The sequence below is a fragment of the Erigeron canadensis genome, chromosome 7 (genome assembly GCF_010389155.1).
Source record: "Erigeron canadensis isolate Cc75 chromosome 7, C_canadensis_v1, whole genome shotgun sequence".
In the NCBI taxonomy this organism is placed as follows: domain Eukaryota; kingdom Viridiplantae; phylum Streptophyta; class Magnoliopsida; order Asterales; family Asteraceae; genus Erigeron; species Erigeron canadensis.
Window position 1 is genome coordinate 8,335,461 of NC_057767.1, and position 288,358 is coordinate 8,623,818.

General features: G+C 33.6%; 17 protein-coding genes, 2 long non-coding RNA genes and 2 pseudogenes across 21 annotated transcripts; 12 read left to right on the forward strand and 9 right to left on the reverse strand.

The window, feature by feature from the left end:
• The first annotated feature begins 11,098 nt into the window (after positions 1 to 11,098).
• LOC122607543 (OVARIAN TUMOR DOMAIN-containing deubiquitinating enzyme 5-like) lies at positions 11,099 to 14,246 on the forward strand. The gene is made up of 3 exons (XM_043780536.1): positions 11,099 to 11,240; positions 12,668 to 12,767; positions 13,162 to 14,246. Exons 2-3 carry the CDS (start codon positions 12,679 to 12,681, stop codon positions 14,024 to 14,026), a joined length of 954 nt encoding a protein of 317 aa, XP_043636471.1. The 5' UTR covers positions 11,099 to 11,240; positions 12,668 to 12,678; the 3' UTR covers positions 14,027 to 14,246.
• Positions 14,247 to 16,249: 2,003 nt separating this feature from the next.
• On the forward strand, positions 16,250 to 20,482 carry LOC122608099. Its single transcript, XR_006325162.1, has 4 exons — positions 16,250 to 16,349; positions 16,706 to 16,994; positions 17,406 to 17,502; positions 19,801 to 20,482. It is a non-coding gene; the product is annotated as an uncharacterized LOC122608099 (long non-coding RNA).
• Positions 20,483 to 26,088: 5,606 nt separating this feature from the next.
• On the forward strand, positions 26,089 to 26,463 carry LOC122608903. Its single transcript, XM_043781976.1, has one exon. The coding sequence runs from the start codon at positions 26,089 to 26,091 to the stop codon at positions 26,461 to 26,463; it is 375 nt and encodes a 124-aa protein (XP_043637911.1).
• A 3,681-nt stretch (positions 26,464 to 30,144) lies between these two features.
• On the forward strand, positions 30,145 to 31,777 carry LOC122606925. Its single transcript, XM_043779819.1, has 2 exons — positions 30,145 to 30,217; positions 31,244 to 31,777. The coding sequence occupies exon 2, from the start codon at positions 31,268 to 31,270 to the stop codon at positions 31,661 to 31,663; it is 396 nt and encodes a 131-aa protein (XP_043635754.1). The 5' UTR covers positions 30,145 to 30,217; positions 31,244 to 31,267; the 3' UTR covers positions 31,664 to 31,777.
• Positions 31,778 to 32,733: 956 nt separating this feature from the next.
• Positions 32,734 to 35,613, reverse strand: LOC122607260 (succinate dehydrogenase subunit 5, mitochondrial-like). The gene is made up of 4 exons (XM_043780198.1): positions 35,336 to 35,613; positions 34,101 to 34,408; positions 33,830 to 34,015; positions 32,734 to 32,995 (listed from the first exon to the last, which is right to left on the reverse strand). Exons 1-4 carry the CDS (start codon positions 35,478 to 35,480, stop codon positions 32,939 to 32,941), a joined length of 696 nt encoding a protein of 231 aa, XP_043636133.1. The 5' UTR covers positions 35,481 to 35,613; the 3' UTR covers positions 32,734 to 32,938.
• A 3,305-nt stretch (positions 35,614 to 38,918) lies between these two features.
• On the reverse strand, positions 38,919 to 45,410 carry LOC122608609 (annotated as a pseudogene).
• Positions 45,411 to 77,265: 31,855 nt separating this feature from the next.
• LOC122607505 (probable carboxylesterase 2) lies at positions 77,266 to 78,557 on the forward strand. Its single transcript, XM_043780492.1, has one exon. It carries the CDS (start codon positions 77,376 to 77,378, stop codon positions 78,327 to 78,329), a length of 954 nt encoding a protein of 317 aa, XP_043636427.1. The 5' UTR covers positions 77,266 to 77,375; the 3' UTR covers positions 78,330 to 78,557.
• A 4,487-nt stretch (positions 78,558 to 83,044) lies between these two features.
• LOC122608904 (G-type lectin S-receptor-like serine/threonine-protein kinase CES101) lies at positions 83,045 to 92,550 on the reverse strand. The gene is made up of 14 exons (XM_043781977.1): positions 92,175 to 92,550; positions 91,972 to 92,070; positions 91,367 to 91,551; positions 91,096 to 91,306; positions 90,371 to 90,608; positions 90,137 to 90,287; positions 89,757 to 90,059; positions 85,590 to 86,802; positions 85,253 to 85,351; positions 84,842 to 85,026; positions 84,563 to 84,773; positions 84,253 to 84,490; positions 83,940 to 84,090; positions 83,045 to 83,459 (listed from the first exon to the last, which is right to left on the reverse strand). The coding sequence occupies exons 1-14, from the start codon at positions 92,524 to 92,526 to the stop codon at positions 83,154 to 83,156; spliced, it is 3,942 nt and encodes a 1,313-aa protein (XP_043637912.1). The 5' UTR covers positions 92,527 to 92,550; the 3' UTR covers positions 83,045 to 83,153.
• Positions 92,551 to 94,459: 1,909 nt separating this feature from the next.
• Positions 94,460 to 108,384, reverse strand: LOC122606626 (G-type lectin S-receptor-like serine/threonine-protein kinase At1g67520). Its single transcript, XM_043779465.1, has 15 exons — positions 108,166 to 108,384; positions 107,612 to 107,713; positions 106,273 to 106,457; positions 105,970 to 106,180; positions 105,656 to 105,893; positions 105,496 to 105,583; positions 105,121 to 105,356; positions 98,941 to 98,972; positions 97,007 to 97,915; positions 96,455 to 96,568; positions 95,943 to 96,127; positions 95,659 to 95,869; positions 95,234 to 95,471; positions 94,994 to 95,144; positions 94,460 to 94,867 (listed from the first exon to the last, which is right to left on the reverse strand). The coding sequence occupies exons 1-15, from the start codon at positions 108,326 to 108,328 to the stop codon at positions 94,562 to 94,564; spliced, it is 3,369 nt and encodes a 1,122-aa protein (XP_043635400.1). The 5' UTR covers positions 108,329 to 108,384; the 3' UTR covers positions 94,460 to 94,561.
• On the reverse strand, positions 99,244 to 100,751 carry LOC122606627. Its single transcript, XR_006324965.1, has 2 exons — positions 100,631 to 100,751; positions 99,244 to 99,438 (listed from the first exon to the last, which is right to left on the reverse strand). It is a non-coding gene; the product is annotated as an uncharacterized LOC122606627 (long non-coding RNA).
• A 12,825-nt stretch (positions 108,385 to 121,209) lies between the features above and the next one.
• Positions 121,210 to 131,034, reverse strand: LOC122608905 (annotated as a pseudogene).
• An 812-nt stretch (positions 131,035 to 131,846) lies between these two features.
• On the reverse strand, positions 131,847 to 134,274 carry LOC122607551 (cytochrome P450 93A2-like). Its single transcript, XM_043780544.1, has 2 exons — positions 134,203 to 134,274; positions 131,847 to 133,537 (listed from the first exon to the last, which is right to left on the reverse strand). The coding sequence occupies exon 2, from the start codon at positions 133,528 to 133,530 to the stop codon at positions 131,989 to 131,991; it is 1,542 nt and encodes a 513-aa protein (XP_043636479.1). The 5' UTR covers positions 133,531 to 133,537; positions 134,203 to 134,274; the 3' UTR covers positions 131,847 to 131,988.
• Positions 134,275 to 135,014: 740 nt separating this feature from the next.
• Positions 135,015 to 156,288, reverse strand: LOC122606710 (26S proteasome non-ATPase regulatory subunit 14 homolog). Of its 2 annotated transcripts, XM_043779565.1 has the most exons (7): positions 156,193 to 156,256; positions 145,908 to 146,006; positions 144,892 to 145,069; positions 144,128 to 144,209; positions 143,439 to 143,615; positions 142,821 to 142,988; positions 135,015 to 135,338 (listed from the first exon to the last, which is right to left on the reverse strand). In XM_043779565.1, the coding sequence occupies exons 1-7, from the start codon at positions 156,224 to 156,226 to the stop codon at positions 135,147 to 135,149; spliced, it is 930 nt and encodes a 309-aa protein (XP_043635500.1). In that variant the 5' UTR covers positions 156,227 to 156,256; the 3' UTR covers positions 135,015 to 135,146. The 2 variants fall into 2 exon arrangements, with proteins under 2 accessions (XP_043635500.1, XP_043635499.1); XM_043779564.1 differs by lacking the exons at positions 135,015 to 135,338; positions 142,821 to 142,988; positions 143,439 to 143,615; ... (1 more) ...; positions 144,892 to 145,069; positions 145,908 to 146,006 and adding exons at positions 150,755 to 151,084; positions 153,051 to 153,218; positions 153,595 to 153,771; positions 154,288 to 154,369; positions 155,041 to 155,218 and having other exon boundaries at positions 156,094 to 156,288.
• Positions 156,289 to 164,228: 7,940 nt separating this feature from the next.
• On the forward strand, positions 164,229 to 166,998 carry LOC122607472 (patatin-like protein 2). Its single transcript, XM_043780448.1, has 7 exons — positions 164,229 to 164,473; positions 164,569 to 164,750; positions 164,870 to 165,056; positions 165,214 to 165,378; positions 165,661 to 165,963; positions 166,093 to 166,265; positions 166,622 to 166,998. Exons 1-7 carry the CDS (start codon positions 164,333 to 164,335, stop codon positions 166,809 to 166,811), a joined length of 1,341 nt encoding a protein of 446 aa, XP_043636383.1. The 5' UTR covers positions 164,229 to 164,332; the 3' UTR covers positions 166,812 to 166,998.
• Positions 166,999 to 172,244: 5,246 nt separating this feature from the next.
• Positions 172,245 to 174,485, forward strand: LOC122608134 (patatin-like protein 2). The gene is made up of 7 exons (XM_043781225.1): positions 172,245 to 172,478; positions 172,618 to 172,799; positions 172,903 to 173,089; positions 173,214 to 173,378; positions 173,568 to 173,870; positions 174,013 to 174,185; positions 174,298 to 174,485. Exons 1-7 carry the CDS (start codon positions 172,338 to 172,340, stop codon positions 174,482 to 174,484), a joined length of 1,338 nt encoding a protein of 445 aa, XP_043637160.1. The 5' UTR covers positions 172,245 to 172,337; the 3' UTR covers position 174,485.
• Positions 174,486 to 179,626: 5,141 nt separating this feature from the next.
• On the forward strand, positions 179,627 to 189,519 carry LOC122607913. The gene is made up of 10 exons (XM_043780987.1): positions 179,627 to 180,394; positions 183,479 to 184,594; positions 185,020 to 186,114; positions 186,203 to 186,244; positions 186,737 to 186,813; positions 187,081 to 187,165; positions 187,259 to 187,342; positions 187,780 to 187,881; positions 188,002 to 188,100; positions 189,037 to 189,519. The coding sequence occupies exons 1-10, from the start codon at positions 179,666 to 179,668 to the stop codon at positions 189,148 to 189,150; spliced, it is 3,543 nt and encodes a 1,180-aa protein (XP_043636922.1). The 5' UTR covers positions 179,627 to 179,665; the 3' UTR covers positions 189,151 to 189,519.
• Positions 189,520 to 203,173: 13,654 nt separating this feature from the next.
• Positions 203,174 to 216,002, forward strand: LOC122606456 (polyadenylate-binding protein RBP47-like). Its single transcript, XM_043779311.1, has 8 exons — positions 203,174 to 203,301; positions 203,664 to 203,747; positions 211,693 to 212,073; positions 213,341 to 213,821; positions 214,195 to 214,250; positions 214,340 to 214,470; positions 214,881 to 214,977; positions 215,531 to 216,002. The coding sequence occupies exons 1-8, from the start codon at positions 203,299 to 203,301 to the stop codon at positions 215,690 to 215,692; spliced, it is 1,395 nt and encodes a 464-aa protein (XP_043635246.1). The 5' UTR covers positions 203,174 to 203,298; the 3' UTR covers positions 215,693 to 216,002.
• A 1,155-nt stretch (positions 216,003 to 217,157) lies between these two features.
• LOC122608906 (uroporphyrinogen-III synthase, chloroplastic-like) lies at positions 217,158 to 222,137 on the forward strand. The gene is made up of 10 exons (XM_043781978.1): positions 217,158 to 217,222; positions 217,856 to 217,976; positions 219,034 to 219,083; positions 219,819 to 219,937; positions 220,027 to 220,122; positions 220,873 to 220,928; positions 221,102 to 221,187; positions 221,311 to 221,445; positions 221,831 to 221,882; positions 222,009 to 222,137. Exons 1-10 carry the CDS (start codon positions 217,158 to 217,160, stop codon positions 222,042 to 222,044), a joined length of 816 nt encoding a protein of 271 aa, XP_043637913.1. The 3' UTR covers positions 222,045 to 222,137.
• A 39,809-nt stretch (positions 222,138 to 261,946) lies between these two features.
• LOC122606928 lies at positions 261,947 to 266,232 on the forward strand. The gene is made up of 12 exons (XM_043779821.1): positions 261,947 to 262,299; positions 262,389 to 262,492; positions 262,875 to 262,970; positions 263,100 to 263,216; positions 263,449 to 263,695; positions 263,795 to 263,916; positions 264,102 to 264,463; positions 264,545 to 264,644; positions 265,031 to 265,090; positions 265,175 to 265,258; positions 265,342 to 265,458; positions 265,770 to 266,232. The coding sequence occupies exons 2-12, from the start codon at positions 262,430 to 262,432 to the stop codon at positions 266,073 to 266,075; spliced, it is 1,674 nt and encodes a 557-aa protein (XP_043635756.1). The 5' UTR covers positions 261,947 to 262,299; positions 262,389 to 262,429; the 3' UTR covers positions 266,076 to 266,232.
• Positions 266,233 to 268,714: 2,482 nt separating this feature from the next.
• LOC122608908 lies at positions 268,715 to 269,482 on the reverse strand. Its single transcript, XM_043781979.1, has one exon. The coding sequence runs from the start codon at positions 269,480 to 269,482 to the stop codon at positions 268,715 to 268,717; it is 768 nt and encodes a 255-aa protein (XP_043637914.1).
• Positions 269,483 to 272,000: 2,518 nt separating this feature from the next.
• On the forward strand, positions 272,001 to 277,013 carry LOC122607774. 2 transcript variants are annotated; one of them, XR_006325095.1, is made up of 3 exons: positions 272,001 to 272,395; positions 275,392 to 275,483; positions 276,465 to 277,013. XR_006325095.1 is itself a non-coding variant. In XM_043780813.1 (2 exons), the coding sequence occupies exons 1-2, from the start codon at positions 272,332 to 272,334 to the stop codon at positions 276,796 to 276,798; spliced, it is 354 nt and encodes a 117-aa protein (XP_043636748.1). In that variant the 5' UTR covers positions 272,001 to 272,331; the 3' UTR covers positions 276,799 to 277,013. The 2 variants fall into 2 exon arrangements, 1 of the variants encoding a protein (XP_043636748.1); XM_043780813.1 differs by lacking the exon at positions 275,392 to 275,483 and having other exon boundaries at positions 276,509 to 277,013.
• Positions 277,014 to 288,358: the final 11,345 nt, after the last annotated feature.

Consider the following 288,358-nt stretch of genomic DNA (forward strand, 5'->3'; position numbering starts at 1 on the left):
ATTAATAGATAAATCTTCATCTTCAATTGGTTATGGTGATCAAATCCTCTATTGTTAACACTTTCCTTACGACCCGAGATCAAAGATCACATCAAACAAAATAATCGACTAAGGATATTAAAAATTGTGTTTTGGATGAAATATTATTGATTTTTAGATTGGGTTTTGATGATTTTTATATGTATCTATAGATGTATCATTATTATTGTATTTAGCCAAGATGCCAAACAAATCTATTTGGATTAAGTTGTAACAAGAAAAAAAAAATTTAGATTCAAAAGATACATTGTTGAACGTGATAGAAAGGAGAAAAAGTTAACCTTAGTTAAGTTAGTATTAAATGGTAAGTTAATATTATGACATGAAAGGCCACATAAGATGCCATGTTAGTTAGTAAAAAAATTATTTGTAATTTGTTAGTCGTCATAGCATTTCTCTTTCACTAATAGTAAACCAGTTTGTATTAAGGGGATGTTTGGTATTACGATTACAAAACAAAATCTGCGTTTTCAAAATAAATTATGCGTTTTCAAAACTGCGTTTTGAAAAAGCATGTAGGTACATGTTTCTCTAAAACTGCTTTTTCATAGTCAATAATCACTTTTCCATACAAACACTTTTTTAGAATATTTGCGTTTTACAAACGTAATAATTAGATAATCACTTTATAACGCAATCTCAAACACCATCTAAGTTCTAAGGTATGAAATGGTTGGATGTCTTTTCGAATTGCAAAATATGCGGTGATTTCATCTGTAGGAAGTTCGGAGTCAAGTTTTTAAGGAAGTGCTCAAAACTTAGAAAGTGTATAAATATTACTTAAAAAATCCCCCCAACCATTTGATACTATTTTATAAAGCAAACTATCCCTCCTTTTTAAGTAACTAAAATTTTGAAATGATCATATTATTTTTCTTCTTTATTCACTAATTTAAACATCTTTACCTATTATCTTATGATACTTTTAATGAATTAAATTACAACATAGATCCCCCAACACTTAAAGAATCATATTAACCCCTCTTATATCAATTAATTTACATTCACCACCAACGTCACCGACGTACATCGCCACCACCACTGCCACCTTCGCCACACCTTCGTCGCTACCACCATCACCGTAACATCGCACGGACATCCGTTCAATGTGTCTAATGTTGATGACCACTTTTTTCGTTATAGTTTTTTTTTTTTTTTGTTCTTGTGGGTTTTCTTTATGAATTTAAAGTGTTGCGGCCTATTTTAATGTCTTGCTTTGTAATCCAACTAAGTTGTAAGTTTTTAGTGAAACATTTTCTTAATTATAGTTCTCTCAAATATTCAAAGAAGTCATCGCTAATCCATTTCTACATGAAATCACGAATCAAGTAGATTGGGCTAATGGTGTTATACAAGCAAAATGTAACACACTGAATATTATTCAAACATCTTTTATTTCATACAATTAGAGTTGTCTATATGTTAGAATTGAAAAGGATATATAACATGGACATTATATTTGTTATAAAAGTTTACAAAAGTGGAATTGTTGCAAGTACCAATTTTAATAATAATATTAAAACCAATATCATACAAGTATAACATTAGAAATATATAATTTTTTTTATTGTTGAATGTATATATGTTTATTCTAATATTTTGGTTAGAGACCAATACACTTTTAACTAATACGCTATTGGGGCTTGCCAATGATGGCCAACCCACCTGATCTTTTAACGGGTCCTTCTAACACCTAATATCCATGGTTGATGGTAAGCTTAATGCAATATATTCTGCTTTTTTTATATTTTGCCTTTTATTTTCTTTCATTCTTAAATACATATTTTGATGCCCGGGTTTTTGTAACTGTATGTTGCTGAATGTTAATAATAGAAGGTCTTTTATAGACATGTTACATTTAATAACTTATTAGTCTAATTTGTACTGTTTGTTTATTTTTTTTGCAAATTCATAATCATATTAGAATTGAGTATGATTTGGAATGCTATGCACTTTACCAGATGGAAGAAAAGAGAAGTTTTCAGTCCCCCAGAAGTCGTGTTGTGGGGTTTCATACCAGACATGCGTTGTTCAAGCTCCGCATACTGTCTAATTGAATGTCACAGTGGTGTCACGAATTCTAACTAAGTATACCACTAACTCGCTGTTTAAAAAACAAAAAGTTTAAAGATTTCAAACAGAAGTCAACTACCTACAACTCTATAATTCTATCACCTCTAAAATTGAAAGGGATATCAAAAATTTACAAAAATAAATTGTTACGATGATCAATGAAAATAATTTAAACTCTATAATTCTATCACCTCTAAAATTGAAAGGGATATCAAAAATTTACAAAAATAAATTGTTACGATGATCAATGAAAAAAATTTAAAAGCAATATAATATACATATAATGAGAAATATGTTTATATTTGTTATTGAATTTTTTTTTTAACGAGTTAGTAGTTGGTAGAGTTAGCATGTAATATTCGAGATACCCCAGTGACATCCAACTGGGCAGTATGCGGGACTCGAACCATACATGTATGAGATGAAACCCAGAACTCTCGAAACCCCCACTTCCTGATAATCCATTCTTACAAATATAGGAAGTAAGATTCAAACCCTTTTGGTTATAAAACTTATCAAATTACCTTAATAATGTCTAACAACCTTGAACTAAAGCTAAAAAAAATTATTTAAGATTGTAAACGCATCGCGCGGGTCTAAGCACTATATAATAATAAAGAAGAATGTTAAATAAAATTAATATGTGTGTTGAACGGCGAGTTAATAGGTGATAGTTAACCACAGTAACATCCAATTGAGCAATATGTGGATCAGCTCGAATGAGGATGCCTGCGATGAAACTCAAGACTCTCGAAAACCCCCCTAATAATCTACTGCTACAAATATAGAAAGTGAGATTCGAACTTGACGGATTTGTCTAAGGTCTAAAACCTTACTAATGGGTCACCAACCCATTGACAAAAAAATTATACTCCTTCTGTCCCACTAAACTAGTCCACTTTTAAATTTTTAAAGTCAAACTTACAAACTTTGACCATAAATATTTTTGTTTGGTTGTATAATATTTGATGAAAGCCGTTCTAAAAAAATATATATATTTGATGAAAGTTATATGAATTGATTGTGTTTTAGATGTGTGTTTTTTGTTTAATTTTAGTCAACTATTATATAATACAAATAAAAGTATTTTTGGTAAAAGTTGGTAAAATTTGTCTTTAAAATTTTAATAGTAGACAAATTTAATGGGACGTTGGAGTACTTTTTATTTCAAAGAGATATTAAATGCCTAAAAATATATAATTTTTGTACTTACCTTATAGTTTAAAACACAATAAGTTAACATCTAATATTGATAATTTTGTAAGCCCGTATATTGGACACGGGTCTAAAATCTAGCATTACTTTTAAAATATATAAAAAGGATAATTGGATGTAAACCCCCTATCCCATGTACCATTTGGTACCCACTAATCCCCCAGCTAGGCTAGTGTCCAGGTGATTCTCAACCACTTATAATCCCCTGATTATGTCAAGTTTGCCTTTAGCAAAACTCGAACCCAAGACCTCCCCTGATATGAAATACATTAAATTTATGTAAGTATTAAATGAAACTACGAACAAGTACTCTATTTTTTTCTTTTTTTTACCTTTTAGAAAATACGATATCCATAAAATCCTGGTAATAATATTGTTTTGTTTTTATTCCGCAGTGTTACTTTGCTGTTCACTTATTCATTCTTTAAACATAAGGGTGAGTTTGGCATGAAGCTTTTAGGGGCTTCAAGCTTTTAAGAAAAAACTCCTAATTGTGATAAGAATATTAAGAAGAGAAATATAGAGAGGAAGAAAAATTGTATCTTTCATCGAGAATGGGGAGGGATATATATACACAAGTCTTGGAGTAGGTTCCAAGATAAATGAGATAAAATAGGAAATGCAATCTCTCTAAAACATCCATAATATACACAATCATTTACAATACTCCCCTTTGGATGTTTTGTTATACAATACGCTTGGGGTTGTTGCCTCACTAAAAACCTTGTCAGGAAAACCCAGTGGGAAAAAACCATGACGAAGGGAAAAAGAGTGCAACGCGTATTGTCTCCCCCTGATGACTACATCACTTGAGATTTTTGAGTTGCCGCATTCCGATATCACGAACTAACCTCCTAAATGATGAAGCTGGAAGTGCCTTCGTAAACAATCTGCTAAACTCTCACTTGAACATACTTGTTTAACTAAAATATCTCCATTTTTCTGTAAATCATGGGTGAAAAAGAACTTTGGAGAAATATGCTTGGTCCTGTCACCTTTGATGTACCGTTCCTTAAGTTGAGCAATACAGGTTGTACAGTATTGTTGGAGCTTTGTTTTTTGAAAAAATACTGCAAGATCTACGGATATGTTGTATAACATTTCTTAACCACACACATTCTCTACTTGCTTCATGAATAACTAATATTTCTGCATGGTTTGAAGAAGTGGTTGTGATTGTCTGCTTTGTTGAACGCCACGATATTGCAGTGCCACCACTTGTAAAGACATATCCGGTATGTGATCGTCTATTCTGGGGGTCAAACATATATCCTGCATCTGCAAAACCAACCAAACTCGTATCCGATGGTTTAGTAAAATATAAACCCATATCAATTGTACCCTGAAGCATAGTTGTCAAACTCGTACGAGTCACGAGTCGACTCGTACGAGTCAAGTCAAAACAAAGGGAAAACGAGGCGACTCGATGGGATGACTCGCTTTACTCCAGACTTGTAACATGACTCGTGCTTTGTGGTGCGAGTCGGACTGAGTCATGTTCCGAGTCACGAGTCGAGTCACGAGTCACAATATATTTTTTTTAATTTTTAAATTTTTTTATAAACATAACTCTATTATATGCTTTTAAATTTAATTTGATATTAATAGTATCTTTTAGTTTTAGCTTAATACATTAATACATTACAATATATCTACAATAAATACTTGCACATAATTTTAAAAATACCATATTTTCAAATATCCTGACTCTTACGATTCGAGTCACGTTTCAAGTCACGAGTCGAAAAATCAGATTTCGAATCGAGTCAAGATTTACAAGTCGACAACTATGCCCTGAAGGTATCAAAATATTTGTTTTACCCCATTACAATGTCTCTTTGTAGGACATGAACTATATCTTACTAATAAATTTAATGCAAATGATATATCAGGTCTGGTATGGCTAGCAAGAAACATCAACGCTCCAATGGCATTTAAATATGGTATATTTGGACCAAGAATCTCTTCATTATCTGTAACAACCGCCTTAGAAATAATTTAAATAAATCCATGATATGTTCTAGTTTCGAATATGTGCTCACATGAAGGTCTATTCAATCTTAAATCTTAAATTATAAGACTAGTCTATGGTCTATTGTGATAAGAATATTAGGTTTCAAGACGTAAGCGATTGTATTCAAAAAATTCTAGACCGAAAATGTTTCATTTAGACCCTACATTTATTAGAATCATTAATTAAGGGAAAACTATAAAAGGGTTAGAAAACCCCATTTTTCCATTTCTTCACCATTTTCTCCCCATCTCACCTCTCTTTCTCTCTAAAAACACACACATACATTCACCATCTTCTCCCACAAAATTCATCATTTGATTTTGAGTTGTTAAACCAAGATTTCTTGCATTTTTAGCTTCTTTGTGATAATCAAAACATATTTCTAGTATCGATTGTCAGGTAACAACAACAAATTTTGAGATTTTCATCAAAATAAAAGTTTACTTTTCAAGTGTATGTTCTTGATGATTTGGTCCATTTTTGGTGTAAAAATCGTGTCAAAAGTTAGTGTGTTTGTGTCTAAAAGTGTTTAGTAACCTTTTCGTGATCAAATTTGGGACGTAAACATGTTTTAATCTTCAAAACCCTCGTTTTTGTTAGAACAGTCCCAAATTCGTCCTAGAAACACTTAAAACGAATTTAGTATCCTAGAAACGAATTTAAGTCTTCCAAAACGAAGTTAAGCCTCAAAACGAACTTAGCCAACGAATTTAGCTCCAAACGAAGATAGCCAAACTTACGAAATTAAGTGTCAAATTCGTTTAGCTAGACCTTACGAATTTAGCCCTCAAACGAACTTAATCTCCAAACAAACTTAAGTCCTCAAACGAATTTAATCCTATCTTCGTTCAGATACACCTTATGAATTTAAAGTCTATTTTCGTTCAAGCATACCTTACGAACTTAAAGCTATTTTCGTTCAACTATACCTTACGAATTTAATTTTCGTTCAACTACACTTTACGAATTTAAACCCTATTTTCGTTAGTTGTAAAATCAGATTTTATACTTAGTTGTAATCCCAGTCTATCATGTACAAGGAAACCCTAATTAAGGTATAATTAAGACATATTCAATCTTGTTTATCAAAGTGCGAGTTCAAAGACGTTCATTACGAGTCTAGTGTATGAAAAACACTTTTGAGTCAAACGTTTAAAGATCTTTAGTGAACCAAATCATCAGTACATCAAGGACTTAGTGAATAAATAATCACGAGAACTAATACATGTATCCATCTATGCTCAATGGTTTGTGATTAGGTTGACATCAAGACATACTTGGATTCGAGTAGATATATTTTACTATATCTGTGCTTATACTCTGTGCTCGTAGAACTACGTTGTAGCAGATCACTGTGAGTCTTCGTAGCCCCTTTTTACTTATGCTTTGGGGTGAAAGGAATACAAACGTGTTTTTCATATATGCCGTAACTTCTTTCTTTGGTTATTCGATGGCTATTTGACTACTTTATGATAATGATACTTACTAGCCATGTCATGATGATGACTGTAAGTGCACGATTGATATACTAGCCATGTCATGTTGATGACTGTAAGTGCACGATTGATATACTAGTCAGGTCATGACGATGACCGTAAGTGCACGATATACATACTAGCCAGGTCGACTGTAAGTGCACGATTATACTCTACTCATACTTATGTAACATGAACATGTCATGCCACTTCATACCAACTATTCGTGTATTCTCATTTAACGGCATAAAACTATTTACTCAAACGATGAATGTATCAAGAGATTATTCAAAGAAACTATTATGATTCAAACGAGATTTCAAGCAAACATATATGATCTCAAACCTACGAACTCACCAACCTTTGTGTTGACTCTTTAAGTATTCCTTTTAGGTAATCAAGCAAATCGTGGCTAGGATTGGTAGCATAGGACTCGTAGCAGACTTCAGGCTTAGGATTTGGAGTTTTGCTTGCATTCTTATGTGATAGATGGCCATATGCCTAACTGTTTCCCCTGCGTGGGAACTTATCTTACTATTTGTTTGAATGATGTAGAACTTATGTTTGACATTTATGTTTGGGAACTATGATTTGTGATTTGAACTATGTAAGCGACTATTTATGTTTAATCTATGCACTCATTTAACTTTTCCTATGTAACATCCATGTGCGCGTGTGCTTTATCTTACATCCTGAGTTTTCCGCCTAGTCGGGGTGTTACATTATCTTTTGGAGGTCAAAAGGGATCATTTTCAACATCAAGAGATCTTACCACCATCGGAATAGTCGATGGATGTGATTTATCCATATAAAATCTCTTTAATAATTTTCTTATGTAAGCTTCCTGGTGCACAAGGATTCCATATCTTTAAGATGTTTAATTTGTAATCCGAGACAAAACTTTGTCTTTTCGAGATCTTTCATTTCAAAACCCTTTTTCAAATACTCAACTTCCTTTGATAGTTCACCTGTGGTTCCTATTATATTCAGATCATCTACATATACAACAATTATAACATATTCAGATCCAGATCTTTTTAAAAATAAGCATGGACAAACAGATGCATTTTTATAGCCTTCTTTCAACAAATACTCACTAAGACGATTATACCACATGTGTTCATATTGCTTTAGTCCATATAATGACTTATTCAACTTAATTGAATAATGTTCTCGAGAACCTTCTTTACATGATTCAGGCATGTTAAATCTTTTAGGAAGTTTCATGAAAATTTCAGTATCAAGTGAGCCATACAAATAGGCAGTCATTACATCCATTAGATGCAAATCAATTCCTTCTTGTATTACCAGACTAATAAGGTATCTAAAAGTTGTTGCATCCACCACCGGAGAATATGTCTCCTCATAATCAAAACCGGGTCTTTGCGAAAAACCTTGTGCCACCAATCTATCCTTATATCTCACAATTTTGTTTTTCTCATTTCTTTTCCGCACAAAAACCTATTTATACCCCACATGTTTCGTACCCTCGGGATTAAGGATTATTGGTCCAAAAACTTCTATTTTTTCTAAAGAATTCGATTATGCTTGAATTGCGTCTTTCCATTTTGTCCAGTTATTTCTATGCATGCATTCCTTAACAGACTTTGGTTCTTGATCCTCATCATTTTCCATCACTTCTAGCGTTACACTATATGCAAATGTATCATCGACGTGGATTTCATTTCGGTTCCATATTTTCCTAGATATGATATAATTTATTGAGATCTTTACATTTTCAGGTACCCGAGGTTCTTCTTGAACCATCATGTCTAGTGCCTTTTCAGATGACCCTATAGTCTCTTCTATAACCTCGACTTGACCATCTTTAATATTTGCTCCTTTATGCTTTCTAGGATTTTTATCTTTAGAACCATTTGGTCTACCGCGTTTCAAGTGTACCTTAGACTCATTACCAATGTTAGGTTTCCCTACAATAACGTCAACCTTAGTTGGAGCATTAACAGCGGGTATATGTGACTTAGTCACTTTCTTTGGGTCAGTAAATGCGTCTGGTAATTGATTTGCTAATCCTTGCAAGTGAGTTATCCTTTGAACTTCCATTTCACATTCTTTAGTTCGAGGATCAAGATAACATAAATTCTTTCCAACTTAGTTCGTTTCCCAGCTGTTTGTTCTCCCCCCTAATGTTGGAAATAATGATTCATCAAAATGACAATCAGCAAATCGAGTCGTAAATAAATCCCCCCTTGATGGCGCCAAATATTTTATTATAGATGTCGATTCATATCCAAGATATATTCCTATCCTCCGTTGAGGTCCCATCTTGGTGCGTGGTGGAGCAATTGGGACATATACCGCACAGGCGCACACCCAAAAATTCTTAGATGGGATATATCTGGTTCATGACCAAAAAGCAGTTGTAATGGAGAGAATTCATGATAACTTGTTGGTCTGATGCGAATTAGTGTTGGCGCGTGTAAAATAGTATGGCTCCAAATAGAGACTCGTAGTTTTGATTTCATCACTAATGGCCTTGCTATGAGCTGAAGTCGTTTTATGAGTGATTCAACTAGCCCATTCTGTGTGTGAACATGATGAACAGGATGTGAACATGATGAACAGGATGTTCAACTTGTATCCCAATAGACATGCAATAATCATTAAATGATTGGGATGTAAACTCACCAGCATTGTCAAGACGGATAGTCTTTATTGGATAATCTGGAAAATGTGCTCTCAATCTTATTTATTGGGCAAGTAGTCGCGCAAATGTCATATTGCGACTTGATAAAGCACACATGTGACCATCTAGTCGATGCATCAATTAAAACCATAAAATACCTAAATGGTCCATAAGGTAAGTGTATAGGTCCACATTTATCCCCTTGTATCCGTTCCAGAAAACCAATAGATTCATTTTTTTTTATCTTAGATGGTGATGGGCGAGTGATTAACTTCCCTTGTGAACAAGCAACTGAGCAACACAAGTAATATCCTTAGTCTCAAGGATCTTTTGATTCTTTAAACTTTAAAGTATGACCATGAGTTTTTTCAATAATTTTTCGCATCATTTTAACCCGGGATGACTCAACCGGTCATGCCAAATAATAAAATTATCCATAGACTTTTGTTTCATTACCATATTCGATTCGATATCATTAATCTTAGTATAATATAACCCGGAAGAAAATCTGGGTAATTTCTCCAACACATGTTTTTTACCCATTATTGTATGTGTAATGTGAAGGTACTCATTATCTCCTTCATTTGTAGTCTCAACATGGTATCCATTTTTACGGATATCTTTAAAACTGATCAAGTTTCTTTGAGACTTGGGGGAATATAGTGCATCATCAATTTTAAATTGTACGTGTTCCTCCTGGTAATACAATATTTGCTGTTTGAGAGCCTTTTATTAATTTTGCACTACCAGCAATTGTGCTAACATTTCCATCGGTTATTCTCTAATGAACAAAATAATTTCTTTTCTTGAGAATTGTATGTGTCGTTGCACTATCCACTAAACACATGCCACCATCATCAAAAGCCAAATGCATCTTACGATCCATGTTCTCAATCGAAGCCGGCCTCTAAACTCAGATTTATGTAGAACAAGGTGCTGATAACGTGTGATAAGAATATTAAGAAGAGATATACAGAGAGGAAAAAAAATTGTATCTTTCATTGAGAATGTGGAGGGATATATATACACAAGTCTTGGAGTAGGCTCCAAGATAAATGAGATAAAATAAGAAATGCAATCTCTCTAAAACATCCATAATATACACAATTATTTACAATACTAATTAGGGTTTAATACATAAAAAGGTAACCTATTTACACAAATTTCCTATTAAAGATAACCTATTTTGTTTTCGTCTATTTAAAGGACCCTATTTCTAAAAATTTCCTAATAAAGGGTATCTCGTTAGTTTTTGACAAACGACGTCCGTTAAGTGCAATGTCACCGATGCCACGTTATCAGATTAGCTGACGGGGCAGTTGACTTTGACTAACTTATCCAAAACAAACATATGTAAGTTAGTCAAAGTCAACTGCCACATCAGCAAATCTGATGACGTGACATCGGTGACGTGATATTTAACGGGCGTCGTCTGTCCAAAACTAACGAGATACTCTTTATTAGGAAAATTTTGGAAATAGGATCCTTTAGATAGACAAAAACAAAATAAATTACCTTTAATAGAAAATTTGTGTAAATAGGTTATTTTTTTTATATATTTTTCCCCACTAATTAATAAAAAAAAGTCTTTTTTGGTTGAAAGAGTTGGATGGTTTTGGGTTAGATAAAACTCTAAGTCTACTAAAACAAGGGTTCAAGAAGCTTTTAGTCTTTCAAATTCCTTATTTAACCTTCCAAATCTCCCACGTGAATTAGATTCTTCCTCCCTCTCTCATCTATTTTCAATCACTAGTATCATCGGATCCTTTAACTTTTGGTATGTACAATCCATTTTCTTATAATTTTTCTATCCAATCTTTTTTTTATTGTTTTTAAGATATCAGAACCCTAATTTGTTGCTAATTTCCCACTAAATTGAATTTCAGTACCAATTTGAGTTGGCTTTTATCTTACAGATTTTCAATTAGGGTTTTATTAGCTTTTTGCTTTAGAAATTGTTGCAAAAAATCTGAACTTTTTTTTTGGGGAAAATTTTATAGTGCCAATTTTGATATCAGAATGTGAATATGTAGCTATATTTTAGACTTATCTGGAATTTATAAGCTAACTAACTATAAGTAAGAGTTTTGTTTGAATATTAAGAAGTTACGCGTTTTCGTTACGTATGTAAGTAGGATTTATGCCAGTAATCTACCTTCATTTATAAGGCGAAATCGGCAAAATGAAAGTACATACTTTCATGATGCTACAGACGTCAAGTCGGGGACCCATAATCTGGATATAATCGAAAAATATATAAGCCAAGACCCAAGTGCATAAATCGGAATAGAAAGAAAAAGTGTATCGGGGGTTACCATGTTGCCATAACAAATGCAAAGTAGGGTAGATATCGAGCTAGTAGGCTACTTGCTATTTTTTGTTGCAGAATTGTCCTAAATTTTGAAAGCATAGCATTTTAGAAGTTGAATGTAGTAGTAGTATATGCCTTTTTGTATCTTTTTTTTCTTTCTTTCTGGAAACGTTAAAACGGGTTGGTGGTCAACATGATTTGTCGTTCTATATGGAGGCAATTCATGTGTATTTGTTTATTCTTCGAGTAAAAATATGCATCGTCATGACAAATAACCAATCATGCAGTTTGTGCTTTAGTCTACCAGATACAATTGACTGGAAATATGTTGAGTTTGTGGCTAGTCTTTTTCACTATATAGAGAGACTGAAGTACCAATTATGATGCACCTTATAGTTTTGTTTAGGGCACGTCACTCTTATTATGCTAAAGGTGTTTCTCAGGATAAATAATGATTGGTTCATTCATTGCTGAATCTGGCATATCTAGAATTGTTGTAATTCTGATTCAGCAAGTAGATTGGTATGAAGAGGTAACTTGACAGATTGGTTCATTAATTTTTGCGACCTCTACCTAGATGCCCATCTAAATAAGTTAGTAGACTGGAGATTGAATGTTTTAATCACTTTGTTTTCTAATCTGTATGTGATGGTATATAGATATTATCCGTTTCGTTCTCTCCCTTTACTGTAGTTTGTGTTTCTGTCTTCTATAGAGCATAAGATACTTCATAATGTGATATACTAACTTTAAGACCTCTATCAGCTATCAAAAGTTTTTACTTCCTCAAATATATGATTATATGCCTTCATTGTGTTCAATTTTTCCCTTTTGTAACTTTCTGTACTAGAATTCTAGAACCTTAGCTTGTATTTTCTTTGTTATTGTTTCAGAGTTTTGTAAAATGGAAAGTACTCTAGGATTGGAAGAAAAAGAGACTAAAGAAATTCAAGTAGAAAAAGAAACCCGCGAGGAGATGCTCTCAAGGCATAGGTAAACTATTTTCTAAAACCGTTTTGCAAGTTATGTGAATCTGGATTCCAGATGGCAAAAATTGACAGGTTAGGTAACAGTTTTTTTTTGTATGGGTCGGGATGAACTACCTTTTTTATGTTTTTTCTATCCATGAATTTAAAAAACGATTACTCTTTTACATATGATTATTTGTCATTCAATGAATTAAATCATTGTTGGCCACTTGGCCTTTATGTACATAGTGTGACTTTCAACCCATTTTTGCTTTTAGCTTTAAAATTTAAATTTTGACCCATTAAAGGCCCAGTATTTCCCAGATCAACCTAATTACCTATCATTTGATCCAAACTGTGACTACGTCTTTTTGTGAAGACCTTTCAACAAGACATGCAATTTACTAAATTAATTGCAGGAAAGAGATCACCCAGCTACAGAACAAGGAAATTGCACTAAAAAAAGCAGCTGCAAAAGGAAGTAAAGCTGAACAAAAAGCTAAGAAGAAACAAGTGGAAGAACAGATCTCTCAACTCATCACTGAGCTTAAAGGAAAACAGGTTGCCGAACTAGCTTCTGTAGGCTATGCTAGCACCACTACCAGTGGAGATATCAAAGAAAACAATATTGATATTTTGGCAAAAGCCATAGCTGGGGTCTCGGTTACTAACCAAACGGAGCATGCAAAAACTTCTAAAAGTGCAAAAAGAAAAGAAAAACGAGCCCAAGAGGAAGCTGCCCGGGAGCAAAGGATACAAGAAGAACAAAGCAATATTGTAAGTGAGCGTATGGTTGAAGATGAAAGATTAGAGAAAAAGCTTGAACCCCGTGGTTTAATCATTAATGAAATCAAACCAGATGGTCATTGTCTATATCGGGCTGTTGAAGATCAGTTAAAAGTCAAAGGCTCACCGTTCTATACATTTGAAGAACTTAGAAAAATGGTGGCTGATTATATGAGAAAAAATTCTTCTGATTTTCTTCCATTTTTTCTCTCGGAAACTGTTACGGATGGGGATTATGATGATTCTGTTGTAGAGAAAAGGTTTGAAAGTTACTGTAATGAAGTGGAGTCAACAGCTGCTTGGGGTGGTCAACTTGAACTCGGTGCACTGACGCATTGCTTGAAGAAACATATCATGATATTTTCTGGGTCTTTTCCTGATGTGGAAATGGGAAAGGAGTACAAATCTAGCGATTCTGCAAGCTCAAGTATTATGTTGTCATACCATAAGCATGCATTTGGGCTCGGTGAGCATTATAACTCTGTCGTGCCCGTTTAAAAGCATAGAGTTTCAGGTAGGATAAAACCATACTTGGAATTTAACTTATAGCTTTTTGTTTCATATTTTTGGTATCTAATGGCAATATAACCGTGTTGAATCTTTGAATCTAGGCTTTGTAGTAGTATTGCCTTTTCAATTTTTCAAGTTCCTAATTTTGAGCTTATATCATCCGAATAATACGATTGCTGCCATATATCTTTCGATGGCTTGTGAATTATGGTTTTTGATTCGAGTTTATGATAATTCAGATTTGAATATGAATTCATGATTGTTATGGGTACTGGTCAAAATTAGTGCAAATACGTGTTCATTTTGTGAGAATGTAACTTATGTTTTTTTTTTTGTTGGAGTCAACCATCATAGTAAAGGTTAAACGCGTAAGTTTTCACATTCGTCTTGTCCATTTTTATTTTTTCTTGTTATTAGTTAACAGTAATTATCTATATTTATCTATATCCATATCTATCTATCTATATCTATATCTATATCTATCTATATCTATATATATACTAAAGTAGAATGAAAGTTGCTTCTTTAGCACTTCATTAATATGATTAGTTAACGATCTTCTTTACTAATGATGTTACTATATCTGTTTATTCGTGAATTATATTTCTTGCAATTGATTGTGTTATGAATGCATTGATATTTGGATAGTAATTAATAGGTTAATTAGTTGTGGGTAATTAATAGGTTAATTAGTTGAGGGTTATTAGTTTGGCTTTGTAAAGTCGGTTTGTAAGTCGAAAGGTTGCCTGTGTTAAATGTGATGACTTTAAAGGGAAAAGGTTGGCATGTGAAAGGTGAAGGCAGTAAATGATAATTTACGGTTGGGATTTTGGAATGGAGAGGGGCTTGAATCTAAAATCTTTTGGGAGTTGAAAAAGAATATGTTAACTTCTTTGTCTACACTACATAACTACCCATATCACATGCTATCACTGCCACCAGGGCACCAGCCCAACAACTCAGTCCGCCCCTCCGATCAGCCATCATCCTTCTGGCCAGCAACCATGCTCCGGCTAACCACCAACGGTTCCACCAGGTTAGTAAATTCAGTCAATGAAAACTCATTCAACTGTATCAAAATATTAGGTTTCTTGAATTATTAAGTAGTTAAAGTTTGTAATTTTACTATTTTTTGGTTATATAATCTTTTAGTATTATGCTAAAAGTTGGTGATTTTTGATTTACATTGGTTTCTTTTTGAGATTTCTTATTTTATTCTGATTTCATATTTAGGCATTTATTAAAGTAGTGTTTGGTAGTTGTAGGATGCAGAATTTGAATGAACACCCATGGCCTAAACTACTTTAAAATAGAGAAGGGGCAAATATTGGGAAGGGAAAATAGTTCCTTATATATGTGTTTCTGTAGATAAAACATATTTGCTAAAAGTCATTGTTGTAAGCAACCAGATTTTCTTGGATTGCATCTTCGTATTCACTTCACAACAGTAATTGATCCTTGCTTTCAATAACTTTGCGTCAAGTTACAATCTGAGAGGCTTTCCATACGCTTGAGGTCACTTTCAAGTTACAACCTGTTTGACACAACCCATATGCTCATGTTTCATGAAAAGCTTACCTTTTTTATACTTACTTTATGTGTAAGAGAGAAAATATTAGGCAAAATCAATCTTTTCATATACGGATAGGTTGAAATTGCCACTTTTACTGTTCGGTCATGTTAATTGGATGATACATTGTGTACTAAACTTCGTATTTCTATAATTTGCGCCCATAGATGGGGAGTACTGATCGGTCGAGTCTGTAAAAAATCTATATACTTCGTAATTCCGCAAGATTGAATGCTACAGTTATTACGCAACAAGTTTCCATGTATTGTGCTATTCCTGCACTATACTTCTACCGATACTATTGACACACATCAATGCTTGTATACATCATCCTCATGTTAGTCACTGGCATCTTTGTTAATGGGTCCTATGCTCTCATAACAACCCCTGGCTCAATTGACACCCATCTGTCCCTGAAAGGCAACTCTCGGTCCCTGAGACATATGATAGGAGGTAATTGTGTTCTTGAGTACACTCTAGAGATGTTTATTGTAGGGTGATGTAGTGTACAGATTCTTCAGTAAATTTATTTTCTTTCTGCGTATGAGTATGAGGATGCAAGCTCCGTAGATTGATTATGTTTTTTTTTTTCATAATCCATACAAAAAACAACCCTATACAACGTTTCCTCTTATCAGGTGTGGTAGGTTGCCATGGTTGCTTCTGATGATCGACAGTCTATAAAGAGTTGGTCTTTATGGGAGATAGGTCGTTTTCTACGTGAGCAACAAACAACGGCTGGTCAGTTCTAACTTCTAAAGACATTCACATTAGCCTTGTATAACTGCCTTCTTTTTTATATTTTTTCCTACATTTGTACAACCAATCTCAATAATGTTTCCTCATAACTCATGTAGTCATGTACCTTTCTTTTGCGCAACAAGGGAATTAAATTCTCCCTTTAGTTGTTCGACCTCCTCGCCACCATGCCGAAACAAATAAACCGATGGGGTTCTGTCTTTTAAATAATGTGGCTATTGCGACAAACTTTCTTATAAACCGAAAAGTGAGAGCTAATTGTGTTTTATATCGTTTGATACATAGATTTTGTTTTTTAAAACATGAATTGGATATAATTTTCTTACTTTTTTGTTCAGGAAGCGGGTATCAAGCAGGTGTTGGTTGTTAATTGGGATGTCCATCACGAAAATGGGACTCAAAAAGATGGTTTTAGAAAGTCTCCTGTGTTCTGTTCATGGGTAAAGGAGATGACTTTGATTTTGTAAATATGGGGATTTATGGAATGCTTATATTTAGAGTTCAAGCCATTTAAAGTTTGCAAATTGAGGTAGTAGTTCATATCAACTACAGGGGCAAATCTGTGTCATTTATGTAGGCATGGCTGGAAGCTGGATATGGGTTGTGTGTTTTGTCCTAAGCAGACAGGTAATGAAATCAAACTTAAATAGGAACGGGCCGTATGTGTTCTCCTGTACTTATTTTTAATTCAAAGATCCAGATTGTGCAATTAAAAGAGTTATGTTTAAGAGATCTCTATTAAGACATTAACAAATTTAGACAGCATATAGCAAGGTAACTTCAAAGATGGAAATTAATAAATATTTTTAATTTGTCGATTTATTAATGACGAGCTCGGTGTATTGTAACCTATTGGTGGCTAATAGTAAACTTGAGGTATTATTCATTTTAGATTTTTTGTTTTGATTTCCCTTGCTTATGTGGATAATGGTACATGGCTTGAGATTGGGAGTTGTGTTTATAGGTCTTATGGGTAGTAAAATGGCGGGTTGGGTAGTGAGTCAAAACATATTTGGGTACTAACCGGTGAAATTTCAGGATGAATAGTAACCAGTTTGTATTGGACATTGATCTGTCAACACATTTTTTCCACTATTCAGTCACAAAAATACAAGAAATTATCAGCAAACTTGAGGTATGATTCGTTTTAGCTTTTTTGTTTTGATTTCCCTTGCTTATGTAGACAATGTCATATGGCTTGAAATTGGAAGTTGTATTTATGGGTCACACTGGTAGTAAAAGGTGGTTTTGGGTAGTGAGTTAAAACGTATCTGAGTACTAATTGGTGAAATTCTAGGATGAATCATAACAGTATTTATGGAAAATATATAATTAATGGCAACAAAAAGCACTCATTGTCAAGTGGAAATGTTACAGAAAAAAAAAAGAAAGATTCAAATGTATGTAACCCATTAATAAACAACAAATACGTAATAGTCAAACAGATAGGTTGAAACACATGGTCCATCATTCGGTTAGCGTGAGTTTTGAGTCACTTGCTTATCCACGGGTCGATTTGGGGTGAGTAGATGATGCTCTGGTAATGGTTTTAACTGTTCTGCCTAAACACATTCGAACAAGTTTAGTTCGAATGTGGCCTTGTCTCGACAAGTTATATAATAGTCAAACAAATAGGTTGAAACACATGGTCCATCATTCGGTTAGCGTGAGTTTTGAGTCACTTGCTTATCCACGGGTTGATTTGGGGTGAGTAGATGATGCTCTGGTAATGGTTTTAACTGTTCTGCCTAAACACATTCGAACAAGTTTAGTTCGAATGTGGCCTTGTCTCGACAAGTTATATAATAGTCAAACAAATAGGTTGAAACACATGGTCCATCATTCGGTTAGCGTGAGTTTTGAGTCACTTGCTTATCCACGGGTTGATTTGGGGTGAGTAGATGATGCTCTGGTAATGGTTTTAACTGTTCTGCCTAAACACATTCGAACAAGTTTAGTTCGAATGTGGCCTTGTCTCGACAAGTTATATTGTAAACAAGTATTTACAACCAGGTTTGGCTTTCAAATATACCGGTTCTGATGGAACAGATGGGAATTGTGCATATAAGTCATGCTAAGTTAACTTTTTTTATATTAAAATAAGATCTACAAGTCGTCCGCCTTTCTCTTTTATATGTTTGGTAAAACCTGTATATATATATATATATATAGGTAAAAGTTAATTAAGGGACACTTGTTAATCTAGGGACACTAGGGACACTCCCTGGCCGTTGGATCATCAAATTTCGATGGCTCAGATTAGGTTTTGTAGACATAACGCGCGCCTCCGGTTTCATGTGAGAGGGTAATTACGTACTTTTATCCTAAACTCTTCACTTCCATCAATCCTCACACACATCGGTACTCTCTGGTCATCTTCTTCCTTTCTCCTCCCCCAAATCAGTCGCCTTCTTCTATTTTTCGATCACCTTCTTTTCTCCGGTGTTAACTCCGATTGCTTGACCTGTTCTCCGATTAATTTTTCCTTTTCTCTGCCGTTTAATCCGATCGCTTACCATACCCTATCTAGGTTCAAATCTTTGATTACGGTCCAAATCTCCGTTCTCAGACCAAATTTCCGTCCAACTGGTTGATATTTTAGCAATTAATCGTTTTTTTTTTATTGTAAAGAGGAATTAATTTTCCAATTGAAGCTCCGATCAAGCTACATCTATTAGGTAATCTTCACAATGAATTTATCTATTTAAGCTCTGATCTTGTTTTAATTTTGTAACATGTAATTTTAATTTTAGAATTTAACTTCTGATCATTTTGAAATTGAATCAATTAAGTATTTTACTCTGACAGATGTGATACCTTTTTTTTTGATATCTATTGAAATTAATGTGTATGTTATTGAAGCTTATATGTAAGGTGTACATATCTTCTACTAAGATATATTAGATTAGATGTGATACTTTTTAATTTATGATTTAGGTTCTTTTTAATGTATTCTATAGCAATTTTGAGTGTAAGCATATTATGATGGTTGTGATGCAAAAAAGGCTAGACGATATCACACAAAAAAACAGTTAGAAACCAGATTGCCAAATGTTAAAAATAATAAATAAACAAGTGTGTTTCTTATTTTTCTTTGTGAGGATACATTATTATTCGAGTGTTTATTAAAATTTTGAATGGCATGAATGATGGTCTTAGACACTTTGATGCTATCTTTTAAGTAGTATGGTGTTCATATCTTTGTGTTCTGCATTCAGATATATCGTGTGAGGGTTGTTTCTTTGCATTCAGGCTCATGTTTTGGCATTTAGAGCAGAAGGTTTGGTTTTGTGTTGAGACATTTGGCATTATGTTGGAATTTAGAACTAATTTAACAATATCTAGTTATGCATTATTTATAATTCATCATGCATTCATGCTTTTTTTTTTTATTCCTCTCATGTTTAACTAACTTAATGATTGTATTTAACAGTGGATTTTGGGACACCGTAGATGACTCGCCTGATGGTGATTCAATAATGCAGAAATCCTATGCATAAAATTGTATATTTGCATCTGATCAGGAGATACTACAAGCATTACAGCAAAGTGCAATTGGCCAGAACTGAAATTTCAAGCAAACAATGCATGCCTTTCTTGAGGTTTAAGAAGAATGAGGTCATGGCACTTGGCGTGCAAGCGTTGGATCCAAGACTACCATTTGGCGAGATCGAAGTTCTTCAGGAGAATTTAGAGTTGATACAGAGAAAGACAGATAGGCCTTGATCATGTGGAAATATTGTCTGCTGCTGACCCGGATGCTGTTCTCAAAGCTGGTCGGCATGCTTCTTTGTTAAAGCAAGCTCCACCATCACCAGGATCTCCTACCTCCATTTTCTTGACTGAGGATGGTATGTCGTATATGTTGCTATTTTATACTGGCAAATTGGTGCTGTGAGTAACAGGTCCATTGGGTACTTGTTTATTTTGGAAAAGCAAATAGGTTCATCTTTATCCAGGTGAATTTTAGTGTACGTCGTAACAGTCGTTATGAAGTTTGGTTGACCAACAAGTATTTACTTGTCTAGTTTTAAACAATTTATGAGATTTATGGACTGAAATTAGACTATTGAAGACTTCTCGCCCATTTGATCTATATAGTTTGGGGTTAATTATGATTTATTCCCATAGTTTTCAATGTTTTGACCCTTCATGATACAGATATAATCCTGTTAAGTTTGTGCTGACTTACTGTAAACACTTCAAAGGGTTGAGCCTCAACTTTTGAAAGTTATTGGTTTTTAGTAGATAAGTTAAAATGTCAGAACACTTGAGTGGTGGTTATAACTTGTAAGTGTGGTTCAGAAACGAGTTGTCTGACCCATGAAGATAATAGTTACACCCATGCTCCGGTATGTCAAGCCTGTAACAGCATGGATCTTTACGCCTCTGTTTGAGACTAAGCCCATTGGTTCTAAATGACTTTGTCCATGGCCCCGAGGAGATGAAGTAAGATTATAGTCTTTGATGAAAGGACTAATTACTTGGAAAGTCCCTCAACTTGTCGCTTAAACTTTTTCTGAGGCTCGAACAAAAAAAAGTTCTATTTGAGGTAATAAAAACGGCTAAAATAGCTATTATGGGGCCGCGACCGATTTATGCTTATGTGGACAATTATTAGCTGGTTACGCCCATAATTTTAAAAAATGATTTCCACGTCAATAGCCATGTAGATCTACTTAAAATATACTCCCTCCGTCTCATTAAAAGTGTCACATTTTGAATTTTCAAAATCTAACTTTTCTAACTTTGACCTTTAATGATTTTGTTTGTGTTAGATAATACTTGATGAAAGTTATATGAAGTGATTGTGTTTTAGACGTGTTTTCATTGTATAATTTTCATCAAATTTTATAAAATACAAAAATATATATTTGTGGTCAAAGTTTATAGAAAAGAACTTTAAAAATTCAAATTAGGACACTTTTGATGGTACAGGGAGTACTAATATATCACATGGATAAAGCTTTTTCACTCTTCCTTTCTTTTTTTTTCCCCAAATTAAAACCGTATCCCATACTACATCTAATAATAATTCGGGTCAACAAGCATTCTAATATATCACATGGATTTCGGGTCAAGCAACAAAGACCCAACAGATTCGGGTCAACAAGCATTCTGATATGTGAAAGTGCAGGCGAGTTGGAACTAGAAATATGGTCTTGTTCTTGCAATGTTTTGTAAGTCTTCCTCAGATTAAATCGAAATTAAGGAATCAAGACCTTCATTTGGAAGTTAACTTTTAAGTGACGATGATGGGTCAGAGAAGTGATGGTGGCGGAGGTGGTGCGACAACACCATCTTGATTTAAGGTTCCGACGTGCTTAAATTCCGGCGACGGCAGTGCTAGTTCTGAAGTCAAATCACGCCGTGTATATCAATTTGATTGGATGTAAACTGCTAAGGCTTTATCTGGTGAAGTGTGAAATTGTAAACTGCTAAGCCAATGGAAAGTATCGATTTGAGTGGATGTGGAGATATCGATCGGAAAGCTTCGAACCTTTTTTTCTTCTTATTGATTTGCTTTTGTTTTGCTGAAAGTAATAGATCACTCAATTAATGTATAGATATAGTAATATAGATACATATTCGAGAAGATTGATGATGATGATAATGATATGGATTTATGTAGGGGTGTTCATTATTTGGTTTCACCCGAAAAACCGCTTAATCCAATTGAATTTGGGTTAATTGGGTTTGGGTTGTTTGGATTTGGTTGGTTAATTGGTTATAACTGAATAAAAGTATCGGGTATTGGATTGGTTTTGGGTAAAAAAAATAAAATTTGGGGCCCAAACCGAAACCCGATAAGTTAATATTGATGAACTTGGTTATATCGCGTAGTCAAACTGCAAGTATTCTAGAATAATTGTAGTATGATATCATGAATACAACACCATCACTATATTTATGTAGTTAATTTACTTAAGATATGTTACAAATTTAGTTCTAATTTACTATCCATGATAAGTCGTTATATATGTTTAGTTTAATTTTTGAATCATTTTACCTTTTCGGATTTATTGAGCCCCAATCCATTAAAACCGAATGTTTTTTGGGTGGTTTGGATCGGGAGTTTACATTTTTGGATTGAGTATTGATTGGTTAAATTTTTATTTAAGACCCGATTAAACCAAACCGATTAACCTTATTAAACCGAAACCCGATCGTTTGAACACCCTTAGATTTATGTGTGATGATAATATATAATATATCTATAATGGATCTGACGTGGTGTATAAATTTAGACATGGCAATATATTTTTTGTTTTATTAAATCTTAAATCAAATAAAAATTAAAAAGTGACCGGCTAAAGTTATTTTAGCTCGTATTATTACCTTAAATAGAACTTTTTTTTGTTTGAGCCCCAGAAAAAGTTTTAATGACAAGTTGAAGTATTTTCCAAACAATTAGCTCTTGATGAAAACGTATTTTTGATAGTGTCCATTAGAGGTTGAGGATTGGCGGGTTAGGCAGCTTGGGTAATGAAGTTCTGTTGAAATGGGTCAATGTTTAACATTGTTTGAAATAGCAGGCGGAAGGTTGACTAGACAACATTCCAAAATTTTCTTTCAAATATTAAGCCTGTGTTCTTGAGTTTTTTTATGAAGGAAGAGTGAAGAAGAGAAGAGAGATGAATGGAAGAGAAATAGTAGATTTTCTTTCCTTTCAAATCATCCCAAAATTGGGAAGAAAATATCCTTAACAAAATCTATTGAATTCTCCTTCCATATCTTTTCCTTTCTTTTCTCTTCTTCTTTTAAATAAAACTAAAGAACACAAAAAATTTTAATATCCTTCATAATCCTTTCCTTTTCCTTTTAAAAAAAACTCAAGAACATACCCTAAGGGTGTGTTTGGTAGAGGGACTCAAAGAAATAGAAATGAAATAAATTCTTTGTTTGGTTGAGAAAAGATATCAAAGACACAGAGATATCCATTTCTCGGGAAATAGATTACTTCATAGTATGATTTCCCTACATTTTGAGAATAAATATAATTTGTACGTGAAATTTTTCTTATAATTCCCCGTGTCTATAGCTGAGAAATGAGTAAGGCCAAAACTAAAATAGGTATAAATACAAATAGCACGTGCAAAACACATTTAACACACAAATGAAAAGTCCATCATTGATCATACGTTTGCCTTCCTTCTTTAACTCCTTTTCATGAAAACATAAATTTTTGTAAGTGCGCATATATACACATATATGATATATACATATATCGGTAAAGGGATGAGAAAAACGGGGAAGATCACCGAAGTGAGGGGCCGCGGCCTTCGAGATAAGGGGTAGTGGTGGTGGGTCGCCGGAGATTTAGGGTGTGATGAAGTTGGGGATCTGGTTTTATTTACACTCCATTCTCAAGTTTTTTTTTTAAAAGATAGGAAAATAAAAGATTAGAAAACTTCTATTTGCATTCTTCAGTTTCTTTTTCAAAAGAAAAGAAAGAGGAAAAAAAGAAAACTATTGCCTTTTTGATGTAATAACCTTCCTCCCATTTTTAGGAGGATTTGGATGGAAAGTTTTTAAGTTATGTGTATAATTACCAATTTATCCTAACTAATGACAACTATATAGAGAAAATGACATAATTGTAAATTTATAGCTTTTTTCTCTTTCTTTTCTTTTCTTTCTAACTCAACAATACTATTAACTTTGTATTTTCTTTTCTTTTCATTAGTTTTCCATGTAACCCGAGAATGCCTTTTTAATATATAATTTTTTTCCTTTTCTCTCCTTATCCAATTCTTCTCCTTTCCTATCATTTTAAAATAAAACTCGAGAATATAGTGTTAACAATGGGGTGATGAAAGGAAAGTGACAAGATGGAAGATGTATTTTTATTTTTATAATATATAACAATATATTGTTAAATGATTTATTAGGATCACATTTTTTGTGTGTATGATTTAGATTTCTATCACTTTTGTGATTATCAAAAGCCTTCGCCGTACACTTTTCCAGAATTACGTTTTATTAATTTTGTTTATTTCTTCTCGATTTCTCTACCAAACAAAGAAATTCATTAAATTTCTCAACAAATTTTATTTCTTTAATTTTGTTTTCAAAACAATATTTTAATCAAGTATTTCTATGCATCAAAAAAGTAGATGTCGGGCGACTTATATCTTAAGTTCATCCAATTTTTATCTTTTTCGTTTATCTTTCGTTTGTTTCTGAATTAAAATCATGAACTTTATAGTAATAAATTTGAATCTACTCATATTATCATCAACGACTTTTGAAGCTACGCACCCCATTTAATTTCTTATACGTACGGTTAAACCCCTAGATATATGTATATAAGCTGCGATTGAAGAAAATTCAAGTGTGAGAATCGGCAAAATTGATTTTTTTTTTTTTTCGTATTGACCGATGAAGGTTTGAGAGTTGTGCTTTTTTTTTTTTTAAACATAGGTAGGGGGGATATATATATATATATATATATATATATATATATAGGTAAAACATACCGTTGGCTGCAACATATAAAAATTTCTTACCATATCTATATTTTATATTTTTAAAAATAAGGGGGCGCTACCGTTTTTTCATATAAAAATTCTTACCATATTTATATTTTTAGACTATCATATATACGTAATAATGTGTCTTAAAAATATGGTATGTCATATGAAACTCCTACTTTCCGTATTTATAATTATTAATTTTATTTTTATATAATAAGAAAACAAAATGCTAAATACAATTTTAAAATGAAAAATTATATGTACTTTATTAAATATTCTATAAGTATCATGGTAAGTTTAACAAGTTCTATGATGTCAATGGGTTGAAATAGCAACATCCCATATCTCCAATGAAGGTTTGTTCTTTGGGCAACCAGGGTTCGAATCCAAGGGGCGCAAATTTTACCCCATATGACATTATGTCGTAGATGTCGTCCCATTTGGCGATTAATTCAGAGGTTTTTCCTGACATTCTACCCGGTGGGTGCAGAGACTACGTATAGGGTGAACAGGTTCTAACAAAAAAACGAATTTTAAAAAAAATAAGTATTATGATATAAAAACTTTATTTATAATTTTATGAAAATGTTAACTACAATCGGTAAGAGTTATCATCAAAGTGTATTAAATGTATACTCCTCAATTAAAAAAAAATTATGACTATTTATGGAAAAAAATAACAGGTGACATCTTTTTATTTGCAGTGAAGCAAGTAAGCTAGACGCATAACAGTATTTTTGTTCATTTGTTTGAAATTTTTTTTATTTTAAATCAATATTTTTTCTTCATTTTCGTTTTAGATTTATTTTAATTGACCTTACTTAAAAAATAAATTTCAATATCTTTATTAGTGCTTCTTTGTTATTGTATCCTTAGGCCGGTCCTTATACGTGCGTCCTCCCGCGTCCGACGCACACCACCGGGAGGACGCCATTAGCACGAGTGCGTCTTGGCTAGCTTCTGAGATGTTTCTTACATGTTTAGACGTGCAACTTTGGTTGGTTGTGGGGCCCAAAGTGTACCGTTGTTGAATAAAAAACAATTTCAAATCAAATTTTTAGAAACAAACGGCTAGTAGCCATTTTTAAATTACTTTTCTTTATTTTCATTTTTTATTTATATCACTTCCACACTACCATTTCAAATAACAACCATCTATAATATACAAATCTCTATCACTACAAACCATTTTATCTTCCTCAAAACATTCCATAAACCATTTTTTATAAATCATTCCATTCACAATGTCTAGAAGTGTGTGGACTCAATCAGAAGATCTTTGTTTGTCGAGGTGTTGGATGTTGAGGAGACCGGACCCTGTTACGGGTAGGTGTGAAATGAATAATCCCGGTATATCCTTTTGGGACGACGTTACTGCAATGTTCAACACGGAGACCACTAGAGGACCACGAAGCAAGGCTCAACTGCAAGGTCACTTAAACAGGATTCGGAAGGAATGCAAACAGTTTGAGGCAATTTGCTCACAGTTGAATTCACAGGAGAGGGGCGGCGATGATGAGCAATATTATGCAACAGCGCATCAGATATATCGGGAAAAGCATGGGAGGGGCTTCAGATACGAGCACTGCTTCAGGCAACTTATCTTTGTTTCTTTTTAATTGCTCTGGATTATGAAGTGAACTTGCTTATATGATTAAGTGTGTTTTAGCAGTTTGCATTGTGTGTTGTCTTCAAGTATTGTAATGTTTTTAAGTATTTTAATAAAATAAGTTTACTTAATGATTTAATAAGAAAATAAGTTTATTCATAATTTTAAAAACATTACAAACTTAATAAAGATAAACATACAACATAATATATTGTGAAACACATTATTAAACAAACGGCTACTTATATCTTCATCTCATAAACTGCTTTGGCATTATTGATCAACTCATTCAAGGTGATGACCGCACAAGCAATTTCTTCCACAGCTTCTTGAATCTTGTCGAACTTCCCTTGGAAATAAGTAAAGTATTGACACTCAAGATCAGTACAATGCCCCGTTTGTATATATTTGATTTGTTCGTGACACCATTTCTTTTTCGCTTGCAGTTTTAGACCAACTTCAACAAGTTCGTCTTTGAACATTTGGTGGTCGAGGATATCAGCCATGACACTGTCATTCACTTGATCGACAGTCATTGGTCGTTTTTAGTAAGGGGCATTTGATGAAGAAGCCATTGCAGATGTATAAAGGTTTGAGTTTTAAAATGAAATATCTGGTAAGGAGGCAGTATTTATAGCTAGAGTAAAAGAAGCTCCTCCAATGTTCAAATTTCAAAATATTTACAATTACAGTCCCTTTCAAAATATTTACAATTACAGTCTCTCAAACTGCCAAAAATTCAAAAATATTTACATTTCCAGTCCCTTAACGGCCAGCTACATTGTCACTCTATAAATACCAACGCAGAGGATTAACCAGTTTCATCACCATTCCATTTGTGTTTAATCTAAAAACTTGTTTCATCTACTAACTCACTCACCATTCCAAATGGCTTTATCATTATCAAACAAGAATGTTCACCGACCTCGTCTCACCGAAGATGAGATGAAAACACGAATCATGACCGATATCAAAGAGGACATCCTCCTTCAAACTGAACTCTCTAGGGTCCTGGGTTACATACGGAAGAAGAGACAACAATGCGACCAACACGTTCAGGAAATAGAAGCACCAGGCCGCAAGGTCTCGAAACACGAAGAGACATATTTGCAGTTTCTGCAGGATGAGAGCAAAAGGGTGAAGAGGGTGATCGACAATGTTTTTAAGGCCGGTCACACGTTGACTGACCAATGCACTTGGACAGAATCGTACCACGACAACTGCGGAGAAGACAAATCAACGTGGGAAGTCAAATGCCCAGAATACGACAAGTGGTGGGCCAATAAAATGGCTTACCGCGGATTAGGAAAAATGTCAATCAAAGATGATGATGATGAAGAGTAATCGTATCATTATTATGTATTTCATGTTTTTTTTTCCAGTACTGTCTTTTTTATTATTGTATTGTATTTTATTTTAAGTAATGTAATGTGTGTTTAATTATAACAAAATGTGTTTTTTTTTTAATTTTGTGTAAAAAAAATTAAATAATAAAATAGTGAATGAATAGTGAAGAAGTGGGGAAGAAGTGGTAGTATAAGGAAGGAGGTGTTCTTGGGGTATTCTAGAAGAGAGAAAACTGATTAATAGTGGAAGAAGTGGGTAAGAAGTAGGGAAGAAGTGGCTCCTATAAGAAGTGGTCTTAGAATAGCACTATATTTGCACATTTTTTGCCATGTTATATGTGCCTTTGATATTGTGACAACCTTAATTATTGGTTCCTTTGACATTAGCTTTTTGATTATCTACAATGGGTATGCGGGTTATTAACCACCTATAGGGGTTCCATAGGGACGTCATTGTGGCACTGATGGCACGACACTTCCGTAACAGTGTGATCGGCTACGGCGTCTCATCTTCGTTGGCCGTATAATAGTGTTAGGGGGCATATGGGTTGACCCTAGTTTGTGTTTGTGTTTGGGGTTGTGTGCCAACTCCTCATTCACCTTTGGTACATATGGATCTGCAGTCTTATGTGCACCTTTCGGCCAATACTTGTTGTATTTAACATACTTGATAAGAAAGTGTTGGAATTTCGGCCGGTGTTTGTTATATCTAACATACTTGATATGCCGGCGTTAGAATTTTGGACCCCACTGTTCATACCCCTTTGACCTCTCAGTTCATTTCAGCTAAGTTTTCTTTGATTCATTGCTATAGATGTCTCATTTGTTATTAGGTTACTCATCATTCACTATCTATAAATAATTGTTTAGTTCCATAATAATATTTGTTCAAAAATATATTGCTTTCGTTTTGTTTTTGTTATATCCGCGCACTGAGCAATTGGCTCAGCCGCACTTTTTCTTTCCCAGCGGTAGGTATTAAGAAAGAAAGAAGATCTGGACTTTTAGCTAGCTTCCACGCATAATGGATTTGTTGAAGATAAAGGTTGAGGATTATATTAGGCTATGACGATGATTGTAAAAATATTAAGAGAAATTTTTGGATAGCACTCTTGTATTATTGTTTAGATTCGATCGTGACACTCTATATTATGGGTTTAGAAATGGGGTGTTACAATTGATCTCACTTAAAAAATAACTTTCAATATTTCTACCCCAATCCAACGTCCGTATGTAACTGTTTATAATACTGTATGTTTGAAATTTCTAATTTATATTTTTTGTATTAAATTATATAGTATCGATATCATCTCCCCGTATAAAAATATATGTATTAATTTTGAAACTAACGAATGTATAAAATATCAAAATAAATAAACATAATAATAAATATTGTAAGTCGTTTTTGAACAACATAATGTATGCACAATGGACTACTCATGTATTTAATTAATTTATATTTTGTTGTTTTTAATCACTAATTTTGTTTTAAGTAAGTAATTAATACATTTTAACTTTTCATAAAAAATTCTTACAGAATACTTAATGTAATTATACTTACGGCTTCTTAATTTTTCATAATTATTAATAAATAAATTATTGAAAACATATATCCACACAAAATTAGAAGTTAACAATTTTTCAAGCTACATAACAATTTATATTAATATTAGTTGTTTGAAAGTATCAAATTAACGGTTTGATTTTATTGTTTATATTTTTAAATTTGAAATTAAGATTATAAGGTTTTCTTTATTTTATTTGCATATATTTAATTAATATTTTTTAATGGGTTAATAGCCCGTAGCATCTCAGACCTCCAATGAAGGTTTGTTACTTGAGCAACCAGGGTTCGAATCCAAGGAGCACAAATTTTACCCCAAATGACATTCAATGTTGTAGATGTCGTGCAGTTTGACGATTAATTCGGGGGTTTTTCCTGACATTTTGCCCGGTGGGTGCAAATACCACATATATGGTGCAGAGACCACATATAGGGTGAATAGACCCTGACAAAAAAACGAACGTTAAAAAAATAAGTATTATGATATGAAAACTTTATTTATAAGTTTAGGAAAATGTTAACTACAATCTGTAAGAGTTGTCATCAACGTGCATTTAAAACTCAAGGAAAATGTTAAATACAGTCCTAAAAACGACACTTTACGTGCATAAAAAATATGTATTTTTTATATAAAAAGTCCATCCTTAAAGTTTATAATAAGTGTATAACTAATTAACAAAACTCAAATGAAATCGTAAGGGCTGGGTGCCTGGGTTTAGCAAAACCCAAATCTGAAAATAAATATATAAATGAATGGCTACTATTGATTTATTTATGAGGACTAAATTAAAATATAATAAATATATTTTCTCAGATTTATGGAAACGGTCCTTCAGGCACCGGCCACCGCCTTGGTTCGTACACTTTCTCAGATTTCTACTTTTATTTTCAACCTCCATTTAATTATCCATTACTTTTATTACCTCAAATTTGCTTTATGATTTCACACATTTTGTAAGTTATTAGTTACTCTAGCCTTTTTTATGCATCAATTTGTAACTGTTATCAAGAGCTCAAATTTTGCTACAGTATACTGCTTTGAAGCTAGAATTTAGACCCTCTTAGTATTATGAGATTCCATTGATTGGTTTTTGAGTAGATGGAGGGGTTTTTCCCGTTAACCAGGACAATCGTCTTCTTCGTATGTACACCGTATTATGTAATAATTGTCGAACTTTTTCCCTGATCACCCCAAGATAAATACCTAGTGAATTTCGAACTTAAGGAGTGAGACATTCTTGTGAGGAACTTAGGACACCTTGATGCTAGTTGATGGGTTTTTTTAGTATAAACCTGAAATTTCGTGAAGCTCTTTGGTGGGCACTGGGTTGGGTATTGGGTCAAGTTAGGTTTGGGTCGGAACGAGCCAAGTGTATTATTAGAGGTTTAAATGGACTCATTCATGTAAATAGAAAAAAGTAAGCACCCAATGTCGTCTTCCACAGGTTTTCAGTTGACAGTGTATAGGAGAGGTTAAGATGTAGACAACCTTAAACCTACCACGACGGTGTAGTGGTGTAAGAGAGACTGCTTCCAGTTCCGGTTCCATCTAAGATAGAAAAGGACCTACAGCCTTACAAGACATGAGGAAAAAACCATTGACCTCTATCTCTAGAGGCAATGGTTTATCCATCCTTTGCTGATTTGACTCAGTCGTGTAGATAACTATACTATTATGATAACAATCTTAAATACACTTAGGATGACTGTCGACCCATTTTCATTTTAGCCAAGTTTTATCATCTTATCCTTTGGCCCGTTTGCAAAAAACCACACGACCCATCTACCAATAAATGTGATTAGAATGTACTCAATTGATTTATGAAACTATATAATAACTCATGTTCCTTTTGTATTTCCATGAATGATGAAACGTCTAGCAAAAACGGCGTTGAACAACAAAGATGGGTTCTGGGGATGGAATTCCCCGTTGGAGTGTCTATGATACAATTAAGACTATACCCTCGAAGCCCGATGGTTTAATGACTGAGATTGATTTAGCTATTTCTTCTCTCGAGTATGCTAAGGCAACAAAGCTTCTGAATTCTCCAGCTCCTCTTCCCAAGAACAAGAACATTGATAATGGAACCCTTAAACCTTCAGCATTGTATGATGCCCGAAGGGCAGATGAAGCGTATAAAGATGGGCTTGCATATCTAACTGCAGGCAACCTTGAGGAGGCGTTTCAGTCATTGAACTTGGCTCTCTCTAAGTGCCCGCCCTATAAGACTTCTGCTGTGGCTAAGCTTCGATCTCTCATTACTCTAACGGCTCAACGCCTTAGAAAGTCTCCAGGATGACTTGGGTTTGTCAATTTGTAGTTTTAGCACAGTTGTTTGATTAAGTCCACTAGAAGATAACTGTATATAAAATAAATAAATATTTCTGCTCCTCAAATTGGGTTCTTTTTCCAATTTCTTATTTCCCAAAAAGTTCAGGAATTCCCTTCTAGAAACGCAATAAGATTGCTCTAAGTCTTTTATACGAAATTATTAAAATTTTAACACTAATGGTTTTGGAGGTGATTTTATCACTTTTATGTAATGCAAGATTTACAATTTCAGTAGTTGTGACTTATTTTGTATCACATAATTTTATAGTAGCTTTGGTTAAATATGTGAATAGCATGGAGCCATGGATCAAGTCAAAGTTAAACGCATAAATCAAATTTTTGGATAACTGTTTCTATAAATGCCCACAAATCAGAACATAATGTTAATACTTTGAGTTGTGCAACTAATAACAAGTTTGTGTTTGTATCATGAGTTTATAAATATAATTAAACTTCAATAATGTAACAGTATGTGATCTTTTTACTGCTTCACGGCTTCACGCCTTTACATGTACCAAATAAACTTTGCCTAAAATGTGACACTTCACAAACAAGAGTTATTTGGTTGACAAAATCCACGTTCATGACTAGTAAAAATCAAACAAGACAACATAATAAAACATCAATCTTTTCGCAAGATGGTAAGTTAACAAGTGACTAAATAATTTGCTTTACACATAATTGGTTCACCAACAATCATTTACTGTGAGAATATTGTCTCATCAACAATCACTTTCTATGAGAATCAATCTTTGTTCCAATAACTGTAACCATATGTCTATTATACGGCTACAGAAAGACAGCTAAGTTCAAAACACATTCAGTCAAATAGTTTCTATTCACAAAACGATAATTCAAATGTTTGTCGAAGGATTTATTCATAAAAGTATATAAACAGTCTTGTAGGCATAAAAGTATATAAACAGTTTTAACTTTTAAGATTTTAACATCTCTATCTAGTTTCGATGACATTTGTTCATTTAAAATTTGAAAGCAAGACTATCCTTTTTATTCTATGTGACATGACTACACTACAAGTTCAAAGCAAAACACTAATTCTATCATTATGGTTTTTCTGCTATTATTCGATTGAAGAGCAGAGAACAAAATCCAACCAAACCAATGTCGATAGAAACAAATGCAAACGTTGATTGGCAGGAAAAGAAAGCAGCCTATATGAACAGAGTTTCTGAAGACAACAAACAAGATAGAGGCCATGATGCATCTCTTATTAAGTCAATGATTAAGCTCTGTGCTCGATGTATGAACCAGAAATTCCAGATGTTCCCAGAACAGTCACCTGCGATTTGAGGAGAGCATATTTTACACAGTTATTTCCAAATGATTTGATTAACCTAAATATGAGAACCAGAAACTACTTTGGAAATTTTACTACACAAACAATAGAAGTTCAAAATGGTAAGGCAGATTAAAATGGGTCAGTTCCAGTTTGCTATAACTACAAATAGCTTTTGGTCCATTACGATAATTTCTTATAAATCGTTGATGTGTTAAATATGACAACAAAAACAATGTCATAACAATGATAATAATGTAATTTTATACAAAAAAAAAAAATGATTTGGAGGGTGCAAGTATTTAAATACATTTTGGGCAATTTTCAACTCATTCAACCCATAACCACTACTCCAGTAGTGATACATCATATTCCAGATCTATCCATCGTTAAATAAATGGGTCAAAACCGCCACCTCTATTATTCAATTCTCTGAAATGAAACTCCCTCAACTTCAGTACTTCACAAAGGAAGTAAAAAAGTGGAGCAAAAAAAGGCATTAATGCCACGTTTATACAAATTATGGATTCTCTGCAAGGATTAATATCTTAAACTAAGGCAAGAAGATCCATCACATAAGACCATTCCCAACCCATCACACCCAAAAGGTATTGCCACGTCAAAACCACCTTCTCATCACATCACCTCCTCTTTGAGACATGATGGCCATCACCTTCCCCTCCATAACACCCCCACCCACCAGCTCCCCTCCCCAACCCTTCACCGCCCCCACCCTTAAGTGATCACCACCTTTCCTTTAGGAATGGCCTAATAGATACAGAGCACACAAATTTCAACAACCAGGCATGTGTTGCGTTAGAAAGAGAGAGGACATACCTTTCCCCAATCACCACCAAGACCACTGCATCTCATTTTCAGGTGTATCAATTTCATTCCTAGCTCATTCTCAACTTTCTTCTTTAAATAACCCTCATCTGGTCCAAAAGAGTCCAAATATGCATAGTAGCGTCCAAATGCTACACTTAACGCATTAGCAACATCATCTGTTAAAGGTTTTACATCCTGCAAGATCGTTTAACCAGTTAAACAAAAAAAGTTGTCAAAATATGCATATAATCCCATCATTAAAAAGGAAGAGTTAATGCACCTCGCCACTCAACCCAACACTATCATCAATTTCCATTTTCAAAGTCACAAGGAACCCGCTGAACTCTTCAACTGCCTCTGCAGCACGTAAAACGTTGGCTAATGCCTCCTGGCTAGCCTTGTCTTCGGTGCTTTTAGACAATGCTCGCTTAGTTTTATTTACCACGGCGTCTGGTAATTCACCCCAGTTTACAGCCATTAGCTCCTTGAAGGCAAGCTTGATATCACCATCTTTTATTTCCGGCAAGTGTGTCAAGCCATCGCTGAAACAACGTGTACTTCCAATTCCCATAAAAGGAGAACGAGTGTCTATATAAAGAAAATGTTATCAGTTTACCTTTCCACGCCATAACCATAATAGAAAAGAAAATGTTATATAAATCAATATTAAAGTCATTATACATAAGGGCATAAGGCAAATTCCTAATGAGTGACAATGTAATATAAAATTTATTAGAATTCGACATACTGATAACATCTGTATTATAGATGTATATATATTCTTCATTTGTAATGAAGTAGGTAAAAACTGAGTCATATACTAAGGAAAATATCGACCCACATAAAAGTAACTCCCAATGCTGTCTTCCATGGGTTTTAGGTCCCAATACTGTTACATCCATATGATTAATCCGTCCTCAATGGGACTAGAATCCACAACCTCTTGGTTTATAGTTCACTTCGAATTCCGCTAGGTCAAAGGCCCCTTAGTAGACCAAGTCACATACTATTATACTAATCAAGGTGTTAGGCCACTAGCATACAAACTTTTTCTATAGAAGCTAGGCTACCATCACACATCACCTCCATGATTTTCAAATTTTCTCTCCCTACATTTTTGTGAATTTCTTCAACTAGCCTTTAATCCCTATAATCTTATAATGTTAACCAGTTAGCTTCGTATTTACTCAATGCAACTTTTTATACGCAATGAGTCATGACATGACTAATTACTAGAAGCTTTAGAGTTCAAAATACACTTCTCAGCTTTATCCTAACGCTCAATCGTGACGTCAAAATCTAAATATATGTAGTCCATATCTCCGAAATTACTACATTTCTTGAGCCAATTATCATCCTTTTCACTACTTTTTTAGATGTATGTATATATATATATATTCATCTAAAAATTCACAATTATATAAACTGATTGACGAAACCCTAACAAACATCATTAATTAGATACATATGCACACACATACATAATAAAACGATAGAAACAAATATATATGTTACTGGAAATAAGTGAAGACGGAGAATGATGGAATCCACGGCGGAGGAGGTGGTGGTTAGTGGTTACGCTGGTGGCCGGAGCGACGAAAGTTAAAGATCGGCGTGAGATCGAACGGCAGAGAGATCTCATCATCATCAATTTCTCCATTGTATATGTTTGAAGCACAAAAATGTTTAAATGAAACAATTTTTTAAATTTATTTTTATTTTATCAAACAAAAATTCTTTTCCTTTTTTTTTTTTTTGTTACAAACGATAGGGACTGAGATGTTAACCTTGATTTTCAGAAAGATCAAATTTAGTTTTTTTATTGTGCTTTTTCTTTTTCTTTTCAATAAAAGTGTAAAATAATCACGAATAACGGTAGATCTAACATATATCGTTAAAATATATTGCGAATGACGGTAGATCTAATAAAGATTTATCGTATATTGTCTTAAACGGTGTGTGTTAAAAATTCTCTTGCAGATTAGATATCCAATTCAAACTCTTCGATAATAAAACTTTATTACCCAACGATGGATATTCACCCAGACTCATCATAGGTGAAAATTAAATACCAATAGTCACATAATTTTTTTCTACCCTACTTTACGATTATATATGGTGGTACATACGTGTGATTTTACTCTTCATAATGTTAACCAAGATTATTTTCAGTTTTACTTTTCATCAATAATTGTGCATTATTAATTGATGAAATACTAAAAAGGAAAATAACCGACCAATTTTTTTTCCTTTTTTTGTTATTCACAGTGAATTAATTAGATGAGGATCTTATAAAATTACTTTTGTCAAGTAAAGTTAGAGGCAACTTGACTATAAGGTTAAAATTAAGGGTCAAAATTCAAAAATCATATTTGAACCTTTAACCTTGATTTTAAACTGATGATCAAGATCTTCAACTTTACTAGTTTAGTTAAATGTAACTTTAAGGATCCCAATTCTAATAATCATATGTTGTAAAAAGTAAAAACCATGGTATATAATCCAAAAAGATATAAGAAATTATTTTTATCGTTATATTATATAGGCACTATGCTAGTGTTAAATAAGCACATAATAAACCATCATCAAATGGTCTAGTTGCATGGAGATTTGTTTCCTTATAGGAGGTCTCAAGTTTGAATCCTACCTTTGACATATTTATAGGTAGTAATAGGTATTAATTTCCACCTATGGTGGGCCTGGTTTATATCGCAGACCCAGTTAAAACAATCTATATTAGACCTCCTATATTCAGGAGTAATTCACACATTTTAAAAGAAATCAAAAGTCAACGGTCGACAAAGCTGACCATCATCTATAACCATTTTAAGCCTGAGTAACTGAATTACATGGATCTTAGTTTTAACTTTAATTGACACTAAAAATTATAAATAAATAAAAAAAGTTAACCTCCGCTTGCATGGGTACAATTTTGCATCTACATCTATATATCTATATATATATGTATAAACTGGGTAAAACTCGTGCGATGTCCTTGTTCATAAATCCAGTGGCATTTGGTGGGATAAGGTTGAGTGGTACCATAAGGTCTTGGGTTCGAATCTCACAAGGGTTTTTTTTTAAGTTATTTGGTACGATAATACTCTAGGGGTCTGTTAGTGATCCAAACTAGCCATTCAAAAGAAAAACAAAACGTTAAACCCATGTGATGCATGGTTGGATCAGTGGTAAACACTTTGACCTCATAGGTTCGATCCTCATCCCATGCAAAGGTTGGAGGGCATTTTCTATCATTTAGGTAGAAATGGAAGCAGTCTCTCTACTTAGGTAGAGGTAAGGTCTGCCTACATCTTAACCTCCCCCATACACTATCGAGGTATTGGGGATGAAGACCCACGGAAGGCGACACTGAACAAGTTACTTCTTCTTCTTGATATTTTATGTAACAAACTAAAATTATTTGTCATAAAAAAAAACCTAAAATCGTTTGATTTTGAAAACCGATACTTATTTATTGAAATCGGTATACACTTCCATATAACAATAGCATGACAAGTAGTCAATTAGTACGCACATCTATATAAATATTAAAACAATAGTTATCCTAGCATTTTAAAGCCTTCTACAATTTAAAGCTATTTTTAAAAATTGTCACATAGGTCTTTATCCTATGAGGCATCTCTATATTTTTTTACAATATATACATCTACAAAATTATATTATCTAAAACTATTAAATTAAATAAAAATAAAATCTATATATAAACAAAATCTTACAAAAATAAAAGTAAAAAATCACATTCTATATAATAATAGAAACCGTATGAATTTAAAATCTATTTTTAAAATTGGAAAATATTTGGTTTTCAAATTATTTATTTCTTAATTTTACTATCTAATATAACCAATATTATATATCACATTGTAATATAGTTTTTTATTCTTTTCGTGGTGGTGATTTTACGTTTTATAAAAACTATTATCAATTACTAGGTGAATTCAACGTAATTTGAATCATAGGTTTGTTCCTTGTAATCTAATTATAATTTGAATTTAGTTTCTAACTATATCTAATTAAAGCTTTTCAACTTTTATGAATTTTATTATTTGATGAAGTAAGTTTTATGAAACTATTTTCATTGAAAGAGTGTGCTGAAATTCTAATAAGTCACATATCACTTTGCAAAAAATAAAAGATCGTTATGATTTTACATTATATTTACATTTTAACTTCATTTTATGTTCATTAGTATTGCATGAAGTATAATATGTGATAGTTAATATGAATATTTGATATCGTATGCTTTTATATAAATGCAAAGATTTTCATAAATAATAAGAGTTATATTTTGAATTTATCTATTTCAATAAATGTAAAAATTTCCATTTAATGATAATATAGATTTATATGTACATGCCTAAATAATGTATAGTTGTTAAAAGTTATTATAAATATTCATATCTAAAACAACATTTTTAAATAACCGCACATCGTGCGGGTAAAAGACCTAGTAACATATAAACTTGTATCGAAGGCAACAAGCCAAACAACCGAGCCTGTAGCCTAGACTGAAAAACAGCAGTAACAGCCACAGAATAAAAGAGAAGCAGATGCTGCACGTTTCCGCAGTCGCAAAAATTTGATACAAGGCATGCGATAACTGTACTGAACAACATGGTCGATGTGCATATACATTGATTCGTGGTTACTACCTTAGTTCATCTGTAGATTACCTAAATTTTGATACATATTTAACAAGATCGTTTGATACATATTTACATAATAAGATCCTCCAGATGCACAAGGGGTATTCAAAAAGTTATGAGATAAACGTTTACAAAAAGGTCAGCCCATCTTATCTTTGCGTCTGAAAAGCATTCTGGTCGTTCTTTTTTGTTATATGCTACCTATTTTTTGTACATAAAAGCTGGTAGAGTCGCCATAAGAGAATAGGGTTGTAGGCTGCAATGTAGGTGATACTGGGGTTGCCTTTGTTCTTCTCGCGCCGCTTTGGCAATTGTTTTCTGTTTCTTTGTTTGAAATGGTTCATATTCACATTATTAGTTTCATATAGTTACTAAATATATTAAATAAATAAATAAATAAATAATGGTTTGATTTTGCTTTATAGGGTTACCTGTTTTCCAGAATAGTGTCCTCTTGACTGATTTTTGATGCTGGCTATGAGGCTTTTGTTAACGAAGAAGTGGTCTGAAGTGCATATGATGGTGGTGTCCATATGTTTTTTTCCTTCTGTTTCATGTATTTCGCAGTTGACCAATTCTGTTGCTGCAATTCTTGTGTTCAAACTTTTTTTTACGATGCGTTGTCTTTGGTCGGTGAGTTGGTTTTCCAAAGGGACAGTCTTTCCAAGACCAGGTTCTCCAAGGAGGCAGGGATTGTTTTGAGTACATCGTCCAAGAAGTTGAGTAACTCTTTCAGTTTGTGGTTGCCTTCCAACAACAGGATCCAGCTTACCCTATTATGATTCAAGCAACTAACTGTAAAGAAAATACTCACTTAAAAGATACACAGCCTCCCTATTGGCACACTTTATCGATCATGCAATATATTTGTATATACACAACAAACACTTTAATAGCAACATTACCATGTATATATCATCGGACTGGAAACTCACCAGTAAAAGCCAATACCAACTTGCAAGTGAGTTGTCATTGACCGTTATCTAATGTATCCTAAAACCAGGCCAGACTAAAGACCGGCTAAGGACCGGGCCGGGCAAAACCTGAACGGATTCTGGGTCAGACTTTGAACCAGTCTTTGAACCGATATGGGGACTAAAGGCCGGGGTTTCATCAGGTCGGGCTTATTTCGGGCCAGACCAATGACATGATTTGAGAATTTCTGCTTCAAAGTATGGCAGTTATGTGTTATGTAAAATGATAATCACTATTTCAAATTTTCAATGAGGCCAAGTCTAAACTTTTTAATAAAAAGTATTAGAAAAATTAGGGTTCTTGATAGATTCGTGAAAGTGGGTCAATTTGAGTTGTATTTTATATCTAATCAAGCAAACAGCTAAGATCAGTCTAATCTGGTAAAAGGAAATAACTGAAAAGTTTAAAACAAAGTATGCTCAAGTGTTCACAAGCTCCTATACAAGGCTATAAACGAACCAAACAAACATGAACGAGTTAGTTCATTTTCGTTTGTTTAACCAGAGGAATGAAGGAGCACCAACACCATGAACATATTTTTTTGTTCAAGTTTTTTCATTTAGGTTTAACTGACCAAAAGGAAAAAAACAAACAATAAACAACCAAAATTTCTAATGAAAATTAAGCTCTTTCAGATTCATAGGATCGTAAAAGAACACAGACAAACATACACGAACATATGATGTTTAAAATATATATGACGTGTGTGTTCATTCATTTAAGTATTATCGTTCTATTAAATAGACAAAAACACAAATGAACCTTAACCAACAACTTACCTAACATAAACGAATGAACGAGATCTACATATTTGTCTGTTTGTTTACTTAAAATGAACATGAAATCTTATTCATGTTCGCCACTTATTAGATAGATGAATTTATACGAACTACGTGCTGAACGTTTTCGGTTCTTTACCAGCCCTACTCCGATTCCCCTAAAGTGATTTTCCAATTAACCGGATCACTGTTTTAGGATATAATCAGTTCTTAATTGATATTTTATTGATGGAATTTGGAGTAAACAGAAAAAACAAGTATTGTTCATTTGACTTGATACACAAAAAATAATTTTTTTTTTACCTAAAGGTCATCTTTACAATATGTAATTTGATTAGAAGTATTTTTTGACAATGCTTTGTAGCGATTTGGGTCTTCAATTAATGCTTCTCAAGAGAGGATTTGGTTGAGAGAGATCAAAGCTCATACGGAACAGAAGAAATGGGGTTCACCTATCTGCAAGAGACATAACACCACCAGAACGGTAGTGGTTTTGCTGGTGGCGCATGCTGCTGCATCCATAAGAACAAGCGGCAAGCAAATCTTGTACCATATGTGACAACTACCATCAGATGAATTATAGGTCATTTTCATTTAGTGTATTTGTCAAAGCCAATGCATTTCTTCATTAAAGATTTAAAGTTACTAAATGTTTGCTTCCCTTCTTTTCAAGCTTTAAGTATAAGATATTTATGAACTGAAAAGATCAGGGGATGCAAACTAATCTGATTTGACTTAAGCCTGAATTCAGTTTGATATATGGATTTGGTTATGGTTTTCGGACTACAATGTAAATTTGCCTTACTTTTGAGTTTGGGATAAAAGTTGCATACACAGAATTCGTTGAACATGGTAACAAAAACTGAATCATTTACCCACCGAGAATGCAGCCAACTAACGTATTTTCTTATATTTTGAGTTCAGGTATTGGTTGCTCATTATTGACCATGAATATTTATAATCTGGATCAAATTATAATGCTATGGTATGTAGTATACTAACCTGAAAGGCTGCAAATTTGAAAGGCCACTCTGGCTGAAAGAAACCATTGTCATTGAGCCATTGTTCTGGTTTAAAGTCTTCTGTATCATCACCCCTTCGTTCACATCCTAGTTAACTAGTGAAAGGCCTAATTAAGGTTGCCAATAATATAATTAAACTTTAAGGCATCAAGTCTCCAATCATATATTTCAAAACATATAGATTATAACTGAACAACAATACAAAAGAAGTTGAAAAACAACATACCTTTACTTGTCATTTCTTTGTAGTTCATCATCTATCTCGATGCAGGGGATATGTGAAATTTTGGGCCAGTAGTTGAAAGAGTCTCTTTCTCTTCTATTTGTCTTTTCTTTCAGTGTTGGGCATCCAATGATTCGTAAACTCAAGAGTGAAGGTAAAAGCTTCTTTGGCAGATCTTTTAACTTTGGGCAATACAAAATCTCCAGATGTTTGAGGGAGGTGAGGTGTTGGAGTCCCACAGCAACTGTTTTCAATTTCTCAAATCCCAATATGCCAAGAAAAGTAAGACCTGAAGGAAAAAGTTGATGAGAAGACTGTTTACCCCAATTCTCCACACCATCACTTCCCACATCAAATAACGAAAGGTCAACAAGGGAGCTTGGAAAATTCTGAGGACCCCACTTTGATATGGGCTTCTTCAACCCCCCTATCCAAAGTTTACACAAATTGGGAGGCCAAATCCCACGTGGAAAACAATCATCCATACTTGGACAATAAACAATTGCAAGTTGTGTTAATGAGGTGAGATTTGCCAGCTCAAGGTCAGGAAATGACTCCATACTTTCACAATTCCATATTCCCAGGGAGGTGAGGTGAATGGAATTTAGTAATCCATTCATAGATTTCAGATTTGGCCAACCATTTATTTCTACATACTCAAGCATTTGTGTGTTGTTAGTATTTTCTCCCCCACCGAACAACTCATTCTTTCCCATTACAAGAAGTTCTTTACAATCTTCAATTCTAAGTACCTTGAGCTTCTCCACTCCCCTTTCTTCAGTTGGGAAAGAGACATTTGTAATTGAACTACGTTTAATAATTTCAAATGTCTCAATGTTACCTGGGCAACTACAATCCTTCAAATTGTCACAATCACTTAGTTCCAATGACCCCAAAGATGTTAGCAGATTTTTCTTACAATCCTCCTCTTTCTCTCCTAATCTCACCAATTTTGAACAGCCATTGACTTCCAAGTACCTTAAATTCACAAGAACCTTACTTGCCTCTTCCTCTGATTCCCACAAGTATCTTATTTCATCACAACTATTGACCCTTACATGTTCGATTGCCCCGAGATTCTTTATAACACCTCTCCACACCTCATCACTAAGCCCTGCAATATTATTAATCACCAACTTGATGACTGATGATGCCACACAAACCATACTTCTCAAGACACCATTACCACATCCATCTATTCTTAGAATTCTCACTGAAGATGTCAACCAATTCAGGACAATCATATATATTAAGCTCACGGAGGTGTGGAAGTACTGCATCAAAATCTCCGCTATTGGTCGACCATACAGACCACCCAAACATAGATTGGAAACTTAAAATTTCAAGAGAAGGGAATGCAACACCACCTGTCCCAAGGAACTCTATACCTATGACTTCAACTGCATCCATACCATTGATATACAACTCCTTTAGCGATTGTAGCCTCCCAAGTGCTGGTAAATACTTACAGTTTCTGCAGTCACCTATCGATAGATGGACCAACTTGTGAAATGAGGGATGACCAACCCATTTTGGAAACTTTGTTCCCGAGTATGACGCAATTTTGAATTTTCTCAAAGCATCGTTGGAAGGCTTCAGTTCACTAAGGACCTCATTTTTAAGTGCTTCATTTAAAAAATCATTAGATACATCATCCCATACCAGCTCTACCTCAGTAAGCTTTTTTGTCGACAAACTTGCATCCCGTGCATGCCTTACATCTTGCACTTTGTCCAACCCCAAAATGCAAATCTTCCCCTCGAGATTCTTCAACTTTTTGAGATTGGATATTGTAAAACCATCGTCTCCTTCAATGATGATCTTGCTAAGGGTTTGTAGGCTACTCAACTCACCAATTCCTAGAGGCAGCTGCTGCAATAAGGGAGTATCCCTAATGTCGAGATGTCGTAAATTTTTAAGCTTTGAAAAACTTTTCGGCAGCTTACATAATTTATCACAACCAAAAATAATTAGTGATTGTAAATTATAAAGGTTGCCCACATATTCCGGTAGTTCTTTGATCTTGGTTTGCGATAAGTTAAGATACCTTAAGTGCTTCAAACGACCAATGCACTCAGGTACTTCAGTTATCTGAAAGCCGTTTACGCAAAGAACCCTCAATAGTGGTAACTTGGGAAGTAGGTCAACCAAAATCTTATTGGATAAGTAGAAGCAATCAAAACTTTCTTTCACCCCAACAGACACCGCCATAAATGTTCTCAAGCTCTTGGCACTTTTAAACGCCACGAATTTCTGGTGACCAACATACTTCTCACGAATAAAAGACATATGGCGGTACTTTTCCAAAGTTTCTGTCTTCATCTCCATGTGATCATTTAACCTCAGAAAAAAATCTTCGGCAACAAATGTGGCCAAGTCATTCAGGAGGTCATGCATCACAAAGAACGATTCATCATTAGGTGAATGCTGAAAAAATGACCTCGATAACAATTCTTCAAAATATTCATTGCCCAAGGACTCTTCGGTTAACATGTTTTCAGTGGATTGTTTAATGAAACCTTCTGCCACCCACAGCAGAATCAACTCCCTCTTGTCAAACAAAAAGTCCTTGGGGAAAAAAGAGCAATATGCAAATAATTGTTTCAAACATGCTGAGAGCTCTTGGTAACTTAGCCTAAGGGCTGGAACAATATCGTTGGCACTTTTTAAACGCCATACCTCGCTATTTAACACCTGCTGCCAATGTTTTTCATCTGATTTTGCCCTCAATAGCCTTCCAACTACTTTTATAGCTAAAGGCAAACGCCCACAGTTTTTCACAATACCGTCACCATGTGCCTTCAATGTCGGATGTGAACTGAAGTTATCTACATCCAGTGCATGACGAGCAAGTAAAGACATAGCATCATCATGTGACAAACTATCCAGCTTGTCTAGATGACTAAAATTAATCTGTTTGAGTAATCCCTCCTTCCGGGTTGTCATGATTATCTTACTGCCAGGAGCCCCCACATCAAACGGCTTTACGAGGTTCTCCCAATAGACATATTCTTCACTCCAAACATCATCTAACACCAGTAGAAATCGTTTATCCTTAAATTTCTCCGAAAGAGCTATTTGAAGCTGATTTAAATCTTTAAACTCCTTATTTTCACTAGTGATTGCTCTAAAGATAGTTTCACTAATCTTAAACACATCAAAATCATCAGAAACACAAACCCACACACAGAGCTTAAAATGATCCTTCACCCGTGTTTCATTATACAAACTTCTAGCTAAAGTCGTCTTACCTACCCCGCCCATACCAACTATTGGCACAACGCTAAACTTTTCCTTACATGGTTTCTCATCTCCCAACAGCTTGTGAAGCAATTCTTTTTTTTCCCTTTCTCTTCCTACAATCTTAGATGAATCTAGCAAAGAGGTCTCGTTTTTTCTACTACTCATACTTTTCGGTTCTTTATCTTTCTTAATCAAACCTAGACTCAGTTTTTCCTTTTCTAGAGCTTGTAACTTGGTCGTAATACTATCTAACTTGGGCTGCAATTTACTACTTAAATTGACATTAGTACAACAAGTCGGGATGAACTTTCCAATTACCTTACTGGTGGTGGCTCCCGAATTCTCGGTCATCTTCTGCTCTGTTTCCAAACCATCAAGTAAGTCGTCGATATCGTAAGCCAAATGTTGGAGACTATTTCGCCATATTTTGACATCTTTATCAACAGTCTGTTTGTCAGAAACATCATTAAGGAGATCTTGAATCTTGGACAATGTCTTGCCCAAGTTCTTGATCTCGGATTGAATTCCTTGCGCCCGAACTATCTGCTTCAAGGCTTCATCTCCAAGTTTGGAAACGACTTTGATGATCAGTTCACCAACAATCATTTCAGCCATTGTATTGTATATATGTGTGTGTATATAGTAGGATTTGAGAATGAAATTTTTTTGAAACAAACAACCTCTTTTGACTTGATTTATATCTCCAATGATCAATAGATTTTAATAATTCTATTTAATCGAATACAAATGGCAACAAATGGACCAAGCTACAGTTGGTAGTGATAATTTCAATGTTTTCAGTACCGGACCGGGAACCAATATTGGAAGCGGTCCGGTCACTAGTGTTGTACCTGTTTTGCACTTGCCGGCCGGTTGAACCGGTTTTGACTTTTGTTTTCCCATAAGCAGTGTTTTTGTAGTTTGTACAATAACAAGTGACTAATCTTGCTTTTTTTTTTTTTTAACATTATTATAAAAATGTCTATTAGCAAGATGCTAGATGACTCCAATACAAACACCAATATTAACTTTCCACTTAAGACAAGCAAACCACATAATTTGCAAATGCAACTTATAGATAACATCAGTATTAGCCCCTTTAGATCTTAATGATAACCACAATTGGGAATACACCTTGATCTCAGCCATAACAAATTCTGGAGATGGCTTGATGTGGTTAAATACATGCTCATTCTTTGCTGACCATATACACCAAATGATAATCATAATAATAGCATGAACCACTTTCTTTTTCTTACTGTTTCCGACACACCCTTTATGAATCTCTAGTAAGTCTTGGAAGAAGAAAGCAAAAATAGGAGAAATGTTACACCTTTCACTCACTTTGTCCCATATCTGGTTGGTCCAAGGACAAGTAAGAAACACATGCTTAGTGGTTTCACAACCAAGAGTTACAAATCACACAAAAGTCGTTTCCAATGTTTATATTTCTTTTCTTCAACCCAACTCGTGTCGCAATTTGGTCCAAAGTAGCTCTCCAAATTAGAATATTCACCTTTTTAGGGACCCAATTATTCCACTTAAAGTTGTTTTTAAAGGTAACCCATTGGATCTCTTCGATTCTACGCCTTATAGAGAACACTTGTAACTCACTGTCATTGTTATTATCAACTGCAGATTTAATATCAATACCTTTCTCATGAAGCATCACTTTATTTTTCATAATGCATTTCCAATTTCCAATTTCCAGATTGTTACCTTGCTAGTAGTGGTAACATTTTCCTGATGATGATCATATTGCTCATGAGTTGGTTTTTTTTATATGATTATTATTTTTGACATAAATCAAGAAGAAAGAATTAAATACTTTGTGGGTGTTGATTACTTCTTGGTTTTGTAGAGGCAATGGTGGTTGGGGCGGTGACACGGCAAAGGATGACGGTGATGATGGTTGAGACTTGTGACAATTAATTCTGTGAGTCCATGTCAGTGGCGGATCTAGAAAATAAAATCACATGTATCCAAATTTAGTTAATTTGGGTAAAAAAATATTTTTTTTCTCTCTATTCAATAACAGGCCTGGTCTTCACAAAACATCATATATATCAAAATGAAATTCTTTCACAAATTACCTACTAACATTTGCGCAAAATTCTTATAAGATTTCATAGTTCTACCTTGTCATATAGTTAACTCAACTTCTATTCCGACCACTATCTTAAATACAAAGAGTTAGTTTTTTTATTAGTGTACAATTTTTACTATAAAAATTAATTTTTGGTAAATCTTGTTTGGTTCTTCCTTTCATTCACGACCACTCTTAAATATTGCAAAATTAGTTTTTGGGTTATTATTATTATTATACGATAGGACTACTCGAAAAAATCTTTTGATAATTAAGTTTAGTGTTTTAAATTAATTTTGGAAGAAGAATGATTAAAACTCTCAAAGTTTCGAGGTATCCTTATATAATATAAAAATTGAGTCATGAATCAACTCTAGAACTTAAATAATCTGTCTTCATAATTGTTGTTATACCTTTAATTGCATAGTTTACAAATGTATGTAGCATGAGTAGTAAATTCTTGATTTGTTATGTAGTTTAATTTGTTGATATATGTGCATTACTGGAATATAGTAATTGATTATACTCATGATGATTAGGAAGTTCAAAGGATGGAATGTGAAAGAGACTAAGTAATGTATATGCATATGTAAATGTATGTATATATTGTAAACGTGAGATTTGTGATAAGTAGATAGATGGTTAATGAGAGTTTATTGAGTTGGGGGTTATGGAATTTGTTTGTTCCTCATGATGGTCTATATATATGAGGAATCTATCATTCACATTCCACTTTGCATTCTTCCCTCCTGAAAGCATTTAGTTTTCGTAAGTCTATACCAAGCCAAAAAATACCTGTACAAATGGGGAAGAGTAATGATATTGTTGCAAAACAACCTAAGGAAAGGCATGCTATTTTTTTAGATCAACTTCGTAAAGAGTCTTCTGGCCTGATTGTTGTTATCACTTGTAGGGGCTGGGATATGATCAGCGTGAATAACAAGTACATGAATACCGACTTCATCATCTCTAATGAAAAAGTTTGTAGGCAGGATTGTTTTCTATATAGATGTGGTTTACATGTGTTTAAAAAGTATTATGTAGGCAGGATGCTATTTTGATTGTTTGTAAAATGTTTATTATATTGGCGATTATTTCATTACATTCTATCTTTACATTTCTGTTCATATTATAACTTTACTCTTACACACAACTCAACATCGTATTATTATAGGTCATTTTTAAACCAAACGCTAACAATCAATATAATACTTTTTAAACACAACTACTACGCGAAAACAAATATAATTCATCTCGGCCATGCAACGCACGGATCTTAAGACCTCGTGTTACTAATGAACCATTAAGATTAGAAGAAGTACCTATGTGTTTTTTGAAATTGTTTTATTTTATAACTAACTGATATAAGAATAGAAGAATATGTATATCTAATTAAATTTTATTTACTTTAAATGATTCAAAAGACTTACTTTATAATTTACTTAGGTCCGCATACTTAATAATATGTGTCCAATTATAATTTTCTACACGCTTGTTATAAAAATTTTCGATCTAACATTGGTCCGTAGACCTAGCTGACTAATACTTGACACCGCCCTTGGTCTATGTTATTTACAATACTTTTTTTGGCTAAGATGTTTGGAGAATGGAGAGGGAGAGGTTGTTTACGGTGTATGCATTTTGCAGGTGAGTGGGTGGGAGATGTGCGAGTAGTATATGTATGTAACAAGAAGATTATATTCGTGAGTCGGTTGTTCCTAAGCACGGTAAGTAAATAAAGCGGCGTTGGTTATCTTACCTATGAATCCAAAAAATAATTATCCCATTATAATACCTATACCTATACCTATATTAAAATAAAACAGTGACATTTTTATAAGAGTAATGATAAATAAATTTTAAGAAATAGTTTAAAAGTCAACTAATTTTCTTAAACAAAATGATAAGTGCGACATTTATTTTTTTTCTTAAGTTTTTTTTTTCCTGTTATTATAAATATTGGCCAGAGGTATCTTCTAAATCCACTATGTGGGCCCGGATGTGAGTTTTTCCCAAGGTCTTGGGTTCGAGTCTTGAGTTTCTCATCTTAAGATATTTTTCATAAGGAGGAGGTTGGAGGTCCAGCAGTTTGTTGGTTAAAATTGCCCCAGCACGCCTGAATCGAAACTAACTTTAAAAAAAAACAAAAAGTTGATTTTAAAGCTTTTTTTTTATTGATTAATTATTTTCCTTTTAATAATAATAATGTATTGGGAATTAAAAGGAAAAATATATATATTATTGTTAGGCATGTAATAAATAAAAAATTACTACTTTATAAATTTTTACAAATATTTTACAAAATAAACATACAATGTTTGTGTTTGGTCTTTAATATACTCAAATATTGATATGTGAATGGTTTTCATCTAACTCACATTTATTAAAGAAACTTTGATAACAATAATTTATACATTTTGATAACGGTTATATACAATTATAAAAATGATAATGAATAACGTGAATAATTATAAAAAACCCTAAATTTAGAGAGAAAGAAAAACATAAAAAAGCTAAGACCCAAAATTAAAGCAATTAAACAAAACAAATAAGGTACACGACATTCAAATATGAACACCATGGATTTCTTTATCTATACTATCTAATAAAATAAATCATTTTTTTTCCCTTTAAATTTAATAACTTTTGAAAAACCAAAAATACCCTTCTTCTTTATTCACTAATTTAAATATCACCATCTAATATACATATAATACCCTTAATGACATAATTTACAGTATAGATCTTTAAACACTTAAAATAACTACAATATCACATTTAACATCAATTACTTTTGCATTCACCATCATCGCCGCCCCGATCACCGTCCTCACTGTCGCCCCACCATCGTAACCGTTACCACCACCTCCGTCATCACTACTCCCACCGCCGCCGCATTACACGGGCATAAGTTTATCTCTATTAAAGGTAAATCTTGGCTTTTCGACTGTACACCTTCGATTTTGCCTTACTTTTAAGGTATGCATGTGCGAACAAGATCTAGGTTTTCATGTTCGAACTCCGAGAACAAGATTTAGAATGCGTGGTGTTCGTAACCAAGACCACCGCAGGTGTAAGCAATCAACAATATATCTATACTTCTATATATATTATATAAAAAAAATAACACCATCTCTTTTAAAATGTTGAAATGTAATAATGTGAATGTACAAAATTGTTCTCCCTTTATTTTAATACAAATGCATTCCTATCTAAACCATTCTTACATTTATATTTCAATTGATTTCCCACTTATGCTGTTAATACATGTATTTTTTTTGTTAAAGTTGGTTGCTATTGAAGATACGTTATCGTCTCGTTTAATTGATTGCTCACATATACTGTTTTCGGTAATTACGATATCGAACGAATTGTCAATAATATCCGCTGCAAGTAAAACTTAAAAATAGAAAAGAAAAAAGTCACCGCCCCGCTTCTTTTGTGTCTACCATGTTTGCTACTCTGCCTCCTGGTGTCATGGTCTCAGTTTCGGATGTTGGGACCATAATGGCTCAAGATCCAATTAGTTAGCCCATAAAGAGTAGAAATCAAGCCTACAAACTATACCCAATTACCCAAGCCCACAGTAAATGAATATATTAATAGACCATTGATTACATTATTACCTTGGTTAGCATCATTTGAAGAAGAAAAAACTAATGAGATTAAAAATATAAACTGATTATTATATATAACTTTTGATGATATATCTTTATGATAAACATGATTAGATCAATCGGAAAATCTCTTGTCTATGATCTATAATTACATAATAATAGAGCAATTTTTAAAAAAATCTTAATTAAGAAATTGAAGTACCTAAACTACTCATCTCCTTTATTCATTAATTTTAACATTTTACCTAATATATCTATAACACCCTTAATGAACAATTTACAACATTAACCACTTAATCCTTAAAATAAACACACCATCTCCTTTAATATCAACTACGTTTACATTTACCACCATTGTCATCACCATTGTCGTCGTCACCCGTCGCCACCACCACCCCGCGTCACTACCACCATCGCTGGCGCATTGCGCGAGAATAAGACTCGTTTTTAAAAACAAAATTCAAATGTTTAATTCTCATCTCACCTCGTTTATATTATTATATGAAAATGATGACACCTAATGGGGTATTTTATGTCCCACGATCGCATGAAATGACCTTATTTATCATTAATTTTGTAAGTATAGGTCCAGTGACCACCTGCCCTCCTAAAAAGCGACTTGGTATACCTAATGGGGTATTTTATGTCCCACGATTGCATGAAATGACCTTATTTATCATTAATTTTGTAAGTATAGGCCCAGTGACCACCTGCCCTCCTAAAAAGAGACTTGGTAGGAATATTACCTAGGTCCGAATCCCTGCAAAAACATATTCAACCAGTCAAGGTTTCTGGGGTCTCACCGCCAGGCAGCGTTGCATGGTCGTTAACTTGAGAGAAAATTTTCTCTATGGGACTAAGGGGTTCTTAGACAATTACCTTTTTTTTTTTCTTTTTTTTTTTTGTATGCGAGTGATCATGATTCCTTCAAAATATCAATTCCATGGCTTAGTTAAATATAAAGTTGCACTTTATGAGGGTCGATAATCTTTATATATACTAAAAGGTAACTGATCAAACCTCAATTGGTCAATCAAAACTCTTAATTTTATTAGTTTTCCAAATTAAACATGTGACTTAATTCTATTAATTATATTTTGTCGACTCAATTCAAAATTCAATTAATTCATCCGTATAAGTTAAAGTTATATAAACATTCTAACTCTAGCTATACAGCTGACCTACATTGATTAATTAACTATTCTACATTAATTATATCTATAATTATATCTATCTATATTTATTATCTTTATCTTTATAAATATGTGTGTATTTAATATAATAAACTCAATAAACAAATAACCAACTCATTCGTATATGATCCCAATAACGCTTCTATATATATATAAAAGCCTATCAAAAAGTGCTCACGTGGCACTCTCTGAGCCCGCCACATCAGCATTTTCTTACATGGCGTTACCGTATCAATCCGAGTGACACGTCAGAATCCACATAAGCGCCTGTTTTTGCTTAGGTCAGCTTCCACGTAGACATTAAGAGTCAAACGCATTGCATATTAATAAAACCTTTATAAAAATTATGGAGTTAGGAATCGAACCGACTACTTCGGTGTTAGCATGCGTACAGATTTGCCAACTAAACCATAATGGCTTTTGTTTTACTTTTGAAAAACCACAATACTTAACTTAACAAACTTCCAATACTTGCATGTCAATTTATTCAACCACCATTTATATAAAGGAAACAAATCAAACCCTATTTTGTCTGTCATTAGTTACGCTGTTTAATTTTCAATTTTTATAAAGGAAATAACCCTATTTTGGATGTCATTTTGAATTACACATTAATGACCTCAAATCCCTACAGTTTAGGATTTAAGATTTTTATATTAAATGGATTTCATCAAAGTTTTATCCTACACTGAACAATAGCCTCACTAAAAAATCTCCCCTATCTTGGAGAATCACTACTGTTGTTCTATCTCTTATAGCTAGGTATTTTTTTTAATCACAAATATTCCTCTTTTTAATTATATTTATGTTTTGGATCTTGTGTTTTTATGCTCTCAATGTTTTTGGTTAATTTAAGCTATTCTTACCCAAAAAAATCTGTATAACTATCATGTATCGTTTATTCGTTTACTTATCGACATGATTAAATTTGTTTGTGTTTTAGTCTAATGTAGATTATATGGGAAAAATGGGTATAATAGGTTCATACTTTATGTTTTGATTGATGATCAATGTCTTCTTATAATGAGTTTGCATTTAATTAAAGTGAAGTATGTTTGTGTTGTTATACGAAAATAGATTTTTTTTATCGACATGTTTACATTGGTTAAAAATTTATTTATTTGTATTTTGTTGAATTCTATATTATCATGTTTATGAAAGACAAATAGCCAAATAGGGCAAATGACCACTTTTGAATAATACTATGTATTTATGTGTTTATATTGTCATCCTTTCCTTCCTCTCACCATTTTTCATTTAGCAAAAACATAGCGGTTTAGTTTAATATTTATAACCATCATCTATCTTCTATTGTGTACATTGAGGAGGTGTTTATTTTAGTATAAGATTGATAATATATATTGGGTTTGGTAATGAATTGTGTGATTGAGATTAGATACAGGATTGAAAGATAATATTAAAAAATATATATAAACAGAGAGATTAAAAGTAATTATATTAAGGTTTAACGTTATACGAGTAGTTTATATCTAGCTTTGTGCCTCTGTTCTTGATCTGCTTAGTTTTTTACCATGTGTATGTCAAATTAGAGCCATAGAGGTATAAGCTAAACGGATGATATAGTATTGGTGAATGAGGAAATTATAATATGAGAATGTTGGTAGCAAATTATGAATCGCATGTAGTTAAGTTATTATCATAGATAAGTTTTGTTTAAATCATATATCATCATATATTTTGGTTTAGACTTTAGATAAGTTTTGTTTTAATCATATATCATCATATATTTTGGTTTAGACTTTAGCTTTCAGTGACATTTATTTTTTCAGGTTTTGGATTTTGACTTTGAAAATTATGTTTAGTCTCTTTATCATATATGAATTCTTCACTCCATATATTCTTCACTCGATGATATTCAACATATTTTGATCCAAGGTTAGGTATTGCTCAATCAAATGCTTTTTAGGATAGCCAGTTCTTTTTATTTGTTCCATTACACTTTACACCATCCACCCATTTGTGATTAGACGGCCTCACATGGACTACATGGATAATGTGTCAAATGAGTTTGGATCAAAACAAGCCGGTGCTATTCAATGTTGTTTGTAATTTTCTATTTTTATATAGTGATTAAGTTTTCGGATATACGTGATAGTATATTACTATACTATATTTTTGTTAAAGTTATATGTGTAAGGTTTATATATATATATATATATATATTTCATTCTATTTTTCCAAATTATATTTTTTGACTTTTAAGGCTATACCTTTTACATGTTGAATTCTATTTTTTAGAAACATCCCGAACTCCCGAAGGGCATATGACTGAATGACAAAAAAAAGTCTTTCAAGAAAACTATGTTTGCTTTTAATTGTCAAGATGCTAAGGTCGCGTTTGGTTCGCAGATTCTGATGGAATTTGATGGAATTGGAATTGAATTCCATTCTTTAGTGCATTTGGTTGCTCAATGATGAAGGAATATCATTCCGTTGGAATGTCAACATTCCCTCATTTGATGGAATCTCCATTCCATGAGGATGGGGGAAGGAATCTCATTCCGTCTCTCCCTTAAATCTTCAAAAAATGAAAAACATTCCATCAAATTCCATTCCATCAGATTCCAATTCTTTTAATAGATTCAATTCCATCCAAAAATATTCCGTGAACCAAACGCGCCCTAAATGTCAAAACATATTCAACAATAGTTACCTGATATATTATTTAACTTTCTTATTTGTAATAACTTCGTATTTCTAAACTATATCAAATGAATGACGATTTCAGTGTTGTACTTAAAATAGTAATTCAACATATTGTAACTATGGTTTTACTATATGTTTGTTTCAAGTAAAGATGCAATTTTCGTTTTATTGGGTCATGGTCATGAAAACGTTGATATTTGGTGTCACAAGGTGAATTTTTTTTTTTACCCCCTTCGTTATCTTACTGGAAATTAACCTAGGATAACTATATTTTCAAATTGATAAAATAATTTTACTTATATAGATTTCTACAAAATGATAATCAACCGGTTGTTTCTAGATCATATCTATTTTAATATTGAACGATGATAGCAACTCTATAAATATCATAAAAAAAATATTGTTTTCAAGGGGTTTAAGTCATCTATAATTCATTTGCTTAGTCTCAATTTTACAATTTTTTTAAAATAAATTTTAAATATCTTCCTTTAGTGTACATTTTATTGTCAGATAACAAAATAGATCGTGGCTTGCACGGGTTTCACTTGACATTATAATAATTTTTTTTATTGCATGTCATATACGATAAATTAGTAAGATAACAAAATAGGTCATTGAATGCATGCGTTTCACATTCTATCACCAAGATGATTCTCAAAGGATTATTTTTTTAGTATATAAAATAGTATATATATGTCAATTTCCATCTTCAACTACTTATTGATGCTTAATTACTTGATAGTTATGTATTTTATCGGTCCATGGAACACATGAGTATAACTTGAAGTAAATAGTTCTACAAGGAAGATGATATCCTATAACATAGATACTAGCGAGTCGTGGAATATATGAGCACTGACTTTGCTATGTTGAAGGACACACCAAACAAAGGGTCTTTCTTTCTGGACGGTGTTATTACTGAATCTATATTATTGTTCAATCCATATGAACATCTATATTATTGTATATTCACTTTTCGTGATAACATCATTTTTTTCATGTCATTTACAATGAATTACGTAGTAATAAATTAGACCGGTGCAACGCACGGGTTTCACCTAGTATATACTAAAAGCCAACGGACCTAACCTCAATTAACCAATCATAACTCTCGATTTCTCTAAATTAAGTTATTAAACATGTGACTAAATTATGCTATTAAAAAAACCTAACATTTAAAAAACAAAAAAAAAAAATTTAAAAAGATGAAGGCGACCAAGATGACCAACATATGGTATTAATTTGGATAAACCATATACGATATTAATAAGGATTACAACTAAATAATAATAAAAAAAAAATCTAAAAGAAAATAGACAAGTCGACCAAGATGTATTAATTTGGATCAACATATATGTTGTTAATTTGGATTATTAATTTTTTAGTCTCGTGAAAAATACACTTAGGGTAACGATATTTTAAATAAAATGATTTCTTTTTATTTAATTAGCTTACATTATTTACATCGGACTTCTCCATTTTTTTTCGAGTATTTTTTTTTTTTTTACATTTGAATTTCTAAGGCTTCTTGGGTTGCATATACTTAATCATATTTTCATAATGTTTAAATTTCATGTATTTAACACGGTCAAAAAACTAATAACTTATTAACTAATGAAAAATAATATATCTAACTCATAACAATCATGTAATCCAAAACTTTCATGAAAAATAAATACCATAACAAAAACTACAAAGAAGTTTCTTTGATTGTATTGTTAAAAAAATTGCTACAACAACAAGCCTTGACATGATATTGATAGACGAATAAGTTAAACGCTTTCGTCAATGTTTCAATAGTACATTCTTCTACTTTGATTTCCATTACATTACTTATATTTGAATTTACCGTATTATTCTTCATAATTTTAGTTACATTTTTGAATTTACAAGTTTGTTATTTCACGGCTTTTCTTGGATTATATATATGTAACTTTATCTTTAATATGTCATAAATAATCCGTGTATTTGATACGGGTCTAAATCTAGTTATGAAGGCTATAGCTGTATAGGTATGATTAAATTGAATTCATGTGATATGATACAATTATATATGACTATTTATGAACTTAATAAATACTATAAGTCATATAAAAACCTTACTTTGAGACTTCTTTTTTGAAATACCATAATTCCTTTCCGATTCCTCTTGTTCTTTAATGAGACATGCTTAGATGAACACTCTTATTCTCTTAATATATTTTCAAAAAAGTTAACAACAAAAAGAAAACTATAATTAACATACAAAATAATGGTTACAAATTTACTAATTCAGAGTTTCACCATCAGAAATCGAACCAAGGTAAAAAAAAATTACCAAAAAAAAAAAATCGCAACAAAAAAAAGAAAAAAACTATTAAATTAATTTATTTGAGAAGTTAAAAAGATTACTTTAGTCATTTGTCCTTATGCCATCTCCAACGCTCGATATGCCCACCCGTACAAGGGTTAAGCTGAGCCCATTGGAGGTCTGCCGCGCAAGGCCGCCGCATGTGTCCACTGAAGTTACTGGAGTAAGTTTTTTGGAAGCAACGTAATTGTATAGAATATCGTCTTTATAAATTATTCTTTGTAAAGGTTTATTGTAATATGAACGCCGACTTATTGGCATGTCTTGTTAATGGTTATGAATAGTAACCATGCTAATTAAAACTTGACATATGACATCGGTTATCAAGTGATACATCGCACGTTTTGTTTATTATCGTTTGGATTTGCCACATTTGCATCCTGTTCACATTTTGTCACGTCATTTTCTTTTATATTTCTTTAGTTTTCTTTTCGGATTTTTTTTATTACGGGTTTTTTTTTTCACACTTTTTTTCTTTTTGAGTCATTCAACTTTTTTGTGGAACACCCCGTACCACTAATTGCATTTTGCTACATCGCATCCGCTTGAATTTTGAATTAATATATTGACGTTTTTATCATATTACATCCCGTTCAGGTTTCTACTCCGGGTTACTTATTGGTTTCTTGCAAACTTTTAAACAAACATATTAATGACAAATTTATTTCTAAACGGTGAAGTTTCAATGCAAATATATTAAAAATAACGTAACCGTTTCAACAAGAAAATTGAAACCCCGCAACGCGGGGTCCAAAATTTTATAGGTATCATAATTATAGTTTAACAACTAACGTTTAGTGGCCAAAATATAAAATAAATAAGTAATAATTCAGTTTACCAACCTGTTTACTAGAATTGTCGGTAGGATTTATAGTCTTTCATCTCCATTTATTTTTATAAAAATTATAGCTCTTTTTTCCTTGAAGAAAATATCATAGAAAAATTAAGTTGAATATGATTCTAATTAATAATGTCCTTAATAAAACCTATTGAAAGATTTATTAGAAATTATTTAATTTACACTTATCATATTAATTTACACTCTAAGTCTATATATGAGATAATTTCATTATCCCTTTTACATCACTTAGAATTACATATACATAATCTTACACCATTTGACATCGCCTTTACGACCAATAGTCACCGCCACCACCACCAAACTCCGTCCCCTTCATCACCGCTGCATTGCGTGGATACTGTGCATTGGCCTAATGGGTATTAATTGCACCTAGATATGCACACAAGAATTGGTTTTTGAAAAACTGGGTCAGAAAAACCGAAATTGTGCTCGATCAAAGTAGGGTTGGACCAAAACCGGCGGTTTAAAACAGGTTTGGGTTTCGGATTTCAAAATCAGGAAGCAGAAAAAACGCGTTTTTGACCTCAAATCGACGCACCAAACGCGAGATGCTTCAGGAAGCAGAAAAAATGGTGGGCAAAATGGGCAACGGGCCAAGGGCCCGGATTTTAGGGGGCCCATTCTTTTTATTTTTTACTGTTATATACATATACATATATATTAAAATTTATATATATTTATATATATAATTAACTAAGCCCATTATAAATTTTAACAATCACATAATAAAGTTAAACCATACAACTTAGTCCACAAAAAAAATTTACTGGATTAAAAAAGAAATAATTATCAACCAATTTGCTATGATGAATGCTAGAAAAACTACACGAAGTTTCGGGCAGGTATTACAGTTTGTTATCTGAGTATTATAATTTTGCATTGCTTTTTAAGTTTTTTGAACATTTGTTAATTTTATTGATATAACATTAATTTATTGTCGTTTTTAAAAATTAGTTTATATATTACAATTTGTTGCATCTAGCACAAGGACCCTTTTTTCTACATTCGGTCTAGATTCATAAATTTTTAGAGACGGTCATGAGTTTGGTCAAACCCTGTTTTTAGCTACATTGATCAAACCTGGTTCAGGCTTCGGTCGGGTGGACAAAACTTGAATTTTGTGTACGGCTAATTGGAACAACGTGAGTGGCACATATACATTGACTAAATTTGTCGCCCTTTTCTTTTAGTCATTGTTCATCTAGCCCAAAAGGCAAAAAAGCCAAGTAGTTTCATATTTTATTTGGTTTTATAAATTTTACAAATCACAGCCTAAACATGCGGTTTAATTAGGTTTAAGTAGTTTAATCTCTTCAAAAATAATATAAAATAAAATGATAACCTTGTTGATGATGTACCCCTTTAGACCACTGCACGGAAAGCACCCTTTACGAAGCAATCATACAAAAGGTTTAGGCCCGGAGGTGCTTAATTAATTAAATGGTTAAGAGATTTTTATATATACTTTCCAAAGATAATATCTATTATCATCTAAGAAAACTAAATCGGCTAAACATGGTAATTATACTCCAACTCAAAGATGGAAAGAAAAACTCTAATCTTCTTTCTCATGTAACCCTCTCTTATAAAAGGAGAGAGAATTATCCTAAGTAAGCACGATCACAATCTACCGAATAACTCTAACAATTATTCTTTGGCGTCAAACTACCTTCGAGGAATTGCCGATAAACCCTAAACCCTTTTCAATCATCATTCAAGAAGTCTTGCTCGTTCACGAAGTGTTAGGCGCGGTTTGCAGCACAATCACTTGTCGTCGCCTTTCTTCAATGAGTTGAACATACTTGGAAAGAAAGGTTGTAAAGTACTTCTTTTTAAATGACGATTCTCATTAACTTGTCACGAAATCACAATTACAAGCACCAAATATATATATATATATATAAAACCTGAAATCTATAAATTTACAAGAAAGAGAAGTTTTCCTATTTGTCCCAAGTTAACAGGATCTTGTTCACCCTATTCTTGATTCAATGAAAGCCAACGGATTGTATATCCTCAAAACGCGATAAATGGAGAGAGGTGTCCTGTAACACCCGTCGTTTAAAAATATGGATTTCCAAAAGTTTTTGCCTAATGGCGTCAAAATATAGCGGAAGTAAACTTTAAAAGATCGAACCCAAAGGATCGGTTTGGTTCATTTATTAAATGGTGTTACTAGTAGTGTCATCACAATAAGTTTAAATGGAAATCTTAAAGTTGTCCAACATTAAACAACCGACATCTAAGTAATTACAAGTCATTAATGTCTAAACAAAAAAAAAACAATTCATTAATATGAGAAGCTACTATGGGTAAACTAAAGCCATCTTTACTGCAATCTACCCATGCCTCGCACTTTATTCATCATCTAGCTCAAGTTTGCTAAACCTGAGGGAGCAACACATTTCAAGAAACAAGTGTTAGCTAACGAATTAGCTAAGTAAGATAACACATAATTTATAAAGCATTTGTCTAATTAAGCATAATAGAAAAGTCATATTTAATTGTTAAGGCACAAATCACAAGTTATCACATCTATTATATCACATCTTGCATCAAACATCTTTCATATAGGATGAATCATCCTAAATGTGCCTAGTCATCTTTTTCATCTCGCATATAACATCTAACATCTTATAATTGTGATATAAGTCATGCTTCTTTTATAGGTATAAGTTTATGTGTAGGCAGTCATAAGACCTTACAGGGAACCTCACACCTGACTGGATGGATAAGTCTTACGGTAATCCATCAATGTCGTTAAGGAATGACAAGACAATCCCGGAGTAGTCCGTATGTTCAAGACAATGGGGCTGGTTAAGCCTCTCGGAGTTACTCAATCACATCTTACCATGTTGCAAGGAGCCATCCAAGCAACCACATTTACGCACTAGCCGGGCAAGGGCAAGTACGGGTTAAGCTTAACACTTTCATCTAAATTACAAGCTCAATTTGCATCATGATGTGACTAATTTATACCCATTACCCACATCCTTATTGGCCTATTTCTTATGCTTTTTAAGTATATTTTGTATGCATTTGGCGCGTTTATGGTGTTTGTTAGTGTTTACAGGTTCTAAACAGGTTACGCGTTCATTTGGTGCAATTACGAAGGGTTATTGGCCTAGAAGTTGATCTGAATGATTGAGAGTTGATAAAGTTTAGAAGATTGAAGAGTTCAGAAAGCTTAAAGATCGAAAGACAAATCTTAGTCACCAAGCTTGTGACTGCGCCGCAGTGGAGGTTGCCATGCCCACTGCGCCGCAGTCCTTATCCACGGAAAAGAGTAGAACACACCCCACTGCGCCGCAGTGGGGGTCGCACTAGGCTGACTGCGCTGCAGTCAGGAAGGGAGAAAAGAAGGCCGAGGAAAATGACTGCGCCGCAGTGAAAGTATCAATTGTCACTGCGCCGCAGTCACCTTGAAGTCAAAGTCAAACAAGACTCACCGCATCGCAGTGAGGGAAGACGAAGCCCACTGCGCCGCAGTGAGAACACGGGGTCTGAAGGAATAGGTCGGTTTTGCATCAGATTTTGAGAGGGTATATAAGCAAAACCCTAGGTCGAATTTCAGGTATCAAAACTCTTTCTAGGAGCTATTCTACAAGGTTTCTTCACCCTCCAATCAAGATAATTTCTTAGGCGGATTCGTTGAAGATTCACGGGCACCCATCTAGATCGTATCTACTTACTGTCTTGCAATTTATTTTTCATCAAACGATTGGTACATCATGTTTCTCTTCTATTTTATTTATTATTGTGGATTGATCATGAGTGGCTAAACATTTAATCATCCACTTTGATGAAACGAGACGGATAATGTGATTGCAATATTTTTAATTCAAAAGAGTTTATTCAATTATCATTGTTTTGTGATCTTGATGATGTTAAATCTTTTTATTAATTAATTTTGATATTGGTTGCATATAATTCTTCGTTGGTGGTACCAGTCGAATGTGTATGTGATTTTAAAACGGTTACTTGTCTATAAGTAATTATCACTAGTTCTATGGTATGATGGTGAATATCATTTTAAGAAAAGATTAATTTTGTCAACGTGATTGATATCGGTTGGTGGTACCATGTTATTGTCACATAGGTTCAATTGATAATTTGATAGTCAATAAAACTGATTGTTGGAAGAATTGTGTTTGTTTTGTTGGTACCGGCTTGGGTAATTTAACTAGCAGTTAGGTGATTCGGTATTTTGTTCACGGTTGGTGGTACCATGTGAGCACCTTAATCTTGTCACGATTATCTTTAAACTCTAGAGAATTTGTTCTTAATTAAATGCAATCACATTTGAAGTCGAGGGAAGTCAAGGTGGATGACTTTTAATTATATTGTCTGAAGTTCAATAACCAAACGATCATATAACGAACATATTCACAATTAACAATGAGTACACTTTCCAATTTATCTAAATCACCAAATGAACCTAGGTTCTGATATGCCCTCGAAGTATTGTCAGGGTATGTATACATGGTGTACTAGCAACCCTCCACCCAAAAACCTACCAATATGTAATCATATAAACACATCAATATCATATACCACATCAGAAGATCACCCTAGTATAGGCTACAACAATCTTATACGTTCAACCACATCCACATCGTTATCAATCACGTTACATGTTTACCTATGACATGTTCTAACACAAAAACGTATGCATGTAGAATTAACATAAGCTAAATCTACGACATAACACATAAACAAATAGCGAGTATCTTTTCACCCCAAAGCATACAACATATAGTAGGGGCTATAAAACTCAACCTGACATGCGTATTACAATCCCAATATGAAAGGAAGTAGTATCGATGTCCACGAGTGCCGAAACCTATCATACACGTATCACATTAATCCTAAAGCCTCTAATAGTTAAGGTCTCTTAAATATTGACCTAATATTACTATAAATGCTTTATTATGTCCATGTTATAAGGATTTAATCTAACTAAGGTGGAATAGTTACGATTTGTTTCACAATGACTCACCGAGCCTTGACCACTGTTCCTTCATTCAAAATTTCGGTTTGTTCAAACTCTTTTTTGGACTCAGTAGGCTATACCATTGGAAATTAGACTCATTTACGCTTCCGTGGCCACTTGAATCGTCGAAAACGAACTTACGATTCAAAAGTTGTGGACGTTTGAAAATGACCTAGCTGCAGTGTCTCACGGCGCGAGATCAGGATATCACGGCGCGAGAATTACACCTGAACACATATTTTCGAGTTTAAGCAAGGCTCACAACGCGACCAACCATCCTCGCGACGTGAGATGCTTCAGGAAGCAGAAAAAACGTGTTTTTGACCTCAAATCGACCCACCAAACATCAAAATCAAAGCCCCAAACTTTAACACAACATTTTTCTAGTAAAACTAAGCATAAAGATTGACTTTAAACCAAATCCCACTTCCAAAATCGTAAAACCCTCTTTTAAAGCCCCAAGTCAACTAATTTTTAACAAAACTCAAAAATTTAGCCATTAATCAACAAGATTTAGCTATGGGTTACCTTTAACAACGTAAATTAAATATTTTAAGATAAGATTCACTTACCAATTCGTCCTAGAACCAAGAGATTCGGATTTGAAGACTAAGAAATGAAGAACACTCTTGAAACAATAAAAATCTTGAACTTTTAACCCAAATGTTATTATTATACTTGTTACCAACGATTTCACTTTCAAAAATGATACAAGACCCGAATTTTGATGAAGAAATAAGAAGGAGAAGATGATGATGATGTTTCCTTGAGATGGAGAGAAAAAGAGAGTGTTTGTGTGTGTTAGAGAAAGAGATAAGAGAGAAATGAGTGGTGGGGAGGGGTTTTGTTCCCTCTTGTACTCTCGCGACTAGTTCTGGTTTCTACCGATAAATGATTCAGTTAGTTAAAACCTTTAACCCAAGACTCGTTCAAATATTCCGTTGACATATTATTATCTATTTCAAAATTACGTTTCAAATGACTATTCATATGCCCACTTTTCAATACAAAAGTTTACTTTGTCTAAGTTTGACTTGTTTAAATTTTTTTTTTTTCGAACGGCGGGTGCGAAGGTCCTTCCATCGAGCTGAGCAGCGACATCCAAACAGGCAGTATGCTCAGGGTTCGAGGCGTGTCTTACACCACTGGTACCCCCAAAGGGAGCCCATATTACGCTAAAGAGGTGAATGCCCGAGGTCAATAGGGAATACAAGATTTGATCTCATGACCTCCAAGCCAACATCCCCTCTCGCCAAGATACCCAAAAGGTACCCCGGCTGACCACTGCGCCAGAAACTAGGTGGTTGACTTGTTATAAATTAAAGTGGTTTTTGATTTAAAAAGTTTAAAAATTCAATGCAAACGTACTAACATAACAAAATCATATTAACATAACAAAATTATATCAACACGTTAAATGAGGATCCACAGGATGGAACCCGAACCTACTACTCCCTCCGTCCCATTTTAATTGTTATGTTGACTAACTTTGATCATAGATAACTTTGGTTGTGTCATGTAACACTTGATATAAAATATATGAATGGATTGAGTTTTTAATGTACTTTTCGTTCATATAAGTTTCATCAACTACTATATAGTACAAACAAAGTTATTTACAGTCAAAGTTAGTCAACATGACAACTAAAATGAGATGGATGGAATACTTCACATTGATCGATATAGGTTGTAGTCGTATATTTAAATGAAGCTTTTAATACAAAAGTTGGTCAAAGTGAAGGATTTTAATTAAAAGGGCCTAGAATATAGGTCCTTACAATCAAACAACTTTTAATTTTTTCTTAACGGTCAAACAAATAAACTTTATCCTCCGAGATAACTCAATGGCACAAGTCACTTATTAGGGATTCACTCACGAAACTAGCTGAATATTATTTTTTCCTTAATAATGCACAATTAGATTGAAAATTGAAATTCAACTAAAATTAATGACACCGTTCGAAAAAAAAAAGAATGAAATCAAAATGAAGACCCAGCCGAGATTTGACGTGGTGATAATCACATGAGCAAGCACGCCCGATACGCAAGAAACCCGATATGGTTTATCTCTTCCACACCAAAATTTCAATTTGATATAATTATCAACTCATCGATGTTCTATCGAACTGAACTAATAATAGTTTATCATTTAGAAAGAATGGCGAAAGAGGCCTCTGCATAATTCACAAAATTGCAGGTCTTTCTTTTCATTTCCGATTACTCGATAATTTCCACAAGCACTAATACCACTTTTGATAGGCCCAAAAATTATCTCACAAAATAATCCATTTTATTATGAATAAATATGAAATGGATGTCCATATATGGTAACTAGATATTTGTATTGTATTGCGAGATTTATTTCTTGGAAAAGACTCTTATTTGTATCTATATAAACATTATATTGGTGATGTTAATGAATGAATTTCTCCATTCCTCTTTATCTCTTGTCTTCTTTATTGTTATCTATTTTACAGGTTTACAACACGTTATCAGCACGAAGCTCTAAGCCAAATATCTAATATGTGCGAACGAACATATAGCTTTGAGAATTCATGAATGGAATGACATCGATATTGAGGTATTTCTTTGAACTTATTTTTTTAATTCAAATCTTTGTTGATTTATTACTCTAAAGATGGTCGATTAACCATGAATAAATTATAAAATATATCTTGAGTTAATTAATTATGTTTGCTAAACTTATAAAATGTGTTACTGACGGGTATGCAATTAAATTGATCACTAAACAATTTATTTATTTGAGTATATATAAATTTTTAAGCTTGATCATGTTATATTATGTGAACTATTGTTTAGATTACATGTATGTTTGATTGTAAGGCATGCATTAACGGGGCACGATTTTTTTATTTAGTTATTGATCTGTTGTTAATTTCCAAATAACAATACTGATGCTCTGAATTACTATAATTGCGTCTAAACTGATTTTGTTTGATAAAAGTTATTTTTATTTGCAAATTTTATTGTTTTATTTGAGTTAACTGATCTTTTATTTATGAAGGGGTGATTTATGTTTTTTTTTTCTTTGGGGTTATTCTATTCCGATAATTTAAAACTTTTACATAGAGGTATATATGAATGAGCATATAGTTTATAACAAAATTTTACTGCCACAGTTTAAATTAGGTATTTGTTGAAAAGCAAGCTACAAGTCGCCTCTGATTGTATACATTTTTTTTTTCAATGGATCACTAATCAGTTATGGTTCTGTTTTTATTATTCTCTTATGTTTTTGTAAGGAATGAAATCTTTCGAAGGAATTGGAATCTGAAGGAATGGATATTGACGGAATGTTTTTGATTTTTTGAGAATTCCTCATTCTTTGAACAACCAAACGCACTAAGGAATGAAATTCAATTCCAATTCCATCAGATTCCATCAAATTCTGTAAAACAAACGTGACCTTAATATTCTTACCCAATTTTTCCAAAGAACATGTGCTTATTTTGCAAGGCTAATATTTACTTGTTTTATTTGATTATGGATATTTAGGGAAATGCTACATATAGCCTTAAGGGCTGTATTTAACGTGCATAAAAAAACTTGTACTTTCCATATTAAAAATCCGCCTCCTGATTTTCATGGTAAATGTACAAACAATTTATACACCTTAAATACAGCCCTAAGGGCTGTATTTAGCAAACCCCTTTATGATATCTTATAAAAATCACCATGAATTTGACTTAAAGCATTGTAAAGGGACTTGTTTAATTAATTGTGCCGGGTATTTATGTTATAAATGCTCAGCGTATAAACTTGGTTAAATGTTATGTTACGTTTATGTCTACTCCTTAGATTATTAATTAGGCGATACCATAGTTAGGGGTATCGTTTGTTTTATATATGCCTTGTGTGTTTAACATGGTAGGCTCTACTTTCAAATCTTGGTATAAATTAAATTATTTTCTCTTGATTTTAAAAGAATGCAAAAGCGTATTTAAGAAAATATATGGGTAATGTGGTTCATAGTTCGTTTTAAATTTCGACATTTATATATAAGTTGTATGCCACATGCTACTTTATCATAATCGATGATATACCTTATACGGAGCTCTACCTCCGTAACCGGAGCCACCTTCGTACAAGTAAAATTACTTGTATCTATATCTAAGACGGAGCTCGATCTCCGCTCAATATAACCATTCCGGAGCCTTTTAAGGTATCTAATACCTAGCTCCGAGTAAATATACAAGAAAGATTGGATATAGATCTTTTTCATGGTTATCCGAATAAATAATATATTGAAAGTCCGAATACCTCAGACACGGTTTGATAAAAGAGCAACACAAATCTTCTCAAGAAGGAAATAAGATATTTTTAAAAGAGGAAGATATTTACCCTAATTCTCTTACCTTCCTCTCCAAGTTATCTACCCTCTATATAAATAGAGGAAGAAGCAATACGGCACATCATCATATACACAATACATCACATACAATATACCCAAATCACCATACTTTATTCGACCTCCGAATAAACCCTAAATAAACCTTACAAACCCTAAGTCGGTCTCCACGACTCGGGAACAACCAGTTATAGGCGTAAAGCGGTCTACCACCCTCTGACTGGAAAGAAATCGCCAACAAAACACCACCAACTCTACCTACACCTCCGGTTGGGTCATAGTGCGATTATTTGATCAAACAATAATGTTTTTGATATTACACTGTCTAAACGTTTGTGACTATGACACTACTTGAATATAATCGTGCCATGTTTCAAATGCTAAAATATAAAGCGTGTGAAAAGAAGGTAGTAAGAGTCGATTAACGATGACAAAAACATCAATTAAAGAAAAGAACATTCTTCTGCTCACCTTTTATGATCGATATATCTTTTTGTTTACATATAAAAATGACATCAGGAGTTATGATTTATTTCTTTCTATAGATTGTTATTGTCATAATATTCCACGTTTTAAATTGGTGTATGAACTCAGCCGTGTAGTTTTTTTTTAAAGGTGAATTTCGCTTGAGAACTTCGTGCCACGATTCGACAGCGGAAAGTCTAGCATACGTTGTCTTAACCGGGTCAGCGTTAGAGAGTTCCCTCGAAATAGAAATGCCTATTTCAAATACCCGATGGGGGAAACCCCCTACTAATTTGCCCGAGGGCACGACGATCAATAGGGGTAAACCCTGCCCCCTCAGACTTGAACCTTAGGTATATCTAAGCCAAACCTTCATAGAAATGACTTCCTATGTACTTCTCAAGCCTTGAACCCAAAACCTTTTACTTATAAGATAGATACTTAATCACTTGAGCTAACTAGGAAGTACAACTCAGCCGTGTAGTTACTCAATTGATATTATGCAAATGAACTAACATGTAATGACATTAATATGTTTATGGTTGCATACCTGATAATTTATGAAAATGCATTGTTCACCAGTAGAGTTTATGTGATTATTAAATACATGCTTCTTATAGTACTTTTAAATTGTAAATATGCACGACTCTATAAATTTTCGTGTTTGATTAATGATTGGATTATGCATTCACTATTTTGATGCTTATAATGTTGGAAGTAAAAAATTTGCCTTATACATTTACGAGCAATATTGTGAATAATGTAATAGTATAGCCTTGAATTGATGATATCTGAAGAGCAAATTATCGGTCTACTATGAAATATTTATGAAACTTGTTCAAGTCGTGATGTTTTACTTTTTTGAATTGAGTAATGATTATGATAATATATAGCTATAAGTGTGAAGATCGTGATATATGGATAAGGCGCATATCAACGTAACATGGTCTATGATGTGTTTTACTTAAATATTTTTGGGTGAATGTGACTATTATATTTGAATGTAACACTCTATTTAAAGGCTCGGAGAAAAATATAATATAGATATATCATGAAAAACAAATATTTTGAGATGTGATAATACATGTGGCTTGTACAAAGCGTATGTTTGATTAATTGGCATGACCGGTAGATCATTCCGCGTCAATGATAATGCGAATTGAATCATCAAATTATTCAAGTTGATTATCGAATATGAGAATATTTGTTATATATAAAGAAGTGTATTATTGCCAACTGAAATAAGGGTTGAATCCCTAGATGGAACAGATACAAATGAGATGTAAACAGACCTATACATCATCCATATAGACCATTTAGTGTTTAAAATTGATACATCGTATAAATGGGTCATCAAAGTCGTAACATGAAGTTTGCGTTATTAATTGCTCATTTTGTAAGATTGAGAGCATGTTCCATATTATATTGGCAATAATGATTATTGATAGCAAATAAATGACTATAGATTGGGGCCATGTTATTTAGCATGAAATAATTTGAATTCGCATAATACCAAAGAATTTATTGTGTTTCCTCCCCATTGAAATTAGTTTATGGTCAGAAACCACATATGTCTCATAAGAGTTTTTGAATGTGCAATATACGATTAAGTTGCTCCACCACAATGCACAAAGATGAGACTTCAAAGAATGTTGGAAATAATGCTGGGAAAATAGACGTGCCTTGGAAGTGTGTAGGCTTATGCTTTGATTCAGTTCGAAATTGTCTGATTAAACTAGACATTAGTATGGCTGTTTTTGGGTGTGAGTTAAAACATGAAAGAGGTGTACGTCTTCAATAGAGCCACCATTAGAAGATTTGTTTATGGCTTAAGTTTCTCATTGACCTGATTTAGTTTTCCCAACATTAGGGGGAGATGTTCTAAACATTACGGAAAGTGGAAAGCAGCTAAAGACAGTAAGAATGAATTATCAAAGATCCTCACACCAATGAATATAAGCTTAAAGTTTGTGGGATAATTCATTTAGAATATGTAGTAATTGCCAGCAATGTTAACTGACCAAAAAGTTGCTGATGCTCCGTTTGATAATGAGTCTACGCACATTTGAAAGTGGTAGAAAAAGTCGATTCCAAATAAAAGCCTCGAATGAAAAGGAGCATAAAATTAAGATGCTCAAAGTCGAGGTATAAAGACCCCAAAAGAGATTGATGATGTGAAACTAGACATGAAGGTTTTCGAGAAACCCCGGGTACCTGGAAATATGAGATCTCACTGATTTGTGGACATGACTAGAGACTTGTGGAATTGAAAATAAATGAAAACGACGTCAAGATTGATTAAATATGATAGCGCTAAGAGTTTCAATAATGTGAGGATCTTGAAAGCATGCATGCACATAAATTGATATAATATGGATAATTGGCCAAAGATGAAAAGACGCTAATAATTTGGGACATGAAGTCCAAGCACTTGAGATTGAAGAAATTTGGTGAAAACAACTAAATTAAAAGTCTGGCAAAATGAGAAAATTTTGATTCGCGTCTAAAAGAATAAGAATAGAGCTCAGTTGATATTGAGATTCCATGATGGATATAATATGCATCAAGCATGTCTCATAATTTAGAATGCTTAAAACACGTGTGAAAAGTTCTCAAGAATAGAAAATATTATCTTTGAAACTTATAAAGAAATTCAGATATGAATATGATATAGGTTTCATGTATTTTGATGATTTGAATATTAATGGAACTCTGAGGAAGTTTCCAATAATGATTGAATAATTGAATGTGTGATAAAAGACAAGGTTTGTCTTGGTTTATGAATCTTAAAGATAAATGACGCTCATGTTTATGAGGTTACATGATTCTGTAATGCCCCATCGACTTTCAAGATAATGATCACAATGGTGAATTTGAAGTGTCACTGAAGCATTGATATTGAAGCAATGAGATCTATTCTATTCAGACACTTAATATGCCAAACATCGAATATGTTTGGGAATGATAAGTATTTTAAGTGATGTGATCATGAGGGGGAGAAGATACGCGTTGCACCATTTTTCCCTTGAGCAAGGCTTTGTCCCACTGGGTTTTCCTGTCAAGGTTTTTAATGAGGTAACATCCCCCAGCGTATCGAAAGAATTATGTACTCTTTTCCCTTCACTAGATTTTTGTCCCATTGGGTTTTCTCTAGTAAGGTTTTAACGAGCCATAATGTCTTTAATGGATGGACATCCAAGGGGGAGTATTATGAATAAATATTAGATGGATGTCCATATATGATAACTAGATATTTGTATTGTATTGCGAGATTTGTTTCTTGGAGAAGACTCTTATTTGTATCTATATAAACATTATATTGGTGATGTTAATGAATGAATTTCTCCATTCTTCTCTATCTCTTGTCTTTTTTATTGTTCTCTATTTTACAGGTTTACAACACATTTTTTTTTTTTGGTTTATTGGTTTTGTAATGAAAGGTATAAGGTTTTGTCACCTCTCCAATCATCTCGCCTATCACAAATTGAATCCTTAAAACTTCTTTTTTGGTACAACTCGAAGAGACAGAAGATTCAGAAAGAAAGCGAGTCATTTAGTATGTAATCTTGTAAAAGAGCGTTTACTCTTATGTTTAGCAAATATTTTACAAGATTAAGAAAAATGATTAACAAATCAAAGAGCGTGAGTATGATTAACTTATTATACTATATTAGTATTAATATATTCTATTATTATTATGTGTATCGTCATACAATAGAACTTGGAATGTTTCAATTGATATTTTTGTAGTTTGCTAAAAGGTTGCGATCACTATATAATTAAAAAGTTCCATTCGAATTGACGTTTAATAGTATGTACCTGAATAGGTGATGATATATGTACAATAATTTTTATCTCATTCATAACAAAGTCAAAAACTTGCAGTGGTTCACACAAAAAGGAAAAAAGTCTTCCAGTGATGGTTGGGACGAGAGTTCGAACCGGTGGGAGCACGTTTTTACCTCTAGAAGGTATGTAAAACTAGCTTAAGCTAGAGCCTTTGTTGCGATAATTAATCCACACCTTTCAAAAATATTCGTATAATTAAAGAGTGTTAAAAGTTCATACACAATAAAGTGCGAAAGAGAATGAACGACTTAGATAAACTATTCATACAATTTACTCTTAACTAGACGGTTACTTGCGAATTGCACTGTTGATTATTTGAAGCACATAAAATTACATAACAAAAATGATGAAGAATACAAGGAAATAGAGCTATTACAAAATATAAAGGGGTTATTTTTGGTAGATCATAGATATTGGATTTTAGGAATGTAAAATGTATAACGATATTATATATATATATGGCTACCACTATAAAGAGAAAAAAAATATGAATTGTCTTTTGATCTTCACCATTAAAAATAAATCAACAAATTAATCTCAACCATCAAAATTAAAAGTCAAACTTTGATATTTAATTATGGTAAATTTTTATGATATTTAATATACTTATTTTAATACTATTGTCATTTAGAGTAAAATTAGATTTAGTCTTTTACTATTGTCACTATGTAGTAATAATATGTTCGATGAGCAGGAGAACATTCAAGAAAAAAAGAAAAATCGTAACATGTCAAAAGAAAGTTAAAGATGAGATCAATTAAGCAATAGTGCAACAAATGATATTCCATATACCAAGCGTTTGATGTTAAAAAAAATATTTAATAATGTGATTAATAATGATGTAAAGGGTTAATGGAGATATTTCAAAAGATAAATAGTTGATATATAGTATAATTTAATCATCAATGCCAATGGGTTGATGGCCCATTGATAAGGTCTTTGATCTTGGGAGGATCCATATGGGTTCGAGTCTCACTTCTCATATTTTTGCGGGTGGATTAATTAACACGGGATTTTTCGAGAATCCTGGTTTCAGGCATACATGTAGTTTAGGAGTAGGAGTAGGATAAAATGTCGTTAAAAAAAATTAACCATCAATGTTAAGGGGGTAGTGTATGTGAAAATATTGTAAAGGGTGTTAAGTGATATTACATATTTTCAAGTACTTCCCAAATTAAAATGCTGCTTTTTTATAATATAGTATAGATGTAGATAGATAGAAAAATCGGTAGCTAATTAAATCAATGCCTCTTAGCTTTGAAAAATGTATTCAATATCTACATCTTTAAAAGATTATTCTAAAAAATCTAAAGATATAGCTAATAAATTAGTGTACACCCCGGATGAGCATATGACCCGAAAATTCACGACTCGGCCCAATACTACCCAAACCCGACACAAATCGACCCGCCCGATAGGTTAATGAGCTAGCTCACGGGTTTGATTGTGTTGCTCTGTCGGGTTTTAGTCAGGCCGGAACGGTTTATGAAAATGAAGAACAAAAGTCTCTTAAGCTCGAGAATTGAATTGAACCCGACCGAACCTTACCCAATTGACTCATTCGACGCTTAAAGAACCGGGTCACGGGTTCGTTTTGTTGCTTTGTCGGGTCACGGTCTGCATGGGTCGCGTCAGGGTTTGACCCGTGCATATGCTAAATGTACACAACAAATAAACTTCCCCACAAATGAAGTAAATCTATACCGGATCGTTGATCCGGTTACAAACAATAAATATTATATATATATATATATATATATAACATGTTTAACTTTATAAATAATATATATAATGAGTTAACAAAAGTGATACTACTTTATGTTTAGGTTTGCAATGTTTATATTACGTCTTACTAATAAACGTTAGATATTTGCATTTTTATTAACTTGTTGTATCTTTATATATATAGAGATGAACATGTTTCGAGTACTTTTAAGAATATATATATATATATATATATATAGACATATAGATATAGATGTATATTTGTTGTTAATAACCCGGTCAACGACCGGGTATATATCTAGTTTTAAGTGTTTCAAAGACAGTTTCAAAGACTAAAAGTTTAAAACGGATAAAGATACACGCTTTATTAGTTAGGTAGTATAGATACAATGACCATAAAATTCGTTAAACACTGGTAATGTAATTGTGATGTAATTGTAAACATATTATTATTATTAATAATATTATTATGTATAATGTACTAGTGCTCAGACCCGTCCATTAGACGGATAGTCTTAAGATATATAAAAATCTTATAATAGTTGTGAAACAAAAAGTGTATGATCAATATCACAACTTAATAAATACGAAAGTTAAAAGAAGAAACATATGGAAATTAACTCAATATAAATATTGATCCAGTTTACCTTTTTTTTTTTTTTTAACTTTAGTTAAATAAAAAGAGAAACAAAAAGTGTATGACCAATATTACAACTTAATCAATATGAAATCTAAAGAAGAAACATATAAAAATTAACTCCATATAAATATTGATTCAAGTTTACCTTTTTTTTTTCAACTTTAGTTAAATAAAAAGAGAAACAAAATGTAACATCCCAAGATTTTAAGGTAAAAGAAATTAACCCCTTTATATAGTTTTGGCATTAAATTAATTTCCTAGTATTTTATTTTTAGATTTGGGGTTAATTTAGTTGGAACTTTAGCGGATAGCGGGTAAAATACCCACAAAAAAGTGGGATGGGTCATGGCATCTCCTGAAAGTGCCAGCCATCCATATGACTTATGAGTCATATTCCACTTCTCTTCATCTCTACATCTTCATGCAATTCCATCTTTTCTCTTCAAAATCAAAAGCTTAATTCTTCCAATTCAAAAGAGAAATCATTGTATTAAACATCACCATCTTATAATCTCCATTCAAGAATCAAAAGTTAGGGTTGTGGGTTTTGGTGGTGGCCGAAAATTTGGAGAAAAGAGGAAGGAATTGTGAATTAAAAACCCTAAGTAATTGTCTTCCTTGTTGAGGTAAGGAATTTCCCCAAATTTAATTTTATCTTTTCTTTTGAAATTAGGGTTCATGGATGAACCAAATTGGGGGCTTTTACTAGAAATGATTTATGGTTAATTTTTTCCAACTCCTTAGTTAACCTAGTTGTCATTGAGTTATATAATGTGTTTGATTATGAAATTAATAAGCTCTTGTGATAAATTGAAGTTATGAGAAAAGATGAATCTTTTTGCTAGTTATTGAAAAGATGATGATAATGGTAGAATGAGCTACCTAGTGTTATTATAAGAATGAAAGTAACTCAATGACAAATGGGTTAGGTTTTGGGTTTAGAAAAGGCTAGTAATTGTGTATGACTAGGTTAAGCTAGTCAAATTGTGAATAAAAGCTTATGCATTTTATGATATGATCATAGGTTGAGCTTGTTGAGCATTATTGTTTAGCTTTGTTGTCTTTGTTGCGGAGGAGGTGAGTATATTTGCATACCCTTATTTTACGTTGGGTCAATTACCATGAGATGTGAATGTTCCAAGCATGGTAATTGATTTGGCATGAAGCCCATGTGGGGCATTGTTTTTGAGGCCTAAGAACCTCCGGGGCCTAAGAATCCTGATAGTTGATGTGATATGAGGCCTAAGAACCTCCGGGGCCTAAGAATCCCGACAGATATGATTGTTTAGCTTATATGGATCCATATATGTGTTGATTGTGTGCAAGGTGAATATGTAAATGTGACATGACGATGCTATAGGTTACATGTAAAAGTCCTTGTACTTTGCCCTCCTTCGTATTCGTAAATGTATGCAAGTATATTCATTAAGCCTTTGCTTATATTTTAGTTGTTTACCCTTTTATAGGTAGTTCCGGAAGAAGGAACTAGTATTGTTGATTGAAAGGAGTTGATTTGAGCCCGAAGTTGGATTTAGCAAGTTCTTGAAGGTAATTAGGTCATTTGCAGATGAATGACGATCTTTTGGTAGATGCTTAGAAGTCCTATACTTTTTGGCTCTTGGTACATTGTTTGTTGATGGTCATACTTTTATTAAACTTGTGTCATTGATCAGGTGTAAAGTTTTCAATCAGTTGTGAAGTTTTTTTTTTTTGGTCGAAACGGTGTCAAAATGGGTAAATGACCCGTTTGATGGTATCCATGATTTGTGAACATGTTGATGATGTAAATTTGTTTAAAATATGTCTTTATGTGTCTTGAAAATCTTAGGAATGTGTTTTATGGAGTTCATGATGATATGGGAAGGTTGCAACTTGGTTTAAGTGTTAAAATGGTTTTGGTTTACTAATCAGGTAGCCCACTGCGGCGCAGTGGGGGTGGTTTTGCCCACTGCGGCGCAGTGGTTTTCCTCGTCCTTGTTTTCAGTTCCTCCGCAGTAGGAGAGTGTCAAACCCACTGCGACGCAGCGGGACTTTTTCCCATTATGTTCCGAGGATTCCCACTGCGGCGCGGTGGGGAGTTCTCGACCCACTACGGCGCAGTGGGTTATAAAAAAAAATAAAAAAATCTTGTATTTTCGGTTTATCAAGTCGGGTCTTTTCACAAAAAGTCTAGAGTATATAATTTGAAAAATACATACCAATTCATCAACAAAGACCATCTCGAACGTTTTGATTTTCTCCGGGTTGTTCCACTCCAAAACAGTCCATACATGTACAATACGGAGTCGTTGATGATAGTTAACATATATGTGTTGGCTTAAGATCTTCTAGATAAACTAATATGGTATTATTTTTTGTTGTTGAAAAAGAAGCCATAATGAATCTGTAATGGAAAACAAACTAAATTAAAAAATATAATAATAACAATATCAAAAGAATTCAATGTTAAATAATAATAATAATGATTAAATATGAAGAACGTATATAAATAAAAAAAAGACATTTTTTTTAGTAAGTAGTCAAACGTAGCTTTATTTTTTTCTGTATGTTTTTTTCTTAGGGTTGAGAATATGTAAGGGTTTATTTAGGTGATATAATAATAATAATAATAATAATAATAATAATAATAATAATAATAATAATAATAAATTTTTTTTTATTAAAGGTCGGCCATTTTTTATTAAAGAAATATTTAAAAAAATAGAGGATTAATAAAGAGAAAATATTAGGCTAAAAGAGGGAGATTAGGGATGCCAAGTGTACCCCCAAACCCCTCTTTTAGTTATATTACTCGTCCTAGTACCCGTATGATGTACGGTAGCTATATAGATTGTATCCTAAAAGAATTTTGAATATGCTTCGTACATGATTCATGAGTATGAAATAAATTGTGGTTAAAATAAACCGATAAATTACAATAAACAGTAATGATAAATATAATATATGTTTAGTTAGAGTTTTGGATTTACTTTGAATTTTTACAATCACATCAAAATCGAAACTTGTAAGTATGGTGGATGACGGCAAATAACTTTGTGATTTGGGATTGTAAACTCAAAATTTTGAAATCTTCATGATAATAAGTACTTATTATTATAAGTAATATGGGTTGAAGAATTGAAAAAAAAAAAGACAATTTTATTAATGAGAAAAACGATCAATCAAATAAGGTTATAATGTGTTTTGTATCTATAAGCAAAGAATTAGAGTTTAATTCTAAGTCTAATAAGGAAATTAAATCTATATACAATTACAAAAGCTAATTTAATAAAATAAGGAAATTAAAAGGACGTGTGTCGATCAAGGATTACGCCATGTGTCGTTTCAAAAGCTAATTTAATAAAATAAGAAAATTAAAAGAACACGTGTCGATCAAGGATTACGTCATGTGTCGTTTCAAGAATATCTCAATCTTATTTTAGTTTATTGGTAGATAGATAGTTAATAAAAAGTACAATAATATAGTCATTATCAAATCTATTCTTTTTTAATAGGTATGTACGTATAGTAGACGACTTTCATAAGTCTCTATTTTAACTCGCACTTGTTATATAGATGACTTTCTTTCCGTTATTGAATTTTATAAAGAAAGAAGCACCATACAAGACTTTCAAGATAGAGAAAAAAAAAAAAAGTTTAGCGAACAAATAGAAAAGCAAATAATAAAAAACGGACCCTCAAGCCTCAAGTCCTCAACTACATTTCCTATATATAATTACCTCTTGATACTTGCTTCTTCTACTCCTATACCATTTCAACTATCTTTCTCTATCTTTATATATCATTCTCTATATAACACAAACAAACACATATATCCTTAAACAATATAAATGGGATCAATAAGCAAAGAGATATTACACGATGTTCCACCATACATAAGAGTATATCAAGATGGCACCATTGAAAGACTAGTTGGTTTTGAAGTTGTCCCACCTGGCTTTGATTCCAAAACCGGAGTTACATCCAAAGACATCATAATCTCGCCGGAAAACGGCGTCTCCGCCAGGCTTTACCGTCCAACTCTCACTTCCACCACCCAAAAACTCCCTCTAGTTATCTACTTTCATGGTGGAGCTTTTTGTATTGGATCACCTGGTGAACCAAAGTACCACCAATCTTTGAATAACCTTGTTTGTGAATCACATGTAATCGCGGTGTCGGTTGACTACCGGTTACTCCCCGAACACCCTTTATCAGCGGTGTTCGAGGACTCTTTATTTGCTCTTGGGTGGGTTTCCAACACCACCGAAGAGTGGATAAAGGAAAATGTTGACTTTGGTCGTGTTTTCCTTGCGGGAGATAGTGCGGGGGCTACTATAGCTCACCAGCTAGCTATCCAGGTCGGGTTAAAACCTGACCTGGATATTAGTTATAAAATATCGGGTATTATTTTAATAAACCCGTATTTTTGGGGAAAGGATCCAATTGGGTCGGAGATAACGGATCATTTTAGAAAGGCTATGGTGGATAAATGGTGGGAATTTGTTTGCCCATCGGATTCGGATCTTGGGTTAGACCACCCGTTGATTAACCCGTTTGTTGCTGGGGCTCCGGATTTGTCGGGTTTGGGTTGTGGTCGGGTTATTGTTACGGTTTCAGAATTGGATATTTTGAGGGATAGAGGATGGGCTTATTATGAGAAATTAGTGAAGAGTAAATGGGAAGGGAAAGTTGAGATGGTGGAAATAGAGAAGGAAGATCATGTGTTTCATATTTTTGACCCGAATGGTGACAAGGCTGTAAATTTGATGAAAAGACTGGGTACCTTCATAAACCAAGAATAATTAATTTGTCACATTGTGATTATTAAAACAAAAAGTTACAAGTTGGCAAGTTATGTGTATGTGTTTGTTGTTCTATGGATAAGCGGATTGTGATTAGGGAGATGAAATTTCATATGTTTTAGTATCATTATTATCCAAGAATTGTTTCATGTGTTTTTCTCTATTGTTCAAAAACGCATGAACAATTTTAAGTTAAGAATAAATGCATATCGTTAATTTCTAGTCGTATAACTTTCTAATTATGATGTTTTAAAATGCAGAAAAGTCAACAAATTTGTATATTTTTGATTTCTGTGTGAGCTTCTATTCATAATACATCTCATTTTTTTTAGCAAATACTATAGATCTATATTTGACTTAAGGGGTCTGACCATAACTCGAAACACTAACAAAACAGCCTAGACGCCAAGTATAAACCTATATGTAACTATGTAAGGTAGAAAAGTGCTTATTTAAATCTAAATCTTTATTTAGGGTGTTTTTTTTTGTCATTAAGTGTTGAATATATTAAGTAACTGAATGTATAAATAATGTCTGAGTATATTAAGTAAAAAATAGGTAATTGACGGTTATTTTTGTTTATTAACTAAAAAAAAACATAAAATTTGACTGAATGCATAAAATTCTTAATTATTAAGTGTGTTAAGTAAAAAAAAAAGTAAGGGGCTAAATCTAAACTACTTTAAAGCATTTACCCCTTTCAATTTCTTAAAAAAGAACTTATCTACCTAAATTGTCTTTCTCTTTTATCCATTAGTTTAAATATTATCACTTAATATATCTTTAATACTCTTAAATCTCAACCACTCATTTTTCTCTCTCTGCTTAAATCTCAACCACTTATTTTTTTCTCTCTCTTGCATAAATCATTTTATTTCTCTTATTCATTTAAAATCTTTTATTTTAAAAACTGTACATCAATAAATTATAAAAATTATATGGGTGTTCTTAAAATTTATGCTCTTTCCTTAGAGATGTTATTCGATACATTTTCGACGAATTTTTAAATCCGAGGACGGTACCCGTCCAGGTAGATCACCCCATCACCGATCACCTCTATAACCTATTAGATTTTATGACCTATCACATTTTATGACTTATCACCATCACCATCTCAACGCTGCACGGCGTAGGCATTTGGCTAGTCTTTTTATATATGAAAGGAGGTGTTTTCTTTGGCAATACTCTCTTTTTATATATGAAAGAATATAAATCGTTATATTCTTGCTCGTGGGTTCTATTGTTGATTCTAGCGTAATTTAATATTGATGGAGAGGCTAATCTACCAGAAACATATTCCATGTATTTTGGTGTTACATGTTAAAATTGAATGTGACATAATAACAGTCAAAATAAAAATGACTTTTTAATTATATTTTTGCTCGTTCTCCATGTGATCTTTGAAGTCATGTTCCCATTTTCCTTTTCAACTGGCTTTAATTTGCTGGAACTGTTCGTCATGAACGAGTTACATTTTATTTATAGGCTTTTAAGCCTGGAAATTATCATCAAAAGAGACTATTTCTCAAACATTTATAAAAGTTGCATTCCCCTTTCGGCCCGTCTCATTTAATTCCAAAAAACATATACTCATATGAGAAACTAAAACGAAATGGTAAAACTAGGAAAAATATAAAAATAAAAATAAAAAAGAATTTAAGGATCAAATTGCTATAGTATGTAGAATAAAGATATTGCCAAAACTAAAACAAATAAACAGTTTACAAGAAAATAATGAAAATTGATTTAAGTTGTAACACATGTATATTTTTGAACAAAAAGTGAACATATTAAGACCTTTTCTAATGGTATCTTAGGTGTGCTTGAGCACACTTCCACTTTAATTAGCCAACCGATCAAACGTACCGAACCCAATGTAATCGTAACATAACATTCTTAAAATTCAATGAGTGCGTTATAACAACACACATGACATGCAGAGGTGGTACCAGGAAAAAATTCTAAAGGAGGCAAACTTAGAAAATTTATGAAAGATAAATCAAAAAAGGGGCAAAATGTTAAAAACCTATAGAAATTTTTTAAAAATTTAAGAAAAATTTAAAAATACATGACAAAATCTAAATTTGGAGGGGGTCATTGGACCCCCTTACCCCCCTTTAGTACCGCCCCTGATGACATGTATTTACAGGACCACACACGACATATAATTACAAGCTAGACAGAGAAAGAAAAAACAAAAAAACAATATGAAAACATGAGCGAGCTCCCACTACATGGGTCGGGCATGCATGTGCACCGGCCTGCGCATCTGATCCCAGCATGCCTACGCTGGGAATGGATCGAGTCAAACATGTCGCCGTGGGCGCCTTTCCATTGGAGACGGCCTTTAGGGAACAAAAGCTAGGTGTGCAAATTAACTAACTATAATTACAAAAGGCCAACCAGAGCTCACCACGTCGTCACTTGTCTCGATTCATGCGACGTCATCACATTGTAGCATCATTAATTTCGTGTAGATAGCTCGCGCCAACACATCAGTACAAGTGATTAATTACTTCTTGTCCATACGTTTTATGTCCACACATTTCTGTTCTAGGTCAATGAGAGCGACGAACTTGGTAACCCCGACGGTGATGTTAACGAAAGTCAAAATTGTATGTGGTCGATATGAATATATATTTCCAGGTTCAAAGTATTATTTCTAGAAGGTGTAAGAAAAAAACACCCATGTCATCTTATGCGGGTTTTGGGTTCAAATAACATAATTAGTTTATTTAATTTCTAGCAGATATGTACGTACGTGAGTTTATTAATTCTTTATCACGTGATGGGGGATCGGTTTCTTACTAAACAAAATTTTGACGATATTTCGTCCTTTGGGTCAAGAATCATGCCATGTACTAAGCTAGTATGAATAAGGCAAACTTTAGCCTTGTGTAATCTTTTAATTTTGTAATCTTTTAATCTTTTGATTTTGTAACATATTACATACTCTGAAATGATTTCTTAAATCCGCCACTTGGCTTAACAAACATAAATGTCTTCGAAAGAAATACGGGTAATTTACTATTGCTAAAGATTGGGGACCAGGGCCCCTAGACCCCAAAGAGCCGCTAGTTGTAATGTTGTTGTTTGATTAATAAAAGATGCATTCAAAAAATTATTAGTTATTTCTAAGAAGAAACATTTATATTACATTACACTAAAGGTGCAAATACCAGTTAACCGGTTCTGGTTATTTTTTTTAGTAACCGATTCCGGTTATTTATTTTTTAAGAAAATACCGATTATGGTTGATAACCGGTTTGGGTTTTAAAAAACTATAACCAGTGTAATCGGTTTCGGTTAATAATAACCGGTTAACCGATACCGGTTAACCTAATAGGTTATTTTTTTAACCGCCCACTATAAATAATATATAAGCCAAGAGGGGTTTTCTATTTCAACATAAAATAAGTTGTTCCGTCCTGATCTACCCACAAACACCACTGATAACACCACTTCTCTTCATCATCATTTACCCCTCATGGTCGCCACATATATCGATGTATATATATATATATATTTGACTGGGCGGTTAGTGAAACACACATACACACACAGGCACACAGCCACACAGTACGTAATATTTTTGATGATCTTGAAGAGGTGATTCAGTGGAGGATCTTGAAGAGGTGATCAATTGGTTCTTTCTCCGGTCTCCGATGCTTTTTTCTTTCTTTCCAGATGTATGTGACTTCATTTTTCTTTTTATATCTCGATGTATATATATCACCCAGTAAGTGGTGAGTGATAAGTATAAAATAGAAAACAATCCCAATTATATATAATTAATCGATTAACCGGTTAAAACTAAAAATAAAAACCGATTATCGGTTAACCGATTAGGAATCGGTTTTTGGTTTTACAAGTGCAAATCGATTACTAACCGACGGTTTTTCCTAACCTATAATCGGTTTGTACTGTATCGGTTACTAACCGGTTACGATTATAGGTTAACTTTCGAATCGATTCGGTTAACCGGTTTTTTTGTGCACCTCTACATTACACTTATATACAAAGGCGTAAGACATCAAAATACATATTTCTTACAATAAAAGCTACTTGAATATATCGTTGATGAGCTGTTTGAATTATTATGTTGTCGAAAAAGCTAGAAAATGACGCATGTTTTGGATGATTAATTATGGCATTCCAATATATATAGTTCTCTCTTTTAGCACCGTCCCAAAAGGAGCCATCATGACTTCTTATTGGTTAAACAATTTTAATTTTCAAGGGTGTTTCCAAAGGTCTTTTTATTTTTTTATTTTTCTTTTTTTCCTTACGCAATAGGTAGCGTTTCGTCCCCATAATAGTGTTGTCACTTAACCAACCAGCGAACCAGCAACAAGCAGTATTTCGTCTCTTTACAAGTCTCTATGCATCGTATACCTCTTAATACATACTCCGTAGTTATCTTTTTTATAAATACTTATGTTTTATAATTTAAAAAAAAAAAAATATTGAGGAAGTGACGAGGTATTGTTAGCTGAAAGGTGTCAGTTTGTTTGTCCGATTGATGCTGATGTGATAAAACTGAAAAGCGCACTTATAACACCATTGGGAGAGAAGTCTGATCAACCTAGCTATTTTTCCCTCATGTATAACAAAAAGGACCATAGTTTAAATTTCTGTTTGTTATAATACACATACAAATTGGAGACATTGTAGGCAATATGTTTTAGACGATATTAATTTTTTTTTTCAGGATATAAAGTAGATTTGGGTCTTAGAAATAAAGGTTTACATACAGTAAGTTTTTAATTAGAATTGGTGACCCATTAATCTATTGTAGAAAACATGTTTGTATCTAGCTTTTAATTATCTAGCAACTAAAATAGAAATTGATTGTCCATTTATGGACTGATTTTCCAAATTGTTATCCGTTGTTGCCTCTAGTTCGTGCCTGTCAATATAGAATGCTGGTCGCTTTGGCTCGAGTAGATCCATTTTTTCATTTGTGAGCATCGAAATAACTTCTGACATCGTAGGTCTGTCTGTGTCATGATCTTGAACACACAAGAGTCCCACATGAATGCATGTCATTACTTCTACATGAGAGCACGAGTCTTCCAATATTGGATCCATAAGCTCTAGCCCTCTGCCTTCATTCCACAGCTCCCATGCCTGAATCAGTTTTAGCATTTATGCAACAATTAGTTCTATGTTTTAATTCTAAACAACCAGTTGTCTACTAATGCTTTTAAAGTCTTATATGGAAAAACATGTTGGATAGATCAATGTTTTAAAGTCGGTTCAAAACACCCAGTTGAACTGGCCGGCCTGGTCTTTTAGTTCCCCCTTTTTCCCGCTTGAACCAGTTTTTTTTTTTTTGTTTTTTCTTTTTGAACTTTCGTTTTAACGGTTAAACTTCTCTAGATGTAAATTTGAGTTTAAAACTTGTATTTTTGTATGATTGTAACAGTTTGGTATATTTTTGAGTGTTGTAGTGTAGTTCGACAATTTTCATTGGACATTAACAATTTTAGTAGCATTTCCATAGCAATACACAAAGCCGGTTCAACCAACTAGTTGAGCCGTTTTTTTTTCCTCAGCCCGTTTAATTAATAAATCGGTTCTTAAAACATTGGGAAAGATTTAACTTACATATCCTGGAAGGTTAAGTGGATGTTCTAAGTCGTAGCTCCCATGATTCATCTTGCCGCTTACAATCTCAAGCAGCAAAACACCAAAACTGAAGACATCTGTTTTTGTGGAAACAGTACCTTCCATCATATACTCTGGTGGCATATAACCACTGCATATCAAATTGAAACAAATCAAGGATTAGTTTGGGGCATGTTTGGTTCACAGAATGTTTTTGGAGGAATGTAATCTGTCAAAGGAATTGGAATTTGAAATAATTAGGAGTTGTGATGAGAATTCCTCTTTATAAAAGACAAGTTAGGGAGCTAGTCACCGTGTTCCAACAACTCTACTCGTATTTGCTTGAGACTGATTCGACCCAATTAACTTAGCCATGCCGAAGTCTGATATTTTTGGATTCAGGTAACCATCTAGCAAGATGTTACTGGCTTTCAAATCTCTATGTATTACCCTCAGCCTTGAAAACTTATGAAGATATACCAATCCTTGAGCAATCCCGTCAATGATTACAAATCGAGTATTCCAGTCCAACAATCCTTTCTTTCTAGGATCTGTTAACAAATGATATTATTGTTATATCAATTACAGAACGCAGTCAATATACAAAGTCAAAGTCAATGTACCAAATATATAGAAATCCAGACTGTTATTTGGCATGTACTCGTATACAAGGATATTCTCTTGCTTTTCGGTACAACACCCTAGTAGCCTGACAAGATTAGTGTGTTGAAGTTTGGCAATGAGTTCGGTTTCATTCTTGAATTCAGTCACTCCTTGCCCAGAGCTTTTTGAAAGTCGTTTTACTGCAACCTCTTGACCATCACCTAATTTTCCCTGAGAAATGCATGACGTGGATAAGCTTCTACTTGAAAATTCCATAAATAGTGGTTATAAAGGTTTACCTTATAAACTGTTCCGAAACCCCCTTCTCCTAGCTTATTCGTGCCCGAGAAATTGTTTGTTGCAGACATGATACTTTGAAATGTGAAGTAATGCAGCTCAATGTTTATGTTTCTATGTTTTTTGTCACTACGGAACCAGCGTCTCAACAAATACATAAACAGATTCCGGATTTTCTTGGTTTTCCCTAATTCATTAATCAAAACAACAGGTAAGATAGTATGCCAGAGTTCAAAATTAATGTTTCAACAAGATTTACATTAACTGTAATTCAACAATCTTGAAGCAATCTTTCACGGAAGTATCCTTATACGTTCTCTTATAGGTTACATATAGGGTATAACCAACTGATTATAGTCAGAATAAGACATTCTTTAATAACTGGAATTTAGTTTATGAAATAAACACGATACCTCTAAGATGAAACTTCTTATAGAATAGATAGCATGATAGCAGCGGAGCCAAAGATCCAACCCCAATAATCAACCAAATCCACTTCTTCTTCTTCTTTTCTGTGTATGATCAAAACTAGCTCTTTTAATATAGGCTACCATTCACTATTTTCAAGTTGCAGAAAGTTATATAGGATAATGAAAGAAAGAACTCTATGGACACTCACTATATACATCGGATAAGTAACCAACCGAGAAGGAAACAGAGAGAACAAAGTTGTTTGACCCATGAAACTGATTTACGAGTATAAACTAATGACTTCTTTGTTTTAGTATCAAGAGTAATAAGCTTGCTAACCTCGGCCTTGGAATATATAATATTGTGCGACTTTGTCAACTTCCACTGGATTGTAGATCATTTGACGGTAAATCTTGCAGCCTTCTCTGTTTTTAGTTGCATAGGAATAGGCAATGCAAGTGCAATTAGTCCAGCATAATCTTTTGCAATCATATAAAGTCAAGTTATGTCTTTCGTCATATTCATACTCATCCGTATATATAAAGCCTGATGAATGTGGGTAGTGATAATCTTCCCCGGAGTAAAAGTTGGCATTTTCCCTGCATTTTAAGTTTTCAAGCCTGCTTTTAACAAAACCCGGGCCAAAATTACAGTTGCAAAGGATACCCGACTCAGGTCTTGAACTTGAACCTGCGAACCCACCAGATTCGGTTATTCTCAGAGCAGGAAATACATCATACGTTTTTGTCAAGAATGTGAAGGACTGCTCATTTTCATTAGAAACATAATAGAGGTGGACATCCGAAACTGAAACAGAGGATTCTAAAATGGTGTTTCTAAATCGACCATTCTGCCAAGGTCCACTCATCCAGTGGACATTCCTTCCTCTAAGGATGACCAGTTGATCTGTGCCATTTTCGTCTCCTGTTAATGTAAAAGACCCGCTAGCTGGTAGCCGATAACTCACCCACGAAGTCAACGACCATCTATGTCCCGTCTTGAGATTAATTCCAAGTTTCATCCCGGGGAGAAGTGTGTCTGTTGGGTAGTCAAAGCTTTGCCACAAAACCCGCATAACAGACCCATCTGGATACAGTTCATGCAGCACCAAATTTCCAGTATCCAAGAGTTTAGCACTTACATTACGTATTATCAGACTAGGACTAAAGAGATCAAGAACGCTACGTCCACTAGATATAATGCTCAGCTTCCCATATATATCTATCAACAGCCTGCCGCATATATCAGGGACCGGATTGTTCCTGTTTGCTACCCAAACTGCCTTGTTACGGAAATCATACGAATAATGGTTTCTGATTTTATTGTTGTCGTTTTTGTTGTAAAATATACCTAAGTAAGCGCTGTCCATAGTGTCAAAACTAAAGAGCTTCAAACTGAACACCTTGTTTGATGACGTCAGTTCGTCCCAGTCTTTAAGCTCTTGACCTTGTCTTAAGGTATCCGTTTTGGAGTAACAGAAAGCGAAGAAAATAAAGAAGATTAAAGTGAGGACGGAGAACCGGAATATTTCTCCGCCTGCCATTGTTTTAAGCTAGTGCAAAAGCTAGCATAAATGATATCTATAACTTTATGACTTAAATTTCTTCATCTTAAATTTATGTTACACTTGGTCAACATAAAATAGACATCCACTAGCCATTGGGGTGTTAGCCCAATGTTCAGGGGTTTTTCAAAAAGTGGTTTTCTCCTGGAGGGTCAGGTTTGAATCCTGTTACATGCAAATATGATGAGGGGTCTTAACAATGCTATACTCATCTAACATATGAGAAGCAAGCCCTTTAAGGCATTGCCGGAAGATACCGACATGGACGCATCCGCTTGGGGTGTTAGCCATTTATCCGTTGCTGCCTTTAAAAAAAATTAATCTACCCCATTAGACAACTCACCAAACAACTAATTAGACCACTAGAATTAATGGTGTACGCAGACTAGAATTAATGGTGTACGTCTTAGTGTGACCACGGTGAGTAGTCTTATTAAAATTCTTATCATAACCTATTATATGGACCATGAGCATTAACATTTTATGTTGTATTGAATTAGTCAACACCCACTTTTTTATTGGTGAGTAAATTGGCGTATTCTACGAGAAGTTAATTACTCCACAGCATGTTTATTTATTTCCTGCTTTTTACTGGTTAGTATTTTTCTATTTCAATGGTTAAGTAGTGGGTTCATACAAAGTCATATCACACATAATGTGTTTATCCTGATTGAGCCACCAACTCTCGCTTCATTAAAGATCACTTTGGTCGAGTATTTTAATTGTGCCAGAATATTATGCCCTTAAACTGTTTGATAAAATGTTTCACCCAATTGCATATTTGTGTAGCAAGTAATATTTGGCCCAATCATAATTGCATATGTTAATCTGTGTTTTAGCATAATTGATCACCCCGCATGGAATGTTTAAGTTTAATGTTGACCTTTTTACGCAGACCCGTACTGAATCTTTATGAATATTTGTAGGACTGCATAGTAGAGATGGACATATGAACCAGAAAGCTGTGAATCTTTTTGCCAATGTCCGCTTCCTTTGTCTCGTGAAGACCAACTGAACTGTTCCATTGAGGTTTCTAATATAGTGGTAGCCATCCATCTGCCTGCTAACAAGTGAGTGACCATTTATGACCTCACATGACATTAATTTCCAGTTTCATTTAAGGTGGAAGTGTGTAGTCCAAGCTTCGTCATAATTTACATATATCTATCTATTTAGTGGAAGATTTGTTGTGTCTTGCCAAAAAGCTGGGTGAATTGATCTTATCTTGTTTACAAGATTTTAATTTATCAAAACTACTGCATACTTTACCCTACTTAAAACTTCTTTAACTTGTGTTTTGTATTTCAGTTAGTCTTAGACCACATAATTGATAACCCTTTCATGTTGACGTGATAAGACCTTTTCCAAAATTCGTGTTGCGTGCTCTCAACCCATTCTTGGCTTTTAGATATTAAGAAATGCCTATGTGGACCGAACATACTATAGACTACACAGGGCATATTTTAGTATTGACTTTTGTAGTTATGAAAACATAAAATTAATCCACTCACTGTTACGACCATGCTGACTTATGAAATAAGCAGTCCCACCTTATCTCCTTTGAGTGTTGTGCTTGTACATGTTGATTGGTTGAGATAATCTTGCCTTAAAACCTCAAAACACCATGACCATCGATCACCATAAATGGCGGAAGATGGAGGTTTTATGCACCTCATAAAAGGTTGAATGTGTTTTTGTTTGGGTTTGCGGATAAAAATGTTAGGAACAACCCTTAGCCTTAGCACAAGGAAACAATTAAACAAGAAAATATAGATAAACGACACATGAGGGATATATATAGATGACAAATTAGGGTTAATAACTTGGTGAACAAGTTAGGCTTAAACGGGCCTACTAATCATCCAATAAACAATCCCATGAAGCTAGGACTTAAAACCCAACAAAAAATTATTGAAATGGATTTAAAATTGTCATAATCGTTAATCTTGATTAACTTGATAAAAATAGGGTAGTTACAAGTAATTTAGAACATCAAATCCCCTTAAGCTGGTTTTATGTAACATAATGTATTCTTGACTTCCCGGTTGAATACTTTGATCACATAATACATGGATTTGTAACCCCTTACAGACTAATTATACTACTGGTCATAGTTGTCGACTCGTAACCTTTGACTCGACTCGAAAAGATGATTTTTGACTCGTGACTCGAAACGTGACTCGACTCGTAAGAGTCAAGACATTTTTGATACTACATGATATTGTATAATTATATATATGTGACGTATTTATAAACAAAATATAAGTTGATTATTGTAATACATTACCAAAATATTACATACTACCGGCCCACTCCGAAGAATTCATGGGTTGGCAGGCGGGCGAGACAGAATGGGGTGGGGGGGGGGGGGCACTACTAAGCAAGCCAAGCCCAGTTCCCGCCGAGATACTTTTGAGTCATAAATTTATAGTTTATCTTCAAATTCGTACTAAATGAATAAAAAATACATATATAACATACAAAATAATATAACCATAAATATGATATATAATATATAACCATATTATCAAACTACAACAATCATAAATTTGCGACTCGTATTGACTCGTTCCAAATTCACACCGCGTCTCGTAAGAGTCAAGAGAAAAAAGAGTTACCCTGCGAGTCGCCTCGTTTTGGGTGTAAATCGACTCGACTCATAAGAGTCTAACATCTATGCTACTGGTTATGTTTCGATTAGTTCGTAATATTAAATAGCCAGTAAAAATCTATTGGCAGAACATAGCGAATGCATACACCCCAGGGACCGTGTTATAAACTATTAATGCCTTATAAATTTACTTATACATATCATTGTATAAATATTAGAGATTAGAGAATAAGCCAGGAAATCAAACCTAAGCAGACTATATAGAACACAGACACTATAAGTAATTATGCAATGATGATACTGACATGTCACCTTTTTTTTTTTACTTCTATCTCCCCAATTCAATTGAAACTGATTGGCCATTTACGGATCTGTTTCCTGACCTGTCATCTCCTGTTTCCTTTGCCTCATGCCTCTCAATGTAGAATGCTGGCCGTTTTGGTGCGGGTAGCTCCATATATTCATTTGTGAGCATATAAATAACATCTGACATGGCAGGTCTGTCCATTGTATGATGTTGAACACACAAGAGACCGACATGGATGCATGTCATTACTTCCTTGTGAGTGCATGAGTCTTCCAGTACCTGATCCATCAACTCCAAACCTCTACTTTCATTCCACAGTTCCCATGCCTGAGTCATTTGTAAATTAGATCTTAAACTTGTATTGAATACAGGACATACACCAGTCTTGGATAGGATTAAGTTACCAGCCCGAGCAGGTTGAGTGGATGATCCGGATCATAGCTCCCATGATTCATTTTGCTGCTAACAATCTCAATTAACAAAACACCAAAACTGAATACATCTGTCTTGGTTGAAACATTGCCATCTATCATATACTCTGGTGGCATATAACCACTGGGATATGAAACGGATAGTTAGCTTTTGGGAAATTTATACGTTGGGAGCTCTTATTGACACAAAATAATTTATGGACTTACCGTGTCCCAACAACTCGAGTGGTATTTGTTTCAGATTCATTCGTAGAAAATAACTTGGCCATGCCAAAATCTGATATTTTAGGATTCAGGTGTTCATCTAGCAAGATGTTACTGGCTTTCAAATCTCGATGGATTATCCTCAGCCTTGAGAACTTATGGAGATATAGAAGTCCCTGCGCAATGCCATTAATGATTGCAAAGCGATCCCTCCAATCCAGTAATCCTTTCTTCTCAGAATCTGTTCCCAAATTACCAGGTAATCAGAAAGCTCTGCTACAATATTAAAGGTGGAAAGTTCACAGCACCTGATGGATGATTGGGTAATGGGTCGAATTGGGTTCAGGCTAATACGGACCAATATCAGTATGGATCAAAATGGGTTGGGTCCTGTTGGTTTTAGCTACATATACTTCTTTTTTGTTTTCTTTTCTTTCCTTTTTTTTTTCTTTTTGAAACTTTTCATGAATGAATAATTAATATTTTAGTTTGAGATTGCATAAACAAGTTTGACAGTTCTTTGATTAAGAAGATTTTGGAGTTTATATGAATAAAGTAGAAACTTTGGGCAACTTTCAACCACTTCGACATATTAGACATTTTGATAATTATTTGATTTGGCTTATTTAATCAGTTTCAGATAAAAGACAATGTAAATCAACCAATTTGTAAGTAAATTGGGCCAAATTGCCATCTCTATAGATAATTTACAGAGTATTAGATCTTACCAAATAGAAAGAAATCCAAGCTATTATTAGGCATGTACTCGTATACAAGTATTTTCTCTTTCTTTTCAACACAACACCCGATCAACCTGACAAGATTTGTGTGTTGCAGTTTGGCAATTAGTTCGGTTTCATTCTTGAACTCTGTTACTCCTTGTTCAGAGCTTCGTGATAGGCGCTTCACCGCAACCTCTTGCCCATCAACTAATATTCCCTGAGATATCGATGACGTAAGCTTCTAAAACATTATTTTTAAGTATTTTTGGATAATTACCTTATAAACAGTTCCGAAACCCCCCTCTCCTAGCTTATTAGTGCTTGAGAAGTTATTTGTGGCGGATGAGATACTCTGAAATGTGAAATAATGGAGTTCGTTGTTCATATTCCTATCTGCTTGTATGTAGTCGTATAAACGTCTCAGCTTATGTAGCAACAGCTTCTGAATAATTTTTCCTTTATCTAAATTGTTAATAAAGCAATCGATTAATATCTGAAGTCAAAACTTTCAATCAGTTATGCAATAAATAAAATCTTGCCAGTCTTAAAGCGGTCTCTAATGTGATTCTTTTGGGTTCCCCTATATAATAAGTACCTTAATGTATCCAAGATAATTATATGAAGCTAGTAATAAACGGTCTCTAATGTGATTCTTTTGGGTCCCCCTATATAATAAGTATTAAATGTATCCAAGATAATTATATGAAGCTAGTAATTAACTTATAGGTCTGGGTTCAAATCCTCGTGTGAGCAAAATGCTCTTAAGACTGGCGACTTGATCCGTATGGGTTTTCCTTGAAATTGGAGTTGGGTGTATGAAGAGGCAATGCCGCAGAACCCAAAATTCTAGTTAAAAAAAAGTAATAAACCTGATACTCATACCTTTAATCTGAAACTTCTTCTCTACAAAATATAATGATATGAGTGGAGCTAAGGATCCAAACCCGATAATTAACCAAGCCCACTTCTTCTTCTCCTTTTCTACGTGGGAAGAAAATTCAAACATTCTAGTTAGCAACTTATCATAGTATCTGTTGTCACAGTACTATAATGCATCCAAGTATTAGAGTATTAGACTTGCTAACCTATAAAATCCTTAGTAAATCCGAAACATCCTGTATCTCGGTAAGATTCTGATGGATTGTATCTCATTTTACTGTAAGTCTTGCAACCTATCAAATTTTGGGTTGCATAGGTATAGGCTACACAAGAACAATTGCTCCAGCATATTCTTTTGCAATCATATAAAGTCAAGTTATAGCTTTCATCATATACATACTCATTCTCCAAATGGTAGCCATATAATTTACGAAAGTAATAACCTTTCCTGCAGTTTAAGTGTTGAAACTCATATTCAGCACAGCCACGGTCATTGATTGAGCCACATCGGACATCAAAATCTAGGATTTCACCCTTAAGTTGACCATCTTGGTGCATTTTCAAACCTGGAAACAACTCATAACTTCTTGTTAAATATGTGAAAGACTGTTCCGTCTCATTCGAGATGTAGTAGAGACGGACATCTACGCCAGAAGAATCTAGATTTGTGTTTTTGAATCGACCACTCTGCCAAGGTCCACTCGCCCAGTGGACGTTGCCTTTCCTCATAATGACCAGTTGACCTGTACCATTTTTGTCTGCTTCGAATGTAAAAGTCCCAGTAGCTGGTAGAATATCGCTCGCCCAAGAATTCAGTGACCATCTATGCCCAGTCTTGAGATTAACACCCACCTTCATCCCGGGGAGTAGCGTGTCTGTTGGGTAGTCAAAGCTTTGCCACAAAATCCGCTGTATAGACCCATCTGGATACAGTTCTTGCAATACCAGATTTCCAGAATCCAATAGTTTAACGCTTGCATTGCGTGTTACTAATGAAGGACTAAAGAGATCAAGAATTGTGCCTCCACTAGATGCAATGCTCAGCTTTCCATTGACACCTATCAGCATTTTGGCGTGTGTATCCGTGACCGGATTATTTCTGTTCGCTACCCAAACCATCTTATCTGGTATGGGTTTCAAATAATTGTAAGAAAAAGGGATTTCGAGATTTGGTTTGTTAGAGTGGTAGTATATCCCTAAATAAGGACTAATGGTAGTTTTTCGAAAGCCAAAGAACTTCAAAATGAAGACCCTGTTTGATGAAATCAAGTAATCCCAGTCCTTGAACTGTTGACCTTGGTGTAAGGTATCTGTTTCCGAATAACAAGGATTGTTGAAATAATAGCATGATAAAGTGAGGCCGAGAATGAGGTATATACTTCTGCTTGCCATTTTTCTAAGGTAGAAAGGGAAACATAAGATGTTATCTTGTTAAAATTCTCCCGAAACAGGTCCGGCCAACGGTTACTCAAGCTCTCGAGGAAATCAAGTCGTTGAGTTACCTATGGGTCAAACACTGGTCAAAGTGTAATACCTTATCGTGGGGTAGGTGGATATATTTTGATCTAGATTGGATGGGGTAGGTTGATTCTTAGTAATGTATTCTGGTGTATTTTCAACTGGTGTAACTTCCCTACCTAGTAGTAGTACCTGCTTGCTGGGGTTGTGGAATAAAAAATTCTTATTCTTTTGTTTTATGTTATACTTGGTCAACATATATAGACATCACATTCATGTTGATGTCATTAGTGACTTGTTTTTCAAGTTCAAATAGCTTGGATAACTGAATCGGAAATACACTTGGGTCTTGGGGCAATGTTTACTGTATTTATGGATGGCAATGATCATCGATTTTGGATATTCATTCTTTCGATTCATCATAAGTTGACATGGATTGACGAATTTAATAAGTAACAGATATGAATATGGATATGGATGTTTAGATACTGTTTTGGCTCATTTTCTCCTTGACCACTAGTCCACACCACGGTTAGTGATCTTATTAAAATTCTTATCATTACCTATGTGAGTATTAACATTTTATGTTGAATTGAATTAGTCAACACCCACTTTTCTATTGGCGAGTAAGTGCTATTTCAATGGTTAAGTAGTGGGTTTATACAAAGTTTAGTATTTATATTTGTTTTGTTTCTTTTGTAAAAGTATCAGCTCAATTCTTTCACAGCTATTGACAATTACTTAACAGCTACACATCCTTCTGTTTTACAATTTAGTTAAACTACATAACAATACGTATTCCTATATTTTTTTTTGTCACTCTTCTGTTTTACAATCCAGAGTGTCCATGGTGACATGGTGTCATTCGATATTATGGTCCCTGGTGCAACCTCACATATGACCTTTAATAAAGGGAACAATAATTTTTCTAACACCTTGTAATATATATAGAATTGCCATGGTCGGAAATGCTGCTTTACAGTCGGGCTAATTGCATTCGATAATAGTTTTCTTTCCAAACCACCACTGAAAAGTATTAATACCTGCAAGTTTTATAAAATTCATTCACGATACATTTGTAGACTTGATGACCCATTATGTTATGATGATACAATACATGTTTATACTCTTGCTTCTATCTAGCAACTAAAACTGATACTGATTGTCCATTAACGGACCCATTTCCCAAATCCTTAACTCTTGCTTCCTCTGCTTCATGCCTCTCTATGTAGAATGCTGGTCGTTTTGGCTCGGGTAACTCCATATTTACATTAGTGAGCATATATATAACTTCCGACATAGTAGGTCTGTCTGCTTCATGATCTTGAACACACAAGAGTCCCACATGAATGCATTTCATTACTTCTATACGAGAGCAAGAGTCTTCAAGTATTGGATCCATCAACTCTAGACCTCTGCCTTCATTCCATAGCTCCCATGCCTGAATTAGTCTCAACATTTATACGATATTTAGTTTTTATTTTTTAAAACAACAATGGTCTATTGATGCTTTTGTACTTGATCTCAAATGAAAGATAAACTAAACTTTGTAAAGGTTAAAACTTACATGTCCTGGAAGGTTAAGTGGATGTTCCAAGTCATAGCTCCCATGATTAATCTTGCCGCTTACAATTTCAAGGAGCAAAACACCAAAACCGAAGACATCTGTCTTTGTGGAAACATTGCCTTCCATCATATACTCTGGCGGCATATAACCACTGGATATCAAATCAAGTCAAAAGTTAACTTGTGATGGTGGGTTGATAATTTTGTTGATATGTACATAACAGATTAGTTATAAACTCACCGTGTTCCAACGATTCTACTTGTCTTTGCTCCGGAATCGTTTTGACCAAATAACTTAGCCATGCCAAAATCTGATATCTTTGGATTTAGATCGGCATCTAGCAAGATATTATTGGCTTTTAAGTCTCTATGAATTACCCGAAGTCTTGAAAACTTATGAAGATATACAAGACCTTGTGCAATGCCATCAATTATCAGAAACCGCTTCTTCCATTTCAGTAATCCTTTCTTCCTAGGATCTGTTAACAATAACAATAGCTGGCAATTAGTTAAATAAGGAGCAACGATTGGGTTTTGAGTGTATATTCATTGATATAAATTTCATCAGGTATTATATAACAAAAATACAAATATTTATGGTCAAAGTTGGAAAAGAAAGACTCAAAAAGTCAAGTTAGGACATTTAAATTGGGACAGAGGTAGTACCAAATAGGAAGGAATCCAAGCTACTATTAGGCATGAGCTCATATACAAGGATTTTTTCTTCCTTTTCAAAGCAACATCCTAAAAGCTTGACAAGATTGGTGTGTTGAAGTTTGGCAATGAGTTCGATTTCATTCTTAAACTCCTTGACTCCTTGTCCAGAGTTTCTTGAAAGTCTTTTTACTGCAACCTCTTGCCCATCAACTAGTATACCCTGAGAAATCCATCACATGATCTTTAACTTAATTTTTTTTTTTTATTGATTAGAATTCGTTCAGATGATTTACCTTATAAACTTCTCCGAAGCCCCCCTCTCCAAGCTTATTTGTACTTGAAAAACTATCTGTGGCAGATGATATGCTTTGAAAGGTGAAATAGTGCACCTCAGATTTCATTTTCATATCTGTTGGTACAGCATTGTAGAAGCCTGTCAGCTGATGTAGCGACTGCTTTTGGATTTTCATTGCTTTACCTATTTGTAATTGTATAAAGAAAAGATTCGTATGTCAGCCATAGTAGTCAAAATTTTTAATCAGATGTACATCAACTATGATCCTGAAGTATTAGTCCTTGTAACACCGTTTCCTATCATCTTGTGAACCAACTTCTTTCGGCTTCCCTTACTAAACAAAGAAACTTTATATTCATCCAAAATAAATCAAATAAAGCATTTCTTAATCATGTTTCTTCAAAGCTAATAAGCATAAATGATTATGGGATCTTACTGGCTACTTGTTGAAAGTGGGAAGTTAGAAGAACAATGTGTTATATGACTGTATTAAAAGGTTGAAGTTGACACCTCTGACATGTAGCTTCTTGTCTACCAAATAACATGATAGGAGTGCTGGAGCTAATGATCCAATCCCGATAATCAACCAAATCAACTTCCTTCTATTCCACATCTTTCGCTCTTCTGTGTACAAATTGAAAGGCGTTAGGTCTACTCCTATGTAGTCACTCTTTGGCCCGTTTTTTTTTTAATCATTAAGTGCTGAGTAGATTGTGGCTGAATGGATAAATAATGCGTGTCTGGGTAGATTTTTGTTTATTAGTTTTTAAAAATAAATATCTTATTTGACTTAATGGGTTAAGTCGTTCTTTTATCAAGCCCATTAACCAAAAGGTAAACAGGGCATTCTGTGTTATCAGTTTACTACAGATACTTTTTGTGAATTTGGGATTACTTATATTTACAGAAAGCTATGTAACAAAATGTTGGGATGCATGAATTCCATCAGTATATTGTTACAGAGCACTAGAGTAGGTTAACTATGTCAGTATATTGATCTGATTTGATTCAGCTGCCTGCTAGTTAAGGACTGGTCTAGAAGTAATTAGTAAACGTACTAACCTTCAAGAAACATAATTGCGAAATATTTTGTGTCTCGGTCAGCTTCTGCTGGATTGTATCTCATTTTACTGTAAGTCTTGCAGCCTACCAAATTTCGGGTTGCATAGGTATAGGCTACACAAGAACAATTGCTCCAGCATATTCTTTTGCAATCATACAAACTCAAGTTATAGCTTTCATCATATATGTACTCTTCCTCAAAAACGTATCCATATGTTTCAGAAATGTAATAACCTTTCCTGCATTTTAACTTTTCAAACTCAACTTCAGTACAACCAGGAGGGTCATTAACTGACTGGCATTTTAGCTTGAAGCCAGATTTTCCCGAATACATTCCATCTGGATATATCCTCACATATGGAAACGAATTATATGTTTTTGTTAAATAGGAGAAGGATATCTCGGTCTCATTAGAAATATAGTACGAGTGTTCATCTGGATCCGAAGACTGATTTAAGTTCACAAATCTACCATCCTGCCATGGTCCACTTTTCCAGTAGATGTTCCCTCGCCTAAGGAAAACCACTTGATCTGTGCCATTATTGGAGTCTACTGCTAACGTAAATGACCCGTTAGCTGGTAGCTCATGGCTTCGCCAAGAGGTGAGTGACCATCTGTGCCCGGTCTTGAGATTAATGCCGAGTTTCATCCCAGGTAAAAGCGTGTCTGTTGGATAATCAAAGCTTTGCCATAGAACCCGTTTAGCAGACCCATCCGGATACAATTCTTGTAGCACAAAATTTCCAGAATCCAACAGTCTAGCACTGGCATTTCGTATTACTAGGGAATCCGGACTAAAGAGATCAAGAACAGTGGCTTCACCGGATAAGATTCTCAGCTCGCCATGAACATCTATCATTAGCTTCCCGTATATATCTGGGATTGGGTTGTTTCTGTTTGCTACCCAAACTGCAGAATCTTTAAAGTAGTCAAATTCATCACATCCAACACAAGGAAGGATTTCCGGGCGGTTGTAAAATATACCTATATAAGGGCTTATGTTAGTCCCTACGCTAAAGAACTTCAAAATGAAGACCTTATTTGATGAAATTAGTTCGTCCCAGTCCTTGAGTGGTTGACCTTGTTGTAAGGTATCTGTTTCCGAGTAACACGGATTGCTGAAGAAAAGGCAAGATGAAGTGATGATGAAAAGGGTGTATATACTTCTGTTAACCATATTGTTTAGAACTAAAAGTTGGACTACTAGAGATGACGTTTATCATTGGAATTCTTCAATAGATTTGATTTCAACAACTTTTGTGTTAAGTTAGATTTATTCAACAGAAATAAACATCCTTTTCATGTTGATGTGATTAGAGTCTTGTTTCTATAAAGTTCTTATAGCTAGCTTTATGTCCCATTGATTAGAAGAGCCTTGTTTCTATAAATTTCTTATAGCTAATGTCCCATTAATTAGAAGTAAATGCAAGAATGGTCCATGTGGTTTTTCAATTTTCGCATCGGCAGTCTCTTTCTAAGATTTATAGCATCCATAATCTCTAGAACCATAGTTTCATTGCAATCTCAGTGACATATCTGTTTATTGGCATCGGTTGATCGGCCGAAGTAAAGTAGTTATGGAATTATGGTTCCTTCAAAGTCGGGCGATAATATTAAGAAACGAGTTGTGTGTGTGTAACACACCAACAAAGCGGAATAATGTGATATCACAAGAAGAGCACATCACGACATGGAAATTAAGTAGAGCCAAACTAATGCATAAAAAGGATTGGACAATCCATACATATCGTTTAATTTCAAATACCGGATCATACAAAAATGCATAAGGAGCACGCCCATCGAACGTTTACAAAACAATAGTTCAAAAGATGGTAAATGATCTTAAGCATAACCCATAATCGGGAACTATGAATCACGGATCCATGAAGTCCAAGTCCAATCCTAGCTTAATAAAGCAAGTAATCATCCAATACGTCTTTGATTTACCTGTTCACCTGAAAAGTGTACTAAAACGAATCAACATAAAGTTAGTGAGTTCGTAGGTTTAAATAATGAAAATCAAGTGTGTTGGGATAACAACCGTTAACGATATACGAGGATTAATAACGTTCAATAACGTGGGCTCAACAACCCATAACGTAGATATAAAGATACCCATAACGTGGATTCAACAATCCATAACGTGAGTATAAAGATACTCATAACGTGTGTAACACCCCAACAAGGCGGAATCATGGGGTATCACAAGAAAAGCACAGCACGACATGGGAATTATATAGAGTAAACTAAATGCATAAAAGGATCAAGTAAATCCATACGAACCATTTAGTAGTGCAAGCAACCGGATCACATCTAAGCATAAACCCTAATCGGGAATAATGAATCACGGATCCAAGAAGTCCAAGTCCAAATCCAATTCTAGCAAAACCAGGCAATCAATCATCCAATACATCTTTGAGCTAACCTGTCACCTGAAAAGTGTACTAACACGCGTCAACATAAAGTTGGTGAGTTCGTAGGGACAAGTATCAGAAAATAAGTGTGTCGGGATAACAACCGTTAACGATACACGAGGATTAGGATACCTAATCACGTTCACACAAATCATTTGACATAAACAAACAAAACCCCTATCATAGATTCGATTCATAACATCATACAAATCCGGATTCACCTCAAATTCAACCAAAACCCTAATGAAACCCTAAATCGACCCAAATTCATTTAGATCCAACACAAGGAAGTTATCTACTAATTAAAAGGAACTTTTTGAGCTAAAGACTACTTACCAATTCGTCCCGGAGCTTCAAATCCGTTTTTGGAGTTCTTGAGAAGGATGACAACCGTTAACGATACACGAGGATTAGGATACCTAATCACGTTCACACAAATCAACACAAGTCAACGTTTACGTTTAATAATAACGATAACCAGCATGACTTACATAATGAACAAACATAAAATACGTTTCCTGGCACGTCTTACATAATGAATAATGCGTAGTAAACCGGCACGACTTACATATATTTCAAATGCGTAATATCACGGCACGACTTACATATATTTCAAATGCGTAATAAACCGGCACGACTTACATATATTTCAAATGCGTAATATCACGGCACGACTTACATATATTTCAAATGCGTAATATCAACGTTACGTTACAACTAAGTATTCATATTCAATATACCTGTTAAACAACATCGTTAACAACAAAATTATGCCACAATCGTGGCCTTATCGTTATGCCCTTAACATGGACTTAATCGTTATCACAATCACAAATCTATAATACGTTAAGGGGGAAAATGTTATCATGCGAGATCCTATGTCCCGATCCTTATCAAAAAGTTTTCTATCAATTAATAACACAATGCACATACACTTCTTACGATTCTAATTTCAAGGAATCATTGATGCTTATATATAGGGTCACCCGCAGCCTTCCCACCACATCTCCTATTCATTGAAAGTATAACCGTCTTCCATGTATGTACAACTACCCAAACCACAACAAGTATTCATAAACGAAAGCATAATAACCAAGCAACAAGTCAATACGTTAATCAAGAAATCAATCAATCGATTAAACGACAATAACAAGCACGTACACTTGTCAGCCTGAATCTCAATTGAGTAGGGAGGGTTTACGAAACTCACCTTAAGCGGCTACAACAAGTTAACATCACGCTAAGAATGTCCAACGGTCATCAAGGGTCCACAACCAAACTTCAACAACGATCACAACCTACTTTACAATATCAAAATATCACAAAGGCATCCCAACGGTAAGGTTTAACTAGTTAAACTACGCCACAATTTCCAAGGGTGATCTAAAAGTGATCCAAGAATGCTTAACCCATATTGAAGAGTTTTAGTTAAATACGATTTAATGACTTAATTAGTACCAAAATTTGACGTAGAAATCAAAGTGTTTAGGAATGTGTTTAATCAATTTTGTTGACCTTAAAATGATGATATAAGACTAATAAACAAGTTTTGGATCATTAAAAGTCGATCGATAACCGAACGAAAAACTTGAGGAAAGGACAGAAAAACTGCGGCCGCTCGCACGGTCGACTGTGTGAGCGTCTGCAGTACCGGAATAACTGGGCACGTAGCACGGCCACAAGCACGATGCGTCTATCTGAGTCCCGGAGCTTCAAATCCGTTTTTGGAGTTCTTGAGAAGGATGAACATGTTTATAACCCAAATTTCTTGAAGTTTTGCAAGAGATTATTGTTATACTTTGATTTACTAACACTTTTGTTACTACTACAAGTTGAAATCCGGATTTTTAAAGAAGAAAAGAAGGAGATGATGATAAAAGGGGGGTGTTTGGTCTTGCTTTGAAAGAAAGAGAGAAAAGAGATAGAATAGAGAGAGTTGTGGAAGAATGAATGAGTGGAGGGTGTGAAGTGGGGGATGGGGGCCGGCCTAGAGAGGTCCAAAAGTGGCTCCCGCTCCGCTAATTTCGACAAATAGCTATTCGTTACCCATTTAAACGCTAAAATGAGACCGTAAACATAATCTAACTTAACGTTACGTTAAAACATGTCAAAACGTTCCGGAATTTATCATTTAATCATACCTTAAATTTCGTTTCGTTACAAGTCAACATAGGTCAAAAGTCGTGAATGTTACATCATTCCCCCGTTAAAGGAATTTCGTCCCGAAATTCAATTCTACCTAGACTCATTAAATAATTGGGGATACTCAGGCTTTTATCGAATGTTCTCATTCCCCTGCAAATTCGGGTTCACGCCTAACTTTACATCGCATCTCAACATTTATATACCAAGTATTCTCTAGCTTTTTAGCTTCCAGATTTAAGATTTCTATCGACTCTCTTACAACCTTTAACACTTTATCAACACGGATTTCTCAAAGAGACACATGAAGTGTTGGATTCGGCAAACGCTTCCAAAGATTACAAATATGAATAATATTATGAACTCCACTCAAGTATTGAGGAAGGCTCCAAACAATACGCTACCGGGCCAAAACGTTCTAAATTTTGTTAAATGGTCCAATAATCCTTGGACCCAATCTACTACGTTTCACAAAACGGACGCCCCTTTCCACAGGGACACGTTCAACATCACAAAATCGCCCACTTCGGATTCGAGGGGTGTTCATCTCACGTTAGCATAATTCAATCGTCGTTCTCAGGCTACTCTCAACTTAACTTTGATTCGTGAGATCACCTTTGCCGTTCAAATAACAAATTTCGGGCCTAATGAGTTGACTTTCACCAACTCCCGTCCAAGCTAACGATGGCCTACGTCTTCTTCCATGCAAAGCTTTAAATGGAGCTATTGGATACTAGCATGATGACTATTATTCTAGGAGAACTTGTCTAACGGTAAAATGCACGTCCACATTTGTCACCAGGCTTTGATGGCACAACATCTTAACGTATCGTCAAGCGTTTGAATCGCTCTTTCTCTTTGACCATCGGTTCGCGGATGGAACGTCATACTCACATGAAGTCGAGTACCCATATCCCTTTGGAACGCCTTCCAAAACTTTCAAGTAATCGGGTATCCCGGTTGGTTATGACGGAAATCGGCACTCCAAGTCTGGATACTATTCTATGAGATACAACGTGCCATGGTGTCAAAATTATCATCTTCCCGGATGGCTAAGAAACGAGCCGACTTAGTCACCCGGTCAATTATCACCCAAAAGGTGTCCCGACCATAACTCGATCTAGGTAACTTCGTGATGAAGTTCACATCAAGTCGTTCCCATTTACACTCCGGTGTTATTAATTGAACTAGTACATCGGGTGGTTCCTCGTGGTCGGCTTTTTACTTGCAAACACGTGTTGCATTCACTAATGTATCTTGTAATGTCTTTCTTTATTCCCGGCCACCGACACGATTCTCTTAGGTCAGAATACATCTCTTTGGACTCCGCGTGAACCTAGTCGTCCGACTTGTGAGCTTCATTCATCAGTTGCATCTGAATCCCAGCATAAATGGGGGTCCACAATCATTCAACCAAGTATAAACCGCCATCGCCTTTTCTATTAAATCGTTCTTCGAAGCCATCTGCGTTGCATTATGTTCAATCCACTTCGGTCAAAACCGTGTGGAAGGCTTACGTGATTGGTATAGATCACACTCTTGGTGCATATAACTAATGTCTTCAACATTTCAAGATAGAATAGAGAGAGTTGTGGAAGAATGAATGAGTGGAGGGTGTGAAGTGGGGGATGGGGGCCGGCCTAGAGAGGTCCAAAAGTGGCTCCCGCTCCGCTAATTTCGACAAATAGCTATTCGTTACCCATTTAAAAGCTAAAATGAGACCGTAAACATAATCTAACTCAACGTTACGTTAAAACATGTCAAAACGTTCCGGAATTTATCATTTAATCATACCTTAAATTTCGTTTCGTTACAAGTCAACATAGGTCAAAAGTCGCGAATGTTACAACGTGGATTCAACAATCCATAACGTGAGTATAATGATACTCATAACTTGGATATAGAGATACCCATAACGTGGATTCAACAACCCAATACGTGAGTTTAACAACCCATAACGAGAGCATACATACATAATAAATGTTTCAATTCACTACCACATAACGTTATTCATCACATATAAACGTTCAATAACACATATCACAAGCAAACAATTAGGTAACTAACATCTCGTTTCATATCATAATCAATTGTATCAACCGACAAACGTTTAACAAACGAGTACACTTTCTACCCACTTCAAGATTTGACCCGTAACGACCCACAATTGAAAGACCCAAATTTTTGACCCATAAGTTCTTTATAAACCCTAATTTGACTTTAAATCCAAATTAACTTGATTTTGACCTAAATAAATTTAAATTTAGTATAAAACATTGTTATAAATATGAAGTAATGAATTTGAGACATGTTTAACTTACCAAAATCTTCCAACAAGCTTCAAAACCCAAATTTCTAGCTATAACCCAAGATATCTTACACTTTTAGCTTCCAAGTTTTGATATGATGATTATATGATGATTATGATGATGGTGATTATTGCCAATCTAACTAGAACAACATTAAATGAGGGTAAGAATTTAGTGAGAGAGAGACATGATGATTGGTGAGGGCATTTAGTGATGAATGAGAGAGTGAGAGTTGGATAGAATTGAATGGGTGGTGAAGTGGAAGACTTGGGATTGGGTGGATAGGGTTGGGTCAAATGGTGGTGATTCATGAGTCATGGGTCGACCCATGGATCACCCGATTACATTTCTAGTTAATTAAACGTCACATTACATCTTAAAACCGATAAACGTTCACGTAGCTTCGACTAGTATAATTACACGTTTCTAATTCAGAAATAAAATAATGATTCGTTTAAATCAATTAAAATAATAAATCATTTAACACGTTTGAGTCAACGAGTCGAGAATCAATTAAGCCACAAAATCATGGAATTAAATCAAACATTAATCACGTTTGTTCACGTTTAATTCACGTTGATACAAGCCAAAAATCGCGAATGTTACAGTGTGTGTTTGAGGGTGGAAAATATATTAGATAAACCCTTAGGGCAGGGGATTTATTTACTAGAAAAAAATAGTTTTAAAGATATGGGCAAATCCCTAAATATGGGATACACTATCAACCATCAAAAAGGTGGAGCCCCTACCATCATTCCACAAAGGCCATAATTGGTAAAACGGGTGGGTTGGGTAACATTTGGTTACTAAATGCTTTTATCTTTCTTAATTCTTACCATTTATAATTTCTGGAATCCAGTTAATAAGATTTTTCTAAACGCACGAAAGATCAATGACAAATACGAGTAAATGCTTTAGTTTGTATTTTAATTGGATATCCTATAACTTGACTAAGGTTGAACAAATGGGCTTCCAATAAATTAGAACCTCACAAACTAAGGAGAGAATGTTTATCACAAAAACTAATTAAAACATATATTTTGACAGTTTTTGGCTTTTGCATATATAAGAGCCCATATTCACTAACCCCTTTCGAGAAATATAGCGTTGTAATTATAGTCTTTAGACTTTGCTTTATGATATGACACACGTATATGTTTTCATCATCTTTTTTCCCTTTTATCTTGCCACTATAATTGAAATTGATTGCCCATTTGTGGATCCATTTCCCAACTTATCCTCCTTTCCCGTTTCTGCATCATGTCTCTGAATGAAGAAAGCTGGCTGTTTTGGTTCTGGTAGATGCATATTTCCATTTGTAAGCATAGAAATAACTTCTGACATGGTCGGTCTATCCGCAGCACTATCTTGAACACATAACAGACCCACATGAATGCATGTCATTACTTCCTTGGGAGTGCTTGAATCTTCGAGTACTGGATCCATCAACTCCAAACCTCGGCCTTCATTCCACAATTCCCATGCCTAATCAATTGAACTTTAGAGATTAAAGCTAATGTGTGCCAACGTTGAAAATCGTTCTTAAATGGGATTATCTTACGTGTCCAAGAAGATTGAGCGGGTGTTCCACATCATAACTCCCATGATTCATTTTGCTGCTTACGATCTCAATCAACAACACACCAAAACCAAAGACGTCTATCTTGGTTGAAATGGTGCCATCTATCAGATATTCTGGAGGCATATAACCACTGGATATCAAATAAAGAGTTAGCCTATATGTGTTTATGATCTAATTGACTCATGAAAAGTTATAAACTCACCGTGTTCCAACGACTCTACTTGTATTTGCTTGAGATTCATTGATCCCAAATAACTTAGCCATGCCAAAATCTGATATTTTTGGCTTCAGGTAGTCATCTAGCAAGATGTTACTGGCTTTAAGATCTCTATGAATTACCCTCAGCCTTGAAAACTTATGTAGATATAGAAGTCCCTGAGCAATTCCGTCAATGATTATAAAACGACTGTTCCAATTCAGTAACCCTTTCTTTCTTGGATCTGTTAACCAATGAGTAGCAGGAATTATAACAAGAATCAAGTAAATATACAGAATATATCCAATGTTAGGTCTTACCAAATAGAAAGAAATCCAAGCTATTATTAGGCATGTACTCATATACAAGAATTTTCTCTTGCTTTTCAATGCAACACCCTATAAGCCTCACAAGATTCACATGCTGAAGTTTGGCAATGAGTTCAGTTTCATTCTTGAACTCCTTTACTCCTTGTGCAGAGCTTCTTGAAAGTCGTTTCACCGCAACCTCTTGCCCATCCGCTAATTTTCCCTGTGAAATCCATCTACATTATCTATTTGTTTACCAATGAGAATATGCGTCTTAAAATAACCCTATTGCTTACAATGTCTTTGAAAGTTTACCTTATAAACTGCTCCGAAGCCCCCCTCTCCTAACTTGTTAGTGGTTGAGAAACCGTTTGTGGCAGATGAGATGCTTTGAAAGGTGAAATAATGCAGCTCAGTATTCATTTTCTTATCTGTTCGGACATAATTGTAGAAGCGTCTCAGCTGATACAGCAACAACTCTTGGATTTTCTTGCCTTTCCCTAATTTGGTTAGAAGGTTAAAATGTCAGCTTTTGATATCAACTTTCCACAAGACCTATATGAACTAAGGGTGGATGGCACCACATGAGTGTGTGACCAAACTGTGGTACACCTCATGATGCCCGATTTTAGCTAGGAAACCATGCCGAGATCGACCACCATAGATTTCAGTGTGGTCTGTGTGACCATGCCCACTGACCATGTCCACTCGAATATTCAGAAGTTCTTGAAACATTATTTTGTAGCATCAGTATGTAAGCTACTTTTGGATTCTGTACATTAGCTACTACTTACTACATCTCAACTACAATCAGGACAAGGACTTTTTCTAAAATTTAAATAGAGCATAAACGATAGGTTGATCTGTGTTGGAAAATATGTAGGATACCAAACAGCTTATTGCGTAAATGAATTACAGTATAATGGAATGAAAATTACAAACAAATACAAAATCACAAACACGAATAAACAAAAATAGATGCGCAGAAAGTTGGCAGACACCCGTGTTGTATACCCCCATTCCCTTAATTAGCACAGAAACTTGTATTATAGAAAACCAAGAGTCTAAAACCTAAATAATGAGTAGGTGTTACAAGCTCAAAACTGTAATCAGTGAGCAAATGGGCTGTTACAGAAGTTTATACAAATCTTCTGACCCACATAGCAAACACACGTACCCCCATATTACTCAGGTATGAGTATGATCTAAATGTGAGACATACCCAAATACTAGACAGACCCAATAGGCAGACACCTGACCCATTTGGTGGATAGACAGACTCAAAGGTCAGACAAATGACCCATTTGAGTATTTGACAGACAAAGGGCAGATTTAACCCATATGATGAATATATGGCGAATTTAACCCCATATGATGGATATATTGCGGATTTAACCCCATATTAGAACGAGACTGGATCCCTTTGGTTGACCTTGGGTTCATTAAATTACTCAAGCTTGAGTCTCTATTTCTACTTAATTCTTCTGGGTTAGGGTTTAGTCACTCATGGATGAATGAAACTTGTCTCTTGTTCAAGAGTTACAGGAACTCTATCGTTGTTGTTTGTTTCACTTTGATAATCAATAACATTTTTTGGTTCTTACTAGGAACTACTATATATTTTTCTGGAAGAAGTAAGTGGTTGTATTGATACCTCTAACATGTAGCTTCTTGTATACCAGATAACATGATAGCCATACAAGTGGAGCTAAAGATCCAATCACGACGACGACTATCCATATCCTCTTCTTTTTTCCTGCACCTGAAAATAACTCAATGTTTTTCATATAAGCACTATTTGCTTGTTAACACCATGTCTTTATATTATGTTCTGCCCTTTAAAGTTTGATAAGTTATTTTTGAAAACCATGGTATGGACACCATATTTGGCGGGGATAAGATTTATGTGAGAACCATTCACATATGAACATATGTAGAATTAAGTATAACTTGATATGTTCATATGTGAATGAATTAGTTCATATCAACTTATCACGTTATAACTTCAAGGTTTTATTACTTCAAATGGTTCTCACATGAACCTTTTCCATTTGGTGGGTCAATATTCCACATGGCTTGTACAAAGCGTTCATTCCACATAAACCAGAAAAAATATCCTATTTACTTTTTTATAAGGTGAGCGTAGCTCCAAAGTGGATATATACCTGAAGAATAATTGTTAAACTATAAGGGAACAAAATCGCTAACCTATATGAACAATGGGAAAATAACGCATTTCTTGGTCAGCTTCTTTTGGATTGTATATCATTTTAGCATAAGTTTTGCAGCCTATACCATTTTTGGTTGCAGAAGAGTAGGCTGCACAAGAGCAATCGTTCCAGCATATTCTCTCGCAGTCGTATGAAGTCATATTATAGCTTTCATCATATTCATACTCATCCACATATATGAATTTATTACGATAATATCTCTTCTCAAAGTAATAACCCTTTCTGCATTTCAAGTTTTCACACTCACATTCCGCACAACCAGGTTCATTGATAAAATGGCAAGTAACGTCTAGGTTCAAAGTTGAACTTTTAAGCTGCCCGTCTGGATACATCCGCAACACAGGACGCCTGATATAGGTTCTTGTTAAATATGTGAATGACTGCTCCGTTTCATTATTAATATAATACAGATGGACATATGGACCAGAAGATTGCATATCTGTTTTTTCAAATTGATATTTCCTCCATGACCCACTCTTCCACCGGAGGTTCCCTCGCCTTAAGATGACTAGTTGGCCTGTTCCGTTGGGGTCTCCTGATAATGTAAAAGACCCACGTGCAGGTAAATTTTCCCCAGCCCAGGAAGTGAGTGACCATTTGTGCCCGGTCTTGAGATTAGTTCCGAGTTTCATCCCAGGTAGAAGCGTGTCAGTTGGGTAATCAAAGCTTTGCCATAAAACCTGCTTAACAGACCCATTTGGATACTTTTCTTGCAGTACCAAATTTCCAGAATCGAACAGTTTAGCACTTACATTACGTATTGTTACTGGAGTAGGGTTGAAGAGATCGACAACATTACCTCCACTAGTTGAAATGCTCAGCTTTCCATGGACATCTATCACGAGTTTTCCGTAAGTATCTGTAACAGGATTATTTCTATTTGCTACCCAAACTGCCTTATTTTTGAAGCTACTCAAACGCGGGTGTTCCTCATTCTGGTACTTTTCATAAAATATCCCCAAATAGGGGCTTATGGTAGTCCCAAAGCTAAAGAACTTCAAACTGAAGACTCTGTTTGATGAAATCAATTCATCCCAATCTTTAAGTTCTTGACCTTGTTGTAAGGTATCTGTTTCCGAGTGACAAGGATTGCTGAAGAAAAGGCAAGATGTGATGATGATGAATATACATCTTTTAAGCATTGTTTCAAGTTAAAAGTTGGACATAGAAATGATTCTGGTTATTGGAATTCTTGGATGATTACATTTTTTTTACTCAAAGTTCTACTGCTGTGTTATGTTAGACATAGTCAAAGTCAATGTTCTACAAATCAAAGTCAATACAGAAATAGACATCCTTTTCATGTTGATTTTATAAGCGGCTCACATTGATGACCCAAAAATAGGGTCGAGATTATTTCATTATAAGATAAAAAATCAAAGAAGGAACCTTCTCCACCTTTTGGCTTAATTTTCGCGGTTGTCACCTAAGACATGACACATATCAATAGCTAAGATATATTAACCTATTATTTATTTATTTTTTAAAACGGTAAATCTGGTGACTCTCAAAATTTTGATTATGATGTATATATATATATACTTTACGTTGTTAGTTAAAAACCTATGAACTCACTCAACTCTCGTAGTTGACACTTCTTCTTCTTCATGCTTTTCAGATTAATGATTTAAGTGCGTAGCTTGGACCGCCCCTTTCGGAACCTAACGCTTGTTTGGTTGAACAAGTATTGCAAACATTTAACCATTTTAATTATGAATTTGGTTGTGTAATGGATTTGGACGTCATCTTTAATTTGTAATCTTTTGGATTTTGAATGTCATTTGAAAACTTGTGTTGATGTTTTATATTTAAATCTTTTATACCATGTCGTTCTTTAGCATCTCGTGTTTCCGCCATAGTCGGGGTGTTACAGAAAAATGGTATCAAGAGCCAAGGTTATAGAGAATTTTTGCTATAACCTACGTATTTTCAAAATGAGTCGAATATTTCTTAAACAATTAAGTTGATCATAAAGTATTCTTGTTTTACTTATGCATAGCCTGATGAACTATGCCTAATTAAAAATTTAATATGGAATGATCGAAATGGTCGTTTAAGGAATATTCAAAAAGGAGTCTTTTGAAAATAAAGCTTTAAAACGATTCTTGGTGCAAAAGATACATAACCAAATCCAATGTTTGCATTACTTATTAGAACCCTTAGTTAATACCCCCACTGGGCTAGCATTACTTTGCCTATTTAGACATAATGCACAAGTTAAATTCTAGTCATTTCGTTGATTCTAAATGGTCGTGTGAGTCATGAGTGTCGAGTTGGTCGTTGATAGTCTCACTAATTATTGTTGGGTACGTCGGTGGTGGATGTTCATAACGTTGTTCGGTTGTCAAGCTTGTGAGTCGTAGGTCGAACTGGTTGGTTGTTGTCAAATGATTAAGGTCGTCTCGTGGTCCGTCAAGTCGTCTTGCTGTCCGCAAATGGTCACATGGGTCGTCAATGGTCAAGTCGGTTGTAAATGGTCGTCTAAGCGTCAAGTGGAGTCGTCATCTTATGCTTTATGTGACTTGTGTAGGAATATCATGTCGCAAAGGAGTGAAGCCTCAAGAAACTCCAATCAAGTAAGGGATATTTATGCATTCGTGGACATGGTCAGGGAGAGGCGACAAGAACAAGAAGAAATAGAGGAGACGGAGCCCACGATGGACTCCCAACAGCCCCCACAACGAGAGGAGGAGGAGGAGTCCGAGCCCACGGAAGACCCATCAAATGGCGGTGGTGCTAGAAGCGTTGCTTCTAGCCAACCGGTACGTCGTTTGCCTACTCCAACATGGCCACCATCAGCCCCTAGAGTTCCCACACCGCCGAGACAAAATGCCGCCATGAATGTAAGCGATGGACGCTTCCCAGCTCACGACCCATACTTCCATCCGCGCCTCCCCCGCGATCATCCTTATCACCTTGGGCCAAGACTAGGAGAAAACCCCCATCGTCCCGTCTATGGAATACCCCCTCCACCTCCCATGGGTATGACTCGGGAGGAAAGGGAACGAGTGTGGGACATAGCCGATGGACTAAGGGATGCCCGAGTGAGGGTTCGACATCAAGAAGTCATGATGGAAAGAACCTTGGGAGCAATGAGGCGAATGGGAGAAGATACCGACATGGTAATAGATGGAGTGCGCCGGATTTATGAAGTGATATTCATAATGGGATGTATTCTTGCAGCGGTGTGTTCAATTGTGGTAGTTCTTGTGCTTAGGAAATGACCCTAAGAATGTTTTGTTCATGAACTTATTCGGTAGACAATTATTTGTACTTTGTTGTGATTTCCTTGAACTTGTTGTGATTGTGTGACTATGATCACTTGTTTGTGGGCTTATGGAAATTTTGTAAACTGATATTGGATCATTGGAATGGAAGCTTGATGCCTTTTTGCTTTTATATGATGTGTTAATCTATATGTGTTATGGTTATACTTGTTACAAAGTGAAAAGTTACAGCAGGAAATCAGTTCTGACCACTTTTGGTAAAACGGCCATATCTGGAGTTCTATTTGGTCTTTTGACCTGATTCCAATTGGAGATGAAACCTAACTCATGGGGCTACATTTTATATTTTATGAGTTTTTCCCAGTTCGTCCATCTAGGGTTACATTTTCGAGCTCCAAGTTCGTATACAGATTCTGGAAAAATCTGTCAAAAGGCCCAAAAACAAGATTGACATACTTTAAGCTTACCCAACCACTTGTAATTCATAATGATAAGTAGGTTGTGAGTAAAGGAAGGAAAATGAATTTAGAAATATATAGGTATACCTATGCATACAAACGTGGCCTTATTACACTAAGTAACCTAAACGAACACGTGTGAGATCGAAAGTTGTGAGTCGGGTCCATGTCACATAATCCTTTATACAAATGACTAAACTATGTTCTCCTTTGTAGAGACATGGCACCACGAAGGACCGTTGAAGAAACAAGCGCTGAGGCTAGACGTCAAGAGGAAGAAGCTCAACGAAGGGCTAAGTTGGCGACTCTCATATCTCAACAAATCAATGCTGCCATGCCAAACATTGCCACTCAAATCGCTGAGAACGTGACTGCTACCATCAACTTGGCAAGAAGGCAAGAAGGTGGAGGAAACGCCACTGACCGAAATGCTTACAAGACTTTTACGTCTTGCAACCCCAAAGAGTTCTATGGGACGGAGGGTCCCGTTGGGTTACTTACTTGGTTTCAAAGCATGGAGGTTGTCCTAAACATCATTGATTGTGCGCCAGCCGACCGCGCCAAGTTTGCGGCAAGTAAGCTCCAAGGGAGGGGACTCACATGGTGGAACCTCCAAGTCACCACGAGGGGTGCCGCCACGATGAATGCTTTGACCTGGGAGCAGCTCAAAGAGGAATTGAAAAGGGAGTATTGCCCTAGACCTGCCGTCCAAAAGTTAGAAATTGAGTTTTGGAACCATGCCATGAAAGGAATGGAGTTAGAGACATATGCGATTCGTTTTCACGAGTTGTGTGTGCTGGTACCTGATATGGTGACTACTGAGGCCAAGAAAGTTGAGAGGTACATTTACGGATTGGTACCGGAAGTAAGATTGATGGTCACGGCAGCAAACCCCACCACACTGGAAGAAGCAATAAGTTTGTCAACAAGATTGGTTAATGACTTGGTTAGGACAGGGAAATACTCGCGAGGTGAGTCAAGTTCAAGGCAAGGAGGAGGAAGCCGATTTGGTGATCGTAAGGGGAATGGGCCTGATAAAAGGCAAAAGATTGTAAGGAATTATGGAATCACCGATGGTGCGGCACAAAGATGTAACCGATGTGGCAACACCCATCAGGGGGAATTTAGGCAATGCTCGATTTGCCGCTCATTTGGACACCTTGCTGCCACTTGCCGTAGAGGAACAAGAGTTGGAGGAAACCGGGGAACTTGTCATGAATGTGGAAGCACGGAGCATTGGAGGAATGCTTGTCCTAGGTTGGGACGAGCTCAAGGCAATCGAGGGAATGGAAATGGAAACCGTGGCAACTATAGGAATGTTGGAAATCGTGGGAACCAAGCGAACCGAGGCAATAATGGGAATCAAGTGAACCGAGGTAATGGAGGAAATCAAGCAAACAATGGGAATCAAGGAATCAATGCCAACCAGAATCGTGGGAATCAAGGAGGGCAAGCTAGAGGTCGCGTGTATGCGATGGGTGCGAATGAGGCACGTGATGACCCAAATGTCATCGTAGGTACGTTTCCATTAAATAATGTTTATGCCTCTATGCTATTTGATTCTGGAGCCGAAAGAAGTTTTATTTCTTTTGAATTTAAGGAAATGATTGGTAAGAAAACTAGTGAGCTTGATGAAACTTACTATATCGAATATGCTAATGGAAACGAGTATAGGACTAAGGAAATTATTTTTGATTGTATGTTAACTTTAGACGAGAAAGATTATAGTATAGACTTGATTCCCATTGAGATAGGAAGTTTTGATGTGATAATAGGAATGGATTGGTTGTCTAAGATGCGTGCTGAAATACTTTGCCATGAAAAGGTCATTAAAATTCCCTTAGATAATGATGAGGTGCTTATAATACAAGGCCATAGGACGGGAATCCAACCCAAGATAGTGTCATCTATGAAAGTAAGGAAATATTTACGTAAAGAATATCTCACATACTTGGCACAAGTAGTGGATAAGCAAGTAAAAAGTAAGGATCCCCATAAGGTCATGGTGGTTAGGGACTTTCTAGATGTGTTCCCTGACGAACTGCCTGGACTTCCACCCACGAGGCAGGTGGAGTTTACAATTGATTTAGTTCCCGGGGCAGCCCCCGTAGCTAAAGCACCGTACAGGTTAGCGCCCTCCGAAATGCGAGAACTTTCTGAGCAATTGCAAGAATTGCTTGATAAAGGTTTAATCCAACCTAGTTCTTCGCCATGGGGTGCTCCAATTCTTTTTGTCAAAAAGAAGGATGGATCTCTGAGGATGTGCATAGACTATAGGGAGTTGAATAAGCTGACGATCAAGAATAGGTATCCGCTGCCACGAATAGACGATTTGTTCGATCAACTTCAAGAAGCGTCACATTTCTCAAAAATCGATCTTAGGTCCGGCTATCATCAGTTGAGGGTACGAGAAGAAGATGTACCTAAAACGGCTTTTAGAACGCGCTATGGGCATTACGAGTTTCTGGTGATGCCATTTGGTCTCACAAATGCGCCTGCTGTTTTCATGGATCTAATGAACCGAATTTGTAGGCCATACTTGGACAAATTCGTCATAGTATTCATTGACGATATTTTGATATATTCTCGTAGTAAGGATGAACATGAGAAGCATTTAAGAATAATATTGCAATTACTTAGAGACGAGAAGTTGTATGCTAAGTTCTCTAAGTGTGAATTTTGGCTCCGCCAAGTTCAATTCCTTGGACACCTTGTAGACGAAGAAGGAATTCATGTCGATCCGTCTAAGATAGAGGCGATTAAGAAGTGGGAGGCACCAAGGACGCCAACGGAAGTGCGTAGCTTCCTAGGATTGGCAGGTTATTATCGAAGATTCATCCAAGGATTCTCTAAAATTGCGGTACCTCTGACCCAATTGACCCAAAAATCAAGAGAATTCATATGGGGTGAAGAACAAGAGCAAGCGTTCCAAACGCTTAAGAATATGTTGTGTGAAGCACCCATACTAGCGTTGCCGGATGGAATGGAAGGATTTGTAGTATATTGTGATGCGTCGAATAAAGGACTTGGATGCGTGCTTATGCAAAGAGACAAGGTCATTGCCTACGCGTCTAGACAATTGAAGCCACATGAGAAAAATTATTCGACACACGATCTGGAGTTAGGAGCCGTGGTATTCGCCTTGAAGATATGGCGACATTATCTCTATGGCACTAAGTGCACCATATTCACCGACCACAAAAGCTTGCAACACATCTTTGATCAAAAGATGTTGAATATGAGGCAAAGGAGATGGATGGAGCTGCTAAATGACTATGAATGTGAAATCAAGTACCATCCGGGGAAGGCAAACGTCGTTGCCGATGCACTCAGTAGGAAGGTGAATACTAAGGTGCCAAGGGCAAGAATCGGCCACTTACAAGTGAGAATGTCTCTGAGAGATCGTTTCTTAGAAGACCAAGCAAAGGCCTTTGAAGGGAAGAACATTAAGGATGAAGCATTGTGCGGTATGGAAATGAGGTTTGACAAGGATGATGAAGGAATCTTATACTTCAAAGGAAGAGCTGGGGTACTAAAGGTAAATGGTTTAAGGGATGTACTTATGAATGAGGCTCACAATACGAAATATTCAATTCATCCAGGCGCGGATAAGATATATCAAGGCCTAAGAAGGGATTTTTGGTGGCCTGGAATGAAAGGAGACGTAGCCCGATATGTGAGCCGATGCATGACTTGTGCGATGGTCAAAGCTGAGCACCAAAAGCCATCTGGTCTTTTAAAGCAGCCAGAGATTCCCGAATGGAAGTGAGAGCAAATAGCAATGGACCTAGTGACAAAATTACCTCGAACAAAGAAATGTCATGATGCTATATGGGTGATTGTTGATCGTCTTACGAAATCAGCCCATTTCATTCCCATCAAAGAAGATTGGAACACCGAGCGTTTAGCTCGCTTGTACGTCGAGAAGATTGTAACACTACATGGCGTGCCTTTGTCCATAATATCCGATCGGGATGGTAGATTCACCTCACGTTTTTGGGGTCACGTGCAAGAGGCAATGGGCACAACACTAGCATTAAGCACGGCTTACCACCCTCAAACGGATGGACAAAGTGAGCGAACAATACAAACGTTGGAGGATATGTTAAGAGCATGTGCATTAGAATTTAGTGGAAGTTGGGTTGAGCACTTGCCTTATGCTGAATTTACATACAATAACAGCTATCACTCTAGCATACAATGTGCACCGTTTGAAGCTTTGTATGGACGCAAGTGTAGATCTCCTATGTGTTGGATAGAGACGGGCGAAAGGAGTCTAGCTACCGTTGATTTTGTCCAAGAAACAACGGATAAGGTAGCTATCATTAAAGAAAAGTTTAAAGCCGCCAGAGATCGGCAAAAGAGTTATGCGGATCAAAGAAGGAAGCCCCTAGAATTTGAAGTTGGCAACAAAGTGCTCCTAAAGGTGTCGCCATGGAAAGGAACCGTGAGATTTGGTAAGAGAGGAAAGTTGAGTCCTCGATACATTGGGCCATTTGAAATTGTGGCTAGGATAGGCCCCGTGGCCTATAAGTTGAAGTTACCCCAAGAATTGGGAGATGTCCATGACACTTTCCATGTGTCAAATTTGAAGAAATGCGTGGCGGATGATTCGAAAGTAGTTCCACTCGAGGAACTACGAGTGGAAGATAAGCTCCAATTTCGCGAGGAGCCAATAGAAGTTCTTGACCGCGATGAGAAGCGCCTTAAGAGAAGCAAAATCCCTATCGTTAAGGTTAGATGGGATACGAAACGCGGACCCGAATTTACATGGGAACGTGAGGACTTCATACGTGAGAAATATCCACACTTACTCCCTAAGCAAACTCAAATTCCGGGACGGAATTCTTCTAAGGGGGTAAGGATGTAACAACCGTACTTTTTAATATTATATATGTGCTAGTTAGGTTGTCTACGTTCCCGCAAGCCATAGTTATACTTGAAGCTAGTAGGTAATGCCCCAAATTAGTAATCTAAATCTAATGATATGTATAAGAATTTCCTAATGAAAATACCTCGGAACAAAAATTTTTAGAGGTGATCAATCGATACGATAATAATAACTTAAGACTCCCAAATTGAGATACCAATCAAAATTCCTATGGAATGCCCAACAAATCAAAAATAAAGCCAAATCAAGAGGATATGATCATGATAAATAAAATTTTCAACTAAAAATATAATTGGAAGTATTATGTACGTAAAAACGTCGAAAACTTAATAAGTAAGCATATAAGCTTAAAAATTAATACAAATTTACAACCAATGACCTATGTAACCAACTAAAAATACAAAAATATATCCATACACATAAATATACATGACTTATACACATATGTACATATTCCTAACTAAAACAACCAAATACTTACATTTAACTAACTAAACACTTACAAAACAAATACAAATTTACATACACTTACACTTATACTTATACAACAATTTTTATAAAAATAAAAAGCCAAAAACCCTTCATTTCCCCCCTTGATGCCGGCCCCCCTTACCCCTCTCACACTCCATTTTGAATTCACATAACACTCATTTCTCACTCTTGAAACTCACACAAAACACACTCCTCACATTTTACACACACTAGTCATTATTCACTCTCCAAAAACTCTTCTCCCTCTCTCTTTGTCCCTCTCATTTCGGCCAGCCCTAGAGCAAAAGAAAAACAAAGTAAAACTCATCTAAACACTTGTTAATAATAAGGGTTTAGGATAGGTTAAGCAAGGGTTTGATTAAGCTAAGGATTAAGGGTCATATTAAGGTTGATACAAGGGTTATTTGGAGCTTCTTGGGTCACGAATTTTCTGCCATATTTCCTCTTCAAAAAGTGTTCTTCAAGGGTATATATCTTCATCTCTTTATTAGATTAATCTTATTCTTGTTCATGTTAAAAAGGTTTTATCAAAAGTCCATGTTTTCTTTTGAATATACACTTGATGAGGGCAAAGTTGATAGGATCTTTCTTTCCATGCTCATGCATGTTAAATCCATGAAGAAAGATCCAAGGATTCAACTAGTTAAAGACCCAAAAGTGTAGTTATATATTATATAGCTTTTGATATGATTTTTCCTTTGAAAGATGGTTATATTCATACATATTATGAAGGTAATATTTCTGGAAATATTTATAAAATATAGATTTTATTGATAAAGTGTTGGATCTATGAAAGTTAGCATCAAAAGGTGGATATGTGTTGATTAGTTGTAAAGTAACTTTTTATAAAAAGATGAACATATTTTATATAATATTATGTATATATTTCTGGAAAATTTCATAAAAATACATTTTTTATGTTGATGGATTTTGTTGGATAAAGATTTGTTGTTAAAAATGATGAGATGATTACATGCATGCTAGATTTAAGAAAGTTGGATTGTTGTTTGGATTATGAGATGAAGCTAGGCTTGTCATAAGTGAAAAATGTGTTAATATCAAGGTTAATATTCTGGAAAAATTATGGTAATGACAAAAATATGATTATGGAACCAAACAAGGGAAAATAGGCTTGAAATCGAAATCCGAAAGCTTGTTAAAATGCATTTTGAGCACACACATGCACCATAACTTTATGACCCTGAAAATGTGATGAACATACTGGAAATATGACATATTAAAAGTATAAAACTCAAGTCATTTGATGCATGGCAAGAATAAGCTCAAAAATCGTCTTTTCGGGTCAGATAATCACTAACCGAAAGCACTAAATTGCACATATCACACCACCACCACCATCACGAATTGAACCACCAAAATATGATGAACTTACTGTGAATGTTGAATTTAGGATGAAAATCCATTTTGAAGTACCTTAATAGCCTAAGAAATGAGGCTAAAATCACTATTTCGGTAAACGGTTTTCAATTATAAAATCCTCAATTTAAGCAAGACACAAGAGAGATTGAATTGATATGAATTTGTGTTGATATAAGTTTCCAAAAAGGCCTGGAATTTTTGGACTAAAACTCTTGTGGTGATTTGTAAGAATTTCTATGATTTAATGAATTAAAATGGTAATTAAAAGATATATAAATTAATTTATAAATTATATAAACCATGAATCTGATCAAGCCACTTAATCAATGATAAAGGTGACCAAAAACTACTGGGGAAAAATAACTACAAGCAAGGGAACAAGAACTATACAATTTAAAAGTAAATTATTATGTAAAAGTCACTAATTAATCATTATTATTAAATAAATAGAAATAAGGCACAAATAAATATAAGAATCACAATGTTACAAATAAAAAGGCTTGAAAATCAGTAGATAATCCATCTATAATTATCTATGAATTTTATAGATAATTTAAGGACTTAAAAATAATTATAAGGAATTATTTGATTAATAAACCAATAAAATAAGTAAATAATGAATTTAATAATATTAAATTAAATAAATAATTATAAATCAGTAAGATATATCAATATTAATATTATGAGAACACAAATGTCAAATATGGTTATTGAACAAAGTATGCGACGGAAAATATATATAAAACAAAGTTAAATTACCGAAATTCCAATAACCGAACAAAAATCGTATGAATGACCTTTACTACCAAATGTCTTCCAACAAAATGAGGTGAACAACATAATGTACTTGAATTCCATAATTTAAACAACAACCAAAGTTGGGCAAGTCTACTAGCATACATCTCATGATCTAGTTTACTAGTCATGCGACACACACTTACGTTGTGCATATTTCGAATACCATGGTTTAGGCTTGCTTGAGGAAAGACACCACTAGCCGGAGATCTCACTTGTGATCAGCCCTCTTTTACTCTCAATTCAAGTGAGTCATAGCCCCCTTTCAAACTATTTTATGTGATTTAACTATCGGGGTGAAAAGCATGACATATAAGCTAAAATGCTTTTATTATTACATATACATGAAATGATTCTTGATACTATGATTATGAGATGACATTGTTACGTATGTTCATTATGATAAATGATTTATATGATGAGCTTGAGTTCTGTCAAACCGCTTTTTTCGATTCACTACTATTTACTCCGATTATGGAGGCCTGTAGTTAGTTAGTTGCGCAACTAGGTTTCGTCCACCCACCCATTTGTGTAACGGTGGAAGGTTGGTTGCCTTTGTGACAACCTCCACTTCCAGTCCGACCACGGGTGTTCTAGCTACCTTACTGAGGTCGTCTCCATGGCACGACCCCTTTTATATTATTATTATTACGGCACTTGATTGACAGCTCGTGCAAGATTTATTTATTTATTACTGGACTTTGAAAAAAAATGATAGTAGTAGTGGCTCAAGCATTTACTCATCTAAGTTAATTGAATTATACCCTTGTGGTTATATGATAATGATTTTATTACGATTGATTATAGTAAGTGGAACATACGCTTTTTAAATGGTATATTGGAGGTATACTTGGAAATTCTGGTGACTCTCAAAATTTTGATTATGATGTATATATATATATATATACTTTATGTTGTTAGTTAAAAACCTATGAACTCACTCAACTCTCGTAGTTGACACTTCTTCTTCTTCATGCTTTTCAGGTTAAAGATTTAGGTGCGTAGCTTGGACCGCCCCTTTCGGACCCTAACGCTTGTTTGGTTGAACAAGTATTGCAAACATTTAATCATTTTAATTATGAATTTGGTTGTGTAATGGATTTGGACGTCATCTTTAATTTGTAATCTTTTAGATTTTGAATGCCATTTGAAAACTTGTGTTGATGTTTTATATTTAAATCTTTTGTACCATGTCGTTCTGTGGCATCTCGTGTTTCCGCCGTAGTCGGGGTGTTACAATAAACCCTTAGGGGAGGGGATTTATTTACTAGAAAAATAGATTTTTAAAGATATGGGCAAATCTCTAAATATGGGATACACTACCAACCATGAAAAAGGTAGAGCCCCTACCATCATTCCACAAAGACCATAATTGGTAAAACAGGTGGGTTGGGTAACATTTGGTTACTAAATGCTTTCATCTTTCTTAATCCTTATCATTTACAATTTCTGGAATCCAGTTAATAAGATTTTTCTAAATGCGTGCACGAAAGATCAATGATAAATACGAGTAAATGCTTTAGTTTGTATTTTAATTGGATATCCTATAGCTTGACTAAGATTGAACAAATGGGCTTCCAATAAATTAGAACCTCACAAACTAAGGAGAAAATGTTTATCACAGATACTAATTAAAACTATTTTGACCGTTTTTGGCTTTTGCATATATAAGAGCCCCATATTCACTAACCCCTTTAGAGAAATATAGCGTTGTAATTATAGTCTTTAGACTTCGCTTTATGATATGACACACGTATATGTATTCATCATCTTTTTTCCCTTTTATCTTGCCACTATAATTGAAATTGATTGCCCATTTATGGATCCATTTCCCAACTTATCCTCCTTTCCAGTTTCTGCATCATGTCTCTCAATGAAGAATGCCGGCTGTTTTGGTTCTGGTAGATGCATATTTTCATTTGTAAGCATAGAGATAACTTCACACATGGTCGATCTATCCGCAGCACTATCTTGAACACATAAAAGACCCACATGAATGCATGTCATTACTTCCTTGGGAGTGCTTGAATCTTTGAGTATTGGATCCATCAACTCCAAACCTCGGCCTTTGTTCTATAATTCCCATGCCTAAACCAATATAAACATTAGAGATTAAAGCTAACGTGTGACAATGTGGAAAATCGTTCTTAAATGGGATTAACTTACGTGTCCAAGAAGATTGAGAGGGTGTTCCACGTCATAACTCCCATGATTCATTTTGCTGCTTACGATCTCAATCAACAACACACCAAAACCAAATACGTCTATCTTGGTTGAAATGGTGCCATCTATCAAATACTCTGGAGGCATATAACCACTGGATATCAAATAAAGAGTTAGCCTATATGTGTTTGTAATCTTATTGACTCATGAAAAGTTATAATTCACCGTGTTCCAACGACTCTACTTGTATTTGCTTCAGATTCATTGATCCCAAATAACTTAGTCATGCCAAAATCTGATATTTTTGGCTTTAAGTAGTCATCTAGCAAGACGTTACTGGCTTTGAGATCTCTATGAATTACCCTCAGCCTTGAAACTTATGTAGATATAGAAGTCCCTGAGCAATTCCATCAATGATTATAAAACGACTGTTCCAATTCAGTAACCCTTTCTTTCTTGGATCTGTTAACCAATGAGTAGCAGGAATTATAACAGAATCAAGTAAATATACAGAATATATCCAATGTTAGGTCTTACCAAATAGAAAGAAATCCAAGCTATTATTAGGCATGTACTCATATACAATAATTTTCTCTTGTTTTTCAATGCAACACCCTATAAGCCTCACAAGATTAACGTGCTGAAGTTTGGCAATGGGTTCAGTTTCATTCTTGAACTCCTTTACTCCTTGTGCAGAGCTTCTTGAAAGTCGTTTCACCGCAACCTCTTGCCCATCCGCTAATTTTCCCTGTGAAATCCATGTTGTCCCTAATCGTTTGATTCACAAAGATGAACGAGAGAAAAGTTACTGAAATAATAATCGTATATTGATAGATATGAATTTTTGTACAGACACTTCTATATATAATAATTACACAAACCATCGTGACTCTTCACTAATAGTCACGCCTATTCTAATGTTACTGCCATCGTGTCTGTTTGCCAACAGTCACGACCCTTCACAAGTAATAACCGCCATTCGGTTATTATCTATCGTATTGACAAACTAAAACCCTATATTTACATGACACATAAGTATAGTATTAACCGAGCAATGATTCGGGATTATGGTCCACATTCTCCCCCTTAATCTCGATCGTTGCTTCATCCTAGATCTTAAACCCCGAGCATCTGTCGCATAGTGACAAACTTCAACCTTGGTAGTGCTTTAGTCAATATATCAGCCCTTTGTAATTCGCCACTAACGTGTTCTACATTGATGTGTCCATTCTCTACACATTCACGAATGAAATGGTAACGAATGTCGATATGCTTACTTCTTCCATGAAATATTGGGTTCTTGACGAGTGTTATTGCTGAAATGTTATCAACGTTTAGTGTTATTCTTTCCTCTTTCCAGTCTGTTATTTCACTAAGTAGCCGCTTTAACCATAAAGCTTGACATGCTGCTCCAGTAGCCGCCATGAATTCTGATTCACATGATGAGAGTGCTACTGTTGGTTGCTTCTGGGTGCACCAGGTAATAGGGGATTCTCCAAAGTAGAATACTATTCCAGTAGTTCCTTTTCCTTGATCAGTATTGATTCCATAACTACTATCGCTATAACCTGTAATCTTGCAGCCGCCATCCTTTTTGTATATAATACCATGCTCCTTGGTTCCTTTGATGTATCGGATTACTTGCTTTATCGCCTTCAGATGGTGATCCTTTGGTTCTTGCATAAATCTGCTGAGTAATCCAACTGAGTAACTTAGATCTGGTCTAGTGTGTAGTAGATACCTTAGACATCCAATTAAACTTCTGTAATAAGTTGCATCAACTGGTTTTCCATCTTCCGCCTTGACCAACTTTGTTCCTGGATCCATAGGTATCTTGGTGTCATTACTTTCCATCATACTAGCATCCTTTAAGATCTTGTTGATGTAACCCGTCTGCTTGATTGTAATCTCTCCCCCTGTCTGGGTAACTTCTATCCCGAGGTAATAAGCCAGCAATCCTAGATCACTCATCTCAAACTTGTCTTCCATCTGGTATTTGAACAGGTCTATTTCCTTCCTTGGAGTGCCCATGATTATCAAGTCATCAACATAAACTCCAACTATCAGTGTGGAAGTCTTACTTCTCTTTGTGTAGATCGCTTGTTCGAGATTACACTTCTTGAAGTCCAATGACTTTAAGGTTTGATCAAGCTTCGTATTCCAAGCTCTTGGTGCTTGCCTTAAACCATATAGTGCCTTCGAGAGCTTGTAAACTTTCCCTGAACTTCCCGGTTTTACGAAACCTTCAGGTTGTGTAACGTAGACTTCTTCTTGTAATTCCCCATGTAAAAATGTTGATTTGACATCCAAATGATGTACTTGCCATCCATGGTGTGCTGACAGTGCTAAAATCAAACGAACTGTCTCAATGCGTGCAACTGGTGCAAATACTTCGTCGAAGTCTATTCCGTGCTTCTGCACGTAGCCTTTTGCTACAAGCCTTGCTTTGTATTTGATGATAATTCCTTTTGCATCCCTCTTGGTCTTGAAAACCCATTTGAGTCTTATTGCCTCATGATTCGCAGGTAAAGTAATAAGAGTCCATGTGTTATTCCTATTAATTGAATCCAGTTTTGCTTCCATGGCCTCAATCCATTTCTTATCTGTCGATGCTTCCCTGTAGTTACGTGGTTCCTCTTCCGTAAGTAGCAAACTTTCAGGTTCAACTACACGTGCATTTGCATATACTGCATTCAAATCTTTGAAACCCCGTGCTGGTGTATCATCAAATCTTTCTTCCAAGTTCCCAAATGAACTAGTAGTAGCATATTCCTCCTCAGAGTATGGGTTGTAAGTATATGTAGGTGGGGTAACTGGAGTGTTTGGAGCAGTAGTTTGTTCCTGTTCCTGATTAGCATCTTCATTGCTTTCCGAATTGACCGATGTAGTATTTTCATCGCCTATTCCTCGTACCACAAAACTTGTCCATCCTGAGTTTTGTGTAATTGGTTCCTCTCTACTGTTATCCCAATTCCATGGTTTGGTTTCCATAAACTTAACATCCCTACTTACATGCTTCCTTTTCTTTTCCGGATCATACAATCTATATGCTTTTGATCCTTCCTCTACACCTAAGTAAATCATGGGTACGCTTCTATCATCCAACTTCTGTAAGTGAGGTATCGTTACCTTAGCATAAGCTGTGCACCCAAATATCCTTAGTTTTTCCAGATTTGGTTTTCTGTTGTAGAGTGCCTTGTATGGAGTCTTATCCACCAGGGCTCTTGTAGGGACCCTGTTTAGTATGTAGACGGCGTGTCTGACTACTTTCGCCCAAAAGTTTAGTGGCAACTTCATTGCCTTCATCATACTTCTAGTTGTAGATAACACTGTTCTGTTTCTCCTTTCCACGACTCCGTCTTGTTGTGGTGAGTAAGGTGCTGTTAACTGTCGTGCTATTCCATTCTCCTTGCAGTACTTGGTGAATTCATTAGATGTGAACTCACCTCCTCTATCTGTTCTCAGCATCCTTAATTTTGTCCTCAATTCCGTTTCAATATGTTTGTCTAAATTCCTTGAAAGTATCAAATGCTTGATCTTTCGATGTCAGGAAGTAGGCCCACATGAAACCTGTACAGTCGTCCACTAACAAGAAAATATATTGCTCCGGAGTGTGTGGTTGGGCTTATAGGGCCACAGAGGTCTCCATATACTAAATTCAAAGGGTTCTTTGATCTAAATTTGGCTTGATTTTGGAATGGAGTCCTACTATGTTTTCCTAATAGGCAGGCATCACAAATCTGTCCTGCGTGATCAATCTTAGGTATTCCTTCCACTAGATTCTTTCTTGTCATGTTCTTGATGTCCTCAAAGTTTAGATGACCTAATCTAGCGTGCCACAACCATGCTTGGCTATCTATATTCGCTAGGAGACATATGGGTGTACCTATCTTTAGTTTGATGTTGTAAAGTCTATTCCTTGATCTCTCAATCTTCATCAGCAGCCTCTTATTTTTGTCATGTAAAGTCTGCTTGTTTCCTTCCATGACCACTTTACACCCTATCTCTGTGAGTTGTCCTAGACTCAGTATGTTGCTCTTAAGGTTTGGAATGTAGTATACTTCCGAAATAATCTTCTGTTCGTGATTCCTACATCCTAACAAAACAGAGCCTTTTCCTTTTATCTCTACATACGATCCATCTCCAAAACGAACACGTCCTGTTATCTTATCATCAATATCTCTGAAGTGACTCTTAGTTCCCATCATGTGGTTGCTAGAATCATTGTCTAAATACCAGATGCTTTCATCTGTTGTAGCATACTTTTCGGGTTGAAATTGTCCTTCATTTAACAGTACCTCTTCGTGCTCAGTTTTGTGTGTTGCCATTAACAATGATGGCTCTTCGTCTTCTTGGATAAGATTCGATTGTTCCTGCGTTGTCGACAGTTGATTGGAGTCTCTCCTATAATGTCCAAATTTTCTACATCTGTGACATTGTACTTTGCTCATATCCCTCATTTGCTTATTCCACTTTGTGTTTGTTCTCGCCTTGTGAGTTGAGCCTTCCTCTTTCGAGTCGTTTCTATTTCTATTGTTTTGCCAGTTTCCTCGTGAAGAGTTTGATCTAAACACGTCCACGATTGTCGAATCGCCTTCCTCTTCCAGAGTGTTCGCCTTGTGCGAATAATAAGTTTTCCTGGCTGTTTCCACGTCCGCCTTTCTTGAGTCTAATTTTTTCCTCACACGCTTTTAGTTTTCCAATGATCTCGTCGAACGTCACTTCGTCTAGATCAGAGTTTTGTTCTATGGATGCCACTATTTGGATAAACCTATCTGGCATGGAATCTAAAAGTTTCCGTACTAATAATGGTTGATCCAAGGTTTTTCCTAGTTTTTTTGCCTTAGTGGCATAATCATTTAACTTAGCGGTAAAAGGCATCTAACGTGTCGTCCTCCCTCATTTGGAGTGTTTGAAATCCAATCATCAACGATTGTAAACATGCCTTCTGCACTTTATCTTCTCCGACATGTCTCTTTTTTAACGCCTCCCAGGCTTCCTTCGCAGCTTTACACCCCGCAACTTGCAGTATCACATCTTCGGTCAATGCTTGGTATAAAAAGGCAATCGTTGTCTTATCCCTTTTCTCATCAGGTACCGCATCTTCCTTAGGTTCTATCATCTCCCATAATCCATTGGCTTCAAGTATAACTTTGATTTGAATGGCCCAAACGGTATAATTTGTTTCTTTCAAAACGGGGCATTGATAATAGAGATTGGTACAACGGGTTTTTTGTTACTAAGGCGCTATTAGGATTTTCTCCAGACATGGTTTCTATTCTAATAATCTTCACTTCTAAAAATTGGGGCTTTCCTAATAGTATGAAAATAAATTTATACACTACTAAATTAGAAATCAAAAGATTCATTTCTACCCAGTGTTGTGGATATCCGAAAATAATTCCTTTTATAGAACCGTTGTTGAGAGAAGCGTCCTTCCCTTGTCGATCCGATAAAAGTATTGTAAAGCCCAAATTTGTAGATTTTCCTTAAGAAGATCTGATCCAAATATCAGCCCAAGTAATAATTCCTTGTCGGCACAAATAAATATTAATCTGCTTGTTTTTTTTGATAAAAGCCCAAAGTCAATTGTTCCTTTTGTGTCAGATCTCACGTACGCCGCTTCCCACAAAAGTGATTTCCTTTTTGTGTCGTCTTCTTCACACGACCGCTCCCAACAAAAAGTAATTCCCCCAAAATCAATTAAATCTCTAAATTGTTTCCTGGTAATAGATTTGGGTTTATGGAAATCCTTCAATCTGCGCGCTTCCTCTTCTTCTTCTTCTTCTTCTTCTTCTTCTTCAAGAGTATGATGATTGAAGTTGGTTTGTTTCGTTCCTTCAATTTGGTTTTCCTCTATTCAAGAGTATGATTGAAGTGGGTTAATCTTTCCTCCAATCGGTTTTTCCTCTTTTTCAAGAGTATGATTGAAGTTCCGTCGGTTGTAATTTGTTCCGGTTGTGCACCACCGTGTTCCGACGTATTCCGATTATATATCAAGTAAGTTATTATTTTCTCTTCTTCCTGTAACCGTCCACCACCACCGTAGAATTTCCGGTTGATGTTGTTTTTCTTTTTTTTTTTTTAATTCCGGTCACAGTGTTTAGAATCAAACAACCTAATTGCTCTGATGCCAATTGTTGTCCCTAATCGTTTGATTCACAAAGATGAACGAGAGAAAAGTTACTGAAATAATAATCGTATATTGATAGATATGAATTTTTGTGCAGACACTTCTATATATAATAATTACACAAACCATCGTGACTCTTCACTAATAGTCACGCCTATTCTACTGTTACTGCCATCGTGTCTGTTTGCCAACAGTCACGACCCTTCACAAGTAATAACCGCCATTCAGTTATTATCTATCGTATTGACACACTAAACCCCTATATTTACATAACACATAAGTATAGTATTAACCGAGCAAGGATTCGGGATTATGGTCCACAATCCATCTACATTAGTTATTTGTTTACCAGTGAAAACATGCATTTTAGAAAGTTGCTTACAATGTCTTTGAAATTTTACCTTATAAACTGCTCCAAAGCCACCCTCTCCTAACTTATTAGTGCTTGAAAAACCGTTTGTGGCAGATGAGATGCTTTGAAAGGTGAAATAATGCAGCTCAGTATTCATTTTCTTATCTGTTCGGACATAATTGTAGAAGTGTCTCAGCTGATGCAGCAACAACTTTTGGATTTTCTTGCCTTTCCCTAATTTGGTTAGAAGGTTAACATGTCAGCTTTTGATGTCAACTTTCCACAAGACATATATGAACTAAGGGTGGATGGCATGGCCGCATGAGTGTGTAACCAAACTGTGGTACACCCCATGATGCCCGATTTTAGCTAGGAAACCACACCGAGACCGGCCGCCGTGGATTTCAGGGTGGTCTGTGTGACCACACCGTCCACTCGAATATTCAGAAGTTATTGAAACAGTCTATTGTAGCATTAGTATGTAAAATGTAAATACAGCATAAACGATAGGTTGATCGTGTTGGAAAATATGTAGGATACCAAACAGCTTATGGCGTAAATGAGTTACAGTAAAATGGAATGAAAATTACAAACAAATACAAAATCAGAAACACGAATAAACAAAAATAGATGCGCAGAAAGTTGGCTGACGCCCGTGTTGTATACCCCCATTCCCTTAACACAGAAACTTGTATTATAAGCTGAACAGAAAACCAAGTGTCTAAAACCTATATGATGAGTTAGGTGTTACAACTCAAAACTGTAATGGGTCAGCAAATGGGCTGTTACAGAAGTTTAAACAAATCTTCTGACCCACATGGAAACACACATATCCCCATATTACTCAGGTATGAGTATGACCTAAATAGGAGACATACCCAAATACTAGACAGACCCAATGAACCATTTGAGTATTTGACAGACAGAGGGCAGATTTACCATTGATGGATATATTGCTGATTTAACCCCATAGTAGAACGAGACTGGAAATTGGGTCCACCTTAGCTCTATTTTGGACATATCATAGTTCGTTACGGAGCCCTTTGGTTCACCTTGAGTTCATTAAATTACTCAAGCTTAAGTCTCTATTCATACTTAATTCTTCTGGGTTAGGGTTTAGTCACTCATGGATGAATGAAAGTTGTCTCCTGTTCAAGTATTACAGGAACTCTATTGTTATTGTTTGTTTCACTTTGATAATTATAACATTGTGTGTTTTTTTTGGTATAATAGGGTAGAAGATACCCCCGGTTAGCTTGTATTACACCAAAAACAATTAGAGTTCAGGCGATATGACTCAAATACCATATCGACTATACACAAGGATTTAACGTTGTGCAACAACCAGCACCAAAAGAAAAAAACAAAGGCAGACAAAGCCACTACCAAAACCTCATCTAGACCCTATGTACATACAAAACAATACATAAACGCCTAGTCAACACTATTTGTCCTTCAGCAAAGACAAAGATTATCCTCCATTATAACATTGTTTGCTTCTTATTAGGAACTATTATATATTTTTCTGGAAGTAAGTAGTTGTTATTGATACCTCTAACATGCAGCTTCTTGTATACCAAATAAACATGATAGCCATATAAGTGGAGCTAAAGATCCAATCACGACGACTATCCATATCCACTTCTTCTTCTTCTTTCCTCCATATGAAATCTTTCCTGCGTATGAAAATAAGTAGATGTTTTTCATATAAGCACTCTTTGATGCTCTTAGCCTTCACAAAGAAAAGATTATAAAGTTGCCTGAATATTTGTTGAACTATAAAGGTAAAAAAATTGCTCACCTTCATACACAAATGCGGAAATATTCAGTGTCTCGGTCAGCTTCTGCTGGATTGTATATCCTTTTAGCATAAGTCTTGCAGCCCGTACCTTGTTTGGTTGCAGAAGAGTAGGCTGTGCAAGAGCAGTTGTTCCAGCATATCCTCTAGCAATCGTATGAAGTCATGTTATAGCTTTCAACATATTCATACTCATCCACATATATCTCTTTATGGTAATCATCCTTCTCAAAGTAAAAATGGTTAAAATCCTTTCTGCATTTTAACTTTTCAAACTCATATTCTGCACAACCAGGGTCATTGATAGAACGACAAGTAACGTCTAGTTTTAGAGTCGAACTTAAAGCTGACCGTTTGGATACATCCGCAACACAGGAAGCCTGGTATAAGATTTTGTTAAATATGTGAATGACTGCTCCGTTTCATTATTAGTATAGTACAGATGGGCATCTGAACCAGAAGATTGCATATTCGTGTTTTCAAATTGACCATTCCTCCATGGTCCACTCTTCCACCGGAGGTTCCCTCGCCTTAAGTAGACTAGTTGGCCTGTGCCGTTGGGGTCTACTGATAATGTAAAAGACCCACGCACGGGTAAATTTTCTTCAGCCCAAGAAGAGAGGGACCATTCATGACCACTTTTGAGATTAGTTCCGAGTTTCATCCCAGGTAGAAGCGTGTCTGCTGGGTAATCAAAGCTTTGCCATAAAACCTGCTTAACAGACCCATCTGGAAACTTTTCTTGCATTACCAAATTTCCAGAATCTAACAGTTTTAGCACTCACATTACGTATTGTTACTGGAGTAGGGTTGAAGAGATCGACAACAGTACCTCCACTAGTTGAAATGCTCAGCTTTCCATGGACATCTATCACGAGTTTTCCGTAAGTATCTTTAACAGGATTGTTTCTATTTGCTACCCAAACTGGAAGAGTTTCAGAATATTCTAAACTCCTTTTATCATAAAATATCCCCAAATAGGGGCTTATGTTAGTCCCTACGCTAAAGAACTTCAAAGTGAAGACCTTGTTTGATGAAATTAGTTCGTCCCAGTCCTTGAGTGGTTGACCTTGTTAAAAGGTATCTGTTTCCGAGTAACAAGGATTGCTGAAGAAAAGGCAAGATGTGATGATGATGAATATACATCTTTTAAGCATTGTTTCAAGTTAAAAGTTGGACATAGAAATGATTCTGGTTATTGGAATTCTTGGATGATTACATTTTTTTTTACTCAAAGTTCTACTGCTGTATTATGTTAGACATAGTCAAAGTCAATGTTCTACAAATCAAAGTCAATACAGAAATAGACATCCTTTTCATGTTGATTTTATAAGCGGGCCACATTGATGACCCAAAAATAGGGTCGAGATTATTTCATTATAAGATAAAAAATCAAAGAAGGAACCTTCTCCACCTTTTGGCTTAATTTTCGCGGTTGTCACCTAAGACATGACACATATCAATAGCTAAGATATATTAGCCTATTATTTATTTATTTTTTAAAACGGTAAATTTGGATTACTAACGGACCACTGGAGTATCATCGTGCTACTATGGTATGGTATCACCCGATAATATGATCACCCGATAATATGATCACTAGATAATGTTAAATAATCAAAGTAGTGATGATTGAGTTGAATACAAAATAGAATGACGTCATTAAGAGTCTTAAGGAATCCACATACTCGATCTAATTTATTGTTAAATAACCAAAGTAGTGATAATGTTAAGGAAGTAAAGTAAACCCAGAAAAATCAAATGATGCCTGAAAATATCAAAATAAAAATACTTGTCTTCCTTCTGCCGTTCAAAAAAATAAATACTTGTTTTCCTGCAGTTGTCGACATTAAGCCGGCAATACAACGGGACCTGCTTTTTTTTCTTTTTGATCTTTCTTTACATATAAGAGATCATCAAGAAGGTGACACAATGATAAAACATAATCCATCCACGAAATCCAAAAATATACAATCAAAATATGGTTTATTTGGCTTATTATAGCTTAATTTGTATTTTGAGTTTTTACAATGCAACTAACAACAATACATTGACTGAAACATACTTAAAGCTTCATTCTTCAAACTTGGAAATATTATATTTAGCACACATCATGTAACTTGCTCAATGGACGATAGGACGCAATCAAGTCGAGCCACAGGTACACAGACCAAAGGATTTGCTCTACGAATAGTTAATCCGTATCCTTCCTTCATGTCAACGCTAGTAAGATTTCCATCTTTTCCAGCCTTCCAATCAAAACACTGAATCATAATACCGAGGGATGTATGTATCAAGTGCAATGCCACTGAAATCCCTGGACACATCCTCCTCCCACTTCCAAATGGAGTCATCTGAAAATGTTGTCCTCTAACATCCACTTGGCTTTCTTCAAATCTTTCGGGCCTGAATTCAAGAGGGTTTTCCCAAGAACCCGGATCTCTGCCAAGGGCCCACGTGTTTACATAGATAGTAGTGTTTGCCGCGATATGGTAACCTGCCACTATACAATCTTCTGTTGATCGTCTTGGAATCAATGGAGCAGGTGGGTGGAGACGGAATGATTCCTTGACAATTGCTTGGAGGTAAGGAAGGTTGGGAATGTCTGATTCTTGCAATAGTCTGTTTTTTCCAACTACCCGATTGATTTCTTCTTTTGCTTTCTCCATGATATGCGGACGATTGATGAGCTCTGCTAATGCCCATTCTGTTGTAGCTGCTGCGGAGTCTGTTCCTGCAATAACTATATCCAAAATGAATGCTTTTATGTTCTCTCGGGTCAACTTTATCTCCATACTCTCATCTTCCGCAATATCAAGTAAAATACTGAGAATGTCTGTTGTTTCTCCCCTGCCATCCTTTCTTGCGTCTTCATGTTCCTTCATGATCTTCTCAATCAATGCATCAAATCTTTCATGCACATCCTTCAGTTTTTTTCCAAACCCCTGCAAGTCTAAAACCTTGAAAAACCAAATGTAGTCTGCGAGATCAAAGTTACCCATGAACACAGTTATATCGGTCATAAGTTTTCTCACTTCTCCTGCATCTCCATATACATCAGAGTATCTTTCGCTCATGAGCGTTCTTGATACTACATTGTTGGTAAGCATCATCAGTTGTGCTTGAAGATCTACGGCCTTTCCCATTTTGGCATACTGATAAACAGATTTTATGAAATGATTAATCTCATATTGTCTAACTGGATATTGCAACTCAACTGTTGTGCTACTCAAGAGCTGTTTTATAACTATTTTCTTCATGAACTTCCAGTATGATCCATAAGGACCAAAAGCAAAGTCTTTTGATCCGTAAGTTAAGTAAGCTATGGCCGAGTTTTGGGGTCGACCCAAAATGGCATGTTCGTTTGTTTTCAAGAACTCTTTCACCGTTTCTGGTGAAGAAACAACAACGCAAGGTACAGAGCCAAGAAAGACACGAAAAACAGGCCCATATTTTAGAGAAAGCTTGTGAAGAGCTTCGTGTGGGCTCGGAGCAAAGAGGTGCAAGTGTCCAATGATAGGAAGGCGAACAGGGCTTGGTGGCGGAGGAAAATTAGATTTAGGACGAGTATATCTAATGAAGAATACACAAAACAAGACGCTGGAGGTCACACTTATGAGTAAGAGGGAGATACAAGTCTGGAAATCAGCCATGCTTGCTCTGGTGAAGTTTTTGAAATATTAATATTCTCTCAAACATGAAAGCTGATAAATGTTCATTTGCTCAAACAAGAAAAGCGCTGCTCCAATTTATAAGAAATGAAATCTCCTTGCTAATTCTAATAAAAAACAATACTCTAATTAATCGAATAATGCATGAAAATGTAATAAACTTTGATCATCTGATTATTGTGTATATCCAATTCTAAAAGCTTCTATTGTGTATATTGAACTCTTTTAACTTTATTTCAACTCAAAACTTTTATTGAATTCTCATTTAATCAGTTAAGCAAGCACTCTATATACATGTTATTTCAGCAAAGTTAAAATCCTTGCTTTTCATATCAAAATTATCCACTTTTTGATATTATTAATTTTTGCAACAGAACTACATTTAATCTTCAAAATCACTTATGTAACTATGTAAGTGATACGAACCCATCCCATAATAGGCTCGCATCATGTCATAAGTTAGGTGTAGAACTCACTCCCAAAAGCTAGCTCAAAGGAGGGGGGAAACCTAGGCTTATAAACCATCAACCAATCTTATACTTGGCCGATATATCAGTAACTCAACCCTTATCATGCACACTTATATAAGAAACTCCCTAATTAACAATACAATTAATCACATACGAACCATAGAAGGGAAAGATGTATTATTACCTTAGTCTTCTAAATTTTTAGATTATGAGCTCCCAAAGCTCACTTGAAAAAATTGGAGGTTGGAATTTAATTTCTTTACAATGAATGAACCATAGAAGGGAAAGATGTATTATTACCTTTACAATGAATGAACCCAAGGAATACACTTGTCATACATGTGTGTGTGTATATGATGAGATAGAGACAAAATCTTAAGCAGGGTCACCAATGACTTCCAAATTAGTTAATTTTAATCCCTATACATTCTTGGCTTTTTTTCATTTACTAATGGGGCTACGATGTGATAGCATTGCAATGGTTTAGAAAGTATATTTGTTTGTGCAATGTAATGGGTAGTATCCGGAAAAAAAACAGGTGTTTGTTCACCTGTGACGGATGAACACCGTGGCCAGCAAATGGTTATTGTAGTGAACAAGTCTTCGTTCGTAAAAGGCAAGTAGAAAACCATACAATGTCTCATGGATGGGTTTACTTTTGCTGATGTCTAAACATTGATAGAGTTCTATGGTTTTTTTGTTCTAAATTCCCCAGTTCTGAATACTGTCCCAGTCCCAATATTAACCCGTTCAGAAAAACATTTCCGAGTTCTTTTTCATTATACAGCAGGAATGATTTGATCTAGTGTTAATGGAGGTACGTTTTATCTCAAACAAGTGAAAACAACAAATCAAAATACAGAAACATGTAAACCCCTTCCACTGAAAAAACTCCAGACTTAAGCCAAACTTATTTTGATCCCAACCCGCCAATTTCCGCATAAACGAAAATATGTTGTCATGTCAAAAGAGCAAGTAAAAATCAAGCACGGCTGCTAAGAAAAAAATTAAGAATTTAGATCACATGGCTCAAAACAGGCATCATAGTTTGATAAACAAAGACATGTTCCTTGGAATAACTTGCTAGAAAGACAGTAACGTGACAATACATTGAAATATAGGTTGAAGTTAGAAGACAACTGTGTCAAGCATGGTACCCAGTGTCTGAATGATGTTTGAGGACATTAAGTTAGAGACATGCTCCTCCAGATGCTTTTTCGCATCCTGCCTTCCAACATTTGCAATTGCTAGTTTCTCTGGAGATAATTGGTCTTCCTCTTGAACGGCCTTGTTGTATTTGATAGCTAGGCCCAGCATTTCCTGTACATTAATTACCACATAAAGCTCACTACTTTCCACCGGCAACATATTTCTGTCTCTTTGACCATTTGGACATACTACATATTCCAAGTTTACTACAAGTGACAACCTCAACATATTTGTTGAATAATGTCTTATCATTAAAAGTTAGAGTAAATTACTTTTTTCCATCCCCGAAGTTGGCACGTTTTCCAATTTCAATCGCTTAAGAGAAAAAATATCAATTTTTACCTTAAAGTTGGCATAAATTTGCAATCGTGGTCCTTCCCCTAGACGGCGTTAGTATTTGGCCGTTAACGTTCACATGTGCTAAACACGTGAGGGTAACAGTGCCCTTTCCCCTTACAAAAAAAATCATTTACTTATATAATACATACATATGTGATATATACGACTTTGCTGCTGCTTGTGGTCCACACACAATCATGCATAGATACATACTTATATACAATCTACAATCTGGTCACACACACAACAATATGCACCATAAAAGAGGAAGAAATAGAAGGATAAAGGAAAGAACAGAAAGTAGCAAGATTATACATAATCATCAACACCCACGTATAAATATATATATCATCACTGACTTCATCGTCAGAAAAAACAGGGGGATCGGAGATATAAGGTCAGGGATTGAAGAAATCCATAAAAAAAATTATCATTTATAGAAACCCGCATCAAACCTGAATAGTTGGATCTATTGGCGGTTGGATCTATATTAGTGTGGGCGGATAAGCATGGTGATGGTCGGATCTTAATATATATTTGAAACAAATCGTCCCTGTGGCACCACAAATAAGAAACATAGACAAAGGAATACATCAAAGGTAAACCCATCCCCGCCGGTCAAGTTCAAACCCACCAGGCCACCTCTACCCCCCTCACAACGGTCGGTCAAGATCGAGTTAAACCCAACACTACCGTAAGATGAGAAACCTATAGCCGCCGCCTTAAATCCGACCACCACCACCCTTATCCCTCTCAGCCATCTGCCGGCCACCACCCGTACCATAATAGCAGTCACCACCAACACCGCCTTGTATACTTGTGGATCGAAAATATCGTTTTCTTGATTTTCTTTCCAGACTTGTCTCGATCTTTGATTTGAGGAGATTCAACCCAATATATATATATATATATATATAGGTGCAAGTTATTTTAGGACCAATTAGGACATGTGTAAATCCGACCACCACCATGATTTCCTGGCGACAGCGACTACCGGAAAATCATGTTTAAGTTAACTTACACATGTGTAAGTTATATACAACTTACACATGTGTAAGTTAACTTAAACATGATTTCCTGACGACGGCGAGGATCATGGTGGTGGTGGTGGTGGTCGGTGATGATGATGTGGTCCTAATTGGTCCTAAAATAAGGAGTGGTCCTAAAATAACCCACCCCTATATACATATATGGGAAAATGTTACATGATGTTAACATCATAGATCATAGATGATGTTGCTCTCACAAATTCACTTAAATCATTTAAATCATTTTCTACACATGTCAAAAAGCCCCCCATGATTTTAATGGTTTGTGAGAGCAATATCATCCAACCAAAATAATGTTAACATCATCCAAGTTATCCCCTATATATATATGTGTGTGTGTGTCTATTATAGTATTATATACTGTGTATTGAATCTTTGTGTATGTGTGAAAGAGATATATAAATATATATATTCCAATAAAAAATTACATCTCTTTTATCCCATTTGAGTTTTATGAGAGAATGAGAGCAAGGAGTAAGAGAATGGAATTGAAATAAGTTTTGGGGAATTTACAAATTGACCACCACCACCGCATGCTATTATGTAGATTTTGATGTGTCTTTTGAATTATAACTAATATGATTTATAGGATTAATAATATGTGTTTTGGTTAAGGGTGGCATAACAGGTTACATGAAACCTGTTAAGACACGAACCTGTTAAGACACAAACATGTTAAGGTCAGACACGAACACGACCTACACGACGTATTAACTAATCGTGTCATGTTTTTCAAACACGAACACGACACGAAAATTAACAGGTTACCTGTTAAGAAACCCTAAAGTTAAAGAGCACAAATGAATAGCTGAAGATTGAAAAAGTTGCCAACAAGCACACAAATTCATTCTGATTGAAATAATCTACAAAAACAATAAAGTAACACCACAAAAATAATCTCCTATATTACAAACTTTAATATCTTACAATTCTACCAGACAATAATATAATATAATGACCAACAATATATAATGCAATTTTGTCGAGACCGTAACAATCAACTCATGGAACTAAGATTAGGAAAATGATAAAATATGTAATAAAATCAAAAAAAATCCAAGATTTGTATAGAAGATAGTTGTGATTGTGATGGTGGTGGATGTGTCAAAAAAAAAACTAAATTTGGAATCCTAGATCTTAGATCTAGCCAAAGAGTGCAATAACTAGAGCCAAGATCCACGATTTGCGATTAGGATTAAAAGTTAAGATCTACTATTTATAGAGAGGGCAAAAACTTGAGAAATCCCTTGTTCTAAAAATCCGGCAGCCGTATGTAGTAGGAGAGGTGGTTGGTGGGAGTTGATATTTAGAAAAAGTTTAGAGGAGGAAAGGATTTCAGGAAATAACTTTAGAGTATTTAATATTAAAAGATAAAGGAATACCATATATACATATTATATATTTATATATTTTTTTAATTAAAAATCTTAACAGGTGCCTAACAGGTCCGGACCTGTTAAGACACGAAACCTGTTAAGAACAGGTCGTGTCGTGTCGTCTTAACAGGTTTTGTGTCAAAATTGTCGGTCTTAAGTTTTGGTTTGAGTGAGATTGCTCTTCATGTGAGAGAAAAATATATAGATATATAATAGACATATATGGGTTTATATGGTTGGATGGGGAAGAAGATTATAAAAGGATTGGAACAGAAAGGTATAACAACATTAGGGACGAAAAATGTAATTAACTCAGTATATTAGGATGTTGTTAAGATGAAAAGACATTAATGCCCTCACGTGTTTAGCACGTGCGTACGTTAACGGCCAAAAATCAATGTCGTCTAGGGGATGTTGGGTTTTGAAGGCCTTAGGCTTTCTTAGCTTAGGGCCTGTTTTAGTTGGTTGTTTAGGAAGCCCATTGGGTTTCCTAAACACCAAGCAAGAAACCCTAGAATGTTCTCTATATATATCCTAGCCTATGCATTGTAATTTTTGTACTGAGCTAATAAAAATAACCCTAGTTGCAGCCATGGATTAGTTCACACACATTGTGTGAGATACCACGTTAATTCTCGTGTTCTTCTTTATTTATTTTCTGTTTTGCTTCCGTTGTGCAACCTACTGTTCCTAACAAGTGGTATCAGAGTTTAGGCTCCTTTGATTCTGTTCGCGGCTGCTGAATTCACGATTAAGGGACTGTTTTCTGCCCCTGTGTTCGCTGATCTTGTTCTGCTACTGAACTGATCAGATCTGTTTCTGAGATCAGTTTGATTGAAATTCGGTTGTGGCTGCTACTGTTCGGTTTTGATCTGTTCTGGTTCTGTTCCTGCTGTTTGCGCTGCTTATTAAGCTCCTGTTCCGCTGCTGTTTGCAGTTTTCTGCTGCTGTTGGAACTGTTGCTTTCTTCCTGTCAGATCTATTTGAAGCTGGTTTGCAGCTGTTGCTGTTGTTCCGCTACTGTTGCTGCTGTTCCGCTGCTACATCTGCTACATCACCAAAGACCGTCCATGTTTGCAGCCGACTGCTGTTGTTGGATCTCGCGTTTAGGGTTCCTGTTTTGGGGTTTTTTTTTTGGTGTTGTTGATTGATAGTTTGGAAGATATAAGGTGGTGGTTATTGTTTTTTTTTGTTTGATTCTTGTTGAGGGGTGTTCATCAACTAAGTTGAAGCCGGGTAACTTTGGTTATTTATTTTTCGTTTGTCATCATGTGGCTGAAGATGGGAAATTTGTGATTGAAAAGTTTGACGGTTCGGATTTTAGTTAGTGGAAGATGCTAATTGAAGCTTTACTTAGTTAAAAGGATCTGGACATTGTTATTGGTAAAAAAAACGGAGAAGATGAATGAAGAACAAGCAGCTCTTTGGGATACGAAGGATAAGAAAGCCAGAGGGGTTATTACACTGAGTTTGACGAGAAATGTGGCTTACAACATCATGTCTGAAACCACTACTAGTGGTATGATGTCGGCGTTGTCAAATATGTATGAGAAACCGTCTGCTGCTAATAAGGTATTCCTGATGAGAGAGTCGTTCAATATGAGAATGAAGGAGGGGAGTTCAGTTACCGTGCACATAAGCGATCTGAATTCTATTCTGTCCAGATTGTCATCTGTGGGAACGAATTTTGATGAAGAGACCAAAGCTGTACTATTGCTATCTTCACTGCCTGATAGTTGGTCCGGCAATGTAACTGCTGTTACAAGCTTGGTGGGAACTGACGGGATGAGTTTTGAAAAGATTCGCGACTTGGTACTGGGTGAAGACGTTCGTCAAAGAAGTGCAAAGGGTGGGTCTTCTTCAGCAAAGGTCAGGGCAGGAGCTTGTCTAGGGCTCGTTCAAGTGTGCGCTGTTGGGACTGCAACGAGACTGGACATTACAGGAGTCAATGTCCGAATAAGAATTCTCCGAAAAAGAACTTTGATTGATTGAACACTGCTACAGCAAGACTCCGAAGACAATGTATTGATGATGTGTGTTGAAAGCAGTGTGGATTCATGGGTCATGGATTCCGGTGCATCATTCCATGCTACCCACAGCAATGATTGCATGCGGAATGTTAAAAAAGGCGATTTGGCAAGGTTAGGCTAGGAAAGGGTGAAATTCTTAATGTGACTGGCATGGTAGATTTGGATCTTGTTACTACTTTGGGCACTACTTGGACTTTGTGTTTATTCCGAGGCTTGAAACGAAGTTGATCTCTATTGGGCAGTTGGATGAACAAGGTTTAGACGTTAAGTTTGGTGGTGGAAAATGGAAGGTCGTTAAGGGAAATCTCGTGGTTGCTAGGGGATTCAAGAAGGGGTCGTTGTATATGGTGCATGTTCCGTCTGGGGAAATGACCACCCCTGTTAAGACGAGCGCCAAAGTCGGACTCGCCGATTCGGTAGCTAAACGAGTTCAATTGACGGTAAAGAACTCTGGGACTCTGGGTAATCCGCTTGAGCGTATTCGGAAGTCTGAAGGTGTGGGAGTTTCGTGACAGTAGGAGTAGCTCGACATAGTCTGGAAATCTACGTTGGGTTCGGAAGACTAGGGATCCGAATGAAATCTCTCGTGAGAAGTTACCGTTAGTGGAGAGTGTTCCTCTAAGAGTCTCTGTATCTGATGGTTTGAGTCTAAGGGAAACAGTTGGGATTGAGGATGAAAAGTCGGGGTCTGTTTAGAACGTGTTGGAGTCATCTGAGGCTCCAACAGGGCCCTCTGTTTGCTAACGAGTGGGGGTCCGCTGCAACTAGGTGTGTTATGGTTTGAAGTTTGGTTTGTTTATTGAGATGGACCTGTTCTTCTGTTCCATGTGTTTTTGAATTACTGATTACTGACGACTTGGATTGTTGTGAGCTTGTTGGTGACTCGTTTCCCACAAGGCCTTCAAGCGGGAGATTGTTGGGTTTTGAAGGCCTTAGGCTTTTTTAGCTTCGGGCCTGTTTTAGTTGGCTGTTTAAGAAGCCCATTAGGTTTCCCTGTTAACCAAGCAGGAAAACCTAGAATGTTCTCTATCTTGGTTTTAAAAAGCGATAGGGTCCATTTCGGAAGCGCAAAGCGCTAAGCGCAAAAGCGGCGAGCTTTTCGTACACAAGGCGCACACTTATGAAGAAATTTTATAAATTATTTATATAGTATTTATAACACATAAAATACCAAACAACATCAGTAAGATACTCGTTTAAGTCTGGCTTTGATCAAATTTGGTATTTGAAAAGAAATTCTCAAAAGATTGTTGTTCTCGTTGGGGAAAAAGAAAGAAGAGATCAATCTTATTGAGAAAGAAGAGTTAAGGAAAAAAATTACTTATTTCTATAAAAAAAATCCTCTTCTGTACAAAAAGCTCACGCTTTTTAGCGCTTTTTGGTGCCTAGGCTCACAAAAAAGGCCCAAAAGCTCGTGCTTTCTGTACACCCTGCGCCTTGAGTACCAAAAAGCTCCAAGGCTTGCGCCTAGCGCTTCAGGCGCGCTTTTTAAAACCAAGTTCTCTATATATATCCTAGCCTATGCATTGTAATTTTTGTACTGAGCTAATAAAAAAACCCTAGTTGCAGTCGTGGATTAGTTCACACACATTGTGTGAGAATTGAGATACCACATTAATGCTCGTGTTCTTTATTTATTTTCTGTTTTGCTTCCGCTGTGCAACCTACTGTTCCTAACAGGAGACCACGATTGCAAATTTTGCCAACTTTAAGGTAAAAATTGATATTTTTTCACTTAAGAGAATGAAAGTGAAAAACGTGCCAATTTCGGGGACGGAAAAAAGTAATTTACTCTAAACCTTAAAAGGTCAGGCAACTAAGCTAAAAAGGAGACATGTTAAATTCATTTGATATAACGGATGCATAAAACCTTGTAAATAATTTCACAGAAAAACATTTATGATTGTAAAATATATTTTTATGATAAAAATTTAACAAAATAATTAACTTTAAAAAAAGCTTTATTATTTTGCCAGCTCCATAATATGTATGAAGGAAAAAAGCCAAGTAAACAAGGCTTACAAATAGCATAGGATTCTCTATAGAAACCTTGTCTTTGATACATCTATTGCATTGACTCGGCATCTTTAAAGTTTCTATCAAAAGGTAGTAATTTCAACCCCTTCAAATATAAAAGGGTAAATTGGGTCAAGTTTATCACAAACAGGTCAAATTGGTTATCCTAATGCACTTAGCTACAGAAAAGTCATCTATAATGGGTCAAAACAGGCAGTTCGGATGGTTTGAAAGTTGCCCAAAGAGCATTTAAATGCATGGGTTATGAATTCGTATTTAAGACATTCATTGTTAACTAAAAGTGTACCCGCACGATGCATAGTAGACGAATGTGTTTCAACTAATTCAACAATGATACACAACGCTGAGCACTTTCTAATTGAGATAGTAATATTTTTTTCTATTTAACTTAATTTGTTTTGACTATGTCAGTGCATCAAAAATTTAAATTAAATGTTATAAAAAATTTAGCCCATTGAACTATTTTAGATATTTAAATACAAGGTAAAACAGTAAAATCCTAGTTCTTAAAAATTTAAATTTTAAGATAAGGGTCAAATGGTTTATATTGTAGTATAGATATAGATATAGATTGCGGGTCCCCAAATCCAACCTGCTACCCAACCCGCCTACACAATTTACCACCTAAAAGTTTCTCAGGCTCCAAAGGTGATCCTAGGGCCTAGGTAGACCACTAAAAAGAGGGCCTTCTTAACTGAACGCAGCAGCAAAACTATCATCTAGATTCTACCTGAAAAAAGATTCTCGGAAAAAGATTCTAACCTGGATAGTCTGTTCATTCGTTTTAGAATGTGTATCAAATCTTTCAAGTGTCAATCCATCAGTCCACTTCTTCTTGTGAAGGTTTAGTAGCATCTTCTCCTCAAGTTGATTCTTCCTGTAATTAATGGCTATTGAGTAATAATGCCTATTCAAGCCATGGATCAGTGCCTGCAATATAAAAATACATCCATAAGAAGATGACGATAAAACAAGATATACTCATAACTAGGGTCTAGGGGTAGTGATTCCAATACGATTACTATATAGATGGGTCATTTTGGGTTCGGTTTAATCTCAAAAGAGTCAAATACTTAGCCAGAAAGGGATCATAATAAATGGTTGGTAAAAATGTTAAAAGCTTGCCATAACTCAAACTTAAATTACAATCAGGTCAAAGATTTAGTCATTTAGATAATTCTTGTAGCATAATCAAAATGAATTAATTATATAAAATTTCAAAACAAGAGACAAAAAACTGTTTGTCATTTGACCTGACCCAACACAGGCCATTTTGGAATAGACTGATATATGTCTTTCCCATCTTGTTCTAACCCCACTAGCCAGGTCATCAATATTGTACTACACAAGAGAATGTGAGGGTATGTGTTAAACACTCACTTGAATAGATGGTTTATTGAGATGCCCAAGATTGGAAGTTGTCTGACGGGGCTCTTGTCCAAGCATCATGGTTTGAGGGTTGATTAGGCGAAAAGCATCTATAACCACCTTCCCTTTAACACTCTGGATCGGATCGATTACCACAGCAACAGCTCGCTGATTCAGAGCTTCAAAACTCTGAGTATATCACAGATACAAGAAAGTTAGATGAACTATATACAATTAAGGATATTATATTGATTATTTTAGGAGGAATATGATTAAAAGAATGATCTTGTATGAAGATTTGGGCGGCTAGAAATCTATTTTCTACTATTGAAATGTCGTATTCAATAATTTGTCATCTTGTATGTTTGAAACACTTGGTTGTTCGCTATCATTTAAACTCATGAAAGTTAACAACATAATCTTTTTGCCGTTGCAATAAATGTGCTGTCAGACCTTAACATGCACTTGAATTACTACTTAGAAATTTATATTCCATATATAACAATTGATATAGATTCTTAATTGAGTTCCAACTATTGCACCCATATAAGCAGAAGTTATCGACTACAATATCAAATCGGGAGCCACAAGCCCACTATAAACAAAAAGCCTTTGGTCATAAATAAATCTAATTAATGCAATGCTCAGTATAAAGACCTCAAGTGAAGTAAATAACAATAGAGATCACATGAATCCAGAACCTGTTGTGTGTTGATGTCAACTCCCGATAACCAACAACCAAATCCAGGATGTGAATGGTACCATCCCACCACCATTTCAGGTCTGGCAACAAATAGAAGAAACGGTTAAGCTAGAAAAAGTTAATTTTGATGAATAAGTTGCAACATCTTGAGTTACAGGATGAACAAGAAAGTCATATCTTCACATAACTCACAGAGACTTTTCAGATAAACAATAAATCTTGAAAACCAAAATAACCAACAGAGTAGCATAACAATCAACAAACAGGTTAAAATAATTGAAGGTATACTACCACTACAAACAAGGACCTCGATACAATTAAAACATTTATGATACTTATCAAGTGAAACAGCACATAATACCAGATAAAATGGTCATATATTTACAATTCTCACAATTAAAGGCAACCGTCCGCGTCTACGACTTGCAAGAAGATAAAAGGATAGAAAGACCAAAAGGGTACTGACAGTGGCCAGAATTGCAAGAAGACAAAAAGAAAGAGCTTTACTATCATCAAGAGGAAGAGTGGCCAAAGGGAACTTTCTTCTAGTATATGAAAAATTCAGACAAACAGCTAATTACAAAAGTATTCCAGTTGAATTACAGCTAGACAAACTTAAAGTTGCAAGGGATTTCATGTACACCTTCTCGTCGCTTCAAAGAGACACTCATACACACTAATTTCTCTTGACGAGTATCGAAATTATATCATATGAGAAACACAAATAACCACATAAGCAAACAAAAAAAGAAAACAACTAACCTTCCAGTTTGCTTAAGCATATCAAGCATTTTAGTCTGAAAAACAGGGTCAACAGCTTCAACACTAACCCCCGTCCCACTTTGAGGCATAGCAAACACATCTACAACACGAACCGTATACTCGTCCACAAATTCCCCGAGCATCAATCCCATAACTTCCATCGGCACTCCAGCTCTCCCTACACACAATCACATATATGTTTATACACCAAGCTTCAATTCCATCAATCACACTACAAAGTCACAAATTTATAAAAGGCAAAAGCCTGCTCAGTATTTTTATATCCATCTAACTACAATAAAGCTTTGGTATGTAGCGAACGTTCAATAAAAAAGTTAAAAAATTTACCGACGTATCATGCAATCATTAAACTTTTATGCTATCATATGTATCCAAAAACCATCATCGATAACTCGTATACATGACAGCCAAACAAGCTGCAACATCATCATAAGCAATATCACCTCACCGGTAACATGGCTACCCATATAGATTACCACGTCATCAAAACATCACCAATTCCGAAGTCATTCGAGGTTACATACATACAATGGTAAAAACTGAATATCTTAGCTTTATTAATAGTTGTTTGTTTAAAAAAGTAGAAAACTTTTATTCATTCATATGTATTTGCATACATATTTGTAGTAATTTGTATATGTATTAGTAATTTATACGCTAAATTCGTCATCTTATCAGTATATCACTAATACTTATAATAGACAAGTGAGCATTACAAGTTGTAAAATTTTCAAAACTCGTGTCGTCTAATATCAAAAACCGATCTCGCCATATCAATTTAAGGTCATAAACAGTCACATACAAACAGTAAAATTTGAAATCTAAGTTATAAATCAAGATACAAACAAAGTATTCTTTCAGAGTCAAATATCCAATACATAAAAATAAAAAAAAAAAACACTTAATCTACAACAAACTAAAATTAAAGAAAAAACTATAAATATAAATAAATAAATAAAACCCTAAAACAGAAATTAAAAAGTAATTATTAATACCATGTTTGAGCATTTTTAATAGAGCGAGTGAAGAGATGTAAACTTGCTCCGATGTATCTAGAGTCGGTGAATCTGGTGGCGGGTGGCCTAACGCGCCACCAGCTCCGGCGAACATTCGTTGTAACCGCTCCATAAATTCGATTTGTTATTTAATATTGAATTTGTGAAATTTTATGATTAATTAATACTTATAAACACTGAATTCAATCCAGAAACAAACGAATTATTGGATGAAACCCTGACTGAAATATAGAGAAAATACGTATGTGAAAAACGAATGAAAATTCATTCATCTATCTATATATACACATATAAAACATAAATCTTCATTTATGCCCCCTTTATTTATAAGACTAGACGGAATAAGGCGTTGCCTCTCCTTTGGGACGCCCAAAAAGCAACCGAAACGCCACCTTCAAGCCCCCATAACGCCGTGAACAGTGCCCATGGGGCTTTTTATGTCAAAAACCAGCAGAGGCGTGAGAAATCCGACGGGTGAAGGAGGCGTGCTTGGTGTGGGACCACTTTTGGCGTGCTTGGTAACGCCTTGTACCGAGTAGTCTAAGCGACTTTATTTTGAGTCGTTGATCTTAAAGTTAACTTTAGGGGTATTCATCAAACCATTAAATCATCAAAATCAAATCAAATCAGGATACTTTGATTTGTTTGGTCGGATTGATTTGTTAAAGTTTGGTTTGACGATTTAAGATTTGAAAAACCAGATTCCCTGGTTCGGTTACAATTTGAGCAAAAAACAAAACATTAAAACCCAAACAGGACAAAATATATATATATATATATATATATATATATATATATGTGTATACTTAATTCACATATATATTGAAGTTACTGTGAAATTTTTATTTAACATCTATATATTTCTTTAACACGTGAAATATATATCTATATCTATATTATCTTATAAAGCATTTTGTCCTTTTTGAAAATCTCAATTCATGATTTAAAGTACCTAAAATACCTCTCTTTTTTATTCACTAATCTAAACATCCTTAGCTAATATATCTATAATACCCCTAAATCTTAACCACTCATTTTCTTCTCTCTCCTCAAATTTCAAGCACTCATTTGTTTCTCTCTCATCCATAAATCATTTTATTCCTCTAATTCATTCAAAATCTTTTGATTGGGCATCAAATCGACCATGGAGACATTTAGGGTTTGTAAAGGTTTGTTGGCGATTCCCCGAAGGTAGGAGCAATGCCCATTTACGCCAACTATGAGTGTTTAGGATTTATTAGGATGAGAGATGAACCCTAAAGGGTTTTAGGTTTTGTTGGCGATTACCCGAAGGTAGGAACGGTGTTCCTTTACGCCAACTAAGGTTGATTTATTGATGGTCGAATCGTGTTCGACTTAGCTAGGGTTTTGGTTCGATCCGTGATCGTTTGAGTGAGTGAATAAATCGTGGGGAAGTCTTCTTTTTATAGGAGGAGGTTCCTTGGAGAAGAAAGTTAGGATTTTCCCTTTCCTTCTTCGAATCAAACTCTACTTGTCATGTTTATCCGATTTAGTTGTCATCATTATCCCTTTATAATTGGAATATGATTTGCTATATTTTAGGAAAGGATTTAGGCTTATCCCCAACCATTTATTTATTATTAACATCTTCGGGCTTCGTGCTAGGTGGCCTTCGTATCATGGTTCGGAGGGGTACATTATCATCTTTTATCTCAAAAACCGTATATCGATCAATTATAAAAATGGTATGAGTGTTCTTAAAATTTCATGCTCTTTCATTAGAGTTGTCATTCGATATACTTTTGATGAATTTTTAAATGCGAGGGCGGAGCCCGTACAGATAAAGCATTTGGCTATCACACTCTATAACTTATCACATTTTATAATCTATCACCCCTACCATCCCACCGCCATAATGCGTGGACACTTTCCCTCATAATATAATGAATAGTCTTTTAACAGTGGTTTCTATTTTTGTGTCATATAAAAAAAAATTATATAGAAATATGCATAAAAATATATATAGAGAAATAAGGGGAAAAAAATATAATAAACGAAACCGTCGACCTGGTCAAACCGGACCGGCTTATATGGTTTGGTTTGGTCGGGTTAGACAACACACTTGGTTTGGTCTTGTTTGATAAATTTCTAAACTGGAAATGCCGGTTTGGATTGAAATTTAGTCAAAACCGGACCATAAACACTCCTAGTTAACTTCATTCATTATTCTTTCTTCCTTTACTTATTGTCCAGAAATAGTCCCCACATCAATACTAATCATATCATGAGTCCTTTTTATAGCAAACATGTATAAAAACTTAAACTGAAAATATCTACTTATACTTTTAACACATATCAAACAAGTTAATAAGTTATCATGTAAATAGTCCTTCAATTTAAGGTTTAAACATAACAAACAAGTTCAACTTTAGAACTTTGTTGTCATCAAATCTAACATCCTTTCTTTTAATGAATATATCTACAATTTGATTTGTAGATTCAACTTTTATAGGTTTGATTAAACCATTTATATACTCTCTTACAAAATGTAAGTCAATCTTAAAATGTTTTTTCCTCTAATGGAAGACAAGATTAGACGTATTTTGAATAGCAGTTTTGTTGTCACAGTACAACATAATAGGTTTTTCAACTTCAATATGCTTATCTCTTAACAAACATAGAATCCACATTATCTCGCAAGTCAAACAAGGCATGGCTCTATATTTTGGTTCTGCTGAAAATCTAAAGACCACACTCTTCTTAATTGTCCAAGTCACAAGAGTGTTACCAAAATATGCACATGTTCATTTGAGAACACTTAAATATGAGAACACCATTTCCTAGACAATTTTTCAAATATCTAAGTATTCTAAAAACAATTCTAAGATGAGAATCAAGATCAAGACAATGCATAAACTGACTTAAGCAATGAACATTATAAAATATGTTTGGCCTATTATGAGTCAAATAGATCAAATTAGACTCGATAGGAGCTTTGACTCCTTTGCAAGCTAACAACCCGTACTCAGAAGTTCTAATGTATACTTCCTTTGAGAAAGACAAACACTATTTTTAGTTCTAAGAACTTCAATACCTAAAATAATTTTAACTCACCAAGGTCTTTTATCAAAAAACTAGTATTTATAAAATGTTTGACTTTCATAATGTCATCTATATTATTGTTAATAACAACGATACATCTGCATATACCAAGAGAGCTATAAACAAAGAGTAATCACTTTTATTCTATTTTAAACCATTTACAACCAAAGTGTTTTTCAATTTTTCATTCCATTGCCTAGAAGCTTGCTTAAGCCCATACAAAGATTTACTTAGCTTGCATACCCTTTGATCACCAACTTTAGAATACCCAGGAGAAAGAGACATATAAACATCTTCGACTAGAGTGCCATCCAAGAACGCATCATTGACATCCAGCTTAAAAAGAGGCCAATTATCATTAACAACAATGCAAATAAGACCTCTGACCGTTATAATTTTTATCGCATGAGAGAAAGTTTCCTCATAATCCACACCTCCTCTCTTTGATTGTATCCTTTAGGAACATGTCTAGCTTTAAACCTTTCTACATCACCTCTAGACTTGTATTTAACCTTATAGACCCAATTGCAGCTTATAAGTTTGAGTAAAGGAACAACAACCCAAGTCTCATTCCTATGAAGGGCTTCCATCTCTTCATTCATGGCTGCCATCTATTTAGTGTTAATACAAGCTTCATGATAAGAAAGAAGGTTCCCTAATTTTATTAAGAAGTAGAAAAACAAAGAATGCCACCGCTCAATTAAAATAGTTCACAGTTGAAAAACAAAGAATGCCATATTTTAAAGCTATTGGGCTATTACTAGGCTTTTTTCTTAACATGAAATATTTGGGCTTAAAAAGAGACACCAAAAACAGCCGTTCTAGAAATGGTTTTCCTTCAAATATGGTCATACGGGAATCCTAAGATATCTGGGCAAAACCTTGCTGCAAAATGTTCAAAATCGGCTTTTAAGATGGAAGGTCTAAAAAAATATGACTTTCATAGTTTCTACATTCTTAAAATATATATTATAAGGGGAAGGGAATATAAGGGGTTGGGTGAAAAATCCCCACATACCTTTTTTTTTAACCATAAAAATCATGGAGACAAGTATTTATTCAAAATATTTAAATATTGATATGTGAGAGGTTTTTCATCCAAATTAAGTGCATAACAGACTTATACTCGCTTAATATTAATTTCATATGATTAATGATATACCCCTATAAATTATAATTAATAAAAAAAAAAATTTACAGGATAGACATTTATGTTTTTATCTATCCTTAATAATGACAATATGACCCGTAAGTATTACTCGTATTTGTTAGGTAGTCAAGTACTAATATGTTTGTGAAGTACATCCCGCATGAATGCGTCATATTGAGACGAAAATTAATTTTAAACATTAATAACCAGCCAACGAGAACTATGAGGCGGCTTTCTTGGTTTTTAATAACAAGTCTTGAATTCGACTCCTTGAAGCGACAACTTTATAAAACAAAAATTCTTATTTATTTGGGTGGGTTCTGTCCCAGGCCAAAATTTTGCCCCGTTTGCTTTTTCTTTTTCATTATACAGCAGAGATGATTCAATCTACCAATTGTGGTTATGTATTATCTCAAACAAGTGAAACACAACAAATCAAAATACAGAAGTAAAATGGAAACAAGTACACTCTTCATTAAAAAAAAAACTCCAGACTTGAGCCAAACCGATTTTGATCTATTACCCAGCCCTCCCAAGTCCCACCCCTCACATTTCCCCATATATGTAGATATGATTTGTCATGTCAAAAGAGCATGTAAAAATCAGGCATGGCTGAAAAGAAAAATATTACAGTAAGATTTTAGATCAAAATCTCAGTACAGGCATCATAGTTTTGATAAACAAAGACATGTTCTCTAGAATCACTTGCTAGAAAGACATTAAGGTGAAAATACATTGATATATGTTGAAGTTAGAAGACAACTGTGTCGAGCATGGTACCAAGGGTCTGAATGATGTTGGATGACATTAAGTTGGAGACATGCTCCTCCAGATGCTTTTTTGCATCCTGCCTTCCGACATTTGCAATTACTAGTTTCTCTGGAGATAATTGGTCTTCCTCTTGAACGGCCTTGTTATATTTGACAGCTAGCCCCAGCATTTCCTGTACAGTAATTACCACAAATAAAGCTCACTACTTTCCACTAGATAAATATTTCTGACGCATAATTCCCCATACAAAACCATTTGTAACAAAATATCAAGAATTAATCCAGCATATAAGATCTGGTTCTTTGACCATTTGGACACATTACAGATACCAAGTTTACTACAAGTATGCCTTATCACTGAAAGGCCAGACGACTTACATGTTAAATTCAATCCGATATTACGAATGCATAAAACCTTGTAAATCATTTCACTAAAAAATATTCAGCTATTATTGTAAAATATAGTTTATGCTAAAAATTACATAATAACTAGCTTTAAAAATTTTTTTATTATTTTGCCAGCTCCATAATGATTATGGAGAAAAGAAGCCAAGCAAACTAGGGTTACAAGTAGCATATTATTCTCTATGGAATGCCTTGTCCGATAATACATCTATTCAATGGTCTCAGCTAGCAATTTTAACCCCTTGACATATATAAACGAGTAAACTGGGTTATGTTTAGCACCAACAGGTCAAATGGGTTATCCTACAACATTTACCTAGAAAAAATTCATCTATAGTAGGTCAAAAACAGGTCAAAGGGTTATCCTACAACTTTCACTAACATCGTAACAAAATGGGTTTTGAAGTTGTATTTAAGACATTCATTGGTAACTAAAAGAGTAACCGCACAATGCACAGTAGACGAATGGGTTTCAAGTTATTCAACAATGATACACGACTCCGAGCACTGACTTTGTATGGTGGTCCGTGGTATTATGTAAGAGAGGGAGTTATAATAATATTAGTATGTTAACTTTCTAATTGATAGTAATAGTAATGGATAAAATGTTGGTTTTATATTGATTTTTGTAAGGTCAATTTCATTCGAAATTTCGTATCGCGATTCAACAACGGGAGGTCTAGCAAACGTTGTCTTAACCAGGTCCGCCCTAGAGAGCTCCCTCGAAGTAGAAATGCCTATATCAAATACCCGATTGGGGGAAAAACCCTTACTAATTCGCCCGAAGGCACGAAAATTAGTAAGGGATAATCCTGCCCCCTTAGACTTTAACCTGCGCATACACAAGTCAAGCCCTCATAGAGGGACTTCCTATGTCCACCCCAAGACTTGAACACAAGAACTCTTGGATGTGGGTGGGTGGGGGGGGGGGGGGGGGGGGGGGATGTCCTTTTAACCACCGAGCTAATTAACTTGGCTTTGTTTCGATTAATTATCTAAGTAGTTAATAACTGAAATTTCAGAGTTTAGGTCAAGAACCGAAATTTGAAATTTTCAAAATTTCAGTGGGATTTCAGTATTTTTTTTATTATGCAATATCTATAAATATATAAAAACTAATACTTAATACTTAATCTAAATATCAAAACTCAAGCTTAAAAGCGTCAATGTTTGATAAATTAGGATTAATAGTTGAAAAAATCAATGTTTCTTATGTTGTTTTTAAGTTTAGGAAAAAGATAAATTAAATAAAAAAATATTTAAAAAAACCTGAAAAACTTGTTTACCACCAAAATTTGACCGATTTTGGTGAGATTTCGGTCAATTTCACCGAAAACCTCGGTACCCAAATTTGGACAGAAATCTGGACCTGTATACCAGTGGAGGACCAAAATCCAAAATACCACTGGTATACCGAAATTGACTACATAGCTAATTATAGTGCATTAAACATTATAAAAAATTTTAGTCCATTGAATCATACTAGATAATTTAATACAGGTAAAATTGTAAAATCCTGGTTCTTAAAAATCAAAATTTCAAGAGTCAAATGGTTCATATTGTAGTATATAGATATAGATAGATATAATCGGTCCCCAAATTCAACTTAAAAGTTTATTTGTCAGACTCCAGTGGTTATCCTAGGGCCTAGGAGGGACACAAAAAAGAGGGCCCTCTCAACTGCAGCAGCAGCAGAACAATCATCGTAGATTCTGCCAGAAAAAATATTCTTACCTGGACAGTCTGTTCATTCGTCTTAGAATGTGTATCGAATCGTTCAAGTGTCAATCCATCAGTCCACTTCTTCTTGTGAAGGTTTAATAGCATCTTCTCCTCAAGTTGATTCTTCCTATAATTAATGGCTATCGAGTAGTAGTGGCGGTTGAGACCATGGATCAATGCCTGCAAAATAAAAGTACATCCATAAAGAAGAAGATGATTAAACAAGATATACTCATAACTGGGGGTAATGATTTCAACACGATTACCATACAGATGGGTCATTTTGGAACAAATGGTTGGTAAAAACGTAAAAGATTTCCATAACTCAAATTTTGATTACAATCAGGTCAAAGACTGGGATAGGGATCAATGCATTAGTTACATAAAAGTTCAAAACAAGTGACAAAAAACTGTTTGTCAGTTGACCTGACCTGACCCAGCCCATTTTGGAATAGACTGATAAATGTCCTTGCCACCCCGTTTTAACCCCACTACCCAGGACGTCAATCGTGTACTACACAAGAGACTAATGTGGGGGCATATGTGAAAAACTCACTTGAATAGATGGTTTATTGAGATGTCCAAGATTGGAAGTTGTCTGACGGGGCTCTTGTCCAAGCATCATGGTTTGAGGGTTGATTAGGCGAAAAGCATCTATGACCACTTTTCCTTTAACACTCTGGATTGGATCGATTACCACAGCAACAGCTCGCTGATTCAAGGCTTCAAAACTCTGAGCATACCACAGATGCAAGAAAGTTAGATACTTAGATGAACTATATACAATAAAAAATATTATATTCCTTATTATAGGATGAATATGATCAAAAGTAGGATCTTGTATGTAGAATTGGATGGCTGGGAATCTATTTTCTATTATTGGAAATGTCATATTCAATTACTTGTTATCTTGTATGTTTTAAACACTTGGTTGTTCACAAGCATTTAAAATCATGAAAGTTAACAACATAATCTTTAACTTGCAGTTGCGATAAATGTGATGTCAGACTTAAACATGCACTTGAAATACTACCTAAGAGCGTATATGCTACTTTGGAGTTTAGATATAGATTCTTAAATGATTTACAACTTTTTCACCCATATAAAGAGAAACTATCGACTACAATCAATATCAAATAGGGAGCCACTATAAACAAAAAGCCTTTAATTATACATATATCTATTTAATGCTATGCTTCGTAAAAAGAACTGTGGTGATGTAACAAATTAAATCACATGAATCCAGAACCTGTTGTGTATTGATGTCAACTCCCGATAACCAACAACCAAATCCAGGATGTGAATGGTACCATCCCACCACCATTTCAGGTCTGGCAACAAATAAAAGAAACTGTTAAGCTAGAAAAGAGTTAATTTTGATGAATAAGTTGCAACAATTTAAAATAGAGGATGAACAAGAAAGTGATATCTTCACATAACTCACAGAGACTTTTCAGATATACAATATATCTTTTGAACAAAAGTAACAAACAAACAGATTAAGCTAATTGAAGGTATACTACCAATACAAACAAGGAACCTAGATACGACTAGAACATTTAAAATAGTATCAAGTAAAACAACACACTACCAAATAACATGGATACATATTTACCATTCACACATTTAAAGCAACTGTAATCTACCACTTCAAAGAAATAGATTGATCGGCAGATAGAATGACCAAAAGGGTATCAATGATGCCCAGATTTGCAAGATGACAAAATAAAGAGCTTTACTATCATCTAGATGAAGAGTAACCAAAAGAAACTTTCTTCAAGTATACGGAAAAGTCAGACAAACAACTATTTACAAAAGTATTCCAGTTGAGTTACAGCGAGACTGCGAGACTGACTCAAAGTTACAAGGGATTTCATGTACACCTTCTCATCACTTCAAAGACACACTTGTAAACATTGATTTCTCATATCAAGTATCAAAATCATATCATATGAGAAACACAAATAACTACATAAGCAAACCCAAACAGAAAAGAACTAACCTTCCAGTTTGCTTAAGCATATCAAGCATTTTAGTCTGAAAAACAGGGTCAACAGCTTCAACACTGACCCCCGTCCCACTTTGAGGCATGGCAAACACATCTACAACGCGAACCGTATACTCGTCCACAAATTCCCCTAGCATCAATCCCATAACTTCCATCGGCACTCCAGCTCTCCCTACACTCAAGCGCATATATATATTTATAAACCAAACTTCAAATCCATCAATTACACTACAAAGGCACTCATTTGTAAGCAGAACAAGCCAGCTACGGTATTTTAAAATGTATTTAACTACAAACAAAATCTGGTATGTATCGAACTTTCAATACAAAAGTTGAAATCTTTTTTACGGGTGTATCATGTAATCATTAAACTTTCAATTCAACTCTATTGTATGCATCCATAAACCATCATCAGATAAATCATATACACGACAGCCATACAAGTTGCAGCATCATCGTTAGATATATCACCTCACGGGTAACGTGGCACCCATAGAAGTTGCCAAACATCACCAGCTTACACGTCATTTGAGGTCACATACATAAAATGCTAAAAACTGAAACTCTTATGATATTATCCATATTTATAGTTCTTTGCATAAAAAAGTAGAAAACTTTTATTCATTCATATGCATTTGTATACATATAATTTATCCGCTAAATTCGTCATCTTACCACTAATACTTCTAGCAGAAAATGAGCATTACTAGTTGCGAAATTATCAAAAACCGTATCGTCTCAAGACTTCACAATTCATTGCTAATATCAAAAACTTTGTATATTAGACATATAAGTTATCACGTCATCAAAACCGATCTCGCTATCCGGTGTTACGAGTCATAAAAAGTCACATACAAACAGAAAATTTGAAATCTAAGTTATAAATCAAGATACAAACAATAGTATTCTTTCAGAGTCAAATTCAACACATAAAAAAAAAAAAAAAAAACTTAACCCAAAAGAAACTAAAATAAACAAATAATTATATATATGATTAAATATAAATATAAAACCCTAAAACAGAAGATAAAAAGTATTTATTTATACCATGTTTGAGCATTTTCAATAGAGCAAGTGAAGAGATGTAAACTTGCTCCGATGTATCTAGAGTCGGTGAATCTGGTGGCGGGTGGCCTAACGCGCCACCAGCTCCGGCGAACATCCTCTGCAATCTTTCCATAATTTCGATTTGTGTGTGTGTGTTTGTGTTTTTTTTTTTCTGATTGAAGTATTTGTTAATTTGATTTAAAGATTTCTTTGCCAACAAGATAGTGAGTGGATATTTTTGTTTTGTCCCCTGTGTTTTGTTGTCAAGTCATATTTGATCCCTTTGCTTTTAGGCTTTTAATTTCGAGATAGTGAAGGAGCTATTTTTTTGGCCCAAGAGATCTAGCCCATCTTAAGTATTGGACATTTAGACTATTGGTAAATTATTGAAACAAGAAAAGTTAATAATAACTAGAACGTTGCGAGCTATGCGGCAAGGATGATAGTAGTAATGGTGGTGTGATGTTGGCCACGTCAAGCAGTTTTTGGTTATTGATGTAAAGATTTTTGATGTAAAAATAAAAATGTAGTTATCAACAATAACTTGTAAGCCTTTCTTATCTTAACTATAGAAGAACAGATATTACACATTGATTAATAGTCTTCTGATAATGTTAAGCATTGGTTAATTGGTAAGATCTTTGACCTTGAAAGTATCCACTTGGATTTGAGTCTCACTTCTCACATTTGTGAGGGTGGATTAATAGGAATTTTTTGAGAATCCTGATTCTAGGCATACGTATAATTTAGGAGTAGAAGTAAAATAGAATGTCGTTCAAAAATAAAAAAATTTAAAACATCTAATTGCAAAGATTAAGTAAAATAACAAATAAAGTATGCTTGTTTGATTGTAATTTAGTTATGTATGGAGGGGTGCTAAGTGTAACTAGCTTTATATATAAATACCCATCCACCCCATGTAGAGAATATATTTTTAAAAACCTTTTCAATCATAATATAATTTTCCTTTTTCTCATTTTCTCTAATTCTTTTTCACACACTTAACCTTATTACATAATTTAGCATCATTTCAATTGGTATTAGAACAAAATCACCTTGGTGAAAGATCCAAATCCATATCATGGCTTGATTTTGTTCATTTTAATGCTAGATTTTGAATTTTACCCTTTTACTGAAAGTTCCTTACTTTACCCTTTAAACATATTAAAGTTTCATCCTTTCTATCACTAAACAACTCATTACCTTCCTATAATCATCCTTGAAAAGTTTAAAATCCTAATTCCAAACAATAAAGCTTTAATTTCAATTTTTAGGGTTATGTTCTATTTACCTGTTTTCGTACTGGTTTTCATTTTCTTCGATTTGTAGTTGTAATACCAGCTTTCATACCGGTTTTCCTTTTCCGAGTTTCGTAGGTGTAATACTGGTTTTCATACCAACTTTCGTATCTTTATTTCATAATACCTGGTTTACACCAAAATCGGTATTTGTTCTTATATTAATCATTTCCTAAAACAAAACTCCACCTAAATTTCTTCAAAAAAAACCGGTTTTCAAAGTATTTAACAAAAACCAGTATTTCAAATAATTTAACAAAAACCGGTATTTCAAAGGATTTAACAGAAACTGGTATTTTTAAGCATTAAACAAAAACCGATATTTCATCTAATATTCATAATTGTTGGTAATGGATGTGTGGTTATGTTTTGTTGATATCAAAATAACTAGTTTATCCCAAAACCGGTATTAGCTCTTATATTCTTCATTTTACGAAAGGAGACTCTGCCAAATTTTTGACTCAAAAACCGGTATTTCATAAGATTTGTTCTTATTTTTTGAAAACCTGTATTAGTTCTTCCAAGCAGAAACCCTGCATTTGTTCTTTATTTTTCGAAAACCTGTATTAGTTCTTCCAAGCTGAAACCCTGCATTTGTTCTTTATTTTTCGAAAACCTGTATTAGTTCTTCCAAGCTGAAACCCTGCATTTGTTCTTATTTTTCAAAAACCTGTCTTAGTTCTTCCAAGCAGAAACCCTGCATTTGTTCTTTATTTTTCGAAAACCTGTATTATTTCTTCCAAGCTGAAACCCTGCATTTGTTCTTTATTTTTCAAAAACCTGTATTATTTCTTCCAAGCCGAAACCCTGCATTTGTTCTTATTTTTTGAAAATCTGTATTAGTTCTACCAAGCAGAAACCCTGGATTTGTTCTTATTTTTCGAAAACTTGTATTAGTTCTTCCAAGCAGAAACCATGCATTTGTTCTTATTTTTCGAAAAACCAATATTAGTTTTTCCAAGCCGAAACCCTGCATTTGTTATTCTTTTTTGAAAACCTGTATTAGTTCTTGAATCCCGAAAACTTGCATTCGTTCTTCCGCTTCGAATACCTGTATTAGTTCTTGAATCCTGAAAACCTGCATTTGTTCTTCCTACCAAAAACCTGTATTTGTTCTTCATACCGAAAACCTGTATTTGTTCTTTTTATTGAAAACCTGCATTTGTTATTCTTACCGAAAACCTGTAAAATGCCAATTATAATACTGAATGAGTTTGTTGAGACGGTGTTAGATCTTATAATAGGTGAAGAGCCAAGTTGGGAAGAGACACGTCGTCATGATAATCACATTTGTACGTGTTGTGTCAATCGGTCTCCACGTGGAGTGGTTATTTTTGAGGAAAAACAAGTCAATGTGAATACATTTAAAAGAATTGTGACACAACACAACAACTTTTAACTTGAAATTAAGTAATTCAAATCTGAGAAGAAAGAGCTCAAATATGCTAATAATCTCAATTTGTCTGCCATGGAAAGTCTTCAATCTGAAGTTGACCGAATCATATTTGAGAACAAAGAGCTCAAATCTGCTAATGATCTCATTTTGTCAAACATGGAAAGCCTTCAAAAAGAAAATGATCATTTGCAGTCAAAGATTCTTCATTTAACAAAAAAGTTAGATATTTCTCACAAATAGCTCATTGAAACAAACTTTGAAAACCAAGTTAAAGAACTTGATTTGCAACAACTTTTGAAGCTCAATCGTGAATTACAAAACAAGTCAATTTCTTCGAGGAATAATGAGCAAACATGTTTCAAGTTTATCCAACAACTTAAAGCTCATTACTTGTCATTGGAAACTCAACTTGCAACCAAGTCACATACAGTGAATCCTCCTTCAACTCATGCTCCGGAATCACCTCTTCCCAACCAAACCACTCCATCTCCAACTAAAACAAAATCCATTCCTTTAAATGCCCAACCAAACCACAATCGCCCAAAAATATCAACCAATACCAAGCAACACCCTTCCTCCAAAACCAAAACAAATCCTCACAACACCAAACCATCTCACCAAAACAATAAATACCCACAACCATCTTTCAAACCAGCTCATACCACTCCTAAATTCTCAAATGAACCTCATTCCACCAAAACAAAAACCCTTCCACCTAAACCTCATCATTCTCTCAAACAAATGAACCCATATTACACACTTTGCAAGACCAGACCTCCCTTCCAGCCTCTAAACAGTCATTGTCATATATTCAAGGATTTCACCACCGGAATCATTCGCTATAGAGATCAATATGGCTGGTTCTCTCATACTAAACCCAACCCAAAACCTAAAAGCACTCCCATTAGATACTCTCTTTCTGAGTTGTTTAAGTTTCACCACGAGTCATTCACCCTCATGTGCAAAAAGTGCTTAACTATGCACAACCTCCTACTTCTCTTTTCAAATATCCAGTTGGCCCACCCTCACATGGGTTCCAACGATTGGATTCAAGTAGGTAGTTGTGATTTGGCTTGTACACATAACAGTGTACAACCCGTTCAAAATCTATTTAACTGAGACGTTAATTACTTCCTAATTATACCTTTTCATTCACCTTTTGGGCTATCAATCATTGTTGCATGATGAACACTCTATTTATGTTCATCATGAGGGAGAGGAAAGTGTAAAAAATTGATTATCCTTTTGAAGGGGAGCACAATGCATAGTTTGATTATTTGCTCTGAAGATTATGCTCAATTTGAGGGGGAGCTAAAATGAAAAATCAATTTTTGGATTAATTGTTTGTTATAGAGAAAATTGTGTGTTTGAGGGGGAACAAACGACAAATGTTTGAAGACTGAAAAGTAAAACAAGTTCGACACTTAAGATCAAGCCAAGTTCGACACTCAAAACCAAGCCAAGCTTCCGCACGTCATTCCAAGCTTTCGCTTTCCATAAGAAACCCAAGTCTTCGACTTTTCAAAATGTTTAAGAATCCAAAAGGTCAAAGTTGCTTGAAAACGATGAAGACAAAAAGAAATCTAAAAAAATTTTCTCAACATCTAAGATTCTTAACAAAAAGGACCCCGCCAAGATTTAAAGATCGAAGACGATGCAAAATTTACAACTCAACACCAAGGGAAAGAATGTTAGATATAAAATTATGGTGTTTAATTGTAATTTAGTTAAGTATGGAGGGGTGTTTGATTGTAATTTATGTATGGAGGGGTGCTAAGTGTAACTAGCTTTATATATAAATACCCTTCCACCCCATGTAACTTAAGAACTTTTGAAAACCTTTTCCATCATAATATAACTTTCCTTTTTCTCATTTTCTCTCATTTGCTCTCACACACTTAACCTTATTACATAATTTAGCATCATTTCAATTTTCATGCTTTTATTTTATAAATAAAAGCTTGTGTAATAAGTAGTAATGGGCATGAGACTGGTACTGTCCTGTACCGGTCCCAGTACTGACTGTACCAATCCTGAAAATGAGCAAAACATAGTATCGATCCTGGTACCATTTACCAGTACCATATCGGGACGGGACTGGGAAATCGGTACCAAATCTAGATTAGTCCCAAAAGTTAGAAGATGCCAAATAACCAAGAAAAGAGATGGTGCTACGTATAAACTTTTAGTGATATGTTATCATAAATGATAAATCTTCCAACGACTAATATCAATTTTCAGACTCATATTTTGTTGATTCGTATTATTCAAGAAGAACTTTTACAATTCCCTCCATGCGCTATAACAAAACACTATTGACATGTTATATAGAGCATGTGTTGATCGACTTCTCCCACAAAAAATGAGGTTTAGTTACTCTTTAAAAACACTATCCATAACTATGTTTTATGTGTATATGATCAAACTAAGCTTTACTAGCTTACTTTTGTTGCTCATGTTTCTGATGCTAAGCGACTGAACTTTCTTGCATCTGCAAGCTTTGTATTAACATTAAAAAAAGATACATATATTAATATAAAGGAAAATTATTTCCTCCTTGTTCTTCCTTCTTCCTTCCATCTCTGACCACCACCACCAACACCATGATCATCTCCGACCACCACCATGATCCTCCGGCGACGGCGACCATCTCCGGCGAAACTTACACATGTGTAAGAATAACTTTTTTAGCATTTTAGAGTTTAAAATTTCTAGGTTTTTTCCTTCGTGAGACAACCACCACCAGCCACCATCATTTCCGGCCACCCCAACCACAACGCCGGCATCAAGGGCTTTGCCCGTACCGTAGCAAACCGTCACTATCTCTTGGATCGCCTCCCATCAAATCCATACGATTCTCATATGCGTCCCTTAATGGTCAACTTAAAACGGATGAGGGCCTCTGGCCCATACCATATCTACCCGAAAATGAACCTGATTCTCGCCGGAAAGTTAACTTACACATGTGTAAGTCTCGCCGGAGATGGTCACCGTCGCCGGAGGTGGCCGCCGTCGCCGGAGGATCATGGTGGTGGTCGGAGATGATGATGGTGGTGGTGGTCGGAGATGGAAGGAATAAACATGTGTAAGTTAATTTACGCATGTACTTTTTTTTACCTTTTTAAATGTTTGTACTATAAATAACTCACTCCTATTTATATATATATATATATATATATATATATATATATATATAGATTTAGATATATATAATATTCCTAAATAACATATATGATATATTGATATATAAAATGCTATTTTCAGGACCAAATGGGACCATCTAGATTTGCTCGGTATTTCCCGGTCCCTGTACCATTTAGTCCCGATTCAGAAAACTATCAAAATTAGGTACCGGTCCCTACTAGTAATAAGGGTTGGAAAAAATTTACATTTCTTAGCCTCAGTCTCAAACTTCAGCTTGAAGCCCCTAACTCAACTCAAAATATTTGTGTCAAATAGACCTTGTTAGACTTTTAAAATAACTATATTTAATGGAAAATTAATCAAAGAAAATTTGATTGACACTTAAGTTGGTTATTATACTTATACGGAGTAATTCAATACTTAATAAATAAAGCTATATGTCAATATTTGTTTGTGAAAGAATAAATATTAAAAAGGTGACTAACTATATATATATGAATGCATGGAAAGTCATTTTACATTGTAATAATTATCTTGTAATGTAACAAACTTTCTCGAAAATAATGTTCATTGTAAGAAAATGTATTCAACCAATTAAAATCAGACAAGTGACACCTCTATATGGTTGTCACGTATGTTTTCTTACATACAATAAACTTTTTTTAAAGTTGTTTACATACAATACACAAAACTTTAGTTATTTTCTACTATAGACATTCGTCCAAAGTTTGTTACATTCCAAGATACTTATTCCTTTTACATTTTAACCTTTCTACTCACAGTCTCACACAAATCAAACAATATTTGTTAGGCTTAATTTAATAACAAAACTAAAACCCATATATTCAAGCGCAGATTATCACATAAGAGTTTCAATATTTATCTTGAAAAAGCCCAACTATGCATGCAAAAGTACATAATTATTATTGTATATATTAATTCTGTAACTAAGAAAGTTGTTGATTGGTACATTATAACCTTCAAAACGTACCCGAGAGGAAATATAGAAGAAAATATCAAAATCTATTATCAAGTTATAAATGCACTTGTTGAAAAACTGGCTTTCGGTAGGATGGCGAAAGATACATAATTGAATTGGGGGGTGTTGGTCGTGGTTACCCTTTGTAAAACTTAACTTCTGAAATAATTTTTGTACACGAGTTCGTTGCGGTCACGTACGGCTGCTTCCTAAAAATATTTTTTTAGTATAAACTTACAAATAAAATGCAACAATTTTCGAAACATCCACATACAAGTAATTATTTCTCTTTCATTCCCGTTCCCATACGCAAGTTTCCTGTTCCACTTTTCTACTCTCAAAATTTCGTTTTTGTCTCACACTAATTAATTTGATGGTTTCTTGCAGACTTTTCTTCATTTCTTGCCAGTTGCTATGCATCATATCGTATAAGAATGTGACTAGTGGAGGATATATTTTGACAAAATGATGAAAATTAACCAACAGTTTTTTTCTTTCTTTCTGGAATGGTTAATAAAATTAACTAACTTAAACATGAATACTTGATCGTTACCATTGTACTATTATAGTCGTGAGTACATGTCGAAAAATCAACTGATCAATCGAAGAGTGACGGACTCATTATAATTGTACTATTATATCAGCAAAAAGAAAATTATAATTTACATTTATCTATACTTGTAATATGAAGCCTGATAAAAAGTAGATAATTATGTTATTTATATTTACTTTTTTGAATGGTAAATTTTATTAATAAAATTAAAGTTACTGATTTCAACCGAAAGATATATTATGCGATAAAAATGTTGAAGAGAGGATTTTTGATCCGGCCACTTATGACTTATCTCAAAAAATAGTAGACTTCTCAAGTTTTTAATTACACATTAATATACATTTTCAAAGGGATAAATAGTTACTTGAAAATAACTTGTAAAATCGAAACCAAACAATTTTTTTTTTTTATAGTTTTTAACAGCGAGTTAATAGTTAGTAGTTAGCATTCCAAACAATTTAAACGTGTTTATAATAATAATTTGTTAGGCTCTGAAAGCAAATTACTTTTTTTATTATTTTTTTTTTCTAATGATCTTTAGAAATAAAAAGGCAAGTCATCTTTATTTATTTTTTTCCACATTTCCTTTGATCCTTTCTTATAACTTTGAGTCCACAATTAACGGTACTTCTTTAGTCCAAGAATTAATTAAGTTGAATTGTATAAACCTTTGAAACTTCTAAATTCCAATAATTAATTAATGTATCACGTCACTCTATAAATACAACAACACCTTCACGTGGAATAAACCATATAACCACACAATATTCCAGTATATTATCAACTTAATTAACTAACACTTCTTTTATAACAAAAACCACACATCAATTAGTATTTTCTTGTTCCTTTGAAGTGCACGCTTATTGATCATGTCGTTTAAGGAAGATCTGAGATCACCATTGCAACCACCAACATACGGGAATCTAGTCACGATTCTGAGTATCGACGGTGGCGGAATACGAGGGATCATTCCAAGTGTGCTCCTTGATCTTTTGGAAACTGAGCTTCAGGTATATAAGAGTATATGTAAAAACCATATATGCCTAGCTAGCTACCATCCCATAATTAATAAACACTTAAAAAACTTGTTTAAATTGATCAACAGAAATTAGACGGTGAAGATGCAAGGCTTGCAGACTATTTCGACGTTATTGCTGGGACAAGTACGGGTGGTCTTGTCACAGCTATGTTGGCCACTCCAAACGAAGAGGGGCGTCCGTTATTTGCGGCCAAGGATGTTAAAGATTTCTATCTTGAACATTGTCCTAAAATATTTCCCCATCACAGGTACATATTATTCATAATAACAAATTTGGATCCTCAATAATAATATATAAAGAGTAGTAGTATTACTTATTTGTGTTTTGGACCGTCTTAAAAGTTATTAATTTTTGAATAATTTGTAGCAATCCTTTGGCTCCTGCTGCAAATGTAGTGAAAGCTTTAACGGGACCAAAATACAATGGTGAATACCTGCACAAAGTTATTCAAGAAAAATTACAAGATAAACGACTCCAAGATACCTTAACAAATGTTGTAATTCCGACGTTTGACATCAAACATCTGCAGCCTACAATCTTCTCAAGCTACCAGGTATCAAATCCATATCCCAATCTACAAAACCCAAAAATATTTAGATTAAAATCAAAGACACAATAAGCTAATAAGTCAAATTTGTTAAAGAATTTTCCACAAAAGATCGATGTAAAATTAGTTATGACTTGCTGATACATGTTTTTTGATCGATTAGTTAAACACAACTCCGAGCCTTGATGCCAAGTTATCAGATATATGTATTGGAACATCGGCAGCTCCAACTTATCTTCCTTCTCATTCTTTCAAAACCGAAGATTCTGAAGGGAATTTAATTAGAGAATTCAACCTTATTGATGGTGGAGTGGCTGCCAACAATCCGGTATGTCTTGTTGTTTGCTTATAAATATGTGAACATTCTAAATAATTAAATGTGTTATTAGTTGCTTTAATTCTTTATATACTTTTCAAATTGATTAATTCCAAATCTGCCAATGCCCCTAGCCCAAACGTCATAGGTTCAAATCTGGGCATTGACGATAATATATGGGGTAGTATAAGAAGAGTAGATCGAGTAACATCTGGCCGTTAAAAAAAAATATTTAATTCCAATTATGTGGTTTGAGTTATGCTAATTGTGTGATACCGATCTTTGTTTTGGTAGACTTTGGTCGCGATAAGTGAAGTAACCAAGGAAATAACTAGAGGAAGTCCAAATTTTTTCCCGATAAAGCCAACAGAGTATGGGAGGTTTCTAGTTTTGTCGTTGGGCACCGGGTCTCCAAAATTTCAGGAGAGGTACGATGCTACAAAGTCCTCTCATTGGGGTGTTTTAGGGTGGCTGGCCGGTGGTGGCTCGACTCCATTGGTGGATGTTTTTACTCAAGCTAGTAGTGATATGGCTGACTATCATATCTCTACCGTCTTCCAAGCCCTTCATTCAGCTGAAAATTATCTTCGAATTCAGGTATTTTTCGTGTTTCGTTTAAGCAGTACACTAGTGCATACAAATCATACATCCTCTTTCGGATGATTCAATTCATTAATTTTCTTAACAATGCATTAACTCAGAGTACTATACTTTATAATGTTTCAGGATGACACTTTAAGTGGTGATTTAGCCTCCATAGATATGGCAACCAAAGAAAACTTGGGGAATCTCGTGAAAGTGGGCGAGGAATTGTTGAAAAAACCAGTCACCAGAGTGAATCTAGGCACGGGCTTATCTGAGCCTTACCATCACACTACCAATGAGATGGCTTTGAAAAAGTACGTACTACGTCCGTTTCTTTTTGTCAATGATCCATGATTCAAGTGATGAGACACTCAGGTTTTACCCATAAGGTCAAATCTTGCAAGATGTAAATTCATACTCTATTAATCCTGATCCCAGTGGGCCGGGGATATTTCTTTGGCACTGTTGTTCAGCTTGTGATAGTGGAATCTAGTTCAAACAACAGACTATCTTGCTGTCGAGTTAGAACCTCACCATTTGACCGTGATAGAATTCGTTTATATTTAAAAGTCACCTATTAAAAAAAAGTCTATATTCTTTTCAATAACTATGTTCGCATGAATTGCATAATCCATTTCTTATAGACTTATCCAACAATGCATGTACATAGGTTTGCACTCATACTCCACAAGGAGAAGTGCGTCCGAGAGCTTAGATCGCCGAATACTAACAAAGGATGGGTTAACCATGGAAAGTCACTCGCAGAACAAGGTAAAGTTTCGCAAAGCATGCTCGGGACAGGGCCGAATACAGTTCATCACGAGTCTCTTGCAGATTTACATAAGCTCAACCTGAAGTAACCAGATTACCAGCTTAATTTGTTGTTCAAGAATATTATTATTATTGTTATAAGGAGTATATGTTAAATCGTTTAAGTTTTGAAAATCTTTTAAATAGTTGGATACAAGTTTGTAGCTCAATAAGTACCAATTCGATCTGGTGCATTTGTTCATCAATTAAGAATTAAGAATAGTAATTAATTGTTCACGGTTAATGTCTGATGATAAAAAATTAAAAATGATAGGCTGGTGCATTTTTTGTGTCTCAGTTATAAATAGTAATTATTCATATCAATGATGGTTGACTCGTGTTAAACACAACATATAAGCCAATATTACATCTTCATACATTTAAGTCATAAAAGCTTATAATTTTAAAGAGATACGGGTACACGTGTTATACTTTGTAAGTTTTAATACAATAATCACAAGTTCGTCACTGCCATTATTAACTGAAACATATTGATGAAATTGTTAATTCCTCTATTATAAATGTTTTTGAAACCAATATTACTCATTGTGTGATATTATTATGATAGATAATTAAAAATTAAAATATAAACAAACTTGTGATCTTAGCTTGTACATGACATTCAAGTATATGTTTTTCATCATGATGCGGTCCATAACAACAATAAGTTTATTTTTAACCATTTGTCTTATGATAATTAGATAACATTTAGGATTGTTTTCATATTATTATTTGATAATAGAATTATTGATTTATTGATAATTGTAACTTTAAACATTAATACGCAAAATTAATATATTAAAAGGGAGAAAAGTTTGCACATTTTTTTTATTGAGAGATAAATGAATTTTGAATGGACTTCCTATTGATTTGGATTTAGTATTCAAGTAATCCTTTGTTGTAAATCGTGTTTTGTTCTGTGATCGTCTCATGTTCTGTGATTCCTATTGTGTTTAGGATAATAATGTTGTCTATCGTCATCTGTTATTATGTTTGGGATATTTAGAGTTCATATTGTGTTTATATAAATATTAAATTAAACATTAATATATAATTTATGAAACTAATCTAATATATTATTAAATGAACAACATTATCAATATTGTATTGGTGGGATACCAAATTACAACATTTATAGGTATCAATTTATAATATTATATAACTTTTTCTTTATAAGGTAATACTTATCTTTACTTATGTAGTAGACATTGATATTTATATGTGTAAATGTATATTTTTTTATATAATAACAGTTTGACCTTGTTCCTTTGCCTCGTAAGTTTGACCTTGTTCCTCTGCCTCGTAATTTTTCACAAATAACTAAACAAGCCACTTTACTTTTTTTTAGAATGACAAATATTATTATTATTTTTAAAAATGAGAAAGTACTTACGCGTTGCAGCGGTGAGATGGTGGGGGTGATAGGTTATAGAGTGTGATAGATCATAAAGTGTGATAGGGCATAGGAGGTGATAAGTCATAGAATGTGCTAGCCAAATGTCTTAGCCGTACGGGCTCCACCATCGGATTTATAAATTCGTCGAAAGTATATCGAATGACCTCTCTAATGAAGGATAATTAAATTTTAAGAACACACCTAGGGAGGATAGGGGAAAAAATGAGTCATTGAGATTTGAAGAGAAAGATGAAAATGAATGGCTGAGATTTCCTCTAAGCCTATTATAATTATTTTAGGTAAATATATTTAAATTAGTAAACAAATAATAGAGGCATTATAGGGTTTTTAAAAACTTAGTTGAAAAGTTGAAAAATTTTAGCAAGAACAAATGTTTTATAATATAGTAGAGATAAAAATAAGCGATCGTAGCTTTTACTACTAAAACTGTAAAAACTCATGTCATAAGGCTTTTGTTTCTTTCTTTTCGTTGTCACCGATGAACAAAAAAGCAAATAGTAAATATCACAACTCTACATAGGTACGTGGTGATATTTGCATCACACCATTCATTATATAGTATTAAGAAACCTCATAATTTATATTTTGTCAAAATGTGAAACTTTGGGTTTGTCAAATTGGGTATGATGACCCGTTTGGTAAGGGTTTGTATTTTTGAGAAATAAACATTTTTGAAATGTTGGATACTATGCTTTTAACTTATTTGGGTGTAGTTTTGATCATAAGTATGTTGTCAAAAAAAATGTTGTCAAATATATTGCGTCTGCAAGAAATTGTGTCCACTACGCATCAAAGCATCCACAGGTAAAGGTGGATATCCGCCATATCATATGCCGTTCACTGTTTTCGGCAATCACTTTCCAGAGCCTTCATTTGACTTTTTCGAGATATGAAACATTTTGATTTTCGACGAAGATTGCATTATTATTATTTTAAGCTGGTATAAAATTTTTCCCAACTTGTTCATATATATTTTTATTATATATATATATGTATGTATATGTATGTATATATATGTATATATATAGGGGTTGGGTATTGTAAAACAAGTTTTAAAGTAAAAAAAATAACATAAGATCTTAACCCATAGATCATGGTTAAATTGATGCACAAAGATTTACAAAACAATTGATATACGATGATTTTTATGATGCACGGTGGTTATCGCTGTTGAAAAACCTATTGTTGTTTTACATTAATACTTGTTTTATTTTACCTAAAACCTATATATATATATATATATATATATATAAGGTAAAAAGAGTTTGAGGCGTTATATTTATTGAATAAATGAAATCATTTTCTTATTCTTAGTGTATAGATAGTATACTACATATGTATTATGTATATAAACATTAGTTTTTTTTTTTTTTTAATTAACAATTTAACCCAACATCATGATATAAAGACTGTTCCACAACCTCTTCTAGCTCCCTTTCCCTTTGGCCTAGCTTTGTGAACGTTGTTCCATGCTACACACTCTTAAAGGGCAACAACTTCGTAGAAGCTAACAAGCCTTTGTCAGTCTAAATCCGAATAAAAGAAGAGAGTTTTATTTGAGACTTTAGATGAAGCCCCAAAAAAGTCCGGTCTAAAGTTACCAAAAACCTTAAACCCATCCTCACGTGAAAGTGTGGAAGGCAATATCTCTAAATATATATATAAAAAAAAACCTTAATTCCAAAATGAAGAAGTTTGGACTCTTGAATAAAGTTCAACTTTTAATTATAGCCATTAGATCAAAACGATGATGTCATATACCTTTTTTTTTTTAACTTTTTTAGATTTAATTTTAATTCAATAAATTAGATAATTTTTATTTCCTAATATAAATTTGTAGACATTATTTATTAATGTTATTTAATATATAATTATGGAAACTAATTTTGTTTAAATTTTATATTATTTTTCATATTTAAAATCAAATTTTGACTTTTTATTTAATAAAATTTTCTTTTTAATCGGTACAATACACAGATTGACATAACTTTTCAATAGTTACTCAACGATTTTTGAGTTAATGAAGAACTGGAAAAAAAAACAAATACAAAATTTATAATAAGCTATCACAATTATGTATCAAAAAAAATATTTGTATGAAAATCATAAAGATATTATGCATAACTTTAAGTTAGATTAGCACACAACATGTGATGTATAGATTGGTAATTTAATTGGTTAGTAAATTTTGTAAATAACTAAATTATTCAACCAAAACGTTAGAGCTTAAGTACAGACAATACAGACATATTCGGATGCATAAAAGACATCCAATCAAACAGAAACATTACTTAGCGAGACCTCTAATAAATGATGTATCCATTTTTCCAACCGGGCGTCACCGTTAACCAGAATCTCAACGACCATCAATCTAACTTCACGCTTTTTTTAATGGTTAAATTTTAACCAAATTCAACATATCATTATATATATATATATATATATATATATATATATATATATATATATATATATATATATATATATTCCCCGCGTTATAAACTTATACTCTAATTAAATATTGATAAGAAACGTGTAAATAATTCTCATAGTCCCAATTTTAAGACTTAAACGTACATTTCTTGTTCCACTTTTCAAGTATTCTCGAAATTTCATTTTTTGTCTCACACCACTTGTTCGCTAATTTTATCTTGTAGACTTTTCTTGCCATGAATCATTATATAAGAATCTAGACATGACATACATGATATTACTAATATCATATTAGTACGTGGTCGATTTATAGTAATTTTGACAGATAATGATAATTAACTAACTTTATAAGCATTCCCCAAATTTGGAAAATAAAGTATTCCAAAACTTGTTATTTGTCATATAAACCGTACGTTCATGCATGTGTTTAATCACTTCCAATTCTCGAATTCATTCTTTCTAAATCATATTCAGTAAACTTTCCGCGTTAATAAATTTGAGGCTTAATATAATACTAATTAAATCTCTTAGCCTATAAATAAATATGCATGATAAAATATTGTTATTACTATACGAAATGATCATTTATGTATGTAATTAATATTATTATGGCCGGTGGAGAGGGTGGCCAAAGTGACCAACGAGCTTAATTGTTAAGTATATACGTGTATAATTATTTAAGTTTATTGTAAACTCTAACCATCATCTAAAGAGTAAACATATAATTTAATTCGTAAAAAAAATCCACGTATATACCTTTTATTGGATTAAAAAAAGAGTTAATATCACTAATCTGGAACTCATAACTAATCAAGCGACGCTTGCTATCTTTTTCGATCTTTCATTTTTCATTTATTTGACATGACAAGTAGTTATTTTTGTGTATTATTTATTGTAAATAATATATATATATATATGTATAAAAATAATATATTTCTATTAAATGATATATAAAATATTATTATTATTTAAAAAACAATAACATATATAGCATAGCAGTTTGTTAGATTGTCATTTCTTTAGGTCTTTTTATGTTGGTTTTAAGCTATCGAAATTTTATCTATGTCTTTTGGTTTTAGATTTTATTTACTGATATAACATTTATTGTCAATTTTAAAGATTAATTTATATATATAACATAATTATTTGTTGCGTTTAGTTTATGGGCTCATATTTTTACGATCGGTCTGGATTCATAAATCTTTAGAGACGCTGGTCCTGAATATTAAATTGCGTGTTAATTAAATAATCTTGTCAAAACTCAACTTGATCTTTGTGTTGCATACAAAAGAATCATTGTGGTGCAATGTACAAAAAAAAGTTAAGCATTTTTTTGTAAATACGTGTAGCTGTCATTTTCTTTATTTTGTTGAACTTTGTATATTAATTCTACAATTAGATTAAAACTTGAAAGAGATAGTTAGACTTGTCATCATGTTACTTCATCGATTATATATTTGATCATTTTTCTTACTAATAAACTTTCAAGTCAACATTGAGGACTAGCTCCTTTTATCCCGGGAGTTGAAATGTCAACCTTTGAAACTTCCAAATCCCACAACACATCATATGACTGATCTATAAATACTTTACATCAAATAAACCATATCATCCAACAAAAACCACACAATATTCCATTATTTTATCAACTTAACTAGCACTTCTTTATAAACAAAAACCACACGTACATCAAATTTCTAGTTCCCTTTGAAGTCTTTTATCAGCCATGTCGTTTAAGGAAGGACCGCGATCGCCTTTGCAACCACCAACATACGGGAATCTAATCACGATTCTGAGTATCGATGGTGGTGGAATACGAGGTATCATTCCAAGCGTGCTCCTTGATCTTTTGGAAACCGAGCTTCAGGTATATATATACTAAAGTCTACAGATATATATACTACTTACTATATATACTTATATATTTTGAGTTTCGTAGATTGTGTATATACATACATATATACCATACGCTAATTAAACACTTCAAATAATTATCGTTTTTGTAGAAACTAGACGGTGAAGATGCAAGGCTAGCAGATTATTTCGACGTTATTGCTGGGACAAGTACGGGTGGTCTTGTCACAGCTATGTTGACCACTCCAAACGAAGAGGGTCGTCCATTATTTGCGGCTAAGGATGTTAAAGATTTCTATCTTGAACATTGTCCTAAAATCTTCCCACATGACAGGTACGTACTATAACTCTGTAAGTAGTCATGAAATGTTTGCATTTTATTTCAAGTTTATTTATTACTAGTTATTTCAATGTTCGTTGTTTGACAAAATGTGTAGCAATCCTTTGGCTCCTGCTGCAAACGTTGTCAAAGCTTTATCGGGACCAAAATACAATGGTGAACACCTGCACAAAGTTTTACAAGAAAAGTTACAAGAAAAACGACTCCATGAAACGTTAACAAACGTTGTGATTCCTACGTTTGACATCAAGTATCTTCAGCCTACCATCTTCTCAAGCTACCAGGTATGAGGTATCAAATTAATCTATCTATCCAGTTTTAAACACCAAATTAAAGGGATGAAAAGTAATTTTTTACATAAATAATTTTCACACTTGCTAATTAATATATGTGTGTTTGATTGATTAGTTAAAGAACACCCCAAGCCTTGATGCCAAGTTATCGGATATATGTATTGGAACATCAGCAGCCCCAACTTATCTTCCTTCTCATTCTTTCAAAACCGAAGATTCTGAAGGAAATTTTATTAGAGAATTCAATCTTATTGATGGTGGAGTAGCAGCCAACAATCCGGTATATGGTTTTATACACTTACAATTATGTGTACACGTACTATGCATGTTTTAAAACATAAAAGGTCTCCTAAAAAATATAAACATGTGTTAAGTGCCTCCTATATATATACTTTTCAAACTAATTATTAATCCCAAATTTATGTGGTTTGAGTTATGCTAATTGTCTATATATCTTTTGTTTTGGTAGACTTTGGTTGCAATAAGTGAAGTAACCAAGGAAATAACTAGAGGAAGTCCAAATTTTTTCCCGATAAAGCCAATGGAATATGGCCGGTTTCTAGTTTTGTCGTTGGGCACTGGGTCTCCGGAATTTCAGGAGAGATATGATGCTACAAAGTCCTCCCATTGGGGTGTTTTAGGGTGGCTGGCCGGTGGTGGCTCGACTCCATTGGTGGATGTTTTTACTCAAGCTAGTGATGATATGGCTCATTATCATATCTCTACTGTTTTCCAAGCCCTTCATTCCGAAGAAAATTATCTTCGAATTCAGGTATTTTTGACATTAATGTCCAGTACTGTAAAACATCTAGCGCGCGGGCCAAAAATAAGTTTGATCAACAAAACACTTTGCACCAATATATATTTTTTGTTGAAAAGTTGTTAATTACTTGATTACTTCATAATGTTTTCAGGATGACACTTTAAGTGGTGACTTAGCCTCCATGGATTTGACGACCCAAGAGAACTTAGAAAATCTCGTGAAAGTGGGTGAGAAATTATTGAAAAAACCAGTGACAAGAATGAATTTAGGCACGGGCTTATGCGAGCCATACCATCAAACTACCAACGAGATGGCCTTGAAAAAGTATATATATGTCTAATCTTTTCAATATTAATCTATCATAATATATATTGTGTACGTTTTCATTTGCCTTGAATATATATTGTCCTTACATTTTGAATAATTAATTATGTAGGTTTGCACTAATACTCCACAAGGAAAAGTATGTCCGAGAACTAAGATCGCCGAATACGAATCGAGGACAGGTTAACCGCGAAAAGTCACTTGATGACCAAACTAAAGTTTTGCAAAGCATGCCAGCCGCGTCGAATACAGTTCATCACTCTCTTCCGGATCTGCATAAGCTCAACCCAAATAACTAGATTATCCTTTTTTTTTTTTTTTTTTTTTTTTTTTTAACAGCAATAAATAATTATATTAATAACTAGATTATCTAATTAGTTGCATAAGGATATATTATTAAGTTTAATTTGATATTTAATTTGTTTGGCTAAGGACTTTAAACTCCTATATATTGTTGGTAACTTGGTATATAGAAGAATCTAGCTAGCTCAAGTCATAGGTTGTTTTCAGGTTTTGTTACCGCCTAAGGTCCTTTTTTTTCATATGTTATTTAGAAGTAGTTACCGCCTTGGCTCAATCGAGATCTTTTCAGGTTTTGTCATTTTTTATTTATATGTATGTTTGTTTTGGTTGTTTCCCACTATTTGTTCGAGTTACGTATTAGTTTGATACTTTTACTTTTATGTTGTTTAATATGCCCGATATGGTTGCTTTCGTATCTGTATTTGTATTGTCAAACATGTTTCTAAGATATCGGTAGGACGCATGATTGATAAACGTTCGACCCGCATAGTAGCCAGACACAGCAGACAGGTATTTCTTCTTTTAAGATTCTCGGCAGACAGGTATGATTTTCTAAACATTTCTCATTTTCCGTCTTGCACTCATTTGTGGCCGGATGTAACAACCGTCATAGAAATGTTTAAATAAATTCCTCGAATCGTGCCGTCGCCATTAGAACGATTAGACGGCTCAATTTAACTTAAGTTCTTGATATATTTTAGACTCAAGTATGTGTTTACATGAAGGCCCATTTTGATCTTAAACCTTGAATTATAAGACGAGTTCATAATTTATTATGATAAAATACTAGATTTCGAGTCGTAAACGATCGTAGTTATGAAAGTTCTAGCCCTAAAATATTCACAAATAGTCCCTACATTTATTAAGATCATTATTATTGGAAAACTATAAATAGAAGAACTTAGCGAGAGAAACTCATTCCTTCATCTTCTTCATTTTACCTCCCTCTCTCTAAAACACACACTTGCAGCCACATTCACACACACAAAATTCATCTTTTGATTTTGGGTTGTTAAACCAAAATCGTTTGTACTTTTAGCATCCTTGTGATAATCAAAACATATTTCTAGAATCAAATCTCAGGTATTTAAAGTGCATTTAAAGTGCATTTAAAATGCTTTTGAGTCAAGATGTTCAAAGAATCATCAAAGGACCAAATCATCAGTTCATCAAGGTTATTTCAATGATTAATTAATCACAAGAACTAATAGATGTATTCATCTATGTTCAATGACTTGTGATTAGGTTGACATCAAGACATACTTGGATTTAAATAGATATATCTTACTTATATTTGTGCTCATTCTCTGTGCTTATAAACTACGCTTGTACCAGATCACTGTGAGTCTTCGTAGCCCCTTTTCTTTACTTATGTTTTGGGGTGAAAGGAATACTACAAATGTTTTTATATATGTCGTAACTGCTTTTACTACTCTATGGCTATCTGACTACTTGTTACATATCAGCCCGTCCTGTTGAGGATTGTGTGTGCTCGCTTTATACATACTTGCCGGTCATGTTGATGACTGTGTGTGCACGCTTATATATGAACACTTACTTATGTGCAAGTTGGTCTCTAGCCACATTATACTACTTTACTCTCGAATTCTATTGACGGCATAGAACGTTTTTATACATCATGTTTATGAACTCAAACCTACAAACTCACCAACCTTTGTGTTGACACGTTTAAGTATTCCTTTCAGGTAATCAAGCAAATCGTGGCTAGGATTGGTAGCATGGGACTCTTAGCAGACCGCAGCTAGGTTTTGAAGTTTGCATGCTCTTGTTTATGCTTGATGGCAATATGCCTAACCTTTTCCCCTGCGTGGGAACTTACCTCATCTCTATTTGAATGCTTGATTTAACTTGTGTGTGATGACTGCTATTATGCTTGTTTGGTTATGAAATTGACTATTTATGCTTAATGTATACACACATTTAGTATTCCTATGTAACTACGCGTGTGCTTTATCTTACATCCCGAGTTTTCCGCCGCTGTCGGGGTGTTACACCGGAGGTCCCTATGGAAACAGTCTCTCTACCTTTGTGTAGAGGTAAGACTGTCTACAGCTTACCTCCCCCATACCCTGCGCAGGGATTGGGTCCTGTTGTTGTTGTTGTTGTTGTAGCTAGCTCAAGTCATGCACTCATGCCGATTATGATGTGGAAATATTACATTACATAAATGGATCCCGTTAAAAGACACCATGGAATGATAAGACATCCGACCCCGAAAGACGATTTCGAAGTGCCAAAATTGCCCCATTTGATCTTTTGGTCGGACTAATACTGAGTGATGTGACATAGATGAATTCCTGAGACTAAACTTTGACAATTACAAGTTTGTTTAACTTAGATTAATTTACTACTGTAATTGAGAAGTAATAAATAACTAAGAACAGTAAAGATTAAGAACAAATCATTGATTAAACAATGAATACATATCTATATTGCAACTTAACTTACAAGCGTGTAAATGTAAAATACAATTGTTATGTTTTTGACACGGGCAAAATGTGTCAAAAACATAACAAGGATTACAACTAATGTAAACTAAAAAACACTAATTTTACGGTGGACAAACACAATAAATTGTGTTGCCTTATATAGTGAAAGAGATAGGGTAATACAATCAAGATCTGGATGTTGACATGATGGTGATTGTCGATATTCCATTGGCTATAAGAACTTGCAACGGACGTTTCTTGTCTTCTTTACCATATCGGGTATGAAAGAGAACACACCACTTTTCCTTCAACCAAAACCTTTGCCATATAAGGGTAAAAAGAGTTGTATCAACCACTATGTGACTTTGTCTTCTTCTTGTTTGAATTATTCCCGCATTGACATACAATTTGGATAAGGATGAATAATAGCTATCAAGGAATCATCGGACTTGCTGATGGTTCACTGATGAGCCACATTAGCGAATCCCTCGACTCAAGAAACTTAAATTGTGCTACAAAGTTTGTTTAACTAAAGAAAGGAGAATAAAAGAAAATAAGGGAAAAGTTGTTTCATGCTCCTAAGTTTCATTGAAAGAGAGAGGGTCGAGGAGGGAAAACAAATTAAAGATGCTCTCAAAGTTTTATTTTAAAAAGAAACCCGAAGAAACCTAAGTATAACATAGCTCTTCTTTCCTCTATTCGCTTAAAAAAACTCGGGAACACACACACATTAATATAAAGACTAAAATGAACAAAACACTACTAAAATTTATTTATTTTTAACGTTCAATTTTGGGCATGGTAGTATACAGAACCCAACCAGAGAATTTAAAGAAAAACCCCTACACAAATGTCACTTCAAATAGTGAAAATCAAAACGTGTCGGTAAAAATCAAGGATGTTTTCTCACAATCTATCGACATAGACATTTATCCGTGTCTCAATATGAAACTATATTAATTGTCATATTTGAAGTGAATGAATCCAGACTTAAACTATGTGGCATCTAATATTTTTTATTAAGTAAGAGTTAATCTTCATTAACTGATGAGACTATGTGAGTTTTCATATTTTTAAAACAATATTATATTAAAATGGAAAAATAACATGGGTATCCAAAATTTCATAGATATATGTCATTTTAGTAAAGTTTTTATATACTTTTACAAAATTAATGTCCAACAAAATCACAATAAAAACTGAAGATTACAATGAAAAAGTAAAATCGCAACATGATATCATAAATTGCAATGAAAAGAAAACCATAAAATCACAATTAGATATTAAAAAATTGCAATATGAAAGTATAAATCGCAACAAGATATTAAAAAATCGCAATGAGGAACATAAAATACAAAAAAGTTGAAAAATCACAACCTTGATTTTTATCGAAAGTTTTAATTTTTATTGCGATTTTGACTTTCTTATCATTGCGATTTTCCTTTCTCATTATGCTTTTATGCTTTTTCATTGCGATGTTATACTTTTTCATTGCGATGTTATACTTTTTTATCGCGATTTTATGCTTCGCAATTTTCAATTTTATATTACAATTTGTACTTTTTATACCGATTTATATATGGTTTCATATTTCGATTTATACTTTTATGATTTTGTAATATTTTTTTGACAAATCTCTTATATTAATAAACGAGAATTGTTTCTAGAACTTTTTTTCTTATGTGGCATGCTAATATTTTTTTAAAGTTATTTTCTAAATATTTATGATGTCATAATTGTTTTTCTTTATTTTTAAAAACTCTTTAAGCTCTTTATTTCTACAAATTATTTTTCTTAAGTTCTTTAATTTTAATTTTATATCTACCATTGATTTATGTTATTTATTTTTTACCTTTTCATCACCCTAATCAGTTTATATATTAATTTTCATCTTTATAAGTATATTGCTATCTCCATATCAAAAAATATACTTGTAATATATTGACAACAAATTACATACAACAACAAAAACGATACCCAATTCGGCAAAAGCCGAGTTTAGGGGAGGTAGAATGTAGACAACCTTACCCCTACATGAAGGTACAGAGGTTGCTTCCAAAAGGATTTCTCGCCAAAAAGAGGCAAAATATAGAGTGTAAAAATTTTAGTAACCATACATGTTGGTCGAATATCGTCTGACTACATTACAATTAAAAAATAATAGCAGACACCACATTACACACATTAGCACAAAATGGACAATACATAGTAAAAAGGGCATTTAAACCTATTAAACATGTCCATGTGCATACAACCAAGCAGGAATCCAACAATTACGAGCGGTATGTGTAAAAACTCCTCTAAACCCCCTCCCAACAAATCAAAAAAGCAAATACGGTTGAACCAAACATACATAAAACTCTCATAAATTACATACATAAGTCTATATATTTGTTCGTTTTAACTTTTTAATTAAGCGGCCCAGGTTGAACCCGGGTTTATTAGCTAGTTATACTTTCATAATGCGATTGTGTGACATTTCATAGAGATTTCATTTTTTTATTTTTCTTTTTTATTGCGATTTATTATATCTTATTGATTTTATTTTATCATTTAGCAATTTTTTATTTTTCAATGCAATTGTGTTGGACATTGTATGAAAAACTTTGAACAAGTCGAAAAACCAAAAATCTTACGACTATAAACCGACTACACCGTCATCTATATATAGACATACGAAATCTCATTTCTGATTTCAGTCCCTCCCTTCTTTCCTCTCCGACTATAATGCTCCGTCGTATCTTCACTACCAAAACCACCGTCATCCGCCATCTCCACCACAACCGTCATCATCATCAATCCACCACTCTCCACCGCCGTTTCTCCACCACTAACCACCAAAAAACCGAACAAAATTACCAAAATACCCTTCCCCCAGCCCTCAACAACCTCCGCCCAAACTCTCTTTCTCATCTCTCCACATCCTCCAAATTCACACTAACAGCTTCAGTAATTTCCCTAACCGCGTTGCTGACGTCATCCTACGTCATCCTAACCTACGATAAAAGTAACAGTAGCAAAATCAATGAAATCAAAGAAATCTACGTTGACCGGTCAACGGAGACAGTTAAGAGAGTCGTGAGTACGATGAAACACACCGGCGTTGCGGCGACGGTGTTGTGGAAGTCGTTGCGGTCGGTTTTGAGTTCGGCGAACCACGAGGTTAGGTTAGGGTTTGAAGTTAGGGTTGCGGCATTATTAGCGGATATCGTTGCGGCGAACGAAGGCAGACGGATGGCGATTGTAGGTGCAGGTGGTGGTGTGGTTGTTGATTGGTTATTGGATTTAGTTAGTGGTGGAGGAAGTGCAGGTGGAAGTGTACAAGGAGAAGCGGCTAGGGCGTTGGCGTATTTGATCGCGGATGAGAATGTTTGTGAGGTCGTGTTGAATAGGCCGAATGCTGTTCCGAATCTTTTGAGGTTTATTTACCTTGCTCAACCGAATACATCGAAAAAGGTAGTTTGTTTATTTTTTTGTTGTTATTTTGTGTAAATAGTATTGTTTAATGTGCCTTAGTTTGCTAGTTATGCTTAGTGAAAAATCCTTAGCAAACGACCCAATGTTGACTTGAGAACTCGATACTGCTACTAGCCTACTACTGCATGTTGTTTCTATTTGTCGAAACTTTGATAGGATTTAAGCTCTAATATGCCAATGTACTATCTTTATCTAGAATATACCTAATACACATACGCCAGGTACATCTTTTATTTCATGTGATACACATCATTCTTTCAAACGTTGTTCTAGAATGGTAATTTTGTTCATTAACTCGTATTATATTGGAACATTTGAAATTTCGATGTGCATGTCTGTAATTAAAAAAGTACGTGGTAGTGTGGTATATATTGGATAAAAATTTGAAGGGCATTCATTAGATGGAAAATAACACGTACATGGTGCTTCTGTGTAAAGTACATTGGAATGCTAGTTATGAATCGTGGTTTATTGGTAGATTATCAACTAGGAATCTCCGGTAAGCGATTATTCTTTTGTGTTAGTATATGCAAAAATTAGAGTTTATGTTTGCACATTATCTATGAGTTCTAGTTTGCTAGGTATGCTTAGCAGATCGTTTTTTATGCTTAGTGAGCAGTTCCTAGTAAAGGACTAAGTGTTGATTGTTAACTCGATTCTACTACTATTTTTGTGCTCTTTGTATGTTTATGTGTAGTTCATATTGATTTGAAATGATTGATCAAGTAATTTATGGGGTGGGCGTTTGACAGTGGATGTTGTTAAGGAATCTACTATAGCATGTTGTTTAAGTAATACAAGAAGATGCAAGAAATGTAGAACTAGAAAATACAGCTAAGCACACATAACTAACAACTTCTTTAGAATTACTAGTGATATGAAGTATCAGCAATAAGCCAATAACCTGCTTGATAAGAAATGTCCAAGATTAGTAGTTAAAAGCTTTGAAATTGTGAAGGCCTTATAAGATGTTGGGAATATGGGCGTTTTACTTGGGTGATCTTAAGATATTCTGCTAGAATATGTCATTCAATGTAAGAATAAGAAGCTATTAACATGCTAAATTATGAGTTAGAAATATCTAATATTGATAGTTGAAGGCTGTGAAGTCATGATTGCATATAATCTCCTACTTAATATTAATAGTGATGTCATAATGCTCATCAACATGACCAATACTTTACCTTCTGTGGAGTTTTACTAATTAAGCTAGAAACTATGACCTGCCATATAAGCATGATATTGACATCCACAAAAGTACCACATGTTATTGAATTTGGAACCACTGGTTTCACGAGGTCTTTAAAGAAGTTATATGTTGATTTACCTTGAAGTTCAACCAATGGCAAATTTATGTCTTTTGGTTTGAGTCAATACCATAGCAAAGGATGTATCACAATTGAGAAAACCTCTTACTACTTAAAGTTTTCAATTTTTACTCATGGTTTGCACTTGCCCAACTTTTACGCCTAAATTTTAGCGGCAATTTGTCTATTTCTTTGCAGACACTGGAAATTACATATATTTATTCAAAACATGCTATAGGTGCGTTGCATCTTATGCATTGAATGGTGGTGTTTTGGATATATAAGAAGCAACACACTGAATATTCACAAGTTGACACCCTTGCCAAGCCAAGTATTCATGGGTTGTTAGGCAAAATTGTATGACTGGAATGACCACTTTATCAATCATAACGGAGTAGGAAGAAGTATAATCTTCAGTTTATAGCTTTGGGATTATCTCAATATCGAATCTATTCTAGTAGGTTTAAATGTTCTTTTGTAATATTTACGCCTATCAATTTGTCATGTCGTGCTGAAGTGCCAAAATATCGTATTAGGTTTTGGTTAATCACAGATTTAGTAACTAGCCATGAAGTTACAAAGTATTTGCAATGTGTTTGTGCATTAAAAGCAAGGTGCAACTTCAAACTCGAAAGTCTTAAGGTCTACTTGGTCAGAATTGTGCTTTCAGGAGGTAGTTGTGTGAATATAAGGCACATTTAGTTGGGGAAAGCACCCCTTGTTTTCCATTTTTGTTTTTCAAGAAAACAGAAAACGCGATCAAATCATAGTTTCCAAACTAATTTTCCAAGAAAACAGAAATCATTGTTTTTTACCTTTCGATGAAAAACTTCCCCTTTTCCATTTTTCCATTATAAAGCTCCAATTTCTATTTACCCGCCCCACATCTCCTAGTTGTATTCCTAGTTGCATTTCCCGTTTAGATTCATCGAGTTCTACTATAAGATATAATTTTAGGTTTTGTCTCCCAAAAAGCTACCTAGCACCTTCAGTTAGATTGTCGTATATGAACTGGATGCAAATTGGATGTGGTTAAGAGCAGATGCATAGAGGAACCAGGTTGGTTAGAGTCCTCATCTCTATCTTTCTATATTCATGTCTCAAGGCTTTCAAAACTTTCATGTCCAAAACAAACAAAATGCTTCTTTGATGGATATATCTGTTTTTTTTGCGAGCTCTTCGCTTAAAGTAATCAGAGATTGACCAGCGAGTGCTATAACGTATTACTTCGGCACAATGTCAAATAATGTAATTATACTAGCACGACACCCGCGCAATGCGACGGCGGTCTGATGGTGGCGGCGACGGTGGTGGCGGTGTCAAATGGTGTAGATTGATGTAGATGTAATTAATGTAAAGGTGGTAGTGGAGATATTTTAGAAGATGAAAGTTTAGGGTGTAAATATAGTACATTAAGGGCAATTAGGTAATTTTTTATAACTAATAAAGGAGGGTTCATTAAGGGCAAAATAGTCATTTTCAAACTCTTCTTTTTCTAACTTTTCAACATGGTATAATTTTTATAATGTAGTAAAGATATTGTTTTGACTTCTTTTATTCGATTGATAAATTTTGATATAAGTTTATTGTACAATAGAGTAATGGTTGTCTGGTTGTAAACGTATGACTCTCTGCTTGCTTCTACCCTATGAAAGCAATATGCATGAAGAAGTTAACGTTTATATGAAATCTGTTGCATACAAGTTTATCAAAAATAATTATTTATCATATTGATATAGCATTTTCATGAAAGCAGCAACCAAGGCGCAGTTCATTTGATATTTCTGATCCATCAAAAGGTAGAAGCATGCTCGTTGCAGCAATAATGGATATCGTCACTTCCAACTGTGACAACGTGGACAAGATCAGGCTCAAGCCCATGCTATCTGGGGCAGCTGCAATGCGAGATATCGCAGCAGCACTTCAGGTTGTTGAAGAAGGTGGCATGCACATGGATGAACCATCCGATAATCAGGATGATGATGATGATGGTGGAACCGGATTAAAAGGAATTGGGATGAAAGTTCTTGGAGGTACTACGGTTGTGGGTCTTTCTAGAAATAATGGGTCGATGGAGTTAGAGGAATCGTTTAAATCTACCCCAAAAAGTCTTTCATTTAGTAAATTAAATGATAGTTCTCCGTATGTAGTACCTGGATTGTGGGATGATTTGCATTCTCAACATGTTGCTGTTCCTTTTGCTGCATGGGCTTTAGCAAACTGGGCAAGGGCATCAGATGTAAATAGATCTCATATACAAGAACTAGACCGAGATGGTCATGCTGTCATGTCAGCTTTAGTTGCTCCCGAGAGATCCGTTAAATGGCACGGGAGCTTGGTTGCTCGGTTATTATTAGAAGATCAAAATCTTCCCTTGAATGATTCTGTTTCTGATTGGAGTTATACTCTTCTTACAACAGTATCTCAAGCGAGCAAAAGCAGTGATATCTCGTTGACTCTCGTTGCTTTATCTGCATTCTTACTGTCTCTTGAGAGGTGCCCCAGGGCTCAAAGGGTAGTTATGGAAAAAGGTCTAGGTTTAATGAGGGATTCTGCTAAACGGACTATGCGTCACACAGCTGTACAAGAATCATTGGCAAAAGGGTTGGAATCACTTTGTTCAGGGGACATGCATTTATCTCTTGAGGAAGGGAAAAAGTGGTCTAGCATTTTACTTTCATGGGTATTTAGGGAGACTTCATCTGATGCTCTTACATCTTCTGCCATAAATATACTTTCTCGTATTTGTGAAGATTATGGACCATCTTCCATACCAATCTCTCAAGGTTGGTTAGCTGTTATGCTTTTTGACATACTGAAATCAAGAAAATTATCTCTTAAAGGGAGTGTTCAGCCTAGGGACAAAGTGAAGGTTTGTAGCTCCATTGCTCATTTCAAATAGTGTGGCAAAAAGGGTGGGCTGTGTAACAGGTGGGCAGGGCTGACCTGAAACCCTTTATTTTTGAAAGGTTAAGTTTATTTTGAGTGGTAAACCCAATAACAGAACTTATATTATTAGCTAATAATTTTGGATTGAATAATTTAGGAGACTGTATTGCATTAAAAATTCAGGACTACTTTCGACCCATTTGATCTGTTCTTTATTTAGCCAACCTTTTTTATACTATCTATTTGACTCGTCAAGATAAAACATAACCCATATTTGGCTATTCATAGCCTTTTTAAAAAAAAATAAATATCTGGTCATTCATAAGTAAATTTGTTCAAATTGCCACCTCTGTAATATCAATGCTATCTGTGGTTATGGTAATTGATGAAGATTCCTTACTCTTGCAGACTCAAATTGATCAGGCAAACATAGTATCTGGCACACACAGTGTCAATCAATTGGCCAGTGCTGTGGTTAATTTGGCCGTAAATCAACTGGGAACAGATTCTTTTAAAGGGGATTTATCTACTTTGGCAGATTTTCTCTCCATTGAACCCTTTATTGGAACATACAAAAATTTGAAGAAAGACAACATGCCTAAAGTGAATGCTTTAGATTCAGCACTGGCAACTCTGAAGGGGATCAAAGCTATGACAGAGATTTGCAGCGATGACACATTTTCTCAAAACAAAATAGTGGATTATGGTGTAGTTTCATTGTTGCGTCGCTTTTTATTGAGAGATGATTACGAGAAGTTAGCAGCAATTGAAGCATATGATGCATCAAGAGACATGGATTCCAAGGATGTAACTGTAAGTGGTCGTGGTGAGTCCTCTGCTCCTGATGCTCGTGAACTGTCTAATGCCCGGATCCCACCAGTGGCACACATCCGTCGGCATGCGGCTCGGTTACTAACATTGCTCTCGGTTCATCCAAAAGTTAAAAAGTTGTTACGTGATGACGAAGCATTGTGTAATTGGCTTGATGAATGTGCAAATGGAAAGATCCTGGGAAACAATGACCTTAAAACTCAAAGTTATGCTAGAGCAACATTGCTAAATATCTTTTGCAATGACGATGATTTCAAAGATAATGTGAACGACGAGTATCCTGGTGGCGTTAATAAAAGCCATAATTGTGCTCGTTATACTGAGATGATGTTTTTAATCAACCCTGAAAGGCCTCATTGGGATTGTTCTGGAAAAGGAAAGCGTACATTGACCAAAAAGGAAAATCAAGTTGATCCCGGTGAGGACATTAGCCCAACATCTTATAGTGAATCAGTGAGTCAATTGGGAGATCCTTCATTTGATATTATATTTGTACATGGTCTGCGTGGAGGACCGTTTAAGACATGGCGGTTATCTGAGTGCAAGTCATCCTCTAAATCTGGGCTTGTAGAAAAGATTGACGAAGAAGCCGGAAAACAAGGAACGTTTTGGCCGGGAGAGTGGCTTTCAGCTGACTTCCCTCATGCGCGTTTGTTTAGTCTTAAGTACAAGGTTTGTGATCATAGATTTGTGGATTTAAATTCAATTCCAATCCTTATATGTCAACATGATTTTAGCTGGTTTTGCACTTCTTTTGCAGACAAATCTTACTCAGTGGTCCGGATCAAGCCTGCCTCTACAGGTTTATGTTTTGCATGCATCATTTAAATATTACATATTATTTCTGGTTGTTAGAAAGAAGAGGTGGCAGTTTTGTCTCTTTACTTGTTAAAAGTCGATTTTGGTTGTGCTTTATCTCAACTAGATTATTTGCGATAAAAGTCGGAAAGCTTAGCTAAAAAGGGGAACAGGCCGAATTTGTTAATACTTGCTTGAAGTCTATTTAAATGCACACACAACCTTTATCGCATTATTGAAAGATTTAGCTTATTGGTCACACTATTGTTTTTGCAATCATCATTATGTTTTTATATTGATAATGAAAATAAAGAAAATAAGTGGACAATATATTCAGTCAACCCAACGTGCCCAAGCATTCTGTTTGAACCCCATTTAAAATGACCCGTGTCAACCTGAATCTGTTGTGTCCGGTTATCCAACCCTCCCATGTAACCAATTCTTATAGCTGGTAAGGCATTGGTATAAGTATTTAACAGGCATTTTGATAGTGCAGGAAGTTAGCTCCATGCTGTTGGAGAAGCTACTTGCAGCACATATTGGAGATCGACCAGTTGTATTTGTAACTCATAGGTTTGTGTATATGGTCGCTTTCTTTCCCTTTATGTTTAGTGGAACTGTTAAGAAATTTAAACACTCGTGGTGAAAGCGTTTCAAGTCACATAAGATGGTATGTGTTAGCACCTTCATGAGCCTACCTGACCCTCTAAGCTCCAAAAACAAAATTGTTTTGATTATGGAGATATACATATTGATACGAGATTCAAGTACACATTCTATATATCTCGATCTTCTTAAGATTAGAATTATCCATAAATTTAAGGGTTCCGTATATTGCAGCATGGGAGGATTGGTTGTGAAGCAGATGCTGCATCAAGCAAGTTCAGAAAATAGAGGCAATCTTGTCAGGAACACTGTTGGTGTGGTATGTTTGAGTGAAGAAAATTATTTAATGTTTCATATAAAAATTGTCACTTCCAATCAACTTTTATCTGTATTTCTCTCTCCTATGTTTTAGGTGTTCTATAGTTGCCCACATTTTGGTAGCAAACTTGCAGATATGCCCTGGCGAATGGGTTATGTGCTCCGCCCTGCACCATCGGTTAGCCTTTTTATCTTTTCTTATCTATTAGAGGTGCCAATCTAAGCTCATTTATATTGAAAACAGGTCAACGCGGTTTGTGTATATCTTGTAAAAAATCTATCATGGGAGCAAATGGGTTAAACGAGTCAAAAGTGCATTCAAATACTTAACAAAGAATAAATAAATTTAGTAGCCATGATAAGCTATACTCATTATATTATTTATGAATTATGAATAAAATTCAGAACAAATGTAAAAGTGTTGGCGTGTTAACCACTTAACCCAGCCCATCTTGAGTTGAACCCATTTTGAACCGTCACTTGCAACCTGCCAATTCTCCTGGTTTACCAACTTCATATCCTTCACCAGTTATACACTTGTTGCTTTATATATTAGAACTACCAACTTCTGTTAATTAACACTGCCATCACTTTTCTTCTTTTTACTTTTATCAGATAGGAGAGTTGAGAAGTGGCTCCACGAGATTAGTGGAGCTTAATGATTTTCTTCATGATCTACATAAAAAAGGGTCTCTTGATGTTCTCAGTTTTTGTGAGGTAGCATCATAAGTTTTATCTGTTACTCCTTAATGCTGCATGCATGCAAATATTTTATGTTTTTGGATGATGTTCCTATGGTAGTTTGAGAGTCTAAATGGCTAATGAATTGTTGTACAGACTAAAGTAACTCCAATAGTTGAAGGCTACGGTGGATGGGCTTTTCGGCTGGAAGTGGTTCCCATTGAATCTGCATATCCTGGATATGGGGAACTTGTTGTAAGTTTTCATATGTGAAAGTTAATAATTCAAAGTTTCTATCACATTCATCCAATCAAAAACCAATTGATCATAGATCAATCGGTCCGCACGTGGACCCTGGAGTGACTTTGTCAGATCACAGGTCTCAGGTTTGAACCTGGCCTCAAGTGGTGCTCCACTGTGCCGGGGGAGTTGCGCGCAGCCATCCTTGTGGGGAGGACAATGGCTGGTGCCAAGAAGGCACCTAAGGTCAATGGTTTCCCCACCAATCTATACCTTTTGTCAAGATCTAACACTATTAAAAAAGCTAATCACTATCTGCCCGCAAATATTTCCCAAAATTCTATATCATATTAATTATGGCAGATTCTGTATGGTCAATGATCGAGTCTGAACTCACCTATAACGGCATAGAAGGGTAAATCTACCTAGTCAAAACTCTTGTTTAGGTGCCCCTATTTCAAGCTTCCTCGCCTTCACCCTATGAGTTCTGGGTGCTTTCCTGGCTCGTCTGACCTCATATCATAAGGTTGTGTTCAGTACGATCTTTAGCCTTTGTTGGTAAGATACTGAGAACTGAAATGCCTATACTTATAGAATGAACTCTTTAACACTCTTTTGCCTATACTTTATAGAATGATGGCCATTCACTTAGTAGTTAGTAGCAGTTAACATGTACCAAAAGTTCTCTCGTATGTACTTTGTGAAGTATATAAATCAAGATAAATAAAAGCATGCAATGGTTGGTTTTTTCATTGGAGTCTGTTGAAGGGGTCCTATCTTAACATATAAATTCATGGAGTTCGCTTGATATTTGAAATAGGGGTTTGTTTGTCATATGCGTGGTGAAAGTGAATTACATATAGCAACTGATGGAATAATTTGCATCATATGTGATAAATCAAGTTATATTGGTTTACATATTCTCACTCATTGTTTTCTGACATTTGGCAGGTATTGGAGTCCACTGATCATGTAAATTCATGCAAACCTATTAGCCGAACCGATCCTTCTTACCGTGAAGCTTTACAATTTTTGCACAAACTTAGAGCAGCGACACACAGATGAATTTACATTGGCATATTTTTGGGTAGGATGCACTATCGATACAGTAAATCTAGAGCCTTAAACTGATGGTTAAATACGACTGGTACACAGCTCATTGGGTGATTGATCTAAGTCCCAAGCAGATTGAATTACTAATTTACCCCCATTTTGCACTGTTGGTATTTGATTTACAGATGCTGGGGTGTTTACAGGTTCATGCACATAATATGTAGGTCTTGTATATAGCAAATAGTAACAAATAACAAATTACAGGTACCATAATCTCCTACTAGTCATTTACTATTTGTAACCTCCTTCTAAGTTGATATTGATCTCTGTGTACCAGATTATCGTATTTTAATATATTGATATTTGGTATACATTTAAACAGTCCTGCTGAATGTGTCTAAAATCTGTAAGCTAATGCAACATTTTCTTTTTGAGGCTTTGAACCTATGTCTATATATATTTGATTGTCCCCCTATATATATATATATATATATATATATGGTAAAGTTATTTTGAGAACTTTTTTTTGCGAGAATCTTTGAGAACTTTTCAAATCAAGTCCAACCGATGATTGTTGTTTACATGAAAATTGTTTTTTGATTGTTTTATGAATAACTTATGTGTAATTTTGAAGTTTATAATTGTGTGGAGCATGGATTATCATCCGTTATACAATTATGTAGAGATTTGGATTCTTGATCACATGCGCACGAATATTGCTATGATCACATGTATGCAAGTCGATCACATGTAATCATAGCAATCTTCGTGCACATGTGATCAAGAATCCAAATCTCCACATAATTGTATAACGGATGATAATCCATGCCTCCACACAATTATAAACTTCAAAATTACACATAAGTTATTCAGAAAACAATCAAACAACATATTTCATGTAAAGAATAATCATCGGTTGTGTTTGATTTGAAAAGTTCTCAAAGGTTCTCGCAAATAAAAGGGTTCTCAAAATAACTTTTCACTATATATATATATATTTACGATGACAATTGAACTCAACATGTGTCAGCATTTACCAACTTGTTACTTAATCACCGGATAAAAGCTTGACGTGGTGGACGACTGGTGGTTATTTCTTGATGCTATATCTTGTCTCAGATTGGTTATTATACTTTCAAAAATGTGTGCCTAATAGGTCTTTAAACTTTGTTTCGTATTAATCATTGTACTTTTGTGCAGTTACGCTAACTATACTCACTTTGCTTCTCGAACTAGCCAATGTATCGTTGTGTCATCACATTTATTGGTACATGGCCTGTTGTGGTCGTTTTTTACTGTGACATGAATAAGTATTTGAGGTTTTACGAGCATGGTACCTGCACAATGCTGCGGCGATGACATTAGTTGCGATGCGGTGGCGTCGATGGATGGTGGTGGCATCGTCAAGTGATGTAGGTAATTGATACAAAGATATTTGATTTTTAGGGATACTGAACATTCATTAAAAAATTATGGAATGATTGTGTAAGTTAATTAATTAAGGGTAAAATGGTAATTTTGCATGTCCTAAAATTGTAAACTTTTCAACATAGGGCTATAATTTTTATTTTTAGAAGTATAGATAAGGGTAAAATGATAATTTCGCATGTCCTAAAATTGTAAACTTTTCAACATAAGGCTATAATTTTTATATAGAAGTATAGATAGGGTTTTTTTCTAATTTTTTTCCGAATAATAAAAGGGAGATTTACATATATGTTCCACTTTTAAGACATAATTACATATATATCTAAAACATGTTTTAGAAGCATTTGTATTTATGCATTAAAAAAAACTTGCATTTTGGATAAATATGTAATTATCTCTTTTAATAGGACATATATGTAAATTTTCTGAATGTCTTTGTAACATAGACCATTACAAAATTCATCACCCTAGTTGGCTGAACGATCACGAAACTATAGTCAATGTGCCCAAGTTGCCAGCTAAGTTGTGCTTTCCATTTGTTTGATTTGACACATGCTTTATGAATAATACTTTTTCATCATTCTGGTTACATACATAATATGTTATGGTTGTCGATGTTTTGATAGTAATATTGTAAGAATATGAAGACCAATTACTGGTCGAAAGTAAACTTATGCTGGAAATTTACCTAAAAGCAAAATATCGTACCAATTTCAACATATTGGGAAGTTGCCAAAAACTTGTTTTAGAATGCTGGTAACTAGGAATGAAAGCTCGTGCATTGTTGCTGCTTTTTTCAGACACAAGAATAGGTAATTGTCATATACCAGCATAAGATCAAAAAATTATTTGAATTATCTAATCTAATCTAACTACTCTATAATGCATATGCCTTAAATTGTCACACAATTTGAATTTCTAAGAACTTTTATATAATTTAAGTAATCTAACTACTTGATAATGCATGACTTATTTTCAATTTTCTGGCATGTTCAAAGATTGTAGCAAAAAACTTTTGTTTTTGTACTATTCATCAAAATCCATTTCAAATATTTGGTTTTACTGTTTTAGTAAGGTTGACCAACACCAATATAAATCATCTTAAAGATTAAAATCCGTCACATCGTGTGGGTTCTATACTTGAAAGAAAAAATAGTAACTTTATTTAAAAACATGACCCAAAGGACTTTATTAAACAACTACTGAATGTAAATAGCAACTGATAATATCTATGTAAATAGCTTGATACATAAATGGTATTAAAGTCAATATTTAATACCCTTCAAGTTATGTACGCTAACTTTTTCTGTACGTCCGTATCAGAATTATATATGCGAAACGATAAATGAAGTTTGTATGCACAACTTAGTGACAATGATTCATGAAATATATAGTTGCGTCTACGAAGTGATAAGTTGTATTTGGTCAACTTTGTCATGGTCTATATATATACACATTGTTCAAAATAAGCATCACACTACTCTCACCTTCAATTTTCTAGACTTTTGCATGCTATTCAACATGAAATCTTTTGCATTACTTATGCTACTAGTACTACTACCATTCTTTTTCACTACATCTCAAGGAAGAGTATCAAGAATTCAGAGCATCAAGATCAATACCGGGATAACTACCCAACTAGATGAAGGAGTTCTAAGTAATGACCGTGTCTTAACAGAGAAGGATCACGGAAGACCTCTCACCACTAAAGAGGATTTTCGAAGAACTTCACCAGGACATAGCCCTGGTGCTGGTCACTAATCTAATAATTTGTATTAGGGAAAAGAATTTGTGTGTATGTAACTACTTGTCTTCGGCTACTATTGTCGGAAACAAACTTTGTTTTGGTTCATTGTATGTAAGTTTGTCTCAAAACTGAAAGAATTGTGTAAAAAATCGGTTGGATACTAACGTGGCACCATCAAATATCCGATACGTGGCCCAATGAGAGACCACCACAATTTAGCATATTATTTACACAATTCATTCAATTTAGCAGGTTATTTACATACAATGAACCAAAACAAAGTTTTTTTCCTACAATAGTAGCTGAAGACAAGTTACATACACACACAAATTCTTTTTCCTTTGTATTACAGTCTTGGATTTTTGACCTTAGCTAGTAAACTAACGCTGTTCTAAAAAAAAAAAAAAACTCAGTCATCCTTATAGCAAGTAACTGATAATATCTATGTAAATAGCTTGAAGGGTATCAAAAGTTGATTTTGAGTTCTATTTTTCTTGCTTGTAAAACTCTGCAAATAATAATTTTGGTTCTTTTGTGATGCTTTTAGATATCTAACTACATTAAAGTTCTAGTATTCGATTTGTTATGTAACGTTTGACGCAAATAATCGATAAGTGCAATTAGCTATGTGAATTGTGATAGGTTATAGGGACATTAAAATTTAAACGAATAAAACTCAAATAATGAGTCAACATTTACAAATCAAGCAATATAAATAGTTTACATTCTTTTAACAAATAATCTATGAAACCATGTCTTTTGAATCGCAAATTCAATTTCAAAGGATGACCATTTCAGAAGGCTGCACATATTAATTTAAAGGTCACAAATGAGAACATTTCATCCATTAGTTTTACACAGGTGGGATCTCCCACCAAAATCACTATCAAACTAACTTATTAATCAAAAGTTTTTAATGTCTTGTCTTCACAATAGATCTGAGATTCAAACCTCATTAAGTAAATTTTTAGTAAGTAAATTTTTAGGAATAATTAGCTGAGGGATGTCGTTCACATTAATCTATACTAGATTGGCATGCCCGCACAATGCAGCGGCGATAACGGCGACGGTGATGATGTGGTTATTAACGTAAAAGTAATTTCATTGCGGTCGGAGATGTGATGAATAGTTGCGTGAGACATGAAAGGAGGGAGGCGGGAGATGAATTTTGAGTTAGGGTTTTTGCAATGTGATTCGGGAGAAATAGAGATTGAATATTTTTAAGGGCATTTTAGTCACAGTCTTGAAAATAAAAATAAGGATGTATTAAGATGGAGGGTAAATGTGTCATTCAGGTTCTTAAAATTAAAGATGGGAGGGGGAGTTTATTTTGTAAATGAGTATAAATAAGAAAAAGAAAAAAAAAACCCATATCCATTTGCTTTATTCTTAAACGCTCTTTTCTTTTACCTACTTTTTTATATGACACTTGTCACCATCTTCTTCTCTTTTTTCTCTATAATTAACCATTACCTTCAAATTTTATACTTTAATATAATATATCTCATCACCATAATATCCGATCAAAATAAAACAAATAATATAAAACAAAGATATGGACCCCACTACCATAACGGAACACATTCACTTTATTTCTACCATGTATCACTTACTCCTCTCACCACACCCTTTAATCATTTACCAATTTCACCTTCCCACTTCACCTACCTATAAGGCTATAACAATGGTCTTACTATATACTCAAGACATGTCCTTGTTTCCTACGAATATTAGAGATATATGGGTGCAAAGTATGAAACATCTACAATAATCATAATGACTTAAAACTGTGTTTTTTTGGAAATGGATAATACGTGACTCATATACTACTTAGGCCTCTCCCTAAGGGTGTGTTCGACCGATCGTCGACCACCTCTTCGACCACGAAGCCATAAGGAGCGGCTCGTCGATGGGGTCATCATTCAACTCGTTTCTACATCGATGAGAGTAGACGAGGTGGAGCGGAGGAAAACGCCAAAAGAAAAAAAAAACTATTTTTTTTTAAATTGAAGTAACGGTCGTTTTTTTTTTAAAATCCTCCTTCTATATATATTATCTTTCAATCCATTCAATACATCATTCATCAAACCATTTCAAAAAATGTCAATAAAAGATGATGAAGAGTAATTGTAGCATTATTATATATTTTGTGTTTTAATCATGTACTGTCTTTTTTAATTATGTATTGTAATGTTTAAATTTAAATAAATGTTGAATGGATTTTTTTTGTGTAAATATAAAATAAAATAAATAAAAAGTATGAAAGAGATGTGGAAGAGGAGTTATAGGGAGTGATTGTGGAAGAGGTAGATGAAAAGAGATAAAAACTGATGTGACAGTGTAGAAGAAGTGTGAAAGAGGGAAGGATGAAGTAACCTTAGAGAGAGGCCTTAATTAGTAATTAAAAGTTGTCCAAATGAGTCATTTTCTCTTCAAAAAGAATAAGAGCAAGTACAATAAACAACGTATACATGCATAACATTTGAAAAACCATCGGGTAATATATTAGCCATCACTTTTTAGAGGAGGTCTTGGGTTCAAGTCTTGCAAAAGAAAAACTTAAGATAATCTAAGGATTATTAAGTGGTTGAGAATCACATTGACACTAGCTTGGCTAAGGGATTAGTGAGTACCAAATAATACATAGAATCAGGGGGTTTCTATCTTATTATTATTATTTTTTTTTCTATCACATTTGAAAGAAGTTAGACTCCTGTAATATAGGACGCTTTGATTAGGTCATTGGCAGTGGTGGCCTTATAAATACCCATGCCGAATATGTCCATAACCGTTAACGAATTCAATTATATAAACAAATATTTATAAATAACGACTAACGTTATAACAATAAATTATACGGATACATCATATATATATATAATATATAAATTATTAGTTGACCGATGATTCATGAAGCTCTCCGAGCATTTTTCAATCCCCTTAGATAGTTAACATTCTAGCTCATACTGCATTGACTATGATACATCATTAACGTACAAGTTAATAACATTCATTGTTTAAGTTGGATCGCTTGTTATTATTCTTATCTTAATATATAAGGACCACTCATGTGTTTTCGTCTCACTTCTAAAAACTGAAAATGGACATGCACTCAATAACAAATTATTTTCAAATAATGTTACTTTAAATTTTGTCATTATCTAAGACAACTAGCATGGTACCCGCACGATGCGGCAATGGTAGCTGCAACGACGACGACGAGTGGTGATGGTGTCGGCGGCGATTGATGGTAGTAAATGATGTAAAGATAACTGATCTAAGGGGGTGGTTGATATATATATATATATATATATATATATATGAAAAGGTTCAAGTGTGAACCATATAAATTAGAAGAACCATGAGAACATTTTAATTATAACTTAGTGTTCATATGTGAATAGTTTATGTGAACAAATTCATTCACATTTGAACATGTCAAGCTATACTATGTTCATTTATAAATGGTTCTCTAATGAACCTATGTGAATAAATATGTTTACATATACTTATCACGTATGAACATCAAGTTATAATATAGTGGTTCTTATGGTTCTTCCAATTTAAATGGTTCTCAATTGAATCTTACTATATATATATATATATATATATAAGAAGATAAGATATTAATGATATAAATTAATCATTAAGGCATTAAGGGTAGGAAGGTAACTTCATTTTTTTTTAAACTTTTCAACAAGGGTACATAATCTTTATATAGTACGAATAGTATAAAAGTATAGATTTAAGTTCATTTTATTTTAACGTACATGCATGATTATATATATGTATTCATATTCATATACACATACACTGATTATATATATATATATATAAATATTAAAACAGTAGTTAACCGAGCTTTCTAAAGCCATCTTCAAAATTAAACCTATGTTAAAAACTTGCCACAGGAAATGCTAAATACAGCCCTAAAGGCTGTATTTAACGTGCATAAAAAAAATTGTACCTTTCATATTAAAAGCCCGCCACCTGATTTTCATGGTAAATATACAAACAATTTATGTACCTTAAACACAGCCCTAAGGGCTGTATTTAGCAAACCTGTATATATATATATATATATACACACATACAAACTGTACATAAATTTAGTCTTTTAATTTTGAGTAAGTACTGTTAAATCGTTGTTTTAGATAGGAAATTAATTAGCAATGAAGTTGTGACCAAAAAATGAATTTCTTTTAGTTTATGTATTCTACTAAAGTGTGTTTTTAATTTAATATAATTTGTTTTTAACTAAAAAGTGTTGTCACAAAACCGAACTTGGAATTAAAAGTGGGTTCGATGTTAGGCATGTGCTATGTCGAGGTGACAATGTATTTCAGTGTCGCGTGATTCACTATTGGAGATGGTCCAATTGAAATTGACTCAATCCGTTATACATGTACTGATGTACGAAGATGATAAGATAGTAAAATGATAATAAGTAGAAACTTTAATATTGGTGAGAATAATAGATAAATCGTGAAGAAAACTATTTTTGCATTGGAAAGGATAAACTCAATCTGTTCAATAACATGATCATATCTTTTAAAAGACTGATATGTTTATTTCTATCAAAGTTGACTTGTTTAAAAAGATAATGATATAATGACACACACTAAATTTGTTATGGAAAAGTTTAGGAAAGGGAAAGTAATAAGGGGCCAAAAGAATAACGTGACAGGTTCATGGATTGGGCCTTGGTATAGATGGACCTAATCTCATAGTATTCCGATTTCCAAATGTCTCCCATCAATTTGATAGATATAGTTCATGGATTGATTGAGATAACTGAAACCTATTTTGTTTAAATAAAATGTATCCCAATTAAATTTCTCCGAATTGTTTTAGTTAAATTAAACATTTTCATGTGTCATCCATGCTATAGAATCGTACAACAATCAATGTTTCGGTTTAATTTATATAGAATGTTATGCACAAGGCTCGAGATAACTGTTTATACTTTTTTTTTATAACGTCATTATAAAATGTATTAAAAATGTTAGTAAGAAACTAACAAATACAAAAAAGATCTCTTTTCTGATTTTAGTAGTCGTCGGTATGTTACACTTTTAGTTGTCTTTTATGATCTCAATCATATATTGTTTTGCATAAAACCTTTTGCGCTTAAGATTCAAATTTGTGAACTCTTGGACCAGTCAAGATTGTCTTGTGTTGATTCAATGACATGTTTATTGATTCCGCTTCAATGAGTCATGACATGTTCAACTAGCCATAGAACAAGCTAATTAAGTCCGACCCAACCCTTTAGAAAGACCGACTTTTTGAAAATTAAGTCTGATATGTCCTTACCTTTCAGTAGTTTTTTCCATATATTTTTGCTTGACCGTCAAGTCTTGATTCGAATTCGAGTTGTTTTGAATTTTCACGACATGATTTATCAACGGGAACTCATATTGGCACCATTCGATGAATATACCCCAAGTGTGCATCACATATTTGTTAATTATATTATAAAATTTATACATTATGATACACATTTATTATTTTGTGTGGTATATTTATCAATTTTTTTTTATCTATTTGCCAGTAATAGAAACTTTTGTTGATAAATAGGCATATGCCTTTTGTAGTAATGGTTTTTTTCCAAAACAGGTGAATATATATACTGTAAGGTTGGGTATTATAATGTTCTCATGTTTACAACCTATTTTAAATATCACATAAATTTGTAAAAGTACATTATAGGGAGCCTTATATTTCGAGAAATTTTTTTTTTCACAGGAATTGCGAGAACATTTAAAATAATAGATTATATATTTTTAAAGTTCATTCACATGTAAAATTTTATAAAAATGTATGTTGCAGAAAAATATTTTTCCCAATTATAGTCATCTGATCACATGTGAACAGAATCATGAACAAATTCCTTCACAATTTCACAAAAGGCTATTTTGAATGTTTTGAAAAAAAACATTTCTTATGCAACTTACATTTTTATAACGTTTCATACCTGAATGAACTTTAAAAACATATGATTCAATATATAAATTAGGAGTTCTCACGGTTTTTAGAAAGAAAAAAAATTTCTTAAAATAAGGAAAGTCTATATATGTATATATATGGATTGGGGTCAAAAGAGAAGGTAGCGTAAGGAGAGAATGTCGTTTTTGATTAAAAAAAAAAATTCCATTTTTTTTCTTCACTTTTTTCATTTTCTCTTGAATTAACTAATTCCAACAAAAAATTTTAGAAAATTTTAATTAATAATTTTTTTTTTTTCCAAATGGCATAGCGTAAGGAAAGTTCTCACTTTTTTCATTTTTCATTTTTCATTTTCTCTTTAATTAAACCTATGATCCAATTTGGGAATTTTTGCTAGAAATTTATTATGGATGGATTTTTCCCAATTCCTTAGCTAGCCTAGTGTCATTGAGTTATTTGATGTGTTTGATTATGAAATTGATAAGTTCTTGTGATAATTTAAGTTTATGAGAAAGGATGAACTTTTCAAGTTATTGAAATAGTGAAGAAAATGGTAGGTTGAACTACCTTTTTGTAATTGTGGGTAATGAAAGTAACTCAATGACAAATGGGTTGGGTTGGGTTTGGAAAGGCTAGTGATTTAGTATGACTAGGTTGAGCTAGTCAAGTTGTGAATGAAAGCTTATGCATTTTATGATATGATCATAGGTTGAGCTTGTTGAGCATTATTGTTTAGCTTTGTTGTCTTTGTTGCGGAGGAGGTGAGTATATTTGCATACCTTTGTGTATACGTTGGGTCAATTACCATGAGATGTGAATGTTCCAAGCATGGTAATTGATTTGGCGTATAGCCCATGTGGGGCATAGTTTAAGAGGCCTAAGAACCTCCGAGGCCTAAGAACCCCGATAGTTGATCGATTGAGGCCTAAGAACCTCCGGTGGCCTAAGAACCCCGATAGATGATCATGATTATGTTGTTTAGCTTATATGGATCCATATATGTATTATTAGTGTACAAGGTGCATATGTAAATGTGACATGACGATGCCATAGGTTACATGTAAAAGTCTTTGTACTTTGCCCTCCTTCGTATTCGTAAATGTATGCAAGTATATTCACTAAGCCTTTGCTTATATTTTAGTTGTTTACACTCTTATAGGTAGTTCCGGAAGAAGGAACTAGTGTTGTTGATTTGAAGAAAGTTGAATTAGAGCTTAAAGTACCTTTTGGAAGTTCTTGAAGGTATTTAGGTCATCCTTGGATGGATGACAATCTTTGGTGTAGATACCTAGTTGTCCCTCTCCTTTGGCTCATGGTACATTTTGATTTGGGGTCATGTTTCAGTAATATTTCTGTAAATGTCCAAGTTGTAAAGTCTCTGAAAAATGGTATTGTTGTCTATGGGCGAAAATGTTGCCAAAACGGGTAAATGACCCGTGAGGGTTGTTCTTGGATTTGTGAAACTAGTTATATTGTAATTGGGTTTGAAATGCGTTTACTTTGTTGTTGGAAACCTTTGCAAAGTATTTTGAGAAGTTCGTTTTGAAATTTGAAGGTTGCAAGTTGGATCAAGTATTAAGTTGATGTTAGGGTTGCTGGTCAGGTCTCCCACTACGGCGCAGTGGGGGTGGTTTTGCCCACTGCGGCGCAGTGGGAATCCTCGGATCATATTTGGTTTTCTCCCACTGCGGCGCAGTGGGGGTGTGTCAAGCCCACTGCGGCGCAGTGGGGCTTTGTTCCTTTCTTTGCCGAGGCTTTCCACTGCGGCGCAGTGGGGAGTATTTGACCCACTGCGGCGCAGCGGGATATATAAAAAAAAAAAAAAAAATTTGCGTTTTCGGTTTATCGAGTCTAGTCCTTTCAAATTTTTTTAAAAAATTTTCAAATTTCCTTGCCAGAATGAGTTAATATAAAAAAGAATGAAAAAAGTGAAAAAGAAATTAAAAAAAAAAAAGACGAACCTTATCTCCCTTCTCTTTTTAAAAACCTTCTCTAAGGATCTCTACCATATTACATAGGCGGAATCACATTGTCTATAGTGTAGCTTGAGCTACTGGTCCGCTAAATTGATATAGGATAAGTTCTTTCATAAAATGATGTATTTTTATTGGTGCTACAGGTCAAAGTAATCTGTGATATCGGTCAATGTAACAAACTGTAAATTTTTAAAAGAATTTCGTAATAATAAAACTTATAAATACATACTCGTGCAGCTAATTAAGAGATGAAAATTACCAAGTTGCCGAGAAACTCATAAAAATTGTTAAAAAAATAGCCAGAAAAATCTTAAAAATGTTAAAATTCATAACAATCTAATCATCATCGCATCTTTACGACAATACAAGGCAGTGGTAAATATGTGCTACGGTTGTTTTAAATCCTGGTTCCGTCACTAACCTGTGTGTGTCTGTAATTATTAATAATGCATAAGATCGTCGTCTAATACTTCGATAAAAAAGTGAGGAGAAAGGATGAGATAGAAGATGGTAATGTAGTAACAAAACCAAAACATTATTATAAGGGTATGGAAATATAAGGCTGTTAGGTATGTAAGCTTAGGTGGGGAACACTCACATATTATTTTTTTTAATCCATAAAATTAATGGGGGTCATGTGATTTAAGTAAAATTCAACAAATATTAAAAAATTAGTATGTAAAGGGTTCCATACCTAAGCTTTGGTACCGGACAACCTTATATTCATTTTGTTGTTTAAGTACCTGAATATATATTTTAAGATATAACATCTTAATCTTAATATATACTATAAGACAGTTGAACTAATGACTTATTAACCAATCACATCACTCAATTTCATCAAATTGACTTTTGATGATGTCATCATTTAGATAAACTACAAATTAAAAATCCTGATAATCATTATCCAAATATATTATTATATTGATATTTATATTAATTTATAGAAAAAGTTTCATTAATTTACAGTTTTTTATTTTCCATCAATAATTTACACTTTTTAGCCTTGAATACTTAATCGATATATATTTTTAGCCATCAACTTGAGAGAATTCTTTAAAATTTACAATCATTTAATTAATTAAAAAAAGTTCAACATATGAAATATTGTCTACAAAATTTTATTTCAAAACCTAATGACTTATTAACAAATATTAGATTAGTTTTTTATGAATTATAAATATTAATATTTAGTTTAATATTTGATATAAACATAAATTAAACTTTAGATACATATCCCAAACATAATAACAGATGACGATATATAACATCGTCATTTTAAACACAATAGGAATTACAAAACATTTGACGATCACTAAACAAAACACGATTTAGAACAGAGCGTTACTTGAATACTAAATCCAAATCAATATGAACTCCATTCAAGGTTTATTTTATCTCTCAATCAAGAAGGTACATAATTTTCTCTTTTGTAATATATTAGTTTTGCGTATTAATGTTTCAAGTTACAATTGTCCTTCAAATCAAGAGTCCTAATTGTTATCAAAGAATGTAAAAACAATTCTAATTGTTATCAAGTTATTATAGTAAATGCGATTGAAAATAAACCTATGCGTGTTATGGGTCTGCATCATGATCAAATAAATATACTTGAATGTCAAGTACAGAATCACAAGTATGTTTATATTTTAATTCTTAAATATTTTTCATAATAATATCACATTATGAGTACAACTGGTTTCAAAATATTCTATAATAGATAAATTATTATATATAACATGTGCCTTGTGGAATGATTACGGCAAACATATCAATCAATATGTCTATGCTAATAATGACAGTGACGAACCTATGATTATTGTACTATAACTTGCAAAGTATAACACTTAAAACCGTATTTCTACAAAATTATAATTTATGACTTAAATGTATGAAAATTTAATATTGATAATATCGTAAATCTCGCGTCCCCGTGTCCAGTATTAGACACGAGTCTAACATCTAGTTCTAATATATTAAAGCATGTTTCTCAATTGTAGAAATGTTTCCGATAACAAATTGTAAGCTGTTGACCCAGCTTTACAATGAAATTTGGACCCAAAAAGGCCAAGTCGGGCTAGTTAGAAGTTAGGACAGTGTCTAGGCCCCGTTTTAAACTTTGTCAGCCCGGTTTTGGCCAAACCAAAGACCTTTTAAGTTACTACTTTGGTTAAAGAGTAAAGACCAATTATATACCTTTAAATCGTTACTATAGTCTTTCCTTACTTTTCAATGCCTTCAATATATTACCCCCCTTTTTTTCTTCTAAAAACCAAATTCTTCTTCTACTTATAATTACACAAATACTTAATGGAACCAAAAAAAAAAAAAAAGTTACCCTTACAAATGTTACAAGTGAAACTCAAACCCTAATGGTTTTTTTCTTAAATCACAAATCATGTATTCACATAAAAAATTTTAACAGCCACAACGAAAGCTCGGAACTTCATCTTATGTGACTTTATGGCGAAAGACCACGACTTAGCTGGCCTACGTACACAATTGTACGGAGTCCCGGACCAGTAGTATTAAATCAATGAAAAGCTCATAAAGGCCGAGCCAAGGTTCAAACTTCGTCCTCATGAGTAAAATCTACTTACCTCAAACACAAAAACCATGAATCATTAAATCATGTATTAATTCGACATAGATAAAAACATGGGCCTATTGGGCCACTGGATGTTACTCTTCAACAATTTATAACTTCTACCAACAAACCAAACACAACGAAACAAACATATAAGGAGTACATGTACATTATTCTTTCTAATCTTTTGACCAAAAACGATTGAACATATAATAAGAATAATAAATACATATACATACATGATATATAGATAACAACCTCAACCATTTGACCTAACCTAAACATATATAAACACAAATGGATATATAATATTCACACATATAGATAGTCACACTTGTAAAGTATAGTAACCCTAACTCCCAAATTGATTGACACTTTCTGCGGCTTCCCTTCTGCTGCTTTCTCTTTCTATCTCCCCCCCTTTCCAATTTCAGCATTTCATCTTCATATCCAACCACTATTTCAATTCAAATATGGTAACTATAAATATATTTATATCCAAAAAATCTAGTCTTCTGTTATATTAATACTTCATATATCTAAACTACCTTAAAGTAAACTATTATGTATTGCCAGATTGAGATGTGATATTAGTGCATTTATAATATCTAGATTGTGTAGTTGGTATTTGTCTAGATAATATATGGTGGCTATAATTTGGGTCCGCTAACACCTTGCTAGTTGGCCGTTATTTATAATATTATTCCATCTTTGTCGTTAAAAAAATATATATATTAGTGTGTTTTTGTTTCCGTTTTTATGTATGGTTCTTTTCATTTTACATCAATATATTTGTTAGAGTTTACAATTTGTTTTGGGTTTTCGTGATTTGCAACAGTCCAAAAAAGATGGAGCTGCTGTTAGTACAACAGAAAGTGAAATTAGTACTCCTGTCAAGTCATCCATGAAACCGGTAGTCGAGGTAATATAATCTAACAAAACTATATATGTTGCTTCTTTCTAATGAATTTGTTTCGAGGTTTCTATAATAATAAACTCATGAATTAAATGAGCTCGAGTAATATATACCTTCACTTCAAGTGTGAGGGTATACATGATCAACAAACTATTGGCATTAAATTATGTATAACGAGAGAGGTACTCACCCAATGTAGCGGTGGTTATGGCGATGGGTGGTGGTGGTTACTATGTTGTTATTAATGTGAAAGTTTTTTGATGTTAAAAGGGTAGTGTAATTATTTTAAGGGTTAAAAGATATATCTTGTAAATAATTTCATTAAAGATATTATAATTAATTAAATATATTAGATGAAAATATTTAAATTAGTGGGAAAAAAATAGTTTGAATTGATAAGGTTAGAAAAAATTTGAGGGATATTTTGGGTAAATGTGGTGTGTGGGTAATTAAGAATGTGTTGAAAGTTAAGGGTATTTTGGGAATTTTAAAGGTAGAAAGTTAAAAATGAGGGAGTGGTGATTTGTTTTATAAAAGAGTATAGATATAGATTGTAATAATGTAATAATGTAATATATATATATATATATATATATATAGGAGAGAGATCAAATAAGAAAGTGTCTTAAGGAGAGAAGAGAGAGAATGTCTTATGAACCAATCAGAACGTGACATGTGGATTTAAAAAAAAAAACGCGGTGGTATTTTTGTAAATAAATCAAACTTTTGTCAGCCTGGTTCTGGGTCAGCTTCGGTTATGATCAGCTTGGTCTGTCAGCTTGGTTGGGTCAGCTTGGTCACCCTAGGTTATGAGTCAGCTTGTTCAGCTTGGTATCTGGGTCAGCTTGGGATCTACATTTGTGTAGATTATGTGTAGTTTTGTGTCAAGCTGACCAAACCCAAGCTAACCAAGCTGACCCAACCTGACCCAGACCCCAAGCTGACCCAACCCAACCCCAAGTTGACCCAACCCGACCCCAAGCTGACCCAAAACCCATAATCTACATTTGTGTAGATTGTGTCAAGCTGACCCAACCCAAGCTAACCAAGCTCACCCAACCTGAACCAGACCCCAAGCTGACCCAACCCAACCCCAAACTGACCCAACCTGACCCTAAGCTGACCAAAACCTATAATCTACATTTGTGTAGATTAATCTACATTTGTGTAAATTGTGTCAAGTTGACCCAACCCAGCCTGAACCAGACCCCAAGCTGACCCCAAGCTGACCCAAAACCCATAATCTACATTTGTGTAGATTGTGTCAAGCTGACCCAACCCAAGCTGACCCAACCTGACTCAGACGCCAAGCTGACCCAACCCAACCCCAAGCTGACCCAACATGACCCCAATCTAACCGAACCTGACCCAACCTGACCCCAAGCTGACCAAACTGATCATGCTGACCAACAAAGCTGATCAGAACCCAAGCTGACCAACCAAGCTAACCCAGAACCCAAGCTGAAGCTGACCTACCAAGCTGACCCAGAACCCAGGTTGACCAAGCTTAAAAAAAGTTTGATTTATTTACCAAAATGCCACCGCGCATTTTTTTTTCATTTTGACACATGTCGCGTTCTAATTGGCCTATAGGACCTTCTCTCCTTAAGACACCTTATTTCAAGATCTCTACCATATATATATATATATTAATATTAAAAAAATTAAATGCGAGAGGTTTTTCCATTTAAATTGGATATAAGACAAACCAATGCACATATCAACTAATTAGTGACATGTAATGGATGAAAATGGATTTGTTACGCCTTACCATAAAAATGTTTCATATAGCAGATATATAGTTAATAATGCTAATTAATCAGGATGTGTTAATGTTAATATAGAATAATTTTGAGTGTTTGAAAATGGGACGTTGAACTAAGTTTTTCTGTGTAAAATGTTGAAGATGTCAGCCTAAATTTGTGCTGCACCACTCAATTACCAAAGATGTAGTTTCGGGGTATAAAATATCATCACGTTGATTAAACTAAAAACTAAGTATGGGAAAGCATTATATATCACATCTTTTAGTAAAAGAGAATCTCTGTTACCCAAATTTAAAGTGTACGATATTTGCACATGCCACCTTTCTCTTCTACATGTTTTTAGTTAGTAGATGCTTTATTGACTGCTACTTAGATTAGATAAACCCTTAATATTGTTATTAAGGTATTTTATTTTAGGCTTAAAGTCGTATAATTTACTTTTTATATTAGGATAACCTACTTTCAAATAGACTTACAAACAACTTTATAAGCAAAGATGAAGATAAAAAAAAAAACTTTATTTGATTGGTTAATTGGAGATGTGCTTGTAAATTTTAGTTTGCAAATTATTTGTAAAGTCTATAGCATTTCTCTTGAAAATAATAGAAGATTCTAACAAATGATTATTTAATAAAAAATAAATAAATTATACATTTAGTGACCTTAACCCTTTACTTATTTGTGATAACTTAAAAAACATAAATTGAATATTAATATTAAACTACACTAAAACAAAGTTTAACGATAATTTAGGAGAAAATGTAAATTAATTTAGAACTTTCAATCGTGATTAAAGCGCAAAAAAATGATGTAATAATAACATGAATTTGCATCTTTTTAATTATAAATTAAAAAAATATATAAGTTATTATCACGTATGAAAATATATAGTCTTTATCTTGATCTTTATAATCTTTAATTCTTTATTAAACAAACTACTTTTCTTCCATTTTAAAATTTCTATTTTTAAAAAACTGAAAATACCCTTAACTGTTAACACATTTTCAACTCACACAGTACTCCATCTATCTAAAATACCCTCAAAATATATGTTACAACTCCTATCTATCCAAACTATGACAGACCAAGAATGCACAACTTATGTTATGATTAAGCTAGACAAGAAGGTAAGTAAAAAGATAAATAACAAGAACAATAACAAGTTCAATTGTAATAAATCAACACAAGTATAATCATATGTATCATTGATTAAACGATGAATACATGGTCGATATTATAAACTTGTCTTACAAGAATACAAATGAACTAGGTAATTGCTAAGTCTAGACACACTACAAACTTAAACAATTACGAGTGACACACACTTTAAAGGTGACAAAACACACTTGATACACTGCGGCTGTGTTGCTTTATATAGAGGAAGAATTAGGGCAACACAGTCTTTCTTTGATGGTGATAGATGGTGGTTGTCGACGTCCCATTGGCTCCTTGTACTTCCATGCAAGAACCCTTGTCTTCTTTACCAAAACGGGTATGAGAGAGAAGACCCAAGTTTTGGTCCCAACATGTACCTTTGCCACATAAGGTATGTTACAGTTGGTAGAACCACCATGTGACTCTTGTCGTCATCTGGTTTGAATACTTCCCGCCATGACAAACATTTGGGCAGCATACAACCCGCTGAAAAGAGTCACTGGACTCGCTGAAGACTTGCTGACGACACACGTCAGCGAGCAAGTCTGGTCAGCGAATCCAAGACTCAACAAACTACATCTCTCATTTATCTACTAATATAAACATTTCTACCTAATATACATATAAAATTCTTAATGAAATTATTTACAACCTATATATTACTCAACCTTTATAATAACGCTACCCCTTTTACGTCAATTAATTTTACATTAGTAAACACATTCTTAGAGCCACGCCACCTTCACCTACGCTGCATTACGCGAGTACTTATCTTGTTTGTGTAAATCGTCTTCTTATGTAGGAGATAAAATCATGTTTATATTTAAGACAAGTGTTATCAACATCCTTATAAAGAAGGTCACCTTATACCGTTTTTATGATTATCATGCATGAGTGTATTTGGTTCTTATACATCTTTACCAGCAGGGGTGTAAACGAGCCGAGCCGAGCCCGATCTTGGCAGTGCTCATTTTAGTAGCTCAAGCTCGAGCCCGTTCGATCCTTATTGTTTAAACTCGAGCTCGGCTCGTGATGTATTAAGCAAGTTTGAGTTCGACTCGAGATCGGCTAGTTTGTCAAAGAAAAACCAAACGAATTCGAGCTTGGTTCGAGCTCGATAAGTGATCAAAACTAAGATCGATTATTTGAAGTTCGTGAAAAAAAACTCGTTTAGGGTCAACTCAATAAGTGTTTAAAAACTCGATTAATATAATATGTATGTATATATATATATATATATATATATATATATAATTATATCATTATATTATATATGAAAATTCGTTTAGGCTCGCGAGCTTATTCGAGTTATGTATTCGAAGTTCGAGCTCGATTACTAAACGAGTTAATAGCTAAGCTCGAACTGGAATCGAGCTCGTTTAGGCTCGGCTCGAAACGAGTTTTTGTAAATATCAAATTCGAATAAGTATCGAACAGACTTAACTCATTTACACCCCTACTGGCAGATTGTTTGACACGTGACAACCACTTTTAATTACCGAGAGAATGATTCCCATATAAATATCGAATGTTTATTAGTCGTATATTTACCTATAAACACCATCAACGAGTACTTGTTGCCTAAAGTATTTTATGTTTTCATACTTAATCATTTTAAGCATGTTTAGTGATTATATAATCAAAGTTTGTATTTGTCATTTAATCAAATGTCTAACTTGGAATTACAATACATTTTGTAATATTTTTAATAATATCAATGTATAGATAATTATATATATTGAAAAGTAATATTTATGTTGTACATTATTATGTTTTGTTAATCTTGGAACTAACACCACACTCTGTAATTTGTTAGTAATTCATAGTTTCATACATTTAAAAAAATAAACTAAAAATCATTATCTAATTTTCTAATTTTATTTATTAAATAATAAATCGTGCAGTAGAAAGACGTATCTAATGAGAATTTGTTACCTTCGTAGAACATTATTCGATTAGGATATAATTTGGCCTTCAACTATTTTAACCACTTGATGATTTCTGTTTTTAAAAAAAAAAAAATGATATCTGTTTTTGGTAAAGAAACAGAGTACGTGTTTTTTTTATATATATATGTGGTGTACGGTACTGTAGTGCTGAAACCTATGCATTTCTTGATGTGAAAGCACATCAATTCTGTTCCTCAGATTTTGTTTAGATTCGAAATTTAGAACTATTTATATGTTTTGATTTTTTTTTTTAATTTAAATTAAGTTATCTACAATAGTTATATTCATTTTGTTAGTATATGTTAGTTTAGAAATTATCTTTCTAAAATACATCCGTTTTTAAAAAAAATTATGCAAAAAAATAAATAAAAATACAATGCTTTCATATAAATAGACATTTTATTCTACTCATACTCTTTTGAATTACACGAAAATTAGGACCCTCCCTATTAATCCATCTTCACAAATTTAAAACATTCATATATATCTTTATAAAAAAATATAAATTGTAAAAATATATTATGAAAACTAAGTATGTTGCTGGTTGAGGGCTCTTTCTCCTTCCCTTTTTTCAAACTCTGATTCATGTTTTTATATAATTATATTTAATATTTAATATATTATATAGCTATCTTCCAAAGAAATGCTTTCACGTGATAATTATGAAAATTTTGTAGCATCGTAACCAGGGTCACTTAGGTAACCATATCAAAAGCGAAAAATAACTTTGTACTTTCTTTAAAAAATTCCTTAGCGATTGACCTCAGATAAGTCAACAGTATTTTTGACTTATCAAGTTGTCTTTGAAGTTGTGTCATAACTCGCACGTATTGTGTTGAATGCCAACATGTGTCATGTCATCCAACAAGAATTTAAACCACTTATGAATACTATCCAAGCTAGGACTCGATCGCTTGGCCGGATAAACAAAGAAATTTTCATTGCTTTTTTGAAGTCAATTTTCTTATTTCCCGTAACCTCTATCGCACAATCGAACAGACACACAAGTTATCCCAACACTTTTTAGTGCTGGAGTTTCATAATAAACTTCATAATAATGTCAATTGGAAGAGTAGCCACGGTTATATTTTTGTAAAGTTAGTCTTTTTCCATCATCTATTTACTAGCTTCATCAGGTTCTTCAACATCAGTAGTGTTGCATCAGGGGTTCTGGAACATATGGTCGCTTACTCGCTTAGTCAAAATGGTCATCAAATACAACTCGATGAAAACCTACGATATTTAGGAGCGCATTTTATCTTTTAAATATCTGAAGTCATCCAACTTACAAACTTTATTACATGAAATTTGAATTACAAGATTCTAACACTTAAAATACATTAATACACTAACAACTAAGTTAAAATGAAGAATAAACTTTGACATCTCTATTTGCTTCAAAACTCACCTTTTTTAATAAAACATACGTGCATCGGTCTTCTAGGGCGATGACATTAACAAATTTTTTTGGAAACACTAGAAATTAATAGCTTTTAAATTGTCTAGCCGTTTGTTAAACATTTTGGTGAAAAAATATAATTAAGTAAAAAATCTTACTCAAACTATCCATTTTTAAAATAAAAAATGTCATGTCACATGTTGACTTGTTTTTTTATGACAGTCAACATGTGACACATTTTTGTGCCTAATTTTTCTTTCATTTTCTTGCTTCTTTTGGCATACAAACATAAGAATATTTCTTTTGTTAATGTAAACAATAAATAAATATCTGTCAAACTTAGCTATTTTCATACGCTGAAAAACTTTGGTTGCTAATGATCGCTGAGTCAACATATATACTTAATATTAGTTATGGTCATAGTTAATTTTAATTGTGATCATTGATAAAAATCGCTAAATACTTCATGATTGTTGATAACTTTCATTAACAGTTATGTCACTACAAAAAAATTTCATTTATTCACACTTAGTTATAAAAAGTGTAAAATAATTTATTAACTTAATCATAAAAATTGTGTAGAAAAAAAAGTTACATTTAAAAGTGTAAATAAATTTAAAAAATCCTAATTTTTTCACACTTATAAATGCGTAAACAAAATTTTAACACTTAAAAGTGTGAATAATTGTTAAATATTTTTTCATTTAAAAACGTCAAAGTCAATTTGTAACACATAATTTTTTCACCCTCTCTATGTGTGAAGAAAATAAGTGTTACATGCAAACAATATAATTGATCTATTTTTATATACTTGAAAGTGTGAACTTTTCTTTTTTATATAAGTATGAAAAATATTGTGATTTTTTAAATTTTTTTACACTTTTGGATGTAAATTATTTATACATTCTTTTAAATGAATTAACAAAAATTTTTACACTTTTTAAAAATATGAAAAAACAAATAAAAACATATGAAAAAACAAATAAAAACAAATGACATATTTTTTTTTAGCTAATCTTAGTCGAAATGAAGAAGAATGCATTCAATTTTATCATGCTATTTGCTATCTATCGAAAATGTAAAAGCAAATTTTTTTTATTTTTTATCTATATCTATTCACTTTTATCTAAAAAGACGCACAGAATATTGTTTTCAATAAAAGCCTAAAATATTTCAACAACTTTATATATGAATATTTCATTAAAACCCAAATAAACCTTAGATATATAAACTGGATACTCTGATTTTGTTTTTCTTAACATACCAAAATAAGTAAAATCACTAGTGGCGGCCGACCATAACTAAAAATAGCTACACACACCCAATACTGAAAATACTTTCATATAGATCATCATATCAAAATCAACGGTTCAGATTACATAACCATCATTTTATCCAACGATCATTAATTCCTACGCGTCATCTTTCAAGTAGGGCTTCTTCATGAACACTTCCTTAACTCTCTTATCTCCTTTTTTTTTCTTTTTTTTTTCTCTCTTTCAGATTCGCCGTTTTCATTTCCAAAATAAACCTCTACGTACAAAAAACATATATCTATATATATATAAAGTTTCTAAAACACTAAATAAATATATATATATATATATTTGTATATTTGTTTTTGTTTAATAAATATGCAATCTAGTACTGCTAATAACGGTGATATGTCATCTGATACACAGCAACAAAACAACAAAAGTAGTACTACAACAACTCAACAAACTAGTACGGTGGCGGCGGCGACGACGACGGTGGCGCCAGTAGTGGTGGGACAACAACAGCAACAATGGGTGGCGATGCAATATCCGGCGGCGGCGATGGTAATGCAGCATCAAATGATGGCGGCGCCGTCACCAGGACATGGACATTTTCCTATGGCTCCGCCACCTCATTATATGCCGTTTCACCCGCACCACATCCATCCTGCTGCTATGGCTGCAGCTCAGCAGCCATATCAGGGTGGCGGTGGTGGCGGCGGTGAAAACCGTACAGTTTGGGTTGGTGATCTTCATAATTGGATGGATGAAGATTACCTCCGCAACTGTTTTGCTTCCACCGGTGAGGTAATTATTAATTTACTCTAACCTTTTTTTTTGTTTTTTTTATTAATATTAATTCGTTAAGATTCTGTTTGAGTTTGCGTTTTCAAAATAGATTATATAAAAGAAAAATAAAAAGAATTTTTTTTATGGAATATTGGCTAAATAATACGCTTCTAATCATTTGAATGGATAGTGTTTTACTGTTTTGTACTTTTATTAATTCAAACATCTTTTAAATATAGTTATTTTTGTTAATTAATGATATATGTATGATTTATTGTAGATTATGTGATTTGTGGGAGTGGGGAATCTATCTATTACCAAATATTGGTTAAATGATAATGTTAACAAGTACTTTTAAGATATGTATGTATGTATTGTATATTTGTATTTTCTATATATATTAAACACAACTTTTATTTTAATTGATTAAAATTTTTTTTTTACTCGTATAAAATAATTATTCATATTATATATATATACTCCATATATGAAATACATTTTTTTTTTATTTCGTTTTAAAAGAGAAGTTGTATAGTAGTACAATAAATGCTTATAAATAAGCTAAATCTACAGTATGATTTTTGTTGATAAAATTTTAGAGGTTTAAATTTGGAGGGTAATCTTTATTGGATATGCATTGAGGGTCTTTGCTGAGGTAGAGACCGCCACGGTGGAGGTGGACATGCCATTTATGATGTACATCTGTATGTGTTTTTAAAGTTATTGAGAAATAGATAGTTGTTGTTCTGAACATAAATATGGTACTGTTTATAATACTCATAACAAAATGTTTAAATGTTGTACTATTTTTTGTGGTACTTGTTAGTACATTAATTAATTAAAGAGGTTATTTAATGTAATTTAATTTACTTGATATAGCTTTGTGAAAATATTAATTGTTAAATCTTTATAATTTGATAGCATTTAAGATAGGCTGATTACATCAAAATATAGAACTTGTATTTACTGAAATAGGATCCGGTTAAGACAACTGACTTTCATCGCTGAATGGGCCTTACTTTTGGTTGGTGGCGGACTGTTGCTATTTGAAAGTTGTCATTTTCAAAAAAATGTTTATTCATAAGTTTGCAAGTTGTACATTTTTTTTGTTAGCAATTCAGTAAAATCTTTTAATAGCTTTTGTGAGCTTACTCACTGTTAAAAAAAATGTAAAAGAGTGCACATTATATTATAAAAGAGAGATGAAATTGTGGAGTTCTTACTATTATATTATAAAAGAGATATGAAATTGTGGAGTTCTTACTTGTAACATATCATGTTGCAGGTTGCTTCAATAAAAGTCATTCGCAATAAACAAACTGGTTTCTCAGAGGGATATGGATTTGTGGAGTTCTTTTCACATGGTGCAGCCGAAAAGGTTTTGCAGACTTATACAAGCCTTGCTATGCCTAATACAGAACAACCATTTCGGTTAAACTGGGCAACATTTAGCATGGGTGATAAGCGATCAAATAATGGTTCTGATCTTTCAATATTTGTAGGAGATTTAGCTGCAGATGTAACTGATACCTTATTGCACGAAACATTTTTTAATAAATACCCGTCTGTTAAAGCTGCTAAAGTTGTCATTGATGCCAATACTGGCCGATCTAAAGGTTATGGTTTTGTAAGGTTTGGGGATGATAATGAGAGGACTCAGGCAATGACCGAAATGAATGGAACTTACTGCTCAAGTCGGCCCATGCGTATTGGTGCAGCTACTCCAAGAAAATCATCTGGATACCAACAGCAATATGGTTCACAAGGTACCTTCTTATTTTAGTTTGGTTTGATTTATTGTTGATTTTGACCCGTTGAAATACTTACCAGTGGATCAGTTTTAGTTTTTATATCAGAGAAAAAGTTGGCTACAAAGGAAATGTGTCAAATGGGCCGAACAGTTTGTAGGTTGTCTGTCTTCTTCGAAAATAAGATTACTGTTGTAAAAAATCTGTATTAGCCCGTTAAGTTTTTAGTAAAATTACAAAATGGGAAATCAAGTATTTTGGTTCAACATGACTTGACCCGACCCGTTCTATACTATTATGACATGTTACCAACATGTAATACCCTATGAGATGAACCACTCTTTTAGTATGCAAATGTGGCTTAGTTAGACTTTATTTTTATTTTTGCTAGGTGGTTATATGTCTAATGGTGGCTCTCATTCTGATGGAGATTCTAACAACACCACGGTCAGTATGGTTTTCTTTCATGTTTGTCTAGATAAACGAGTCGTATCGTATGTTTCATTTACTTGTGGCTGATTCTTATTTCCTTATAGATATTTGTGGGAGGGCTTGACCCTACTGTAAGTGACGAGGATCTTAGGCAGCCTTTTACCCAATATGGCGACATAGTCTCAGTGAAGATACCCATTGGTAAAGGATGTGGATTTGTACAATTCGCCAACAGGTAGATTCTTTTGTTCCGATATATATGGTCCACTCAAAAGATCCTTGAGACAGCACTAAAGATACCAACTTGTGGCCTGATAATGATTAGTAGAATTAATTGGCTAATTGCATATCACAACTAGGGCAACTATCAGTTTGTTGCTTATTTGGGTGTAGAACTTTTTTTTTGCTATAAAGGTTATCGAAGTACATATAGTTGACATTCAAGCCCCTATGCCATCCATTGAGATGGGGACATGAATGGCAGTTAAATGACTAACCTTCACAGGCGCAATAAATTAATCTTGTAACTTTGAGCCTGGTGAACCAAGGTGGCCAAAAATATGTCAACAGTTAACAAAGATTGGCTTAGGACAGTGAAAAATTCTCTAGGTTTTGTTTATTTTTGCTTCTAACATATATCTGCAGAAACAATGCTGAGGAGGCACTGCAGAAATTAAATGGCACCACGATTGGGAAGCAAACTGTACGTCTTTCTTGGGGACGTAATCCTGCTAATAAGCAGGTAATCTCACAATCTGTGTATATATATGGTTGTATGTGTGTAACAGTACTTATCCCTTCATGGAAAGATATACAGAATACGGTACTATTGATTCACGTTAAAAGTCGTTATGGTTCACATTTCTGTATATGCTACATTTTTGCCTAAAGTCAAACATTTTGAACCTTCATACAGCTTTAAAGGTGTCAGGTTTGGATCCATTAATGTTTATATATAATGGGTAATCAGATAAACTTTAAAAAGTAGCTAAAACTGAAACGGGTGAACGGAAGACACTTAAGTTATATTTGGAAGCAAAAAATATCCTAAATCATATTTTATTCAAAATTTCAGATTGTTCTGAAAGTTTCCAGTTTTGTAATCAAATTCTCTATTGTATAAAAATCTATTTGACAAGTTTGGAAAAACAATCTTGGTTTTAAATTGACCCTTAGATTAATTATCCATTTTGACCTCTTACCCAATCCTGCCCAACCCTACCCAGCCCATTTTCAACTCTTCTTTCACAAACACCAGTAAATCATTCTATAACCGTCTCTATGAATTTTTGCAGATGAGAAATGACTTTGGGAACCAGTGGGCAGGAGCATACTATGGCGGGCCTGTTTATGATGGTTACGAGTATGCTATGACACCACCTCATGACCCAAGCATGTATGCTGCAGCTTATGGGGCTTATCCAATGTATGGCATTCATCAACAACAAGTAAGCTAGCTGGGCTGAGGTCACTGCCATTCCTCAAAAAGAATTTAATCAGCCGAATAGAACAACTAAAGAATGGTCACAAAATTTGTGTTCCATTTTTAACTCTTTGTAGCGTCTCTTGGGAGTGTAGAATGCGCCCAACTCTCTATCCTCCCTCTAAATATGGAGTGGTGGTTGAATTTTGACTACATGAGGTAGTTTTGTAGGGGTTTCAGTTAAAAAAAACACGTGTTTCTGTTCGCATGTGTGGGATTTTAACTGTAAGACTTCGGTAATATTAATAAGCTAAATCACAAAATCTTATATGGTACTTTTTTTATGTTTTGGTCTAATTGATCCCTGAAGTATGACTTCAAAATTGCTCAACTTTTCGAGTTGGGGCAATTCCTTAGAGTTTGATTGTGGACTAACTGATATATCCATAGACGATGATGTATTAAGTTTGCGATTTTTGTGTAAGGTAGTTTTCTTTCACTTTGATCAAATCGGCTATTAAATTTTAGCTTGCGACAGACTAGCCGTTGGATATGGCATTATTTGAGTTATATGTTGGCCATCTAAAACAAGTTGCTTTGCTAGTTGGATCAAGAGAATGAATAGTTGGACCTGAGTATCCAAGTGGTGATATTTTTGCATATTCCTGGTAGCTTTGCTAGATGTTTGATATGACCTTGTTCGGTATTGCTTCTGAATTTCATCTTGTAGTATCGAACTGGCATCGTTTGATCGATCGAATTTGCCCACGAGGTGGGGAAATTCGAGAATCTAGTGATTTGATCATTTACGACTCAACTCATAGCTAGGTTTTTGATCATGTCACACTTTTGATGAGTAAGATGCTTGGTTTCCTGCCTGTAAATTTGACTGTTTTAAGTAACAGGAATATCGACATATGTATATTCAAATTTATTGAAACAGAACAATTTAAAAAATAATTGTATTTCAAGAGAACATTAGTTATATCACATCATAAAAAAAAATGCATACAAAACAAAATCCAATTGGCAAAAAGAGGCCCTACTTTGCAACTTGTGAGTCAGGGTTACATGAAACCCTCAATAATTGATTGCATACATACACGTAATTGAATGTGACAACTATTAGATTTTTTAAGAAACAGATTAACTTTAGCAACAAATAGTGGTTTTCTAGTGAGGAGACTCTTGATTGGCCCCAACAACATATGCCTACAAAATTCATTAGTCTGAAATGTCCAAAAAAGATACCAAGACACAAGAGTGAAGGTGAACGCGAAGACGAAGAAAGAAAAATAGTGGAATCCATATATTAATATTTGAGTTGATTAAACATGTTTAGATTTATATATAGATTTTAGGTCTATATATGTATTGTTATCTTTAAAATTAAAGTTATCAACTTTAATACTGTTCAAGATAAGGGCATGATGACCGGCCAATATTTTGTTTCTAAGTTGAGCAAATAATACATAGTCCAAAACCGCTATTTGGACATCATGGTATCCGGTCAAGATGACTCCGGTGATGCGTTGCTCGTAGATTTTGATTCGAACGCATTTGTGTTAGTATTTAATTATTTGTTTATCATATGTCTTCAATATTTGAGATCATTTCAACCGTACGTATTTAACAAAGGCCTTATCCTAGTCTTAGTCTAACAAAGAGAATAAAGCTAGAATAAGGATTTGATGATATATGGTATGGAATATTGGAATTACCTACATTACTTTTTTTCGAACATTCAATCAGTATGTGACATCAAAGAAACCTCATCGTATATTAAAATTACCTACATCATATAGGGTAGGGATTAACTTTCCCCGAAAATCCAATTATACTTGTTGATTCCATTGATCTTTCAAGTTTAAAATAACATAATTCTCAAATGATAAATCATGAAATTGATTAAAGCGAATTCGTTAACATTCACTATAAGTCTATAACCATCTTATATCGTATTTGGTGACATTTTCCAAATACGAAATAAAGGAAACCGTTACCCTATTGAACAACAAATTTCCCATCATTTCCCTATACAAAAGGTCAAAGTCAACCTGTCCTTTCCCCACCATAATCCACCATTTAAGACCCATGAAATTGTCCATGCTTTCTCTCTCAGCAACATACTTTCTCTCTCTTCCACGTCATCATTCCCGTCTAATTCATTTTCAATCATATCAAAAAACGTCATCAGAGCTTCCCCTTATTCTGAAACGACGTCGTTTTCAAATCATCATCATCATCATAATAATAATAATAGTCAAGTTGTTGTTACAAGAGAGCGTGGCAAAAATTCCAAGCTCATCAATACTCTTGTATTATCATACTGTCCATCCTACTTTGTTTTGCTCATCTGATTCTATGAGTATATATATATATATCTATATATATTGTGTTTTAAAAATGTTTGGAAATATATGTCTACTAAGTGTTTTGATGAAATGCGTGACATAATTGGCAATATTAATGGTCTACAAATATAAAAAGTTTGTTATAAGATATTAAGATGGGACTAATTACGATAAAAGTAGCTTTGTGCTTGTATTTATGACTAACCTGCGCGTCGCAGCTTGTCGCCCGTTTGTCTTTAATTTCCATGTAATAAAATTAAGGGTAAAATGGTTGGGTAGTATATGCGTTTTTGTGGAAAGTGCATAATTATTTTAGGACAAACAAAAATAGTATTATGGACCATAAAAATGGGAGGAGGGAGTACTTGTTTTGTAACATGTCTAAGAGTTGAATTCTTGGAAGCACCCTAGCTCACCACACTAAACCGTACCATGCTGATCATCACGTGAGACGTAAATCATGCTCGTTTAGGCACGACTTTAAAGAATTGGATTTCAATGTGTATTGTCTTGGTGGATAAGAGAGCACGGACCATGTACATTTAACAGATAACATATCTTTGATATCCTAAGAAAATTTGTAAACATTCATTAGTTGGGAGCATACTCATCGTTCATTCACTATTTTGAGTTAATATGAGTGTGTTGAAGTTTATGAAAACAGCGTGTGAATGTATTTTTTACCAATCGAGAAATGCTATTAGGTCTTGATCATTTGATGTTTTGTTTACAAATTGTTTGGGTAGGCATTAGTGTGTTACTTTGTTTTGCATTCACCACTGCTATTATTAATACTTACTCAAAGTACGGTGCATTGTTCTATTATACTTGCACCTCAGCTAGTAGGCAGAAAAATTGGGTTTAATATGTTACCGTAATACTGTCTATTCAAAAATTTCCTAATACAACATTTGAAGGTTGAAGATCTACAAAATATTAAAATCTATGATTAAATCTGTAAAAGTTGGGTTTTTCTTTTCATTCATGTGCTTTTATGGGGGCAGCCACTACTTTTGATTAGATCGTCATAACCTCACCTGAAGCAGCTCTGGTCTTTGTTGATGCCTGGAGGTACGCATGAAACATGTTGGGGAAATTCGTGAATAACGAACAGATAACCGGATATAATCAAACTCTGAAAGGCGTGTAATCACTTTCAGATTGAATCAATTTGGCGGTTCACCCAAACTATTCAATCGGATACAATTCAGAGAATTAAGAACGTTCTGTGTGTTTATTATTTGAGAGAAAAGAACCAGAAAGAAGGAAAAAAAGAGAATGACCAGAAATCTTGTTACGGGGTGTATAAATCCACCAAAACGGCAGTTATTTGCAAGGTTTCGAAATTGCCATTTTTAGTCCCTCAAGTTCCGAAAATTTAATTTTCGGAGGGATTTTTACTATAGCCATTTTCAGCTCGACCCCAGCCAGGGGCTCTGCCCCTTGGACCCCGCTCCCAGGGGCGCTGCCGCCGGACCCCGTACCTTAGGGGCTTCGGTCATAATAAATTCAAATAGGCATGCACTCCGCACCACCAATCCTATATGATGTATTATTATGACAATACTGATCAAACAAGTTAACCCAATTACACTAAAATATCCAACAAAACATTTTTGAATAGAATATAAAGCTCAATTCTTTCAGCAGTAGCTTTTTAAACAATGTTTTCAGATGCCATAGATTCTTTCATATTATCAATTAACCAATAATTCTACTGCGTGTGTATGAAAGTTTCCGTTTAAAATAGTTTCTGTCACAGAGTTGTTAAATAAGGCAGTTACCTTTTTTTTTGTGAAATCCTAGAGCTGCTGGGTCACCAAGCGTCAAGGTAGCAGCTGTCGGAACTGGTACATCAAGCATATTTGATGGCATTGCAGGTTCATCTAAGCAATTCATTGACATGGCTTTTGTCCCATCAATAGGTATCTTTACATGTCTTCCCATTGAAGTATGGAGCATTTACTTTCTATACATGCTTGTGATTATCTATTAACTTTGTGAATTTTTGAAGCAACCGGAAAGGTTCTTGCCTCGGAACTTCCAAAGCATGCAAATGAAGGATGCAGTGTTTTATATCCTGTTTCTGCAAAAGCTGGTCATGACATCGGTATGAACTCTACCTCTTTTTCTAGCCTGGACCTGTAATTGTGATTTACATGTAAAGATGCTTTGATATAAGTTGTTAAAAAGAGTAACTTTTATACAGTCGCTTCAGATTTCACTATTTATTTGGAATATCTTTGTTTAGTTAAAAGTATGAGTCAAGAAGAATCTGGATTTCTTGTAGTGCACTGGTTTTGTAAATTCATGACCACTTTTTGCTTTAGTGTGCATTCATATACTGTTAGAACTTGAGCCGGTAAAATTTTTAATTAAGCATTGAAGCATACTTGATAAAATGATATTATTTATACATATCTACACTCAAAGTAAGCCAACACAAACAGATTCAAGTATTAAAGATCCAGTATCATGGTTTAGAGTTTAAATAGAAATATTTTTGGACAATTTTACGCTTTTGTTCCCCTAAAAAAAAGGGTAGATTGATAGGAACCGCTTGATCCCATGTACCGAATTGTTACCTACATAACCCCCAGCAGGGATAGTCTCAAGGTAAGTCAACCACTTAAATTCAATTCTGCCTCTGGCAAGATTCGAACCAAGGTTGCTCCTAGAAAGTGGCAGCTCGTGGCCAACTCTTCTACGAAGAGTTGGTTAAAAAAATGAGTTGTTCCCCTATAAGGTTCCTTCTATTTGTTGTTTTTGCCCTTACTTACCAATATAACTTCAATTCTATACTCTGTTTCTTTTTCTTATTTGAATGCATGAATTAAAAAAAATGGATTTTTTGCTGCAGAGCAAGGCCTTTCCATGCGTGGATTTCAGGTTACCCGATTGAATACTTACTCAACGGTACATTTTTATCCTCTGGTATTTATTGTCAATAAAAGTTTTATTTAGATTAGAAATTTACATTAATCATATTATTTGTTAAATTATGTGATTGCAAATTATATTAGGTTACATTTTGTTTATGGTATAAGCTACATGAAGTATCTGGCAACCCTGATCATAACTCCTTCCAGGAAACTGTTCAGCACGTGGATCAAATGATTTTTGGGCAAGCACTCTCTGCTTCGGCCGTTGCCGTTGCATCACCTTCTGCAGTTCGGTACTTTTTGGTTTCATTTCTTGATTAGATCATTTCATATTTTCTTGAACAGCTGCTGTTTATCAACTCATGTTTATTTCTTGCATTTAGTTCATTTTTATGATAAATTTTCTTGTGCAAAAGAGCATGGGTAGATCTCATCTCTGAGTCAGAGCGGTGGGGTGCTTCTGTTGCATGCATTGGTGAAACCACTGCTTCAGCTGCAAAAAGAATGGGCCTAAGAAATGTTTACTATCCATCCAGGCCAGGTCTCCAGGGGTAATCACCCCTCTATCTTCTCTTGGATGATCTTGGGTCAATCTTAAACTTGAAAATGGGCCAAAACATGTTAACATTTTTGTCTATTTTTAACCATAATAAAAAACTATTGTGTTCAATATGATTGTAGATAAGCTATTGTTATGAATAATTTAGAAATTAAAGTACTCCTGCAGTAACTCTCATATCTCCTTGGCTTATTTGATCAGTTCCTTATCTGTTGTCCCCTTTGAGAATAAAAATAACCGAAAACGACCCATATTGTTTTTTTCTCGTTTTGATTCAAGACCCATATTGTATTTAACTGGTCGAAATTGTCTCTTCTAGTCTTATAGAAGTTCACAAGTAGTTTGGCTACACTGATACATAAGGTTTCATTTTACAGGTGGGTTGACAGTATCATTGATTCTTTAGGCATCCATAAGCAAGTGCAGAAGGTATAAAATGGGTCCATAGTATGATTTTTCAGGTAACCCATTTGCAAATATGGGGACTCTTATTTTCCAAAATAAATTTCTACTCATATTAGTTTTCTATGGATGTCTGTTTTTGCAAAAAACTAGACGAGGGGGACACCGTGTAGATATTTGCTAAGGTAAAGTTTCTAGAAATGAACCACTAGAAGTAAGCGGCTGTATGGGTTGAGAGATGTACATGCTTCTTAGATTTGTATATATTTTCATCCTATTGTAGATTTTCTGTTCTTTCCAGATGTTACCTTGGCAAATCTTTATTTGGCATATTTTAGTTTTGACAAGAGACTTTAAGCTGTAATGCAGAATATTAACATATATGTAAACATCTATTTAGTGACGCGACTTTTAGGATTAGTCTTTAGACGCACGGCTCATTTGGTTGGCTATGGCGGGTGGACTTTGTGAGTATGTTACTGGTGGAAATTCTCTTCAAAGGTCTCCGAGTCTGTATGTTTCCTTCACATATTGTCATCAGGATGAGGATTTTGTATCGGTCAGATTATCGGCTACCACAAAAGATTTTGTGAACTCTCTCTTAAAAATGTAGTCACTAATTTTGTTATTTCCGTCGAAATTCTTTTTTACTTCTACGTTGTTTTCATCTTTTTCTTTTACTAAAATTCATGAACCAACTAGGTTGGATCAAATGGTTAAAGCCCTTGCCTCTAGAAACAGATGTCAAGGGTTCGATCATGCCCAACAAGACTGTAAGTCCTTTTCTACCTTTGATAGATAATGAAAGCAGACTCTCTATCTTTGGTAAGGCTGTCTACAATTTCAACCTCCCTATACACTGTCGAAGACGGGAATTACTTTTTAAAATTCATAAATCTAAAACTTCTTGGCATCACTGTTTTTTAATTTAAGTACGTAAAAGTGACTGCGTTGGACCAAAAAAGAGGGACCAAATTGCACCAAGCCCAACCTAAATGCATAACAATCCATGAATCTCTCATTAGCCCAATGGGACTGCCCAACAAAATAGTACTAACTACTAAGTTTATTGAATTATTGTCCTTTGAACCGGTCCCAATCTCTCACGAGAGACAGATAATAATCAAATCTTTGTATATCACTTGTATCTTACTCGAGTACTCGACCCAAAACTAATTGCAAAAAGGTAGCCTTTCACATACCACAAAAACACAAATTATATATAGCCAAAATCTATACAGAAGCTTCTTAACGTACATCAACGGGTACCCATTGGTTGGGCTATTTTGGCCTGTACTTGTTTCACAACACTTGTGACCTCAATTAGCGACCTACCAGATTGTTATGTCGCCATCTAAAAAAATTCACCATGGATGATTCACAAAAATAAAGTTATTGTCATGGTGTTGACACCTGCTTAATAATTGGGCACGCCATATACTGATTGGACCCATTTTTATAAATGTCATCCTTGTTGATATGTGTGGCTGTCATCCTTATGTACGTATCGCTTTCCTACTCTGGTTCTATTGACCCAAACCTACCCGTGAGCAGGCGAGAATACGACATTTAGGATTAGAAAGGTTGCGGTTTTAACCCATTTGTAGGAAACCAGCTAATTCGGGTTGGAATTATCGGTAATGGTTCAACATAAACAATTAACAAAAGTGAAACGAGCCAACCAAACAAGTCAAAAGTCTGTGTTGCATGTTTCAAATGCTAAAAAAATATCATAAATCGACCTGGGTAAATATTTCACTATGCCTCACCTAGGGATGAGCAAATAAACTGTTGACCCGAAACCGACCCGGAACCGTTTAGCCATCTTTTGTTCAACCAAGACCAAAGATTGAGCTAGTAGGGGGACTTCCCAGTTTCCTCCAACCAACACAACTTCTTATTTAATTTTTCATTTTAAAGGTTAAATAAAAGTTATTTTCTCTAATCAGTCTTTCTCAATCAAGCAATCGACCCCTTTTTGTGTTAAATCCTAGCTCCGCCAAGATGGATTAGCCTTGCAACTACCTAACCATACCGAATAGTTTCTAGAGCTTTGGGTTCGAGGGTAGGTGCTTATATACGACCAACTTACTTGAATTGAATTGGAAATCTTTGGAATATTTTTAGACAAGGTCTTGTGAATAGAAAGGACAGTGGGTACTCTGAACAACTATTTGACTAGTGGGCAGTGAGTGATGCAAAAAAAGGGTGACAAGAAGCCCACTTCTTTGTTTGTAGCATGTGGTTGCTTTTACACTTTTATCATGGACCCAAAAAAATGGCCACCAGCAGGACCGTGCACCACCGAGGCTCCACCATATATCTTCATTTTCCGGTATGGCCTTAGAAACTTATGGGGATGGATGGCATTGGAAGCTTTCTTATAAAGATGATAACTTTACACTTCATCTTTTCACTTTCCAGTAACTTAAATCCTGTCAAGAATTGAAATGTGGCTCCCTTTGAATTGTATATATTATGGTGATTAATGTGTTACCAAACCGGCATAGCCTAAACGACCAAACGTTGTGGCTTTAAATCTTATCGAGACGTCTTATCCAGGACTTGTGTTTGGGTTACTTTTAGAACATATTTAGAGGTTAACATAAATGTTTTTACAACATGGAACCTTCGTGCAATTTATAAAATCAAGATATGATAGTATATTTCTAGATTAATGTCACATTTTGCATTCAATACAGTATAACCTCTATAAATTAATACTCGATAAATTAATAACCTCGATAAAACTAATAATTTGTCCGGTCCCAACTTTGGATTAGTACAAAATTGAACATCAATCAATAAAATAATAAGATAATAACTTTTTTAAAACCCAAGGTAAAAATATAGGTCCCATGAAAACTATAAATTAATAATTCCTTAAATATTCTAAAATTTTAATATTGTTTAGTAAAAAATAATCTATATTCACTTGTTTTTTTTTTAAACTTTATATCTATGTTGAATATATATTTAAATTTTCTATATTGCACTTAATAGTTGAGACATTGTCGCAACAAAAAGTTGTGAGGAGTTATTAGCTGCTTATAATTTTTCTTTCCGAGTGATCGATTTCAAAAACTACTGTATTATTCTCAACTTCACCATCAACTAGATTTTGAACAATATCCATCACAAAATCTTCAATGTTTTGTATCTCAAAACATTCATTATTTTCACTAGGATAATCCCGCAACTCATTCACATCCGTTTTGTGCTAATAATGCAAACCCGTAATCAAGCTCTCAAGCTCACGAATGCCTTTTTCATAGTTCACATCGTTTAAATTACTTGAGCCAATAAAATTCATGGAACGAATTTTATCGTGTTAAAAGTAATTTGCTTTGGACTTATGTGTCATTTAATGTGTGAATGTACATTGGATATGAAAATTTATAAATTTTAAATTATCGAGATATTATTATATCGATAAATTAATAAAATATTTCGGTCCCAACATTATTAATTTATAGAGGTTTTACAGTATACCGATAGTTTGATTGTTACAATAGGAACAAGTAGGGCAACTACCTCTCATGAAAAAACATTATTAATTTATAGAGGTTTTACAGTATACCGATAGTTTGATTGTTACAATAGGAACAAGTAGGGCAGCTACCTCTCATGAAAAAACATTATTAATTTATAGAGGTTTTACAGTATACCGATAATTTGATTGTTACAATAGGAACAAGTAAGGCAGCTACCTCTCATAAATTTTCATGTCTATGCATATATAAGAGGAATTCTTATAAGGGTATCAAATTTTGGAATTTGTCTTCCTAAAAAGTTATGGTGGGAGAATTTGTTCTACATTTGGTGAGTGATTTTGTAAAGTTGTGAGCAAGGTTGCGGAAGTCGTTAATCGCTCCCAGTTCAGTTGACAATCGAGTTGAGAGTACTCGGGTGTATGCGGTGAGTACTCGGGGGTCAAAGTGGCCAAGTCAGCGAGTACTCAGAGTAATCGGCCGACTCGAGACCCACCTTGTAGCGAGTACTCGGAGAGTACTCGGCTCTACTCGGTGAGTTTTACAACAGTGGTTGTGAGATGTGGCTATTAAATTTGGAACTAGGGATGAGCATATGACTAGAAAACCCATGACCCGGCTTAGACCCGCCTGAACCTAACCCGAACCGACCCATCCAATGGGGTAACGGGCCGTGTCGCGGGTTTAATTTTGTTGCTTCACCAGGTTTCAGGTCAGATCGGGTTTTGACAAGTGAAGAACAAAGGTCTCTTAAACCCGAGAACCGAGCAGAACCCAACAAGGGGTAGCGGGTTCATTTTTAGTTTTTTGCCGGGTTACGGGTTTGAACGGGTCGGGTCAAATTTTAACCCGTGCACATGTCTATTTGGAACCCTATTAATGTGCAGTTTTAAACTTGGTTAATGGCCCATGATTATAACTAGTAAGATATGAAAGAACATAAAGTTAGTGTGGTATAACTTTGGGTCTTTTATATACAAAAGAAAAAAAAGAGGAATTTTTAACGAGAGTTTTTAATGTGCATATAAAACCCATATCTTTTATAAAAGCCCAATATCTCAATTAAAGTATAACTAATTATATATATATGGCTACTATAGCATAGAGAAAAAAATAAAGTTAACTTTTAATCATAACCATTAAAATTTACAATCCTTTAAATCTTGGCCTTTAAAATTCAAAGTCAAATTTCTAAAATTATAAAAGTCAAAAGATATAAACATGGTAACTTTTCAATTGTATTAAACATACTAACTAATTGCTTAAAAAAATTTAAGTACATAGTACACTAAAAAAAAAAAATCATACGACAATGATAAGAGTGTTTATGTATAACAACATACTTTAATTAGTTATTCTTACACTAAAGTAGATAAAAAAAAAATTTTTTTTGAAAGGTGAATTTCTCTTGAATATTTCGTGTCATGATTCGACAGCGAGAGGTCTAGCATACGTTGTCTTAACCGTGTCCGCGCTAGAGAGCTCACTCGAAGTAAAAATGCCTATTTCAAATACCCAATGGGGGGAAAAATTTAATTAGTTTTGAATTATATATGATGAATAATGTTTGATATTTTCACATTTTTGATCGATTAGTTTCAAATTAATGGAAGTTTTCTATTTTAGTTAATTTGGTAAATGGTAAACTTATAAACTCTCACACCAAATTTATAATTTCTAAAAAAAAATACTATAAGAAAGAATATGATAGATTTTTTTTTTGAACGGCGGATGGGAAGGTCGTTCCATCAAGTTGAGCAGTGACATCCAAACGGGCAGTATGTTTAGGGTTCGAAACGCCTTACACCGCTGCTGGTACCCCCAAAGGGAGCCCATTACATGCAAAATTTTGTAATCATAGATTCAAAAATAACTAGATGTTAGAGTTTTTACATAGATTAGAAGTGTGCTCGTGTAATACATGGCATCCAAATATTTTTTAAATGTTATTGGAAGGACATGAAGTTAAAAAGTAAGTGACGGTTTTTGGCTGCGGGCATCCGTGAGGGTTGTGTAACATAGAGAGTTTAAGGTGTATCATACTACAAAGTTGAAAACCTTTGGGTAATAGTCCAGTAGCCACTAGCCACCACTTTACAGGGGAGGTCAAATTTGAGATAATCAAAGGATTATTAAGTGACCGAGAATCATCTGGACACTAGTCTGACTGGAGGATTAGTGAATACCAAATGGTACATTAGACGATTTCCATCCAATTACCTTTTTTTACTACAAAGTTGAATTTTTATTTGTATTGTTTTTACATTACCATTTGTTGTTATATTGACTTTTTAATTACGATAATATATAATATATAAGCACGACCCAGTTATGTTGACATGTTGCACTCTCTGATCTAACTCTAAACATTAAAAGTTTCATGTTCAAAAGTTCAACTCGTGATCGACCCGGGTTTACAGAGTTGGCCAAGTTATAGGTTAGCGGGTTGATAAGTAAAATAAGTTGATTAAATTATAGGTTAGCGGGTTGATAAGTAAGATGAGTTGGTTAGTCAAGTATGCTTTTAAGTGGATTGGTTTTGATTAAGTATGTCAAATCAGTTGCTTTTAGGTCAATTTCATAACCCGGTCAACGACCGGGTATTGGTCTAGTTTATGCATGTTAAGCATATATTGACAACCCATACGATTATTATTAACAAAGTGAAAAAATATATACTCGTACAAAGTAATTTATCCGTACAACCCGAGCAACAAAGGTCGAATAATTTACATTGATATCATAATTCATTAAGATTCCAAGTTAATTTTTTTTTTTTACCTTTGTTACAAACATATCCAATAAACCAGTAGCTTAAACCCTAGTGGCCTGTGGGCCCAAGGGTGAGTTTACCCAAAGTCTCAAGTTTGAGTCTTAGGATTCTCATCTCAAAGGAATTTTCTATGAGGAGGGGGTTGGAGGTCCAAAAATTTTCTGGTTAATATTGTCTTCAACACGTCTGAATCGAAACTCACTTAAAAAAAAAAAAAAAAAAAAAACATATCCAATAACACACATTTGTTAATTTAAGTTCGACCAATGGCTTTGCTTATATATGAAAACTTAAATAGAATACCAAATGTCATGGTTTATGTCTGCGATTATAACATGACCGTAGAGCATTACGTATCATAAACATGACCACAAGGTTAATGTCACACTAATGTGATAGTTTATGTTTGTTGATTATAACATGATATCAAACATTTTGTATGAGATATGATATTGGTACTATTTATTTTTATGAGTTCACTACAAGAATGGTCCCCATGGTTTGTCACTTTTTGCAACGGTGGTTCTTCTCTTGCATTTTTAGTAACCGTGGTGGCGTGGTCCCTGAAGATATGTTTCAGTTGCAATGGTGGTCCCTCACTAAAAAAACCATTAGTGTCGTTAAGTTTTCCATGTGAGTAGCACATGAGAGGTATTAATGTCCTTCCTCCTACATAAACAGAGGGGTGTTCAAAAGTATCCGTATCTGAACCATGATCCGAAAATTCGATCCTATTTTCTATGAAGAGTTGGATAGAATAAATTTTGGATTCAAATTCAGATAGTGATTTTTGAAAAGTTTCAGATATTTTGGATATTTAAAAATATCTAGAATTGTTTTTGGTTAGATTTTAATATTATTTTTATAAAATTCGAAAATATTTGAAAATATCAAAAGATATCGAAAAATCCTAGTTTCAATATCCGAAAGTATCCAAAACGTTAGTCTCAATATCTAATAATACGACAATATCTATGATATTTATTTATTTTTTAAATTCAGATACTTGATATATCTTTTTTCTAGCATACTTATTTTTTTCCTAAAATTTCGGCTATCCGAATTATGGATATTTAAAATTTTGTATAGTGGATTTGAATATTCGAACACATATCCAAAGGTTTTGGATATCCGAAATATCTAAAACTTTCAAGATAAGATAGGCATAATATCCCTTCTGGATACCCGAAATTTGATTTAGAAATTTAGGATATCCAAAAGTAGAATATCAGACTTTTGGATATTCGAATATCCAAAGTTTTCAAAAATCTTTACCTAAATCTAAATCCAAATCCGAACTGAAATTTGAATATCCGACATTTCAAATAATATCGGATTAGATTTTTAAATAACGTGTTTTGATATAAATACTTTTGAACACCTTTATGTTTGTGTGGGTGGAAGGACATTAATACCCCTCATGTGCTACTCATATGGGAAACTTAACGACATTAATTAACAATTATGTTAGTGAGGGACCGTCGTTGCAACTGAAACATATCTTCAGGGACCACGGTTGCTAAAAAATCAAGAGAGGGACTGTCGTTGCAAAAGGTGACAAACCACAGGGACCATTCTTGTATTTAACTCTATTTTTATTAATTTACTAAAGTTATGCATCAAATACCTGTATAATATGTTATACCATCTTGTACGGTTTGGTAAAATTATCAAAATTTTTGATATGAACATTATTTCCCATTTTGTATATACTCTAGTAAACATGATCATCACATATGTAACACGTCATTTTTCTCCGTCTCTTTATGAGTTATGACACCCAACTTTTATCAATTTTTCCATTTACTTCCATCCCTACTATTAAATTATTTATGTGTAAAAGATGAAAAAGAAAAAAAAAAATTTTCCATGCCAAACGGCATGCAACAATGCCGAATCGATAACTAATGATTTTAGTCCCAGATTTCTTTTTAGGCACTCAACATATATGCATTAAGATAATGAGACAAAGTACTCGAGCGTTGTGATAGTATTATAGTGGGGTGATAGGTCATAGGGTGTGATAGGTCATTGGAAGTGATATGTCATGGAGTGTGATAGCCAAAAGTTTTAGCCGTACGGGCTTCGCTATCGGATTTAAAAATTCGTCGAAAGTATATCGGATGACATCTCTAATGAAAGAGCATGGAATGTTAAGAATACTCATATAATTTTTTATAATTTATCGATGTACGGTTTTTGAGATAAAAGATTTTGAATAAATTAGAGGAATGAAATGACTTATGGAGGAGAGAAAATAATGAGTGGTTGAGATTTGAGTAGAGAGAAAAATGAGTGGTTGAGATGTATATAGATGTATTGTATATTATGCATTAGTAGGTATACATTGTTGAAAAGTTAAAAAATTTTGGAGAAAACAATTGCTTTATAATGTAGTATAGATTAGATACTAATATAGCGTTAAACAACATTTTGCCCTTTTTTAAAATATCAAAAGATGATTTGAACTACCTAAATTATCCTCCTTATTTATTCACTAATTTAGAAATCTCTACCTAATATACCTATAATACCCTTAAATCTCGACCACTCATTTTTTTCACTCTCCTAAAATCTCAAATACTCATTTTTTTCTCTCTCATTCATAAATCATTTTAATCCTCTTGTTTATTCAAAATCTTTTATCTCAAAAACCGTATATCGATAAATTATAAAATTTGTATGGGTGTTCTTAAAATTTCATGCTCTTTCATTAGATATGTCATTCGATATACTTTCGACGAATTTTTAAATTCGAGTACAGAGCTCGTACGGCTAAGGTATTTGGCTATCACACTCTATAACTTATCACCCCATATAACCTATCACCCCCGTCATCTCACCGCCGCATTACACGGGTACTATTGGTCGTCAATATTGAAACAAGTGACAGTACATCTATCCCAATGTATTTATCATTAGCTAAGCGCGCATCTACGATAACGTCCTTGTCATTTTTCTTTTTTTAAAATTAGTACAATGAACAGTAAAAGATATGGTGTCATATCTTGCTTGTTGGCAGTGTGCAAAAGAATTGTTATTTTTGCAAAACATTGTTTTTTAATTTTTTTGCAAAACATATAGCGTGTATGGAAATTTCTCAAAAGGTTAAAATCGACATTATTATAACGAGAGTAAGTATCCAGGCGTTGTGGCGTTGAGATGATGTGGGTGATTCTAAGGAAGAGAATGGATCATGATTAGTTGAGAGGCTCTAGGTTCCCATTTCAAGATAATCTAAGAAAATCTCTTGTGGGTGAAGGCCACAAACCAGCTTATCTGGTCGATCCCGGGTTAGAAGTCGGGCAGGAAGCATGATGTAGCTAAAATAAGTGAGGGAGTGTCTCGCTTGATTACAAATTTAGGTCGACCATAAGTAGCCACCCGGATTGAGGGTACAACATGTGAAACGAGAATGGAAATGGGAACGAATTGCAATGAACTTCAACACGAAGTTACCGAAGGCATGAAATGGTCGTGATATGAACTAGGTGATTGTAAATCGATTAGCGAAGTCAGCCTATTTTTGGCCATCCATGAAACCGATTAGCCTGACACCACGACGTTGTTATACTTAAAAGAGATGGTGTCTAAGCATGGAGTTCCGGTTTCTATCACCTTCGATAGAGATGCCGGGATAACTCAAAATTCTTGAAGAGCCTTTCAACAAGCATTGGGTACTCAAAGTACAACGCTTCATCCCCAAACTGATGAGCAGGAGAATGAACGCTACAAATGCTAAGGGACATGAAAAGAACACGGATATTTGAGAGATCACCTACCCAATACTTGACTCTTGTACAATAAACAATCGTCACACGGATATTGAAGTGGCCGTTAGAACAACTTATGATAGAAGGTGTTGTTTTCCTCTATCTTGAGTCGTTCGTAGCAAAGTAAATAGTTGAGGCAAATTCCTCAAATCAAAAGAACACGTGGAGGTGAAGTGAGTCCCTCAAGGGCTTAGGGTATGCGCTACATGTAAAAAAAAGAGCGTAAGTGTTTGGCGGACCCCACCATTCGCATGTCGATGAAAAAGAAGGATGACCATAACCCAACCTAGCAGAAGAACCGGCAACATTTTAGTTAGTAAGGTCAAGAAATGTAAAAACAAGCGATACACGAATTTAAAGGATTTGACAGTATGCTAAACACTAAACGAGTTCACTGGATAGTGAAAGGACTGTGTGAGAGTCTAGTAACCGCATCTGCTTGGTAAGTAGGGTTTGGTCAAATTTCGGGACGAAATTCTTTTAACAGTGATTTAATGTAACATCCGCGAATTTTGACCCTTTGACTTTTATGTAAAATGCTTGGTAAATCCAAATAAAGAATGATTTAACTCCTTAGAGATTAAATGATGGGCAAAATGCTTAATGAGTCACTTGACCACTCGTTGGATAGTATGATCTTAGACGACAAAAGGCAACAATTTAATTGAGCTAGTAATGTGGTAGATGGGTCAACCCATGACCCAAGACCCGTGATCCAACTCTTACACCCACCCTTATCCCCACCTCCCTCCTCCACCACCTATCCATTTCACCGTCCTCCTCTCTCTCTAGTAAGTTGGGTTTCAAAGTGGAGGAAAACACCCATTCGGGTCAAATTCGGGTTTGAACACGCGGTAAAGGTTTTGGTAAGTAAAATTCATCCGATAATTATCATTTCATGTTTATTTACATGTTTCTAGTTGATTGCAAATGAATTCGGGTCACAAATCCGGTTGGAAAGCAAATTAGGATTTCTAGGGTTTTAAGGAGTTATATTCGAAAATCAAGCTTGGATCGAGTGTTTGGATTGGATTTGTGAAGTGGGTTGTGTCTAATTATGTTTATATATGTGCATTTATGCTTAAAAACGAGTTGGAAAGGTCCTTGGGTCGATCATTGGGTCAAAAATGGAGTTTTGGAGTGTTTTAGCTCGAAATCTGATGCTGTTTGGCTGCAGATAGGGCTCACTGCGGCGCAGTGGGAGGTGCTAGACCCCACTGCGGCGTAGTGAAAAGCTGCTGAACCGGTAACTATTTGTCAACTTCAAACGCTTATAACTTTTGATCCATAAGTCCCATCGAGTCATATGACCTATCTTTGGAATCGTATAAGAGTCTACTTTCTTGTAGTAACATTCGTTTTTCATGAATCTTTCTCCATTTCTAAAAATGTCGAGTCGAATGTGTCTTGTTCTTACGCCGGAAAGCGGTTAGACGTCTAAGAGTTGTGACTCGACCTTAATCTTACCAAACCAACTTGTTTAGGATTATAGAAGTTGACTTTGATGATAATATGATATTTATGCTAGGTTGCGGACTCGTAGCAGTTGTTGAGCATTTATAACTCTTTGTTAACTCTTTATCGTAGCTTGGAAGCCAAGTTGAGTTCCGTAGTTCCCTACTCGCTAGAGATTTGGGCTGGAAAGTGCACCCATACGTGTTTATTGTTTGATAGATTTATTGATTTATTGATGGTTTTAATTAATTTATTTGCATTCGTTATGATTAAATATTGTGTGATTAGATGTTGATTGAATTGTGGATTGATTGATGCCTAACTTGATGGATTGTTTGATGGATTATGCATATGATTGGATTATTGTAGATATTAGGATAGTTGTGCATACATGGAAGTCGATTATGCTTTCAAAGAGTTTGGTATGTGGTGGGAAGGCTGCGGGTGACCCTATATATAAGCATCGAGAACTCGTTGAAAGTAGAATCCTCCTAAGTGTATGTACGCATGGTATTTTGGTTAGATGGTTTGGTGGATGATTATTGATGGAATTGTGATAGAGGCAACACACTTAAGCATTGACATGGATATTGGTTGGTTTGTTGGATTGTGATTAAGGTAACATGCATTTGTTGATTATTGATGAGATGTAAGTAGCCCCAAGCTAATGGGAAACGTGAGCGGGAACGTTCGCACCCCTACGGGGAAACGTGTGCGAGGCCGTTCGCTCCCCGGGGTACGTAAGCATGCATTTGAAATTGTATGATTGTCTGATGAGACAAATGTATATATCCGGGGGTATAGACGTATGCACCTGTGTTGATCGGGTATATAGACGTATATACACCGAAGCCTTTTGAGATGCCACATTGGTCAATGTGATGACATGTGAGTATCGTTGCATCGATGGCATGATGGCCTTACATATCATACGCATCATGACATTGGCATGCATATCATACGCATTATGACATTGACATGCATACGATTCCTATTTGGCATTGGCATTATATATGTTTACCATTACACGCTTGTTTATATTGTGAAATCTTGATGTGTTGTTAGTGTGGCACGTGAAGGCTACTAGTATGCTTGATCTTCCTTATATGTATTGTGATTATTGGCGATGGCTTCATGTGATCCATCACTACGAACTCACCAACCTAGTGTTGACCTTATTTAGTGCACTTTTCATGTATTCGTGTGAAGTTGGAGTATTGATGGCTACTTATTGTTCCTGCTAGAGCTTGGATTGGGACTCCCATGGATCCGTGATCCGTTGTCCATTAGGGTTCTTGTTTAGTTACTTATGATCTTAGTTGTAATGCCTTGTCTTTAATCTCATTCATGACTTCTTGTTTACGTAGTATCTTGCACCTTAATTGTTGCTCTGGATTCACCGAATCCTTTATTTTCATGTAGTTTATGTTCTACGATAATTCCACTGTGTGCTATATAATTTCAGTGATATTTCGGGCTCTAGCCCGGGGTGTTACATTTAACTAAAGGAAGCAAAGGTACAATCATTTGAAGTGGGTCATTGCCTCCACTCTCATTCCAAGGCAACAAAAAATTGACCACATTCTTAATTTCTCATCACAATAGTAGTCAGTAGTTCTGTTTGAATTGATTGGGTCACAAAAGGGACTTTCTATTGACACCTTTTTAAGTCTGTTGTCACCCCTCAGAAGGGGTGAATTTTAAGAGTAGTAGGGGTAAATTTCACCCCTTTTGAGTTGGTCCCACATCAAATCACTTTTCCCTCTTTATTAAATGCAATAGTCATTTCAAAACATTTTTAATTGGTTTTTGACTTATCTTTTCTTCCTTTTACACTCTTAACCCCTAACTGTTGATAATATTTCCTAAATGGATATAAGCTTTCATCATCCTCTAAAACAAATGTATACACAATGGGGGAAGGGAATATAAGACTATTCTTACACATTCAACTTGGCTGGAAATCCGTCACAAATTATTTTTTAATACAGGAATAAACGTAAATGCCCAATTATTTATTCAAAATATTAAAAAACTCGCATGTGAGAAATTTTTACCTAAGTTAGGTGTATAACATACTCAATTTATCCATATATCTTAAATGGTTGAAAATATTGGATGGTTAAAAGAATGTATTTTATGACCCGATTTTTTGTTTAATTCACTCGCGTATCTTAAAATTTGAATTCTAAATCATACTATTTACATACTATACATAGATAAAACTATTAAAACTATGATACTTAGTTATGTATTGGATTTTAACCACTGGTTTAAACCTAGTGGCCCAGAGTGTTTCACTAAACCTGCTATGCAGGGCCCTAGTGAAGTTTACTCCAAGGTCTCGAGTTCGAGCCTTGGTTGGTTCTCTTCGACGGTATATTCCAATTAAGGAGGTGGTATGATGAGAAAGACTATTTAAGATCCGCTTAGTGCAGGACCCTTTTGTTGTACGATTAACACACATCATACGCGTCTGAGGTAAAATTTACTTGTCAAAAAAAAGGTTATGTATTGGATTTAAGCCCGTGTATTTGACACAAATGGCTAAAATAACGAAAAGTTTATTCTACTCGGTTTTAAATGGATAAATATATAAAAAACTTTGTTTTCACCACCAAGTTACACCTTTTAACCGATAATTACAATTAATAAAATAAATAAATAATAACTATTCGTTAAATATATATCCAATAGAATAATAACTAATATATATCATAATAGTATATCATAATAGTACGCTATATCTTATAAATACAAAACTATATAAAAAAAAAAAATTCAATGTAAATATATTTTAATAGAACAATAGCTAATATATGATAATAATATTATATAATTTGGAAGCTTTTTTAATAATTGTTATGACACATAACAAAAACAAAAAAAAATATAAATTGTCATATTATAATTGAAATATTTAGGATTTATTTTATCTAAAAATAAAATATTATTTTTAATAGTGAAAATAAAGAATTTAATAACAACGTGTAACATTAAAACAAATAAAAATGATAGTGACATATTACAACTTTTTAATATTCAAATATTGCTAAGTATGCCAGGTCTACAATTTTGATGAGCATGTTATGAATTTGTAATATTTAAATATCGCTAAACATGTCAGAGTAATCAATTTCGATGGACATACTTTAAAGAAAAAATCAATTTAAAAATTCAATATATAGATGGACATACTAAATTTAAATTGCAATAAATTAATATACAATATTAATAATGTCGTTAGATTCATGTATTGGACACAAGTCTAAAATATAATAGAGCACTAAATTATGGACGTTAAACTTTCCATATATATTAAAGGTGAATTTCGTTTGAAACTTTGTGTCGCGATTCAACAGCAGAAGGTCTACTGGTCTAACATACGTTGTCTTAACCGGGTCCGCGATAGAGAGCTCATTCGAATTAAAAATGTTTATTTCAAATACATTATGGGGAAAACCCCCTACTAATTCGCCGAAGACACAACGATTAATAGGGGTAACTATATGGGAAGTTGTATTCATACAATAGAATTTGATCATCTACAACAAATGTATAAATTACACATAATACAACTAAATAATGCAGGTATTGTTGTAGATGTCTAACTTTTGTTGTAGCAATATTATTTCCCTAACTATATATCTTATAGTTAGTTAAATCTAGGTTTTAGACCCGTGTCCAACACTGGAAACGGGGTTTAGGATATCTTCATACATTTAATTTATTAAAGTTTTTAATTTTGAAGATATACGGTTTTAAGTGTTATACTTTACAAGTTGTAGTACGATAATCACAAGTTTGTCATTGTCATTATTAGCTGAGCCATATTGATAAAATTATTTGCCGTATTCATTCCACAAGACACATGCTACAATAATTTATCTATTATAGAATTTTTTTTTAAGTCAATTGCACTAATAATGTAATATCATTATGAAATATAATTAATAATTAAAATATAAACATACTTGTGATCTTGTACTTGACATTCAAGTATATGTATTTGATCATGATACGGACACATAACACGAATAAGTTTGTTTTCAATCACCTATCCCATGATAATTAGATTACAATTAAGATTGTCTTCATATTCTTTCATAACAAGGACTCTTGATTTGAGTGACAATTGTAACTTTAAAAATTTAAATATAATCATACTTTTTGTAACTTTTAAAAAAATTTTAAAACAATCTTCTCAAGTTGATGGCTAAAATTAAATATAAATTAAGTATTCAGGGTAAAGAGTGTAAATTATAGATGGAAAATAAAAATATAAGTGTAAATTAATGATACTTTTTCTACAAATTAATATAAATACTAATATAATAATATATTTGAATAATGATTATTATGATTTTTAATTTATAGTTAATCTAAATGATGACATAAGCAGGCGTCAATTTGATGAAATTGAACAATTTGATTGGTTAATAAGTTATTAGTTCAACTGTCTTATAGTATATTTTAAGATTAAGATTAAGATTAAGATAGAAGATAAAGTATCAACATATATGGTAAATTGGTAATAACATAAAACTTTAAAAAGCTAGAGGATATATGTGAAAATTAGTGTAACATCATTTCAATTGCATATACTACCATGTCTGCCACTGCGTATGTTGTCATTACATTCAAAAGTCAAATCACCAATTTATATGCAGAATGGGCGACTTTTATTAAGAAGAAGTGTCGAATTTCGTCCCTTTTGAGTGAGGTTTCAATTGACAAATTCCATAATTGACTTGAGAGCATGAAAACGTGTCGAAACCCGGCCCGACCCGCAAAAACCCGGTTTGACCCGTGACCCGCGAGAGCATGAAAACGTGAATTGTGACCCGGCCCGTGAAGACACGGGTCGGTTTGGTTCGGGTCGGGTTCGGGCGGGTCACGGCTTTCCTTCACACTTTTTCGGTTTTTTCCTTCACCCGACCTGGCCCGGCCCGACCCGTCCAACCCGTGACCAGCGAAAAACATCAAAAGCTTGACCCGTGACCCGGCCCGTTAGGGCTTCGGGCCGGCCGGTTCCGGGTCGGACACGGATCAACGGTTTTTTTGCTCATCCCTAATGTCAATAGCATGCCTTGTCATTTGTCAACCTACACCAAATGATTAAGGGACCGTTAATGCCACCATTAGTTTTACTAATTTGATAGAGCTTATGCGTACATGTCTTGCGATGACATGTCACTACAAAAGACTCAAGTCGGGATAACATAACAAAATTCCTGGTGGGAATATGATGGCCGTAATAAAGCTTAAAAAAACGGCAATATTTCAAAATTAAAGTTGTAAAGGTTATAAGAAAGTGATTATTACTTCCATTTGAGTAATGTTAGTTCCTTTATTTCTTCTCCCAAAACGATACGATTGTCAAATGAATATGAATACTTTCAACACTTCCCTTTTATAAGTATTCTATAAATGCACAAGTATGTATAGAGTTTGCAATCACCAATGTGTTACGAGTATGAACTTTAGTATAGTATGATGATGTTCAATACTCAATATCAAGCATTTTACATAAAACTTGTTTCTATCAATTATCTGATATTCGATATGATTCATGAAGATTGACTAAATACATGAGACATTGAGTTTGATACCTAAAAAGAAGGAAAGTGATATTAGTATCATTTGTTTTGATTGATGTACCACACTTTTACAATATTGATTTGTACAGTCAACTGTAAAACTTGTATATTGTGATACATCCATGATCAGAAACAGTGGTACGAATAACACCTCCCTAAAAAGAAGAAGGTTGTTCAGGATGACTAATTTGGAATTTAAAGTTTTTATTATAAGGGAATTTTTTTGAATATGGGGGTTTGTCTCAACTTATAAGTTAGTCTGTTTAATATTTATAATAAATTAATCTAAAGTTAAATATTATTGTTTGATATACTCATGAGGTCCGAACTCTTAACAATTGGAAAATATAGCATTGTCCTTAGTAGCTAGGATACATACACTATATGGTTTGGATTTACCAATTTGCGATAATACACTCCACAATTCCACATTGGCGGACCGACCAATTGAAGTCTGAGGTAGAATAGAATAAAAAAGCTGCTCTTTTTTCATTTAAAATAAAATCTCTAAAAATTAAATCTCATATCTCATAATTAAATGTGAGAAGTAAGGCTGAAACTTAGACGAAGAATTTCAAAGTCAAAGACTTTATCAATGGACCACCAGCCCCATTGGCTTAAATAAGCTTACTATATGAGTTGTTATACGGTAGTTAAGTCTAGAAAATTTCTCACTTTAAAAAAATATTAATAAGGGATTTCGGTTTATCAAATGATTACTCATAAACTTTAGTTTTCACTTTTTGGATTCGTATATTCAAGCTAGTACTAATAATCTTATATACAGTGATGACGGTCCAGTCCATTATTCTCATTGCTTTGATCTTAAGAAATTAATGGGTTCATCATAGGCTAAAGTTGTTTAACTTTTTGAGCTTAATTAGCCAAACATTATTCTTAGAGTGTGTTTGGGGTTTAACACATGGTTTATATATGTATTATAAATTATATCCTTAAAAAGGTCGTCTAATGATATCTATCATCATCTACCTTTTGAAATTTCACTATAGTGAAAAAAAGGTAGTACTACTATGATGATTATATTTTAGGTTGGTCGGATTTCTTGTCAAGTTGTAGCATTAATAATGTGGCGTATAATGTAAGATGGGACAACTGCTTGTAGCATTTTCACTTCTTGTGCTCATAGACATGTGTGTATCTTGTACATCGTAGTTTTTAGGCCAACAATTGTAGCCTTTTCGCTTCTTCATGTGATAGATTAAAGTTGATGGATTAAATGCATATACAAGGGTACATTATGAACATTTGATATTGACAATAATTAACGAATGGTACTTGAAAGTTGAGATTGATCATGTCTACAACTTCATATTTCAACGGGTGTGTAATCGGTGTGTCTTGGGAAGACACCATTGGCAGCCCTCCGTCAAGAGCATGTCATGGATGCTCACACAGCCGGCTCAAATATATATATGGGTCAAGCGGGTGCTTGAGGCCCCCAAATACAATAGGCCTCCTATTTAGCTAGTATATGGATATTTACGAGCTAATTTTTTACTGGAGGGAAGGCCGGGGAAAAGCATAGAGCGTGCGGGCTCAGCTCTCGCGCTCCTCCCATCCGCGAAGCTAAGGCGATCCACATCTCAGGGTCAGGCGTCGATGAGCACATTGAACTATCCATGTGGCTGAGAGCCCTCACAGCCCAGGCACAACGACGCAATTATCAGGGGTGCGCTCTACCACTGAGCTAATAGCCCTGAATAACATGGCCTGAAACGAAGTCAACTCACTTTGCTTAACACAGGGTAGCAGAGCAGGACTAGTTCCTACGGGGTGAAGATGATGGGGTCGGTCCATGGATTTTCCTTCCTTTTGCCGCATTTCGCCAAAGGGTTGAAGGGTATAAGACTATAGGGATTCATCTGGAATTGTCTGTAGAGGTATTACGCAAAAAAAGGCAGGCTATATTAGCTAATGTCTCTCAGTAGGATACCTTACACGGAACCAATCGACCGGGGACTGAGAAGGTGGACGAAAGTAAGTTGTCTTCGACACAAGAAAGGGCGTGAAAATCCTTTTCTTGTGGCGAAATAATAATGATTCTTTATACTGTTTCTGCTTTTTTCTTCACTCAGACCAATCCACCTACCCGACTTCTTCTATTTAAAGTGATTTATGTATCTATCCCAATATTACTATTGTGTCGTACCATTATGGAACAAGATTCGGCTATGCTATTCTGCCCCATCCTGGTTGAGGAAGAGTTACGGGCGCGTAAAACAAAAAAATACGCTGATGGGGGACGGGCATACTATGCGTAATGCTTCGCTCATCTCTCACCGCAATAGTATCTCGGGGTTTGCAGCGATAACTTGGTATATCTACTATATATATATACTTAATTCTATTTTATAACGGTTAATTAAAAAAAAAGGAAAAAAAAAAAGCAGAAGTCACTGCCTCACAAGTCACACCCCTCAATTCTTGAACCCTAAATCCTTGAAAGTTGAAAGATTTTCTCTCTCAAATTATGATGTTAATGTTCGTGTCTTATGATTTGGAGAAATCGAAGGGCCTCTAAATTCGGCTATAAATCTGGGTTATCTTATTCACTAATTTTCCTATTCTTCAAAAATTATTCACTGATGTTCTTACTTCGGTACTTCCTATGCTATAAAATTCTGTTTTGGTGTAGATTATAAGCCTAAACTAGCGATTAAAAAACTAGGCCCCCAAAATTAATATCGTTTAAGGCCTCCAAAATGCTTGAGCCGGCACTGGATGCTCGTCAACAATTTTTGTCGCTAAGGCAAAATAAATCCGTAAGGATGAAATAACTTGGCGACATCGATAAGATTTTTGTTGAGTTTGGGTGTGTTTTGGGTAACATGAACTTCACAAATGGGTCCAGCTGAGCGGGATTCAAATATTGAATTTTTCATTATCAAGTCAAATTGGATGGAAGAGGAAGATACAAAGGTTTTTTTTTAAAATTTGTAAATTGCTCGCGAATATAAAAGTATGGTCACAACTATATTATCTAGACTTTTTTTGAGACAAAAACAGCGAGAACTACCGAAAAGATTAAGAAACTCATTCCCTTTACGATAACATATATAGGAAAATTATAAACTCAACCACAAAAGTCATGTTATCATTTTCACTCTGTGGTGTAGTTAGTTTAATCTCATACAAGCCCCGAATACACGCTAGGCTCACTAAGTTTAAATTAAAAGTTTTCAAGAAATCAATTGAGGGTAAACGAATTTATACTTATTTATAGCTAATTAGATATTTTATCCGCACGATGTGTGGAAAGTAAAATAGTTATTTAATGCTTACATAAAGAAGGTTTTTCGGAGGAAAAATATACGTATATATGGGTTCCTTTAATGATTTAGTAAATTATTCAATAAGTTTATTATCAAAATCAATATGATATAGTCTATGGTCTATTCCTTGATCAATACTATTTTGAGTTATTACATTCTATCAGTAATATTTACATACATTAAAAATGATACATATATCTCATCAAAACTTCTACAATATCATCAATTATCAATATTATTTGGATTTAATTCATATCTAATCAATATGTCAATATATCATGAATTTTTACTAAATAAACAATCAAGTTAAACAAATTAAAAGAATATTACATAATAAATTTGATTACTTCAATGCACGCTAGAAAAATATAAGCTTGCATAGCCACTTATGGTCATGGCTTTTGTTATCGTTTTAATAATAATCATCATAGTAAATTTATTAAATCACCTTGTTATTAGCTTATTAAGGGTTGATTGTTTTCTTTCGTGCGTCATCAACTTTTTTTTTCCTTCAACATTTGTTAACTTATTTGTCTTCTTATTTTTGGAACTAAATAGGTAGATATATAGCTAATAGCATATTTATATCATACAATAAGATAGAATACTAAATTAGAAGTAGAAATAGATTTGATAATATCTAGTTATGAAAAGTAAATATTTACCAAAGTCAAAAATATATTACGGTAGTTCTAAATTAATTTAATTTAATGTTCATTATTAAAGCCATATTGCCACATTTATTTATATTTATATCTTTGTATATATAAATAAGATAAATATTGTAAAAAACACATGAAGATGACACATGGGATTGCAATATTTAACTTTGAAATGATAAGAATGGCTAAGATGGCTAGGATAACTATTGTTTTAATATATATATAGATTTATATTAATTAAAATATAATAACTTTCGGAAACAAAACAAGATTATAAAATGGCTCAAGTCCTCGATGGATCATCAAGATCTTTATAATAAAAGACAACTGACCTAATAATTTATTTAGTTTTAATATTATTTTATTTTTATTATGATTAACAATGTTACGAGTATTTATTTTGGATAAGGATATCAATCTCATTATATAAAACATAACAAATAGAACCATAACTACAAAAATTTGTTGAAAACCCCATAAATCTGTTCTTAACAGCCATAGCTTATGCGGATTATATTTTTGGAAGACCTGGATGACGACAAGGTTTGCACTTTTTTGATAAATGAAGGGTATATATCATAGGTTAGTGATATACTTTTGCTTAAACTTGGGTTGGTTGTTATTAATTTTTCTATTTAATTAAATCATTATTATTGTATTTTCCAACATCTTTTTCCACAAGTCAAATAATGAAATGACGGGAGAATTAATTTGTGTTATTGATTGATTGTTGTTGACACTTGGGTTTACGAACTTATGTCAATGGAGATTCCTGATGATGATTTAGGGTCGTTCTATGATTTATTAATTGATGATCCTCCCAAAATAAGACATGACCATTGGGGCAATTGTGGTTAATGCAGGTCTTTAGGGACTGTGATTTTCTTGAAAAGGAAAGAATAATGGATAACTATCTATTAGTGAATATTGGCGTTCTAGAATGCTTTTGAGAGCTATCAGATGATGAAGGTTGTTTATCATTATCAGGATCTCCCCGACGAACACTAAAGTAAACATGATATGAGGTCATATGCATTAAAAGTGATAAGAATATATGACGTAATATCATTGACCCTTTTTATGCTTAACACACAACGCTTAGCTATTAAAAAGCAATTTGTGGTTTCGAGCTCAAAAATATATGTGGATTTAATTGTACCTAAAAAGAGTGTCTTATATTTTTCCGGAATTTAAGTAAATGCAAATAAACGATAACTTTGGAATCATATTAGTTGCACCACAAGTTTGACCTATAAGAGTTTGAAGAGATCATGATATATGAGGAGTTAACTTGACCAGGGCAAAAGTTAACTTGACCATCTTTAATATAAGAGTATAAATTTGAAGATACATGCTTCTAATGTTTCAACCATGTCTTGATTTTAAATACATTTTTAACATCTATATCGGATTGTTTTTTAATAGGTTTTTACATCTAAAGTAAGCTTTTTCTAACTTAATTTTATCTTTATAATGTCGTAAAGTCCAAATAATGTTAGTTTTATAATTTCGTAAATTCGTGTATTTGACACGGGTCTAAAATATAGCTCAAAAGTATTCCACACAAAATATATTGGTAATCTTTAAAGTTTAATTGATTGCCGACCAACTATTTCAACGTCAAATTTGTTTGCCGTGATGTCTTGTTGTTGCAATTGGGTTGTTAAATATTGAACTAAATATATAAACTCTTATAAAAATGCTATTATCTTTTTCATTAATATAACTTTTTTTTAAAAGTTCATATATTTTATTATTGTGGTATTAATAAATTATCAAATTAAATATAGAAAAAGTTATCTTTAAGCATTACATCTTTCCGTGCACGGAGAGAGCGATGTCTATGGCGTGCGGTATTGTTAATTATGATTTATGAATTTATGATCATGAACAGGACTCATATAACGACATCATTTGTCTTCCATCTCACGTTAAAATATTCTCTTTTACAATGCAACTCTTCTTAACATTGCAATTTTTCGTCAATTTAGTTTGTATTTGCAATTTTTGGTCAATTTAAAAATTAAAAAAAAAAAAAAAAAAAAAAAAAAAAAGAAACGAAATGCGCGTGTTAGATGACAACTTTCGGTTCATCTTGCAAAATCTATCTATCAATGTTATATACTAACATTATATTATATGCCCTTGATGTGTCTACGACAATCATATTCCAATATTTATTGATTTATTTGGATCTCTATAATTATGCTTGATTTGGTAAAAGTGAAATTTGTCTAAGTTTAATATATATACTAGTGAATCAACCCGGGTTTAACCCAGGTATGTTAAATAAAATCTTAAAATCAAAAAATATATTTAATGTTTGTTATTGGTACATTGTAACTTTATATAAAACTATTAGCTAACAGTGTTTGGTTTGGTTTTTAACTAAAACCGAAACCGAACCGTTATGATTCGGTTTTTGAAAACTAAAACCATTGGGTTTCGGTTTCGTTTTTTTTCCAGTTTGGGTCTATTTCAGTTCGGTTTTAGTCGGTTTTTACCACTTGTGGTTTGAGTTAAATTAAGCATGAAAAGTTTATAAGTTTATACTCTATTCACCTTAATTAATTTAAACAAGTTTTCAAAACAATATTAGTAACAATAACACTACAACAATGACAACAAATTCATAAAAGTAAATCGTACAAACTTCAAACAAATATTGTTTATAACTATTTATATCTTCTACGCGTTGTTTAACTATACAATTATTAAAACAAATTAATTTTGTTGTGTATTTTCACTTAAAACATATAAATGATATTTTTATATACACCTAAAAATGCAAATATATATTAAAAATTAATAATAAAATGATATAAATATAAAATAAAGTAACAATATATATTTTTGGTTCGGTTCGGTTTGGTTTTTATGGTTCCGTTTTTCATTCCGAACCAAAACCGAACCACAACTTTCGGTTTTTAGAAAACCAAGACCAGTGGTTTTCAGTTTTTTTGGTTTTCGGGTTTTTCGGTTCGGTTTTTTCGGTTTTGCTCACCCATAGCTAACACAATAATAATTTATAAAATAAGAATAACTATTTTCATTAAGCAAATTAAAATAGACATTTTATTTGTAAATCCCTATTATAAATAAAACAAGATTGTTTTTCATAAGTATTTTTAGAAAGTTTTTGATGTGTCAAACTTGTATTTTATCTTAAAAAGTATTTTATATAATTATGATGTCATATGAAATTTCTTTTCTTTTTAATAAATGATTAATAATTTTATTAAACTTGTAAGGGGCTATATTTATGTTATTTCATATGACATCATAATTATATAAAATACTTTTTAAGATAAAATACAAGTTTGACACATCAAAAACTTTTTAAAAATACTTATGAAAAACAATCTTGTTTTATTTATAATAGGGATGTACTTTTAGTTTGTTAGAATTTACAATTTATTTTTATGTAAAAAAAATTAATGATAATCTAAAAATAAGTTTGAGTATGTTAGTTTAAGTGATAGTATAGTAAATATAATACTATTTCTAATCTATAATATAACTAAAAGAGGGGGTTGGGGGTACACTTGGCACCCCTAATCCACCTTCTTGAGTCTAATCTTTTCTCCTTATTAATCCTCTAATTTTTTTAATATTAATCTAAATTAATTTACACTTTTTGGTTTTCCATCACCAATTTACACTTTAACCCCAATTTAAAACAATTAATTTACACTTTTTAGTTTCTCATCATCAATTTACACTTTAACCCAATTTAAAATAATTAACTTACACTTTTTGATTTTCCATCACCAATTTACACTTTAACCTAATTTATATTTAATTATACTTTTATATATATAATTTACACTTTTAGAATATAAGAAACTGTAAATTTTTTATTTAACTAAAGTTGAAAAAAAAATATTTATATGGAGTTAATTTTCGTATGTTTCTTCGTTGGGCGGATAATTTTTAGAGTATTTTGACCGATGGAGTGGCTATTCAGCTAACAAATTTCCAAGTTGATTTCGGTATATCTATTTAATATATTTGAATTCTAATTTTTTAGCTTTGATTAATATATTTTGAGACTACCCGTCCATTGGACGGGCCTGACCACTAGTTTAACTATACATCTTTTTTAACATTCATGCACTTTTAACTTGGGTCATCAGTCATATATATAGAATTCAACCAATTATTTTTTTTTTTGGTAATTTGGTTAATTTATATATGTCATTTTTAATATTGAAGTTTAAGTAATTATCCATATATACAATATGCTTATATGATTTATAAATAAGTATAAACATAACATAAGACATGTGTATAAAACTTTGATTAACTTTATATATATATGTCATTTTTCATAAAAACTCTAATAAACTAAGATAACTTTTGTTGCAAAGGCTTCCGACATACTCGTAGTAGACAGTGGTTTGCTTAGTTTACTATTCCAATGTGACGTTAATGTTATATAAAAGTTGATTTATACTTTCCACTTCTGATTTTTATTGTTTTACTTAACAAACAACAACAGATAAATGATTAACACCTATTATTTTTTTTGTTTAAAATAGTTGTGTACTAACAAAACACATTAATCATTTAATTGTTTACCTTTTATCAAGGACGTTCCATAAATTTTAAAGACACTTCGCGACACCTAAAAAATGCACCTCATATTTACAAATAAACTAAAACCGGATTGAGATGTTTTTAAGGAGTGTTTGGCCTAGCTTTTATTTTTTTGCTTATGCTTATGTTTTATAAGTGGCTTTCGGCTTTTTTTGTTAAAAGTTCATATGTTATTGTTATAGTGTTTGGATTAAGTTTTGGCTTTTGAAAGAAAAAAGAACGGAAATTTTTGGCTTTTGTTATAAAAGCTTTATTTTTTGGCTTAAAAATGGCTTTTATAAGCTAAAAAGCTTAAGCCAAAAAGTTGAAACAAACGCTAAAAATGGCTTTTGTCGTGGGAAAAAAGCCAAAAAACCATAAGCACACTAAAATAAGCTAGGCCAAACACCACCTTAATACGATACGTGGCGTATTGTTTTATTTGTTTTATTAAATTAGCGCTTTTAATTGTATATTGATTCAATATTCTTATTAGACTTAGAATTAAATTCTAACTCTTAGTTCATATATACAAAACACATTACAACCTTATCTTATTAATCGTTTTCTCATTGATAAAATTGTCTTTTTTTCTTTCTCAATTCTTCAACTCTTATTACTTAAGTTATTAACATGAAAATTTCAAAAATTTGAGTTTACGATCCGAAATCACAAGGCTATTTGTCGTTATCCACTATGGTTACAAGTTCCGATTTTGATGTGATTGTAAAAATTTAAGGTAAATCCAAAACTCTAACTAACAATATATCGTATTTATCATTATTGTTTATTATAATTTAGATTCGATCATCGGTTTACTTTAACTACAATTTATTTCATATTCACGAATCGTGTATGAGGCATATTCAAATTTCTTTATGATACAATCTATATAGCTACCGTATATCGTATGAGTATTAAAACTAGTACATATACATAATTGATATACTTAAAACTTTAAAGAACTTTACTCAAACTCGTTTATATGAAAGTACAAATTGATAGTAAATTAACCATCGTCATGTTATAAAATAGATCAAGCTTTATTGGGTTGGAATCATTATATATGTTTTAGGTAAAATAAAATAAGTATCAATATAAAACAAATAAAACAATAGGTTTTTCTACAGCGATAACCACCGTGCATCATAAAAATCATCGTATATCAATTATTTTGTGAATCTTCGTGCATCAATTTAACCATGATCTAAGAGTTAAAATCTTGTCTTATTTGTTTTATTTTAATACTTGTTTTACAATACCCAACCACTATATATTTATGCATACACATTGGGTTTAAAATATAAACCCCATATAAATATTTAGCTTTAGGCATTTCAATTGTTCATATTGAACATACTCAAAGCCATCCTACTCACCTTTTATAAATTACGGACAATTTTATTTGACGAGTGGATTAGTATTTGACTCAACGCACACAGATCCCTTCAATTACACAACTCACACAAGCTTCGTTTAACAGTAGGAAGGTCATCAAAATCCGTAGAAAATGGTATAAGATTTTATAAAGTTTTGGAAGACGGTAAAAAATATTATTATTCTTTTATTTTTATGAAGTCATCATAACTAAAAGAGTCCAGAATATATGTTCTATTTTACAATAATATAAACATCTATTATAACACACTCCATTTATGTAGTTACAATATGTCACACATTAATACATAGAAAATGATTTTTATTGTTATCTTTTTATATTTTGTGGTCGGTTTTCTAGGTGATAGATAAAGCGGTGAATGTTAAAGGAAGAGTAGTTGAATTGATGTTATTTATGTTTTGTCTTTTAGTTTTATTATGACTTTGAAATTCTTTAATATCTTGTTAACTAATCCTATCGTTCAATTTTATCAAATTAATTTTTGCTTATATCATCATTTAGATTAATTACAAATTAAAAATCTTAATAATCATTATCCAAATATATTATTATATTACTATTTATATTAATTTATAGAAAAAATCTCATTAATTTACACTTTTTTGTTCTTTATCAATAATTTACACTTTTTTACCGTGAATACTTAATTTATTTTATTTTACACCATCAACTTGAGAGAATTTTTAAAATTTACAATCATTTAATTAATTAAAAAAAATTTAACATATGAAATATTGTCTTAAAAAAATTATTTCAAAACCTAATGACTTATTAACAAACTAGATTAAACCCATGTGTTACATGGTAGATAATTGTTGTTAAAAAAATATGTTAAAAATAAATAACGCACCTTTTAGATTTAAAATTCTAAAACTACAATATCGTAACAATAATACATTCAAATGTAAACGTATTTATTAAGTATAGTTTTATCAATACTTTAATACTAATCTTAATATATACTATAAGATAGTTGAACTAATAATTTATTAACCAATCAAATCGTTCAATTTTATCAAATTGACTCTCGCTTATGACATCATTTATATTAACTATAAATTAAAAATCCTAATAATCATTATCCAAATATATTATTATATTGGTATTTATATTAATTTGTTGAAAAAGTCTCATTAATTTACACTTTTTGGTTTTTCATCAATAATTTACACTTTTTAACCCTAAATACTTATTTTAAATTTATATTTAGCCATCAATTTGAGAATTTTTTTTCTTAAATTTTTTAAAAACGTTACAAAAAGTATTTATATTTAATTTTTTAAAGTTACAATTGTCACTCAAATCAAAAGTCCTAATTGTTATCAAACAATATGAAAACAATCCTAATTGTTATCTAATTATCATAGGAGAGTGATTGAAAACAAACATATTCATGTTATGGGCCGTGTCTTGATCAAACACATATACTTAAATGTCAAGTACAGGATCACAAGTATGTTTATATTTTAATTATTAATAATCTTTCATAATAATATCACATTATGAGTACAATTGGTTTCAAAAAATTATATAATAGATAAATTATTGTAGCATGTGCCTTGTAGGGGTATTCATCGGTTCGGTTTTCGGTTATTTGGTCTATTTGGTTCGGGTTTTTCGGTTTTTTTATTTTTATTTTTCAAAACCAAAACCTAATTCGAAATAGAAAAACCAAACCGAAAACCAAATTAGAATTTGGTTCGGTTTCGATTTCGGTTTAAAACCGAAAAAACCAAATATGAAAAACACAAATTTACCATTTCTTTTTGTCTAAGTTGTGATTAACCAAAATAGGTTCATAATTTCAATTTTCACCAAAGTAGTAAATTTAAACCATATGGATAAACAAATAACATAAGTGAAACAACTAAACTCTTGTTTGTCATCATTATTAAAAATCATTCATCAAAATTGAATTTATCTAATTTCATAAAAAAGTTAATATGATAAACAAATATACATATAAAGTAAAAAATACATTAATAATTGTCCATAAAAAAAGATACGAATTAAATATTAATACATAATAGTAATATAAGTTATTCGGTTTTTTCAGTTTAACCAAATTCATTATCCTTTACCCATAACCAAACCAAAATTCGAATATATAATTCGGTTTCGGTTACAAACCAAACCCAAAACCAAATTCAAAAACGGTTTGTTTTTTTTCGGTTTTTTAAACGGTTCGGTTTACAGTTTAACCGGGTAAAAACCAAACCGTGAACACCCCTAGTGCCTTGTGGATTGACAACGACAAACAATCCTATCAATATGTTACATCCCAAAGTTTTTAAGGTAAAGAAATTAACCCCTTTTTATAGTTTTGACATTTAATTAATTTCCTAGTATTTTATTTTTGGTTATGGGGTTAATTTGGTTGGAACTTTAGCGGATAACGGGTAAAATACCCATTTATTTTGGTTAGGGACGTGGCACCTCAATGGAGTGTCAGCCATCTTTTTGTTTGATGAATCATAGTTCCATTAGCTTCATCCATTCCTTTTCTAATCATCTATTCATCTCTTTCAATCTAATTTTAATTCTCCAAATCAACCAAAAACCTTCCAATCATCAACAATAATTATAACAATCTTCTACCATTCAAGTAATTGAAAGTGGGGTTTGGAGAGTGTATGGTGGTGGCTGAAAATTTCAAGAAGGAAGAAAGATTTTGTGTTTCCTACCCTTGTTTTTAATTCTTTTCTTTAAGGTATTGATTCCTTAACCTGGTTTCATTCATTCTTTTGAATTAGGGTTCTTGAAAATTCCAATTTGGGGGTTTTTGCTAGAATTGAGTTATGATATCATTTTCCCCAAATTCTTGTATATTATAGTTTGTTATTGAGTTGCATGATGAATTTAATTAAGAATTTAATTGTTGATAATGAAAATTTTGATTATGAAAGAATGATGATTTTACTAGTTAATGGCATGATGATTAAATTATTGAATTGAACTCGTCAAGTGAATTTTTGAATGAAATGCAACTCAATGGCAAATAAGATGGTTTAGGTTAGGAATGTTAATGTAATGTTGAAGGGCTAGGTTGAGTAGCCAAAATGGTGAATATTGTCTTATAGGTGTATTGTGATGATTTGAATAGGTTAAAAGCTTGTTGTGCATTGCGGTTATTTGATTTGGTTATAGTGTCGCGAAGGAGGTGAGTATACTTGCATATCTTTGTATATTCGTCGGGTCAATTACCATACGATGGTGGATTCCATGTGTGGTAATTGATTTGGCGTTAAGCCTAATTGGTGGCTTTCTTTGATTACGAGCCTAATTGGTGGCCATAGCTCATGTGGAGCATTGTTATTGTTATATTTGTTAGTAATTGTAATCATTTGCTTATATGGATCCATGTATAGCGTTTGACACAAAGATGAGTATTATAGGTATGACACGACGGTGTCATAACCTATATGCAATAGACCTTTGTGCATTGCCCTCCTTCGTTTATATAAATTTATGCAAGCATATTCACTAAGCATTCGCTTACGTTTTAGTTGTTTACCATTTTATAGGTGGTTCCGGAAGAAAGAACTAGGTATTGTTGATTTGAAGTTGTTGACTTGAAGTGTTAGTGACTTGAAGGTATTTGGTCATCCGTAGAAGAATAACATTTTGGTTAGAAACCTAGTTAATTCCCTCTCAAACTCTTGGCTCTTGATACATGTGTCTTTTGAATGAAAATGTTGTGTATGATGTATTTTAAGTCTTGAAGTCTTGACTATTATGGTGGATTGAAGTATAAATCATTTTGGAGTCAAATTGGTCATTTTGTCACTTTGGGTAAATGTGGGCGAGTGACCCGTTTGGTTGTTTTAATGTAAATTTCAATGGTTAAAGTTTCGAATGTATCAATTATGTTGTAATATGTGATTTTACACTTCTTGGTGTTTTGGTATAAGAATTTGAAGCATGGAATGTGAATATATGGATTTTTGATTAAAATGGAAAAGTGCAGGTCGGACCATAAATTTACGGCCCTAACCATAAATTTACGGCCCATTGATTTATATGGGACCGTAAATTTACGGTCTGGACCATAAATTTACGGCCCTTGTATTTTTGAGTCACTTTATGTCAGAGACGAAAAAAATCCAGGAGCAAATTACGGCTCAATTTTACGGCTAGTTGTAATTAAAGCCATAAATTTACGGCTTAGTTGTAATTAAGCCGTAAATTTACGGCTCTCAGCCATAAATTTACGGCCAGTACAAAAAAAAAATTTGTTTCTTTTATATATCGAGTCTTGTCGTTTCACAATATGTATCAGCTAATAATGACAGTGACGAACATGTGATTATTGTACTACAACTTGCAAAGTATAACACTTAGAACCGTATATATTTTCAAAATTATAAGTTAGTATGAATTAAATGTATGAAGATCTAATATTGATAATATCGTAAACCCCATGTCCAGTGTCGGACACGGGTCTAAAATCTAGTTAACTAACTAATATCTTAAGCTCCTTATAAGACAGTTTTTTTTAATCTTAAACAAACCATAGTTTTTGTCAATAAAAGTTAACACATTGAATAAATAATAATTATGTTTTTAGAATATATAGTAAAAATAGCTTAAAGAAGAAGATGAAATTAATATTGATATCTTGAAGTAAAAAATATAGATAAAAAATATATATTTGTTGTTGATTTATGCATGATTAAGATCAACATAGAATAAAATGGAATATAACTGATTGTATATATATTAAATTAATATTACATAAAGGTCGTAACACTAATTTGGATGGAACTCTCAAATTTTTTAAAAATAAAATGTAGAGCTTTTGTATTTAAAAAAATAGTAATTACTTTATATTTAAAGGTAACTTAATTAATTAAGTAATAGATAGTATATTTATATTTAGTTGGTTAATTAATTGATGACTTATTAAAAAGGTGTTAAAAAACCAAAGAATGACACATAAGCCAAAATCCTAGATGGCAAACAAAGATGATTGCCACATAATCAAAAATATATCCTCTCTTAGTTATATAGAGATATATTAGATTAGATTTTTATAAATTATAAAGAATAATATTTAATTTAATATTTAATATAAACACAATTTGAATTCTAGAACATATCTCAAACATAATAACATATGACGATATACAACATCATTATCCTAAACACAATAGGATTCACAGAATATGGGACATGTGATTGAAAATAAATCAATGCATGTTATGGACCCACATCATGATCAAATACATATACATAAATGTCAAGTACAGGATCTACAAGTATGTTTATATTTTAGTTTTTGATTATCTTTCATAATAATATGACATTATGAGTACAACTGACTTCAAAATATTCTATAATAAAGAAATTATTATAGCATGTGCCTTGTGCCTTGTGAAATGACTACGACAAACAATTCCATTAATATGTCTCGGCTAATAATGACAGTGACGAACCTATGGTTATTGTACTACAATTTGCAAAATATAACACTTAAAACCGTATATCTTCAAAGTTATAAGCTTTTATGACTTAAAGTATGAATATCTAATATTAGTAATATCGTAAATCTCGTGTCCAGTGTCTAAAATCTAATATATTATCTATAAAATGAAACTATTTATTTTACACTTTAATCTTGGCTAAAGTGTATTAATTACATTAATTATTATCTTTTATGTATACTATATCCACAGTAAAAACTTTGTAAATTAATAGTGTTGAGGCTTAAATAATTTTTTAGTTTAGCGAGTTATTAATTATCGAGTATTAACTTATAATGATTCTCTTAAATTCAAGATTGTGAATATCGCTTTTCGTTATCGTATCAGTCGACCATCGATAAGTGATATATCGGATATATCAGGGATATATCGGATACCCTAAATTGTAAAAAAAATTATTTTTTAGAATATATATGTTGTAAATATATTTCTACTTTTATATCAAAAAAAATTTTGTTTGAAAGTCAATAAATTATTTTATTATTTATCTATATTTAGGTTAATAATATATGAAACTACATTGATTTATCTAAACAAATTTAAAGGGATACCAAAACCACCATAGGACGTGGTCTTTGAAATAGAGGAACAAATAACTTTTATTTTTAGTCAAACTCTATTGGTGTTAAATGAAATCGTGTGAAAGTAGAGTATGAAACCCAAAATCCTAAAATAAAACCCATCAATTTTTTGTCAGAAAAGGAAACGTCAACCTTTTTTGTTGACCGATATTGACTGAAATACCGATAAGGACCAAAATTGACTGATATTTGACCAAACGATAAATTGGTCTGATAATCAATCTTTCGTATCAACGAAGACCCAATAACCGATATGTCGGCTGGTAAATCTCATATTTACAACTCTGCTTAAATTGGGAGTTAATAAATCATTAATTTTATCGATGTATTAATTTATCGAGAATTAACTTATAAAGGTTCTATGAAACTAGTCATTTTACACTCTATCTTGGCTACATTAGGGTATTAATTACATCCGTTATCTAACTATCTTCAAATAATTTAGTTGCAAGGAGGTTCCTTTCCTCGCAAGAGGTCCGAGGTTCAAGTCCTACCTTAGGCATATTTGGGGATGACCACGGTATATAATTATCACCTATATATGGTGGTCTGTGTGAGTTTTCCCCCCAAATTTCTGTGTGATAGTGGTTTTCTTCGTCGAGAGATTTAAATTGGGGATCTATTCGGCGATGGGGCTCTTTAGCGCGGATCCGGTTAAGATAATGTAAGCTAGAGCTACCGATATTCGCCGAGTAATTCACACCATTTTAAAGAAAATTACATTCATTATTTTATAAAAAAAAATTTAAACATTTTAAGTTTAAACAGCAAGAAAGGTAAATGTTTCATTATTTTTTTATATAAATAATACTTAAACATCCAAGTAAAAATAATAAACATTAGTATTATCGAGATTCTTATGAAAATCAAAGATCCAATAAGGATACAAGATATCTGACTCTGTTTCTATTTGCGGATTTATATATTAATTTTTTGTTTTTTAATTATTTATATTTTGTTTTTGAAAAGGTTATTGTATGATTTGTATCACTTTGGAAATGCAAAACTAATATTCTATTGTTGATAAAAATATGGATAGATTTTTATTACATTTTTTATAAAGTTATGGTCATGTGGTCGCGGGTGGTCCATGACTTTGCATAATTGGTTCGTGTCAAAAATGCACTACCTGTAAGACCGCCCATCATAATGTCGACCTGACCCTCAATTTTTAACAGAGCAAAAAAACTTAATAGATGAAGTGTTATTGAAGTTATAGTTTTAATTGAGATTTGAGAATGTAATCACAAGTTAAGTTTAGTAATTAAGATTCTCGACTTTATTAAAATGAGCAAAACTTAAGCTACGATGATCCGTTTTCAACGGTTAAAACGACCGTAAACAAGAAGCACATTTCTATAAACCGCCTACCCTTCAGGTTAGTTTTTAGTTATTTTCTTGTTTAATTACAACTCATACTTAACATAGATAATATTTTATTACTTCAAGTATTAATTATTAATAGTTAGTTTTTCTTAAGTTGTTAAAAAGCATATATTAATGTCTGAATTTAAATCTTTGACCTCCCAAGAGGTAAATTAAGCCTTCTACCTAGACCACTAAACCAATAAATCATTGACTAAAAATAGTTTAGAATCATGTAGGACTAATTAGGATGATGGCAATGGTCACTCCATGCCTAGCCATATACCAATAATATATTGTCACATAATTTCATTCCTAACTCATGTCTAACCAATGGCAACCATGCCTCACCATCCTTTTAATATTTTCCTCCAATCTACTCACTTTTTCTCATCTCTCTCCTTAAATATCTCTCTCTCTCTTCCATGCCTAAGCGGCTATGTATACCAAAATCACTTATGCCTAACCCATGCCTTGACGTTGGCAGCGGTGTTTGCCGCTAGGCATGGCCATGCCTAGCCCATGGTTAGCTCCATTGCCATCGTCCTTAGAAAGTGACGGACATAGCTAATAGCATTGGGAGATTGATGTACCCTATTATCATACTACTGGGGTCAAAAACTCAAAATACACGATATATAAAGAGAACATAAACAAAACAATCTATATTATCTAATAAAACAAACTATATTTTTTTCCCTTAAACTTTTGTCTTTGGAAAACCAAAAACACCTTTCTACTTTATTCATTAATTAAACATCTTCATCTAAAGTTAGGTTGATTAATCATTTTCCAATCCTTAATGAAATAATTTAGAGTATAGATCTCTCAAAATCTAAAATAACTACAATACCACTTTTAACATCAAAGACTTTTACATTCAGCACTATCGTCGCCCCCTCACCTTTCCCACTGTCGTCCCCACTGCCGCCCCCACCACCGTCACCGTCACCACCACCTCCACCATCACTATCCCCAACCGCCACCACATTATGCGGGTATAAGTTTAGTAGTACCTGAACCAAACAAAATACTAGTGTCTAGCGTATTAAGGTTATAAAGAATTAAAGATAATTAACTTTGACATTAATAGTATAATAATATATAATCCAAAAAAGATTTATAAAATTTTTAAAATTCTCCAACCCTTACTTTTGGAAAATAATTAGAAAAAAAGGGACTTACGAAACCTTTAATGAACCTTTTTTGGAAACAGATGTAAATTTTTAGTCAATTGTCCTTAATGAATTAATTTACGTTTTAAATTACAATCATTTAAAATATATCCACTACCATCTTCACATCCATCTATACCATTTGACACTATCACCATCACCAATAATCACCATCACTACCACCAATTGCCATCGTTATCAAACTGTTGTCAACACCACATTACGAATATACCCTTTATTAAATCTAAATTGATATCGTGATAAACATACAGTTTTCAAACAACAATGTCTGGGTTGAACCCGAAATATTTAAGGAGACAAAACCTTTAATCTCGTTTAAACTACTAAAACAAAAGCTTGTTGACAAACATACCTCTTCTTACATATGTACCAAAAGGATTGATATCCTCTAAAATAGTTAATGATCTTTGAAATAAGATTCATATATCATTTTTGAATTTAAAGGTTAAGATGATTTCCACTTTACCACTAAAGTTCAAAACAACTAAATCCATATCAAAATAATATCAAATTAGATATTTTTAATATAAACCTTAAGGATTTCTATATTAAACAGATGTACACGGAGTATCTTCCATTCTTGACCTTCAAATCCTGATTCATTGTGTAAATTTATATCTCCACTTTCTCTTTCGGAATTAAGAACAAAAATTTAACTAAACTAATTTATATTTACCCTTACGGCCAGACGGCCCCAAGTCTTGAGAGTTGAGATAGATATAAATAAGTTTTATTGTTTAATCTTGGCTCATTTATTTGTTTTAGTGAGTGATCAATTGAAGCTCCTTAGTTGGCATCCATGTGATTAAGTAAATTGGGCAGCTTTTGCACTCTGCCTCTGATCATTCATCATATATTGCACTTTCTTCCCTTCATATATACCTATATAATTTAAGGAGTGTTTAATTGATAAGTGTTTTAAAAGTGAATATAAGTACATATACATATTAATGAGATATAATTAGCTAAAAGATAGTGATAGTTTCATAACTTCACATCTATACTTAGAAACGTTTTTTTTTTTTTTTTTTTTAATACTTTGACATCTATCATGAAGAATGGATGTAAAATAAATACTCTCATTTTTGGTCTCCTAAATATAATAACTACTATTAGATACTAGCTAGTAAGGGGGTGATAGTAGCGAAGTCGACATAGTCTATAGATGGTGAGTCCTGTGCATGTGTTCGCTCGTTACAAGCAACTCATACAACCAGGGGTGACCCTAAGGATTTTTGGGCCCATGACGAGACTGAAGATCGAGTTTTAAAAAGGATGATTATAGATCTTATATAAAAAAAACATGAAGTGAGGGTTTAAACAGTTTTATATGTTGCAATTAGATCCTCATATCAAAGATCGCTTTGATTAGTGGTTGACTATAGAATGCAACCAAGACAATTAAATTTCAATCAGTTTATATAGTATCTATCTTAATTAAAATAATGAACATATTGGAACAACTTTACTCAACCATAATCATCTCAATTTATATTAAAAAGCATACAACTTGTACTTGCAAAGGGCAATTCCTCTTTAAGAAGTGAGCTAAATTAAAAGGCAATATAATGTTCCCAAGATCCAACAACAAAAACACTAGTTTAGCATTTTAATTTCATTGTTAACGTCTAAACGATGAAGGATCCCAATAAATCGTGATTGCTATTTAATGTTTTTATTAAATAAATATTGGATAACATTGATCCCAAAGATATTATTGACTTAAAATACTTGAACTGGGTTAACAATATATTTTTTTTACTTTGTAGAATTAGCTTCTCTTTTCCCTAAACATGATACAATTCTTATACAAGACGTACGTTTCATATAATCTACAACATTCATGAACAAAATTTACATTGAAAATAAAGTATACTAATAAATCAGTTGTGTAAGATTATTACGGATTATACTAGAGATCCTTCTATTGTTCCGTAGATTAATTATTATAGAATTTGATACTAGTAATAAAGTTAACAATTAACTTAGATCATCTAGCAAATAAAATATAATAGCATCTATACAAAAGATGTTACCTTACAAATTCGAATTGGTTCCTGGTCCTGGTTAGAGACCACTATGTTCGCGCCGGCGATTCAATATGTACAGTTGTTTCATTTTTGATTACCTCACTGTTAGAATTAAAAATGATGTTAAATTATAAATTTTCAATACTGGAAGGGGTATTAATATTATATCGTCTAAATGTATAAATACCCCTTTCCCATTACAATTTTAAATAGCTCTTTCCATATAAACATATACTTAACATATTCTCTCTCTTCTTTCCATCATCTTCCTCCCCAATTCACACACACTCAAAACATGCACTAAACCCTAATTCCACCGTTAATTCCTTAATTAAGCTCAATTTTATTTGCTTCACTCACTTACAATTTCATAGTGTCAAAAGTGATATGATGATTAAAACTTGGCGAAATATACAAGATTCGGATCAACTTTGGTCAAATTTGAGTCGAGTATGAATCATCAGTCAACATACAACACTTGGTCGTGAAAAACTGACTCGGACTCGGAATTGCCTCTTCCATGAGTCGAATCTGGCTGGATCAGATAAAACTCGGTCAACATACAAGACTTGGGTCAACTTTGGTTGACCCGGTCAAGACTTGGCCGAATCGGTCAAAGCTTGGGTTTGGTCAACTTTATTTTTTTCTTTATAAACAAGTTTTAATATAATCCTAAATAGATTTAAGTTTATGTTTCTATAAAATTAAGTTTGAAATTTAATGTATAATGTTAATGTTTATAAACAATTATATTTAAGTTTGAAAGTTATAACATATAGTTTCAATATTTATTATTTTTCTATGTACAAAATCTACTTCGGGTTCTCCCCGATTCCAATCCGAGTTTTCAAAAACTTCTGACTCCCCTCTTTGCCAATCAAATCCCAAGTAACGAATTTTCTAACCTTGCTAACTAGTCGATCAAGTTATTATAATATACCTATTTATCTATTTTTTTTGTTTTTGTTAGACCTAGACATCCGGCCTACTTTGTGGACGAACCATTTTTGGTCGAGCACTCGTTTTCGCAAGCAGGGAGGAGTCGTTGCTAGTGAACATGCGTAGCCACAACATGCATATTCTTTTACTCGTAAGCATTGTTGCAAAACTCCTTGAGTGGAGCAGAGTACTCCTCAAATACTCGTTATAAGGTATGCCGCTGAGTAGACCTGAGTCAGTCGATTATTTCGAGAACTCCTCGGCTTGGCCGCTTTGACGGCCAAAGTACTCCTCACAAAGGCCCAAATACTCCCAACTCTCTAGTCGACCGATATATGAGTACCTAGCAACTTCTGTAACCTTGCTCCTAAGATTTAAACTTGGACCTATAGGTATGTTCATTATTAAAAATCACATTTTTATCGTTAGACCACCATCCTTATGGTTAATTCCACGCGAAAATTAACATTTCTTAAACTATAATCATTTTCAACCAAACTTTTATGGCTAAACCTTAATATGTGTTATACATGTTACGTTATGATACATAAATAAAAGTCATCGTGGTCTTCGAATCATCTCATTTTCTAGAAGAGAAACATGAGCCATTCATTAGAGATGCTCCTTCCTAAGCCAAACTCGTGTAAAACTTGAAAGCTAATTTAAATTGCCTTAAAGTTTAAATAAATTGTTACTTTACTTCCTAACCATATGTTTTAACTTTATTTATTAAACTTTAACTTCGTCATACATTCCAAGAATAATATGTTTTGGTCATGGTATAGTCAACAATTCAACAATTTTGATAGTAACACTACTCGTTGTCGATACCACCGCCAATAGCTGCTGCTGTCAGAGGCGGTACCAGGAAAAAATTTCAAAGGGGGCAAACTTAAAAAACTTATGAAAAATAAATCTAAAAGGAGGCAAAATGTTAAAAATCTATAGAAATTTTTTAAAAATTTATGAAAAATTTAAAAATACATGTCAAAATTTAAATTTGGAGGGCGACATTAGACCCCGTTGCCCCTTTTTAGTGCCGCCCCTGACTGCTGTCACCACCGTCACTACCGACACGTACCTCTACCAATGCCGCTGCTAAAACGCCGTAGCATATGACTAATTTCAAATAATGCATTTCCATTCTTTTAACGCAAAACAACCTCTTAATCACATATATTATAAAAATTATTTAGTTATTATATATATACACTTTAAGCAAGTAGAAAAGGTCCATATGCTTACACTGAAAAAGAAAGGGGACACGTTACTCCATGATGATACACAAGTTCAGTGTCACACCTTGTAAATCTTTCTCATGATCATCTATATCTATATCTATACATGATCATATATATATATTAATATATATACAAACACAAATCAAATGACATCTACCCTTTGACAAAAATAAAACAGAGGACTCTGTCTTTCCTTGTACATAACATTCAATAAATAAATAACAATTATAAAACTATATTGAACCATGAAGAAGCACACAGTTGTTTACAACTTCATTCATCTTTCTTTATTTCTCTCTCTTTGTTCACCCATGTATAATATATAATAATAATAATATAATATTCCATACTTGTTGTATTACTTCTTCTTCAATTGGGTATCCTTTCTTATCAACTTTCTTATATGTATATATGATTCCCACATATCAAGGCCAACACTCTCTTCTTGAAGATTGAACTTTTTCAGCCTTTTTTCTAGCATTTAGTATCTCACTCTTTGTTATACAGTATTTATTACTACTTAAAAGAATGGAATTCATTTGTCATATTAAAAAAGATGATCAAGAATGGGCCATTTGTTTAAAGGTCTGTTTCCTCTGTTTTTCTTTAGTCTTTTTCCAATTAATGTTCTTTTTCTTTTGATGATATTTGATTTGTGTTTTGTGTTTTTGCAGTGATCATTAATGTTTAAGTTGTTGTAAAGTTGTGTATAAAGATGAATACTAGAGTTAAGACAAATTTAAGGTCCATGAGAACAACTTCATTCAAAGATCAAAAGGTAATTAATTCAACTCATTTGTATTCATCATTTGCACCAAATTATGGTAAGAATTTAGATTATTCTTTGTGATAAAATTTCCAACTAGGATCTTGTATCAAATATGGGTCTTTTGTTTGCATAAAATTCAATTTTGGAGTGTGTTTTTAATCAAGTTTCTTAAAAGTAATTATGGGTTTCTGTGAAATGTTTTTCACATAATTGAAAGAAAAAAAAGGTGCTTACTTTAAATCTTATCCACAATATGTGCATGATGAGTGTAGCTTTCTTTCTTTATTGCACTATGATTCTTTTCTTGTAGCATCTGATTGTGATGTTCTTTATACATATTCAGCTTTAATATATTTATATTTATTCTTTTTATTTCTACAAAAAAAAAAAGGTTGATATGCCTAAGCAAATGCAAATGGAGAATGAGAAAACAAGCACAAGCAGAAGAGGTTCAGTGAGAGAGAGAAAGATGGCATTGCAACAAGATGTACATTGCTGTCACCATTGACTTTTAACATATATTTTTGTAATAGTTGGTATTTAATAATTTTTCTCAATTATTGAAAAAAATTTAATTTATGTTTGGTATTTTTTTTTCCCACCAAATTTATTTCAGGTTGAGAAGCTAAAGAAGAGGCTTAGACATGAAGAAAATGTTCATAGAGCTTTAGAAAGAGCATTTACAAGACCTTTAGGAGCTCTTCCGCGCTTACCGCCTTATCTCCCTTCTACGGTAAGTATTTTATTTTTAGTATTGTTAAATTTTGTATTATAAACTAGAATGTATATTGAAATCGATTTATTTTAATGACTGATTTAGAAATTGTCACAATGTGATCAGAACATACAATTTCTTGGTTGATGGGTTACCTACCTCAAATACCATCTGGCAAAAAAGCAAAATGCACTTTGGTTGCTAACTAGTTGTCATGATTCTAAAAGTTGTAAATTATGAATATTGGCAGACATTGGAGCTTCTAGCAGAAGTTGCTGTTTTGGAAGAAGAAGTGGTTAGGCTTGAAGAACAAGTGGTTCAATTTAGGCAAGGTTTATATCAAGAAGCTGTCTATATTTCATCTTCAAAAAGAAATCTTGAAAATGCACTTGATTCACAAGATTCAAATGATGGCAAAAATAAGGCTTCCAAGTTATCACCTCAAATTGAGGCTAATCCATCTACACCTGTTACCCAAAATTCGCCTATCTTTTCAGGTAATGCTTCATTTAAATGTATTAAGAAAACAAATTACCCTTAGTGAAATTATTTATTAAAAGTGACTTTTTTTCCTTTGATAATGTTGGTGGTAATAGAGAATCAGTCACCAAATGCCATAAGGAACAAGACTCGATCGCCCAATGTGAAATCTCAAAATGTGAGTACATTAGCAAGGAGATCACCATCCGGAAAGCGTTTAACTCCTCAAAAGTTACAGGTGAATTTAATTTAAGTTGATTGAGTTATAGTACAAATTGCAAAGAAAATGCAATGTACTATATGCTTTTTACGTAAATTTGATTAAATGCTTTTTACTCAAAAGTTATTTACATTTGCATTTTCTTGAATTTGCTCAAATTTTGATTGATTGTATTTATGTATCTGGATAAAATTTTTGAACAGTTTGAAGGCAAAACAATGGAGGCTGCAAATAAAGAGGGAAGAACCAATATAAGTACTCAAGAAAAAGGATCAGCATTATCAGGAGAAGATGATCCTAATAAAATTTCAGAAAGTATTTTGAAATGTTTGATGACCATTTTCATACGAATGAGTTCAACAAGGAGTAAAAGTATGACAGAAATGGTACCATCAATGACTTCAATTGAAGCTCTCGAAGAAACAGAAGCTAAAGATCCTTATGAAATCTCTTGTGAATATACAAAAACAGACATTGGGGTGTATAAACATTTATATGCAATTGAAGCAACCTCCATTAACAAAAACCGGACAAGCAATTCTATTTTTTTGATACAAAGATTAAAGTAAGAGCTACATAATTTCAAATTCCCAAGTTATTTTGACAATTTAGACAAATTTTTAATTTTAATTTCTTGATTCTACAGGCTCCTACTAGGGAAACTTTCATCTGTCAATTTAACGAATCTCACTCATCAAGAAAAGCTTGCCTTTTGGATCAACATCTATAACTCATGCATGATGAATGTAAGTGTCACATTTTTTTTTAATCCCTTCGTCCTTTAAATGTCAAATTTGATTTCCTGAGTCTTGTTCTTTCAACTTTGACCGTGAATATTTTTGTTTATGTTGTGAAACACTTGATATAAAATATACGAACGAATTGAGTTTTAAATGTACTCTTAATTAATATAACCTTGATCAACTAATATATAATACAAATAAAAATATTTACGGTCAAAGTTAATGCATAAAGACTTCGAAAGTCAAACTATGATTTTAATATAAGACAGCTTGAGGTTCTTTCTGTCACGTCAGTTCACCCGCTCATTTCACTTCTGTTCCAGAGAAAATGGGATTAAGTATTAGCAAAAAATTTGATCTTAATTTTTTCAAACTATCCAATTTATCAGGCGTTTCTTGAACATGGAATACCTGAAAGTCCAGAGATGGTTGTTCAACTTATGCAAAAGGTAATGTACTAATGTTATAACATTTAATTTTTAAACTCGTATGCATATATTTGATCCGTATATAATTGGTTCCTTACTCCACAGGCAACAATAAATGTTGGAGGTCACTATTTAAACGCAATCAGCATCGAACATTTCATATTGAGGCTCCCTTACCATTCAAAATATGTAAGTATAATTGATACTCCATTTTGTGGTCCAATTTTTAGCCTAAAGGATTTGATTTATATATGCTTTCGATATTTTATCAGACATTTGCCAAAGGCGTAAAAAATGATGAGATAACTGCAAGAAGCGTATTCGGGTTAGAGTTATCAGAACCATTAGTAACTTTTGCACTGTCTTGTGGAAGCTGGTCCTCCCCATCAGTAAGTTGTAGATAAGGTTCATTTAACACATTCTTAGTACAATAAATGAAAGAATAACAAACATTTATTAGAAAAGATTGTGATCTTTTGTTAAGTAGAATAGTTGCAGAAAAATGTAATCTTTAAGTACATTTTGAAATCTATTATGCATAACCAACTTATTTTAGGCCCGAAAAGATCATTTAAGGTTGTTTTTAATCAAATTTTTTTGTCTTTAAATTTATTTTCCAGCTTAAAAGAACTTGGTTAGGTAAATACATTCTCTCATAAAAATGAAATTAACTCATGCCCGATTATCTTAAAAAATGAAGGTAAGGATCTACACTGGATCACAAGTAGAAAATGAGCTTGAAGTCGCGAAAAAAGATTATTTGCAAGCTGCAATCAGGATTTCAACAACAAAAAAAATGGTAGTGATTCCGAAGTTATTGGATTGGTATATGCTCGATTTTGCAAAAGATATGGACTCATTGATGGATTGGGTATGCCTTCAATTACCAAATGAAGTTAGAAAAGAGGCAATGAAGTGCCTTGAGAGAAATAAAAGTGTACCCCTTTCATGTTGTCTTCGGGTACTACCTTATGAGTTTCGATTCAGGTATCTTCTGCACAAATAAGTATTTTTTTTTTGGGGGTTGGTCTTTTGAAGTTTTCAGAGTTATAGATTTATATACAGTTTGATAATACAAAATGGAAGTAGATATATATAATCCATTCACCCTTATTGTAATTATTATTATTCACTAAAGTGATATAAATTACTCATTTCTTTTAGTTATTACAGTAATAATTATATATATGAGCATGTTATTACAAATTTTGTTGTAAAAACAAATTGTTTGTTATGAAAAGCCCAGAGAGTTTGTAACAAGATGGCATATATTGAATGCAAACAATGAGATTCAGTTTAATTCTCAGGGCCCCTTTTGGTCATGAAGTTAGTTCATTCTGCATATTCATCAGCCATACCCATGTGTATACTTCACATTATATTTTATAAAGATAATGTATAGATATAGATAATAGATATAAAGATACATAATGTGGTTTACAAAGAAAAGGAACAAAGGAGAAATGGAGGTGGTCCTTGAAGAAAGGACAATGATAATATATCACTACAATGACAACCCATGTAACTAAATTCAAGCAAAGAACAAAAAGTGGTGTCTTTTTTGATATTTTTCAAGGTAGTGGGGGCATATATTATTGTTCTTTCATACTCAGACTTAACTGTAATATATATGTTTTTTTTCTTTATAGTTATAGTGGAAAGAAGTAGTACTATGAGTGGTTCTTGATTCTTGTATAAATGGTGACAAAGGATAGACAATGAAGGGAAATGGTACTTTGTGGTTGTCTTACTTGAACTTTCATGTTTGTAGCAATGGACCCTTTATTTTAGCATTTGCCACATTCTACCTCTTTGTCATTACTAACATACATGATAAAGAATATAGGTACATTTATAGTTGCATACATATATATAGAAAAACAATTATTGGATAAAATTTGTGTTGCAAACATCTCAAAGTGCATGTCATAACTAAACACACATAAATTTTTTTTATAACTCGGACTGGATACATTTGAACACCATTGTAGCTTAAAGTTTACAAATTGTATTAAACATCATTCTTTGTTCTTATTTTTATCTGGCCTAAAAGAAAAAATTTATCTTACTTGTATCTAGTTGTAGACCTAAATCCCAATACATTTTAAAAAAATATGGAAATTTTTTTTATGAAATTATACCATGTAAAAGTGATTACTTGATGAAAAAATAAATGAACTATTGAGATTTGAGATTGATTTTTTAACTTAAAATACATGAGTTTTTAATATGAGTATGAAATTTGAATATGCTACATTGCTACAGATAAAACAGATTGGATTTTTAAGCCCAAAGAATAGTGGGCTTTGGTTGCGAGACTTATACCTGGATGACTCGATTTAATCTAAATCTAATCTAAATCTAAACTAATATATGGTCCGTTTATTAAGTTCAGTAGTATAACAAATCTAACCCCTAAAATGTTGGTCAAGGTCACTCGAAGTGACGCAAGGATTATTTGATGTTAAATTAGATATGTTAGCTTTTATTAATAAAAGGTTAGTCCGATGTAATTATCTAGAGAAATTTGCGTGTAACATAATAAAGATCTGAATACATTGACATCTTTTATGAATCTTAATATGAATTTCAAAAATAATAATTCGATCTTATATATCTAAGGATACACAAACTTTGATAATATACTATTTGTTTGGACACAACCACGAATCTAGTAGCTAGAAAGTAAATTTTGTGTTCAATGTATATGCATAATGCATCTTTTGTATCATGTTACTATACATATAGGACCCATAATTATAATTACTATTACTATATACTAATAATGTTCTTAACAGAAAAACACATGGGCTATTAAAACATATGTAGAACTGTTCATATATCAATGATTTCTTGACGATTACAAATTAGTTGGTCACGTTTTAAATAAGTCACTGATTGATCAGTAGGGGTGTTCAAAGTCGGATATCCAAAACTTTGGATATCTGAACATTGAATTTCCGAATTTTCGGATAGTGGATTTCATCAACATCCAAATGTATATCCGAAATTTCGGATATTTCAATATCCGAAAATATCCGAAATTCCGGATATACGAAATTTTCGGAGATCCAAACTATCCGAATTTTAAGAAATATATATATATTTTTCCGGATATTTTCGGATAATGACTATAAATTTCTCGGATAATTTCGGATATTTTTTGATATTATATAATAAAATGTTGAATTGTTTTTATTAAAAAATAAGGTTTTCGGAAATCTAAAATCACTATCCGATCCGATGAAATTTCGGATAAAATCGGATCGGATTTTTGGATTTTCGTATAATGGATTCGGATACGGATAGTTTTGAACACCCCTATATAGTATGTCACAACAACGGAACGGAAATATCATTTACAAAGTACACATCAAATTATACTAACTGTGATTTTGTGTCAAATTGCGTTGAATAAGCTTTATCTTGTACGTGCTACAAATGTGAAGAAATTGACAAATCTGAAATCTAATTATAGATATAGATCGAGATAAATAATAGCTAGTTTTTTATTAGAATCAAGCTAGCTCAACAACCCTAATCAAAACCGTTTGGACATATAACTATCAAAATGTTTAAGTGATCGATGAGGGTTATATATAGGGTACTCTTTGATGTAAGAATAAATTTATCACGTACATATTCTTATCGTTTAAACCATAATCCTCCAAGAATACCTTGCTTATATGGAAGAAATGTTTTCTTCTTCATCTCATTTAAATTTACACGGTTTAAATTGTAATGTAGCTCATGAGGTGACACCCGCCTACCTCTTTTTGATACCGAACCAGATTCACACGAGTTCTTGGTCGAGTATTTCTTCAAAGGGTCTTTTTCTGATGCTCTACCATCTGAAGCACTTCTAAACAAAAACATATCTTTGAAACTCCATCTTTTCGTACCATTATCAGGCAAATGAGCACGAGTGGATACAGGCATCACATTCGCACTAATTTGTTTTTCTCGACGGTAATTTGAAGCCCCTATGGGCGACAAAGATCTTGTTCTTCTACTTTTTGAAGAAGGTAAACGAGATGATGAAAATCCTTTCTCTCTTCCTCTTTCTCTATCTAATTTATGTGGCGGATGATGAACGGTCTTGATTACACCTCCATGGAATAAATCTTCAGCAGGAATTGAAGAGTCATTACTAAAAGGACAACTTACATCGAATGAAAAATCATTTTCTAATAAATTGTTATCAGGTGTTTTTGAAACACCAGGTTTCTCCTCCCAAATAAACGGAACAGTTGCTAGACAACTGTTCTGTTTATAATGGGAAGAGTCTAATAACTCATCCATTTCACAATATAACTCCGTGAGGCGAGTGGGACTAGACGGAACACTAGCATAGTAATGACGATCATGTGATGAAGAGTTGAAGTGGGAATGCATTGCTGGAGCGATTTCCATAGTGGTGTGTTTATGAATTAAGTGTGAGAAGTAGTTACGTACATTTTATAGTTATAATTAGTGACCAACGAGTTAAATTGGGGAAGAATGAGGGAAGTTGCCAAATGTAGTTGACCGTAAATTTGATATGTACGTCTTAAAAAAAGAACAATAGGGGCCGGGTACGCGTCATTTCTTGTATACTTATTTAATTTTTAAAAAGAAATGACACAATTGTGAGAAGGCTGGGTTCTGCAAAATACATTTTTTAAAGAGTAATTCAATACACTAGATACGTACTTTGAATGTGCAAAATAAATTTTTTAAACAAAGATTAATATTGATGCTTGTTTTATTTTTATTTAACATCATACATAACCCCATATTTAAATAGAGTTGAAAACCGTGTTTTCTTTTATTTTACATTGTTTAATTGTTATTATATATATATGTTGCACAAGCATATAGAGTCACATATAAAAATCGATTAATTTAGGATATAAGAAAACCTATGGTAGCGTTTATCACATGTTGAATTATGGAGCAAGCATCACTGCCTTAATTGGTATTTTTTATTTGAGGTTACATTTTAAAAAACAAAAAATAATGGAGAATCATGTATTTATTTAAATTTATGGGTTGTCCTCTATCTCACACTTGGTTTTATAATTGTAAAATTCATAGGGGTCAATATATTTATTTAAAATTTATATAAATATTAAAATATTTGTATGTTAGGGGTTCCCTATCTAAGCTTAAATAAAGAAACAACCCCATACTCACTTTTCCATATATATATATATATGTATATAGTGAAAAGTTATTTGAGAGCCCCCCCTTTTTTTTAGAACCTTTGAGAACTTTTCAAATCAAGCTCAATCGATAATTATTCTTTACATGAAAATTGTTTTTTAATTGTTTTTTTGAATAACTTATGTGTAATTTTGAAGTTTATAATCACTACAAGAAAAATGTTAATTGGTGACGACTTTGCTTAGTGACGATTAAAATTTGGTCACTAATAACCTCAATTAGTTATCATTAAGAAAAAGTGGTCACTAAATTTGGCCACTAAACAAACTTAGTGGCCAAAAAATAACATTTTTTCGTCTCTAAACAAAATTAGTCACGGACCTTTAGTCACGAAGAATGACAAAAAGTGACCATTTAAAATTTGGTCACTAATTTATCATAATGACCAAATTTTCGTCACTAATTTTGTTTAGTGACCAAATTTTGGTCATTATGATAAATTAGTTACCAAATTTTAAGTCGTCACTTTTCGTCACTAAAGGTCCGTGACTAATTTTGTTTAGAGACGAAAAAATGTTATTTTTTGGCCACTAAATTTGTTTAGTGACCAAATTCAGTGACCACTTTTTCTTAATGGTAACTAAATGAAGATATTAGTGACCAAATTTTAGTCGTTACTAAGTAAAGTCGTCACTAATCAACATTTTTCTTGTAGTGAATTGTGCGGAGGCATGGATTATCATCCGTTATACAATTATGTGGAGATTTGGATTCTTGATCACATGTGCACGAATATTGCTATCATTACATGTGGTCGACTTGCGTACATGTGATCATAGCAATATTCGTGTACATGTGATCAAGAATCAAAATCTCCAAATAACTGTATAATGAATGATAATCCATGTTCCACACCACCCGTCGTCGCCACCATCACGTTACATGATTACACTTCTATAAAACAAAATCTGGTTGGTTAGAGGAGCCAAGCATTTCTTAATCCCCTACTAGCTTCATCTTTTAACTAAGGTTTGAATTTTGACTCCTAACTCATTATAATGGACTGAACACAAATGGAATCCACCAATTAATTTGGATCAAATCCAAAACAAACAACAAGGGCCCAAAAATCATTATGACGCGTTGATTTACATCCCCTAATCGGCATTTGACTTAATGATTCACGGAAAGGGATTTCCTAAAGTTCTTCTAACTTGACTAATTAAGTTGGGAAGATCTAGACCTTTGTATAAAAATCAAGGGCGAAGATTTAAATATAAAGTTTTAAATCTTAACCTTTGATTATCCAAATGTCAAGATTTGAGAGAACTTTAGGGAATCTTTTCCCATGATTCAAATATACACAAGTGGGTGAACAAGACCGACAAATGAATTTCAAAAATGATAAAGAAAAAGGGATAAGTATCTTGGAATGTAACACACTTTAGACGAATGTCTATAGTAGGAAATAATTAAAGTTGTGTGTATTGTATATAAATAACTTTAAAAAATGTTTATTGTATGTAAGAAAATATACGTTGCAACCATATAGAGGTGCCACTTGTCTAATTTTAATTGGTTGAATACATTTTTTACATACAATAAACATTATTTTCGAGTTATTTACATACAATACACACAACTTTAGTTATCTCATACTATAGACATTCGTTCAAAGTTTGTTACATTCTAAAATACTTATAAGAAAAAACAAGCCCATTAGAAGAAAAAACTTATATAATACTAAAATAACAAGAAGGATGTTGCCAATGCCATTGCAACTCTCCAACTTTTTAACCCACACTCATTTTAACCAATCACATAATCGATGTTATCTCAATTATTCTTTTTTAACCTCCAAATCCTCAATTGAAGGCACCACCCAATCCTTATCCTCCTACCTTAAATTTGCTTTTACCTACAACCGTTAAAATGCTCAAACGCAACGAGCATTATCACGGGTAGACGTTGGTTCCAAACCAGTAAGGGTTAGCTCAATCCTCTAACCCACATAGGGGTGGGCCTGAGTTACGCTGTGGGTTGGGCCAACCCATGCTCTAAGTAAATATTTAGAGTACACTAATGTAAAAACTGCTAAAGCAGAATGTTTTTCGAAAATGATGGTTCTGTTACTTGTGTACAGTCGCTCCCAGGCTTCAATTTCGACACAACAGTCAACAGGTACGGATGAGATGACCGATTTTTATATGTACTTTGTTTTATTAGCAATAAAGGTTATCAGAATTCAGAAGTTAAATTGATGATATATTTGGAAAAGTATGGGTTTATATTGGACTTCATAGAAATTGTAAACATATATTTATACTTAAATACATAATTATAGATACACCCCTTGTACTTGAAAAGAAATGCAAACACAAACAAATTGTTTTTTTATATAACTCTCACACATTCATATGACACTTTATGGTTTAAGATGAACATCATAATCAAAACCAGAATGACCATCCATGTAATTCATATACTCGTATCTAGGGGTGTTCATCAAACCGTCAAAACCGGATCAAACCGGGGTACTTGAATTGGTTTGATCGGATTGAGTTGTTAAAGTCTGGTCTGACGTTTTAATATTTGAAAAACCGGGTTCCTTGGTCCGGTTAAGGTTTGAGCAAAACGTAAACCGTCAAAAACCGGACCGGACCAAAAGATATATATGTTTATATATAATATATTTACTTCACATATTTATCAACTTTTACCGAAGATATTCTATTTATATATTTTTAATATTATGCGCAATATATTATCAGGTATTTTAGTTCAGATATATTATAAAAAAATTTTTTGGTAGACAATTATAAGATATTCTAATAAACATTTATTTATATTATATAAATATATTTCTTCTTTCATTCTTTCCTATTTTTAGTTTATCCTTTTATTTTTTTCATCTTCATTACTCCACTATTTTCCACTCAAAGATCAAAATTATAAGACTCGAGTCCTTCATCACCTTTAATATTTCATATTTTGTGAGTATAAAACACAATATAATTGTAACTTTATTAGTGTTTTTATTAATAATATTAAGATCATAGTGTTCGTGATATTTATTTGAGTAATAAAAGAAATAAAAAATATATATATATAAGGACCGGCTTACATGGTTTGGTTTGGTCCGGTTTGACAACACACCTGGTCCGGTTTGGTTTGAAATAAGTTGAAACCGTGAATCTTGGTTTGGTTTGAGATTTAGTCAAAACCGAACCAAACCGGACCACGAACACCCCTACTCGTATCAGTAACATTTTGTTGACATATTATATATGGATTTAAGAAGTAAATTATAACATTATTACAACAAAATATTTACAAAAAGTTAAAAGAAGATTTCTGAGTTGATCAAGACACACTTTCTATGATTTTTGGGGCTCGATAGACCAAATGACTAAATTCATATATCACATACTCATTTGCTACATTTTGTATATACGGAGACTAATAACCAAATCTGATTACTATAAAACTAAGCTCACCAACTCTAATCACAATCTTTTTGATAATTGTGGAAATGTTTTGGAAATTTAGCATATTCTTTAATGCATTAATTTCACAAATTTCACATCTTGTTATCAATTAAAAGACAATCCTCCTAGAATGCTTTGCTTATATGGAAGAGAAGTTTTCTTTTTCATTTCATTAGAATTTGCACGGTTCAAGTAGTTGTAATGAAGCTCATGGGCCGACACCCGACCCCTTCTTTTCGATACCGATCCAGATTCGCTTGAGTTGTTGTTCCTTGTTGAGTATTTCTTCAAAGGGTCTTTATCCATTGCTCTTCCGTCTGAAGCACTTCTAAATAAAAAGAAATCCTTGAAACTCCATCTTTTCGACCCGTTTTGTTGTTGAGGACGAGTAGGAGTAGATGGAACCTTTAAATCCATAGTCATTTGTTGTTGTTGTTGTTCACGTCGATAATCTGAAGCCCCAAGTGGTGACAATGATCTTGTTCTTCTACTTCTAGAAGATGGTAAACGAGAATTAGACGAAAATCGTCTCTCTCGTCCTCTTACACTTTGTTGTGGAGGATCAATAGTCTTGATAACACCTCCATGGAATAAATCTTCGGCCGCAACTGAATCCTTACCAAAATGGCAACTTACATCAAATGAAAAATCATTTTCAGATGATTTTGTAGGTGTTTTTGGAACACCTGGCTTTTCCTCCCATGCAAACGGAACAGTTGCATGACAACTGTTCTGACTAGCATGGGAGGCGATCAACAACTCATCAAATCGACAATAAATTTCAGTCATTCGAGTGGGACTCGAATGAGGACTAGAGTAGAAGGAGGCACCACTATGTGATGTGGAATTGAAGTCGAAATCCATTGCGGGTGCAATTTCCATAATTGTGTTTTAGTTATTGAAGAAAGTGAGAATAACCGTAAATGGAAGGTAGGTAGTTATAAGAGATTTAGGAGTTGAATTTAGGAAGAAGGGAAGAAGGTCCAAATAGCCAAATATGTTGACTGTAAAATTAGTTGCAAACTTTGTTAAAAAACATATATTTTCTTTAATGAAAAATAAAATAAAATAAAATATGGTAGTTTGAAGTCTCGGTTGCCGTCTTGTTATTTGTTTAGTACGTGCTTTCTACAACCTTTCGTTTGTTGTCGTTTGTTGCACGTGGGTTCTACAAGCTTATGAGAACTAACATTCTTTAACTACTCATAATATGAACAAAACTTTAGAATATCATATTTCACATGTTTGAATATTTAATTGAGTTTGTATATGGATGGATCGATGATATGGTTTATATATTAGACATTATGAGTAGTACGTAGTTGTTCGTGTAAGAGACTATGATCTGAGTAGCTGATATAGAGCTTATTTTGTATTATCTTTTAACTAATTTATTTTTCCATGAATGAAATCTATAATTTCACAAAAAATTTAATAACTGTTTTTTAATTTACTTTCAATAAATAAATATCAAAACAACTATTTTTCCAAATATAAATAAAAACGTCTTCTAACTTTTCTTTAAAAAATAGATAGGTAGAAATCACCTGATCTCATATATCGTCTTACTATCCAGAGGACGTCTTTTAACTTAATTTGAAATTTTCTTAAATCGCAATAAATATAATCGTCTATTGTAACAAATATTTGTCTAAATAATAACTTTTTCATTTGATTTGTGTCAAGTAGAACGAGATGGGTACCCGCGCAATGCAGCGACGGTGACGGTAACGGGTAGTGCTAGTGGCGGTGGTGGTAACGATATTGTTATTAATCTAAAAGTAATTGATGTAAATGGTAGTGTAGTTATTTTATGGTTAAGAGATGTATCTTTTGTAAATAACTTTATTAAGAATATTATAGAGATATAAGGTGAAAATATTTAAACTAATGAATAAAAAAGATAGTTAGTTTTGGTAAATATGGGTGTAAAATATTTTAGGGATATATTGGGTAGATTTAGTGTGTGAGTTAGGAATGTGTTAAAAATTAAAGGTATTTTGGATATTTTAAAGGTAAAGAGTTGAAAAGAGAGGAAAGTAGATTGTTTATTAATAGTATATATATACATAACATGTTACTTTTAGTTTTAATGTTATATGCACAGATATGTAAGTAACTATTTCAGTTGATTTAACTAAGAGTAGGAATAACAGATTATTATTATCTATTTTTTTTGTTATTATTGGGATAACAAATGTTTTTCTAACTTTTTAATTAGTTTTAATTTGCTTGTATAGTCGTATAGTATAACAACGTAAGCATAATATTTAGTGGTATTCAAATAAATCAATTAAAGAATAACTAGTGTAAATAGATTACGAGGATAATTTAGACAAATATCTCATCCCAAATGAATAACTTTTCGGAGAGAATAAATTTCTATAAAAAAGTAAGGATAATTGTTATAAAGATTTTGCTAACCATTTCCCTTAAATAAAGTTATAAGATTATAAGTAAATTAAGTAATTAATACGTATGTAGTAACATAGAATAATCATAAATATTTTGTTATACTAATATTTTAAAAACAACAACTTCTTTACTTTCACATGCATAAGAGTAAAGACTAAAGAGTCTGCTAACGTCTTCTAATTTTTATTTAAAAAGGAGATATGTACCTCCTTTTTACGCCTATTTCCATATAATTATTGCAACAACTTCTAATTTAAGATGTTCATCTCCCATGGCCTTAGATCAAACTTATGACCTTTATCTTCAGAGGCAAAGGTTCTAACCACTGATCCAAATTCCATCCACAGTTGGTTTTAAAATACTCCATGTCAACTAAAGGTGCTTTTGGCAGAAGTTGAAGGTTTGAACACAAAAATTGCCAAGTTGAATTACAAGCTTAGAGAATTCAAAAAGGAAGAGGAGATAAAACTCAAAACCCAGAATGAAGAATCAATATTAAGCGCATCCATTGCTATTCTTAAGAACAGGGTCGAAATGGCTAAAATTGCTAAAGAAATGGGTTGTAAGCATGCGGGTTGGAATATCAAAACCTGGGAAAAGACTTTGGCTGGTCTGGTTATCAAAGAAGTTACCAATGATATTTCATCTCCTTTAATTTGCTCAAAAAGTCTAAAAGGCTAAAAAAGAAAGATGCAGGAGGAAAGGGTTTTTCAGAAGATGATGAGGATACAATCCAGATTGAATAGTAGTAAGGATACTACTTTTTAATGATCCCTGATGTTTGTTTAGTTATGTATGAACTTGATCTTTTTTCTATTTTCGTTGAACGTTCGTGTCCCCAATAAATAATGTTTTAAACTATGTTACGTTTGTTATCGAAATGTCAGGAGACTATTTCATATAACATATTTGCGTGTGATGAATTTGTATTTTATGTATTCTTTCGAGAAGCATCTTTCCAACGAAAAGACATGACTATTTGGATATGACCTTTAACTACCCAACAATAAAATCTCTTTTTCTCTATTTATTTTCTCTCGATCTTCCTATTCTTCTCCACTTCACTTTTTCAGTTTTGCAAGATTATCTTTCTCCTCGTAGCTATTATCATGTCAGACTTTCCTACCCAGGTAATATCCATTAGATCTATTTGTTATATTTTCCATTATATGCCTTTTTATCTTTACTTATCTACGCACAGGCTTCCGAAAGATTCAAAGAGTTATCTGAGGAGATTTCGAAGAAACAAGACAAAATTTTTAAAGATCTAGGGGAATGTATGAACCTGTCCGCACAGATTCGTGATGACCATCAAGGACTAACCCTAAAGACCATAGGTCGATGGGGAAAAGTTGTATGACGTCCAAGAAGAACTCAGGAAGGCTAAGGGGAACGCTTTAGTTCTACAGACTGTGGTTTCTAAGTTCAAAAGACTTCATCCAGAAATTGATGAAACCAACGGAAATTAATTTTCCTAATCTTAATTGATGAATCTTCTGTAGTTCTTTTCTTTTTGGGATTGATGTATGTGTTTCCATATTATGAATAATATATTTGTTTTCTTTAAATATATTGTTCGTATTAAAAATAATTTCGATGGGTTTAACTATTCTGGAATGGTTGTGGTGTAATGTGGTTTATGTAGGCCATTTTGAACTTATGCTGTAATAATTTTCTAATTTCCTAGTTTTAACTAACTGTCCCCGGTATTTAGGAATTTTTTGAAATATGGTTGAGATATTTCAGGGATCTTGGCTTATTTATGTCTTAAACACTTTTGGAATTTATTATCTATCTCACCCTAAACATGGATTGTTCTAAAGCTGTTGACATTCCTAATACAAATTCTAGGCAATCCAAACAAAGTCATGATGATATTTTTCCTCAGAATCTTAGCGAAATCAAAGAAGAATTTGATTCAGTAAGTTTTATTTTTTACTTCTCTATTTAGATTATTTCTAAAATTTTTGATTGTCTTATTTCATATTCTAGAAACTAAAACAAATGATTGACTGCTACGAACATCAACTACGAGACAAGGATTTGACCATTGCTCGTCTATGTAAACTTTCTATTGTTCAAAAGGAGGCATTAAATGATGCATTAGAAGAGATATCTAATGCTAAGTCCAAACTACATGAGAATATTGCTAAGTATCATGCAGAACATGAGGCATTATTAAGAGCCTATCATACAGATATTGCTATTCAAGTCCTAGAAGCCAAACTATTGATGGCAGCAGAGACTAATACTATGGGTTTTGAAAATCCTAATTGGGATGCTACCAAGTGGAGCGATTCACTGTTGAAATTAGAAGATTCGTTTGCGAAAGAAGCATTTGCTAGCAAATTAAAACAATATAGAAAATCTTTGCAATTATTCTAAATTGTGTACCTTCCTTTTTTCAAGAATAGCGTTTGCACTTTTAGTAAAGCACTTCAATTTCCGCATCTCCTCTTTACGATCCTGCATTTATTAGATATCCTCCAAACAACATCTAAGCGATTAGTTTTACGATACCTCGTAATTAATGCTTCTTACACGCTTTGATTGAATAGTTAGCGTTCAGCGTGTCGATTCATTTTGCTTGTTCTACTTATTTATATCTAAGATAACAAGGCTTCACACATAGAATTTTATGCCTAGAAATCATATCAAAATTATTTTTCTTTCTCTATCAATATCTATAACAATTCCATGGAGGGGGAATCATCTTTTGGTCGTAAAACTCCTAAGAGGCTTAGAAATCAGTCTATTTCTGTAAGTATTTCACTTGACCATGTATTTTAATTTCTTATCGATTTCTAAAAAGTTTTTATTTCATCTTTGCAGCTTATTGAAAGACTGTCTAATGCTTATGAAGCAGAAATCAGGTGTAAGGATGAAATGATTAGAAATGCTAATCGGCTTTTGAATTCAATTATGGATACTAGAAATCAAACTCTAAGAGAAATGGAAAGTTTGAAGAAAGAACTTAACGATACCAGGGCAGAGGTTAGTAATTTGAAGAACTTCTTGAGTTGGTTGAAAGTCAAATATCCTCAGATATTTGGGGAGAATGTATCATTAGAATAAAGCAAAGCAGGAACTCATGTCAAACCTCCTTTCCATGATCCACACAATAGGAGGCCCATCCCCTGATTCTAGTAACAATTTATTAGTTCCATGATATTAAGTTAAGATTTTTGATCTCATACCTCTTTTCTTGATTGATCACTATGTGGATCTCTTGGATTTTTTCCTTGTTTTTGTTTCCTGTATGAAGACATTGATCCCAGCAAACGATAATTAATCTAATCATTAGTTTTTTGGCCAAAATTTAATCGTTTGAAACTTAATAGAGAGATTATCCCTATTTTTTAAGGTGACCCTTTATGATCACGAACCAAATGAATTGATTGTAAACTAATGAACAACCGTTTGAAAATTCTTAACCACGAGGGTTTCCCATAATTAAGAATTTATAACATACGACCCGGGTGAAATGAGGTGTAATGTTAACCTCGACGTTTGAGAAGGTGAGCCCTTCAACCTAGGACTAAAATTTTTGTTTAACCCACTGTAATCCGTTTGTAGGATCTTAGACTTATGTAAAGTTGTCCCGACTCAGGATCTGTACCTTGGGTAGCAGCTTATGATCTTTGTTTTGTTAGGATCTTGTACGTTGTTGATCCTGAATGTTGATGATCCTGCACTAGAATTGCAAGACAAAACACAGCTAGAATAGACACTACCCCTTTTGGTTAATGCCACTCCGATGCTCAAATTAGTATTACTGTTATAGTGATTAGAATAACAACTTTCTATTGATAGTAAGCTTTGAGATGGATTGCATTCCATGCTCTTGGAATCATTCTACCTTTTGGGTATTGGAACCGTTAGGATCCTCATCTGTTTTTGTTAGGAAGTATTTCATCTAACAAACCTTCGTGTATTAAGAAGTATTTCATCTACCTTTTGTGTTTTGCTTTGGAAATCATTTTTTGCCAGTGTCCAATTTTTGTTAGGAAGTATTTCATCTAACAAACCTTCGTGTATTAATCTCCATAATTTGTAACTAAACGCTACGCTTTCTTTAGTTTTGTGACAAAAAAAACTCCATGAAAAATACACCATTTAGTTCTTTCAGTATAAAACTTTTTGGGTATTGTTTTTGGCCAATTAACCTTGTCCCCCAGACCTTTCATTATTGTTATAAGTCCGGTCATATCGGTGGTAAAATGATAATCAGATTATTGTAAATATTTTCTAAAGTTTTTACCTTTGTTTTGCATACCTGAATCTTTTTGGATTTTGCTAAGTGGCTTAGCTTTCAACAAATTCTTTTTGACTTTTGCCTTCTTTTTGTCTCCAAAGCCTGCCGAGTAATTCTTCACCGAATTATTTGATTTTTGAACTAATTTTTCCATTGATTCGTCGACTCGATCAAAATACCTCTTCCATGCAGCAGCTAGATAAGGATCTACAAAAGGTATGCCTTCAGTATTCCCTTTCAAGTTCTGTTCAGCCAGGAATCTTGCATTTTCAGGAGGGTTCCTTAGACTTTCTTTTACATAAGGATAATCGTAGACCAGATCAAAAGAAGAAGAATTTTGGGATTGCTCAGACATGATTTTTGTTTGAAAAGAAATTTTTTTTGTGAGATGTAGAAATTTTCTTTTTCGAAATGAAATGTTTGACGATTGTAAAATTATTTGTCAAAACACCTTTTTTGCCCCATGGTGGGCTCCAAATTGTTTCGGTCAAAAATTACCTAAGATAATTTTAGAAAGGATTTTAGACAACTCAAGAATCGAAGATTTGTAAGTGGGGTTTGGTGTTCAAGGATCTTCAATAAAAAAGGAAAGTTTTCTTAACAAAAATTACTAAACTATGAGTTTGGGTTTAAAAAGAGTTTTAAGAAGATCTTTGAGATAGAAATACTTCGAGTAATTAAGAAAACGGTTGAAGATAACGTAAAGTAATGCAGATTAAAACTAAGCATTTAAGCAATGTGATAAAGAAAATGTGGTAAAGAATAATAACACCAGAATTTTGTTGACGAGGAAAAACCCTTGATCCAGTTAAGTGATAATGATCTTACGTAAAAAACCCCGGGAGGATGCAATCGACCCTCTAGCTGTTCTCTTATTTTACTCTTGTTTGTGAACGATTACAACGAAAAGAATGAATAACAATTGAATGAGTGAATAACAATTGCTACTTAATTAAATTATGGTTGCTTGAACGATGAATTGATTGATGATTTGCAAAATGTGTATTCTTTTAGTGTTGTTGATGAGTGATTGATAGCATGCCTCCTTCTGCTCGTTGGCTTCTTTTATTTATAGAGCTAGACGTTGAAACGTATTTCTGAAATATCCGGGATCTCCCTGAACTTCCTCTCTACGCTGAAGTAATGGCACATATGACCGTTATGAGTGATTCTTCATCAAGTAGATTTGTTGTCAAGTCCAATTCTCGTGGAGGAAATGATAGACTATCCGTTGTAACACGTTTTCTTTGTGTAACACGTCTTTGACTTTAGTCCTGCAAATAATATCTGACACAATGGACATATATTTGTTAGTAGAACCATAGATTTTGAAGATATCAAGATCCCAATGTATCAGGATAACGATGCAATGTGAGCTGGAACTCTGAACTTAGTAGGATCTAGGATATTATAATTCTATACATTGTTACGTATTTTTTACAGAAGGACTAAACTATTAATTTTGTTCAGGATCCTAATAGTGCAAATTCTACCCCAAACATCATACCATGCTCTTGGGGCTTGTTTCAAGCCATAAAGGGCTTTATCAAGTTTGTAGATATGGTCAGGGAACTTTGAGCTTTCAAAAACCTAGATGCTGTTCATTATAGACTTCTTCTTCTTCTAATTTTTCCATTTAGGTAAGCACTTTTCACATCCATTTGATAGACTTTGAAGCCTTTCTCAGCAGAGTAGGCAAAGATTATTCTAAATTTCTCCAAATCTTTCCACAGGAGCAAAAGTCTATGCATAATGAACTCCTTTTTTTTTGTCTGTAACCAAGAGCTACCCATCTTGCTTTGTTTACGGTTACAACTCCCATTTCATCCATCTTGTTTCTGTAGACCCATTTGGTTCCAATCACAGTTTTGGAATGAGGACTTGGAACAAGTTCCCAAACCTTGTTTCTTTCAAACTGTGTCAGCTAATCTTGCATTACATTCACCCAAGATGGATCTATCAGAGCTTCTTCAATCTCAGTGGGTTCCATCTTACTGAAAAAATTTACAAACATGCCAAAATTTCCGGTTGCTTTTCTTCTAGTTTTGACTCCAGAGATAGGATCATCCATTATTTGATTGATTGGACGACATTTCGTTCATTTAGTTGCATGAGTAGGAGTACTTTGCTGGAACAGTAGATTGATTTAGATTTGAAGGTTCAACATGATCAGTGTTTCGGTCAAAAATTACCTAAGATACTTTTAGAAAGGATTTTAGACAACTCAAGAACCGAAGATTTGTAAGTGGGGTTTGGTGTTCAAGGATCTTCAATTAAGAGGAAAGTTTTCTTAACAATAATGACTAAAACTAAGAGTTTTAACTAAAAATTATTTTATGAAAGCCTTTGAGACAGTAATATTTCGAGTAATTAAGCAAACTGTTGAAGATAAAACTATAGTACTGAAAATTAAAGCTAGGATCTTTAAATAAAGAAAGGTTTTTGCTAATGAAAATAGTACGAAAAGAGTTTTGATCAGGAAACCTCTAACAAAGACCTTACCAAGACTTTTTGAAGAAGATCTAACAAAGACCTTACCAAGACTTTTTGAAGAAGATTTGATAAAAACAACGCAGATTAAAGCAAAAAGACTCAAGATCTAGATTATGATCCCTAAATAAACTACTAAAAACATTTCGTAAATGCAAACTAAGACATAGAAAACGTAAAGAGCATGAACACAAAGCATTTTTACGAGGAAAAGCCTTTAATCCATCTGGATTGTTGACATAAAAACCTCAAGAGGAAGTAATTGCTCCTGCCTCTGTTGTTTTATTATTATAATTCCAAGTTAATTACAATACGAGGGCGTAAGTGATCGTTCTAAGTGATGAATTTGGGGTTTAATCTTGGTGAGAACGAATTCTGAGTATTTACAGAGTTTTTTTGGAGTTTTAGAGAGAATATGTGTGTGTTTCTCTGTGGAAAAACCGAATGAATCCTCCTACCGATCACTTGCTCCTTTTATAGGAAAAAGTACAACTAACTATCATAAAATTCCAGGATCTTCGCAGATTCTTCTCTTGACTTGAAGACTTGACTCTTGAACGTTAAATAAGCATTTCCACACATTTTCCAGCAATAACTCCGACTTTGGGGGCAAGAAAACACTTTTGCACGTTCCTATATTGCTTAGATAAAATAAATAATCGTTAGTAATCTCAGAGCCCAAGATCCTGGACATATTTCGGATCTTGGCCCATATCTTAATATCCTGACTATATGTTAACTATTTGAACATATCTTAGGATCTTAAGCACGTTTTAGGATCCTAAGCATATTTTAGGATTGTAAACATATTTTAGGCATATGTAAGGATCTTAAACATATTTTAGGATCTTTCTATTTTTCATATTTATGATCCTGAAGTACAAAGTTTAGCTATGAATGCTAGTTAAGATCTTGATCCCCGATGATCTTAGATATGAAAATCTCACCCCAAACAATCAGCTTGAGAAGTAGGCTGGTCAGCTTGGATTAAAGTTGGAGGATTTCGTATTAGTTTGGGTGTCATTCAGTGTTGTAAATATCGGATTTATCGTCCGATATATCGGCGATATATCGGTTATCGGCCCTTCACAGATAAGAAAAAATGACTTATCGGGCAATTTATTGTTTTGGTCAAATTTAGGTCAAACTCGGCACTTATCGGTCAATATCGGCACTTATCGGTCAATCGGTCAAAAACAAATTGACCAATTTTTTTTTATTTAAAAAAACTGGGTTTTTATCAAATATTAGGGTTTATTACTTTCTTTAATTCAATTTTTTCTATCTAATTTTTAATTAATTCTTTAATTTTTGAGTTAATCTCTAATAATCTTTTAACTTGTAGTTGTAATTGTAATTACTTTTTTTACTACCGTTTTTCCCTTTTGAATATAGTTTATAGATACTGAAATTTTGAAACTTTAATTGTAATTATTTTCTTTTATATAGTTTTATATTCTAATTATTGATGTATTGTATTACAAATTGTTTATTTGTTAGTATATATATAAATTTTAGATAAATACCTTTACATTTTAGGGTATCCGATATATCCTATTTATCTCTTATCGGGGGTCGGCCGATAATAAACCTATAACCGATATTTACAACCTTGGTGACATTTGATTAAATTTGGATAATTTCTTCAGTAGGCGCTGGATCAACTTGCATATTTTTAAAGAATGGATCTATATAGTAATACGTGTAATTCTAGCGGTGTAGCGTTGTCACAATTTTCTATTAAACTAATTAAAATACTGAAAAGTAAATAGAAGCCACAACTGCTTATTCAACGAGAGGCTTAGTCTGAAAATAGTTTGAAAAAATAAATAACCCTAATTAAATTAAAATACTTGTTTGACATCTCCGATCTCATGACATGACCAAATATCATTCTAACTACTTGCTAGACTGTTGTAAACTTACGGCTCAAATTCTCGTTAGATTCACTTTGTCTAAGTAACTAGTGTTGCTCCTAGACTCACACTACTCTATAAACAAATTCTCGTTAGATTTCATTGTTTAAACATAAATGAACTAAAGTTTGTTTTACTAATTTATCTTATAGTTACCCGGCTTTTAAGTCGTGACCAGATAGTAATTCTCTCCGGTGACCACAGTGCTCGTTTCCAAGTCACTGGATCGCGTCTGACATTGTTAAGCATCATGTTCTAATCATCCTAATTACTATGGTTCTGGATCCCTTGGTTACAAGTGAATCATATTTTACATCTAGTTATAGACCCACTAGTGTTATCCATCCTTATGTATTAATCCTAGTGTATGATTATTGATAGATCATCATAATTAAATCAATACATGCAAATATAGAACCTATAATAGCATGAAGAACTAGTAAAAACATGGATCTATGATAAACAGTAAAACACACTCTAACAGATCTAGCAAATAAAGTAAAATAGATAAATGTCTACATGATCACATCGATTCAAACAAGTATTCAGCCTACTAGCTTGACAATATTAAAGGAATAACAAAGTCTGAAAAGATGAAAGACATTGTTTACCAATTGAAAGTAAAATAAAAAAGTAGATCTAGACTGAGGATGAAGATCGGAAGGTCTTAGAAGCTCCAAAACCTCATTGGAATCTGCAAAGTCACCTAGGCTTGAATATGGGCGGCTAGGGCTGCTGAATTGGATCTCTTTTAGGGTTTTGAGGGTTGCTTCGACTTAAATAGAGCTGAAAGTTGGTTGCTGGTCTGGGCCGCCCAACGGCGCTGGATGGGCTCCCAGCGGCGCTGGCAGCTCCTGCTGCTTCTCGTATTGCTTCGTTCGGCTCCTGAATCACCTCCTTGTGTCTTGTAACTTCATAGGCCTTCATCTTGAGTCACTTGATGCCATTTACCCTCACTCGCATCTTCCGTGAACCTGCGTAAACATACGATTCATTAAGTACCGATAGTTCCAAAATATTAATTCATTTAAGACATAGAAATAAGGTCTTTTGATAGGGGTTTTTATCACAAAATGGACGCTTATCAAGACAATGTGTAATAATTTACAACAGATTGTCATCTTATAGTTTTGTCGATTATCTTTATCATCTTATTCATATCCTACTATTAGTCTTTAGTCCTGTTCGATGAAAGGGTGAATTTAGAACATATGTTTTGTATATTTCGTTTCAATATGTTCTAGGATTTTATGATTAGTTATATAACTTCGTATAACTAAATAAATAATAAATTGATAACATATAAACAATTAAATGATAGCATGTTTAAAAATATTCAATATCAACATACAATGATGAAAAAAACATCACCTATTATTAAAAAACATAAAAAATTAAATCAAACAAAATATAGTTAATGAGTAATATAAAAAAAATAATATTATATATATATATATATGTGAAGATCCTGGAAGAAGGTGTGTTAAGGAGAGAATGGAGAAAAGGCCTTACGGGCCAATCAAAACGCGTCGTGTGTCAAACTAAAATAAAACGCACGGTGGCATATATGTAAATAAATTAAACTTTTGTAAAACGCGGCCAACTTGGTCAGCTTGGGTTTGGATCAGCTTGGTCAGCTTTGGGTTGGGTTGGGTTAACTTCGGTTTGGGTCAGCTTGGGTTTCGGTTAGCTTGGTCAGCTTAGGGTTGGGTTGGGTCAGCTTGATCAGCATAGAGTTAGGTTGGGTCAGCTTAGTTTTGCGTTAGCCTAGGGTTGGGTTGGGTCAGCTTAAGGTATGGTTGGGTCAGCTTGGGTTTGGGTTAGCTTGGTCAGCCTAGGGTTTGGTTGGGTCAGCTTGGGTTAGGTTGGGTCAGTTTGGTCAGCTTAGGGTTGGGTTGGGTCAATTTGTAATTTTGTCAGCTTAGGGTTTGGTTGGGTCAACTTGGGTTTGGATCAACTTAGGGTTGGGTTGCCTCAGCTTAAGGTTGGGTTGGCTCAGCTTAAGGTTGGGTTGGGTCAACTTGGGTTTGGGTTGGGTCAGCTTGGGTTTGGGTCAGCTTAGGGTTAGGTTGGGTCAGCTTAGTCAGCTTAGGGTTGGGTTGGGTCAACTTGGGTTTGGGTAAGCTTAGGGTTGGGTTGGGTCAGCTTGGGTTTGGCTCAGCTTAAGGTTGGGTTTGGGTTAGCTTAGGGTTGGGTTGGGTCAACTTTGGTTTGGGTCAGCTTAGAGTTGGGTTAGGTCAGCTTGGGTTTGGGTTAACTTAGGGTTGGGTTAGGTCAACTTAGGGTTGGGTTGGGTCAGCTTGGGTTTAAGTCAGCTTAAGGTTGGGTTGGGTCAGCTTAGGGTTGGTTTTGGTCAGCTTGGGTTTGGGTTGGGTCAGGTTTTATTTGAAGTCAAATTATTTACAGATTTGCCACCGCGTTTTTATTTAAAAAGCCACATGTCAACTTATGGTTGGTTAGAAAAACCTTCTTTTCTTAACCCACTTTCTTATTTGATATCTCTCCAAATTATATATATATATATATAATTTATACGTGTATAAAAATTTACATTTAATCGAACAGTAAATGTATATTTAAAAAAACATAAGTACAAAGCATAATTTTGCACTTCTAGCTAAAAGCAAATGTTAAATTAAAATTACATATATAACTAAAATATCAGCTTTGTTTATACTACATAAACAAATCAGATCGATAAATAAAATCATTATCGATAAATATTGATTGTTAACTAATGTGAGCATTTTTTGAACCTTATGCCATTTTTGGAATGTAGAAGTAATGTCGTCAAGAAGACGGATGAGGCATCCAATCCCAAACCCAACACCCTAATCTCCTTCTTTATATATATATATATATATAACACCTAAGTGTGTGTATGTTATATAGTTATCAAATACTAGGTAACGCACCAACACACACTTAGAAAATAAACTAAAATTCTAACGCAGGTGATTCAATGACAACCAAAATCAGCAAGCCATATCCTTAAAGGAAGCTACATGGTCATTAAAGATCTCTCGTGCGAGGTTATTATATCTTTCTGCTTTATTTACTTTTTGACCTAGTTTTGTTGTAATTAGGTGTTTTATTGTGTTGCTATAAAGTTAAATATCGCATTGGATTTCTCTTTGTTTATTAGATGCAGATAATCGCTATTTATATGATTCTTATTTAACTATGAAAAAAAGTTTTGACCTAGTTTTGTTGTAATTAGGTATGTAAAAATTTAATGACCGTAACTTAAGAGCATATATGACCAGTTACTTCATAAAATAAACCAATTATTCATCCGGTTTGTACAAGAACCACATGTACAAATATACTAATATCTTGAAACAGTTCACTCATTTGGGCCTCATTTTCGGCAATGCCGGCATGATTAACGTTTTCATACTCCATACAGAGGTTTGTTAAATTGATGTGTACAAGTTGAGCTTTTGCGCCATTATCGGCCTTCTTGTTTCCATTGGCCGAACGAAGCAGTAACCGATAGTTTAGCTGGATAAATATAATTTAATTTGAACTTCACGGGGAGAATTTCACTTCAAAATTTTCTAAATTTGGTCAAGTTTCC

What these genes read in the sequence shown, in the direction of transcription:
- LOC122608908 (XM_043781979.1), bottom strand. Translation starts at nt 269,482, where the DNA reads ATGGAAATCGCTCCAGCAATGCATTCCCACTTCAACTCTTCATCACAT.
- LOC122607505 (XM_043780492.1), top strand. Translation starts at nt 77,376, where the DNA reads ATGGGATCAATAAGCAAAGAGATATTACACGATGTTCCACCATACATA.
- LOC122607913 (XM_043780987.1), top strand. Translation starts at nt 179,666, where the DNA reads ATGCTCCGTCGTATCTTCACTACCAAAACCACCGTCATCCGCCATCTC. An exon ending in GTTGTATTTGTAACTCATAG is followed by an intron (nt 186,814 to 187,080) that starts GTTTGTGTATAT and finishes CGTATATTGCAG; the next exon opens with CATGGGAGGATTGGTTGTGA. An exon ending in ATGTTCTCAGTTTTTGTGAG is followed by an intron (nt 187,882 to 188,001) that starts GTAGCATCATAA and finishes ATTGTTGTACAG; the next exon opens with ACTAAAGTAACTCCAATAGT.
- LOC122606456 (XM_043779311.1), top strand. An exon ending in CCATGAAACCGGTAGTCGAG is followed by an intron (nt 203,748 to 211,692) that starts GTAATATAATCT and finishes TCTGATACACAG; the next exon opens with CAACAAAACAACAAAAGTAG. An exon ending in GTTTTGCTTCCACCGGTGAG is followed by an intron (nt 212,074 to 213,340) that starts GTAATTATTAAT and finishes ATCATGTTGCAG; the next exon opens with GTTGCTTCAATAAAAGTCAT.
- LOC122607774 (XM_043780813.1), top strand. Translation starts at nt 272,332, where the DNA reads ATGATGGTTCTGTTACTTGTGTACAGTCGCTCCCAGGCTTCAATTTCG. An exon ending in TTCGACACAACAGTCAACAG is followed by an intron (nt 272,396 to 276,508) that starts GTACGGATGAGA and finishes TGCTTTTGGCAG; the next exon opens with AAGTTGAAGGTTTGAACACA.
- LOC122607551 (XM_043780544.1), bottom strand. Translation starts at nt 133,530, where the DNA reads ATGGCTGATTTCCAGACTTGTATCTCCCTCTTACTCATAAGTGTGACC.
- LOC122608134 (XM_043781225.1), top strand. Translation starts at nt 172,338, where the DNA reads ATGTCGTTTAAGGAAGGACCGCGATCGCCTTTGCAACCACCAACATAC. An exon ending in TTTTGGAAACCGAGCTTCAG is followed by an intron (nt 172,479 to 172,617) that starts GTATATATATAC and finishes TCGTTTTTGTAG; the next exon opens with AAACTAGACGGTGAAGATGC. An exon ending in AAAATTATCTTCGAATTCAG is followed by an intron (nt 173,871 to 174,012) that starts GTATTTTTGACA and finishes TAATGTTTTCAG; the next exon opens with GATGACACTTTAAGTGGTGA.
- LOC122606626 (XM_043779465.1), bottom strand. Translation starts at nt 108,328, where the DNA reads ATGACTTCATACGACTGCGAGAGAATATGCTGGAACGATTGCTCTTGT. An exon ending in CTTGGATTTCTTTCTATTTG is followed by an intron (nt 105,894 to 105,969) that starts GTAAGACCTAAC and finishes ATTGGTTAACAG; the next exon opens with ATCCAAGAAAGAAAGGGTTA. An exon ending in AGTAGAATCGTTGGAACACG is followed by an intron (nt 95,145 to 95,233) that starts GTGAGTTTATAA and finishes TTTGATATCCAG; the next exon opens with TGGTTATATGCCGCCAGAGT.
- LOC122608906 (XM_043781978.1), top strand. Translation starts at nt 217,158, where the DNA reads ATGGTATCCGGTCAAGATGACTCCGGTGATGCGTTGCTCGTAGATTTT. An exon ending in GATTGAATACTTACTCAACG is followed by an intron (nt 220,929 to 221,101) that starts GTACATTTTTAT and finishes AACTCCTTCCAG; the next exon opens with GAAACTGTTCAGCACGTGGA. An exon ending in TCCAGGCCAGGTCTCCAGGG is followed by an intron (nt 221,446 to 221,830) that starts GTAATCACCCCT and finishes TTCATTTTACAG; the next exon opens with GTGGGTTGACAGTATCATTG.
- LOC122606710 (XM_043779565.1), bottom strand. Translation starts at nt 156,226, where the DNA reads ATGGAAAGATTGCAGAGGATGTTCGCCGGAGCTG. An exon ending in TTGACATCAACACACAACAG is followed by an intron (nt 143,616 to 144,127) that starts GTTCTGGATTCA and finishes TGATATACTCAG; the next exon opens with AGTTTTGAAGCTCTGAATCA. An exon ending in TCAATAAACCATCTATTCAA is followed by an intron (nt 142,989 to 143,438) that starts GTGAGTGTTTAA and finishes TTTATATTGCAG; the next exon opens with GCACTGATCCATGGCTTGAA.
- LOC122607472 (XM_043780448.1), top strand. Translation starts at nt 164,333, where the DNA reads ATGTCGTTTAAGGAAGATCTGAGATCACCATTGCAACCACCAACATAC. An exon ending in TTTTGGAAACTGAGCTTCAG is followed by an intron (nt 164,474 to 164,568) that starts GTATATAAGAGT and finishes ATTGATCAACAG; the next exon opens with AAATTAGACGGTGAAGATGC. An exon ending in AATGAGATGGCTTTGAAAAA is followed by an intron (nt 166,266 to 166,621) that starts GTACGTACTACG and finishes GCATGTACATAG; the next exon opens with GTTTGCACTCATACTCCACA.
- LOC122606925 (XM_043779819.1), top strand. Translation starts at nt 31,268, where the DNA reads ATGGGTTCTGGGGATGGAATTCCCCGTTGGAGTGTCTATGATACAATT.
- LOC122608904 (XM_043781977.1), bottom strand. Translation starts at nt 92,526, where the DNA reads ATGCACCAAGATGGTCAACTTAAGGGTGAAATCCTAGATTTTGATGTC. An exon ending in TCTGGATTTCTATATATTTG is followed by an intron (nt 84,491 to 84,562) that starts GTACATTGACTT and finishes ATTTGTTAACAG; the next exon opens with ATCCTAGAAAGAAAGGATTG. An exon ending in CACTTAACCTTCCAGGATAT is followed by an intron (nt 83,460 to 83,939) that starts GTAAGTTAAATC and finishes AAACTGATTCAG; the next exon opens with GCATGGGAGCTGTGGAATGA.
- LOC122608903 (XM_043781976.1), top strand. Translation starts at nt 26,089, where the DNA reads ATGTCTAGAAGTGTGTGGACTCAATCAGAAGATCTTTGTTTGTCGAGG.
- LOC122607260 (XM_043780198.1), bottom strand. Translation starts at nt 35,480, where the DNA reads ATGGAGAAATTGATGATGATGAGATCTCTCTGCCGTTCGATCTCACGC. An exon ending in TCCGTCTTCACTTATTTCCA is followed by an intron (nt 34,409 to 35,335) that starts GTAACATATATA and finishes TTCTTTATATAG; the next exon opens with ACACTCGTTCTCCTTTTATG. An exon ending in TTGGTGGTGATTGGGGAAAG is followed by an intron (nt 32,996 to 33,829) that starts GTATGTCCTCTC and finishes CTCAAATCGCAG; the next exon opens with GTGACTGTTCTGGGAACATC.
- LOC122606928 (XM_043779821.1), top strand. Translation starts at nt 262,430, where the DNA reads ATGAATACTAGAGTTAAGACAAATTTAAGGTCCATGAGAACAACTTCA. An exon ending in AAATTCGCCTATCTTTTCAG is followed by an intron (nt 263,696 to 263,794) that starts GTAATGCTTCAT and finishes TGGTGGTAATAG; the next exon opens with AGAATCAGTCACCAAATGCC. An exon ending in TCCCTTACCATTCAAAATAT is followed by an intron (nt 265,259 to 265,341) that starts GTAAGTATAATT and finishes ATATTTTATCAG; the next exon opens with ACATTTGCCAAAGGCGTAAA.
- LOC122607543 (XM_043780536.1), top strand. Translation starts at nt 12,679, where the DNA reads ATGGAAAGTACTCTAGGATTGGAAGAAAAAGAGACTAAAGAAATTCAA. An exon ending in GAGATGCTCTCAAGGCATAG is followed by an intron (nt 12,768 to 13,161) that starts GTAAACTATTTT and finishes AATTAATTGCAG; the next exon opens with GAAAGAGATCACCCAGCTAC.